This window comes from Geotrypetes seraphini, chromosome 5 (assembly GCF_902459505.1).
Source record: "Geotrypetes seraphini chromosome 5, aGeoSer1.1, whole genome shotgun sequence".
In the NCBI taxonomy this organism is placed as follows: Eukaryota; Metazoa; Chordata; class Amphibia; order Gymnophiona; family Dermophiidae; genus Geotrypetes; species Geotrypetes seraphini.
This window is the reverse complement of record NC_047088.1, coordinates 102,881,671-103,161,247: the sequence shown is the minus strand read 5'-3', so window position 1 is coordinate 103,161,247 and position 279,577 is coordinate 102,881,671. Positions and strand designations below refer to the sequence as shown.

At 47.2% G+C, this 279,577-nt stretch overlaps 1 protein-coding gene and 1 pseudogene across 1 annotated transcript; both read right to left on the bottom strand.

The window, feature by feature from the left end:
* Window positions 1–36,523: 36,523 nt before the first annotated feature.
* FUS (FUS RNA binding protein) lies at window positions 36,524–262,181 on the bottom strand. Its single transcript, XM_033944416.1, has 15 exons — window positions 262,049–262,181; window positions 241,630–241,654; window positions 230,448–230,599; window positions 215,427–215,565; window positions 158,704–158,867; window positions 158,239–158,497; window positions 156,450–156,484; window positions 154,861–154,899; window positions 124,860–124,969; window positions 105,611–105,740; window positions 97,322–97,423; window positions 70,836–71,010; window positions 70,370–70,458; window positions 36,916–37,066; window positions 36,524–36,802 (listed from the first exon to the last, which is right to left on the bottom strand). The coding sequence occupies exons 1-15, from the start codon at window positions 262,155–262,157 to the stop codon at window positions 36,763–36,765; spliced, it is 1,719 nt and encodes a 572-aa protein (XP_033800307.1). The 5' UTR covers window positions 262,158–262,181; the 3' UTR covers window positions 36,524–36,762.
* On the bottom strand, window positions 101,600–101,718 carry LOC117361673 (annotated as a pseudogene).
* Window positions 262,182–279,577: the final 17,396 nt, after the last annotated feature.

Genomic DNA, 279,577 nt, shown 5'->3' with positions numbered 1-279,577 from the left:
TGGTGTGGAGTGGGAAAGGAGAAGAGAGAGATGCCAAAGCATAGGGGAGGGGGTGGAGACAGAAAAATGGAGAGGGGTGAAGCTGAAATGAATCATGTGCAAAGGAGAGAAGGGACCCCGGATATAGTTTATTGAAGGGACATAGAAAAAGGGAAGATGCCATATGGAAGAGAGAGAGGGTAGACAGTAGATGGAAGGGACAAAGAGAGGGCAGATGTTGCATGGAAGGGAGAGAGGACAAATGCTGTATAGAAAGAAGAGAGCAAAGAGAAGATGATTAAAGCAGAAATGACAAAAGGTAGAATCAAGTAGTATTGTAACTGTATTGATAAAAGTTTATAAATAGGAAATGGAAGTAAGGCAATTTTTTGGACTAAACCCCTTTCCTCAGGACAGGATACCATAACAGCAATATACTGTACTGTTCTGAAGAAAGATTTGGCCTCTGAAAGCTAATTGAATAATGGATTAGACTAATAAAATGGTATTTTCTTATTTCTCATTATTTGTTAATTTGTAAAGTGGTGATTGTTATGTATCAGTTTTTTCAAATTTACATCTACTGTCTTATTTTGCTTAGTACTAGGGGACACGTGTCACTGTTTTTGTGGTGTTACATTGTATGCAGAGTCTGGTTTCTTGGCGGTTCAGTTTAACTTTTGTCTACATATTCTATTTTTAGTTTGTGATTATTCCATATCGGGCGAGGGTGTATCTCTGTTCTGTGTGTATGAAAAGGACATAGTTTTCAGTTGGCATTGACTACAGGATCAATTGACTGTGCGAGATCTGGCTTGTTTAGTTTTACAATGTATGTGTTAGTGTTCTAGTGCTCACTGCAGTGTTTAAGAGCTGCCTTTTTCTAGGTACACTCTTGTGCGATATGTGGATTGTTACTAAAAATCATATTTTTGATATAGATGGGTGGGTGTGTATGTGTAAAAAAATGATGGGCCCTGGGCGTCACATATGCTAGGTACGCCACTGAGCAGACCATAGAACTTCAGATCAACACAGATTTTGCCAAGCTTCTGCATTTAGCTTTGGGAAGGACCACACTGTTATAAATTTGGATCTCTGAATTACTCATACCAGTTTGTAAAGAGGGGCATTGAACAACCGTGAGAACGGGCTACTGGACTTGATGGACCATTTGTCTGACCCAGTAAGGCTATTCTTATGTTCTTATGAGAACCTCCACCCCAGATCCACCCAAGTTCTGCCCCTGATCCCACCGCATAATAATAGTACTAATTGAAATGCAATTTCTTCCAATATAATCTTATTAATATATGATAGCTTCAAAATTAAAAAAATAGAAAGCACACTGTACGCAGAGAAAATGTTAATCATTTATATTCTTTTTCCCCCCCAAGAAGTCTAGGCAGATGACTTTTAAATATGCAATGTCACCTCAGGAACAGCTGCAAAAAATAAACAATATTGTGCAAAATATAGACAGCAGATATAAATTCTCAAACTGACACATTTTGATTACTAAATTCAAAATAAAATCATTTTCCTTACCTTTGTTGTCTGGTGATTTTATTAGTCTGTGGTTGCACTTCCTTCTAACTGAATCCAATATTTTTCTTTCTGCCTCCTGCACGCTTCTTCTCCTCTGGACCTCATTTCCTTCCCCAACCAACATCTCTGTGTCCCTCGAGTCCAACTTTTTTCCTCCCTCCTCCACCCCCATTGGCAACATGTCCCACTGTCCATCTTTCTCTCATTCCCTCCCTTGCTGCAAAGGGAGTGGGGAGAGAGATCGATCGAGGGTGCATCTCTCCCAACCCATCCAACATTTCTCCCTCATTCCCTCAATCATGTGCATCTTTCATCACTGCCCACCATTCCCATTTCTTATGTCATTCCTCTCCAGCAACATGAAACATCTCTCCCTCCACCAGTATGTCCAACATTCCTCCTCCTTGCATCCCTTTGAATCTGCCCCACTGTTCCCTCTCCACGAACATATCCAAAATTTTTCCCTCATACTTCTCTGCCCCATGCATCTCTACCTCAGTCCTCTATGCCTAACAATTTTCCTTTCATTTTCCCATGTGCATCTCTTTCCCTCACTCATGCTTAATAATTCTCCCTATTCCCTCTCCTGTGTCCCAAGTTCATGCCCCTCCCTTCCTCCATCCACATGCATCTTTTCCCCTCTTCCTTTTCTCCTCCAGCCATGTGCATCTCCTCTATTTCCTTCTATTCCACTTTATGCATGTGTACCTCCTACCTCTTTTTCTCATCCATGTGCATATCTTCCCTTTCTCTTCTGTTCCCCTCCATCCATGTGCATTTCCTCCTTTCTTCCCTTCCTCTCCATCCCATAAGCATATCCCTCTCCCCCTTCTCCATCACATCCAGCATTTCTCCAAACCCATTCAGTCAAGCCTTAGGGTCATTCCACACCAACTATACAAATTTTCAAAATGATCCCCACCTTACCATCTCCAATTTAATGAAACTTGGCACATAGATGCTCTGGCTTAAAAAATCTAAGCCCTGCAAAGTTTCAACCTCAAAAACATGAAATTCATGTAGTAAGAGGTGCCTAAGTAGAGGCCTTAAAATTTTTGTGCATGTCGTACGAAACAAATGGGAAACTTCAATGACCTCCTGTACACAGAGTATTGGTAACTAGTGCTGCCCAATTTCCGATTGGTTAAAAAAAAATTGGCTTGGCCGATTCAGTGACCAACCCTCCTAAAGCAAGAGGGTTCAGCAAATCCTTAAATAATTCAGCACATCCGCACTTGCTCTCTGCCCAGACTGATGCAAGCTCATATTGACACCTGCATGAAGTAGGTAGGTTGTCACAGAGAGGCTCGTACCCTCCCACGGGAATGACGTAAGAGCTACTTGTCTTTGGATCACCTGCAGTAGGACTCGCAGCTTTCCTTTTTCCAAACCCCTGCCCTTCTCTGATGCAATTTCCTGTTTCCGGCAAGGTGGGTTGAATCAGAGGAAGACAAGTTGTGTCAGAGGGGACAGGGCATGGGCACCAGAGGAAAGCTGCGGGGCTGGTGATGGTAGATCTCGGATATGAATTTGACGGTAGGATTGGGTTGCGGTTTGAAAGAGATGCTGTATTGCAAACAGGGAGGAGAGGGGGAGACATGCTAAGAGCGGAAGAGAAATTGGTCTCTGAATATATGGGAAAAGGAATGCTTGGCATGTGAGAGTGAGGGCAGCTGAATGTGACTTGGTATCTCTCTGTCATTCTCTTGCTTTCCAGTATGTTTGATAGATCTTTAGCAGGATACCAGAGGGTAATTGCGAAGGGCAAAAAATTCCTAAAACCCCAGCCCCCATTTCTCAAGGTACAGCAAACGTTTTTATTATTGTTCAGTGTATCAGCTTTAATAGCATCTATTTATAGGGCTATATTTCAAAGCTGATCTTGTAGCAGCAGCAGTAGCCACGAGATTCTAGTTTTTGTTTCACTACAAAGAGGGTGATTTGTTTATGCACTGTTCAATTTGAGATGATGTACAAGACTAGATGTAATAACTTCCTGACCTTTGCCTCACTCTGAATTTTCCAAAAGTATCATGTTATGTTTAGCTTAGCTAATAGGAGTGTTGGGACACAGCACTAGTAACAAGTTATTACAACATATTTGTCCAGACATCTGACAAATGCCATGTCTACAGCATATTAAAGAAACCTGAGCTATTTCCTTCAGTCCATGCCACCTATTGCTACTGTTTTACCCCTCTTTGCCACTCGCGCTGCTCCGCTTCCTTACTGTGTTCCCAACATCCAATGAGTCCATGAGACAAGCCGAACTGGAGGAGTGTACGCGCTACCCTAAAGCTTTCCCAGCCAAGGCGTAAAACCCTGCAGGAGCCCAAATGGGTGGAGTCATGGAGTGCGCAGAGAAATTTAAAACCGCGGTTGAAGAGACATCGCTACTTTCCCATTTTTAGTGAGAGCCTTCCAGAAGCAGTGTATCTGCTTCTTTTTTTGTTTTTCTGTCTCTGAAAATTATTAAGTGAACTGTCTTATCTGGTTTGCGTCCTGTGATTGGAAATTGATGATTTAGGTTAGTAGATTTTTGTCCTATTCGGTTTATGATGTAGGGATAGTCAGTGCTGGATTGTAATTAAAATGTGAGAATGTGTTAAATATTTTTAATTGTAATTTGCATTGAGCTTAGTTGATGAGTCATGTCATCAAATAATGTCAAGTGTGTGTCTGGGCCAGAGGATAAAGTAGGGTAGTTGTATAAATCCAATTTAAAGGTAAGAAATAAAACAAAACAGAGAAAGAAAAATAAGGTGATTCTTGTTTTCAGGACTAGCCTTAGTATATTTTTTAACAAGCTTTTGAAGGCAGAGCCCTCTTCAGACCTCTTTGAGAGTGCTTTTGACTCCTAATTCCTCTCATCTTATGTTCTGCATCCCCAACCCTATGTCATGTCTGTCTGTCCAGGTTAGATTGTAAGCTTTTCCTTTAAGCGCTATATGTGATTAAATAGTAATCTTGTTCTTTTGCCTGTCTTCATCTAAATATCTGAGCTACAGTTGATTGAGTTAAAGGCAGCTCCTTTAAGAGTGTATTTTTTTTTTCTTCAGGTAAAGGCTGAAACCACAGGCATGTAATGTCATCAAGAAGCACTGGTGCTAGAGCAAAGCTCCCTTCACGTGTTCAAGTGGTGCGTTCTCATGAATTGTTGGTAGACTGGGTTGTGGTTATGTACTGAGGTGTAGTGATTGCCGAAGCTTTTTTTTCCTCTCGTCCTTGAAAGTTGCTATGCAGCGGAGGCGTTCCACTGAAAAGCTTCTGCTTGCTGTTGGTAAAACATCTAGGAATTGGAACTTTCCCTCCTAGTCCTGTATCTTTCATGGATGTTGATACTAAGAACTGACAGCACACGAAATTTAGTTTAACTATAGTTAATGACTGTGTTTTTGTGCGTACCTGATAAAGAGTGAAAGGATGTTGGAACCAACATGATTTGAATAATGACCAGACAACAAAAGGTAGAAAAAATAATTTTATTTTCTGTTTTGTGATTACAATATCAGATTTGAAATGTGTATCCTACCAGAGCTGGTGTTAGACCACGAACGTGAGCTAGGACTTAATAGAGAAGTCCAGTGTGGATAGGAGAGGGCAAAGAGGCTATAAAATAAACCCACCAGGATGTTTGAAAAAAACAAAACACCCAATTGGGCAGGAAAATCAAATCTAATTTTTCCTGAAACGGGCAGCACTATTGGTAACATCAGCCTGAAATTTAATCTACATCTACAACTTTTTGTACTTAATAAGTTTTTAGAGGTTCAAAAGTCTAGGCCAGGGGTGTCCAATAGTGTTGCCCGATTCACGATTTGAATCGGTTCACCGATTCACTTCGGGTGAATCGATTCGATTTAAAACAAAAAATTGGCTTCCTGATTCGGCTTCCCCTCCCCCCCCCTCGCTTCCTAAAGCAGGAGCAGCAGCGCTGCTCTTGCTGGCTGGCCGCTGCCGCACCTGCTTTAGAGGGCGAGGGGGGAGGGTCAGTCGGGAAGTGCTGCTATGCAGCTTCCCCCCTGGCCTCCTCGCACCATTTACCTTATAGGATCAGCCTGCAGACAAGATCGCGGTGCTAGCGATCTTTGCAAACTGCTTCAGAGCTGTTTCCTCCACCGCGATTCTGCCTGACGTCAAAGGAGGGGCGGGACCATGGCAGAGGAAACAGCTCCGAAGTAGTTTGCAAAGATCGCTAGAACCGCGATCTTGTCTACAGGCTGCTCCTATAAAGTAAATGGTGTGGGGAGGCCAGGGGGAAGCCGGAGACCGGGGGAACACGCAGACCTTCAGGGGTGGGATGAAGGACTTTAAGGGGGGACAAGCCTTCAAGGGGGGGAGCAGCCTTCAAGGATGGTGGCACAGGCCTTCAGGGGAGGGAGGGCCCTGGTGTAGAAGTACACGGAGAGAGGGAAGGGAGGTTCAAAGAGACATGCATATGCCGGACTTTGGGGGGGGGGAAGAAATAATGGGTCTAAAAATAGAGGCGAGGGAGAGAGATGATGGACAAAGCAATGTTACTTACCGTAACAGTTGTTATCCAGGGACAGCAGGCAGCTATTCTCACTAGTGGGTGATGTCATCAGACAGAGCCCCGGTACGGACGTCTCACAAGCACGTGTTGCTTGTAGAAACTTAAAAGTTTCTAGATGCCCGCACCGCGCATGCGCCGGTGCCTTCCCGCCCGGAGGTCCGGGCGTGTCTCCTCAGTTCAGGTAGCTAGCCTGAGAAGCCAACCCAGGGGAGGTGGGTGGGACGTGAGAATAGCTGCCTGCTGTCCCTGGATAACAACTGTTACGGTAAGTAACATTGCTTTATCCCAGGCCAAGCAGGCAGGTATTCTCACTAGTGGGTGACCTCCAAGCTAACCTCAGTGGGATGGAGGGGGAGTTGGCGACTTAAGAGAATAAATTTTTCAATACTGTTTGGCCAAACTGTCCATCCCGTCTGGAGAGAGTATCCAGGCAATAATGTGAGGTGAATGTGTGAACCGAGGACCAGGTGGCAGCCTTACAAATTTCCTCGATTGGTGTTGATCTGAGGAATGCTACTGAGGCTGCCATTGCTCTGACCTTATGGGCTGTGACCTTACAAGGAAGTGATAATCCAGCCTGGGCATAGCAGAAAGAGATACAAGCCGCCATCCAATTAGAGATGGTGCGCTTTGATACGGGTCTTCCCAACTTATTAGGGTCGAAGGAGACAAAAAGTTGAGGAGTGGTTCTGTGTGGCTTGGTGCGATCCAGGTAGAAAGCCAACGCACGTTTACAGTCTAGAGTGTGAAGGGCCGATTCTCCGTGGTGAGAATGGGGCTTAGGGAAGAATACTGGAAGTACAATGGATTGGTTGAGATGAAATTCTGAGACCACCTTAGGCAGGAATTTCGGGTGAGTGCGGAGGACCACCTTGTCATGATGGAATACTGTGAATGGTGGATCCGCCATCAATGCCTGGAATTCGCTGACTCTGCGAGCGGACGTAAGGGCTACCAGGAAAAGCACTTTCCAGGTGAGATACTTAAGAGGGGCCCTGTTGAGTGGTTCAAACGGGGGCTTCATGAGACGGGAAAGGACTACATTGAGGTCCCAAACTACTGGGGGTGGTTTGAGAGGAGGGTTAACATGGAAGAGTCCTTTCATAAATCTGGCGACCACCGGATGGGCCGAGAGGGGTTTCCCTTGTAGGGGCTGGTGGAACGCCGCAATAGCGCTCAGGTGGACTCGTATGGATGTAGACTTGAGCCCGGATTGAGATAGGTGTAGGAGATAGTCCAGCACGGAGGATAAGGAAGCTCGCTGAGGTTCCTTTGATTTAGAAACACACCATGAGGAGAATCTAGTCCATTTCTGGGAGTAGCATTGTCGAGTGGCGGGCTTCCTGGAAGCTTCCAAGACCTCCCTCACTTCTTGAGAGAATTGGTGAGGGGTTACGTTGAGAGGAACCAAGCTGTCAGGTGGAGAGACTGCAGGTTGGGATGAAGCAGTGATCCTTGATGTTGAGTAAGTAGTGAAGGAAACACTGGAAGTGGTACTGGTTCCCTGCTGCTGAGTTGAAGTAGGAGGGAGAACCAAGGTTGTCTGGGCCACCGAGGAGCTATTAGAATCATGGTGGCCTGTTCGAGTTTCAGCTTGACCAGAGTCTTCTGGATCAGCGGGAATGGTGGGAACGCATATAGAAATCGTTTCCCCCAGTTCAGTAGAAAAGCATCTGCCTCGAGGCGATGAGGGGTGTAGATCCTGGAGCAAAACTGAGGCAGTTTGGAGTTGTGGGGAGCCGCAAAGAGGTCTATCTGAGGCGTCCCCCACTGTGTGAAGATTTGGTGAAGGGGGCTGGAATGGAGAGTCCATTCGTGCGGTTGTAGTAGACGACTCAGTTTGTCTGCTAAGACGTTGTTCTCCCCCTGAATGTAGACTGCTCTGAGGAAGGCGTTGTGGCGCACCGCCCAGTCCCAGACTCGTAGAGCTTCCTGGCAAAGGAGGGCCGAGCCCGTGCCTCCTTGCTTGTTGATATAATACATGGCGGCCTGATTGTCTGTGCGAATGAGGATCACCATGTCGTGAAGTAGGTGTTGGAAAGCTTGGAGCGCATTGAAGATGGCTCTGAGTTCCAGTAGATTGATTTGGTGTAGTCTTTCCGCACTGGTCCAGAATCCTTGGGTGCGGAGACCATCCAGGTGGGCCCCCCATGCATAATTCGACGAATCGGTTGTGAGAACTTTCTGATGGGGGGGAGAGTGCATCAGCAAACCTCTGGATAGATTCGAAGAGGTCATCCACCAAAGTAGAGACTGCCGAAGAGCAGGTGTGACTAAGATGTGTTTGGATAGTGGATCGGACGTCTGATTCCACTGTGATGCCAGGGTCCACTGGGGGATCCTGAGATGGAGTCTGGCAAAGGGTGTCACATGTACTGTGGAGGTCATATGGCCCAGGAGCACCATCAGTTGTCTCGCCGGTAGGGTTTGGCGAGAAGACACCGACTGGCAGAGATGAAGAAGAGACTCCATGCGTTGCAGAGGCAGGAATGCTCGGAGTCGGGTGGTGTCCAGGACCGCTCCGATGAAGGGGAGGGACTGGGTGGGTTGTAGATGAGACTTGGAAAAGTTGATCTCGAACCCCAAATTCTGGAGGAAGTAGGTTGTAGCCAAGGTCGCCGAAGTGACCTCTGGGGCTGACGGGGCCTTGATGAGCCAGTCGTCGAGGTATGGGAACACCTGTAGACCCCTGTCCCGGAGTGCCGCGGCCACTACCACCAGGCACTTTGTGAAGACTCTGGGGGACGAAGATAGGCCGAATGGTAGCACTCGATACTGTAGGTGCAGATTTCCCACCCGAAATCTGAGGAACTTTCGGGAGGCCGGGTGAATGGGGATGTGAGTGTAGGCCTCCTTGAGATCCAGGGAGCATAACCAGTCGTTCTGCTCGAGGAGGGGGTATAGAGAAGCCAAAGTCAACATGCGAAACTTCTCTTTGACCAGAAACTTGTTGAGGGCCCGAAGGTCTAAAATGGGTCGCAGGTCGCCCGTTTTCTTCGGGACGAGGAAGTACCGGGAGTAAAACCCTCGGTTCAATTGGTCTGACGGGACCGGCTCGACAGCCCGAAGCTGAAGTAAGGTTTGGACTTCCTGAAGAAGAAGGGCGGTCTGCGTCGAGCTTGAAGGATACTCTCTTGGAGGATGGTCCGGGGGGACCCGATGGAATTGAAGAGAGTATCCTTCTCTTATGATGGTAAGGACCCATAGGTCCGTGGTTATGGCCTCCCATCGATGGTAAAAAAGATGGAGGCGGCCCCCTATGGGAGAGGCTGAGTGCAGAACGGTGTCGGTTATGCTCCCGGGAGGGGAGTCAAAAGGGCTGGGGAGCCTTAGGTGCAGCCGGTGGCTGAGGTTTTTGCTGAGACTTCTGGGGAGGTTGTCTCTTCGCAGGTTGTCTCGCAGCAGGCGTTTGTCTGGGCATGTAACGCCGCTGGTAAATCAGGGGTGGCCTGGAAGGTCGAGACTGTTGGGGTTTGGGTTTGGGCCGCAGGATGGATTGAAAAGATTTTTCATGATCCGACAGCTTCTTGGTAACAGTTTCGATAGACTCATCGAACAGGTCAGCTCCCGCACATGGTACGTTGGCGAGTCTGTCCTGGAGGTTGGGATCCATATCGATTGTACGGAGCCATGCCAGGCGACGCATGGCTACCGCGCTTGCGGCAGCACGTGCCGAGAGTTCGAATGCATCGAAGGAGGATTGCATCAGCTGGAGGCGTAATTGGGAGAGGGAGGCTACCACTTCCTCGAACTCGAATCGAGCTTGGGTGTCTATGAACGGAGTGAACTTGCGGAGCACCGGCAAGAAGAACTCCAGATAGGAAGAGAAAAAGAAATTGTAGTTCAGCACCCGTGACGCCATCATGGAGTTTTGATAGAATTTTCTACCAAATTTGTCCATCGTTCTCCCCTCTCGGCCCGGCGGTACAGAGGCGTAGACCTGGGAGGGATGAGAGCGTTTAAGAGAGGACTCGACCAGTAGGGATTGGTGGGAGAGTTGAGGGCCCTCAAACCCTTTATGGTGCACGATGCGGTATCGAGCATCGAGTTTGCTGGGAATCGCCGGTATGGAGTACGGTGTTTCGAAACACTGCATGAAGGTCTGATCCAGCAATTTATGCAGGGGGAGCCGAAGCGACTCCGTTGGAGGGTTAGGTAAATGCATGGTGTCCAGATACTCTTTGGAGTATCGGGAGCCCGTGTCAAGGGTCACATCCAGATCATCCGCCATTTGTCGGAGGAATGATGAGAAAGACAATTGATCCGCCAGCGTCGGTCTGTGGGACGGGCTGGAGGAGGAGGAGGCCTCCGGGTCCATGGACATCGGGGAGTGGCAAGGAGAATCGGGTATGGGTGTCTCCTCGTACTCCGGTCCCTCCGGAGGGGACACCTCTGATGAGGAGTATCCCATACGTTGCAGTTTTTTCTGCGGTGACACCTCCGAATGGCGTGAAGAGTGCCAGGATGAGTGTCTTGATCGGTGCCCGTCTCGGTGGCGGGACGGGGATCGGGATCGTCTGTGCATCGCATGGTCTCCCGAGGCCCCCAAGTGGTGGATAGGGCTGGAAGCGGTGGATCGCAACTGGGGTTGCGATGCGGATTCTTGCGATGCTACCCAAGTCTGGTAAGGAGTACGGAAGAACTCTTCCTGACTATGCCCAGGGCTTTGAGTATCGATCGGAGGTCTGGTCCCATGTTGGCGCGGAGGCGTAATGGGCTCTAATGGCGGCATATCGGTAAGCGAGGCTTGCCGCATGGGCATCGCCGCCCTCCCCCGTTCGTCCTCGTCGGTTTTCGAGGTCGAACGGCGTGGAGGAGGGGGAGGGGGCGGACCGCCCCTTTGGACCGGTACCGGGAGGTCACCCTGTATGGCAGCGATGAGCCCGGGTCCGATGGTCTGCATGAGCTCAACGAATTGAGCTTCCAGCATGGACCGTAGCGAAGCCGATAAGGAGGGATCCGCACCGAAAGGGGGTCCTCCTGCACGGTCATCGCGCTCCTTCGAGGTCGAGTGCTTCTGCTTAGTAGCTTTCGGCACTTTGATGACCACTGGTGGCACTGTGGAAGGAAGAGGTACCTGAACCGAGGAGACCGGGGCAGGCACCGACGTCGAGCTCGTGGATGGTGTCGGGATGAACGATGCCGGTTTCACCACACTCGATGCAGGAGGGGTCGATACCGGTTTCGCCCGAACCGGGGAGGTATCAGATGAAGTGGAGGCTGAGGGATCCTTAGCTGCGTCCATCTTGAACATCGATTCCCACAATAGGCAACGCCGCTTGAATGAGCGTGCCGTAAGGGTAGAGCAAGGCCTGCACGATTTTGGAATGTGGTCAGGGCCCAAACACTGCAAACAGCGCCGGTGAGGGTCCGTGAGTGAAATCGCGCGTTGGCACTTGCTGCACTTTTTAAACCCGGTGATTGGCCGGGACATAGGCCGGAAAATCTCCGCCGCGAGGTCGAAGCCAGTGGGCCTGAGCCACGTGGCCGGCCCGTTCGACCCGCCGGAGGAAATAATCTTCTTTTTTTTTTACTGAAAAAGAAAAGTACTGTTAACTGTAATTAAAAGAAAGCGAAAACGCGGACAAGGAAGGGAAATTTAACTGAATTCAGCTAGCGCATGATGAAGTTGAACTTCTCAGCTCCGCGGAAGGAAAAGAACTGAGGAGACACGCCCGGACCTCCGGGCGGGAAGGCACCGGCGCATGCGCGGTGCGGGCATCTAGAAACTTTTAAGTTTCTACAAGCAACACGTGCTTGTGAGACGTCCGTACCGGGGCTCTGTCTGATGACATCACCCACTAGTGAGAATACCTGCCTGCTTGTCCTGGGATAATGGGATTTAGGGAGGAAACAGAAAGGGAGAGAAGTTGGACACAAGGGATGGTGTGGAGAGGGAGATAGAGATACTGGATAGGAGGGTAGTTGGGAAGAGAAAGGGAGAAATGGTGGATCCTGGGGTGGTGGGGAAGGAAGGAGAGATGCTGGATGAAAGGGTAGTTGAGAAAAGGTGAATCTGTGGATGGAGACGAAAAAAAGGAAAGATGCCAGACCTCCGGGAAGGGAAGGGACACGGAAAGGGAGGACAGAGATGGCAGATGGATGGTTAGCACGAAGGAGACCCTGGCAAGCAAGTTATCAGAAGACAACCAGAGCCTGGGACCAACAAGATTTCAATATTGACCAAACAAAAGGTAGAAAAAATAATTTTAGGGGTGATTTTTGATAATAAACTGAATTTTCATGATCATATCAGGGGATTTCAACTACCCTGGAATAGACTGGAGCATTGGACACTCAAATTGCACAAGAGAAACAAAATTCCTGGAGGCGGTGAGGGACTGTTTCATGGAACAGCTGGTCACAGAACCAACATGAGGAGATGCCACTCTTGAACTAATCCTCAACGGGCTAGGGGGACCTGCAAAGGAGGTGGTAGTACTAGCGCCACTAGGAAACAGCGATCACAACATGATCCAGTGCAAGCTAGAAATAGGAACATCAAAGGTGAAAAAACCACAACGACAGCACTCAATTTCAGAAAAGGGAATTATGAGGCCATGAGGAAAAAGGTGGGAAAAAAAGCTCAGCAACAGCTCAGGGAAGATGGAGACCGTTGAGGAAGCCTGGGCCCTACTCAAGGGCACGGTGCACGAAGCACAAAACCTGTACATCAAGTTTCAAGTTTATTATTTTTCTTAATTAATCGCTTAATCAAATTCAAAGCGATGTACATATTAAAAAGATAGTCAATAAAAAAACAAACAGTACAAACTATAAATAATTACGTTGGGAAATATATATTTACATTACATAAGGTAAGAAGGGTATTGAAATACATTTGTTAAGTGAAAGCAAAACAAAGGAAAAACACAATAGGGAAAACATTTAAGTAGTAAGGTGTAAACTATTAAAATTACTGACTTTAAGAAATAATTAAATTAAGTATTAAAAGCATCATTAAAAAGAAATGTTTTTAAATTACTTTTAAATTTTACCAAGTCTTGCTCGTTTCGTAAAAAAATTGGAAGAGCATTCCAGGTCTGTGGTGCTGTTACTGAAAATATAAACTGCCATCTGGTGTTTATAATTTTCAGTGATGGAACAGTCCCCAGGTTTAGGAAAGGGTGCAAAAAGAATCGAACCAAAAACCCGGCGTGGATAACAAATGCAGTGAAAAAGGCGATAAGTGACAAGAAAACATCATTCAGAAAATGGAAAAAGGACCAAAGGACAACCAGAAGGAGCACAAAAGGCACCAAAAAGACTGTCACCGAGTGGTTAGGAAAGCAAAAAGAGAATATGAGGAGAGACTGGCGGGTGAAGCAAGAAACTTCAAACCATTCTTCAGGTATGTGAAGGAGAAACAACCAGCCAGGGAGCAAGTGGGACCATTAGACGATGGAGACAGGAAGGGAGTGATAAAGGAGGAAAAAGAGATAGCTGACAGGTTAAACAAGTTCTTCTCATCAGTCTTCACGAGAGAGGACACATCCAATATCCCAGAACACGAGGAGATCACAAACGAAGACCATGATGAAAAACTGGTCCAACTAGAGGTAATCAAAGAGGATGTCCTCAGACAGATAGACAGACTGAAGAGCGACAAATCACCAGGCCCGGACGGCATCCACCCAAGGGTACTAAAAGAACTGAGAAATGAAATAGCGAAAACACTTTGCCAAATATGTAACCTATCCTTAAAAACTGGGGAGATCCCAGAGGACTGGAAAATAGCAAATGTCACGCCCATCTTTAAGAAGGGATCAAGGGGTGACCCGGGAAACTACAGGCCAGTGAGCTTGACCTCAGTTCCGGGAAAGATGATGGAAGCACTGGTTAAGGACACAATCTGCGAACACATAGAAAACAATGGACAACTGAAGGCGAGCCAGCACGGCTTCTGCAAAGGAAGGTCGTGCCTCACAAATTTGCTGTACTTCTTTGAGGGAATAAACAGCCAGATGGATAAAGGGGAATCCATAGACATCATTTACCTTGACATCCAAAAAGCCTTCGACAAGGTACCTCACGAACGACTGCTTAAGAAGCTGTGGTGCCACGGGGTGCAGGGGGATGTCCACCGATGGATCAAACACTGGCTGGCAGGCAGGAAACAGAGAGTTGAGTAAAGGGCCATTACTCAGACTGGCAATGGGTCACGAGCGGAGTTTCACAGGGGTCGGTGCTGGGACCGCTCCTGTTCAATATATTTATTATAAATATATTGAAAATACGTTTTGTCAAATTCAGTTATGAGCAGGGATTCATCCAGACCAAAAGTACATAAATAAAGCTGACAAACTAAAAATCAAAAAGATGAAAAAGGAGAAAAATAAACCTCAATTGAGGGTCGTTGGGACTACACAAGTACCCAACCATCCACTCATCATCACGGGTTTATAAAAAACTCCAAAACATGTATAAATAATCAATTCTCACATCTTTCATTCACACGAAATCTTCTTTTTGTTATTTTTCAGTCTTTTTTATATATAGTTTCAGTTTAAATGTCAAGCAGTAAAAAAGGCCCGAATCCCAAGCTTAACCACATTAATTGGCGAGGACTACAGCTGAATGTAATCAGTATAAGCAGTTTTTAGAGATATGTAACATGTATCTGAAATCGTGAAAAAATACACTCATCTGAAATCGAGGGTTTTCACCAAGAGGCTTCCAACTCAAGATCCCGACAGAAAAGACTTTCTGTTTCGCCCGACGAGGGCTACTTCAGGGGAAAGATGCCAACTCCTGTACCGTCTTGAGAGGAGTCGGCTCTATTTCCAGCAGATAATTAGAAGCAGAGAGATATTGGAGTTGGCATCTTTCCCCTGAAGTAGCCCTCGTCGGGCGAAACAGAAAGTCTTTTCTGTCGGGATCTTGAGTTGGAAGCCTCTTGGTGAAAACCCTCGATTTCAGATGAGTGTATTTTTTTCACGATTTCAGATACATGCTACATATCTCTAAAAACTGCTTATACTGATTACATTCAGCTGTAGTCCTCGCCAATTAATGTGGTTAAGCTTGGGATTCGGGCCTTTTTTACTGCTTGACATTTAAACTGAAACTATATATAAAAAAGACTGTGAAAAATAACAAAAAGAAGATTTCGTGTGAATGAAAGATGTGAGAATTGATTATTTATACATGTTTTGGAGTTTTTTATAAACCCGTGATGATGAGTGGATGGTTGGGTACTTGTGTAGTCCCAACGACCCTCAATTGAGGTTTATTTTTCTCCTTTTTCATCTTTTTGATTTTTAGTTTGTCAGCTTTATTTATGTACTTTTGGTCTGGATGAATCCCTGCTCATAACTGAATTTGACAAAACGTATTTTCAATATATTTATTATTAGTCTCACGTTTTTGCCTCAAAACAAATTATTAGTGGTATAACAATATATTTATTAACAACCTGGAGACGGGGACGAAATGTGAGATTAAATTTGCGGATGACACCAAACTCTGCAGCAGAGTTAGAACCACGGAAGACTGTGAAGACCTGCAAAGGGACCTAACGAGACTGGAAGAGTGGGCAAAAAAGTGGCAAATGAGTTTTAACATAGAGAAATGTAAGGTCATGCATGTAGGGAAAAAGAACCCGATGTTCAGATACAAAATGGGGGGGATCATTGCTAGGGGTGAGCAACCTTGAAAGAGATCTGGGGGTGATGGTGGACTCAACATTGAAAGCATCGGCACAGTGTGCAACAGCCTCAAAGAAAGCAAACAGAATGCTGGGTATCATTAAAAAGGGTATCACAACCAGGACGAAGGAAGTCATCATTCCGCTGTATTGTGCAATGGTGCGTCCACATCTGGAGTACTGCGTCCAGTACTGGTCGCCGTACCTCAAGAAGGACATGGCAGTACTTGAGGGGGTCCAGGGAAGAGCGACTAAACTGATAAAAGGTATGGAAAACTTTTCATACGCTGACAGGTTAAAAATGCTGGGGCTGTTCTCCCTGGAAAAGCGGAGACTTAGAGGAGACATGATAGAAACCTTCAAAATCCTGGGGGGCATAGAGAAGGTAGACAGGGACAGATTCTTCAGACTGTGGGGAACCACAAGTACAAGGGGTCACTCGGCGAAATTGAGAGGGGACAGGTTTAGAACAAATGCTAGGAAGTTCTTTTTTACCCAGAGGGTGGTTGACACATGGAATGCGCTTCCGGAGGTTGTGATAGGCCAGAGCACATTACAGGGGTTCAAGGAAGGTTTAGATAGGTTCCTAAAGGATAAGGAGATTGAGGGGTACAGACAGAAGTAGAGGTAGGTTAGAGAAATGGTCAGGAACCACTTCACAGGTCATAGACCTGATGGGCTGCCGCAGGAGCGGACCGCTGGGCGCGATGGACCTCTGGTCTGACCCAGTGGAGGCAACTTCTTATGTTCTTACAGATTACGTAAAATTCGATCTATTTCCAAATTTCTATGTTCAAAATCACTTAATATTCTTATTCACTCTTTGGTGATTTCTAAAATCGACTATTGCAACTCTCTTCAAAGGAATTGCGTTGAACGAAATAAAGCGCCTTCAAATCATTCAAAATGCCTCAATTAAGCTTATAACCAAATCCAGAAAGTTTGATCATGTAACACCACTTCTTAAAAATGCACACTGGCTTCCAGTTATTCATCGAATTACGTATAAGCTTTGTATACTGACCTTCAAAACCCTTTGTAATAAGACTCCTGCATTCCTATTTAAATTAATTCCATACTCCTCAAATAGTTTTGAGATCTAATGAACAGAACTTATTGACTATTCCTTCGTTGAAAGTTATTAATACAAGACGGCAATTCATTTTTTCGGTTACTGCACCACAGACTTGGAATGCCCTTCCAATGTTTTTAAGGGAAGAACAGGAACTCGGAAAATTTAAAAGTAATTTAAAAACATTTCTTTTTAAGGATGCCTTTGAAAACTAATTTTAATATTCTATAACCCTAATAAATTTTATCTTATATTTTATTGTCATTTTGTTTACCTTCTGTATTTTTCCCTTAATGTTTCTTCTTTACTTTATAGATTTGTATTTCATTCCCCCTTACCCAATGTTATGAGTATGTTAAAATTTGATTGTAATCCCGTATTGTTTTAAAATATTGTTTATTGTATTGTTACCCATCAAATGTAATTTTAAACTGTACATCGTTTAGAAGTATGATTAAGCGATTAATCAAAAAAATTATTAAACTTGAACTTGATTACAATATGTCAGATTTGAAGTGTATCCTGCCAGAGCTGGTGTTAAGACTGCAAACGTGAGCTAGGATTTAACAGAGAGGAAAAGTCCTTTTTCTTTATTTTGTTTACACCACAGCGCCAGTGTGATTAGGAAAGCCAAAGGGGGTGAAGCTATAAAATAAACCCACCAGGATGTTTGAAAACCCCCCCCAAAACTCCCCCCCCCACCCAATTGGGCAGGAAAATCGAATCGAAAAACCAATTCAATAGGCTGAAATCGAATCAAAATTTTTCCCTGAATTGGGCAGCACTAGTGTCCAACCTGCAGCCCCGTGAAGTATTTTGTGCGTCCCCGGTCGAGGGCGATGCAGTGTTTTCCTCTGCTGCTCCCGGGTGTTTACCGTCTTACCGGCTCCCTCCTTACAGCAGCGTTTGCGCAGCCCCAGAAATTTTTTTGCCAGCCAATGCGGCCCAGGGAAGCCAAAAGGTTGGACATCCCTGGTCTAGGCTAAGTGCTCTTCTAATACCTCAATACCAAAGTTGGCCAAAAACTCAATTCGCTAATTTTTGGCTTCATCTTTGGGGTGCCATAGATTTGTAACAAATTTAAGTGGCAACTTCTTGCTTGGTATAACCTACTCAACTATTGATTGTTACCTATCTGTGAAATTTTCAAGGCCTGCTTTCGTTTATTTGCAAAGATATTGCAAGTCAAACAGAGCAGCAAAAATATTAACAAATTTTACCCATTTTTGAAGTCTTGTATTTCAGTTTTGACACCAGCAATCACTTTGGTTCAAAAAGAATTACATAGAGCAACTTTTTCTCTACCAGATATCAAATTTTCAGGAGAATGTTTTTTTTTTTGTATAGGGAAGAAATTTGCAATTAAATTGATAGTCACAGCAATGTAACTATTTAAAAGTATTAATTGTATTTGTCATGGGAAGGTTCTTCAAATATTCAAGTTGAACTATTAAAAAACTTTACACCACACATAATTTTACTTATTTTAAAACTTAATTGTGGCAGAGAGCTAAAAATCGCACAACAGTGGGAACGGACAATGGACCCGACACAGCACTGTTTCAGCAGGACAAAAAGCCTGCATCTTGAACTGCTTAACAGTTTTTCAGCATTTGACTTTTCTATGCGTGATTTGTTTTCACCTTGTGTTAATAAAGGACTTGTTCATCTGTTTTACAGCCCTACAGTGACCTCTGATGTAGGCATTTTGTCCCGCCGAAACGCAGTGCTGTGTCAGGTCCACAGTATACATTTGTCTTTTTGTTTGGAATAAACAAGTTTCAATAATTTTTATTTTTGTGGAGTGTTCATTGTCCGTTCCCACTGTTTTTTACTGTGATTTTGAACTCGTGGATTCTTGTCCTGTTGGACTTGTTGTTGGTAGAGCTAAAAATTGCATTAAGAATGTTGGTTAGTAGTAAAGGAATTGTGTTAAGCATACTACATATATATTTAATAGTTATTAAAATATTGTCAAAACTTGCATTGGTCCATGGTGATTTAACCACTGCCAGTTTTTTCAAACTGACAACCCCATCGCCAAGAGGTCACATCCAATAGCTGGGCAAGTCCAGTCATGATCAGTGGGTGTCTTAGCCAAAGTTCCCAAGCCTTAAGTGGGTCTCTTTATGGCTCCCACTTTTATTTATTGCATGTTATGAAATTTATCTTCACTCAGTTGAATTATAGATTCTGTAAATGTGTATTGTTGACCAGTTATTGTGCTTGGTGCACTTGCAAAAATGTGGGCTTCAGAAATCCAAGTGTCCCTCCTAGGCCAATGAGTGAATTGGTCCATGAGGATGCAAGAAATTTGAGTGCATTATGCTCTTCAATTGATGTCTCACAAATGTTTCCAACCCATTTGTTATCATAAACACATGCTATATATTGTCCAGGTTGAAGATTTTCTATCTTTAGAGAAGCATTAATTGGAGTCATTCAGCAAATCAATAGTTGCCATGGATAAACAATCCTTTGATACTCAACTCACACATATCTTATGTATCCCATCATGGATGAACTGATGATTTTCACAAGTTCCAGCAATTGTAGAGACAGTCCCAAATCATCTTTTTTTGATTGAGTCTAGCAGACTCAAATTTCTTCTTCCGAAACAAAAACTTTGATTTTTGTAAATTTCTGTCACAAAATTTAAACAGATCTCTTGCTGAAAGTTGTTTTTCTTTTGGCCGTTGTAAGCTTGCACATGCTGCTAATCTTTTAGCAATTCCATCGCAGGATGACTTACCATGGCTTGTGCCAAAGAAATTCCACTCGGCATGAATACCAGTCAGAATAGTGACAGCAGACTTAACAAAGTTTTTTTATTACGCAGCACAGCCATCAATGAACTATCTTATGTATTTAACATTGGCAGAAAGTAAGCTTTTTATGTGAAGAATCAACTTTTCCAAAAAAACATGCACTGCCACTGTATCATGCCTTAAGCTGTCGCTAATGATACAAACACTCATGCATTGACTGTCACTGTTAAGGTGGAAATAGACAACAAAAGGGTGCAAAATGGCTATGTGGAAACAAAAGTTTACATTACGAACATGCCTGGTATTCACAAGCAGATTTACTTGTGAATACCAGACCTTTTTGATTTAGAGGCAGCCAACTAGGAACAGGGAATTACTTTGGTAGGTTTTTTTCTGCCCTTTTTTATCTTCCAGGTGTTAAGTACTTCTGCACTACAGTATGGCTGGGAAACATATCAACAAAGCTGCTGCTCAGGTTACAACTTCTGTCTCTATGCAGACAGAAAATGTTACCCAGGCAGAGGGAGTGTCCATGTACAAGCTATCTTCAGCTTGAATGAAGTAAAAGAACTGAGAGAAACTGGCAAGACTAAGCATCTGTGAGAATGAGAGGTACATCGATGAAATGGTACATGAGGCATCAAAAGATTTCCAGCAGTGAGGAAGATGAGGCTGCACTGAGGGAAGACAGCTGGGCTTAGATTACAGAACACTGCAAGATTGGTAGTGACTTCCCCGCCCATGAACTGAAGAACCGGTATACTGCCCTGGAAGTGGAGATGACAGCATCCCAAGGCAAGGAAGGACCAAAGCTTGAAAGCCCCAAAATTATGGATCTGTGAACACTAGGAGGTGTAAGGTAGTGCTAGTAGGTGATTCCCTTCTGAGGGGTACAGAAGCATTCATCTGCAGACCAGACATGATGTCACAAGAGGTATGCTGTCTACCTGATGCCAAAATCCAAGATGTTGTGAAGAGCTTGCAGAGACTCAAGTCTGATGACTACTATCCAATGCTGGTCATCTACATTGGCACTAACAATACTGGCAGGTACCCCTACAAATGTGTCAAAAGTGACTTTGTGACTCTGGGAGAGGTGAAGCAGGTAAAGGGCAGAGAAGCTTGCATCCTGGAAATGAATGTGTGGCTACGCGGATGATGTCAAGAGCGTTTTGGCTTCCTGAACAATGGCATGATTTTGTAAGGGATGTATCAAAGAAGGGAAAATGTCTTTGCCGGCCGGCTGACTAATCTACTGAAGAGAGCTTTAAAATGGAAGTGATGGGGCAGGGTGATGAATGCTCCCCGGTGAGTATAAGCCCTCAGGTAAGTAAGTCACTGAATACCTCTAGTCTACACGGATGGGAAAAGGAGACAATGTCTGGAAAGCAGAATATACTAAAGCTCGATGTATGGGAAACAAGATTCTGGATCTAGAAGCTGTGATGGTAGAACAGGGGTTGGGATATAGTGGCGTTCACGGAGAACCATGACTGGGATGTAGTTATACCAGGCTATAATCTGTTCAGAAAAGACAGGATAGGAAGAAAAGGAGGGGGAGTAGCATTATATATAAAAGATCATATTAAAGCCACACAATTGCAGGATCTGCAGAGCAAGGAAGAGGCACTGTGCATCAATTTGGAAAGAGAGAATGGTGAACATATTTACATTGGTGTGATATACAAGCCTCCTTCAGACAGTAGAACTAGATTTAATAGTAGACGTTCAGAATATATCTAAAAAGGGGAAGTTTTACTAATAGGTGATTTTAACATGCTGGATGTTGATTGGGATACCCCTTTTGTGAGGTCTTCTATACGTAGGGAGATCCTGCATTCTCTACAAGAACTGTTCCAGCAGTTGGTAATGGAAACCACGTGAGATGGGGGGGTCATACTGGACTTAGTGCTTACAAACAGGGAAAGTGTTGCTGATGTTATAGTGGCTGATCATCTATCATCCCGAGATTACTGCATGGTATGGTTTAATATGAAGATAGGTAGAGAGGGCTCATTCAAAAGCAAAGCTTCTAGATTAAAGGCGTTTGCCTATGAGAAGGGCTTAAAGGGACGAGTCACTGAAGAGCAAGACAGCCACAGCAGACAAGAGTGCAGCCACAGAGAATACTACATAAGAAAACAGGGAGAAGCCATTTCAGACAACAGACTAGCAAGTGGAGCAATAGAAGTAGCAGACATAAGCAGGAAGTTGAGCTACCCAGTTTTCTGCACCGTCTGCCATATGTATGACTACTTCCCCTCTGCGAGGCGATCTTATGTATGCATCTGATGCAAGGAACTGGAGAGCTTGAAGAAACAAGTCAGAATCCTGGAAGGCAGAATACTGGAACTAGAAGTACTTCTAATAGTGGAGGACAGAAAGGCAGAGAATGTCATAACAGAAGAAACCATTGAGGAAAAAGTCTGGGAGTTTGAGAAGTTCGAAAAGGCATACAGGGAGCCCTTGGAAAATCAACAGCGACAGTGGAACTGCCAAGATGCACCTACAAGGAGTGAGGACCATCTGGAGCACAACCACATGGAAGAATGGGTGACACAGCGAGATCTGGAAACAGCAGAGGAAACCCACATGAAGACGAGTCCAGTGCAAGCCAACGTGAGGGAAGATGGACGTGCAGAGGACACAGACCTATGGCTGGAGAGATGGTCATACACCAGGGACACGGACCTGTGGCTAGAGAGGCAAGAGAAGATAGAGAGGACAGCAATCAATGTGGGGGACTCCATCATCAGACAAGTCAACAGTCACATAGCCAGAGGATGACAGGATTGCCTGGTGACCTGCCTACCAGGAGCCAAGGTAGAAGACATAGTGAGCTGCATCGACAGGATCATCAACAGCATGTAAGAGGAAGATACGGCAGTGGTGATCCACATGGGGACAAACAATGTGAGCATCAGGAACTACAGCAGGAAAGGACCAGTTCTAGATGCTAGGAAGGAAGCTGAATACCAGAACACAGAGGGCAGCGTTCTCAGAGATCCTGCCGTTACCCAGGGCCAATGAGAAGAGGCAGACAGAGCTGCAAGCAGTCAACGCATGGATGAGGCACTGGTGTGAAGGATTTCACTTCGTGCGCAACTGGACAATTTTCTGGGGAAGAGCAAGCAATTCAGGAAGGCTAGACTCCACCTCAGCGGAGAAAGAAATAAGGCTAATTGCAAGCAATATCAAGAGAGAAATTGAGAAGTTTTTAAACTAGGAAGAAGGGGAAAGCCAACAGTCGACCAAGAATCGATGGTTCGGGAACCGGTATACCCAGAGGATATCGTGCAGGAAGATAGCGGGGAAGACTCACCGGATCATAGGCAAGATAGAAATCCTGAAGGATTAAAAAGGACACAAGAGGGAAGGAAATGCAAGAAAGTAACAGGCCACAAACTCAAGTGTATGTACACAAATGCAAGAAGCCTAAGAAATAAGATGGGGGAATTGGAAGCTATGGCACAAAAAGATAACCTTGACACCACTGGCTTCAGGAAACATGGTGGAACAAGGAAAACGCCCAGGACACTGTGCTACCGGGATACAAGCTATACCACAGAGATAAGAGTAGATCAAAAAGGTGGGGGTATTGCCCTATACACCAAAGAAGGAATTGAGTCTACTGGAGAGAACATGCCGAAAACGAAAAATAAGGTAGAGTCTCAATGGACCAAAATTCCGGGAACAAAAGGAATGGAAACGAAGATCGGCATCTACTACCGACCCCCAGGGCAGTCTGAAGAAATTGATGGAGATGACAGATGAGATTAAATGCAACTTCAAGGGAGGCAACACAGTTATCATGGGTGACTTCAATTATCCGAGGATAGACTGGAACCTAGGCACCTCCGGCTGTGGTAGGGAGATCAAGTTCCTGGATGCTGTAGGCGATTGCTTCCTGGAACAACTTATCAAGGAAATTACAAGAGGAAATGCAATTCTGGACTTAATTTTAAATGGACTACAAAGACAGGCACAAGGTGTAGAAGGGACGTTGGGAAGCAGTGATTACAATATTATCCGCTTTGACCTGGACACAGGGGCAAAACATCAATCCAGAAAGTCGGCCACGGCACTGAACTTCCGAAAAGGGAATTACGAAGGGATGAGAATCATAGTAGGGAAGATTAAGAAGAGGATAAGCACTGTAAAAATGCTAGAGCAAGTATGGTTCCTTTTTAAGGACACAGTCACTGAGGTGCAAAATCTGTATATACCACATATCACAAGGGATCCAAAAGGAAAAAGAACAAGGAACCAGCGTGGCTCACTATAGCTGTGAAGGAAACGATCAGAGACAAGACGACTTCGTTTAAGGAATGGAAAAGGTCAAAAACGGACGAAAACTGGAAAAAGCACAAACAAAGCAGGTGCCGTAAGGCGGTAAGAAGGGCCAAAAGAGACTGAGGGAAAAAACAGCCAAGGAGGTGAAAAACTTCAAGCCGTTCTTTTGATATATTAAGGAGAAACGACCCGCAAAGGAAGTGGTGGGGCTTTGGATGACCATGGAATAACGGGAGTGCTAAAGGAGGACAAAGCCATTGCCGACAAACTGAACATTTTTTCCGCCTGTATTTACCGAAGAGGATATACACACATACCGGAGGCTGATAGACTATATGCAGGATATGAGGAAGGGAAACTGACAGGGTTGACGGTCAGTCTAGAAGGAGGTATGCAGATTGATAGCTTAAAAATGATAAATCCCCAGGACCAGATGGCATCCATTCATGAGTAATCAAGGAAGTGAAAGGGGCTATAGCTGAACTGCTTCAACTAATAGCCAATCTGTCGATCAAATCAAGAAGGATTCTGGAAGACTGGAAAGTGATGAATGTCACACCGATCTTCAAGAAAGGTTCGCGGGGAGATCCGGGAAACTACAGACCGGTGAGTCTGACCTCGGTACCGGGAAACATGGTAGAGGCACTCATAAATGACCGCAATATTGATCACCTTGACGGACACAATCTGATGAAGACCAGCCAGCACAGCTTCAGTAAGGGAAAATCTTGCTTGACAAACTTGCTGCACTTCGAGGGAGTAAAGAGGCATAGACAAGAGCGAGCCGGTCAACATTGTATATCTGGATTTTCAGAATGCGTTCGACAAGGTCCCACATGAACGACTGCTTCAAAAAATTGTGAGCCATAGAATCGAAAGTGAAATATTCATGTGGATTAAAAACTGGTTGGCGGAGAGGAAAGAGAGTGGGGGTAAATGGACAATACTTGGACTGGAAAAGAGTCACAAGTGGAGTGTCGCAGGGTTCAATGCTTGGACCCGTGCTCTTCAACATATTTATAAACGACCTGGAAATTGGTAAGACGAGCGAAGTGATTAAATTTGTGAACGATACGAAGTTTTTCAGAGTAGTGAAGACGCAGAATTGCGAAGACCTGCAACGTGACAAACACACTCGAGAAATGGGCCACGACATGGCAAATGAGTTTTAATGTGGATAAGTGTAAGGTGATGCATGTCGGTAACAAAAATCTTATACACGAATACAGGATGTCTGGTGCGGTACTCGGAGAGACCCCCCCCCCAGGAAAGAGACTTGGGAGTACTGGTCGACAAGTCAAAGCTGTCCGTGCAATGCACGGTGGCTGCTGCGAAAAGGGCGTACAGAATGCAAGGAATGAATAGGAAGGGGGGGGGGGGATCACAAGCAGATCGGAAAAGGTTATCGCCCCCACCTGGAATACTGCATCCAGCACTGGTCGCCGTACATGAAGGACACAGTACTGCTCAAAAGGTCCAGAGAAGAGCAACTAAAATGGTTAAGGGGCTGGAGGAGTTCCCGTACAGAGATTAGAGAAACTGGGCCTCTTCGCCCTTGAAAAGAGGAGACAGAGGGGACATGATTGAAACATTCAAGATAATGAAGGGAATAGACTTATTAGATAGAGACAGGTTGTTTACCCTCTCCAAGGTAGAGAGAACGAGGGCACTCTAAATTTTAGCTAAAAGGAGATAGATTCTGTAGAAACGCAAGGAAGTTCTTCTTTACCCAGAGTGGTGGAAAACTGGTATAAAACACCCTCCAGGGATTCAAGATAAATTTATACAAGTTACTGCTGGAACCAGAATGTACGCAGGTAAGGCTAGGGCACTGGTCTTTGACCTAAGGGCCGCCACATGAGCGGACTGCTACGCACGATGGACCACTGGTCTGACCCAGCACTGGCAATTCTTACGTTCTTATGTAAAAATCTGGAAAAGTTAAGCTGTTCATGTAGTCAGAAAAGCAAAGATGCAAATGGAAGAAAAAATATTTGACATGGTAAAACGGGAAGACATGACATTTTTTAGATATATTAGTGATAGGAAGAAGTGCAAAAGTGGCATTGCGAGTCTCAAAGGTGAATGGGGGGAATATGTAGAAGCTGATAAAGGCTGAATTGCTTAACAAATATTTCTGTTCGGTGTTCACAGCTGAAGTGCTGGGAGCAGGACCACAAAAGACAAACATGAATAGGGATGGAGTAATAGACCCTGATCAATTTTCAGAGGGTTGTGTTTGTGAAGAAAAGCGATGGGGCTGGATGGTGTATATCTGAGGGGGCTGAAGGAACTTAGGGAAGTTCTGGTAGCTCCGCTGACTGATCTTTTCAATGAGTCTCTAGACTCGGGAGTGGTACCGGAGGACTGGAAAAGCAATGTTAGTTACCGTAACAGTTGTTATCCAGGGACAGCAGGCAGCTATTCTCACTAGTGGGTGACGTCATTCAACGGAGCTCCGATGCGGACATCTCACAAGCATACTTGCTTGTAGAAACTTTAGAAGTTTCGAGTTGCCCACACCTTGCATGCGCGAGTGCCTTCCCGCCCGATGCACCGGGCGTGTCTCCTCAGTTCAGATAGCTAGCAGAGAAGCCAACCCAGGAGAGGTGGGTGGGACGTGAGAATAGCTGCCTGCTGTCCCTGGATAACAACTGTTACGGTAAGTAACATTGCTTTATCCCAGGACAAGCAGGCAGGTATTCTCACTAGTGGATGACCTCCAAGCTATCCCCAAAGGGATGGTGGGAGAGTTGGCAACTTAGAACAAATTTTGTAACACTGTTTGGCCAATGTCCATCCCGTCTGGAGAAGGTATCCAGACAATAGTGTGAGGTGAAGGTATGAACCGAGGACCAAGTGGCAGCTTTACAAATCTGAATCGGTGTCGATCTGAGAAAAGCTACAGAGGCTGCCATTGCTCTGACCTTATGGGCTGTGACTTCACTGTGAAGGGGTAACCCAGCCTGGGCATATCAGAAAGAGATACAAGCCGCCATCCAGTTGGAGATGGTGCGCTTAGAGATAGGGTGTCCCAACTTGTTCGAATCGAAGATGAAAAGTTGAGGAGCAGTTCTGTGAGGCTTGGTGCGTTCCAGGTAGAAAGCCAAAGCATGTTTACAGTCCAGAGTGTGAAGAGCTGATTCTCCAGGATGAGAATGAGGCTTTGGAAAAAACACAGGAAGAACAATGGATTGATTCAGATGAAATTCCGAGACCACCTTGGGGAGGAATTTGGGATGAGTGCGAAGGACCACCTTGTCATGATGAAACACTGTAAAGGGCGGATCCCCAACCAATGCTTGAAGTTCACTCACTCGACGGGCAGAAGTGAGGCCAATGAGAAGCACCACTTTCCAAGTGAGGAATTTCAGAGAAGCTTTGTTAAGAGGTTCAAATGGAGGCTTCATAAGTTGAGAAAGAACATTGAGGTCTCAAACCACTGGAGGCGGTTTGAGGAGGATTGACGTGGAAAAGTCCTTTCATGAATCTGGAAACCACAGGATGTGCAGAAAGAGGTTTCCCTTGAAGAGGCTGATGGAAAGCAGCAATTGCACTAAGATGGACTCTGATCATTGTAGACTTGAGGCCAGATTGAGACAGGTGCAAAAGATAGTCCAAAACAGAGGACAAAGAGGCATGTTGAGGCTCCTTGTGCTGAGAAAAACACCAAGTAGAGAATCTAGTCCATTTCTGGAAATAGCACATTCTAGTAGCAGGTTTCCTTGAAGCTTCCAGAACATCCCGCACAGCTGGTGAAAACTGAAGGGGAGTTACGCCGAGAGGAACCAAGCTGTCAGGTGTAGTGACTGCAGGTTGGGATGAAGCAGAGATCCCTGATGCTGCGTAAGCAGAGATGGAAACACTGGCAGGAGGAAGGGCTCCCTGTTGCTGAGTTGCAGAAGAAGGGAGTACCAAGGTTGCCTGGGCCACCGAGGAGCAATCAGAATCATGGTGGCCCGGTCGGACTTGAGCTTGACCAGAGTCTTCTGAATGAGAGGAAACGGAGGAAACGCATACAGAAAAAGATTCCCCCAGTCCAGAAGAAAAGCACCTGCCTCGAAACGATGAGGAGTGTAGATCCTGGAGCAGAACTGAGGCAGTTTGAAGTTGTGGGGAGCTGCAAAGAGGTCTATCTGAAGCGTTCCACACAGGGAGAAGATTTGATGAAGGGGCGTGGAATGGAGAGTCCATTCGTGAGGCTGGAGGAGACGACTCAAGTTGTCTGCTCCTTGAATGTAGACAGCTTTGAGGAAGGTGTTGTGGTGAATCGCCCAATCCCAAACTTTCAGAGCTTCCTGACAGAGGGAGGCCGATCCCGTGCCTCCCTGCTTGTTGACATAATACATGGCGACCTGATTGTCCGTACGAATGAGGACCACCATGTCACAAAGCAGATGCTGAAAAGCAGTGAGAGCATTGAAAATCGCCCTGAGTTCCAGGAGATTGATATGGCACAGACGATCCGCACTCATCCAATAGCCCTGGGTGCGGAGACCGTCCAGATGAGCCCAAGCATAGGTCGAGGAGTTGATCGTGAGGACCTTCTGATGGGTAGGCATGTGAAACAGCAAACCTCTGGAAAGATTGGAAGAGAGCATCCACCAGCAAAACGACTGCAGCAGAGCAGGAGTGACCCGAATGTGACGAGTCAGAGGGTCGGAGATCTGCGACCATTGAGACGCCAGGGTCCACTGAGGAATCTGCAGGTGAAGTCTGGCAAAAGGAGTCATGTGAACTGTAGAGGCCATGTGGCCCAGGAGCACCATCATGTGTCTCGCCGAGATGGACAGACGAGAAGAGGCCGAGTGACAAAGATGAAGAGCTGCCAGGCGCTGAGGAGGAAGGAACGCTCTGAGTTGAATAGTATCCAGAACAGCTCCGATGAAGGGGAGAGTCTGTGAAGGTTGAAGATGGGATTTGGGAAAGTTGATCTCGAATCCCAGACTCTGCAGAAACCAGATTGTCCTCTGAATGGCCCGGACGGCCCCCTGAGACGTGGAATCCTTGATGAGCCAGTCATCGAGGTAGGGAAACACCTGCAGACCATGCTTCCTGAGTGCTGCGGCCACCTCAACCAGGCACTTGGTGAAGACTCTGGGAGACAAAGCTAGGCCGAAAGGAAGCACTCTGTACTGAAGATGAAGGTGTCCCACCCGAAATCTGAGGTATTGACGGGAGGCCGGATGGATGGGAATGAGTGTAGGTCTCCTTGAGATCCAGGGAGCATAACCAGTCGTTCTGCTCGAGGAGGGGATAGAGAGAAGCCAGTGTCAACATGCGAAACTTCTCCCTGACCAGGAACTTGTTGAGCATCCTGAGGTCCAAAATAGGACGCAGGTCGCCAGTCTTCTTCGGAACAAGGAAGTACCGGGAGTAAAAACCCCTGTTCTGTTGGTCCACAGGGACCGGCTCAACAGCGCGAAGCCGGAGCAAAGCCTGAGCTTCCTGAAGAAGAAGGGCGGTCTGGGTTAATTTGGAAGGATACTCTCTTGGAGGATATTCCGGAGGAACATGATGGAACTGAAGAGAGTATCCCTCTCTTACGATGGAAAGGACCCAGAGGTCGGTGGTAATAGTCGTCCATCGATGATAAAAATGATGGAGACGATCTCCGATGGGAAAAAGCAGGGAGGGCAGAACGATGGAAGTTATGCTCCCTACGACAGTCAAAAAGGTTGGGGAGCCTTGGGGACAGAAGGTTGAGGCTTTTGTTGGGGCTTCTGCTGATGCTGCCTCTTCACTGGCGGCCGAATGGCGGGGGCCTGCTTCGGCGGGTAGCGCCGTTGATAAATCATAGGAGGACGAGACGGATGACAGATGGCAGGCTTGGGCTTCTGGCGGAGGATAGACTGAAAAGATTTTTCATGTTTGGATAGCTTCTCCGTAGCTGCCTCGATGGACTCGTCGAAAAGGTCCGCTCCCGCACAGGGAACGTTCGCCAGCCTGTCCTGGAGATTCGGGTCCATATCGATGGTGCGAAGCCACGCCAAGCGTCTCATGGCCACCAAACAGGCTGCAGCTCTGGCCGAGAGCTCAAAAGCGTCGTAAGACGATTGCATCATCTGCAGGCGGAGCTGGGACAATGATGCCATGCCAGTACCTCTGAGTACTCAAAGCGAACCTGAGAGTCCAGATAGGGTAAAAACTTTTGAAGGATGGAGAGAAAAAACTCAAAGTAGATCGCAAAATGAAAGCTGTAATTGAGGACGCGAGAAGCCATCATCGAGTTCTGGTAGATGCGCCTACCAAATCTGTCCATGGTTTTGCCCTCCCGGCCAGGAGTGGAAGCATAGACCTGGGAGGGATGAGACCGCTTCAGAGAGGATTCAACCAAGAGAGACTGGTGCGAGAGCTGTGCCCCGTCGAAGCCCTTATGGTGCACCGTGCGGTATCGAGCATCCAACTTCCCTGGGACCGCTGGGATGGAGTACGGGGTCTCGAAGCATCTCATGAGTCTGGTCCAGAAGCTTGTGTAGAGGCAGGCGTAGAGACTCGGCCGGAGGTTGAGAAAGATGCATCGTCTCCAGATACTCCTTCAAGAACTTGGAACCCGAATCCAGGGTGATATCCAGATCCACCGCCATCTGCCTCAGGAAGGATGAGAATGACAACTGGTCCGCCAGAGCCGGCCCTCGAGGCGGGCTCGAAGACGATGAGGCGGCCTGGTCCACCGATGCCGAGGACCGGCACGGAGAGAACGAACCCCCGCAGTCTTCAAGTTCCGGCATGGGAGGAGGGGGGCGAGTATTCCGGAGAAAACTCCCAGAAAGGTTGCTTCCGACGAGGCGAGGTGTGTCTCGATGAATGCCTCGATTGACGACTGGAGCTGTGTCGAGAAGGCCTCGAGCGACGAGGCGAGCGACGCTCAGACGAGGCAGCCACCGAGTAGATGGGACTGGAGGCCATGGATCGAAGCATCAGAGGCTGAGACGAGGCCCCCCTAGGCGCTCCCCAAGGTTCGAGGCCCGGCATCACAGAGGAAGGGTCCGGACCAGGCAAGCCATGGATCGAGGGTATCAGCTTCAAAGGTGTCATGGACAAAGACTCTGCTCCTTGCGACATGTCCCGGAGCCAGACTAGACACTCGCCGAGACTCTGCTCCCAGCAGCAAGAGTGTGTGCTGAGGAGGCACCGGAGGCGGCTCGACCTCGCGGGAGGCTTCCGCGTGCCCAGGCTGGATCTGGGAGAGAAGCGTCGGCTCAATTTTGGTAAAGAGCTCAACAAATCACTTCTCCATCAGGGCATGAAACGACGCCGGCAAAGAGGGATCCACATCAGCAATGGGACTTCCTGCACGGACATCGGTCACTCGGCCGCCAGGGGGCTTGGATTTAGAGGCCTTGGGCACCTTAAGCACCACTGGAGGGATAGGAGGCTGCGTTACCTGACCTGAAGAGACATCGGAAGGCACCGCAGCCTGCGTCGAGGTCGAAGCCAGCACAAACGAGGCAGGCTTGAGCAGACTCGAGGCCGAAAAAGTAGAATTGGAAGTCGAAGGCGTGGCGCTCTGTGAAAAGGGCAGCACCGGGTACGCCTCCATGCCAAACAGCGACTCCCACAAAATACAGCGATGCTTAAACGCACGTGCTGTGAGTGTGGAGCAAGGCCGGCACGATTTCGGAAGGTGTTGAGGCCCGAGACACTGAAGACAGCATCGATGCGGGACCGTCAACGAAATTGCGCGCTGGCACTTGAAACAATTTTTAAAACCGGTAACAGGCCGGGACATAGGCCGAAAAAGCTCTGCCGCAAGGTCGAAGCCGCGGGGCTGCGGCCACGCGACCTGCCCGGTCGATCGAACAAATTTTTTTTTTTTTTAAACAACAAAACGTAACGTGAGCCAACAGGAATGAGCACAAAAAAAAACCAAACCCGCGGGCACAGAAGGCACAAAAAGGAACTTCGCGCAGATTTTCAAAGGCAAACTTCTCAGCTCCGCGGAAGAGAAAGAACTAAGGAGACATGCCCGGTGCATCAGGCTGGAAGGCACTCGCGCATGCGCAACTCAAAACTTCTAAAGTTTCTACAAGCAAGTATGCTTGTGAGATGTCCACATTGGGGCTCCGTTGGATGATGTCACCCACTAGTGAGAATACCTGCCTGCTTGTCCTGGGATAAAGGGTGGATGTGGTCCCTTTCAACAAAAGTGGAAGGAAAAAGTAGGAAATTATAGGCCGGTAAGTCAGACTTCTGTGGTAAGCAAATTAATGGAACCAGTTTTAAAAGAGAGAATGGTCAAGTTTCTGGAATCCTGTGGATTACAGGACTGGAGGCAACATGGATTCACTAGAGGTAGGTTTTGTCAGACAAATCTGATCAATTTCTTTGACTGGGTGACCAGAGAATTGGATAGAGGATGTGCGTTAGATATGGTGTATTGGAGAATAAGATGTACAATGTCAGCATCTATGAGGCAAACTTGGTTTTTTCTTTTACATAGAGCTTTTTGGACCCCAGTTAGATTACAAAAATTAAATAGTTCCTTGTCTAATAGATGCTGGCACTGTAATCTTGATGTAGGGACTTTGGATCATCTTTTGTATTACTGATCCCATATCTTAGCCTTTTGGAATTCAATCTGGGATCAAATAAATTATTTATTGGAAAATCATGCAGCGTTATCTTATGATACTGTGATATTTGGAATGTCTATGAGAAAAAAAGTCAGATATCGTCTAACAATAAACTTTTATTGATCATGACAGGAGTTGCCATCCAACATATTACTAATAACTGGGAAGACCACAGTAGACTTAATTTTAATTTCTGGTGGAATTCGTTGTGTCACCTATATAGAATGGAAAGATCACTGACGGTACAGAATGGAAATTATAAAAATTTTATAAAAATATGGGAGCCATTAACATCTTTTGTCATGCCATTTTTCTATTAATTATACACCACTTAGTGTTGGGAGGGGGGAGGGTTTCTATTGGAGGGTTTATGATCTTACAATTAATGGGCTTAGAGGGAGGGTGGGGGGAGGTTTGCTTTTATGTTTATAAAGTATACTGATAAGATGTTCAAGTGGTCTATTTAATATTGTTAATATGAATTTTGTACACTTGATGAAAGCTTAAAAATGAAAAAAAAAAGATGTGGTGTATTTAGATTTTAGCAAAGCCTTTGACAGTGTTCCACACTGATGTCTGATAAATAAACTGAATGCTCTTTGGATGGGTCCTAAAGTGAAGGGCTGAGTCAGGAACTGGTTGAGTGGAAGGCGACAGAGGGATCGCTCTGAGAAAAGGGATGTTACCAGTGGTGTGCCTTAAGGTTCTGTTCTTGGGCCTGTTCTGTTTAACATTTTTATTAATGGTATTGCGAAGGGTTGTCAGGTAAGATTTGCCTCTTTGCGGAGGATACCAAAATCTGCAAGAGTAGACATGGCAGATGGTGTGAATAACATGAAGACTTGAAGAATGGTGTGAAATTTGGCAGCTAAAATTTAATGTTAAAGAAATGCAAGGTCATGCATTTGGGCTGCAAAAAACAGAGGAAATGGTACAGTTTAGGGGGTGAAGAACTTATGTGTACGACAGAAAAGCGGGACTTCGGTGTGATTGTACGTTATGATCTTAAGGTAGCCAAACAGGTTGAAAAGGTGACGGCGAAAGCTAGAAGGATGCTAGGTTGCATAGAGAGAGGTATGGGCCCAGTAGGAAAAAGGAGGTAATGCCTTTGTATAAGACTCTGGTGAGACCTCATTTAGAATAGTGTGTACAATTTTGGAGGCCGCACCTTCAAAAAGATATAAAAAGGATGGAGTCGGTCCAAAGGAAGGCTACTAAAATGGTGCGTGGTCTTCGTGATAAGGTGTATGGAGACAGACTTAAAGATCTCAATCTGTATACTTTGGAGGCAAGGCGGGAGGGGAGATATGATAGTCATTTAAATACCTACATAATATAAATGTGCATGAGTCGAATCTCTCTTTCATTTGAAAGGAAACTGCAATGAAGTTAAGAGATGATAGGCTCCGGAGTAATTTAAGGAAATACTTTTTTACGGAAAGGGTGGTAGATGCCTGGAATAGTTTTCTGGAAGAGGTGGTGGAATCAGACTGTCTGAATTCAAGATGGCTTGGGATCTTCTGAGAGAGATAATGGTTACTGTGGATGGGCAGAATAGATGGCCCATTTGACCTTTATCTACCATCATGTTTCTATGTTCCTCATATCAATAACAATAGTGTAATACGAAACACATAACAACAAACAAAATCAACTGCTTTTATTCATAAATTATTCTAGATTTGATTCAGCAATGTAATAATTATGCAATGTCATCACAATTAAGCTTTAAAACAAACAATAAACTGTAAATTATGTGTAGTGTAAAGTTTTCACAGTTCAACTTGTATTTGAAGAACCCAATGAGAAATACAATTAATACTTTTAAATAGTTAGTTACGCTGCTGCCTATCAGAATTCAATTGCAAATTTCCCTATACAAAAAAACAAAACACACCCTCCTGAAATTGCAGATTTTCCTATACAAAAAAAAAAACACCCTCCTGAAAATTTGAAATCTGGTAGAGAAAAAGTTGCTCTATCCAATGCTTTTTGAACCAAAGTGATTGCTGGTGTCAAAACTGAAATACAAGGCTTCAAAAAAATATGTAAAATTTGTTATTTTTGCTGCTCTGTTTGACTTGCAAATAAATGAAAGCAGGCCTTGAAATTTTCTTAGATGAATAGTAATCAAAAGTTGAGATACAAATCTATGGCACCCCAAAGATGAAGCTAAAAATTAGCAAATTGAGTTTTTGATTGAGGTATTAGAAGAGCACTTAGCCTAGACTTTTGAAACTCTAAAAGCTTATTAAGTACAAAATGTTGTACCAGTAGACTAAATTGCAGGCTGATGCTAGCAATACTCTGTGTACAGGCCCTTGAAGTTTACCATTTGTTTCGTATGACACATATAAAAATTTTAAGGCCTCTACTTAGACACTTCTTACTACATGAATTTCAGGTTTTAGGGGGTTAAAACTTTCCATGGCTTAGTGAAATACCTATAGCCAACTACATGCCCCTTACCAACTCTCTCCATTTCCCCACATCCCTCAGTCCAACATCACTCCCTCTCTCCTCCCCCCCCCCCCCCCCCAAAGTCCAGCATTTTTCCTCCAAACTTTCTCCTGCTGTCCTACCAATGCCTGACCTGGAATCTGGAGTCCACACAGGGCTCAGCACTAGTGCTAACTTCAATGAAGAGCCTTCACGACCATGCACTCGGGAAGGTCCTGTTGGCTCCACCCACTTTGGCATGTTTGCATCAGATAACTGACGCAATCTTCGAGTCTAAGCTAGCGCCAGTGCCAGGCCGTGCAGACTCCCTGACAGGCAGGAGGGTGGCAGAAGACGCTGGAGTTAGCTTGGTGTTGCCCAGACTGTGTCGCTACCCCAGCTGACCCAGAAGGCAGAGGGAAACACCAGGCTATCTCCAGCAATGAAGAGCCCTCTGTCTTCTGCCACCTTCCCTCTGCCAGTTAGGGAGTCTGGAATTTATACAAGCCCGGCACTGGCTTAACTGAAGCAGAGCTTTCGAGCTTATTGCTCGTGAGGCCCTGTTGGTACAGCCCAAGATCTTCCCGAGCGCATGGACTTATAGACTTCAGTGGAGGGGAGCATACTGCTGGAAGAAGGGGGGCAGGAGACCCATGCTGCGTACATACCGCATGTTGAGAAACACTGTTTTAGATTGTGAGCCCATCGGGACAGACAAGGATAATGCTTGAGTATCTAATTGTAAAACGCTTAGATAATTTTGATAGGCAGTATATAAATACCTAAAATAAATAAAAATGAAAGGAAGCTGCTCAAATCAAAAGCTTATTTATGCCCAGTAAACCAAAAGGCCAACTCAGCTAGAGGACAGCACAGGCACGCAGGTGAAGTCTCCGATCGATCCTGTGTGACCATCATTCCTGCTTGTCTCTGGAAAAATGTCAATACCTAGATTTACAATCTGTTTCAAAGCCAGAAAAGACCATTCATCTCTCCTATACAGCTTCGGAAAAGACAAGGGGGGAATATAATGCATTTTGACCCCCCATATAAGAAACCCCTTATATTGAAAAAAGTTTCATAATCCAGTTGGCAGAGGTGATCAAGCAGGGTGTTTCAGCTGCAATATGCTCTTGACAGTCAAGGCTATCTCTATCTTGCATCAAAGCTTTGATCAATACAGAATGCCCTAGAAAAAGGAGGTATTTCCTTGGTAATTTACAGGGTTTCAAAACAATACAGATATCTCATTGGGAATAACCTGATTCAGAAATTAGCCCTAGAGTGGAATAGTTCCCATGTAAAAATTTAAGTTCAATGCAATCCCCTTTTCTTTTTCACCAAAGAAAACAAAACCCCTGAAGTGAACCATAAAGCCAGCTCTAACTTCTTTATCAAAGTTTAGCACACAAATCTGTAAGAATATTTTTTTCCAGTTGATCAGTATTGCTGTTTAGAAAGCTACCTAATCTTTGGTATGAGCAAATATTAACTAATGGGGAAGTAAGTCCTGTAAAAAAAAGTGTACTTTAGTACAACATATGCAGAACCCAATTCAGCTCATTTAGTTGGAAAACAGTCATCCTGGCTGAAAAAACTTACATTTCTGGAAAAATACGACACACATGATTACAGGACAGAGAAAAGAAGTGAGCCAGCAGAAGTACACCACCTTTCCTCCAGTTCATTTATTGTTCCTTGGGTAAAAACAGCAAGAACTTCAAGTCTAATTTCCTGTTTTTAATGTGTACACTTCATACAGGCAAAAAAGGGTTAAAATTCAAGAAGGTACAAAGTTTTACACAGATGGAATAAGTTTACACAACAACTGACACCACATCTTGACACTATACAATATAAAAAAATACTAATGACATTAGAAATAGCATTGTGGCCTTGGCTGATGTTTAATAGGGTCGCTCTCTTCGGTCCTGTCTGTGATCACCCCTGCAGAAAGGAAAAACAAAAACCGAAACACAGTTTGTAGGATTATGTTTCAATAAAAAGAAAAGGAACAGAAGCAATACAAAACAGATCAAGGCAGGGAGAGAGGTTCATACCTGGAGTCCATTTTGCCTGCACCAAATCCACCACGGTCTCCACCTCTGCCTCCTCTGAAGCCCCCCCTGTCGCCACCCCGGCCTCTAAAACCTCCACGATCAAACCCACCTCGGCTTCCTCCTCTGCGCTCCTCCCCAAAGCCGCCACCTCCTGAGATAAGGGAAGAACAGGACAGCAACACAGCTCATTAAGTCTAGGAATTTACTAGAACCAAATTCAATATTCTTTCTAGTACAGTTTTTCATAAGCTCTGTAAGTTGCTATGTTAATCTATCCCAGTGGTCTCAAACTCAAACCCTTTGTTGGGCCACATTTTGGATTTGTAGGTACTTGGAGGGCCTCAGAAAAAATAGCTAATGTCTTATTAAAGTAATGATAATTTTGCATGAGGTAAAACTCTTTAGTTTATAAATCTTTCCTTTTGGCTAAGTCTTAATAATATTGTAATTTATAGCTAAAGAGACATATGATCAAGAAAGCACAGTTAATTACCGTAACAGTTGTTATCCAGGGACAGCAGTGGGTGATGTCACCGACGGAGCCCCGTAGCAGACAGCTTCGAAAGCAGAAGATCTTTGTAAGAGCTTCCGAGTGCTGCACTGCGCATGCGCAAGTGCCTTCCCACCCGAGTTAGGGCGCACGTCTCCTGTGAGGAACCTCAGTTCAGATACCTAGCTAAGAAGCCAACAAGGGGAGGAGGGTGGGTTGTGAGAATATGTGCCTGCTGTCCCTGGATAACAACTGTTACGGTAAGTAACTGTGCTTTATCCCAGGACAAGCAAGCAGCATATTCTCAACCTCCAAGCTACGCATAATGGGATGGAGGGAGAGTTGGCAAGTTAAGAAAAAAAATTTTGCAAAACAGATTGGCCAAAAAGGCCATCCCTTCTGGAGAAAGTATCCAGACAGTAATGAGAGGTGAATGTATGAACCGAGGACCAAGTGGCAGCCTTGCAGATTTCCTCAATAGGTGTTTATCTGAGGAAAGCTACAGACGCCACCATAGCTCTAACTCTGTGGCCCTTGACTCGACCCTACAGGGGGAGATCAGCCTGAGCAAAGCAGAAACAGATGCAAGCAGCCATCCAGTTGGAAATGGTTCGCTTCGAGACAGTATGCCCCAACTTATTTGCATCGAAGGAGATGAAAAGTTGTGAGGCTGTTCTGTGAGGTTGAGTGCGTTGTAAGGCACGCTTGCAGTCCAAAGTATGGAGCGCCATTTCTCCAGGGTGAGAATGAGGCTTTGGAAAAAATACTGGAAGAACAATAGATTGATTGATGTGAAATTCTGAAACAACTTTAGGTAAGAATTTTGGATGAGTACGGAGGACCACCTTGTCATGGTGGAAAACTGTGAAAGATGGGTCCGCAAACAAAGCTTGTAACTCATTGACTCTTCGAGCAGACGTGAGGGCAATCAGGAAAACTACTTTCCAAGTAAGGTACTTGAGATGAGCCTTATCAATTGGAGGTTTCATCAATTGAGCCAAGACAACATTGAGATCCCAGACCACTGGGGGTGGTTTAAGTGGTGAATGAACATTAAAAAGTCCTTTCATAAAGCGGGAAACCACAGGATGTGCAGACAGAGGTTTACCATCAAGAGGCTGATGAAAAGCAACAATCGCACTGAGATGGACTCGGATAGATGTAGACTGTAGTCCAGATTGTGATAAGTGAAGTAAATAATCCAAAACAGAAGCCAAGGAGGTAGACATTGGCTCCATATGGCGAGTGGAACACCAAGCAGAAAATCTAGTCCATTTCTGGCCGTAATACTGCCGAGTGGACGGCTTTCTGAAAGCGACCAAAATATCTTGTACAGACTAAGAGAACTGTAGAGAGTCTGTTAGGTTGAAAGGTACCAAGCTGTTAAGTGTAGAGACTGTAGGTTGGGATGTAGCAAGGATCCTTGACTCTGAGTAAGCAGAGAGGGAAAAACTGGTAGAAGCAGAGGCTCCCTGGTGCTGAGTTGAAGTAGAAGGGAGTACCACGGTTGTCTGGGCCACCGAGGAGCTATCAGAATCAGGTGGCATGTTCTGTCTTGAGTTTGACAAGAGTCTTGAGAATCAGAGGGAATGGAGGGAAGGCATAGAGAAAATGACCCGTCCAATCCAGGAGAAAAGCATCTGCCTCGAGACGCTGGGGGAGAGTATATTCGAGAGCAGAATTGAGGCTGCTTGTTGGTGAGGGGAGATGCAAATAGGTCTATCTGAGGGGTCCCCCACTGAGCAAACACCTGATGTAAAGGCGAGGAATTGAGTGAGGTTGCCGAAGACGACTCAATTTGTCCGCCAGACAGTTGGCTGACCTTGAATGTATGCAGATAAGAAAGATGTTCTGATGGAATGCCCAATCCCACAGCTTCTGAGCTTCTTGACAAAGGGAATGAGATCCCGTACCTCCCTGTTTGTTGACATAATACATGGCGACTTGGTTGTCTGTCCGGACAAGGACTACATTGTTGTGAAAAAGGTGTTGAAAAGCTTTGAGAGCATTGAAAATCGCTCTGAGTTCCAACAGATTGATATGACAAAGACGGTCCCGCAGGAGTCCAATGTCCTTTGGTACGGAGTCCGTCGTAGGTTGATGAGTCTGTTGTGAGAACCTTCTGATGAGGGAGACTGTGGAACAGCAAACCTCTGGAAAGATTGGAAGAGAGCATCCACCAGTGGAGAGACTGCTTCAACAAAGGAGTTACTGTAATTTGTTGAGAAAGCGGGTCGGTAGCTTGTTGCCACTGAGATGCCAGGGTCCACTGAGGTATGCAAAGGTGAAGTCTGGCAAAAGGAGTCACGTGAACTGTAGAAGCCATGTGACTGAGCAGAACCATCATTTGTCTTGCTGAAATTGATGAAACACTTAATGGCAAAGGCGGTATCCTGATGTGGTGGAGGTAGAAACGCTCTGAGCTGGACAGTGTCTAGAGTGGCCCCAATTAATTGGAGAGACTGAGATGGGGTCAGCTGGGATTTTGGAAAGTTGACTTCAAACCCCAGACTTTGGAGGAACATAATAGTCTGTTGGGTCGCTGCAATAACCCCTTGTTGAGAGGGGGCCTTGATAAGCCAGTCGTCCAGGTATGGAAAAACTTGGGGAGACCCTGGGCACAGAGGGCTGCAGCCACCACCACCAGACATTTCGTGAAGACTCTGGGGGATGAGGCGAGTCCGAAAGGAAGAACTCTGTATTGTAGATGAAAATTCCCCACCCTGAATCGAAGATATTTGCGAGGCTAGATGAATTGGGATACGAGTGTAAGCCTCTTTGAGATCCAGAGAGTATAGCCAATCTCCCTGATCCATCAGGTAATATAAGGTTGGTAAAGAAAGCATCCAAAACTTCTCTTTGACTAGAAATTTGTTGAGGGCTCTGAGGTCCAGAATGGGTCGCAAATTCCCCATCTTCTTTGGGACTAGAAAATAACGGGAATAAAAGCCCATGTCCCGTTGGTTCAGAGGAACCTCCTCGACAGCTCAAAGGCGAAGAAGAGCCTGAGCTTTCTGAAGAAGGGGAAATTGCGACGAATTGGAAGGACACTCTCTTGGAGGGCGATCTGCAGGCACCTGAAGAAAGTGAATTGAGTATCCCTCCCGAAGGATGGTGAGAACCCAGAGATCTGAGGTGATTTATCTCCCACTGGTGACAAAATTGGTGAAGACGACCTCCTATGGGCAAAAGAGAATTTTGATGCAGGGAGGTTGGCATACTCAGATTGGGAATGTCACAAAGACTGAGCTGGTTTAGTCACAGCAGGAGTCTGAGCCTTCTGCTGTTGCTGTTGTAGAGGCCTTCTAGGCGGAGGCCTAGAGAAAGCTGGTGTCATTTTTTGGGGATAACGACACGGTGGTTGCTTGTATGGCCGAGCAGGAGTCTTAGGCTTCGGCCGAATCAAGGAAGCAAAAGAGCGCTCTAGTTCAGAGAGGCGCTTTGTAGCAGCTTCAATAGAATCATCAAAGAGTTCATTACCCTGGCAAGGCAAGTTCGCTAGACGGTTCTGCAGATTGGTATCCATATCAAGAATGAGGAGCCAGGTGAGACAGCGCATGGCTACTGCAAAGGCAGAAACTCTTTATGGCTTGCAGCATAAAGAGTCGAAGTTGAGACAGAGTTCTGATGATCTGTTTAAATTCAGAAAGACTTTGTTCCTCCAGAGCCGGATAGAACTTAGGCATCAATTTGAGGAAATGGTTAAAATAAGCAGTGAAAATGTAGTTTTAATTGAGAAGTCTGTTAGCCATCATAGAATTCTGGTATAACCTACGGCCAAAGGACCGCAGCGTAAAGCTTAGATAGATAAGCTTTCTTTAAAGAAGATTCCACGATCAAAGACTGGTGAGACAATTGAGATTTCTCGAAGCCTTTGCAAGGTACTGTGCGATACCTAGATTCCAGCTTGGATGGAATGGCTGTAATAGAATAAGGAGTTTCCATATTCCTTAAAAAAGTTTGCTTCAATATTGGAGTCATAGGAAGCCTCAAGGTCTCCTTGGGTGGATGAGGCAGCTCCATGTCGGCCAAGTATTCAGTGAAGATCCAGTTGAAGAGCTTGTCCCATGTCGAAGACGAACCTGGCAAAAGAGGCAGACTTCGAGGTTGAGGCACCTTCCAGAGAAGGAGTGCGAGACCGAGGAACTACTGAGTAGGACGGAGAAGCCTCTCTGGAATACTGAGACAAAGGTTCAGAGTCCAGGCGTACAGTGATTGAGGAAGCTGCACTACCTGCGTGAGGCGGAGTTAGTGAGTGTTTGCGCTTCAAAATCCTCGAGGGTGAGGTCCCAGGGGTTCGAGGAACAGAGTGGGTCGAGGCAGGAGGGGAAGACTCCCTCGGAGGCGGTCTCGATGGAGGAGTCCTCGACCTCGATGGACTTCGAGGAGAAGCAGCCAGTGTAATAGCTTTGCGAGACTTGTTTAGATTTGGAAGAAGTCCCAGTAGCCTTGGATAAAGGTGGCATAGAAGTCTCAGTATGCAGAGAAAGCGAATGTTTCTGTGGCAGAGATGTCTCCTGAGGAAGCTTGGAAGCGAGATGCCTCGAATGATGCTTCGGTCGAGGTGGAAGAGAGAGTGTCCGAGGAGTAGGTGAAGAGGCACTGGATGAGAACCAGCAAGGCTTCCCTCGAGGTGCTTCGACAGGAGTCCCAGACTGCTGCTCAGGCTGGCTCGAAGGAAGCAGAGTCGAGGATGGAAGGAGTTGAGCCATGACCGAGGAAATCTGAGTGGTCAGAATGGCTTTTTAACATGTCCTCGAACATAGGCACCGTGACAAAGGGATCATTCTTTAAGGAGAGAGGGAAGAATCAGAGTATGAATGGCCACAACTACTGACCCTCAAGCTTTGCTTTGAAGAACGCTGGTGTAGAAGGACTGAGGCTGAAATAGACACTAAAAAAATGACATGGAATTATTTCCCGAGGTTATCCGCGGGGACGGGAACGGTGATGAATTTTGTCACCGTGTCATTCTCTAGTTGAGACCTTCTCAGGCGGTTAGTCCATAGTACCAAAATGTTGGAGAAACTTAGCACAGCATCGACGAAACGCCCAAGGTTGAAGGGTAGCACAGCGCAAGCAAGCGTCGGGGCAATGTTCAGGACCCAAACAAACAATACACCGACTATGGGGATCAGTGATTGAAATGGTCTTGTTGCACTGGCTACACTTTTTGAATCTGGTAAGAGGCCGGGACATATAAAACGTACCGAACGAGGTGAGCTGCCAGGCCTAGGCCAAAAGACTGCTGACTGGAAAGAAAAAACAAAAAAATGAATAAATTTTTTTTTTTTTGAAGAACGAATGGAAACGTGAGCACAGCGACTTAATAAAATAATAAAAAGCCGCGGTGAGAGAGGACTACTAGGCTCCGTGGAAAACGTTGAACTGAGGTTTCTCAGGAGATGCGTGCCCTAACTCAGGCGGGAAGGCACTCGCGCATGCACAGCGCTGCACTCAGAAGCTCTCACAAAGGTCTTCAAGCAAGTCTGCTATGGGGCTCCATCGGTGATGTCACCCACTGTTGAGAATATGCTGCCTGCTTGTCCTGAGATAAACTGCTTTATTTTACTTTTGTGATTATGATAAACATACCAAGGGCCTTAAAAAACATCCGGTGGGCTGCGACTTTGAAACCACTGGTCTATCCCTTTCCATTGTACAGTATCTTCCATACTGATGGAAGGAAAGCATGAAAGGAAAACTCACTAAAAGTCTTTTTTTTTTTAAATTCTTTAACAGCTCAGTGTAAAATCACTAATATAGTAAGAGCAGTTTTATCAGAAGGTATCAAGCTGCTTGCAAATTCTCTATCATGAGAATTTTCTACAATTTAGTCTTTTAAAGCATAAATGCTTTTCTGCAGCATTCTTACCATTGGAAAATAAAACACAATATCAAACAGAAAACTGCAGAACACCGGATCCCAAGCAAAGCTAGGGTGCATAGAAACTAGTGCAAACAAAAAGTTGACCCTTGATTCTTCACAGACCTGGGAGTTTGACAAGAACAAAAACACAGTGGAGATGATGCAGGCATGATATTTAAGATGCAGGCTTTATTAAAAGTACAGTCCAATAATCCACATGAAGAAATACCTAGGACACAAATCACTAGGGACTATGGACCCAACACTGTCCGTGTTTCGACAAAACTGTCTTCCTCAGAGGTCCATGAAGGTCCTGATATGAAAACTCGTGGGTCAAAGGCTAAAAACGATCCTGGGTGAACCTCTGCGCAGTTTTTAGCCTTTGATCCACGAGTTTTTGTATCAGGACCTTCATGGACCCCTGAAGAAGACAATTTTGTCGAAACACGGACCGTGTTGGGTCCATAGTCCCTAATGATTTGGGTCCTAGGTATTTCTTCATGTGGATTATTGGACTGCACTTTTAATAAAGCCTGCATCTTGAATATCATCTCCTCCACAGTGTTTTTGTTCTTACATAGAAACTAGTTTTCAGTAGATAAAAGGTGAAGTCTAATAGTGATTTCTAGAAAGGGATTATCTGTAGACCATACATGTAATACAAATACCCTGTCATATAATACAGTGTGTCCAATGAAAGATTAGGTTCTTACCTTTGGTAATCTTCTTTCTGGAAGTCCGTGGAAGATTCTATATTCGGTGTTCAATCTATAGCTGCAATCCACAGTTTGCAGAAATCTAACACTTTTCTCACCATGTGTTCCTCCTACTACTGAGAGAGAGAGAGATAAAGCCACCTACAATTATCTCAAAAAGCCAAGCAACCACAGTGGAACAAGGCAGCAACAAAAGGAGGCGGCACGGGGACATCTCTCCAGAAACATAAGTAAAGTCTGGTCTATTTAATTAATAAACAGCCAACAGGCAACACAGAGAACATTCATGAACATTATAGAACCTGCCATGTGCAACGAGCACCCACAGGAAACCTGCCAATTGGCAACAAATCCTCACATAAGAGTGACATCCCCCATAGGGCCTGTTTGCTGACCAGAAGATACTTCGGCCTGTAAGAAGAACAGAGACAGAAAAAAGGCAGGCCTATCATCAAAACTGAGTCTATATTAAGGGTGGGTCATCTAGAATCCACCAGGGACTACCAGAAAGAATATTACTGAAGGTAAGAACCTAATCGTTCTTTCTGGTACTTCCCTTCTGGATTCTATACCCGAGATAATGTACCAAAGCAATGGCATCATCTAGGGAGGGACAGAAGAGCTTGCCCTTAACACAGAGGTACTAAAAGTGGCATCAGAATGTGCCACCACATCCACATGGTAAAAGTTCATAAAGATATGAAGAGAAGAGCAAGTAATCGCCCTGCTAATTTCATCTGGCAAAAGCTCGAGTTTCTGCCCTTGATGCTGCAACACTCCTGGTCGAGTGGGCCTTGAGGGAATCCAGCAGCTGCTCGCCACGAGCTATGTAAGTTGACAAAATGGCCATATGGATCCAACAGGTGATAGAAGCCTTAGATGCTGGCCTACCTTGACGAGGCTGAGCCGTCAGGACAAAAAGATGATCTGAAAGGTGAAAATCATTAGTTTTCTTCAAAAAGACGGATCCTTGGTTGACATGAAAATCAGAAACCACTTTTGGCAAAGAAAGGGACAAGGAACCCCCCTCCCCCTTGGTCTGTTATGCTTAGAAAAGGCTACCTATACAAGAGCCTGAAGCTCCAAAATTCGCCATGCGGAGAGCATAGCCAGCAGAAAGACAGTTTTGATCATCAGATCCAAAAGCATAACATCCTTCAGTGGCTCGAACAAGGCTTCCATAAGACCCTGCAGAATATTAAGATTCCACATAGGGAAAAGCTGATGCAAAGGACGACACAAATGAAGTGCCTTTTCAGAAATCTGGTCACATCTGGATGGGCTTTCAGCAAACTGGAACCACTGGATGTTTGAAAACCCAAAAGACCAGCCACTTGAACTTTAAGGGAGGCCACCACCAAACCTTTATCCAAACCCACCTAAAGAATGGACAGAAATACCGGAATAGGCGTCCTCACTGGCTCCACCTGGTCTCTGGCACACCACTGATGAAAAGCTTTCCAGGCAGCATAAGAAGCCATAGTAGAGGGTTTCTTGGACTTCAAGTGTCGAGATGACCACATCAAAATATCCCCGCTCAAGAGCCATGCTGAAAGACCAAAGTGCTATGGGATCTCCATGGGAACAAGACCCTGACTGAGTAGGTAGAAATGAAGGGGGAGCTTGAGTTTCCTGTCTCGTTGAAGACAGAACCAGATCCGCATTCTACAAATAGTGTGGTCAGTCTAAAGCTACTAGGATCACCAATCCGTGATGCAATGCTATCCTGCAGATGACTCGACCAACCAGAGGTCATAGAGGTAACACAAAGGAGCGTGTGAACTGGCCAGGGCTGAACTAATGCATCTAGGCCCAAGCTTCCTGGTTCTGTCCTTTGACTGAAAAAGCACCTGGTTTTTGAGCTCTTGGCTGAAGCCATCAAGTCCATCTGTGGCTTGCCTAGTGCTGCACTACAAGATGGAACGCTCTTTGGGATAGAAACCATTCCCTGGCTGCAGGATCTGAGATAGTCCGCTTGCATGTTTATGACCCTGGCCACCATGCGTTACGTAGAGGGCCAGAAGATGAACCTCTGCCCAGCGGAACAGCCTTCAAGCCTCCTGGCTCAAGGGAATGCTTCTTGTGCCCCCCCCCCCCCAAGCAATTCACATACACCACCACCATGGTGTTGTCTGAAAACACTTATACTGCTTTCCTTCGAGCACTCTTGTCGAGTCTTTAATGCCAGACATATGGCTTGAAGTTCCAGACAATTGATTGACCAACGCTTCTGAGACGGAGTTCACTGTCCCTGAATGGAATAATCCCCACAGGGAGCTCCACAGCCCGCTAGGTCCATTCCTCAATCCGAAGAGGTTTGCCCTGCCAGAGAGTCTCCCCCTGGATCCACCAGCACAGAATGCTGCGAACTGGCTCCGTCTAGGGCAGTGTTTCTCAACCAACTGAGTACCCCTGCACAAACTCCACCCCTGATTCCACCCCCATAGTAATACTAATTGTAATGCAATTTCTTCCACCACAAAGCACACTGTATGCAGAGAAAATGCTAATTATAATTTATATTTGTGTTTTTTTCAAAGATGTCAAGGAAGATGACTTTGAAATATGCAAAGTCACCTCAGTAACAACTATAGAATAATAGACAAATAGCAGATATAAATTCTCAAAATCGACACATTTTGATCACTAAATTGAAAATAAAATTATTTTTTTCTACCTTTGTTGTCTGGTGATTTCATGAGTCTCTGGTTGAACTTCCTTCTAATTGTGAATCCAATATCTCTTTCTGCCTCCTGAACACTTCCTCCACTTCCTCTCCTCCAGACCTCATTCCATTCCCCAACCAACATCTCTCTCTGTCCCTCCAGGAGTCCAACTTTTCTTCCTCTCTCATCCCCCAGCATATGCATTTTTCACCACTGCCCACCAGCCTCATGACCATTTCTCCTTCTAATCACCAACACCATGCCACATCTCGCCTCCATCACTATGCCCAACATTCCTCCCCCTTGCATCCCCTTCAATTTATCCCTATCCACCATTTCTCCCACTCATCCTACTATTCCCCATGCATCTCTACCTCAATCCTCTCTTTGTCCAAATTTCCTCTTCCTTTCCCCATTTGCACCATCTTTCTCTCTCACTCAGTCCCAACAATTGTCCCTTTCTATTACCTTCCTCCCTCCAGTGTCCCGAGTTAGTGCCCCCTTCCTCCCTCCCTATGTCTCAAGTTGGTGCCCCTTCCGCATTTACTGTTTTTCCTATCAGTGCCCCCTCCCTGCCTTCTGTGTCCCGAGTTTGTGCCCGCTCCCCCTCACTGCCTTCCAGCCTTTGTTTCACCCCCTTCCTCCCTCTCTTGAAGCCGGCACGTGCCAAAGCCTGCCTGCTCCCAAGCCGACCCATCACCGATTCATCCTCCCCCCGGTCCGCCACCACCTCCGATTAATTATCCCTTGCAACTCCGGGAAGGGCCAGGCGTGTGCAATTCTGATGTCAGAGAGAAGGTCTGGGCCAACCAAGCAACGATTGGTAGGCCTGGAACTTCTCTCCGTCAGAATTGACGTCGGGCCTGTGGTGTGCAATCGCTGCATGCTGGCCCTGCCCAGAGTTGCGGCAGCAGTTAATTAAATGGAGCTGGCATGTGGCAGCAGGAGGAATCGGCGTTCAGCCCGCATACCCCCAACAGGCGGTCCACATAACTCCTAAGGTACACGTACCGCAGACTGAGAAACACTGGTCTAGGGCACAGTTCTTCAACCGCCGGTCTGCAAAAAAATGTTGCCGGTCCGTGAAGGATTCGGGTCCCCAGCCACAGCAAAAAGTGCCGGCGTCAGCTGATGTGCAACTTCCTGTTGCCGTCGCTATGCCGACACTCCTGCCTTCCACCTCCTACTCCTGCCGCGGTATGTCTCTGCACCCCCAGACAAGCAGGGGCAGCTTTGTGTGCTTTTAACTTCGGCACACAGCTGCCCCTAAGCAGTATTTTAGCTGCGGTTTCATGAGGCAGCCTCGGGGCCTTTGATAGGTCGGCCCATATCGCATCATCAAAGCGGGCCGGCCTACCAAAGGCCCCAAGGCTGCCTCATGAAACCGCGGCTAAAATACTGCTTAGGGGCAGCTGTGTGCCGAAGTTAAAAGCACACAGAGCTGCTGCTAGCCTACATAGAGGAAACATTTGCTGGAGAGGAAGGAGGGAAGAGAGTAGGGGTGCTCCTGGACAAGGGAGGGGAAAGGGCTACTGCTGACAGGGGAGAAGGGAAAGGGAAGGGACGAGAGTTACTGTTGGATAAGAGGAGGAGGAAAGGGAGAAGGGGTACTCCTGGACAAGGGAGGGGAAGGGGCTACTGCTGACAGGGGAGAAGGGGAAGGGATGAGAATTACTGTTGGATAAGGGGAGGAAGAAAGGGAGAAGGTACTGCTGGACAGGGGAGGAGGAACATTGGAAGGAAACAGCTGGCAGGGAGATTAGAGGAGGGGAAGGAGTCAGGATGGAATGGAGAGATCAGATGAGGGAAAGGGGAGAGACAGAGGAATGACAAAGTAGAAAGAGATTGATGCTGGGAAGGGGGATCAGATGAAAAATAGGAAAGAGGGACAAAGATGCTAGATCTGGTGTAGGAGAGAGGGGCATAGAAAGAACGCACATACCATATGGAAGGGGGAGGGGTAGAGGGCAGACAGAGACAGAGGACAGACGCTGGATGGAAGAGAGTGAAAAGAAGATGAAAGCAGAAACCAGAGACGACAAAAGGTAGAAAAAAATAATTTTATTTCTATCTTGTGATTAGAATATTTTAGATTTGACAACAAAACTATGAGCTTTGATGAACCTGTGAAGTTGGAAATGTTTTTAAATCAAAGGGAGCAGCCGATGTCAATTTAATTTGACTTATTTACTTCCTGGAGTTGGAGTTGATTCTTCTTGGTTTTTATTTGATTTTATTTGTTATTCATCTTTAATATATTTGAGAATCTGCTAACTGACAGTTTGGCTCTGTTTATTTTGAATGGAAACTGTGAAATGGAATGCTGATGAAAAAGGCAGTTTGTTTCTCTGTGAGCCTTTAATATCTCTTTCTCAAAGGATGACTTTTAAAGTTGAAATGATTTGTTCCTTTGCTGTTACATATCTTAATAAGATATTAGAATATCTGATATATGTTATTACAATATATTCATGAAGATAAGATATTAATATACAGAGCTTATAGTGGCAGATTTAGATCATAGGTTATGATGAGTTAATGGAGGTTTTGATAAAAATTCAGTACAAAAGATTTCAGTTAGCAAAGATTTTCAAGGGACTCTAGTTTAAGGTTTAGTAGGCTTCTTTGAGAATATTTAAGGGGAATATATGTATTTAAAAATAAATAATAACAATAATTAAAAAAAGGAAAATATATTATTAATGCTTAATTTTCATTTATAGGTTTCTTACAAGTCTGATACTTTTAGCAGACATATAGAGTTTTACATTCTTTTTTATCATTTATAATGTGAGTGGAAGATCTTTATTTAGTTTCTTATTTTGATTTTTTAATATTTTGAGAATATTACATAAATTATTTATAAAAATACATATGATTATTACATACAATATTGTTTTATAATTGAAGTCTGTATAGAGCTTTTAGTTTAGCTTTACTTGGTCTTGTATGTGCAGTTCCAGGTTTTATCAGCCAATATTAAGGGTGGGAGAGGGAGGGATGGGAGGGGGGTTAAAGGGATTTGATAATTGGGGTAGGGATGTTGGATTGGGAGATATAAATGAAGGTGGTGTTTATTCATTTCAAATGATTTCAGTTTTTTGTTCAGATATAATAATTGGAAGAACTTTTGTAAAAATTATTTGGATTGATGGAGATTAAAATTTTTTCACTCAATGTTAATGGCCTTAATCACCCAGTAAAGAGAAAAAAAATGTTAGCATTTTTAAAAAGGCAACAGGCTGATGTGTATTATATTCAAGAGACACATTTATCAGTGGTTGAATCCAAAAAGCTAGAAGATAATTGGGTGAAACACTGTTTTTTCGCTCCCGCAATAGGGAAAAAGGCAGGAGTGGCTATATTAGTGAACACAAAATGTTTAGCTTCATTTAAAATGATAGATTTTGATCCTTTAGGGAGATGGATACGAGCGGAAATGAGAATGGGAAATAATACTTTGACTTTATTAAATATCTATGCCCCGAACTCGAATCAAAATGATTTTTTTTATTAATATACAAAAATTAATACTCCCACTGGCTGCTTCTAATTTAATAGTAGCTGGAGATTTTAATGCTGTTATGGATCCTTTTTTGGATAAAAAACCAAGCAAAAATATAAATTCATTAGGGTTAGATAATTTGGTAAATACTTGTAATTTGAAAGATATATGGTGTATTCTTCATTTTAATGATCAGGAGTTCTCTTTTTGCTCACCAGTTCATAAATCTTTTTCAAGAATTGATTACATATTGGTATCAAATTCCATAGTGCAACAAGTGACACAAGCTTTCATTGATCCAATTATTTTGTCTGATCATGGAGGAGTGTGGATTACACTTACACTAGATAATAATGAATACAATAGATCATTATGGAGGTTTGATAATACATTGGTTTCAGATTCAACTTTTCTTGAAGAAATTAAGTTAAAAATTTTGGAATTTTTCCAAATAAATACCTCAGCAGATATTAATGCGGAAATCTTATGGGATGCATTTAAAGCTACTATAAGAGGTAATATTATTTCTTATTCTGCGTATATTAAAAAACAACTTATTAAACAATTTTCAGATTTGGAAAAAGAAATTAAATTGCTGGAATCCAAATTAATAGATGATTGGAATCACGAAAATTTGCAAACTTTATTAAAGGCTAAAGGCAAATATAATGAAATTTCTTCAAAAATGGCAAGGAAAGATTTGTTTTCTCTGCAAACCTTGTATTATGGAAAATCTAATAAGGCAGGAAGTTTACTTGCAAATTATCTTAAAGCAAAAAAGAGAAGAATAAGTGCAATAAAAGATGAGAGAGGAAATATGCATAATCAAACTAATAACATTTTAAATCAATTTTTGGCTTTTTACAAAGAGTTGTATTCTTCCGAGTCTTCTATTGATAAAGTTCAAAAAGGTATGGAATTTTTAAATCTTCTTGAGGGTCCAAAGCTTCCTGATCATATAAAAAGAAGTTTAGAAGAACCTATATCATTAAAAGAATTAGAAACAGCATTGAAGTCTCTTAGAGTTGGATCCGCTCCAGGTGGGGATGGTTTTACTGTGGAATTCTATAAAACATTTCAAAATTCTTTATTACCCTATTTACTAAATTTAAATCAGTTTCAACTTAATAAAGGTTGTATTAAAAGTACTATGGCAGAATCTATGGTGATTGTTTTGCCAAAGCCAAATAAAGATCCCACTATGGTTTCAAATTACAGGCCAATATCATTAATTAATGTTGATGGAAAATTAATGGCTAAAACACTGGCATTAAGATTGGCAAAGGCTCTTCCTTACATAATTGATGTACATCAAACAGGTTTCATTGCTAACAAACATTCTTCTAACAATACAAGATTGACATTTCATACATTAAATTTAACTAAAATGATGAATGAACCAGCTTTTGCTCTTTCATTAGATGCAGAAAAAGCTTTTGATAGGGTAGAATGGTCATTCATGTATCAGACTTTGGATTGGTTTGGTGTGGGTCCTGGTTTTGTTCAAATGATTAAAACTTTGTATAGCTCCCCTATGGCAAGATTATACATTAATAATAATTTATCTGAGAGTTTTAAATTACATAGAGGAGTTAGACAAGGATGTCCATTATCTCCTTTGCTGTTTGATATTGTTTTAGAACCCTTATTGATAGCTATTAATCAGACAAAGGGGATACAGGGTATTCCCTTGAAAGAATGGGAATACAAATTATCTGCTTATGCGGATGATATTTTATTATATTTGTGCAATCCAGGTTCAACTATACCATGTTTGTTAGAATTGATTGAAAGATTTGGAATGTTTTCAGGATATAAAATCAATTGGAATAAATCTGAAATTCTTTCGCTTAATGTGCATTGCATAAAATCTATGTTTGATTCATTTCCTTTTGTATGGAAAGAGGATGGATTAAAATATTTAGGAATTTGGATTAAAAATTCAATAGAAGATACAGTAAAAGAAAATGAAAAACTTTTATTAAAAAAGGTTTCGGAATTATGTGAACATTACATATATCTTGGTGGGGAAGAGTTCAAACCATAAAAATGATGATATTGCCTGTGGTTTGCTATCAAATGTGTATGATTCCGGTATTTTTTCAGAACTCTTTTTATAAAAAATTGAATGCAATAATTATTAAGTTTGTTTGGCTTGGCAAAACACCTAGAATTGCTTTGGTATCTTTACAGAAATCAATTAAGGAGGGTGGGGTAAATTTCCCAAATTTCTATAGGTATCATCAGGCCTATATTTTACGTCAAGGTATGTATTGGGTCCTCCCAGATCTCATTGAGTACACTCCAGATTGGTTATACTTGGAATGGCGACTCCTGTTTCCTTTACATCTTTGTCACATTCTCAGTATCAAGATGCCCAGATTGTATAAAGAAAATAAACTTTTATTAGATACATGGAAAACTCTAAGATATGTAAGTAATTTAACTGAAATTCCTATTAGTAAATCGACAAATCAATCTATATGGCTAAACTCCAAGATTCAGATTGGCGGAACTAAGATTGTCTGGAGGCATTGGTTAAATGCAGGAATACGAACTTTAAATGATGTTATTTCAAATGGAAAAATGCTTGAGTTTACACAATTGCAAAATAAATTTGGACTGAATAAATCACAATTTTATAAATGGTTGCAATTGAAGCAGGCCATTCAGGCAGGAAAACTTTAAATTTTCAATACAGCATGGAATTTTTATGCTTCCAGGCAGATTTTCTGGGTCACCAGGCCGCACAGTGGTATAAAGTTATTAGTGAATTGGTTAATAAAAAACCTAAAAATGGTCTTAGGGATATTTTGAGCATTGAGATTAATCATCAAATTTTGGCATCTCAATGGCCACAAATTTGGTCTTGGAGAATAAGATGTACACTGTCAGCATCTATGAGACAAACTTGGTTTTTTCTTTTGCATAGAGCATTTTGGACCCCTGTTAGATTACAAAAATTAAATAGTTCAATGTCTAATAGATGCTGGCATTGTAAGCTTGAAGTAGGGACTTTGGATCATCTTTTATTTTTCTGTCCCTATATATTAGCCTTTTGGAATTCGATCTGGGATCAAATAAATTCCTTATTAGATAATCCTGTAGCATTAACTTATGATACTGTGATATTTGGCATATCTATGAGGAAAAAGAGTCAGATATCGGCAAGTAATAACAAACTTTTATTGATTATGACAGGAGTTGCCATGCAACATATTACTACAAATTGGAAAGATCACACAAGACTTAATTTTAATTTCTGGTGGAATTCACTATGTCACATATATAGAATGGAACGTTCAATAGCAATACAAAATGGAAATTATAAAAGGTTTAATGAAATATGGGGGCCATTGACATTGTTTTGTAATGAATAAACACCATTTTCTTAACATTATTTATGATTGGAAGGGAAAGGGGAGGGTTTATATAAATGAAAAAAAAAAATAAAAATGTAAAAAAAGAAATATGACAAAGATTGATTCAATTAAATAATTGTATGGAAAGGGAGGGGGGAAGAAGGGTTTAGATATATATACCTTTGTTATGATCTTGATAGATTTATCAAGTGATGTTAGTAAATCTATGTATTACTTATATTGTGCACTTGTTGAAAGTTTAAAAATGAATAAAGAATTATAAAAAAAAAAAAAAGAATATTTTAGATTTTAAATATGTATCCTACTAGAGCTGATGTTAGACATAACTGGGGAGTGCAAAGCCCAGGCAGTGCTGGCTTAGGGCTCTCTCTTACCAGGAGGCAGTTGCCCTAGTTCAACTCCCCTAACACCATTCCTGCCATGTGTGACTGTGGTATTCTGTTAGCATGATATTTGTGTATCATTCTGTAATAATTTGGCTTATTCAGTTTTCTTGATAGTAGAGGGGATATATGTGAAGGGGAGGGGAGACGGGGGTTTTGTTGATCCTTGCCCTGTATTATTTATATTTATAAAATGACAATTGTACAGAATATTGTTTCTTTTTATACTTTAATAAAATATGTTCAATATAAAATCATAACTATTTAAGGCTTGTGCGGATGGGATCAGATGGTTAATGGGACCGAGCTCGCGGAGATGGGGCGGCAATGGGGTTTTTAAAAATTTCAGTCTTATTAGTTTGCCGGTCCACAAAATAATTATTTTATTTCCGCCGGTCCATAGGTGTAAAAAGGTTGAAGAACACTGATCTAGGGGACCGGCATCTGAAGGAGGATGACATTGCAGGGACCACCGAGAGAGAAGCGACTCCTGTAGAGGATGCGCTCTGGCCCAGGGCACTGTCAGTGAGGCTGCCATGGACCCCAACACCTGCAGATGCCAAGTCATGGAAACTGGGATCGTCAGGAAATCCAAGATGTTTCTGAACTTCTGTCTGCATGGCTTGGAAGAAAACACATCCCTGTAAGGTGTTGAATTGAACTCCCAAATATTCCAAAAGACTGTGACGGCATCAGCTGACAATCCAGCCTAAGTGCTGCAGCAGAGACACTACCATCTCCACCACTCGCTCGTACTCCAGGCAAAACAGGGCCTGATTCAGCCAGTTGTCCAGCTAAGATTGGATTTGCACACCCATCCTGCGAAGGAAGACCACCACCACTACCATAACTTTTGTGAAGGTGTGTGGAGTACTCACCAGCCCAAAAGGCAGAGCTGCGACCTAGAAATGTTGCTGAAGAACAGGAAAATGCAGAAACCTGTGATGATCTGAGTAGATCGGAATATAAAGTAAGCATCTGTAAGATCCAAGGATGCTGGGAACAATCTTGGAGCAACAGCAGCTATGACCATATGTACCAATTCCATCCAAATGTGCGGAATGCATAAGTAGTGGCTGACCAACTTGAGATTCAGAAATGGTCTCCATTCCTCTGATCCTTTCTTTGGCACAATGAAGTATAAGGAGTATCTGCCTAAGCCCGATTCCTCTGATGTCCAAGAGAAGCTGCAGGATAGCACTAACCTTTCACTCCTCTGGTCGACCTGCCAGGGAATCCAGAAACAAATCTGGAGGCAAAAGTAGTCCATCTTGTGCCCTTCTTGAATGATGTCCAGCACCCACTAATCCAAGGACATTCAAGCCAACTCTTAGTAAAACTGAGAGCTGACCCCGGACTTTTGGCATCATTGTAACTTTTTAGATGCCACTCCGAGATGAGATCCTGATGCTTGTGGTTGTCTGGAACTGGAAGTATAATGTGGTAGGTATCCCTGGGAATATTCTTTGGGACGAAGAACCTGAGGGACCCTGATGAAAGCTGCAGGAGAGAAAAGGAATTGCAATCCCCCACCTCCACCCATGCAAGCTCTCTGAGACTTGTTCGCAGGATGTGACTTAGGGCGGCGATCCGCTATGCTGGTCATAAGGTCATCCAGACCTTTACAAAAAAGTAGCTGACCCTTGAAGGGAAGTCTGCTCAGAATCACCTTAAAAGCAGAATCATCTGCCCAAAGACAGATCCAAAGAGTCTAGCATGCTGACATTGCATAAGCTGAGACCTGAGAACGAGCATAAGATCATAGAGGGCATCCACCACATAATCCACACCTTCCATCACCATCATCCTCATCCTTGAGGGCACCCGACAATCTCATGTGACAAGCACACACCACAAAGGAGGCAGCTGCAGTAGCTTTGATGCCTGAATAAGTCACATCAAAAAGCTTTTTCAAAATAAGGTCCACTCTGCTATCCTTGGAGTCTGAGCATCATATCTCCACCACTAGGAAGGGCTGTGAACTTTGTAACTTGTGCTACTGTGGAATCCACCTTTTGCTGCTCAAAAAGTTGCTGAAATTCAGGAGCTACAGGATAAAGCCTAGACATAGCTTTAGCCAGCTGGAAAGAAGGAGAAATTAGGTTCTTACCTGTTAATTTACTTTCTTTTAGCTTCTCCAGACCAGTAGAGGTTAATCTTTACGAATGGGTATATATCCAATCATGACCAGCAGGTGGAGACTGCCGAATAGCCAAGAAGAACTAAGAACTGGAAACAGAAATAAACAATACTCCGAAGAGGAGTAATAACTAACATACCCAAATGCTGTTGGAAAATGCAGAGAGATACCAGAAGGAAAATGTCCCCACAGCTCGCCAGCTAAGCCAGTCGAGCCACAGCCGCTGTTCATTAATTCTCCCCGGTGTCAAGTCAAAAGCGCGCCGGGACAAAAGCGCGCCCAGACAATTGAGCGCAGCGCGGAGGCGCGCGCCGCTCTAAATTACTGTTTTTAGGGCTCCGACGGGGGGCGTAGGGGGGGACCCCCCCACTTTACTTAATAGACATCGCGCCGCATTGTGGGGGGTGTGGGGGGTTGTAACCCCCCATATTTTACTGAAAACTTCACTTTCCGTTTTTAGGGAAAAAGTTAAGTTTACAGTAAAATGTGGAGGGTTACAACCCCCCAAACCCCTCATAACGCCAGCGCGATGTCTATTAAGTAAAGTGGCGGGGTTCCCCCCCCCCCACGTCCCCCCCCCCCGTCGGCGCCCTAAAAAAAGTAATTTAGAGCGGTGCGCACCTCCACGCTGCGCTCAATTGTCCGGGCGCGCCTTTGTCTTTCGCGCCGTTGTCTATGAACCATTCTCCCCGGCCCTAGAAAAATACTAGAACCCGCAGCAAAAAACAAAACTGCCCGCGCAACAGCCCCAACAACAGACAGGGGACCTCTACTGGTCTGGAGAAGCTAAAAGAAATTAAATTAGCAGGTAAGAACTTAATTTCTCCTTCTTTAACACTCTCCAGCCTAGTAGAGGTTAATCTTTACGAATGGAATGTACCAAAACAGTCCCCGAAGGGCTGACATCAGAACACGCTCACCGAACACCATGTCCCGACGTGCCTGAACACCTACCTAGTAGAGTCTGACAAAAGAATGCAAGGAAGACCAAACTACAGCCTTACAAATGTCCTCTGGAGACACGAGTGAAGACTCAGCCCAAGAAACCGCCCGACCCCGAATGGAATGAGCCTTGAGAAATTCCAGAACAGGCTTCTGCCTCAGAAGATAAGTGGAAGCAACAGTCTCCGTGATCCAGCACGCAATAGTAGCCTTAGAGTCGTCAGCCCCCCTACGAGGACAAAGAGACGATCTGATTTCCTGATCCGCTGCACATAAGAGCGAAGGACCCGACCAACATCCAACGTGTGCAGCTGTCTTTGCTCAGAAGAGCCCTCCCGATTACCCAACACTGGGAGGACTACAGATTGATTGACATGAAAAGGAGAAACTACTTTTGGCAGAAAGGAAGGAACAGGCCTCAAGACAACCCGCTCCCTAGAAAACTCCAAGAAGGAAGCCCTACAAGAGAAAGCCTGCAGCTCAGAAACACGCCTAGCTGAAGTAATGGCCACCAAAAACACCGCCTTCAGAGTAAGGTCCTTCAAAGAGTAGCTGTCCAAAGGTTCAAAAGGCAGGCACACTAGAACAGACAGAACCAGATTGAGATCCCAAGATGGAACAGAGGGCCGGGCATGCGAGGCCTGATCAACTTGGCCGCCCGCAAAAAGCGAATCACATCAGGAATGGCTGTCAAACGCTGACCATTCACTAACCCACAAAAGGCTGACAAGGTCGCAAGCCGAACCTGGAGAGAAGACAAAGCCATCTTGCAAGAACTCTAGGATGGTGGGCAGGGAAGCGCCTGACACCACCCCTCAAAGAGGCTCCAAACCCGCACATAAGCCCGAGAGGTAGAAAGTAGAGAATGACACTGTGACAAAATTCATCACCGTTCCCGCGGATAACCGCGGGAAATAATCCCATGTCATTTTCTAGTGTCTAGTTCACCCTCAGTCCTTCTACACCAGCATTCTTCAAAGTAAAGCTTGTGGGTCAGTGGTTGTGGCCATTCATACTCTGATTCTTCCCTCTCTCTTTAAAGAATGACATGAAGATGGTTTCCCGCAGTTATCCACAGGGACGGGAACGGTGATGAATTTTGTCACCGTGTCATTCTCTAGTAGAAAGCCTCCGGGACCCCAACAGAGTAGAAATCACTTTATCTAATACCCCTTCTTACCTAGGCGACCCCTTTCAAGAGCCAAGTCGTAAGCCAGAAGGGAGATGGGTCAAACATGGGAATGGGACCCTGTGTCAGAAGGTCGTCCAAGAGAGGCAGACGAAGAGGATCCGCCACCAGATGCCTCACCAAATCCGCGAACTATGGACGTCGAGGCCAACCTTGAGCCACCAGACCCAGATGGCAAACAATGCGGCGAACTCTGCCCACTAATGGCCACGGAGGGAACACGTACAACAGCCCCTCCGTTGGCCATGGTTGAACCAGAACATCCAGACCCTTGGCCAGACCGTCCCTCCGCCAACTGAAGCGGGGCACTTTGGCATTGCCACTCATGGCCATCAGGCCCATCAGGAGCTGAGCCCAAGCCTGCACTATCAACTGAAGACTGAGACACCACTCTCCGGGATCTAAGATGTGACGAAGTCCGCGTGAACATTCTCCACCCCGGCTATGTGAGAGGCCGAGAGGTCCAGAAGGTGAGACTCCGCCCAAAGCCTGAGCGCTCTTGGTGCCTCCCTGATGATTGAAATAAGCCACCGCTGTTGCAATGTCCGACAGAACTCTGACCGACTTGCCCATTAAAAGGAAGCGGAAGGCTAATAGCGCCAGACGGACGACTGGTCACAAACACACGGATCAACCAGGACACCTCCTCCGTGGACCAGGTGCCCTGAGCTGAGTGACCTAGACAATAAGCCCCCCAACCGAGGAGACTAGCATCTGTGAGAAGTACCATCCACTGCGGTAGATCCAGACTCACCCCCGAACCCGATGAAAGATCTGGAGCCACCAACGAAGACTGCAGCATGCCAAGCCTCACAGAGGGACAGGAACATCCAAACTGTGCCTCTGGGGCGACCACCTCCGGAGCAGAGCATACTGAAGACGACGCATGTCAGCCCATGCCTACCTCACCACGGGGGTCGCCATCGACCCCAAGACTTGGAGGAAATCCAGCGCTTGAGGACACCGGGACGCCATAAGCAAGAGAATCCGAGATTGCAATTTGCTTACCCGTGCCTCTGGAAGAAGACCTTCCTCAAGGAGGTATTGAACAGAACCCCAAGGTACTCCAGACACTGAGCTTGGACCAACCGACTCTTGGAAAGGTTGACCACCCAGCCCAGCGACTGGAGAAACTCCACCACCAGAGCCATAAACCTGGTGCTCTCCTGCAACAACTTCATCCGAATCAACTAGTCGTCTAGGTAGGGGTTCACCAGAATGCCCTCCGACTGCAATGCCGCCGTGACGACCACCATCGCCTTGGTGAACATCTGGGGAGTCGTGGCCAGGCCAAAGGGAAGCACACAGAACTGATAGTGCTGACACAAGATCACAAAGCGAAGGAAGCGCTGAGAGGCCCGAATGGAAACATGCAAGTAGGCCTCCGTCAGAGCAAGAGAAGTCAGGAACTCCCCCGGCTGAACCACCAGAAGGACAGACTGCAGTGTGCTCCTGTGAAAAAAGGGAATTCTGAAAGCCCTTTTGACCCCTGTTTAAAAATCGAGGATGGGCTGAAAGGTCCCCTCCTTCTTGGGCCCCACAAATATGGCGTACCAGCTGGTGCCGCACTCCTGAGGGGACACTGGACAACCGCTTTGAGCTCTAGCAAGCACTGAAGGGTCTGGCAAAAGGCTAGCGTCTCCCATGCCGCCTGACACGGAGAGGCTAGAAATGATCTGGCAGAGAGCGGGCAAACTCCAGAGCATAACCGTCCTGTACCACCTCCAAGACCCACTGATCAGAAGTGATCTTGGCCCACTTGGGAAACAAGTTGCGCAGCCGGGGACCCACTGGAACCAAAGGGGGCGCCGGTGAGCCATTGTGCAGGACGGGGAGTGGGGGGACTCCCAGTCCCCCGACGGGTCCCCCGAAAGGACAGCATGCGCTGAGCCAACCGACTCCAGGGAAAAACCGGAAGCCTGGAAAGAAGCAGCTCCACGCTCAAGGCAAAACTTGTGAAATTCCCGCAGACACCGGGCGGGCACGGTCCTCATGCAGACGGGGCACGTTAGAGTCCGTCAGAGTCTGAACCAACTTATCTAAGTCCTCTCCAAACAAAAACGACCCCCGAAAAGGAAATTTGGAAATTCAGTTTTGGATGCGGCAACAGCCGACCAAGCGCGAAGCCACAAGGTACGGCGCGCAGCCACCAAAAGCCCCAGACTTAGCCGCAGGCCGCACCAAGTCATAAAGAGCATCTGAGAGGAACAAAGTAGCCATCTCAATCTTCGCCACCTCCTAATCTACTAAGGATCAGTCATCAGACTCATGATCCAGGACACGCTCAGACTACCGAAACACGGTGTGAGCCACCAGCCCCACACAAATAGCTGCCTGGATCCCCAAGGCAGAGACATCAAAATTCTGCTTAAAAAATGTCTCTAACGTACCTTCCTCAGAGACCCTAAGGGCAAAACCGCCTGCAACAGGCACGGCATGCCGTTTAGCAATCACCAAGACCACCGCGTCCACCACTGGCAAAATTAAGGTAGCCCTATCCTTCTCCGGGATGGGATACCAATGAGCCAAGGCGCATGCCAACCGAAACAGTGCCCCCGGCGTATTCCACTGCGCCAGCACGATATCCTGAAAAAACTGACGCACAGGAAAAGCGGGAAACAGGACAGACCCCTGGAAGCAGAGGGGCCCTCATACGCGGAGTCTCCAGTGGCGCATCTTCAAAAATGCAGCACCAAGGAGACCTGCTAAATCAGGTCTAAAAGCACATCCTTCTGAATAAAAGGCGCACCACGGAAGACGGGAAATCCAACACCCCGCTGCCAGCGGCTGGTCCCCTCTAGAGGATCCTGGAAGCCCGCCAAAGCGGTCAGGTCCTCATCCACACCAACACGCTCCTCCGACCACCAATCCGCAATCCAAGCCCCCGCTGGCGCTTGGATGAGGGAAGAGGGGACGCCAAATGAAAAGAGGGAGGCAAAACCACAGGGGGTGCGGAGGGAAAACACCCCCGATACTCCCAGGCGCACGTGGGTCCCCCAACTGTCTGCACAAAGAAATTAAATCAGGGGAAAAACCCCCCGGGGGTCCCTGCTGAAACCTGCCCTTGTGTTTGCAAGACAGGGGGGAAGGTCACCTGAGGTTGCAGACAAAATGGAGGGAACTGTCTGTCAAAATGGCAAAGATCCCGCCAAAAAATAACCCGTCCAGGGCCTGTAGTGGCTGGGAAACCTAAACTGTCCCAGATGCTAAAGCAGGCAAGCCGGCATCAGCTGTTGAAAAATCAGCTGAGAGGGAATCCTTTTTCCTCTACCATCGGCAGTTCGGGGAATCCCTCCGGAGGCAGTAAGAGAAGACTGGACTGCCTCACTGCCTTCAGCCGTCTCGCAAGGCACTAAGGCCGGGGAGCTCTGGACGCCTGCAGCTGCTTCCAACGGAGCTCCACCACCTCACCGGCCCAAACCGCCGAGTTCAGGCCGGCCACAAGTGCCTCGCGGATGGACCAAATTGTGTCCCACTCCCCCGGAGAAGGGCACAATTGCTCCATATGTGACCTAGCTAGAAGAAAAAGTGCCGGTTAGTGCAAAAATACAGTAAATTGACAGGGAAGCAACCCTGCAGACCGGCACTACCTCAGGATTTTTTCTTTTTTTTACAGAACAGACTCCACAGGCTCTCGAAGCAATATGCCTTGCTCGATTAAGGGGGCAAGGCTTACTGCTGAGGCTCCTCTAAAAGAAATGTGGAGAGGTGGAGGAAATGGGGGGAGGGGCCCCGCTCGAGACCCGCCGGGTTTGACACCCCCGAGGTCGGACAGACCCCCTAAACAAATTCCAACAGCCCTACCAAGGGAGATGGGTACAGCTCACTCAACACCTGCTGGAGACTAAAGTAGACTGATAAGAATAGAGAAGGGGATATCTTATGTACTATTCCACAGTTTTGTTTTCAGTCTCCACCTGGTCATGATTGGATATATACCCATTCATAAAGATTAACCTCTACTGATATGGAGAGTGCTAAAGAACTCTCCGGGGTATCCCACTGCTCCGTAATAAGGCCCATGAACTCCAGATGCGCCGGACAAAATGAAGTCAGAGCATTAGAGCAGCTCATGACCGAACACCGTGATGTAAAGAGCTGAAAATCCAAGTTGAGTTCTTTCAGGGCATCAGTGATGAGATGGTGGACAGAAACAGATTTGAAGAACCTGCAGATGGAAAGATCCTCACCCTGATCTGAACTCTGAGATATCATAGTGTCATGAGATAGGAGAGGCACAGTATCTGTGCACAAAACTAAGACGATCTGAATCTGTGGCAGCCAGCATAGAAGAACCCTGTAGACGGATATCCAGCAATGGAGCTGCCTGTTTTTCAGCCAGGAGACATGTTCACCTGCCATATCAAAAGAGCTGGGACCGTGGAATATGCTCTCCACAAGAGCTTAACAAATTCCAGAAAAAAAGGCACACCATGGGGCAGCCGTATCTTGCTGAGCCATTGGCGCCACTCAGAAGGAATCCCCCAACTTGGAACGCTGGTGCTTGCTGCCCTCATTGATAATGGCCATTTTTTACCCAGATCTAGGGCCCATGCCAGCTCCCCAGCCCTCAAGGACCCAGAGGAAGCGAGGCCAGAAGCTCTCACCCCCCCTCCCCCAGAGTGCTGCTGCAAGCGGTACAAGGATGGTTCTGCGTCAGCAAACCGGTGCAATCCAAGCATGTATTCAGCAGATAGGACCTACCGATTTTAAACAAAACCAAGGGGTGTCAAGCCAGAATTTAAGCTTTGAAAAAAAGATCAATAACAATCCCAAGATGGCCGCTGCCACCAAAAAACCCTGAAAATCCTAAAATAAAAAATAGCGATTTGGGGTCCGGAGATATGGGAGACCTTAACCCTACCCTCAGAAACCCTAAAAATTCATTTTTACAGACCACCCCCAATTCTCCCATAGGAAATAATGGAGGTGTACTCACAGTCACTGAAGTGCCTTGCCTGCCAGCTCTTTTCACTGCAGCTGGAGAACAAGGATTTTCTGCCTCAGAAAAGTTCCAAAAGATACCTAACTTCAAGATCTTTGGACTGCCAGTCAGATGGACCCCAAATAAGACCTCCACCCCCAAGGGAACCTCTCCATGTGACTGGGGGTGGGAAAAAACAGCCTGCACCCCAATACCCCAAGGGCTGTTATTCAGGATGCACCCAGCCTGCACTTGAACCTCTGACAGTCAGTAGGCAAGCTAGCTCCCAGGGGTGCGGATCCCGAGCCCGAAAGGGCAACACACAGCAGGCTGGCTCCACAGGTTCCTCAAAGGTTCTCTGTGAAGTAATAGTCCAGCTCCATGGAACTGCTTCTTTTCCTCCGGCAGAAGACCACTACAAGAGGTTACATCTAATCTAATCTTTGTGCACTGCACAAAACTAAAGAGGCTCTAGGCGACTTAAGAATGAAAAGGGTAGCTAGGGAAGAGGGGAGGCACATAAGCCATCAAAAACAGACTTGAAATGGCAAAAAATAAGAAAAAAGCAGAAACTGAAACTGTAGGTGGCGCTTTCTCTCAGTAGTAGGAACACATGGTGAGAAAAGAGTTGGATTTCTACAAACACTGGATTGCAGCTATAGTTTGAACACCTTGAGTATAGAATCTGGAAGGTATGTACCAGAAAGCCCCATGTTTAATAAATATGTATGGCAAACAGAAAGACACCTCGCCTTGGTATACTGTCAAACAAAGAGGCAAGGGAGGAGTCTTTTCAACCAATGATCAATCTTTATTACAAACAATGGTCCCAACAAGAATCCCAGTTCACTCATGAGTTAAACGCGCCAAAGAGTCGCATGACAATGCCGATGCTTTAGCGTGTTTAATTGGGATCACTGTTTGTAATAAAGCTTGATCATTGGTTGAAAAAACACCTCCCTTACCTTTTCTTTGATTAATAAATATGTATACCCTAAAAAGAAATGAGGCTCGAAAACATTCAAAATACACTAACGTAAATTAACTTTTCTAGTGGAAAGATAAGAAATAATTTATGAACTAAAATTAAACAGGGTAGGTAGGATTCAAGAGTAACCTCAGGCGATATTCCTTTGCAAGCAAGTTAATGAAATAAGGACATCAGCTCAGAAATTTTGCAGCAAAATAGCAATGCAATTCAAAATGGCATAGGAGATAAAGCAATGTTACTTACCGTAACAGTTGTTATCCAGGGACAGCAGGCAGCTATTCTCACTAGTGGGTGATGTCATCAGACAGAGCCCCGGTACGGACGTCTCACAAGCACGTGTTGCTTGTAGAAACTTAAAGTTTCTAGATGCCCGCACCGCGCATGCGCCGGTGCCTTCCTACCCGGAGATCCGGGCGTGTCTCCTCAGTTCAGGTAGCTAGCCTGAGAAGCCAACCCAGGGGAGGTGGGTGGGACGTGAGAATAGCTGCCTGCTGTCCCTGGATAACAACTGTTACGGTAAGTAACATTGCTTTATCCCAGGACAAGCAGGCAGGTATTCTCACTAGTGGGTGACCTCCAAGCTAACCTCAGTGGGATGGAGGGGGAGTTGGCGACTTAAGAGAATAAATTTTTCAATACTGTTTGGCCAAACTGTCCATCCCGTCTGGAGAGGGTATCCAGACAATAATGTGAGGTGAATGTGTGAACCGAGGACCAGGTGGCAGCCTTGCAAATTTCCTCGATTGGTGTTGATCTGAGGAATGCTACTGAGGCTGCCATTGCTCTGACCTTATGGGCTGTGACCTTACAAGGAAGTGATAATCCAGCCTGGGCATAGCAGGAAGAGATACAAGCCGCCATCCAATTGGAGATGGTGCGCTTTGATACGGGTCTTCCCAACTTGTTAGGGTCGAAGGAGACAAAAAGTTGAGGAGTGGTTCTGTGTGGCTTGGTGCGATCCAGGTAGAAAGCCAAGGCACGTTTGCAGTCTAGAGTGTGAAGGGCCGATTCTCCGTGGTGAAAATGAGGCTTAGGGAAGAATACTGGAAGTACAATGGATTGGTTGAGATGAAATTCGGAGACCACCTTAGGCAGGAATTTCGGGTGAGTGCGGAGGACCACCTTGTCATGGTGGAATACTGTGAATGGTGGGTCCGCCATCAATGCCTGGAGTTCGCTGACTCTGCGAGCGGACGTAAGGGCTACAAGGAAAAGCACTTTCCAGGTGAGATACTTCAGAGGGGCCCTGTTGAGTGGTTCAAACGGGGGCTTCATGAGGTGGGAAAGGACTACATTGAGGTCCCAAACTACTGGGGGTGGTTTGAGAGGAGGGTTAACATGGAAGAGTCCTTTCATAAATCTGGCGACCACCGGATGGGCCGAGAGGGGTTTCCCTTGTAGGGGCTGGTGGAACGCCGCAATAGCGCTCAGGTGGACTCGTATGGATGTGGACTTGAGCCCAGATTGAGATAGGTGTAGGAGATAGTCCAGCACGGAGGATAAGGAAGCTCGCTGAGGTTCCGTTGACTTAGAAACACACCATGAGGAGAATCTGGTCCATTTTTGGGAGTAGCATTGTCGAGTGGCGGGCTTCCTGGAAGCTTCCAAGACCTCCCTCACTTCTTGTGAGAATTTGTGAGGGGTTACGTTGAGAGGAACCAAGCTGTCAGGTGGAGAGCCTGCAGGTTGGGATGAAGTAGTGATCCTTGATGTTGAGTAAGCAGTGAAGGAAACACTGGAAGTGGTACTGGTTCCCTGCTGCTGAGTTGAAGTAGGAGGGAGAACCAAGGTTGTCTGGGCCACCGAGGAGCTATTAGAATCATGGTGGCCCGTTCGAGTTTCAGCTTGACCAGAGTCTTCTGGATCAGCGGGAATGGTGGGAACGCATATAGGAATAGTTTCCCCCAGTTCAGTAGAAAAGCATCTGCCTCGAGGCGATGAGGAGTGTAGATCCTGGAGCAAAACTGAGGCAGTTTGGCGTTGTGGGGAGCCGCAAAGAGGTCTATCTGGGGCGTCCCCCATTGCGTGAAAATTTGGTGAAGGGGGCTGGAATGGAGAGTCCATTCGTGCGGTTGTAGCAGACGGCTTAGTTTGTCTGCTAAGACGTTGTTCTCCCCCTGGATGTATACTGCTCTGAGTAGGGTGTTGTGGCACACCGCCCAGTCCCAGACTCGTAGAGCTTCCTGGCAAAGGAGGGCCGAGCCCGTGCCTCCTTGCTTGTTGATATAATACATGGCGGCCTGATTGTCTGTGCGAATGAGGATTACCATGTCGTGGAGTAGGTGTTGGAAAGCTTGGAGCGCATTGAAGATGGCTCTGAGTTCCAGTAGATTGATTTGGTGTAGTCTTTCCGCACTGGTCCAGAATCCTTGGGTGCGGAGACCCTCCAGGTGGGCCCCCCATGCGTAGTTCGACGAATCGGTTGTGAGAACTTTCTGATGGGGGGGAGAGTGCATCAGCAAACCTCTGGATAGATTCGAAGAGGTCATCCACCAAAGTAGAGACTGCCGAAGAGCAGGTGTGACTAAGATGCGTTTGGATAGTGGATCGGACGATTGATTCCACTGTGATGCCAGGGTCCACTGGGGGATCCTGAGGTGGAGTCTGGCAAAGGGTGTCACATGTACTGTGGAGGCCATATGGCCCAGGAGCACCATCAGTTGTCTCGCCGGTAGGGTTTGGCGAGTAGACACCGATTGGCTGAGATGAAGAAGAGACTCCATGCGTTGCCGAGGCAGGAATGCTCGGAGTCGGGTGGTGTCCAGGACCGCTCCGATGAAGGGGAGGGACTGGGTGGGTTGTAGATGAGACTTGGAGAAGTTGATCTCGAAGCCCAAATTCTGGAGGAAGTAGGTTGTAGCCAAGGCCGCCGAAGTGACCTCTGGGGCTGACGGGGCCTTGATGAGCCAGTCGTCGAGGTATGGGAATACCTGTAGACCCCTGTCCCAGAGTGCCGCGGCCACTACCACCAGGCACTTTGTGAAGATTCTGGGGGACGAAGATAGGCCGAATGGTAGCACTCGATACTGTAGGTGCAGATTTCCCACCCGAAATCTGAGGAACTTTCGGGAGGCCGGGTGAATGGGGATGTGAGTGTAGGCCTCCTTGAGATCCAGGGAGCATAACCAGTCGTTCTGCTCGAGGAGGGGGTATAGAGAAGCCAAAGTCAACATGCGAAACTTCTCTTTGACCAGGGACTTGTTGAGGGCTCGAAGGTCTAAAATGGGTCGCAGGTCGCCCGTTTTCTTCGGGACGAGGAAGTACCGGGAGTAAAACCCTCGGTTCAATTGGTCTGACGGGACCGGCTCGACAGCCCGAAGCTGAAGTAAGGTTTGGACTTCCTGAAGAAACAGGGCGGTCTGCGTCGAGCTTGAAGGATACTCTCTTGGAGGATGGTCCGGGGGGACCCGGTGGAATTGAAGAGAGTATCCTTCTCTTATGATGGTGAGGACCCATAGGTCCGTGGTTATGGCCTCCCATCGATGGTAAAAAAGATGGAGGCGGCCCCCTATGGGAGAGGCCGAGGTTATGCTCCCGGGGGGGGGCGTCAAAAGGGCTGGGGAGCCTTAGGTACCGCCGGTGGCTGAGGTTTTTGCTGAGACTTCTGGGGAGGTTGTCTCTTCGCAGGCTGTCTCGCAGCAGGCGTTTGTCTGGGCATGTAACGCCGCTGGTAAATCAGGGGTGGCCTGGAAGGTCGAGACTGTTGAGGTTTGGGTTTGGGCCGCAGGATGGATTGAAAGGATTTTTCATGATCCGACAGCTTCTTGGTAACAGTTTCGATAGACTCATCGAACAGGTCAGCTCCAGCACACGGTACGTTGGCGAGTCTGTCCTGTAGGTTGGGATCCATATCGATAGTACGGAGCCATGCCAGGCGACGCATAGCTACCGCGCTTGCGGCGGCGCGTGCCGAGAGTTCGAATGCATCGAAGGAGGATTGCATCAGCTGGAGGCGTAATTGGGAGAGGGAGGCTACCACTTCCTCGAACTCGAATCGAGCTTGGTTGTCTATGAACGGAGTGAACTTGCGGAGCACCGGCAAGAAGAACTCCAGATAGGAAGAGAAAAAGAAGTTGTAGTTTAGCACCCGTGACGCCATCATGGAGTTTTGGTAGAATTTTCTACCAAATTTGTCCATCGTTCTCCCCTCTCGGCCCGGCGGTACAGAGGCGTAGACCTGGGAGGGATGAGAGCGTTTAAGGGAGGACTCGACCAGTAGGGATTGGTGGGAGAGTTGAGGGCCCTCGAACCCTTTATGGTGCACGATGCGGTATCGAGCATCGAGTTTGCTGGGGATCGCCGGTATGGAATACGGCGTTTCGAAGCACTGCATGAAGGTCTGGTCCAGTAATTTATGCAAGGGGAGCCGAAGCGACTCCGTTGGAGGGTTAGGTAAATGCATGGTGTCCAGATACTCTTTGGAGTATCGGGAGCCCGTGTCAAGGGTCACATCCAGGTCCTCCGCCATTTGTCGGAGGAATGATGAGAAGGACAATTGTTCCGCCAGCGTCGGTCTGTGGGACGGGCTGGAGGAGGAGGAGGCCTCCAGGTCCGTGGACCTCGGGGAGTGACAAGGAGAATCGGGCACCAGTGTCTCCTCGTACTCCGGGCCCCTCGGGGGGGACACCTCTGATGAGGAGTATCCCCTACGTTGCAGTTTTTTCTGCGGTGACACCTCCGAATGGCGTGAGGAGTGCCAGGATGAGTGTCTCGATCGGTGCCCGTCTCGGTGGCGGGACGGGGATCGGGATCGTCTGTGCATCGCATGGTCTCCCGAGGCCCCCAAGTGGATAGGGCTGGAAGCGGTGGATCGCAACTGGGTTTGCGATGCGGGTTCTTGCGATGCTACCCAAGTCTGGTAAAGAGTACGGAAGAACTCTTCCTGACTATGCCCAGGGCTTCGAGTATCGATCGGAGGTCTGGTCCCATGTTGGCGCGGAGGCGTAATGGGTTCTAATGGCGGCATATCGGTAATCGAGGTTTGCCGCGTGGGCATCGCCGCCCTCCCCCGTTCGTCCTCGTCGGTTGTCGAGGTCGAACGGTGTGGGGGAGGGGGAGGGGGCGGACCGCCCCTTTGGACCGGTACCGGGAGGTCACCCTGTATGGCAGCGATGAGCCTGGGTCCGATGGTCTGCATGAGCTCAACGAATTGAGCTTCCAGCGCGGACCGTAGCGAAGCCGATAAGGAGGGATCCGCACCGAAAGGGGGTCCTCCTGCACGGACATCGCGCTCCTTCGAGGCCGAGTGCTTCTGCTTAGTAGCTTTCGGCACTTTGATGACCATTGGTGGCACTGTGGAAGGAAGAGGTACCTGAACAGAGGAGACCGGGGCAGGCACCGACGTCGAGCTCGTGGATGGTGTCGGGGTGAGCGATGCCGGTTTCACCACACTCGATGCAGGAGTGGTCGATGCCGGTTTCGCCCGAACCGGGGAGGTATCAGATGAAGTGGAGGCTGAGGGATCCTTAGCTGCGTCCATCTTGAACATCGATTCCCACAATAGGCAACGCCGCTTGAAAGAGCGTGCCGTAAGGGTAGAGCAAGGCCCGCACGATTTCGGGATGTGGTCGGGGCCCAAACACTGCAAACAGCGCCGGTGAGGGTCCGTGAGTGAAATCGCGCGTTGGCACTTGCTGCACTTTTTAAACCCGGTGATTGGCCGGGACATAGGCCGGAAAATCTCCGCCGCTAGGTCGAAGCCAGTGGGCCTGAGCCACGTGGCCGGCCCGTTCGACCTGCCGGAGGAAATAATCTTCTTTTTTTTTTTTTTTTTTACTGAAAAAGAAAAGTACTGTTAACTGTAATTAAAAGAAAACGAAAACGCGGACAAGGAAGGCAAATTTAACTGAATTCAGCTAGCGCATGAAGAAGTTGAACTTCTCAGCTCCGCGGAAAAGAAAGAACTGAGGAGACACGCCCGGATCTCCGGGTAGGAAGGCACCGGCGCATGCGCGGTGCGGGCATCTAGAAACTTTAAGTTTCTACAAGCAACACGTGCTTGTGAGACGTCCGTACCGGGGCTCTGTCTGATGACATCACCCACTAGTGAGAATACCTGCCTGCTTGTCCTGGGATAAAAGACAGATAATATGCTATAAAGAACTGAAGGTTAAAACAGAGATAGGTAGGTACATTGTGAAATGGGTAGACTAGTTAGACTGCCATCGTAATTAAAGTTGCAAGTTGGCAACTTCTTGATCCAAGACAAGACACTTTCTTTCCCTCCAGAAAACTGGCAGAAAGGAGTCCAACTCACCCATTTGTGGTCCTCCAGGCCCTTCTGGTTTGGGTGCTTTGCACTGATTACATTCATTTCTCCAAGAGAAGTTCATGTTTTCACAAGTCCTGTATAGACAGAAAAGAATATGGCACCAAAATTTAACAGCTCTTACTTCCACAAATGTATGAATCTGAGGTCTGCCTCTGTGCTAATAAAACTCCATGTAGGCATTAAACCAGCATGGAATTCAAGAGACTACAATATTTTTAATAAAATGGGATTTATAAATTAATGATATATTAATGATAGATACAATGATATATAATAATTAATTATATTATTTGAAACTCTTTATTGTAAAAATTTAAAAAAAAAAAAAGTGAGTTTTAGATACAGCTATTAAATTGCTTGAAACATTTTATAAAATACAAAGAAAAATTCAGTATCCAAAAACAGGTTAAGTGGTATCTAGGAGTTACTACTAGTGTGAAGCATTACTCACGGGTTAGGACATTTCCAATCGCCAGCTCGTTGCTGCCCTCCACCACTGCTGGGGAAGCCACCACTATTACCACCACTTCCTCGATTACTATTACCTCCTGGTCCACCACCACCACCACCACCACCAGCACCAGCACCAGCACCACCACCACCAAATCCACCACGTCCCATGGGACCTGGGGAAAAAAAAGGAATACCATAATTATTAGTATACAGCTCAAATTTGCACAGAATTCTACAATTATTCTTGCCAGATTAATTGGGGAATGCACCAAGGCCAGCGATCATCACTAAATTTGTTTTCACAGCTTTAGTGACAATCATTGTACCAACCTGATGCACAAAATGACCCACCATGTGTTTTTCCCCTCAATCACCCATTTTCTGATCTGGCCATGCAAATTAGCTAAAACTCCACGCAAAATAGCCAAGCGATTGATGCACTAACATCACCAGACTATTCCAAATGAGGTTTTAGCAATTGTAAAAACAGATTGCCATCGGACACTGAGGGAGGAGCCTAAAGTCCTGACCAATCAGGGCCTTAGACTCGTCCCTCAGTATCTTGGATACAGAGGGAGATGCTTATGCCTGATAGGCGGGTTGCCTAAAGCCATGGCCCTGGGCCCTTAGGCGTCTGGGTCAATCAGGACCTTTGGCCCCTCCCCGTGCATCACATGATGCACCAGGGAGGGGAAGATGCATCATTTGGGACTAGTGGCCGAAACAGGAGCCCCTGTGCAGGCTTCCTGCTTCCAACTTTTTTAAACAGTATGGAGGTTCAGGGCATCTGATGGCAGTAGAGAGTGGGCATCCCTCCTGCCATTTTTTGGGGTGTGACCTCTGGTGGCAGAGAGTGGGCATCCTTAATGCCACATCAATGCCATGGAGAAGTAGTGGATAGCCCTAAGTATTTATCCTGTTTAAGATAGGGGGTTGGTGGGTATCCCTTTTTTCTTACTCTCTTCAGTCAGAGACTTAGAACAGCCGGGGTGGTGTTTGAATCAATTTCATATTAAACGCTTAAATCATTACATTTGAAGCGTTGTACAATAAAATACTATACATATAGATGGGGGAACAGACAATAGATAATAGACAAAATATTTATACAACAGACAAACTTGATTGGGAATGGGCATTATAAACAAGAGGAAAAGAGGGAGAACTACAATTTATAAGTAACGAAAACGCAAAAGGATAAAACCAATGTGATATGAAAAGGTAGGGATTGGTTTCAGGAATAAAACAAAGGATAACTCAATGACTTTGACTGAAGAGAGTTAGGAAGAAGGGCTACCCACCTCCCCTTCTCTTAAACAGGATAAATACTTAGGGCTAGATACACTAAAGAAAGCGACTATCACTGCAGCGATCGATACGCTAACAAGTTTGCATTCAAATCCTTGCAATCTGAATTGTCCCCCACAAAGGAAAATTATTTCCCTTAATTCCTCCAGACCAGTCCAGACACAATGGGGTTTGCCTTCTCTTGCCAGAAGTTTGAGAACCATTAACTAGTGGCATTACTGAAGTAGCCAGTGCAATCACCTCACTAATCAGTATTTTGTTAAAGCAGGAATGGACAAAGTATCCTCTAAAACCCAAGAATAAAAAATCAAAAGAAGAAGTAGTTTAAACTGCACCAGGGCAACACCAGAAACTGCAAAAGACACAGGTATTCTCTGTAGACAGCAAGAGAATGCAGCCTGACAGAAGTCTTCTGACTGAGACTGAGTTGACTGAGACTGAGTGCCAGTGCTCTCCCCTAGCTAATGTTAAGCTTTGAGCTTACTGGGAATGTGCAAGGGGACCCTACTCTTAGAGCCCTTCCTCTGCCCTGTCAGTTTTGTCCCTAGCAATCAAGAAAACAAGCAGTTGAAGGGATGGTGTGCGGGCAAGTGTGGCTCCATTCCCCTGTTGTCTACGGAGAAAACAGTTACTTACTGTAACAGGTGTTATCCAGGGACAGCAGGCAGATATTCTCACATGTGGGTGACGCCATTCATGGAGCCACGGTACGGACAGCTGCTAAAACGCTCTTGCACTTAAGAACTTTAGAAAGTTTGTGACTGACTGCACTGCACATGGTCTTCCTGCCCGACACAGGCGCACGGCTCCTCATGGGTGGGTTGTGAGAATATCTGCCTGCTGCCCTGGATAACACCTTTTACAGTAAGAAACTGTGCTTTATCCCAGGACAAGCAGGCAGCATATTCTCACATGTGGGTGACCTCCAAGATAACCAGAATTTGGATGGTGGGAGAGGTGGCCTTTAAGAAAATAAATTTTGTAGCATTGCTTGGCTGGAATGACTATTTTGTCTGGAATAAGATTTCAGACAGTAATAAGAGGTGAAAGTGTGAACCGAGGACCAAGTAGCAGCTTTGCATATTTCATCCATAGGAGTAGAACATAGGAAAGCTACCGAAGCTGCCATGGATCAAACTTTGTGGGCTGTGACACAACCCTCCAGTTGTAGCCCAGCCTGAGCATAACGAGATGCAAGCTGCCAACCAGTTGGAAGTTGTCCTCTTGGAAACAGGATGCCCCACTTGTTTGGATCAAAGGAGACAAAAAGTTGTGGAGAAGATCTATGGGATTTAGTCCTTTGCAAATAGTAGGCCAATGCTCATTTGCAGTAGAGAGTTGCACAGAGACAGAAATCCCACCCGTCCTCGCCAAAATCCCCTCCATCCCCAAGAGGAATCCCCTCCGTCCCCACCCCCCATAAAAGAAACACATTATATAGTATGGACATATGGAAATCCAACTGCATGAAATGTCCGAGAATCTCGGCGAGAGGGAGAATTAGAAGGCCTTGAGCATGCGCAGATGCATGCTCAAGGCCCGGCAGAGGCAGGAAGTTCTTCAAGTGGTATCGGCACGTCCTGTGGGCTGCGTGCCGGTGCCAGACGGGGGGTAAGTTTCAAGTTGTTTGGGCGGGAGGTGCCGGTTCGAGCGGGGGGTCTTTGCGAGCGGGGGGAGCGATGCTGGTTCTCGTGGGTGGGGGGGCGCACATCGAGTCAACACTCGGTTTGTGAGACAAGTTTTGTGAGAATGTTTTGCTCGTCTTGCAAAACACTCGCAAACCGGGTTACTCGCAAACCGAGGTTTGACTGTATATAGTATAAATAAGCAGAAAATAACAATGAATAAAATACCAAATATATGCATAAATAGTGTAACAAAACCAAAATGAAGACCAAACTCAATTAAACATAGAAAAGCCAAAAGCATTTCTAAAATCTGGCCACATGATAAATGAGAGAATCTAGCAATGATAGAAAGCATAGACAAAAAGGCATAATATATGGATCAAGGGGAACAAGTCAAGCAAAAACCTAGAACACAACTTAAACAATAAAACAAGTAATGTAAAAGTAAAAAAAAAAAAAAAAAAAAAAAGATTCTATAGTTTTAAAAAACAAAGCAAAATCCCATATAAAAGCCATCATCAGGTGTAAAACCAATCAATGTATGTTTTTAGCTAAAGAACAGATAAAATCATGTATATAAAATTGTTCTAAAATAATGTAAAATTAAATAAGCCATACAAAATAATGAGGAAGCACAGAAAAGCCAACTGAGACAAAAACGTGAAATTGTATATAAACCAGACTAAAATGTAATGAGAAACCAAGGTAAAGCCACAGGGTAACATAATCAAAATGAAAGTTTGAAATATGCGCTAAACAGAAGGAAAGGCAATGAAACCAGATACAGCAGTGAGTAAGACAAATAGACGATGATGCCAGAACAAAAAAAAACACAAAAAACCCAAACTAGACACTGGGACAAACCAAAACAACTAAAGCAATGAATATGACCAGTAGAGAAATGCCATTAGCAAACGGAAAGATAAGCGTGAACCAGAGCAGAGAGTAAAACAAGACATCAGGGCAAAATAAAAGGGATTTACCTGATTAAATAACACTCCATTCAACGTGAAGCATATTTCTTTGTCACGCTGCCACTTCTGAATCAGATCTTCTCCTCCTCCTCTCAGTCGCTGGTATCGGGGCTTTGGGGGACTTAGGCAGCTCACCAAATACAGGCTGACTTCCTGCTCTAGCCTTGCATGTGATACCGCCCGACCAATCAGCTGCAACGCAATGAGCTCAACACGTAGACACACTGAGGGGCTAAGTGCTGAGCTCACTGCTCAATATGGCTGTTCCTGCTGCGGCGCTGGACCCGGACCAGTCTCAACTTAAAGATTTCAATGATCTACATTAGGCTGGCCTCGGAATGGGAACTCTGGATCCATCCCCATGAAAGTCCCATCGGCCTGGGAGGGGTCCCTGTGGGAGTCCTGTTGCCTTTGGGGTATCCCTTCGAGACCCGTGATCCCCGTTCCCGTGCAGACCTCTTGTTTGCAGTTCAGAGTATTAAGAGATGTTTCTCCAGGATGAGAATGAGGCTTGGGAAAAAATACTGGAAGAACAATCGATTGATTGAGATAAAACTCAGTAATAACTTTGGGTAAGAACTTTGGATGGGTGCAGAGTACAACTTTATCATGATGGAATACTGTAAATGGTGGATCCGCTACCAAGGTTTGTAGTTCACTAACTGCGAGCAGACGTTAGAGAAATGAGGAAAACTACTTTCCAAGTGAGGTATTTAAGATGAGCCGTAGATATTGGTTCAAATGGAGGCTTCATTAGTTTAGCAAGTACAACATTAAAGTCATAAATTTGGAAACCACAAGATGAGCAGAGAGGTTTTCCATCTAAAGGTTGATGAAAAGCAGCAACTGCACTGAAATGGACTCTAATAGAGGTGGATTTGAGGCCAGACTGGGATAAATGGAAAAGATAATCCAGAATCGAAGACAAGGAGGTGGATTGTGGCTCCTGATGGTGAAAACTGCACCAAGCAGAAAACCGAGTCCATTTATGAGTATAACATTGTCTTGTGGCTGGTTTTCTGGAAGTTTTCTGGAAGCATTCAAGATGTCCCTGACAGGTTGAGAAAACTGAAGGTCAGGTGAAGTCAGCCCGAGAGATATCAAGCTATCAGGTGTAAAGACTGCAGGTTGGGATCAAGGGAACCTTGACTTTGTGTAAGAAGAGAAGGAAAAATTGGCAGAAGCAGCTGCTCCCTAATGCTGAGTTGAAGTAAAAGGGAGAACCATGGTTGTCTGGGCCACCAAGGAGCTATCAGAATCATGGTGGCAGATTTGTGTTTGACAAGCGTCCTGAGAATAAGTGGAAATGGAGGGAACACACAGAAGAACTTGTTTGTCCCGTTCAGGAGAAAAGCATCTGCTTCCAGATGATGATGAGAGTAGTCTGGAACAGAACTGGGGAAGCTTGTTGAGGGGTTCCCTCATTGATTAAAAAATTTGATGTAGAGCTGCTGAGTTCAGCGGAGGTTGCAGGATGTGGCTTAATTTGTCCGCCAATGAATTTTTCTCTCCTTGAATGTAAACAGCTTTCAGAAAAATGTTGTGAAGAATTGCCCACTTCCAAATCTTCTGAGCTTCCTGGCAAAATAGAAGAGACCCTGTTCCTCCTTGCTTATTTACTTAGTACATCGCTACATGATTTGTCTGTACGAATGAGAATGACTTGATCATGAAGATGTTGAAAAGCCTTGTGAGCATTGAAAATTGCTCTGAGTTCCAACAGATTTATGTGATGGCAACGATCTGTGGCGGACCAATAACCTTGAGTACGGAGAGCATCCAGGTGAGCTCTTCCCAAGCATAGGTTGACAAATATGTCGCAAGAACCTTCTGGTGAGGGGATGTTTGAAACAGCAAACCTCTGGAACGATTGGAAGAGAGCATCCACCACTGAAGAGATTGCCAGAGATGTTACTGTGCTGGAAAAGCGGATCAAGAGCCTGCGACCACTGAGAAGCCAGCAACCACGGAGGGTTCTGTAGGTGAAGTCTGGCAAAAGGAGTCACATGAACTGTAGAGGCCATGTGACCTAGGAGAACTATCATGTGCCTTGCTGAGAGTGAAGGAAGGAGGGTCACTTGACGGCAAAGCTGTATCAAAGCATCTTGACGTTGTTGAGGAAGAAATGCCCTGAGTTGAACAGTATCTAGGAGGGCTCTGATGAATTGAAGAGTCTGAGAAGGCTGCAACTGAGATTTGGGGAAGTTTGATTTCGAATCCCAAATTTTGCATGAACAATATAGCCTGTTGTGTCGCTACAGTAACACCTTGATATGAAGGATCTTTGATGAGCCAATCATCTAGATAGGGAAAGACTTGCAAACCGTGAGTTCTCAAGGCTGCTGCCGCCACCACCACCACCAGGCACTTGGTGAAAATTCTGGGAGATGATGCGAGACTGAAGGGCAGAACCTTGTATTGGTAATGATTTCCCACCCAATATCTGAAAAACTTGCGAGAGACTGGGTGAATGGGAATGTGAGTGTAAGTCTCCTTGAGATCCAGAGAGCATAACCAATCGTTTTGATCCAGTAGGGAAGGGCTGACCCATTCCGGTCCTCGAGATCTACTGGCAGGCCAGGTTTTCAGGATATCCACATGAGAGAGATTTGCATACCAAGAAGGCAGGGCAGGAAAATGCATATTTATTGTGGATATCCTGAAAACCTGGCCTGCCAGTAGATCTCGAGGACCGGAATTGGGCAGTCCTGCATTAGGAGGTACAGGGATGCCAGAGACCCAAAATTTTTCTGACAAGAAATTTGTTGAGAGCTCTGAGGTCCAATATCGGGCAAAGACCTCCCATCTTCTTCAGGACGAGAAAATACTGGAAATAAAACCCCGTGTTCTGCTGGTCCAAAGGAACCTTCTCGATGGTATTGAGAATGACTAGAGCAGGGGTCTCCAAAGTCCCTCCTCAAGAGCCGAATCCAGTCAGGTTTTCAGGATTTCCCCAATGAATATGCATTGAAAGCAATACATGCACATAGATCTCATGCATATTCATTGGGGAAATCCCGAAAACCTGACTGGATTCGGCCCTCGAGGAGGGACTTTGGAGACCCCTGGACTAGAGATTCAACTTCCTGGAAAAGAAGAGAGGACTGCAGAGGGTTGGAAGGAAACTCTCTTGGAGGATGATCTGGAGAAATGTTGAGGAAATGAAGAGAATAACCTTCTTATATGATATTGAAAACCCAGAGATAGGAGGTGATTAGCTGCCAACAATGATGATAATGTGTTAGATGACCTCCAATGGGGAGAGGCAGAGTTATTGTGATTGAAATTATGCCCTTGAGTAGACGGTTAAAAAGGCTGATTTGACTTTGGAGTAGCAGAGTTCTGGGGCTTTTGAGGATGCTGTTTTTTTATGCTGGGGCCTGGAAAAAGGAGTAGACTTTGGTGTTTAATGCCCCTGATATGAAGCAAATGGTTTGAAAAATTTGGAGGCAGAGGATTTAGATTTTGGCCTGAATAGTGAATTAAAAGACTTTTCATGCTCCAAAAGTTTTTTTTAGTTGCATTTTTAACAATGTCCCCAAACAAGCTCATCTCCGAGGCAGGGAATATTAGCTAAGCGATCCTGGAGGTTAGCGAACATATCCGCCATCTTGAGCCATGCAAGCTTCCTCATGGCCACAGACATTGCAGAAACTCAAGAAGACAACTCAAAGGCATCGTATGCAGATTGTACCATAGGCTGCCTGAGTTGAGTGAGAATATTAAACATGTGCTGGAATTATGACCTCCCGTGAGATGGAAGATACTTGTAATAATTTGGCATTTGTTTACCAAATATTTAAGATAACAGGTAAAATAAAAATTGTAATTGATGACTATTAGCCAGCATGGAATTCTGGTAAAAACGCCTCCAAAATCTGTCAATCATTTGACCTTCTCGGCTTGGAGGAACTGTGACGTAGACTTCAGGAGCAGATTTCTTGAGAGTGGATTCAACCACGAGAGATTGATGTGAAAGTTCAGGCTTATCAAAACCAGGAATGGGAATGATTTTGTCTAGCTTCCCGGGAACAGCTGGAACGGAATAAGGGGACTCCCTATTCTTATGAAGAGTTTCTTTCAGGATACCATGTAAAGGAAGTTTGAGAAGCTCCTTAGGAGGATGTTTGTAGTCCACAGTTTCAAGAAACTCCACTGAATACTTGGGAGTCTACTTCCAATTTAATCGCCATGTCTACTCATCTGCCTGATAAATCGAGTAAATGAGACCGGCTCATAAGGAGAAGGTTTTCTATAGCCTGTGACACTGAGATGAAGTCTTTGCTATAAAAGGCAGCTTTTTATGGAACGCTTCTGAAGCGTCTAACAGCGTGCGTACAAGACTCCATGCGATGGTCCGGGCCAAGGCATTGGCTACACCACTTATGTGGGTCAGTTAGGGAAATAGTGCACTGGCACCTGCCGCACTTTTTAAAGCCAGTTAATGGGCGGGACATGGGAGGAAAAATTGCCTCAGCCAAATCAAAACCCGAAGGCTGAGGCAAGGCCCCGCCGTCAAAAACGGTTACAGCAAGAAATAAAGAAAAAAGTAAATTCTTTATAAAATTGATTTTATACAAAAAGAAAACAAAATTAAAAAATCAATAAATCAGTATACACGTGAGCGGGAAGGCAAAATAAAACGGAGACCATTTCACACACGACTTTGTTGCTCTGCGAAAAACTGAAGAGCCGTGCACCTATGTCGGGTGGGAAGGCACTCGCGCATGCACAGTGCGGTCAGTCGCAAACTTTCTAAAGTTCTTAAAGTGCAAGAGCGGTTTAGCAGCTGTCCGTACTGGGGATCTGTGGATGATGTCACCCACATGTGAGAATATGTTGCCTGCTTGTCCTGGGATAACACTTGTTACAGGTAAGCAACTTTGCTTTCTCCAGAGACAAGCAGGGGATATGCAGGCACACTTGAAGGTGAGTCCCAAGCTGAAAAAATTGCATGGGTGGAGGAGAGTCCTAACAGTACAGTCCTAACAGTACAAATAAATTGCATAGAACTGATTGTCCAAAACGAACATCTTATGATAAATCTTGGTCCAAACAATAATGCTTTGCAAAGGTATGTATGGAAGACCAAGTTGCAGCTTTGCATATATCCTGAAGAGGGATTGATTTTAAATTCGCTATGGAGAAAGCCTTAGCTCTGAGCTTATGTGCTCCAATAGAACCAGGAGACTGGGTGTAAGCTTCTGCATAACAAAAACTGATGCAGTGAGCAATCCAGAAGGATATAGTCCTTTTGGTCGCTGGTTGTCCCTGGGTATCTGAATTGAAAGAAATGAAAAGTTGATTGGATTTACAAAACTGAGAAGTTGCATTAAGGTTAAAAAAAAAAAAAAAAAAAAAGTAATGCCCTTCTGCAGTCTAATGCATGTAGGAGTTCTACTGCTGGAGAGGAGTATGAAGGTGGAAAGAATTATGGTAAACTTATCGTTTGATTTAACTAAAGTCCGTAACCACTTTGGGAATAAATTTTGGATGAGTTCTTAATTGCACTCGGTTAGGAAAGAACTGGAGATAAGGATAATATATTACGAGAGCTTGGAGTTCACCAACTCTTCTAACTAATATTAGAGCTGTAAGAAAAACTGTTTTCCATGTAAGAGAAACATATCCCAAAGGTTCAAATGGAGTCTTCATCAATTGATCTAAAACTAGACTGAGATGGTGGAGGTTTCCGCATTGGAGGTCTGAGGTTAGCGAGGCCTCTCACGAAACGAGAAACTAAAGGATGTTGAGAAATTGGTTTATTGTCTAGAAGAGTATGATAAGCTGAAATTGCTGATGTCTGAGGATTTTCTGAAGTACTCTAGAAATGAGGAAACGGGGGAAAGCATACAGCAGATTGTTCCTCCAGTGAATGGAGAAAGCATCTCTTGCCAGGGCTTGAGCTGGGCGAAAAACAAAACTGACTGCATTGGCACTGTCTTGAGAAGCAAAAAGGTCCATCTGAGGGGTTCCCCATTGCTGGAAGATTTGTTGAATGATGGCAGGATCGAGAGTCCACTCGTGAGGATCGAGTTTCCTGCTGAGGGAATATGCTAGGATATTGTGTTCTCCTGGAATGTGTATCACTTGAAGAGATAAACTGTAGTTCCAGACAGTAAGCCTCTCTGCAAAGAGGGAGGGAACCTGGGCCTCCTTGCTTGTTTATAAAGAACGTTGTTACTAAACTGTCTGTCTGTATTAATACTCGCTTGTTGTGAAGTTTAAGTTTGGAAAGCTTGAAGAGCATAGTAGACTGCTCGTAGTTCCAGGGATTTATATGAAGGGTTTTCTCTTGTGGTGACCACTGACCTTGAGTCTGTAGATGGTCTAGGTATGCTCCCCAGCCTTGCTTGGAAGCATCGGTTGTTATGGTAAATGGAGAAGGTGGAATGGACTTGTAGAGTCTTGGAGTGAATCCACCAAAGGAGAGAAGCACGAATGTTTTGAAGTAGAGGCACCCTCCTTGCGAGGGAATGACATTGTTGATTTCAGTTTAGCTGGCGATGCCACTGTAGGGGTCTCATATGTAGTCTTTCATTGGGAATGAAAGAAATTGAGCCTGCCATGTGACTCAATGTCATATAGTAGTGTGAGCTGGCAGAGCAGAAGATTAGCTACTTGATCTGCTAGACTGCGAAGCATCTGATGTTTGTCCAAACGTGCCCCCAATGAATGTAAGGGAGTACAGTGGGGTCAGAGTGGACTTTTGGAAGTTGATGAATCCTAGGATTTGTAATGTTTGAACAGTGACCTAAATGGTTAACATTAATCGGTCCCTGGAATGTGCTACGAAAAGCCAGTCGTCCAGGTAGGGGAACATCATATGACGTTTGCACAGGTGTGCCGCTACTACCACTAAGCACTTTGTGAAAACTCATGGGGCTGACGAAAGGCCAAAGGGAGCACCTTGTATTGGAAGTGCTTGTTGAGAAATTTGAAGCGAAGGAAATGCCAGTGGGAGGGATGGATTGGAATATGCATCTTTGCGGTCTAAGGCGGCTAACCAATCGCTGTAATGGGATAATTGCTTGGAGAGAAATCATTCGGGGCTTTGTTTTTTGAGGCAGGCGTTGAGTAGTCCGAGGTCGAGAACTGGGTGAAGACCTTGAATATTTTGGAATTAGGAAGAAGTTGGGAATAAATCCCTCATTTACTTGGGGGGGAAGGGACTTCTTTGATGCCATTGTTTTGTAGAAGAATGGATAGCTCCATCACAAGCTGCGGAATATGCTGCTGAGGTACTTTCGAAGGCAGGGGAGGTTGGGATGGAAGGGCATGGACACCAGGAAAATTGCTTTGAAAATAAGGTCCTTCAATGAACAGGAACCTAGGGGCTCAAAGGGAGGGGACACTAGCACGGACAGGATAAAGATTGGGATCCCAGGCCGGCAACCGAAGGCCGCACTGGAGGCCGAAGCAATTTAACTGCCCTCAAAGTGAACCATGTCCAGAAAAGAAGTTAAAACGCTTACCCTGCAGCAAACCACGAAATGCAAAGCTGCAAACTGAACCCAGAGAGACCAGGCCAGGCCCCTATCCAGGTCATCCTGCAAGAACTCCAGGATGCAAAGCAAAGAGGCGCGAAAGGAAACTACTCCACACACAGCACACCACTCTACAGAATACACCAAACCCGCACATAAGCTGAGAAGTGGAAAGCCTCCAGGACCCCAAGAGAATGGAGATCACTTTATCTGAATAATCTTTCTTACCCTCTCAAGAGCCAAGTCATAAGACAAAAGGATCGAACATTGGAATGGAGCCCTGAGTCAGAAGGTCAGGCGAGAGGGGCAGCGGAAGAGGGTCTGCAACGAGAAGATGAACCAGATCCGCTACCATGGGCGCCTGGGCCAGTTCGGAGCCACTAGGATTACGTGGCCAGGGTGCCGAGCAAGGCGTAGGAGGACTCTGCCCTCCACTGGCCATGAAGGAAACACGAACAGGAAGGTTGCCGTCGGCCATGGCTGTACCAGAGCAACCAGCCCCTTGGCCTGAACATCCCTGCGCCAACTGAAGAACCGTGGTGCTTTGGCATTGGTATTCATGGCTATCAGGTCCATGACCGGCGGCCCCCAGGACTGCACAATCAACTCAAAGGCTGCAGGACCAAGACACCACTCTCCGGTATCTAGCATGTGATGACTGAGGAAGTCTGCCTGGACATTCTCCACTCCTGCTATGTGGGAAGCCAAGATTTACAAAGATGAGTGTCTCCCCACACCATGATCAGAGCAGCCTCTTGTGCCATCAGACGCCCATAGAGCTGTGCCACCAGACGCCCATAGAGCTGAGCGACCAAGACACTGAGCTCCCCAACCGAGGAGACTGGCATCCATGAGATGCACTGTCCACTGGGGTTAATCCAGACTCACTCCCTGAACTAGATTGGAAACTGTAGCCACCAACTGAGACTGCAATGAACTAACCCCCAAAGAGAAATGGGGGAGTCCAAATCGTGCACCTGGGGCGACCACAACTGAAGCAGAGCATGCTTAAGTGGGCGCATGTGAGCCCGGGCCCACTGAGCCATGTCCAGGGAAACTGCTATCGACCAAGACCTGGGGAAAAACCTGCACCTGAGGACACCGGGAAGCCATCAGATTAATCTGTGACTGCAACTTGATCACTCGGGCCTCCAGAAGGAAGACCTTCCCCAAACTGGTGTTGAAAAATACACTAAGTTACTCCAGCTGCTGAGACAGAGCCAACCAGCTCTTGGACAGGTTGACTATCCATCCCAACGATTGCAGGAACTCCACAACCCAAGCCGTACCTCGGGAACTATCCTGAAAAAACACTGCTTGGATCAACCAGTCGTCCCAGATAGGGGTGAACCAGAAAGCCCTCCCTGTGCAAGGCCACCACCATGACCACCATAATCTTGGTGAACATCTGTGGAACCGTGCCCAAACCAAAAGGAAGTGAAACATGCAAGTAGGTCTCTGTCAGATCGAGACAGAAATTCCCCCGGCTGAAACGCCAGAATGGCAGATCTCAGGTTCTCCATGTGAAAAGACAGAACTCGCAGAGCTCTGACGACCCTCTTCAGATCTAAGATGGGCTGAAAAGTCCCCTCTTTCTTGGGCACCACGAAGTAAATTGAATAATAGCCGATGCAACACGAGAACTACCACTTTGAGATCTAGCAATCACTGAAGCATCTGGTAAAAAGCCTGCTTCTTCCATGCTGACTGACAAGGAGAGGTGAGAAAGTGATCTGGCAAAGAGCAGGAAAACTCCAGAGCATAACCATCCCAAATCACTTCTAGGACCCACTCAAACATTGTGATCTTAGCCCACCCCTGGTAAAAGTCTTGCAACCGAGTGCCCACCGGAACAAAGAGAGGTGCCTTCAAGGAGTTATTAGGCGGGACGGGTGGAGAGGGAACCGGCGGAGGAATCATGTCCCCACTGACAGGCCCCAAGAAAGGACTGCATGTGCTGAAAGAAATGGTCCTGGGGAGACCAGGCAGCAGGAAAAAGAAGCTGCCCCTCGACCAGGGTAGTATCTGTGGAAATCACACAAATGTCCCCGAGCAACACTACCACAAGTAGGCGGGCATGATCTCCAGGAAGATGGGGCACCGTAAGAATCCGTTAAAGTCTGAACCAACTTGTCCAAATACTTGCCAAAAGGGAAATTTAGTCAGCTTAGCCTTAGATACCACATCTGCTGACCAAGCCTGGAGCCACAAGGTATGACGAGCGGCCACCCTGAGAGCCATGGACTTGGCAGACGCTCACAACAGGTCATACCTGGCATCAGAGAGGTAAGAAGCACCCATCTCAATTTTGGCTACTTCCTGTTCCACCAAGGACCAATCAGACTCACGGTCAAGGAATGCTCGGCCCACCAAAAACTAATCTGAGCTACCAGACCACCACACATCGCTGCCTGTACCACAAGGCAGTGACATCAAAATTCTGCTTAAGGAGGGACTCCAACTTACGCTCCTCTGTCCCTCAAAGCTGAGCTGCCCTCAACCAGCACCGTATGCCGTTTCGCGATGGCTGAAACCACCACTTCCACCACCAGCGACTTCAAGGTATCACTTATCCTCCTCCAGGATGGGTTACAGACGAGTCATAGAGAGCAAAATGAAAGGGTGACTCCAGCGCCTTCCACTGCGCAAACACAATTTCCCGAACATCCTGAAGTTATGGAAAAGAGCGGGAAGCTGAATAGATCCCCCGAAGGAGGGGGGTCCACCACACACAAGGGCTCCTTCACATCTTCCTCGCAGCGCAACACTGAGGAAACCTGAAGAATAAGCTCCTGGAGCTGTTCCCATTGAAAGATGCGCACCACTGACCCATCCTCGGCAGCTGGCGGAACCTAAAAACCTCCGCCAGCGGCATTTATTCCATTGAGAGGATCCTGGAGGTCCACTAAAGGGTCCAGGTCCTCATCAAGCAAAAACTGCTCCCAATACAAAAAATCATTGTCCCAAGAGACCTGCAGCCACTCGGACGAAAGAGGAGATAGGAATGAAACTGGCGCTGAGGGGGGTGGGGGGGGGGAGAACCGGATATGTTGCAAAGGAAACCCCCCCAGACCACTGGGGTGGAAGAAGGATCCCCAGCCACCTGAAGCCTTGATAGAAGAAGATCTGCTGCACATGTGAACAGCATATCCCTCTCTCACCATACATAGAACCCAACTGTCTGATATGATGAGAGACCAGCATTGAAGAAAGTGGATGAGACGACCTTCACTAGGAACAGTTTGGGGCCGAGATGGAAGAACATCAGCTAGGCTCTCTATGAGTAAGTAAAAAGATTGTTGTGACTTCTGCTGGGTCTGAGGTTGAATTTTCTGGGACCTTTGTTATCTGAGGCATTTCTGTGTTGGCGCCCTAGAAGATGTGGGTGGTTGGGTATACCATCTCTTGTAATAAGCAGATGAGTGTTGAGGATTAAAGAAATGCTTAGTGGGTTGAGGTTTTGCTGTTTTGGAGGCAGAGTGGACTTTTTCAGAGCAGACTCCACCAGGAGAGACTGAGCCTGGGGCTTGTCGAAACCTAGACATGACTGGACCCTATATAAAGTGAATCCAGCTTCCTTGGAGCCACAATTAGTAAGGGTGTCTCCCTAAACTAAACTGTAGGCTTATATACCGCATCTTCTCTACAACAGTAGAGCTCGGCACAGTTTACAAGAAATTAGAAAGGAGAACAGATACAATATGGATTTGGAAAAGGATGGAGAGAAATTTACAACTTTGAAATAGCCAAGTTTTCAGATGTTTTCAAAATGGTTGGAAAGAGGCCAGATCGCGCAGTTGAATAGGAAAATCATTCCACAGCTCAGCAATTTTTAAAAGTAGAGACTTCCCTAATTTGCCAATGTAGGTAACGCCTTTCAGCATAGGAAAGGACAATTTAAATTATTGAGTAGAACTGGTAATGTCAGATCTTACAGAATTCTAAGACACAGGAATTTTAAAGGAGGAAGGATGCCATGCAAGATCTTAAATGTTTAGCAAGCACATTTAAAATAAACCCTGGAAATTATTGGAAGCCAATGAAATTTTTGCAGGAGCAGAGACACATGATCAAATTTACTTTTTGCAAAGATCAGCCTAGCAGCAGTATTCTGGATCAGTTGAAGTCTTTGAAGCTTTTCTTGGTCAAGCTTAAATAGACTAAATTAAAATAATCCAGCCTCAAAAGTATGATTGATTGATCAAGGACAGCATCTTTCATTAGATTATGAAATAGTAGCTTCAGACAGTCCTTGGGAATACGTTTGTAGTCCAGTGCATTGAAGAGCTCTGCTCTTTGTTCTGACTCGAATCCATCTTAAAACACAGTTACTTACCATAACAATTGTTATCCAGAGACAGCAGGCAGATATTCTTAACAGTGGGTGACGTCACCGACGGAGCCCCGCAGCAGACAGCCTCGAAAGCAGACTTGCTTGAAGATCTTTGTAACAGCTTCCGAGAGCTGCACTGCGCATGCGCAAGTGCCTTCCCGCCCCAGTCAGGGCGCATGTCTCCTGTGAGGTACCTCAGTTCAGATACCTAGCTAAGAAGCAAACCAGGGGAGGAAGGTGGGTTGTGAGATACCTGCCTGCTGTCCCTGGATAATAACTGTTAAGGTAAATAACTGTGCTTTATCCCAGGACAAGCAGGCAGCATATTCTCAAAACAGTGGGTGACTTTCAAGCTAAGCATAATGGGATGGAGGGAGAGTTGGCAAGTTAAGAAAAAAGATTTTGCAAAACAGATTGGCCAAAATGGCCATCCCTTCTGGAGAAATGAGGTGAATGTATGAACCGAGGACCAAGTGGCAGCCTTGCAGATTTCCTCAATAGGAGTTGATCTGAGGAAAACTACAGACACCGCCATTGCTCTAACTCTGTGGCCCGTGACTCAACCCTGCAGAGGGAGACCAGCCTGAGCATAGCAGAAACAGATGCAAGCAGCCATCTAGTTGGAGATGGTGCGTTTTGAAACAGGATGCCCTAACTTATTTGGATCGAAGGAGATGAAAAGTTGTGGGGCTGTTCTGTGAGGTTGAGTGCGTTGCAAGTAGAAAGCCAAGGTACGCTTGCAGTCCAAAGTATGGAGAGCCACTTCTCCAGGGTGAGAATGAGGTTTTGGAAAAAATACTGGCAATTGATTGATGTGAAATTCTGAAACAACTTTAGGTAAGAATTTTGGATGAGTACGGAGGACCACTTTGTCATGGTGGAAAACTGTGAAAGGTGGATCTGCAAACAAAGCTTGTAACTCACTGATCCTTCGAGCAGACGTGAGGGCAATCAGGAAAACAACTTTCCAAGTAAGGTACTTGAGATGAGCCTTATCAATTGGTTCAAATGGAGGCTTCATCAATTGAGCCAAGACAACATTGAGAACCCAGACCACTGGGGGTGGTTTGAGTGGTGGATGAACATTAAAAAGTCCTTTCATAAAGCGGGAAACCAGAGGATGTGCAGACAGAGGATTCCCATCAAGAGGCTGATGAAAAGCAGGAATCACACTGAGATGGACTCGGATAGATGTAGACTGTAGTCCAGATCATGATAAGTGAAGTAAATAATCCAAAACAGAAGCCAAGGAGGTAGACATTGGCTCCATATGGCGAGTGGAACACCAAGCAGAAAATCTAGTCCATTTCTGGCCGTAACAATGCCTAGTGGAAGGCTCTCTGGAAGCGACCAAATTATCTTGTACAGACTGAGAGAACTGTAGAGAGTCTGTTAGGTTGAAAGGTACCAAGATGTTAAGTGTAGAGACTGGAGGTTGGGATTTGGCCACATCGCTGGACCCAGGAGCAGGCAGGGAGGCTTGCCGGCGTGGGAGCGCACTTCGCCCCTCCCCCCTCCCAAAGGGACTGCGCAGGGCCGACATCGCTGGACCCAGGAGCAGGCAGGGAGGCTTGCCGGCATGGGAGCCACTCCGCCCCTCCCCCCACCCGACGAGACTACACTGAGCCAGTTGGAAGGCTCAGAAAGTCTCTCAGCACCCGTGTTTCTGTTAGTTTCTGTTTACTTGTTTCTCGTTTGAAACTCACTTTGGCCACATCGCTGGACCCAGGAGCAGGCAGGGAGGCTTGCCGGCATGGAAGCGTACTCCGCCCCACCTCCTCCCGACAGGACTGCACAGGGCCGACATCGCTGGACTCAGGAGCAGGCAGGGAGGCTTGCCGGCATGGGAGCGCACTCCGCCCCTCCCCCCACCCGACAAGACTACATTGAGCCAGTTGGAAGGCTCAGGAAGTCTCTCAGCACCCGTGTTTCTGTTAGTTTCTGTTTACTTCTTGTTTCTCATTTGAAACTCACTGTGGCCACATCGCTGGACCCAGGAGCAGGCAGGGTGGCTTGCCGGCGTGGGAGCGCACTCCGCCCCTCCCCCCACCTGACAGGACTACACTGAGCCAGTTGGAAGGCTTAGGGAGTCTCCCAGCATTCGTTTTTAGTTTGTCTCTTTTTCTTTTTGCTTTATTTGAATCTCACTTTGGCTGACATCGCTGGACTCAAAAGCAGGCAGGGAGGCTTGACGGCGTGGGAGCGCACTTCGCCCCTCCTCCCCACCTGACGGGACTATGCTGAACCAATAAAAGATTCAGCGCCTAACAGCATGCTGTCTAAGACGCTCATAGCACCTTTGTGAAGCGACCAAGAAGCGATCCACCCCCACAACACTACCAAACGTAAAACCAACCAAAAAACAGCAGCCAAACCACCAAAGACCCTTCTACCACCTTTCACCACCCACCAAACAAAAAAAAACCCAAACAAACCCAAAATGAAGCTAACCTCACGAGCCCAGCACTTCATACTGTTAATCCTTCTTTTAACCAGCGGGAAGACAGCAGCAAATAACCTCCTCCCTACACCCGCTACAGATATAAATAAATCTCTCTTCCAAAATAGGAGAACATCAAGTGACAGAAATTCAAACCTACAATCTAACACTCTACACTCCATTACCACAGCATGGGGAAGAAGACCAACACACACTAAGACTAAACCACACCGGCACACCAAATCACTTATATATCCAAACACAACCCACAACTATCACACAGAGATATCCACACTCAAATGCGCCTACTTAAATATCAGAGCGCTAGGTCCAAAAACAGAGATTATAAAAACCTGGATAACACAAGAAAACCTGGACTGTCTTTTCCTCACAGAAACCTGGCTAACCTCCGACTCAGACCCCAGAATAACTGAAGTCTATTAAAGTGGTCTGCAGAGAAAAAAAAAAGAGGCGGAGGCCTAGCAATCTTAATCACACAAGATCTAACCCTTAATATAATTGAGAAAGCATCTAACCCGTACATGGACCTTTTAGCTTGCCAACTCTCAAGCACCACACTAAAAGACACACTAAACTGCATGCTCTGCTACACAGCGCCGGGAAACTGGTCTTTAGCAAGAACCAAAGTGGAAGACTTCATATACCAAAACTCACTAATAGCAACCTATAACCTACTCCTAGGAGACCTAAATCTACACCTAGATGATCAATCATCCAAACAAGTAGACAACTTTCTCTCATTTCTCAAAGCCTTATCCTTCCAAATGCTAAATCCACAAACAACTCATGAAAAAGGCCACCAACTTGATATTGCAGCCTTCATGACCCACCAACCATCCTTAACAGAAATTCATACATCTAACGCAGTGGTCTCAAACTCAAACCCTTTGCGGGGCCACATTTTGGATTTGTAGGTACTTGGAGGGCCGCAGAAAAAATAGTTAATGTCTTTATTAAAGAAATGACAATTTTGCATGAGGTTAAACTCTTTATAGTTTATAAAACTTTCCTTTAACAGTTTTACCTTATGCAAAATTGTCATTTCTTTAATAAGACATTAACTATTTTTTTTCTGCGGCCCTCCAAGTACTCTATTTTTTCTGCAGCACTCACATTTAAAGTTTAATATCTTTTCTTTCTCAAAACTGGCACATTTTTATTACTAAATTGAAAATAAAATCATTTTCCTACCTTTGTTTGGTAATTTCATCAGTCTCTGGTTGCACTTTATTCTTCTGACTGTGCATCCAATATTTCTTCTCTTCTTTCAGCCTCCTGTATGCTTCCTCTCCTCCAGACCTCATTCCCTCCCCCAACTTTTTATTTCTTTTTCTATGTCTGTCTTTCTCTGATTCCTTGTCCCAGTTTTTGCTTTGTTTCTGGCTCCTTGTCCCCCCCCTTCTTTCTTTTTTCCTTCTGGCTCCCTGTCCCCCCTTCTTTCTTTTTTCCTTCTGGCTCCCTGCCCCCCCCTTCTTTCTTTCTTCCTTCCTGCCCTCCCCCATGCCACCGCCGCCGGGGAATAGGCTGCTGCTGCTACCGCCATCGGGAACAGGCCGAGATCTCCACGGGGCCGACCAACTCTCGCTGCCCGACGTCAATTCTAACATGGGAAAGGACGTTCCGGGCAGCCAGGCAGCGATTGGCTAGCCAGAACGTCCTCTCGACGTCAGAATTGAGGTCGTGCGGCGAGAGAGCAGGGAGATCAAAGAGAATGGTGCTGGCGGTGAGAAGGGAAGGGAAGCAGTTGGGCACCCCTGCTCTAGACGAGCCGCGAGCCGCACTCTATGAAGAATAGTGGAGGGTGACCAGTTGTGCGGACCCCCCCCCCCCCCCTTGGTACGCCACTGGAGCAGCAGCGTGTCTGGCCGGCTCATTCCATTCAAAGCCGCGGGTGGCGGCTCCTTGCGAGATCCGCGCCTGCGTCTGAAGCCTCTCTGATGTTGTGATGTCAGAGAGGCTTCCGATGCAGGAGCGAATAGCGCAAGGAGCCGCCAACCCGCGGCTTTGAACGGAACGAACCGGAGTGTGGTTCTTTGCATCAACGTTTAGCATGCATCGATGGAGTCAATGCTTGGACGATGCAGAAGTACATCAGGACGGTAAAGTATAGCTATGCTTCTTAGCCTGTTTAGTAGTTGATCCCGATAGTAGTACCAAAAAAGCAGACAGATGCTGACTGGTGCATTTTAGTGTATGACATAGTAGACATTATCAATGTTCCCAATGTCCTGAACAGCTTTTCTTGCTGAAGCAGTTAAGACTTCAAAGATATCTTTTGAAGTTTTGAACAGCGAGATCAAGAGTCTACTCGGTGTTCAGGACCAAGGCACTGAAGACAGCAATTTTGTGGATCAGTGACTGAGATGGTCTTGATACAGAATACACCTCTTGAAACCTTGAAGCCTTGGCATTGAGGGGAAAACTGCTGATGAGAGGTCAAAGGACTCAATTGTCCTGGATGTCAAGTTAGGCTGTTTCCAAAAAAGGCTCAACTCACATGGCCTGAAACCAGAGGTTTGAAGGCCTACATGAAATAATTATAAAATAAAATAAGTTGAAAACTGAAGTGAGAATAAAAACTGGGGAAGGCACAAAAATGAAGTTTAAGTGCTTCTGGAATGACTCCAAACCCCCCACACCCCTCCAAATAAACAACGACTTTTTAGCTCCATTGAAAACTAAGAACTGATGGTCCTGCGAACAGACATCTAGTGCAGTGGTTCTCAACCCTGTCCTGGGGACACCCCAGCCAGTCGGGTTTTCAAGTGACAGGTATGCAAATCTCTCTCATGCATATTCATTAGGGCTATCTTGAAAATCTGACTGTCTGGGGGGTCCCCAGGACAGGGTTGAGAACCACTGGTCTAGTGGGAAGGCACTGGTGCATGCACAATACAGGGTATCTTGAGACTTCCAAGAAATTTAAAGTGACAATACTATATACTTTTGCACTATCCATACTGAGGCTCCGTGGATGCCGCCACCCATCTGAGAATATACCACCTGCTTGTCCTGGGATAACACTAGCTACACTGATGGAGGCATGAAAGACCACTCCCAGTTGTAGGATTAAAGAGTAGAACTTCCTATAGCTGAAGTCTACACATTTAAGTATCAATTATAGCTGAACTCTTAAGGCTATAGGTGATCTAAAGCACTGTTCTTCAACTGCTGGTCTGCAGGAAATTTCTGCCAGTCTGCGGAGGGCCGGCAAGCTTGCTGCTGCTGCTGCTAAACCTGACAGGAATTTTTAAATCTACTTGTTGGACCGAAGGTTCCTGATCATATAAAAAGGAGTTTAGAAGATCCTATATCTTTAAAAGAATTAGAAATAGCATTGAAATCTCTTAGAGTTGGATCTGCTCCAGGTGGTGATGGTTATACTGTTGAATTTTATAAATCATTTCAAAGTACTCTTTTGCCATATCCGTTAAATTTATATCAATATCAGCTGAATAAAGGTTGTATTAAAGGTACTATGGCTGATTCTTTAATTATTGTTTTGCCAAAACCAAACAGAGATTCAATTTTGGTCTCAAACTACAGGCCTATCTCGTTAATAAATGTAGATGGAAAACTTATTGCTAAAATATTGGCTTTGTGTTTGGCTAAAGCTCTTCCTTTTATTATTGATACTCACCAAACAGGATTTGTTGCTAAAAGACATTCTTCAAATAATACCAGATTAGCTTTTCACTCTCTAAATTTAACAAAAAGTATGAAGGATCCGGCTTTTCTGATATCTTTGGATGCAGAAAAAGCCTTTGATAGAGTTGAGTGGACTTTTATGTACCAGGCTTTAGAATGGTTTGGTATAGGTTCTGGTTTTATTCAAATGATTCAGACATTGTATAGCTCTCCTGGTGCAAGATTATATATTAATAATAGTATGTCAGATAGATTTAACTTGCTAAGGGGGGTTAGACAAGGTTGTCCTTTATCTCCTTTGCTCTTTGATGTAGTTCTTGAACCCTTGTTAATAGCCATCAATCAGGCAAAGGGGATACGAGGAATTCCTTATTCGAATTGGGAATTTAAACTCTCTGCTTATGCGGATGATATTCTGCTTTATTTGAGGGAACCAGAAATTACCATCCCATGTTTACTTGAATTAATAGAGAAGTTTGGAAAATTTTCTGGATATAAGATCAATTGGGGTAAGTCTGAAGTTCTCCCGCTTAATGTTCACTGTACCAAAGGATTATTCGACTCATTCTCATTTATTTTGAAAGAAGATGGATTAAAATACTTAGGTATTACTATTAAAAACACAATAGAATACATGGCGACCTGATTGTCTGTGCGAATAAGGACCACCATGTCGTGAAGCAAATGTTGAAAAGCTTGAAGAGCATTGAAGATGGCTCTGAGCTCCAAAAGATTGATTTGATGGAGTCGATCCGCACTGGTCCAGAATCCCTGAGTGCGAAGACCATCCAGATGAGCTCCCCAGGCATAAGTCGATGAATCAGTTGTGAGAACCTTCTGGTGGGGAGGAGTGTGAAACAGTAAACCTCTGGATAGATTCGAAGAGGTCATCCACCAAAGTAGAGACTGCCGAAGAGCAGGAGTGACAATGATGTGTCGAGTCAACGGGTCTGACACCCGAGTCCATTGAGAAGCCAGGGTCCACTGAGGAATTCTGAGATGGAGTCTGGCAAAAGGCGTCACATGAACTGTAGAGGCCATGTGGCCCAGGAGGACCATCATGTGTCTCGCTGAGATGGACTGGCGAGAAGACACAGACTGGCAGAGATGAAGAAGAGCATCCATGCGCTGAGGAGGAAGGAATGCTCTGAGTCGAATGGTATCCAGGACCGCCCCGATGAAGGGGAGAGACTGGGTAGGCTGTAGATGAGATTTGGGGAAGTTGATCTCGAAGCCCAAACTCTGCAGGAAGCAAATTGTAGCCAGGGTCGCCGAAATGACCTCCGAAGCTGAGGGGGGGCCTTGATGAGCCAGTCGTCGAGGTAGGGAAAAACCTGAAGACCCCGGTTCCGTAGTGCAGCGGCCACCACTACCAGACACTTCGTGAAGACTCTGGGAGACGAGGACAGGCCGAATGGAAGCACTCGATACTGCAGATATAGATGTCCCACCCGAAATCTGAGGAACTTGCGAGAGGCCGGATGAATGGGAATGTGAGTGTAGGCCTCCTTGAGATCCAGAGAGCATAACCAGTCGTTCTGCTCGAGGAGGGGGTAGAGGGAAGCAAGGTTCAGCATGCGAAACCTCTCCTTGACCAAGAACTTGTTGAGGACCCGAAGATCCAGTATGGGTCGCCCGTCTTCTTCGGGACGAGGAAGTACCGGGAGTAGAAACCCCGGTTGTGTTGGTCCACAGGGACCGGCTCGACAGCCAGAAGCCGGAGCAAAGCTTGAGCTTCCTGATGAAGAAGGGCGGTCTGTGTCAAGTTGGAAGGATACTCTCTTGGAGGGTGGTCCGGAGGGACCCGATGGAATTGAAGAGAGTATCCTTCCTTTACGATGGAAAGGACCCAGAGGTCGGTGGTAATAGCCTCCCAGCGATGAAAGAAATGATGGAGGCGACCTCCGATGGGAAAAACAGGAGGATGTAGAACGAGGTCGGTTATGCTCCCTGGGAGAGAGTCAAAAAGGCTGAGGAGCCTTGGGGACAGTAGAAGGCTGAGGTTTCTGCTGAGCCTTCTGAGGAGGCTGCCTCTTCGCTGGTTGCCTTGGAGTGTAACGCCGCTGATAGATCAAGGGTGGTCTAGCAGGTCGAGACTGTTGAGGCTTAGGCTTGGGCCGAAGGATGGACTGAAAAGACTTTTCATGGTCAGATAACTTCTTCGTCACAGTCTCAATGGACTCGTCAAATAAATCCGCTCCCGCACAAGGAACCTGGAGGTTCGGGTCCATGTCAATAGTCCGAAGCCATGCCAAACGACGCATAGCCACGGAACAGGCGGCCGCTCGTGCCGAAAGCTCAAAGGCATCGTAAGAGGATTGCATCAACTGGAGACGTAGCTGGGACAGCGAGGCCACCACCTCTTTGAATTCGAAGCGAGTCTGGGACTCAATGTACGGGGTGAACTTCCAAAGCACAGGCAGGAAGAACTCCAAATAAGATACAAAATGAAAAGTATAATTCAGAACTCGGGAAGCCATCATCGAGTTCTGGTATATCCTCCTCCCAAACTTATCCATTGTCCTGCCCTCACGACCCGGAGGCACCGAGGCATATACCTGGGACGGATGAGACCGCTTGAGGGAGGATTCGACCAGCAGGGATTGGTGAGAGAGTTGAGAGCCCTCGAACCCCTTGTGATGAACTGTGCGGTATCGTGCATCCAACTTGCCCGGGACCGCAGGAATGGAATATGGCGTTTCAAAACATCTCATAAACGTTTGATCGAGTAGTTTATGCAGAGGCAGGCGAAGAGACTCCGCAGGAGGATTAGGCAATTGCATGGTGTCGAGGTATTCCTTGGAGTACCGAGAACCGGTGTCCAAGGTAATGTCCAGGTCATCCGCCATCTGCCGGAGGAAAGAAGAAAAAGACAATTGATCCGCCAGCACAGGCCTCCGAGAAGGACTGGACGAAGTCGAGGCCTTGGGATCCAGAGAGACCTGGGATCGACAGGGAGAATAAGAGGTAGACGGTTCCTCGTACTCCGGCCCCTGCGGAGGGGACATGTCTGACGAAGAGTACACCAGTCGTGGCAGCTTCTTCTGCGGCGAAACTTCAGAGTGCCACGAGGAATGCCTGGACCAATGCCCCTCCCGGTGTCTGGAGGGGGATCTAGAATGACGATGCTTAGCATGGTCCCCCGATGCCTCTAGCGAGTAGATGGGACTCGAGGCCGTGGAGCGAAGAGGTGGGAGATTCGACGCCTCTCGAGATGCAGTCCAGGCCTGGTAAGGAGTGCGGAAGAACTCTTCCTGAGACTTGCGATGCCCAGGGCTTCGATTACCCGAAGAGGTATGCCAGACTTCTTCGTCTGGTGGCGTGATGGGCTCTAAAGGGGGCAAGTCACTAAAGGAGGCCCGCCTCGAGGGACCGGCTGCCATTCGCCGCTCCTCCTCGCCAAGCAGCGAGACCGACCGGCGAGGAGGAGGAGGAGGGGGCGGTCCGCCCCCCGGAATCGGAACCGGGAAGTCACCCTGGATGGTGGCAATTAACTTGGGTCCCATGGTTTGCATGAGCTCGACAAACTGAGCTTCCAAAAGGGACCGCAACGAAACCGATATGGAGGGATCCGCACCGAAAGGGGGTCCTCCAGCACGGTCTTCGCGCTCCTTTGTGGTCGAGTGCTTTTGCTTGGAAGCTTTCGGCTCTTTGATAACCACGGGTGGAATGGTAGAAGGCGGTACCTGATCCAAGGAGACGGAGGGAGGCACCGGCACCGAAGTCGGGGTCGAAACCGGGACAAACGAAGGCGGCTTCAGGAGACCCGGAGCAGTAGGAGTGGTGACGGGCTTCGCATGGGCAGGCGAAGCGGCAGCCAAAGTCGAAGCTGAAGGTTCCTTCGCAGCTTCCATTTTGAACATCGACTCTTACAAAAAACAGCGACGCTTAAACGCCCGTGCTGTAGGAGTGGAACAAGGCCGGCACGATTTCGGGAAATGTTCTGGACCAAGACACTGCAGGCAGCGTCGATGCGGGTCCGTCAGCGAAATCGCGCGCTGGCACTTGCTACACTTTTTAAAACCGGTAATTGGCCGGGACATAGGCCGAAAAAGCTCCGCTGCGAGATCGAAGGAGCGGGGCCTGAGCCACGCGGCCGACCCAGTCAAATCGCCGTAAGAAATTTTTTTTTTTTTTTTAAAAAGAAATAAAACTCACGATGAGAGTAAAAAGAACTCAAACCGCGGCTAGTTAGAAGGCAAAAAACGGGAATTCAGTCAGCGCAGAATTGAAGTAAAACTTCTCAGCTCCGCGGAAAGAAAAGAACTGAGGAGACACGCCCAGACCGTCGGGCGGGAAGGCACTGGCGCATGCGCGGTGCGGGAATCTCGAAACTTCTGAGTTTCTTCAAGCAAAATATGCTTGTGAGACATCCGTATCAGGGCTCTGTCAGATGACATCACCCACTAGTGAGAATACCTGCCTGCTTGTCCTGGGATAACAGGGTTTTTAAATTTTAGTCCTAGTAGTGTGCCGGTCCACAAAATAATTCTTTTATTTCTGCCGGTCCACGGGTGTAAAAAGGTTGAAAAACACTGATCTAAAGAGTAAAGAATTAATTTTTTTTGTATCTTCAGCCACAAGTAAATTAATGTAAACTTTTTTGATATAGCAAAATACAATGAGAATTTCGTACTCTACATACCTCCCCGCCCCCTGCCTCCTCTTCCATTTCCACCACCTCGAGTAAAGTCTGCTCTCCGGGTGGCAAAGGAAACTTTGATCTGGTTACCAGAAAACTCTTTGCCTAATATAAGAACACAAGAGAGTAAAAAAGCCATGTGGTTAATCCTAATAATAATAACTATTTTTTTATACCGCCATAACCAAAAGTTCCAGGCAGTTTACACTTAAGAGCTGGACAATCAGCGAAATACAGTGATACAGTAAAATAAACATTCCATAAAAAATACAATTTCAAATAATAAAACTCTGTTAGGTAATGAATTTATCGAACAAAGTGGTCTTAAGTAATTTCTGAAAAGAGCAGTAAGACATAGCATGGTGAATACATTTACATAATACTCTTGCCTCCAACAGCAGCCAATGCAGTAAACGATAGTATGGACTGATGTGGTCATTATTTTTTTAAACCAAAAATCAATCAGACAGCCGTATTCTGAATTATCCTCAGTTTCCTTAGAATTTTCTTGGAAGCTCCCAAGTAAATGATGTTACAGTAATCCAAAATGGATAGAATTAATGCCTGCACCAGTAGTCTGAACAATAAAGGGTCAAAATATTTTTTATGGTCCTTAATTTTTTTACCACAAGGTTAGTATGTTCCGTCAATGTTAAATTGTGGTCTAGTGTGACTCCCAAGATTTTGATAGTTTTATTAATTGGGTAGTCATGACCATTAAGATGAAGCAGTGTATTTGTTATTTTATCGTTGGGACTAGCCAAAAGAGTTTAGTCTTTTCAGTATTAAGTTTCAATTTGAAATTAATAATCCAATCATAATAAACAATATCTGATTTAAAATTTCATTAGTTTGGGTTTTTTTTTTTCAAATTCTTTATTCATTTTTTCATCTTACAACAAGTAAACAGTAATACATCATCTGAACTTGTACACAACACTTGAATTTCTTACTATTATCATCTTAAACACATAAATTAATTCCCTCCATCTCCCACCCTTCCCAAGACTTAATTACACCTTCTGGTGGAATTTGTTGTCATATATACAAAATGGAAAGAACAATTGCCATACAAAAAGGGAATTATAATAATTTTAAAAAGATTAGACGTCATTTTACACTGAAAGTACATTTATATTTATAGGGTGGGGGTGGTATAGTATATTAAGGTTTAATCAATAAATATGAAGCTAATGTTTATATATTTTTGACTAAAATTTCATTAGTAAAATTTTTAGAGGAATTAAAATAGAGATGTCATCAGCGTAAATATAGAATTTCAAGTTTAAACTCTGCAATAAATGTCCTAGAAGAGGAAATGGAGGTATTAAATAAAGTGGGTGATAGCGGTGAGCCTTGGGGGATACCTGATGGATTGCTCCATGATTGAGAATAATTGCAGTCACAAACCACTCGATGGTTTCAAGGCTTTTTGAAAAAGAGATCCTAACTCCAAACCCTTCTTGAGAGCCCTATTGTGTCTAAACAACCCAACAGGATCTCATGATCTACAAGATCAAAAGCGCTACTAAAGTCTAATTGGAGAATTAAGGCACTAGTGCAGGGGTGTCCAATGTCGGTCCTCGAGGGCCGCAGCCAGTCGGATTTTCAGGATTTCCCCAATGAATATACATGAGGTCTATTTGCATGTACTGCTTTCATTGTATGCTAATAGATCTCATGCATATTCATTGGGGAAATCCTGAAAACCCGACTGGATTGCGGCCCTCGAGGACCGACATTGGACACCCCTGCACTAGTGCTTTTCCTAAATAAACAATGAAGGTAATCAAACATTGAAGTTAGGATGGTCTCAGCACTGTATCCTCTTCTAAATCCCGACTAATATTCGTTAAGGATGTTAAATTTATCCAAATAACTTACTAGTTCTAAGTTAACCAGTCCTTCCAGTAATTTGGTAAACAAGGGAATACTCGCAATGGGTCTATAATTGGATTTCGTAGCGATTGATACCTTCTGGTCCTTACTGCAGGTGAAGGATTTTTTTACTGCCCTGTGTAAGAGGTAAAATCCTTGTTCCTTAGGTTAAAATAAATGACTATCATGCTCAAGTTGGCATCTCTATGCCTTTTCCATCCCATGCCTAATTCTGATCCATTAAGGAGCTTCAGCCTGCTCTGGGGCTTTCATTCCACCGGATCTCCTCTTGTGATACAACTTTCTGTTTTATGAAACAGGAAATTGCATCACAAAGAGGAGATCTGTAGAAGGCAGGCCCCAAATCCATGCTCTGTATTATTTGTGATTTATAAAATGACAGTTGTACAGAATATTGTTTATTTTTATACTTAAAGAATTTAAATATAAAATCATAACTATTCAAGGTTTGTGCAGATGGGATCAGACCGAGCTGGCGGGGACAGATTGAAGGGACAAATTTTGTCAAAGTGTTATTCTCTACTAGATAATCCTAAATCAGGCCTTAATTTGAAAACCAAAGAGGCATCCTAGGCTCAAAGATGTTTTTTATATTGCTGAAACTACATATAGGTCTATAGATTATAACGAAGGTAAAATTATGTTCTTACCTGTTAATTTTCTTTCCTTTAGAAGCAGCAGATGAATCCAGAGACCAATGGGATAGCTCACTTCTACCAGCAGGTGGAGATAGAGAAACTGATTAACAGGTGTACTTATTTGCTGGCACTCCTCCAGTCTCATCAGTATAGCTCTTTGCCCAAGCACATTTAACCATCAGTAGGTATAGCATGTAAAAAACTTCTTTCCCAGAACACCTCGCGAACAGCAACGATACAGAATACAATCATGAACAACACCCAATCACTAAAAGCCGTACACTAAAAACTGACAACCAGATATCAGAAAGGGTGGGGCTCTGGATTCATCTGCTGCTTCTAAAGGAAAGAAAATTAACAGGTAAGAACATAATTTTACCTTCCTTAGCAAAGCAGCAGATGAATCCAGAGACCAATGGGATGTAGCAAAGCAATCCTTAGTTTGGGTGGGAAGCAAACGCCGCCTTCGCAACGACCGAAGCATCAAAAAACCCCTATCGCATGTGCCCGCACATCCATGCAGAGACGCGGAGAGAAGGTACTCTCGGAAGACCAGTTAGCCGTGAGACAAATCTCCTCCAAGGCAAAAAACCCTCTGGGCCGAGCCCAAGAAGCAGCCATCGCTCCAGCGGAATGGTCATGAAGTTCAATCGCCACCCGCTCCCCTGCCAGCAGGCAAGTATAAAGAATGTCCTCCTGGACCATTGAGCGAGGTAGGCATCGGACTCCTGCCATACGCCTGAGGCGTCCCTTGAAGAATCCCAAAAAGGAGATATAAACCACTAACAGTTGTTAGAAACCAATCTCGCGGAGAACGCTTCATACGTTTCAAAAAATGCAGTGAATAAAAGTACTGCTTCCACGATCTCCTTCCAGGAAGAAGGAAGGAAAAGCGAGCATGATGTAAAAGAAAGGATGACCCCCCCTAGAAAGAAATAGTGGTACCATCCGAACTGACACCCCATATGACAGAAATAAGGAATAGGAATCCCCGTTGAACAAGGCCTGCAACATCGCCACTGCAAAGCTGAAGCCATGACCACAAGGAATCCCATGGTCAACCGCACAGCTCTTTAGAGCCCCAAAGGACAAGGCTAAAATGAAGCCATCGGAAACTTAGAAGAAGTACGTGAATGAATTACACCAAACCAGGCTTTCTAAGAGGCGCATGAATATACCGCCTTCTGTTTAGGAACTGAACTACAGGAAGCTGAGAAGTCAGCGAAGGGCCATATACCTAGTTCCTGTAACAAGCCAAGAATGATAATTGAAGCTGAAGGGAATTGAACGCTATGCCATCGGCAATATACCTGTGCTAAAAAGGAACTCAGGAAGGGTGCAACTGTTGAGAAGTATTCAAGAAAGGAAACACCTCCAAAAGGAAGCAGAAGCCACAGGAGAAGACGCCTGTAGCGCCTGGATAAGAGAAGAAATAACCTGCTTCGCATTACCGTCACACGCCAGTCAAGACTGCTCAAAAGCTGGGTCGTAATACCAAAGTAGTATGAATATCCATGTTGATCTCAATCAAGGAGAGCAAAGTCGGAGATCAAAGGAAACTTCTCAGTCCGGCTGTCGAAAGGCTCAACAGATCCACATACCAAGGATGGCGCAGCCAAGCCAGAGATTGTACCAATACTGTGCCCCTAAAGCGAGCTTGAGATGGCAAATCCAAGCTATCATCAGCCAGGGGAAAACAGTGAAAAAGAGAAACCAGAGGAGTTTTTTTTTTGTTTTTTTTTAAAGCCTACAGCACCTGGTATTCCCAGGTGGTCACCCATCCAGGTACTAAACAGGCCCTATCCTGGTTGGCTTCTGAGACCAGACGGGATCGGGCACATTCAGGGTGGTATGGCTGTAAGAAAGAAGCCACACTGTTACCCCCTTTAACTCCCACTTCCTGTGCCCGCCTAAGAAGCTAGGAAGCATGGAATTGTGAGACGAGGTCATGAGGTCAAGTTCCAGGAAATCTTATTTCCACCACAAAAAAAGTGGAACACCTGAGCCAAAATTCCCAATAACCAGGATGTAGAAGATATCACTATAACTAACGTCTACACTTCCAGAGCGTACGCAGTGCTGCACACAGTAACATCCAATAAATGGGTTATGTTCAGATTTCACAGAGAGAAAGACTAACCAAACTCTTTTCCTGTCTTGAAAAATGATCGGTCAACCGAATAGAAAGATGAGGGTCCACCCATCGAAGTAGAACAACCACTGTACCTGGCAACTGAGTACATCACCTACTGCCTAAGCTGCAGAGAAACACCCCCATCATAATACTAACTGAGAGGGCCCTCAGCGGCATTCCGGAAGAATGGTCTGAAGCTCCAGAAAGGAAGCCTGACCATGTTCAAGAGTAGAAGAAGGAACCAGAACTTATTCGCCTCTGAAGACCAGACTCCTGAAGCTGAGGATGGAAGCCACCGAGCCCCCCAACCCGACAGTCCGGAATAGTCGGTGGTCATAAGCTAGTCCAGGAAAGACCGAGGCATGCCCTGGAAGACAATCTTTCTGAGCCCCCAAATCATACAAAGCTATGCAGGAGAAGCCTAGCAACTAATAGGAGCCCAGAGATACCGAGAACCACTGGAATAAAAGCGGCTGCTGAGCGTTAGAAGGGAAAGCAAGCCGAGGTTCCCAGAGGGGTCAGCAATATGGATGCTAAAACCTGAACAGAATCCCATACTCTTAGCCATGGTAAGCGAAGAACGCCAATCTGAGATCGAGACTCCACACTCAAGGCTCTGGAAAGAAATACAAGTCTCCCCTATAAGAATAACAGCATCAACCCGATATACCTATAACTAGTATAGGAAAAAAGAGCACTGCAAATATGAAGATGCGCATGTAAAGAATTGAGGAAAAGACACCACCCGCTTCGTGTCAGTCAAAAGACCCGACTGTAAGTCGTCCGAATCAAGCAGGCAGTCATGCATAAATCAGACAAAACACCTGGCAGTGCCAACGACCCCTTGGGTAGGTGAAATGGAATGTGCCCAAACCGAAAGCACTGCTCCAAGAGAGGCAGGCCAACCTAGTGCTGACTCAGAGTCCATAGAGAAAATGTAAATATCTTCCCCGTTTGACTGCAGAAATGGGTAACCCTGAGAAACTAATGCAGCCGAATGGAATCCAGCCTGCCTAAAGCCCCCATCTTGGCCACCCACTAATAAGTGGTACCCTAAGAACTACAAGAACTGTCCCGAGGACCAGCCACACTTCAAAGAGAAACGCAAAACAGAGAGACTCTGGAAACGTGAGGAGGATGCAAAGGTACAAGCATCCTGAAAAAAGTTCACAGCTCCCTGACCTGACAGTAAGGCGACTACTCCTTCATGAGAAAACTGTCAACCTGGAAAAAGAACACCGTCTTGCGATGTGAAAGGGAGCATGAGGACATTCAGCAACCTGCCTGAGCTGTACGCAAGCAAAGGAAAGACAAGGCGCACCAGGCGTAATCCAGAAGCAGCATACGCCTCTCCAGAGAAACGAGCTGTACCTGGCCGAAAATAGACCAGGTTTCCACTCCAAAAGAGAGCATAAGGGGAGAATTCATTGGGCATACAGTACCAGCTACCCTACGACCTCGCAAGCAAAGGATCTTGCCCTTAGGGATCAGCCGCCACTAGACCATGCTGCTAGAGCGGAAGGCCGTCTAGCTTTTTTTTTTTTTTTTTTTTAAGTAGACTTGAACCTTCGCCTTTTCTTTTGGAGCCATATCAGCTCTACTCCTTAGCTGGGGCTTGAACCTCAGCTCCTTGTTACTAACCCAGCACACAACCCTTGCGCCCCCAGGTTTTCACAGACAAGCTGGCCCACAGCAAGAAAAAAAAAGAATCATCAGGCCTCAAGAGAGACCCTCAACTCGGAATTCCTGCAACAACCCCGCAGAAACCAATCTAGAGCCCAAGCCGGCGGACTCAGCACCCAGGCAGAAGGCCTAAGGAAACCTCCAACATCGCCGCACGTTATCGGAACCCCGAGTGAAGAAATGAACCACACGAATGATACACTGGCCCGCCCTTGACACCTATTCCACCTTGCTGTTCGCTAACCCCTAAGGCAGCAAAACCAAGCGTAGGCAGCCAAACTCAGGGCAGAAACTTAATGTGGACGTGCCTAGGGATATAAATGGACAGCCCCCAATAACAACCAGTTGCCTATTCTTTTTTTTTTTTGTTAAGAGAAGCATGTGGACAAAGCACCACAGCAAATGGAGCACTGCAATACGGGGCACAGCTGATTTCAAACAAAACTAAGCCGCGGTACACGCTTAAGTTAGCTGTAGGACATGAGTCAATGAACCCCGCGGCGCTGGGGGCCCAAGCGCGGGCACTTTCCTGCCAGAATCAAAATCGGCTGGCTCCCCCAATAGCGCTGTACAAAACAGACCGGGAGCTCATAGCAAAAACCGCAGCACATCGCTCCGCAAAGCAGACGGCGAGGCCCGCGCTGAGAACGGCAGCCGCCCAGAATCACTCCCCGAGTATTGCAGTGCTGGCGACCCAAACTCGGACTGTTTCGCGCCAAAGTAGGCCGGCTCCTATAACATTGCCGCTCACACCGGACTCGGAGCCCATAGCCGAAGCGTATAAAAAATGCAAAACACACCTCGGGGAGGAAAGGGGAAAAGGCGCATGGCTCCCAACAGAAGGGGAGCACAAGCTCGCACCACCTGCGCTATAGAACGCTACGGCTCCATTACAGATACACACCCGGAGCCGTCCTCACAAATTGCGGCCATATCGAAAGCCACACAGTTACATTTACCCACGGGTCGTGGCAGTATCAAGAAACAATGTCCCAGAAACTACCAACCCCACAGCACAAGCGCTAGGGTAAGAAAAAGAAGCGCTCCTTAGTTATGCGCAGGAATACAGAGGCCACCTACCTCAATGAATCAAGCTGATACCATAACATATTCCACCACAAAACAAAACTGCCATAGTCAAAAATCCACAGCTCTCACACAACCACAAAGTTCAGAGACCAGTAGAATAAAACACATACTCACAATCTACTGGATAGTGCCGGTAGACGCCGGCAACACCTGCAGCCTAGCACGAGCAGGGCAAAAAGATAGCTGTGTAGGCCCCCCTTTTTTTTTTTTTTTTTTTTAAATGGGAAAGAAGAAAAAATAGGGACCAGGGCAGACCCTCTATCATTGGAGGGAGGGTGAGGCAGGGACAAGGGGGGGCCCAAGTGTAACCTCTAAAGCCGGCACCGATTAGCCGGACACCCCTGTCTCACTGAAGAGAAAAAATCTCAACAGGAGAAACAGAATGGCAGTCTCACTGAAGAGAAAATCTCAACAGGAGGTAATAAAGTTCCAGCCACAGCCAGAATCCAGGAGCTAGTTGAATAGCAACTTCCACCTGCTTGGAGATAGAGAATACTGATGAGACTGGAGGAGTGCCAGCAAATAAGTACACCTGTTAATCAGTTTCTCTATTTCCACCTGCTGGTAGAAGTGAGCTATCCCATTGGTCTCTGGATTCATCTGCTGCTTTGCTAAGGAATGCATGCTAAGAATTGTTTGTTTGTGACTACGCCTGAATTTAGGAAGTACATTTTCAACAATTCATGAGAAATTAGATTAGATGTGTGGCCTTTTCCCAGGAGTGGCTGCCCAGCTGCTTAGAATCTTGAAATTTTTGAACTGCCTGTGAATAAAAGGTGCTACAGAAAGCAGCTTCTCATAAATCACATAACCTATTTGTGAAATTCTGATCATGACCTGTTTGCTTACCATCAAACCAATCAATAGCCGCTTTAGCAGATGGGGGGTCATCAAAAGATACTGTAGCCTCTCCCTTCAATTTGCCTGTCTCCCGATCAGTGTACAGATTAATCATGGGCTGTCCTGTTTTCTTGTTGGTCTGAAAAGAAAACACAACCAGGACTAGAAAGGCTAGATTACAGAAAAACAGCTGAATACACACATCCAAAGTATCTTGACCCACAATCAGTGAGGTATTTGACTAAACAGATAAACAGGAGTTGGTACAGACAAGAAGCACTAGAGAAATTTAGTAGGCCATGTTATCAGAATGAATGGTTTAATGATTTTCCCCACGTGCTTCTGCCATTGAAAAAAACCCTCCAAAAGATCTAAGAAAAAAAAAAGTAGTAAGATAGATTAGGTTCTTTCTTCTAGATGTGTCTAGTGGTCCTGAACCCGCAAATTGCTTGCAGAAAACTGTCAATCATCTTTTCAACTCCATCTCCTTCCCAGGGAGCAGCTCCTGCCCCTTCAGTTCGTACCAAAGCAATCAAGCAGCACTATAATAAAAGATCATAATCAGAAGGAGGGAAACAGGGAAGAATCTCCTACAGTACAATTCTGTTCTGCTCTGTAACAAACATTACCAATAAACATTACAACATTCAAGCAGCTATTATAAAACCAGATACAAAAATATGTGTAACCAGCACTAATCTTGTATAGAGCTCACAGCCACTCGCATGTCTCACTATCCAGCAGAGACTTAAAAAGCAGACTATACACACTCGAGTCTGGAAGACAGATTTCTCCAGCTCCAGACTGATTACAAGGCAGAAAGTAGGCAAAGCCCACTTACAGGGCAGGGCTTCAGGATGATTAGACACATCTACAAAAAAGATTGAGGTAAGAACCTAATCTTTCTTTCTAGTGCAATGTATGTCTAGTGGTCCTGAACCATAGGGATGTACTAAAGTAGTCCCCAAAGTCTAGGGAGGGCCCACTAAGATTTCCTTCAGAACAGAGGATCTAAAGCGGCTTGTTTCCTGCCTGCTTTGTCCACCCTAAAGAATCTGGTAAAGATATAGAGGGTAGACCAAGCAGCCACTCTACAGAACTTCTTGGGCGAGACAGCCCTAGTCTCCCATGAGGTAGCAACTCCTCTGGTACAGTGAACTTTCAATGCAATTGGTGGCTATTTACTGTAGCCCACATACGCAGAGGAAATGGCTATCTTAATCCATCTGGAAAATTCGAGACTTTAGACACTGGCCTCCCTTTCTTGGCATGACTTAGTCAGAACCAAAAGGTTATCAGATACATGAAACTCACTGGTAACTTTGAGGTACTGGAGAAACACTCGCTTGACATCCAACAAATGTAATGTTTCATCCTTTTTCTTAGACCTCATAGGGTGAAAGTAGGCAAATGGACTTCCTGATTTAACACTTAAAGTCAAGACAACTTTTGGTAAGGATGGAATCAGGTGTAAGCCCTGCTTCCGTAATTTTGAGGAATGACTCCCTGCAGGAAAGAGCTTGCAACTCGAAGACTCATCTGGCAGACAAAATTACCACCAAGAACACCTTCTTGACTCAAGATCCAGAAGGGAAGCCTCCCACGAGGACTCATACGGAGGTCCACCAAGACCCTGCAATACAGTGTTAAGGTTCCAGGAAGGGAAAGGGGGATGCACCAGAAGGCACAACTAAAGACCAGGCGACATCTGAGCAACAGGACAGGAAGTGTCTGATCTCCCCCGCCTTGGAAACAGGAAAGGCCTGCTATCTGCAGTTTCAATGATTTAAATGACAGACCCTTCTGAAGTCCCTCCTGTAAAAAGTCAAAGCCTATAGAAATTAGAGATCGGAAGGGCTCTACATCCTTCACAGTGCACCAGTGCTGGATGGACTTCCAGGCCTTAGAATAGGCTGCCACTGTCGATGGTTTCCTAGCTCTAAGCAAAGTAATGACGAACACATCCAAATAACCCTTGCTTGTCAGGGCCACCCACTCAAAAGCCATGTCATAAGCCCAACTGTTTCCTATTCTTGATAAGGACCTGTCCCCGAGTGAGAAGGACCCCTTGCACTAGCAGTCTGAGGCCAATTGGGCGTCACTAAGACTATAACCGTCAGAAAAATCGCAATCCTGCAAAAAAAAAAATAAATAAATAAAATAACAAAAAAAAAAAAAAAAAAAAAAACTCAACTAAGCATGGACCAAGGAAGAAACATGTATAAGATTAAGAGCTTTTTCTCCGGCCATAGTTGAAATAATGCAACCAACCCTTTTGCTTTTGGGCTCATATCTTTTGCTGTAAAAGCAAGTCGTTTTGGTATTCACTGCTAAGGCCATCGGATCCATCTGTTGATGCCCCCACCACTGAACTACAGCATTGAATGCCCAGGGGGACAGAGACCATTCCACCAGATCAACCGTTTGCTGACTGAGAAAGCCAACCTGCACATTTTCTATTCCACTATATGCGTGGCCAAGAGAGCCTGCAGATGAGCTACTGTCATAGAAACATAGAACATAGAAACATGACGGCAGAAAAGGGCTATAGCCCATCAAGTCTGCCCACTCTACTGACCCACCCCATCAAGTCTGAGTACTAATGACCTAGTTCCTCAACTCGATCCTCGCAAGGATCCTACTAGGGCATCCCATTTATTCTTAAAGTCAATAACGCTGGTGGCCTTGATCACCTGCTCTGGAAGCTTGTTCCAGTGATCTACAACCCTTTCTGTGAAGAAATACTTCCTTATGTCACTATCGAATTTCCCTCCTCTGAGTTTGAACGGATGCCCCCTTGTGACCGAGGGTCCCATGAGAAAGAAGATGTCTTCTTCCACCTCAACACGTCCTGTGATGTATTTAAATGTCTCAATCATGTCCCCCCTCTCCCTGCGCTCCTCTAGAGTGTAGAGCTGCAATTTGTTTAGTCTTTCTTCGTACGAGAGACCCTTGAGCCCCGAGATCATCCTAGTGGCCGTCCGCTGAACCGACTCAACTCTAAGCACGTCTTTACGGTAATGTGGCCTCCAGAATTGTACACAGTACTCCAGATGAGGTCTCACCATGGTTCTGTACAGTGGCATTATGACTTCAGATTTGCGGCTAACGAAGCTTCTGTTGATACATCCCATAAGTTGCCTTGCTTTGGATGAGGCCTTCTCTACTTGTTTGGCGGCTTTCATGTCTGCACTGATGATTACTCCCAAGTCTCTTTCTTCTGAAGTCCTGGCTAGTGTTTCTCCATTTAAGGTGTAAGATTTGCATGGATTTCTGCTACCAAGATGCATAACCTTACATTTCTTAGCGTTGAAGCCCAGCTGCCATGTCGAGGACCAGTTTTCCAACGTAAGCAGATCCTGCATCATACTATCCTGCAGATTGCTTTCACTTACTATATTACATAGTTTGGCGTCATCAGCGAATAGAGTTACTTTACCCTGAAGCCCTTGGGTCAAGTCCCTTATGAATATGTTAAAAAGGAGTGGACCCAGGACCGAGCCCTGTGGCACTCCGCTGGTCACCTCCGATGTCTCAGAGAGGGTGCCGTTGACCACCACCCTCTGACGTCTTCCACTCAGCCAATCATTGACCCATGCAATTAGTGTCTCACCTAACCCCATCGATTTCATCTTGTTTAATAGTCTTCGGTGTGGGACGCTGTCGAAAGCCTTACTGAAATCCAAGTACACTATGTCTAGAGACTCTCCCGAGTCTAGCTTTCCTGTTACCCAATCAAAGAAGCTGATAAGATTGGATTGGCATGACCTACCTTTAGTGAATCCATGTTGACTAGGATCCCTTAGATTCCCCTCATCCAAAATCGTATCTAATTTGCATTTAAGTAATGTCTCCATGAGTTTACACACTATTGATGTGAGACTCACTGGTCTGTAATTCGCAGCCTCCGCTCTGCAACCCTTTTTGTGCAGAGGAACGACGTTAGCTGTCTTCCAGTCCAGGGGAACTCTCCCCATACTTAGGGAGAGATTGAAGAGCATGGTTAACGGTTCCGCCAGGACATCGCACAGCTCCCTGAGCACTCGTGGGTGCAATTTGTCTGGTCCCATGGCTTTGCTCACCTTGAGTCTTGACAGTTCGCTGTAAACATCAGCTGGTGAGAACCCAAAATTCTGAAATGGGTCTTCTTTGCTTGGCTTTGCTTCCAGCTGTGGCCCGTGTCCAGGTGCCTCGCAGGTAAAGACTGAGCAGAAGTAATCGTTCAGTAGTTTGGCTTTTTCGGAATCTGTTTCCACATAATTCCCGTCTGCTGTTCTAAGGCGTACTATTCCATTTGTGTTCTTCTGCCTGTCACTAATATACCTGAAGAACGATTTGTCCCCTTTCTTAATGTTCTTTGCTAGAGTTTCTTCCACTCGAAGTTTGGCCTCCCTGACTGCTGTTTTGACCGCTGCAGACCTTGCCTTGTATTCAATGTTAGCTTCTTTCTCCCCGGTGCGTTTGTATGAAAGAAATGCTCTTTTCTTGTCCTTGACTAGGTGTGAGACCTCATCAGTAAACCAACGGGGTTTCCTCTTTCTTTGTTGTTTGTTTACCGATTTTATGTAGCGGATAGTTGCTTCGTGTAGTGTCCTTTTCAGTGTTGACCACATAGCTTCCACATCATCCGTTATTTCTTGAGCCTGTAGCGTCTGATGGACAAAATCACCCATGCTTGCAAAGTCAGTGCCCCGGAAATTGAGTACCTTCGTTTTTGTTTGTGATCTAGGGAAGCCCTTTCTAAGGTTGAACCATACCATGTTATGGTCACTGGTTGCCAGCGTTTCTCCCACCGAGACTTCCGTGACGCTTTCCCCGTTCGTAAGTACCAGGTCCAGGATGGCCTGGGCCCTAGTGGGCTCTAGCACCATTTGTTTGAGCTGTACTCCCTTCATGGATGTTAATATCCTCCTGCTACTACAAGTTGTTGCTGAGAATGTGTTCCAGTCTACATCGGGCATGTTGAAGTCCCCTAGCAGGACAACGTCCCCCCGTAAGGTGATGTTCTCAATGTCTTCAATTAATTCTGTGTCCTTGTCCTCCGATTGTCTTGGAGGTCTGTATACCACACCAAGGTACAGGCATTTCTCTCCGCCTCTGGCCAGGTTTACCCAGATGGATTCCCCAGTGTACTTGACATCTGTGATCCTAGTTGTCTTGATGTTCTCTTTGATGTAAAGTGCTACCCCACCTCCCAACTTACCCTCTCTATCTTGGCGAAGCAGGTTGTATCCTGGTATAGTTATATCCCACCCATGAGAGTCTGTGAGCCATGTTTCGGATATTGCTACCACGTCTAGGTCTGCATTTACTATTTCTGTTTCTAGTTCTAGAATTTTATTCCCTAGGCTGTGTGCATTTACATACATAGCTCTCCACTCTTTGTGTCTATTAAACTCCTTTAGAGAGTTACCCATCTGAGTTAGAGTTTCTCCTAGCGAATCTTTTTCAGCAAGGGTGCTTACCTCTGACTTAGAAGTGGAGTTTTGGTTCACCTCATCAGGATTGTTACTTACTGCTCCGGTATATAAATGGGTACCCTCCCCCAACTTACCTAGTTTAAAGCCCTTCGAAGCAGGCGGGCTACTCGGTGTCCGAAGACGTTCTTACCTCTGTTTGTCAGGTGGAGTCCGTCCGATCCCTGTAGTGCCTCCCCGTGATTCAGGAATCCAAAGTTCATTTCCCAGCACCATCGTTGTAGCCACTCATTTGTCTTCAGAATACGTTCGTCCCTGTCTCTTCCCTTGCCCCTAACAGGAAGAATTGAAGAGAATACTACCTGTGCTCCTGTCTGCTTCAGCCTCTCCCCCAGAGCTCCGAAGTCTCTAGCTATGTCCTCTAGAGTGTTGGGGCTCTTCTGGTGACTACTTGCCTGTTGACAGGCTACCGCTGTCACATTGTCAGAGACGACTGACTGCCTTCCGGAGATTTCTCCAGTGCCTGAAGCACTAGTCGAATGGCTCTGAGTTCTAGTCAATTTATGGACCACTTTTGCTGAGCCAATATCCAATGACTCAAAAGGACATCTCTGTGCGGCGCTCAGCGAGAACATAAAGCATGCTGAAGAGGACACATGTGTGCCCTTTCCCACGGAACCACATCCAGTATGGCAACCATGGATCCTAGAATCTGAAGATTATCTCATGCCGAAGGAGCCAACCACTCCAGAATGAAAGAAATCTGGGCACACAGCTTCTGCCTGTGGGCTTCTGGTAGATAGATGTGGCCTGACGTCATGTCTAAGAGGACTCCCAGGTATTCCAGCGACTGAGAGGGCATCAGATGGCTCCTCCTGAAGTTGACAATCCAGTCCAGGTCCTCCAGCACCTGGGAGAACCCAGTCCATCCTGTGCCACCCTCAGACAAAGGAGATATGATCAGCCAGTCATCCAACTAAGAGTGAACCTGGAGACCCATCTTTCACAGGTAAGTCACCACTTCCACCATCAGCTTGGTGACGGTCCAGGGCGCTGTAGCAGCCCAAAAGGTAGTATCGAGAACAGGTAATGCTGTTCCAGAACAGGAAACCACAAAAATTTGCAGGGGGACAGAAAAATAGAAATGTGGAAGTATGCCTCTGTGAGATCCAGACCAATCAAATCCAACTGTCCAGTAACTGAGAGGACCCAGGGGGCGACCACGGTATGCATGCAGGAGGAGGAGGACCCAGGACGGTGGACAGAGGTCTCTGTGCAGACCGAGATCATCCCCCTCCCCCACCCCCCCAGTTCTCCACACAGACAAAGGAGGTCGACCAGCCTAACGGAGACATCATGCAGGAACTTAGGAGTCTCAGGGAGGAGGTGAGACGCCTGAGAAGCATCCGAGAGGATGAGGCCTACATTGACGGAGTCGCCCAGGAGCTGTCCCAAATCACCCAGCTGGCCCAAGACATGTCCTCCCTCGAGTCACCCAAATCACCAGCTTTGAAACAACAATTGGGGTACAGGAGATGGCTGAAGACGCTGACTCCTGGCAGCTGGTGACCTCCTCCATGGGCAAACACCGGAGATCTCAACCCCCTCTTTCAATCTCTTCACCCTCCTCTTTTTTTTCTCACCAACAGGGCAGCTTTACATCCACCCCACAACTCACCCTGAGGAACAGATTCCAGATCCTACAGGAAGAGGATGTCTAAAAGGAGCAGGTGGATGCTGACAAGGAGCAGGAGGTAGTCCAGCGCACGGCTCCAACTCCGGGGACAACTGATAGGCTCCCCCCAAAGCAGCGCAGAGTAATAATAGTCATTGTGGACTCCATGCTGAGGGGCACTGAAGGACCAATCTGCAGACAGGATATACAGTCAACGGAGGTTTGCTGTCTGCCTGGAGCCAGGGTCCGAGATGTCACCGCCTGTCTTGATAGGCTTCTCAAGCCCCAAGATCACTTCCCCATGGTCCTCATCCACATCGGCACAAACGACACTGCTAAGAACTCCCCGGAGAACATAACTAGAGACTTTGGAGCCTTGGGTGAGAGGCTGAAGCAGACAGGAGCGCAGGTGGTCTTCTCCTCGATCCTCCCAGTTAGAGGCAAAGGAAGAGCCAGGGATGAGCGTATACTGTGGACTAACGAGTGGCTTCAAGGATGGTGCCGGAAATGAACTTCGGATTCCTGAACCATGGAGAGGCGTTGCAAGGACTTCAGGGACCAGACGGACTCCATCTGACCAGTAGGGGTAAGCACGTCTTTGGACACCGACTAGCCCGCCTGCTTCGTAGGGCTTTAAACTAGGTAAGTCGGGGGAGGGTACCCACTCAGATACAAGTGCAGTAAGGAACGATCCTGACGAGGTGAGTCGACACTCCGATTCTAAGTCCAAGGTAAGTGACCCCATTGCAAACAATTCTCTAGGAGTCACACTACCCCAGGTGAGAAACTCCCCACAGGGACTTACCAATCACAGGGTATGGAGGGCTATGTATGTTAATGCACACAGTTTAGGCAATAAGATTCTAGAATTAAAGACCGAAATAATGAATGCCGACCTAGACGTGGTGGTAATACCCGAAACTTGGTTCACGGATTCTCATGGGTGGGATATGGCTATACCGGGATACAACTTATTTCGCCAGGACAGAGAGGGGAAGTCAGGGGGAGGGGTGGCACTATACATTAAAGAAGACATCAAAACTACCAGAATCACAGATGTCAAGTACACCGGGGAATCCCTCTGGGTGAACCTGGCCAGAAGCAGGGAAAAATGCCTGTATCTTGGTGTAGTATACAGACCTCCAAGACAACTGGAAGACAAAGACTCCAAATTAATTGAAGACATAGAGAATATCACTCTACGAGGAGACGCTGTTCTGCTAGGGGACTTCAACATGCCTGACGCAGATTGGAACTCATACTCAGCAACAACCAGCGGCAGCAGGAGGCTGTTAAAATCCATAAAGGGAGCACGACTCAAACAAATGGTATTGGAGCCCACTAGGGCCCAGGCGATCCTGGACCTGGTACTCATCAACGGGGATAGCGTCTCGGAGGTCTCGGTAGGAGATTCGCTAGCCTCCAGCGACCACAACATGGTATGGTTCTACCTCAGGAAAGGTTTCCCTAGATCAAACACGAAAACAAAAGTACTCAACTTCCGAGGCACTGACTTCAAACGCATGGGAGATTTCGTCCACCGGACACTGCAGAACCAAGCTACGACCAATGATGTGGAAGCTATGTGGTCATCCCTGAAATCTACCACACATGAAGCGACAAGCCTCTACATTAAATCAGTACACAAACGGCGGAGAAACAACAAACCCCAATGGTACTCCGCAGAAATCTCGCACCTCGTCAAGAAGAAAAAAGCATTTATTTCCTACAAACAAACGGAGAATAGGGAAGCTAAACTAGAACATAGGGCGAGGTCTGCAGCGGTCAAAACGGCAGTCAGGGAGGCCAAACTTCGAGTGGAAGAGACTCTGGCAAAGAACATGAAGAAGGGGGACAAATCCTTCTTCAGGTATATTAGTGATAGGAAAAAGAACACAGATGGGATAGTACGCCTTAAAAAACCAGATGGAAACTACGCAGAATCAGACCCCGATAAAGCAGAACTACTGAATGAATACTTCTGCTCGGTCTTCACCTGCAAGGCACCAGGGCACGGTCCGCAGTTTCAGGCAAGGGCCAGCGTGGAAGACCCGTTTCAGAATTTCAAGTTCACACCTGGCGACGTCTACCACGAACTGGCAAGACTCAAGGTGAACAAAGCCATGGGACTGGACAATCTACATCCCAGGGTGCTCAGTGAGCTGCATGATGTCCTGGCAGAACCGCTATCAGGACTCTTCAATCTCTCCCTAAGTTCGGGGAGAGTCCCCATAGACTGGAAAACAGCTAACGTCGTTCCATTGCACAAAAAGGGTTGCAGGGCAGAGGCTGCAAACTACAGACCGGTGAGTCTCACATCAATAGTATGCAAACTCATGGAAACACTAATCAAACGTAAAATAGATACAATCTTGGATGAAGAGAATCTACGGGATCCCAGTCAACACGGCTTCACCAAGGGTAGGTCCTGCCAATCCAATCTCATCAGCTTCTTTGACTGGGTAACAAAACAGCTGGACTTGGGAGAATCCCTGGACGTCGTATACCTGGACTTCAGCAAAGCTTTCGATAGTGTCCCACATCGCAGGCTGTTGAGCAAGATGAAATCAAATGGGGCTGGGAGACACACTAACTACATGGGTCAATGACTGGCTGAGTGGCAGACTTCAGAGGGTGGTGGTTAACGGTACCCTTTCTAAAACATCGGAGGTGACCAGTGGAGAACCGCATGGCTCAGTCTTGGGCCCGCTCCTTTTCAACATATTCATAGGGGACCTAACTCAGGGACTTCAAGGTAAGATAATGTTATTCGCAGACGACGCCAAACTATGCAATATAGTGAGCGACGGCTATTCACCCGATAGTATGACGCAGGACCTACATTTGTTGGAGCTTTGGTCCTCGACCTGGCAGCTGGGCTTCAACGCTAAGAAATGCAAGATCATGCACCTCAGCAGCAGATATCCGTGCAGAACTTACACTTTAAATGGTGAGACCTTAGCTAGAACTTCAACAGAACGAGACTCAGGAGTGATCATCAGCGCAGACATGAAAACTGCTGATCATGTGGAGAAGGCTTCATCTAAGGCAAGACAGTTGTTAGGCTGCATCTGCAGGAGTTTCGTCAGCAGAAAGCCTGAAGTCATAATGCCACTGTACAGAACCATGGTGAGACCTCATTTGGAATACTGTGTGCAATTCTGGAGGCCACACTACCGAAAAGATGTGCTGAGAATAGAGTCGGTGCAACGGATGGCCACCAGGATGGTCTCGGGGCTCAAGGATCTCACGTACGAAGAAAGGCTGAAAAATTTGCGGCTCTACTCACTCGAAGAACGTAGGGAGAGAGGAAACATGATCAAGACGTTTAAGTATATCACCGGCCGTATCGAGATAGAAGAAGAGATTCTCTTTCTCAGGGGACCCTCGGCCACAAGAGGGCATCCGCTCAAACTCAGGGGCAGGAGATTTCATGGTGACACCAGGAAATATTTCTTCACCAAGAGAGTGGTTGATCCTTGGAACGAGCTCCCGGTGCAGGTGGTCGAGGCAAACAGCGTGCAAGAATTTAAGAGCAAATGGGATGCCCATGTGGGATCCCTTAGAGGGTTAAGCTAAGGAAATCTGTGATCAGTGTGGGATCGCTAGGATAGTAGACTTGGGGGTGGGTCAGTAGAGTGGGCAGACCTGATGGGCTATGGCCCTTATCTGCCGTCATCTTCTATGTTTCTATCCAGAGAGGCAAGAAACCCTCCTGGGGCCACTGCTGCAATGACCAAACGCATGGTCTCCATTCGGAAGTTGGGAATCTTGAGAGTCGCATGCAAGTGCTTAAGATCCAGGATAGGCTGCCAATCTTCTGAGCCTTTCTTCGGCACAATAAAGTATATACAGTATCTGCCCGAACCTGAGAGGTCAGGCAATACCGGCTCTATCACTTGAATATCCAGTAAGTGCTGAACGGTGGCCTGAACCCTGAGCACTTTGTCTGGTTTACCTGAAGGAGAGTCCACAAACCAATCTGTCAGAGGACAAGCAAATTCCAGCTGGTAGCTCAACCAAATAATGTCCAAGACCCACTGGTCAAACATAATGCGCATCCATGCAGGAAGAAACACAGAGCCAGTTCCCTATCCACAGAAGGGCATCCCTCGTCCTGGTGTCATTGAGCCTTTCTGGCAGAGGGTGCTGAACTGGAGGTGGAAGGTTGGGAACGACTGTACTCAGCATACCGTCATTGAGAGTCCTGTGGAAATCCTCTGATGTGGCATTTGCATAGTCTGGAATGCTATGAGCCACGAAAATTAGAACAACCAGAACCCCTAGAGGGTCTGGGTCTACTATCAGGCAGTGTCTTAGGGCGATGGTCCATCACAGAATCCATGAGGTCGTCTAGACCAGTGGTTCCCAACCCTGTCCTGGAGGACCACCAGCCAGTCAGGTTTTTGATATAGCCCTAATAATAACATAAGAGTTGCCTCCGCTGGATCAGACCAGAGGTCCATCGCGCCCAGCAGCCCGCAACGGCCCATCAGGTCCATGACCTGTTAAGTGTCCCTGTCTTTCCTGTACCTATTTCTATGTCTATCTGTCCCTACCTTTCCTATACCTATCTCTATGTCTATCTGTACCCCTCAATCCCCTTATCCTGTAGGTATTTATCCAAACCTTCTTTGAACCCCTGTAGCGTGCCCTGCCCTACCACAGCCTCTGGGAGCGCGTTCCATGTGTCCACCACCCTCTGAGTAAAGAAGAACTTCTTAGCATTTGTCCTAAACCTGTCCCCTTTCAATTTCTCCGAGTGCCCCCTTGTATTTGTGGCTCCCCTCAGTCTGAAGAATCTGTCCCTGTCTACCTTCTCTATGCCTTTCAAGATTTTTAAGGTTTCTATCATGTCTCCTGTAAGTCTCCGCTTTTCCAGGGAGAAAAGCCCCAACTTATCTAACCTATCAGTGTATGAAAGGTTTTCCATACCTCTTACTAACTTAGTTGCTCTTCTCTGGACTCCCTCCAGTATTGCCATGTCTTTCTTGAGGTACGGTGACCAGTACTGGACACAGTACTCCAGATGGGGGCACACTATTGCACGATACAGTGGCATGATGACTTCCTTCGTCCTGGTCATGATACCCTTTTTGATGGTACCCAACATTCTGTTTGCTTTCTTTGAGGCTGCCGCACATTGTGCTGATGCCTTCAGTGTTGTATCCACCAACACACCCAGGTCTCTTTCAAGGTTACTTACCCCTAGTAATGATCCCCCCATTTTGTAGCTGAACATCGGGTTCTTTTTCCCTACATGCATGACCTTGCATTTCTCTACGTTAAAGCTCATTTGCCACTTTTTGTCCATTTTTCCAGTTTCGTTAGGTCCCTTTGGAGGTCCTCACAGTCTTCCATGGTTCTAACCCTGCTGCAGAGTTTGGTGTCATCTGCAAATTTTATAACCTCACAATTTGTCCCCGTCTCTGGTCGTTTATAAATATATTGAACAGGAGCGGTCCCAGTACCGACCTCTGCGGAACTCCGCTCGTGACCCTTTGCCAGTCGGAGTATTGGCCCTTTACTCCAACCCTCTGTTTCCTGCCCTCCAACCAGTGTTTAATCCATCGGTAGACATCCCCTTCCATCCCATGGTTCCACAACTTTTTAAGCAGCCGTTCATGGGGTACCTTGTCGAAGGCTTTTTGGAAGTCAAGGTAAATGATGTCAATGGATTCCCCTTTGTCCATCTGGCTGTTTATCCATTCGAAGAAGTGCAGTAAGTTTGTAAGGCACGACCTTCCTTTGCTGAAGCCGTGCTGGCTCGCCCTCAGATGTCCATTGCTTTCCATGTGCTCACAGATGCTGTCCTTGACCAGTGATTCCATCATCTTTCCCGGAACCAAGGTCAAGCTCACTGGCCTGTAGTTTCCCGGGTCTCCCCTTGATCCCTTCTTGAAGATAGGTGTGACATTCGCTATTTTCCAGTCCTCCGGGATCTCCCCAGTTTTTAAGGATAGGTTATAGATTTGCTAGAGTGTAACCGCTATTTCATTTCTCATTTCTTTTAGTACCCTTGGGTGGATTCCGTCTGGGCCTGGTGATTTGTCACTCTTTAATCTTTAATCGGAGAATATCCTCTTGGCTTACCTCTATTTGCTGGCTCGCCCTCAGATGTCCATTGCTTTCCATGTGCTCACAGATGCTGTCCTTGACCAGTGATTCCATCATCTTTCCCGGAACCAAGGTCAAGCTCACTGGCCTGTAGTTTCCCGGGTCTCCCCTCGATCCCTTCTTGAAGATAGGTGTGACATTCGCTATTTTCCAGTCCTCCGGGATCTCCCCAGTTTTTAAGGATAGGTTATAGATTTGCTAGAGTGTAACCGCTATTTCATTTCTCATTTCTTTTAGTACCCTTGGGTGGATTCCGTCTGGGCCTGGTAATTTGTCACTCTTTAATTGGAGAATATCCTCTTGGCTTACCTCTATTTGCTCTAGCTTTTCTTCCTGATCCCCACTTATGATTTCCTCGGGTTCTGGAACATTGGTTGTATCCTCGCTTGTGAAGACCGACGAGAAGAACTTGTTTAACCTGTCGGCTACCTCTTTTCCCTCTCTCACCATTCCCTTCATATTTCCATCATCCAAAGGTCCCACTTCCTCCCTTGCCGGTTGCTTCCCCTTCACGTACTTGAAGAATGGTTTGAAGTTTCCCGCTTCCCTCGCCAGTCTCTCCTCATATTCTCTTTTTGCTTCCCTAACCACCCGGTGACATTCCTTTTGTTGTTTTTTGTGTTCCTTCTGGTTTTTCTCAGTTTGGTCCTTTTTCCAATTTTTGAACGATATTTTCTTGTCCCTTATCACCTTTTTCACTGCGTTTGTTATCCACACCGGGTTTTTTGTTCGGTTCTTTTTGCACCCTTTCCTAAACCTGGGGACATACAGGTTTTGTGCTTTATGCACCGTGTCCTTGAGTAGGGACCTGGCTTTCTCTATGGTCTCCATCTTCCCTGAGCTGCTTCTGAGTTTCTTTCCAACCATCTTTCTCATAGCGTCGTAGTTCCCTTTTCTGAAATTTAGCACTGTCTTTGTGGTTCTCTTCACCTTTGATGTTCCTGCTTCTAGTTTGTACTGGATCATATTGTGAGTAATGGAGATGATAGGCATGCAAATCTTCCCCATGCATATTCATTAGGGTTATCCTGAAAACCTGACTGGCTAGTGGTCCTCCAGGAAAGGGTTGGGAACCACTGGTCTAGACCTTTGTCAAACAATAACTGCCCCTTAAAAGACAACCTAGCCAACGTAACCTTGGAAGTGGAATCACTAGCCCGCTGTCTGATCCAAAGCATTCGGTGGGTGGAGATGGAGTATGCCAACACCTTTGCCAACACTCTCATGAGATCATAAAATGCATCAGTCATATAATCTGTCCCAGCCATCAGAAGTTGAGGAAGGGGGATCTAGTGTTAAGAGTCGAGAAAAGCAGGCGTGTGCCACAAAATATTTTGCCAAAGCAGCCTTGGTACCTAAAGTAGCTGTGTCAAAAGGTTTCCTGAGGGCCACATTCACACAGCGTCCTGCATATTCTTTAACACAACACCACTCACTGGGGAGAGAGGGCCACCCTGGGCGGACCCAGAAGCTGATGACATTCCTGTACCAGAGGATACAAGCAGGATATAGCTCTAGCAATTTTCAGAGTTCACTCGAGAGTCAAATTGCTCTGAGATCAGAACACTCATATCAGGATGCCAGGGAACAGTAGCTGACTGCGAGTGCAAACCACAAAGCCAGGAGGAAGAAGTGGATGGAGCCTGCTGAGTGACTAAGTTCAATTCCTGCATAGACTCAGCAATGGGGTCCGGCAGAGAAGAAAACTTAAATGAGCACAGAACCATAGGCTAATCCCAAGGATCTAAGACCCCTGAGGCATCTGCAGATCCAGCAGTCACTGATCTCCCGCTCTGGGCAGCGAAGTACCTTCAAACAAGGGATAAGGGAAACATCAGCATCCGGGTCCTCCAGATCAGGTAGCGGGAAAGCCGCAGCAGGCTGAAGCTAGGACGTGCTCAATGGAAAGCCATTAAGAGACGCCACGGAGGCGGATTCAGACTGCTCAAGGGGAGAACATTTGTTCTGAAACTCAGACCATAAAAATTTAATATATTTGGTAAAAATGTTTGGCTCCTGAGACGTAGAGTCACCCTTAGATGACTTGCATTTCTTAGGCTGCAGAGAGTCCACAGCCTGACTAACTGAAGTACCAGATATGCCCACTTCCAAAAGCAACAACGGCAGCCCTGCCGGGCTGAGCATTTGGTCACCGGTTTCAGAAAAGGAGAAGCTAAGCAGGATGCTGCAGCCCAGCTCCCCCCCAGCTGCACCACGCAGCACAAGGATGCTCTAAAAGCACTAAATTTGCGCAATCCTGGTACAAATCCATATGAGGAGAGCCAGGACTCCATCCCAGCAGGTTTCCAGTCAAAATTTAGTTTGGAAGCCTATCAGCTACAGATCGAAGTCTGTGAATTTTCAAGCAGGCAGAGCTTCAAAATCACTTTAAGCACAAAATTACCCAAATCCCAAAAGGGATGAAATTACATTGAATAAAAAAAATAATAAAATTTGGAGAGCAGAATACTCCTGCAGACACATATGCAGAAGAACTGTAGGTGGAGCTAGAGAGCCCAGTGAAGTACCACAGAGGCAGAGTGAAAAATCCAGAGTGGATTCCTTCTGCAGCAGCACGTGGCTTAACCCATCTGTCTAGAATGTCTCACCTATTGTACTAGAAAGGAGCATTTGGGGATCCTCATCGGCATGCGGGTCTGTGGCTCGAGACAGATGAGTGTGCAAGCACATGCCACAAAAGAAGTCATGGCTGCCACCTTAATCCCTAGGGCCAAAGCTTCAAATTGCCTCCTGAGGAACAAGTTCACTTTACAGTTCTGAAAATCTTTTAATATTGTACTTCTTTCACTAGACAGGGATGTGTGTTTGGTGACCTGCGTCGCCTGTGAATCCACTTTCAGCTGAACAAATAGCTGAGGGAAATCCAGAGTGATCAGGTAAAGCTTTACCATAGCCTTAGGAACCCTCTGGAGACTCCCAGTGGTCCATGACCAACTTTGTGATGTCCGCATTAGTGCTGCCCGGACTCACCGATTCAGCCCCGAGACAAGTTCAGGCTTTTTCTCACCGCCAGCTTCCAGACTTGTTCCCATCTAATGTAACTTCAGGTTTTGCGAAACCGGAATTTACATCAGAAGAAACGTGGGAGCGTCAAGCGAGCAGATCTCGTGCAGCAGACCTCAGCAGCAGCAAAGGGTAATTTTGGCTGGCTCTCTCCCCACATTTCTCCTCTCTTCCCCGCGATTCCACATCCAGTCCAGTAAGTAAATGAATTGGCAGGGGGGCTGGTGAGTCTTGGGGGCTGGGGATGGAAGCTGAGGATCGGCAGTGGGGCTGGTGAGTCTTGAGGGCTGGGGATGAAGCTGAGAATCAGCAGAGGGCTGGTGAGTCTTGGGGTTGGGGATTGAAGCTGAGAATCGGCAGGGGGGCTGGTGAGTCTTGGCGGTTGGGGATGGAAGCAGCAGGTCAAATAATTACTGCTCGGCGAAGTTGTGTGAAGCCATCCAAAGCTGACAAACTGATATTTCTAAATAAAAACTGGCAAATGTAATTTATTTAATCCATGTTTCTAACTAATTTTAAAGCTGTTATAGTTTGAATGTTCCTATTTTTGACATTATATTGCCTTGGTTAAATAAAATGTTTAAACGTAAAAAACTGTCTTAACAGTAAATCGAATCAAAAAATTGATTCAACAGGGTGAATCGAATCAAAATATTTCTCTCTGAATCGGGCAGCACTAATCCGGATGCAAAGGAAAGCATGCAGTTGGAGCAACAGAGCTGCTCATAACTGAGCCCTGAGATGAGGGAGCTGGAGGGACTTCCAGTTTCAAATTTCTCAGCAAGGTGGAAATACTGCCCATGTGCACAGAGACTTTGAAAAGTTGGCGCACCCAGGGGTCTTCCTCTGGTCTAGGGCCACCACCACTCTCATGCAAAGAACCAAACTCTGCCAGCAAAACTTCATCCTGGGACAACAGTGGCATAGAATAAAAAAATGCAGGGAAAGGGGTTTTAGCGGAGGGAGACCTAGGTTCTGGGTACAGAAATCTTCAAATTCAACTTTTGAAGACAGCTCCAATTTTCTCCATAGGCTATTACAGCCTACTCACTGTGCCACATGAAGCCTGCCTGGTTCAGCAAATGAATTCAGCTGCAACAATAAAGAAGAAATCTGCCCTACAGATTTGGACAAACCTGGTCTTTGGACTGCCAGTCTGACCAAGGTCGGACTGAGCCTCAACCCCCAGAAAACCTCATCGCAACATAACCGGCCAATTATTAATCCTGGCTGAACCGAGGAGTCGAACAGCCTGTGCTCAATCTCCTGAATAATCAGGGATGCATGCAGCTATGCAGTGAATGGCCCCCAAGCTTCAAAAATACAACAGCAGGCTGACTAGCTAGGTGTCTCCAAAGGGATGATCCTGCTAGCAGCAGACTTCTGAAATACGAGTCTGCATCTTCTCCCAGGCAGAGGTCCCAACAAGTGTGAACCTCTGGGAACCAAGCCTCCAACTGAACTCTTAGGAAAAAAGTGCCCAAAAATAAGAAAACCACAGGGCAGAAACACTTCCGAGTACCTTGCTTGCAAAAAATAAACTGACGGGGAAGGAGCAGCTCCCTGGGAAGGAGGTGGAATTGAAAAGACGACCAACAGTTTTCTGCAAGTAATTTGCAGATTCAGATGCAATATCCTATGGTTCAGGACCCCTAGACATTGCACTAGGTGTCAAAGTATACTTCTATTCCTGTTTGCATATGGCATAGCACTGTATGCTCTTGTTCATAAAGACAACTTCTTAAGGTAAACCTTTAAATTATTATTTTTTTTAATTTCTTTATTCTTTTTCAAACTTACATCAAGTGCACAAAAAGAACAACGTGAAATACTATCATATAACACTTGATCATACATTAAATTCTTAATATGTAAATTAATTAAAAACCCTTCCCCCTCCCATCTTTCTATACAATCATTAAAACTATCATATTCCTTCAAAATTTCAATTTCACTACATCTTATCTTCCAATCCCCACCCCCCTATGTATATTATCAAAGAAAACTAATGCCTATTCACTACAAAAATCAACCTTTTTAGAATATCAAAATAGAAAACGCTATGTACTTCTAGCATCTCTATAATCTGATCGTCTCAACAGTAGGGATGCCATATGTCTCCAGAAAAAGGAGACATCTGGATTTTACTTCTATTAATTTCAATGGAAGTAAAACCCCAGATGTCTCAATCTGTCTTTTTTTCTGGAGCCATACGGTAACTCTATCTAATAATATTTTTTTAACCCATTTTGGTTACATTTTTACTGTATTTTTCACTCCATAAGATGCACTTTTTCCACCCCCAAAAAGGGGATGGAAAATGGGTGCGTCTTATGGAGCAAATATACCTTCCCCCTCCCTCCCTGTACCTTTCTAAAGTCGTGGCGGTCCAGCACACTCCTGCTGGATGGCTGGCTTTGGTAGCAGAAGGGAGCGATGCAGGAGCACACCACTCAGTGATTGGAAGGCAGGCATTCTGACACAGCTAATCACTGAGCGGTGCAGGACCAGGCAGGAAGCACAACCGTCGCGCTCCTGCGTTGCACCGCTCTGCTACCAAAGCCAGCCGTTCAGCAGGAGAGTGCGCTGAACTACCACAACTTTAAAAAGGTACTGGGGGACAGTGGGTAAGCTGCTTCGGCTGCTGGCGGCTTCAGACAGGCTGCTTCAGCTGCAGGCAGCTTCAGGCCATGGGCGGACTGCTTCAGGCTGCTTAGCACCAGGCACACTCCCCTATAGAGGAGGAAATTTTTTTTCCTTGGTTTTTCCTCCTCTACAGGGGGGTGCGTCTTATACAATGAAAAATATGGTACTTCAAAAAATGTCTGTATATCATACCAGTTAAGATTGCATTCAAGTAGCTCTACTGGCCCTAAAGAAAGCAATTTTTATGTTGTAATCTTTTAGAAATTTTAGGGATCTATGACTTTCAAACCTTAAGCACTACAGTATTTGTTGGTCTAAGACAACAGAAACTATGAAAATATCAAGTGTGCAGAATAAAAGCATAAAAAGAGGACAATACCTTAATTATGCCTATTTGCTTGAAGTAGTCAGCCACTGCCTCAATGGTAACATTCTCCCCAAGGCCTTGCACAAATATGGTATTATTGTCAGAGTTGTCCTGTTCTGCAACTGCAAGGGAATTAGTTTTTGGAAATCAGATTTCTATTTGTATCAGCTGCTCTTCTGTAAACATGGTGATATTTAATACACAGGCTGGCCTCTAAGTTTTTCCAAGGAATATGCCTACATTTTTCTGTCACAGAGAAGAAAACTGGTATGCACACAGGCAAGCTAACTAAGCTAATTGGAAAGTATAAATGTAAAGATATACTATACTCTGAAATGGAACAAGGTTAGCAAGATTAGCCTATACTAGAAAATCCTATATAATAAAAGCCTAAGCGTGCATGGGGTTTCGTGGTCCCTGTGGCCATTTTCTGATCCGTGGCCGGATTCTATTTTAGAACACGACGACAGGGATCACTCTGGCCACTCCCCTCCTCCCGCCCTCACTCACCAACTGCTGGAGGAAGCGCAGGCAAGCTCGCTCTCTCCCTGCCTGCGTCCTCGGCAGTGAACACACTGGAGCTTCCCCCCTCCCCCCCCCCCCCGCCCTCACTCACCAACAGCCACTGATCCTCCTCTTCAAAGCAGCCTGCAATCTAGGCCGGCTTTAGTGAACCGCGTAGGCCACTCTACAACTTCAGTAGCACGTTCCCTCTGACGCACGGGATCGCATCAGAGGGAACGTGCTACCGAGTTGGAGAGCGGCCTGCGAGGTTTGCTAAAGCCAGCCACGATCGCAGGCTGCTTTGAAGAGCAGCAGGCCAGAAGATGCCGAGATGGAAGGAGGGTAAGAACGGGAACAATACAGGGGGAGAGGGGAAAGGGGCTGCTTTGGGGGAGGAGTGTGTGCTGGGGACAGACAGCTTTGCTCTGGGGGGGAAGACAGAAGGGGCCATGGACAGACAGGAAGAGGGAAAGGGGGCTGCTTTGGGGGAGGTGTGTGCTGGGGACAAACAGCTTTGTTCTGGGGGAAGATAGAAGGGGCCGTGGAGAGGGAAATGGGGCTGCTTTGTGGGTAGAGGTGTGCTGGTGACAGACAGCTTTGCTCTGGGGGGAATCCAGAAGGGGGGCCATGGAGACACAGTTAGGGAGAGGGAAAGGGGGCTGCTTTGGAGGGGGAGGTGTGCTGGGGATAGACTACTTTGCTCTGGGGGGAATACAGAAGGGGGGGCCATGGAGAGACAGTCAGGGAGAGGGAAAGGGGGCTGCTTTGGGGGGAGGGGTGTGCTGGGGGCAGACAGCTTTGCTCGGGGGGGGGGGGGGGGGAACGGAAGACAGAGGACACAGACAGCGGCCAAGGAGAGAGAGAGAGAAAGAAACACACACAAACACATCTATTCTAGCACCTGTTAATGTAACGGGCTTAAAGACTAGTGCTATAACAAACACATAAGTACCTGTCTTTGCTGTCCTTTTGAAGTAAAAACTTTTTCCTTCAAGAATCTTTCCTATCCAACAATCCTATACTTCTACAATTCCCACACATAAGGAGAAATTCAGTTCTTACCTGCTAATTTTCTCTCTTTTAGTCTCTCTAGACTGGTACAGTTCTTTACTAATGGGTACTATCTCACTGTGACCAGAGGGTGGAGACTGAGACCAAACTTTTTGGTTGTAAAATATTAGCTGAGGCTCTCCCTCCTAACTCAGTCTGGCAAATAGCCAAGCAGAACTAAGAAAAAACTAACATGTAACAGGAATAATACTCCTAACAGGAGCATAAAACAAAAACCATATAATAACGCTGTTGGAAAATACAAAGAACTTACAAACCTTGCGTTGAACATGTCTCCACAGCTCACCAGCTATACCAGTTGAGCCATAGCCGCTTTTCTTGTATCTCCCTGGCCCTCCAAAAAAGCACAGTTACTTACCGTAACAGGTGTTATCCAGGGACAGCAGGCAGATATTCTCTACATGTGGATGACGTCACCAACAGAGCCCCCTAGCGGACGTTTTTGCAAGCAGACTTGCTTGAAGACCTTCAGGCTTGCGATTGGCCCGCGCATGCGCGCATGCCCCTCTCACCCTGCCTAGGGCATGCATCTCCTCAGCGTGTCCTCAGTTCAGATAGCAAGCAAAGAAGCCAACCACGGGGAGGTGGGTGGGTTGCAAGAATCTCTGCTTGCTGTCCCTAGATAACACCTGTTACGGTAAGTAACTGTGCTTTATCCCAGGACAAGCAGGCAGCATATTCTCTACATGTGGGTGACCTCCAAGATAACCAAAATGGGATGGAGGGAAAGTTGGCATTTTAGGAGAACAGATGCTGCAAAACAGACTGGCCGAAACGGCCGTTACGCCTGGAGAAAGTATCCAGACAGTAGTGCGAGGTGAACGTATGAACCGAGGACCAAGTGGCAGCTTTACAGATTTCCTTGATGGGAGTCAAGCGGAGGAAAGCAACAGACGCCGCCATTGCTCTGACCTCGTGGCCCGTGACTCGACCCGGCAGGGAGAGACCAGCCTGAGCATAACAGAAAGAGATACAAGTGGCCAACCAGTTAGAGATGGTCCGCTTAGAAACAGAGCGACCCAAGCGATTGGGATTGAAAGAGATGAACAGCTGGGGAGCAGAACGGTGAGGAGCGGTGCGCCTCAAGTAGAAGGCCAGTGCACGCTTACAATCAAGAGAATGCAGAGCCGCTTCTCCAGGGTGAGAATGAGGCTTCGGAAAAAACACAGGAAGAGCAATGGATTGGTTGATGTGAAAATCAGAAACAATCTTGGGCAACAACTTAGGATGGGTGCAGAGGACCACCTTATCATGATGGAAGACAGTGAAAGGGGGGTCCGCAACCAAGGCTTGAAGCTCACTGACCCGACGGGCAGAAGTGAGAGCAATAAGGAACACAACCTTCCAAGTAAGATAATTCAACAAGTGAGCCCGCACCAGCGGCCCGAACGGGGGTTTCATCAAATGTGTAAGGACCACATTTAGATCCCAAACCACCGGAGGTGGTTTAAGGGGCAGTTGAACGTGAAAAGTACTTTCATGAAGCGGGAAACCACACGATGAACAGAGATAGGCTTCCCGTCAATCGGCTGATGAAAAGCAGCAATGGCACTAAGGTGGACTCGAACCGAAGAGGACTGAGTCCAGCGCCAGATAAGTGTAACAGATAATCCAGGACAGCAGACAAGGAGGCAGACAGAGGTTTCCAGCTGTCGAGTAGCACACCAGGAAGAAAAGCGGGTCCACTTCTGATGGTAACATTGGCGAGTGGACTCCTTCCGAGACGCTTCCAGGACAGGCTGGGAGAGCTGGAACGAGGGAATTAAGTCTCGAGGAACCAAGCCGTTAAGTGCAGAGAATGGAGGTTGGGATAAAGTAGAGAAAAACTCTGCGTAAGCAGAGAAGGAAAAACAGGCAGAGGAAGAGGCTCCCTGGAACTGAATTGAAGCAGAAGGGAGAACCAAGGTTGTCGGGGCCACCAAGGAGCTATCAGAATCATGGTGGCACATGAAGATTTGAGGTGGGCAAGAGTCTTCAGAATCAGAGGGAATGGAGGGAACTTATACAGGAACGCGGTCGTCCAATCCAGAAGGAAAGCTTCTGCCTTGATCCTGAGAGGGGGTGTAAACCCTGGAGCAGAAGCGGGGCAGCTTGTGATTTAGGGGGGACGCGAACAGATCAATGTCCGAAGTCCCCCAATCAGCAAACACCTGACGCAGGATCGCAGATTGGAGACCACTCGTGAGGCTGCAGAAGACTACTCAACCTGTCCCCCAAACAGTTCCATTGGTCCTGAATGTAGCCAGCACGAATGAATATGTTGCAGCAGACAGCCCGATCCCAGGGAAGGTGGAAGGCTTCATGAGGAAGGGAGCCCGAAGGCTCGGACTGGAATTGTAAAAAAGATGGCCTGGTCTTTCCCGGGGCCGACGGCTGAGTCTTAGGTTGACGTCGTTGCTGCTGTGGAGGCCGTTTCGAAGGAGGCCTAGAGAAAGCAAGAGTGGATTTCTGCGGATACCTCCGGAGAGGAATTTTATATTGGTGAGCCGGAGGGGCCTTAGGTTTCAGTTTCACCAGAGACGCAAAGGACCACTCGTGGTCCGAGAGGCGCTTTGTGGCTGCCTCGATGGACTCAAAGAGCTCATGACCAACACACGGGAGATTGGTAAGATGATCCTGTAGATTCGGATTCATATCCACAAGCCGGAGCCAAGGGACCATAGCGATCGCAAAGGCTGTGACTCTCGAGGACAATTCAAAGGCATCGTAAGAGGCCTGAAGTATATATAGGCGGAGCTGGGAGAGTCTCCACAAGGAGACAAAACTCCTGACGCTGAGGCTCTGGCATGACCTCCCGAAACAAGCGGAGGACATCAATACAGAACCGAAGGTAGGACGTGAAGAAGAAACTTTAGTTAAGGACATGGTTTGCCATCATCGAGTTTTGATAAAGACGGCGACCAAATTTCTCCATCGTACGGCCCTCCCTGCCAGGGGTGACGGCAGCATAGACCTTCGAGGGATTAGATTTCTTCAAGGAAGACTCAACCACCAAGGATTGGTGGGAAAGCTGAGCACCCTCAAACCTTTTAAATGGGGTAGTCTGGTAATGGGACTCCAACTTGGACAGCATACGGTGTCTCCAGGTTAGGGAGAAACATCTGCCGAAAAACCTGATGCAATGGGAGGCGAAGAGCCTCACGAGGCATATTGTCAATGCCAAGTTACGCAAGGTATTCCTGGGTAAAGCGGGAGTCGGACTGAAGATCCAAGTTCAGAGCTCTGCCCATGTCAGAGATGAAACGAGAAAAGAAGAGGTTCGAGAAGACTATTCATCCTCCGGAGGGGACTCCGACCGAGATCGGGAGAAACCTCCCTGGAATAGTAAGCCGGAGCCTCAGAGTCCGTGAACATGAGACTGAAGAGGTTCGACTAAGGCATGTAGGGGGCGTCGAAGAATGGCCCGATGCCAAAAGGACCAGGGAAGACCCAGGAGTCTGAGGAAATCACCAAGAAAGCTTCAGAGAAGACGGGGTATAGGAAAAATCCCCCACAGGTTTCGAAGCAGGCCCCTTAGAAGCCGGCAAGCTTCTTGATGGGGAACAAACACTAGAGTCCAATTCGAGGACAAGTGTGGGTGTAGACGGTCTCGAGGTCGGAGACCTGCCCCGAGAGGGCGGGCAAGACCGAGGCTTTTTAGAAGACACAAGCCTCGCCCCAGTAGCGGAGGAAACACGGGCCCCCGGCCGGGACCCCCGAAAAGTCCTTGGCGCCTCAGGAGAGGAAGAATCGCTCGAGGGAACCAGATGACCCTTGCGGGTGACGCCTCGAAAAACAAGGGGACGCTCAGACTGGGCAGACCGCGACTGGGTCGAGACCAGGGCCACAGGCATCGAGGTCGGGACTAATTGGCTCAACACCGAGGAAAGCTGTGTGGTAATGATAGCCTTAAGCATGTCCTCTAACATAGGCACCAAAACCAAAGGAAGGTGGGTCGGAGGTGCAGCAGTGCGCTTCTTTGGGGGCGACCTCGAGGAAGAGTATTCCCTACGTGAGGAGGCACGCTTAGAGTGATGTCTCGAAAACGCTGATGAGGCAGCGTTGACTTGAGACTCAGAAGAAGGCTTCTTTGCTGGCACACCTGAGGAGGAAAGAGGAGACTTACCCAAGGCTGGAGTGGCAGAAGAGGCCGAGGACGAGCTATCAAGGCCGACGGAGACTTCGAGGCCAAGGCACCCAACGAGGGAGCTGAGGTTGAGGACTTCGAGGGCGCCGAGGCCGAGCTCGAGGTCTGCCCCGCAGGATCAATGGGGCCAAAGACTTGGAGAATCTTGGCCACCCTTCAACGAAGAGCCCAGGGTTGTAGAGTCGTACAACGGGGACACGACTCAGCGCGGTGCCCTGCACCCAGGCACTCAACACACCAACGATGGGGGTCGGTAATGGAGATAGCAATGTTACTTACCGTAACAGTTGTTATCCAGGGACAGCAGGCAGCTATTCTCACTAATGGGTGACTTGTTCCAACGGAGCTCCGACGCGGACGCCTCACAAGCATTTTTGCTTAAAGAAACTCGAAGTTTCGGGTCGCTCGCACCGCGCATGCGCGAGTGCCTTCCCGCCCAGACCAGGGCGCGTGTCCTAAGTTCAGATAGCTAGCAGAGAAGCCAACCAAGGGGAGGCGGGTGGGACATGAGAATAGCTGCCTGCTGTCCTTGGATAACAACTGTTACGGTAAGTAACATTGCTTTATCCCAGGACAAGCAGGCAGGTATTCTCACTAATGGGTGACCTCCAAGCTAGCCACAATGGGATGGTGGGAGAGTTGACAACTTAGGAGAATAAATTTTGTTATACTGTTCGGCCAAACTGTCCATCCCGTCTGGAGAAAGTATCCAGACAATAATGAGAAGTGAAGGTGTGAACCGAGGACCAAGTGGCAGCCTTACAAATCTCCTCAATTGGTGTTGATCTGAGGAAGGCTACAGAAGCTGCCATTGCTCTGACTTTATGGGCTGTGACTTTACTGTGAAGGGGTAATCCAGCCTGGGCATAACAGAAGGAGATACAAGCCGCCATCCAGTTGGAGATGGTACGCTTAGAGATGGGACGTCCCAACTTGTTCGGAACAAAGGAGATGAAAAATTGAGGAGCAATTCTGTGTGGCTTGGTGCGTTCCAGGTAAAAAGCCAAAGCACGTTTACAGTCCAGAGTGTGAAGAGCTGATTCTCCAGGATGAGAGTGAGGCTTTGGAAAAAAACACAGGAAGAACAATGGATTGATTCAGATGAAATCCCGAGACCACTTTGGGGAAGAATATTGGATGTGCGAAGGACCACTTTCTCATGGTGGAACACTGTGAAAGGTGGATCCGCAACCAATGCTTGAAGCTCACCAACTCGACAAGCGGAAGTAAGCCCAATGATAAACACCTCTTTCCAAGTGAGATACTTCAGATGAGCCTTGTTAAGAGGTTCAAATGGAGGTTTCAAAAGCTGAGAAAGAACAACATTGAGATCCCAAACCATTGGAGGCGGTTTGAGGGGAGGATTGACATGGAAAAGTCTTTTCATGAATCTGGAAACCACCGGATGAGCAGAGAGAGGTTTCCCTTGAAGAGGCTGATGGAAAGCAGCAATTGCACTAAGATAGACTCGTATCGATGTAAACTTGAGGCCAGAATGAGAAAGGTGGAAAAGATAATCCAAAATTGAAGACAAGGAGTGTTGTGGCTCATGGTGATGAGAAAAACATCAAGCAGAAAATCTAGTCCACTTTTGGTGGTAGCATTGTCTAGTAGCTGGCTTCCTTGAAGCTTCCAGGACATCTCTCACAGGTTGAGAAAAATGGAGAGGGGTTATGTTGAGAGGAACCAAGCTGTCAGGTGTAGAGACTGCAGGTTGGGATGAAGTAGAGATCCCTGATGCTGTGTAAGCAGCGATGGAAACACTGGTAGAAGGAAGGGGTCCCTGCTGCTGAATTGCAGTAGAAGGGAGTACCAAGGTTGTCTGGGCCATCGTGGAGCAATCAGAATCATGGCAGCATGGTCTGACTTGAGTTTGACTAGAGTCTTCTGAATGAGAGGAAATGAAAGAAACACATATAGAAAGATTCATCCAGTCCAGAAGAAAAGCATCTGCCTAGAGGCGATGAGGAGTGTAGATCCTGGAGCAGAACTGGGGCAGTTTGAAGTTGTGGGGGGCTGCAAAAAGGTCATTCTGAGGTGTTCCCCACTGAGAGAAGATGTGATGGAGGGGCGTTGAGTGGAGGGTCCACTCGTGAATTTGCAGCAGACGACTCAAATTGTCTGCAAAGGCATTGTCCACCCCCTGAATGTAGACAGCTTTGAGGAAGGTGTTGTCGCAAATCGCCCAATTCCAAACTTTCAGAGCTTCCTGACAGTGGGAGACCTATCCCGTAACCCCCTGCTTGTTGACATAATACATGGCGACTTGGTTGTCCGTGCGAATGAGGACCACCTTGTCTTGAAGCAGGTGCTGGAAAGCGTTGAGAGCACTGAAAATCGCCCTGAGTTCCAGGAGATTGATGTGGCACTGGCGGTCCGTGCTTGGTCAAATAACCTTGAGTGCAGAGGCTGTCCAGATGAGCCCCCCAAGCATAAGTGGACAAGTTGGTCGTGAGGACTTTCTGATGGGGAGGCGTTTGAAACAGCAAACCTCTGGATAGATTGGAGGATAGCATCCACCAGCAAAGAGACTGTTGTAGAGCAGGAGTGACCTGGATGTGTCGGGACAGAGTGTCGGATATCTGCATCCACTGAGATGCCAGGGTCCACTGTGGAATTCTGAAGTGAAGTCTAGCAAAAAGAGCCATGTGAACTGTAGAGGCCATATGGCCCAGGAGAACCATCATGTGTCTCGCCGAGATGGACGGGCGAAAGGCAAAGATGGAGGAGAGCTTCCAGACGTTGGGGAGGGAGGGAGGAACGCTCTGAGTTGGGTAGTATCCAGAACAGCTCCGATGAAGGGAAGAGTCTGGGAAGGTTGAAGATAGGATTTCGGGAAGTTTATCTCGGACCCCAGATGTTGCAGTAACCAAATCGTCTTCTGGGTCGCGAGGACGACTCCCTGAGACGTAGGATCCTTGATGAGCCAGTCGTCCAGTTAGGGGAACACATGGAAGCCATGGTTCCTGAGCACTGGGGCCACCACTACCACTACTACTCGTCTGGGTGACGAGGCCAGGCCGAAGGGAAGCACTCGGTATTGAAGATGAAGATTTCCCACCCTGAATCTGAGGTATTGACGCAAGGCCGGATGAATGGGAATGTGAGTGTAGGCCTCCTTGAGATCCAGAGAGCATAACCAGTCGTTCTGCTCGAAGAGGGGATACAGGGATGCCAGGGTCAATATGCGAAACTTTTCTTTGACCAGAAACTTGTTGAGGGCCCTGAGATCCAAAATGGGGCGCAGGTCGCCCGTTTTCTTCGGAACAAGGAAGCACCAGGAGTAAAAACCCTTGTTCTCTTGGGCCAAAGGAACTGGCTCGACTGCCCCCAGCTGTAATAGGGCCTGAGCTTCCTGAAGAAGGGTGGTCAGGGACAAGTTGGAAGGATACTATCTTGGAGGATGTTCTGGAGGAACTTGATGGAATTGAAGAGAGTATTCTTCCTTGACGATGGAGAGGACCCAGAGGTTGGAGGTAATCGTCGTCCATCGATGGTAAAAGTGATGGAGACAACCTCCAATCGATGGTAAACTTGAAAACGGCAGAACGACAGAAGTAATGCCCTCTTTGAGACAGTCAAAAGGGCTGAAGAGCCTTAGGGACAGCAGACGGTTGTGGCTTCTGTTGTTGCTTTTGCGGGTGCTGCCTCTTAACAGGCTGACGGATGGGCGGAGCCTGTTTAGGTGGGTAACGCCGCTGGTAGATCAACGGTGGGCGTGATGGACGAAGAGGAGCAGGCTTGGGCTTCGGATGGACTGGAAAGAATTCTCGTGGTCCGAGAGCTTCTTGGTCGCCGCCTCAATGGACTCATTGAAGAGGTCGGTGCCAGTGCATGGGACATTGGCAAGCCTGTCCTGAAGATTGGGGTCCATGTCGATGGTTCTGGCCACGCCAGTCCTCCTACGTAGCCTGAGCCGAGAGCTCAAAGGCATCGTAGGAGGACTGCATCATCTGCAAGCGGAGCTGGGATAGTGAAGCCATAACCTCCTGATACTCAAACTGTGCTCCAGGGTCCAGATAGGGCATGAACATCTGGAGGACAGACAGGAAAAATTCGAAATATGTGATGAAGTGGAAGTTGTAATTCAGAACTCTGGAGGCCATCATGGAGTTCTGGTAAATTCTCCTGCCGAACCGGTCCATAGTCTTGCCCTCTCTGCCAGGGATTGGTGGGAGAGTTGGGAGCAGTCGAACCCTTTGTGGTGTACTGTGCGGTACCTGGCATCCAATTTGCCCAGCACAGCGGGGATGGAATAAGGTGTTTCGAGGCACTGCACAAAGGTCTGATCCAGTAGCTTATGTAGAGGAAGCTTGAGGGATTCAGCAGGTGATTGAGGGAGATGCATCGTCTCCAGATACTCTTTTGAAAATTTGGAACCCATGTCCAGTTGGATGTCCATATCAGCAGCCATCTGCCGAAGGAACGAGGAAAACGATAGCTGGTCAGCCAAAGCAGGGCCTCGAGAAGGGCTCGAGGACGTCGAGGCCTCCGGATCCAATGAGGACGGGGATTGTGATGGTGAGATGGATCCCAGTGAGTCTTGAGCTCCGGTAATGGGGGCGGAGAAGTAGCCGGTGTGGAATACTGCAGAAACGGCTGTTTTTGATGAGGCGAGGCATGTCTGGACGAGTGCTTATGAATGCCTCGATCGATGATGCGAGTCATGTCTGGACGTCGGCCTCGAAGGACGAGGCGAGTGTGTCTTCGCTGAGGCCCCCAGATAGTGGATGGGCTGGAGGCCATTGATCGAAGCAGGGGTGGATGGCTGGAATCGCCCCAAGGCAACCGCAGAGGCTCGAGCCCCTGCATCGGGTGGATTGGCTCCAACGGAGGCACTCGCAAAGACTCTACTCCTTGCATCGAGTGAATTGGTTTCAATGGAGGCATGGGCAAAGACTCTGCTCCATGCGATGCATGCACCGATGCCAGACCAGACACTCGCAGAGACTCTGCTCCCTGTAGAGAGTGTGTGTATCGCTGAGGCACTGGAGGCGGCTTGACCTCGCGGGAGGCCTCCGTGTGCCCAGGCTGGATTTGGGAGAAAAGCTTAGGCCCTATTGTGGTGAAGAGCTCAATGAATTGCTTCTCTAGCAAGGTCTGGAACGAAGCCGGCAAGGATGGATCCGCATCAGCAATGGGACCACCTGCTTGGGCCTCGCGTTCTTTGGGAGTAGTGTGTGAGTGCTTGGGCTTAGAAGCCTAGGCACTTTTAGCACTACTGGTGGGATGGGCTGCTGTGCTACCTGACCTGAAGATACCGGGGAAAGCATCGCAGCTGGCGCTGGTGTCTGAGCTGGCACGAACGATGCAGGCTTGATGAGACTCGGCGCCGCAGAGGTGGAAGGCTGGGGAGCAGCGGAAGAAGTCGAAGGTGAGGGGCCCTTCGATGAAGGCTGCTCCGTCAAGGACTCCATGAACAGCGATTCCCACAAAACACAACGGCGCTTGAAAGCACGTACGGTGAGTGTGGAGCAAGGCCGGCACGATTTCGAAAGATGTTCAGGCCCGAGACACCGAATACAGCGTCGATGAGGGTCAGTTAGCGAAATTGCACGCTGGCACTTGGCACACTTTTTTAAACCGGTGATAGGCCGGGACATAGGCCGGAAAAGCTCTGTCGCAAGATCGAAGCCACGTGGCTACGGCCACGTGGCCTGCCCGGTCAGATGGAAGAAATTTTCTTTTTTTGAAAACAAGAAAGAACGACGAAAATCAGCGATTAAGAGAAAAATAACCCAAAACCGCGGACTTTAGAAGGCACAAGTGAAAAATCTTCAAGCAGGGAGTCGAAGACGGACTTCTCGGCTCCGCGGAAAAGTAAGAACTGAGGAGACGCGCCCTGGTCTGGGCGGGAAGGCACTCGCACATGTGTGGTGTGGGCGACTCGAAACTTCGAGTTTCTTCAAGCAAAAATGCTTGTGAGGCGTCCGCATCGGGGCTCCGTTGGATCACGTCACCCATTAGTGAGAATACCTGCCTGCTTGTCCTGGGATATAACCCAGTTACACTGAGTACAGTTTTTAAATCCGGAACGAGGCCGGCGAGCACAGCAACTGAAACAAAAATAATAAAGAAAGCCGCGGAGCAAGAGGGACAACGAAATTGCACGCAAGGGAGCCGTGCTTCTGGCTCTGCGGAAAACATTGAACTGAGGACACGCTGAGGAGACGCATGCCCTAGGCAGTGCAGGAGGGGCACGCGTGGGCCAATCACAAGCCTGAAGTTCTTCGAGCAAGTCTGCTTGCGAATACATCTGCTAGGGGGCTCCGTTGATGACGTCACCCACATGTAGAGAATATGCTGCCTGCTTGTTCTGGGATAATACTAGAACCCACAGAAAAGCAAAAATCTGCATGCGAACAAAACAACAATAACTGCAGAAAGACAGGGTAGAGAACTGTACTGGTCTAAAGATTCTAAAAGAAAGAAAAAACTGTAGCCTTATAAATATCCACTAAAGGCACAAGAGAAGACTCAAGCCAAGAAGCTGCCTGGATAGAACCTTGAGAGATTCCGGAACAGGCTATTTCTGAAGAAGATATGTGGAAGCAATAGTCTCCATAAAACACCGTTCAATGGCCTTGGAAGCGCCATCCCCTCTACGAGAACCCACTAAGAGGACAAAGAGATGATCTGAATTCTGGAACTTCTGGATCCGCTAAACATAAGAGCGAAGGACCCGGCAGACATCCAGCTTGCATAACTGCTTCTGCTCCAAACAGCCCTCCCGACTTCCAAACACCGGGAGGACTACGAACTGATGGACATGAAAAGGCAAACACCACCTTTGGCAGAAAAGGAAGGAACAGGCCGCAACACAACCTGCTCCCTAGAGAACTCCAGGAAGGGAGATCTAGAAGAGAAAACCTGCAAGTCAGAAACGTCTCTCTCAGAAATAATAGCCACCAAAGAGACCGCTTTAAGCATAAGGTCCTTCAACGAGCAGGCACCCAAAGGCTCAGAAGGTGGGCACCCCAGCACAGACAACACCAAAATAAGATCCTAAGACAGCAAAGACGGCTGAATAGGAGGCTTAAGCAATGTGGCTGCCCGCAAAAAAAAAAAAAAAAACGCACCTCGGGAATGGCAGTCAAACGATAACCCCGTAACAACTCACGAAAGACAGACAAGGCCGCAAGCTGAACCTGGAGAGAAGACCAAGCCAAGCCCCTGTCTAGGCCATCCTGCAAGAACTCCAAGATGTTAGGCAAAGAAGCGCGAAGAGAGACCACTCCACGCGCAGCACACCACTCCTCAAAAAGAAGCCAAACTCACACATAAGCCCGAGAAAAGTCTCCAGGACCCCAAAAGAGTTGAGAACTTTATCTGAGTAACCTTTCTTACCTAGGCATGCCCTTTCAAGAACCAAGCCGTAAGACAAAAGGGACCCTGAGACAGAAAGTCGGTCGAAAGGCAATGGGAGAGGATCCACCACAAGACTTCAAACCAGATCCACGTACCATGGACGCCTGGGCCAGTCCTGGGCCACCAGGATCATGAGAGCGGGATGCCGAACAAAGCGAAGAAGCAGGGTGGTTTGGCGTTGACTCTCGTCGCCATCAGGTCCATGAGGGGCTGACCCCAAGGCTGCACTGTAAACTGGAAGGCCGCAGAACTCAGACATTATTCTCCGGGATCGAGCACATGACGGCTGAGAAAATCCGCCTGAACATACTCCACTCCTGCTTTTTGTGAAGCCGAGACGTCCAGAAGATGAGACTCTGCCCAGACTATGAGCAGAGCCACCTCCAGAGCAACCAGACAACTCAGAATGCCCCCCTGATGACTGACATTGACCACCGCCATGGCAATGTTCGAAAGAATCCAGACCGACTTGCCTGACAAGAAGGATCAGAAAGCTAATAATGCCAGACGGAAGGCTCTGGTCTCCAGAATATTAAACGACCAAGACGCCTCCTCTGGGGACCAAATGCCCTGAGTTAAGCGTCTGAGACACTGAGCTCCCCAACCGAGGAGACTGGTGTCCGTGAGACGCACCATCCACTAGGGCTGAGCCAGATTCACCCCTTGCATGAGATGGAAAGACTGAAGCCACCAACTAAGACTGCAGCGAGCCAAGCCCCGAAGAGAAACCATAAAATCCAGACTGTGCCTCTGGGGTGATGACCTCCAAAGCAGAGCATACTGAAGCATACGCAAGAGTGCCCGAGCCCATCTCCCCATGACTATGGAAGTGGCCAATGACCCTAAGACCTGGTGAAAATCCAGTGCCCGAGAACACCGGGACACCATGAGGAGGCAAAACTATGCCTGAAACTTGCTTATCCGGGCCTCTGGGAGGAAGACCTTCCCAAAGGAGGTGTCGAACAGAACCCCAAGATACTCCAGGCTAACCGGTTCTCAGACTGCTTGACAACCCATCCCAGAGACTGCAGGAACTCCACCACCCGAGCCCTGACCCGGGTGCTCTCCTGGAATGACACTGCTCGAATCACCCACATCCAGGCACGGAAGAACCAGAATGCCCTCCTTGCACAAAGCTGCCACCATGACCACCATAACCTTAGTGAACGTCCTTGGAGCCGTGGCCAGACCCAACAGGAAGAGCGCATAACTGATTGCCATCCCAAAAACGCAAAGCAAGGAACCACTGATGGGAGACCCGGATCAGAACATGCCAGTAGGCCTCCGTCAGATCGAAAGAAGTCAGATACTCCCCCAGCAAAACTGCCAGAATGACAGACCGTAGGATCTCCTTGCGAAAAAATGGAACTCAAGAGAGCCCAGAGAACCCCTTATGGACCGATAAGGATCCTCTTCCTTGGGCATCACAAAGTAAACTGAATATCAGCCGGTGCCTCACTCCTGAGGGGGTACTGGAACAAATGCAGAGGAAATGGAAGAAACGCGTACAGGAATTTGTTCGTCCATTCCAGGAGAAAAGCATCTGCCTGGATTAAAACTGGATCCTGGATTAAAACTGAGGCAGCTTGTTGTTGTGGGGAGACGCAGAGATCTATGAGAGGTTCCCCACTGAGAAAACACTTGGAGAGGTGATGAATTGAGTGTCCATTCGTGAGGTTGTAGACGGTGACTCAATCTGTACGCCAAAAAGTTTCTCTCTCCTTGAATGTAGACCGCTTTCAGAAAGATGTTGTGAAGAATTGCCCAATTCAAAACCTTCTGAGCTTCCCTGAAAAGGGGGAGGGATCCTGTGCCTCCCTGCTTGTTGACATAGTACATGGCTACTTGATTGTCTGTACAAATGAGGACTACTTGATCGTGAAGATGTTGAAAAGCTTTGAGAGCATTGAAAATCGCTCCGAGTTCCAACAGATTTATGTGACTCCGACGATCTGTGATAGACCAATGTCCTTGAGTGCGGAGACCATCGAGGTGAGCCCCCCAATCATAGGTCGAGGAATCTGTCATGAGGACCTTCTGATGAGGGGGTGTTTGAGAACAATAAACCTCTGGAGAGATTGGAAGAGAGCATCCACCAGTGGAGAGACTGCATGAACAAAGGAGTTACTGTAATGTGTTGAGAATGAATCGGACGCCTGCACCCACTGAGATGCCAGGGTCCACTGAGGAATTCTGAGGTGAAGTCTAGCAAAAGGAGTCATTTGAACTGTAGAGGCCATATGACCTAGGAGAACCATCATGTGTCTCGTTGAAAGTGAAGTGAGAGGCAACACTTTGTGACAAAGTTGTATGAGCGTATCCTGACGTTGTTGAGGAAGGAATGCTGAGTTGCATAGTGTCCAGTAGAGCTCCAATGAACTGTAAAATCTGAGGGCTGCAGCTGGGATTTTGAAAATTTGATTTCAAACCCCAAACTTTGGAGGAACCAAATAGTCCGTTGGGTCGTTACAATAACCCCCCTAGATGTTGACTCTTTGATGAGCTAGTCGTCCAGGTACAGGAAAACCTGAAAACCATGGCTGTGCAGAGCTGCTGCTGCTGCTAGGCACTTGGTGAAAACTCTGGGAGATGACACCAGGCTGAAAGGTAGGACTCTATTGAAAATGATGATTTCCCACCTGAAATCTGAGAAACTTACAGAAGGCTGGATGAATGGAAATGTGAGTGTAAGCCTCTCTGAGATCCAGAAAGCATAACCAATCGTTGTGATCCAGAAGGGGATACAAGGATGCTAGATACAGCATCTAAAATTTTTCTTTGACTAGAATTTGTTGAGAGCTCTGAGGTTCAATATAGGTTGGAGATCTCCCGTCTTCTTCGGGATAAGGAAGTAACGGGAGTAAAACCCCATGCTCTGCTGTTCCTCGATGGAACGGAGACAAAGCAGAGCTTGAGCTTCCTGAAGAAGGGTGAGCTGCAACAAATTGAAAGGACACTATTGGAGGGAGATCTGGTGGAACCTGAAGAAAGTGAAGAGAGTAACCCTCCCTGATTATTGTGAGGTTTGCCAAAGAATGCCATTCATGGGTAGCCACAAAGAGTCTTTGGGAGGATGTGGCATCTCCTACTCCGCTAAATATTCAGGTATAAATTTAGAATCAGATTGCAAATCAATCTGAAGATCTTTACTCATCTGATAGATAAATTTAGAAAAAAAGACACTGGCCCCGAAGATGTGTATTCTTCTTGAGGGGAAGAAAAGCGAGAGCAAGGTGCTACAGAAAAAGAAGGTGAAGCTTCCCTGGAGTACTGGTATTGAAGATCAGGATTCAAAGTTAAAGACACAGAAGAGCCGCCACTATGTGACGGAGGTGGGATAATGGAGTGCTTGCACTTGGCAGAGGGTGCTGGAGATCCAAGAGGAGCATGAGAGACTGAATGTTCCGGCTCATGTCTCACAGAAATAGGTTGGGAACTAGACTTTTGAAGTTGATAAGGGTCCCCCGAATAATGCTTCGAGAGAGGCATATGGAGCCTCGAGTTGTTGGGCAGTGAGATGTGCGAGCTCGCCAGTCTCAAGACAAAGATCTGCGTTGAGTAGAATGCCTGGACAGGCTATGCTGTCTGAAAGAAGCAGTGTGAGACTCCCTGACTGGTCTCAAAGAACGAGGTAAAGAGGGATCCGTGGCTTGCCTCGAATGGGAGAGGCATTTCGATGGTGAACGATGCCTCGATGAGGAACGAGAAAGAGACCTCATGACTGCAGTGGTAGCAGGGGACCGAGACCTGCGAAGCTTGGATGAAGTTGAAGGTCGAGACTTTTGAGCTGGAGTCTTAGACCTAGAATGTCGAGGTGAGGACTGATTGGAGGACGAAGATCGAGGTCTTCCAGAAGCAGCTGCTTGCACCTCAAGGTTATGCACAGGCCGGACTGCAGGGAGCAGAGTTGAGGCTGAAGTGAATTTGGCAAGCATAGCAGAATAGCTTCCAGCATATCCTGAAAAGCAGGCACAGATACCAATGAGGCTGGCAATGTGGGTACAGCAGTGCGCTCCAGAGAGGATGAGTATTCCCTAATTTTGGAGGCACACTTCATTGGAAGTCTCAAAGAGGCTGGCACGACTACACTCGTTGCTTGGATTGCCCGAGACTCCGCCTGAAGGACTGGGGGCTTCTTAGCCAGCATACCTGAAGAGACCAGGGTAGACTTGCCTGAAGATGAGGCTTTAGGTGTAGTCAAGGTTGAGGCTTTCATTAGCGAGGGTGGTTTACTCGAGGCCAAGGACGAAAGAGGAGATGGGGATGAAACTGGCTGAATTGTTGGGAGTTTTGCCGCACGAAAGGAACTCTTTTGTGGAAATCTAGGTCTCGAATTAGCGAAGGAACCGTAAGAGGGCTGAAAGGACGGCTTACCCAGCCTATATCTCTTAACGTCCCTGAAGCGAGGTCTGGCAGACGAGGTTTTCAAAGGCGGTCTAGGCTTGATCTCTGGCAACCGCTGTGTTTTGGTATCACCAAAATCCTTTACCAACCTATCCAAATCCTCCCCAAATAACAGACGACCTTTAAAAGGGAGTTTCACGAGCCGAAGCTTGGACGCCGCATCCGCAGTCCAATTACGGAGCCACAAAGATCTGCGAGAAACTACGGAAAGAGACATTTGTTTGGCAGAAGCACGAATAATATCATACAAGGCATCCGCTAAATACGCCAGACCAGACTACAGATCTGCCAATTCTGAGGGAACAGAACTCCCGGACTCCATCATGTTATCCGCCATCAGTTGAGGCCATTGCAGACATGCATGCACAGCATATGAACTGCAAACCGCGGCTTGCAAGGTGACCGCTGCCACTTCAAAGGACATTTTAAGCGAAGATTCAATCTTCCTATCCTGGACATCCTTCAGCATAACACCCCCCTCAACTGGCAAGGTAGTCTTCTTGGTGACTGCGGTCACTAATGCGTCAACCCTAGGCAGCTTAAATTTCTCCAGTTCATTCGGAGCAATAGGGTACAACTGCCGCATGGCTTTCGACACCCGCAGACTGGCCTCAGGCGTGTCACATTGCGTTGCAATAAGCTCCTGCATGGCTTCATGAACCGGAAAGGATCTAGGCGGCTTTCGTGTCCCTGCCATAAGGGGATTCGTGGACCCAGAAACCTGCGGATCCTCCTGCGAGATGTTCAATCCTTGCAAAGCCTTAGAAATTAAAGAAGAAAGTTCTTCCCTGTGAAAAAGACGGAGCGCGGAAGGATCATCCACATCCCTACCCATCGGCTCCTCCGCATCCAATTCCATCACCTCACCTTCCTACAATGACTCTGAAAGAGTCAGAGACAAGGGGGGAGACTGAGGCAGGGTCCCCCTCATCCGCAAGTCTGTGTCGCTTCGCCGCCTGAGACTGCACTGGAGGAAACATTAGTAATAGTAGTAGTAGTAGTAGCAGCAGGAGAAGGCAGCAAAGGAACATTCAAATGCGCTGCTTGAGCAGGCTGAGAGCTCTGCAAGACAAAGGCACGGTGCATTATAAACTCTGGCGAAAATGAGCCCTGCACAAATCCTGCTGGCCCGGCCTGCACCGCGCAGTGGAGCGAAACCACGGCTTCTTCCAGTGCTCCCGACGCTCCAACAGCCACCGAACTCCCTTCAGACGCAGATGCGCCCTGAAACTTGGCTGACTCAACCGCGAGGGAAGAGGAGCTTGACCGTGCCTCCCCAGCGCGGGAAAACTCAAATTCACTGGCCGGCAGTAACGAATCTTCGGCCATCGCGTCTACACAGCCGGCGGAGCACAGCCCCGATGGTGCTCTGCGCTTCCCACAGCGCGAACACCGTTTAACAGACTCTGCCACCATTTTGTTTTGAACCGGAGAAAGCCCACCAAACAACCGACACTGTACCCAAAAAACCACCAGGGATTTTCCAAACCGCACCAGACACACGAAAACAAGAAACTTCTACTCACCCAAACATTTCCACCTAGCACAACAGCAGATAAGTTATGGATGGCAGTTGCAAGCTGTAAGCTGACCAGAAGGCACAGCACAGGGAGGCTCTGTTTAATTTTTTTTTTTTTTTAACTCGAAAGAAGAAAATGCAGAGTCCAAGAAAACCCCTCAATCAACTGGAAGGGAGGGTGGAGAAGGGACCTGGGGGGGCCCAGGTGTAGCTTCCAAAGCTGGCACCGCTCAGCCAGACACCCCTTTCTCTCTGAAGAAAACTAGTCTCAACAGAAGAAATGAAAATCCACAGAAATTCACCCGGCACAGCCAGAATCCAGGAGCTAGATGGATAGCGACGAACCCCTGCTGGGAGATAGAGCATACTGGATGTACAGGAGCAATGCCAGTCTATAAGACCACCTGTTAATCAGTTTCTCTATCTCCACCTGCTGGTTGATGTGAGCTATCCCACTAGTCTCTGGATTCATCTGCTGCTGTGCTAAGAAGAGGAGATGGGGATGAAACTGGCACTGGGGGGGGGGGGGGGGAGGGCTGAACCGGAGTGGATACAGAGGGAAACCTGCTCCCCAAGATAGAAGCAGGACCCCCAGCCGCCTGTAGATAAGCCTTGCACAAGGCTAAAACCAAATCAGGGTAAAAAAAAAACAAAACCCTGACAGCCCAATGTTTGTTTGTTTTATTTATTTATCCCCGCCCTTATCCAGGGCAAGTTATACAACTACATACAAAATATAAAATTACATACAAACAAGTCGCATCAACGACAGACATCTCTACAAACAATAAAACAGTCCAGACCAGCACCCTGCAATCAACAGTCTCCACTCTTCCTCATTTAAATAATCTCATACCCTGTATTTTATCTGACAAAACAAGTGTGCCAAAGCTGTGGACCCAGCAGAAACCTGCCAGTCTCCAATACAGGGGGGAAAGTCACTTGAGGCTGCAGACAAAATGGAGGCGTTTTCCACCAAAATCGTAGCAAAGCCCACCGAGAAAAACACCCACCGAGGCCTGTAGTGGCTGAGAAGCCTGAACCGCCTCAGCTGCTAAAGCAGGCAAGCCAGCAGCAGCTGTAAGGAGTCCCCAGCAGCAGCGGCTGAAAGGGAAACACTCTTTCCCTGACCGTCGGTGGCTGAGGGAATCCCTGTGTGGGCGGTGAGTGAAGCCCGGGCTTCCCCGCTGCTGGCACGCAAGGCACTCAAAGGGGATACCTAGATGTCAGAACCCAACACCAACGAGGATTCCCCTTCGCAGTGGCCAGCACCTCACATCTGGAGCACAGTGAGCACTTTTTCCCTTTAAAAGTTCTTATTCTGTAATACACAATCTAACTGAAAGAAAAGTGCCAGTTAACAACAAAAAAATCAAATTACAGTCAATTGAAGCCTCCCTTCAGACCGGCTCTGCCTCAGGTGTTTGGTTTTTTTTCTGTCAGAACAGACTCCACTGGTTGTCTAAGCCATATGTCTTGCCGGTATCTGTGACAAGGCTTACAGCTGTGGCACCTCTAGAAAAAGTTTGGGGAGGTAGAGGAAATGGGAGGATGGACTCAACTCGTGATCCATCAAGTGTGACCCGACCCCCCCAGGACCCCCGAAAGGGTCCCCCTCAAGCTCAGTCCAGCACCAGACGGGGACATGAAGGCCACTAAACAAATTCCGACAGCCCTACACTAACCAAGGGAAGACTGCAACAGCTTACCATACATGCTGGGAGACTGAAAACAGACTGGTTATATTAGGGGGAAACACAGCTACTTGTATTGTAGCCAAAAAGTTTTGTCTCATTCTCCACCTGCTGGTCATGGTGCGCTATTAAAGAAAATATGTTTTTTCCTTGAACTTATCAACGGAAGTTATTGATTTAAGTGCTAATGGTATCGAATTCCAATACTTTTTAGCGTTAACAGAGAAAATTGTGTGTCTTACATGTTTATGTACAATTTCTTTGTACGATGGAATTATAAGCAATTGCTTATTTATAGATCTTTTCTTCCTGCTGGATTCAATTCTGCTCAACTCTATAATTTGCTAACATCTATAGTTAAGTGATTGTATACAAGCTTCAAAACATTAAGTTCCTTATTCCAGACTTTTGCATGCCATCATACCTTTGTGGACTGGTGAGTCCATTACACACTCTGCTTGATTCTAAGCAACCTCATAGGAAGATTTTTCTTGATCTTTGTTTTGTTAAGAGCCTATTTGCACACTAATGCTGATTTGATAGCTTCAGAGCTTGATATATATTTTTTTTTAATAACCCCATAGCTACAGTCTGCTGGCATTTGTCAGCAGCAAGTGAAATCAGAGTAGAGCTACAATCTTGAGGGTGAGAAATTGAGCTCTATTAACAATGACTGCTAACTGGGAAAGCAATGTTACTTACCGTAACAGTTGTTATCCAGAGACAGCAGGCAGCTATTCTCACTAATGGGTGACGTGATCCAACAGAGCCCCGATGCGGACGCCTCACAAGCATTTTTACTTGAAGAAACTCGAAGTTTCGGGTCGCCCGCACCGCGCATGCGCGAGTGCCTTCCCGCTCAGACCAGGGCGCGTCTCCTCAGTTCAGATAGCTAGCAGAGAAGCCAACCAAGGGGAGGTGGGTGGGATGTGAGAATAGCTGCCTGCTGTCCCTGGATAACAACTGTTACGGTAAGTAACATTGCTTTATCCCAGGACAAGCAAGCAGGTATTCTCACTAATGGGGACCTCCAAGCTAACCACAATGAGATGGTGGGAGAGTTGGCAACTTAGGAGAATAAATTTTGTAATACTGTTTGGCCAAACTGTCCATCCCGTCTGGAGAAAGTATCCAGACAATAATGAGAAGTGAAGGTGTGAACCGAGGACCAAGTGGCAGCCTTACAAATCTCCTCAATCGATGTCGATTAGAGAATAACACGGGGAAAAAATCTGTCCCCGTCACTGCACCGTCCCCGGCCCACCATCCTCTGCACCGCCGTTCCCTTCACCGCCATCGCTTTCACCGCCCCGTCACCGCCACTGCCATCCCATTCACCGCCCCATCACCGTCCCCGCAATATCCATATAAGCCTCAGTACTGCGAAACACCATGAAGACAGAAGAGAGTCCTGCCACTACTACTACTGCACTGAGAATCTGTTTCAGTGCCTCTGCCCTGTAGTAAACACAGAACATAAAATAAATCAATTGACTTGTCCTCCCTTGCAATGATGTGTCCCCCATGTTCATCTATAGCTCAAATCAGGTCAATTGTGCACACTAAAAATGCAGGAGGATCTGGAACGTGAGCACAGGCAGGCAGTGATACAAAAATAGCAGACACCCGACCGATTGCAGTGTTCTGCCATCTCTCTCCCTCCATCTCACCTTAGATGTAGAGTATGCCGGCTTTCTTTTTCGCCCAGCTGCACGTGCGGGTGCTCATTTGTTCAATATTCTCCTCTGATGCAACCAGAAACAGGAAGTTGTAAGAGAGAAGATTTATCAACTCGAGCAGCCGCGCAAGCGCGGCTTTTTGAACGCATGCGGCTGGGCGAAAAAGAAAGCCGGCATACTCTACTTCATTGTTTTTCAACCTTTTTACACCCGTGAACCGGCAGAAATAAAAGAATTATTTTGTGGACCGGCAAACTACTAGGACTAAAATTTTAAAACCCTGTTTCTGCCCCATATCCGCAAGCTCGGTCACCTCAGTAACTATAGAAAAATAGACAAATATAGTGCAAAATATAGACAGCAGACATAAATTCTCAAAACTGACACATTTTGATCACTAAATTGAAAATAAAATCATTTTTCCTATCTTTGCTGTCTGGTGATTGATTTCATGAGTCTCTGGTTGCATTTCCTTCTGTCTGTGTATCCTTTCTTTCATTTCTTTCTTTCTGCACTCAGACCCAAGAATTGTCCCTTTCTATTCCCTCCCTCTTTCCTTAGTGCCCCCGGTGCCTCCTTCCCATATCTTTAGTGCCCCAGTGCCTCCTTCCCATGTCCTTAGTGCCCCTTTCTGTCTTTAGTGCCCCCAGTGCCTCCTTCCCTTGTCCCTTTCACTGCCTTCCACACTTTGTCCCACCCCCACCCCCGAATCCTGCCTGCCTACCTTTCTACCTAGCCAAAGCCAGCCTTCTGCCTCCCTGCCGCTCCCAAAAAAAAAAAAAAAAGCCTCCTTCCTTTTCCCCTGCTCTTACCGCCATGCTCATGCTGCAGATACTAAAGCCGACAGGAAGTCTTTCCGACTCAATTCTGAAGTCTCAGAGGACATTCTGGGCCAGCCAGGCAGCGATTGGCTGGCCAAGAATGTCCTCCCCGACGTCAGAATTAAGAGCAGGGGAAAAGGAAGGAGGCTTTTTTTTTTTTTTCGTGCGGACCAGCAGAAATTCAACCGGCGGTAAGGAGGAGGGAGGGAGATGGCGGGGACCGCGCGATCCTTGATTGCCTCACTGCGGGGACAAGCCCATTCACCGCTCAACGGTGCGGTGAACGGCCTTGTCCCCGTCCCGCAGAGGTCACTATTTTTTCTTCCCCGTTTTGGCGGGTTACCCGCAGCTAAACTCGGCTAGCCACGGGTAACCCGCCACCGTGTCATTCTCTAGTGTCGATCTGAGGAAGGCTACAGAGGCTGCCATTGCTCTGACCTTGTGGGCTATGACTTTACTGTGGAGGGGTAATCCAGCATGGGCATAGCAGAAGGAGATACAAGCCGCCATCCAGTTGGAGATGGTGCGCTTAAAGATGGGACGTCCCAACTTGTTCGGATCAAAGGAGATGAAAAGTTGAGGAGCAGTTCTGTGTGGCTTGGTGCATTCCAGGTAGAAAGCCAAAGCACATTTACAGTCCAGAGTATGAAGAGCTGATTCTCCAGGATGAGAATGAGGCTTTGGAAAAAGCACAGGGAGAACAATGGGTTAATTCAGATGAAATTCTGAGACCACTTTGGGGAGGAATTTTGGATGAGTGCGGAGGGCCACCTTGTCATGGTGGAATTCTGTGAAAGGTGGATCCTGCACCAATGCTTGAAGCTCACTAACTCGCCGAGCAGAGTTGAGGCCAATAAGGAACACCACTTTCTAAGTGAGATACTTTAGATGAGCCTTGTGGAGAGGTTCAAATGGAGGTTTCATAAGCTGAGAAAGAACAACATTGAGGTCCCAAACCACTGGAGGCGGTTTGAGGGGAGGATTGACATGGAAAAGTCCTTTCATGAATCTGGAAACCACCGGATGAGCAGAGAGGGGTTTCCCTTGAAGAGGCTGATGGAAAGCAACAATTGCACTAAGATGGACTCTTATCGATGTAGACTTGAGGCCAGAAAGAGAGATGTGCAAGAGATAATCCAAAACTGAAGACAAGGAGGAGTGTTGTGGCTAATGATGATGAGAAAAACACCAAGCCGAGAATCTAGTCCACTTCTGGTGGTAGCATTGTCTAGTAGCAGGCATCCTTGAAGCTTCCAGGACCTCTATCACAGGTTGAGAAAACTGGAGAGGGGTTATGTTGAGAGGAACCAAGCTGTCAGGTGTAGAGACTGCAGGTTGAGATGAAGTAGAGATCCCTGCTGCTGCGTAAGTAGTGATGGAAACACTGGTAGAGGGAAGGGCTCCCTACTGCTGAGTTGAAGTAGAAGGGATTACCAAGGTTGTCTGGGCCTCCGTGGAGCGATCAGGATCATGGTGGCATGGTCTGACTTGAGTTTGACTAGAGTCTTCTGGATGAGAGGAAATGGAGGAAACGCATATAGGAAGAGATTCATCCAATCCAGAAGAAAAGCATCTGCCTCGAGGCGGTGAGGAGTGTAGATCCTGGAGCAGAACTGAGGCAGTTTGAAGTTGTGGGGGTCTACAAAGAGGTCGATCTGAGGAGTTCCCCACTGAGAGAAGATGTGATGGAGGGGCGTTGAGTGGAGGGTCCACTCGTGAGGTTGCAGCAGACGACTCAAGTTGTCCGCCAAGGCATTGTCCGCCCCCTGAATGTAGACGGCTTTGAGGAAGGTGTTGTGGCGAATCACCCAATCCCAAACTTTCAGAGCTTCCTGACAGAGGGAGGCCGGTCCCGTGCCCCCTGCTTGTTGATATAATACATGGCGACTTGGTTGTCCGTGCGGATGAGGACCACCTCATCTTGAAGCAGGTGCTGGAAGGTATTGAGAGTTCCAGGAGATTTGATGTGGCACTGGCAGTTTGTGCTGGTCCAATGACCCCGAGTTCGTAGGCCGTCCAGATGAGCTCCCCAAGCATAAGTGGACGAGTCGGTCGTGAGGACTTTCTGATGGGAGGGTGAGTTTGGAACAGCAAACCTCTGGATAGATTGGAGGATAGCATCCACCAGCAAAGAGACTGTTGCAGAGCAGGAGTGAACCGGATGTGTTGGGACAGAGGGTCGGATATCTGCGTCCACTGAGATGCCAGGGTCCACTGGGGAATTCAGAGGTGAAGTCTGGCAAAAGGAGTCACGTGAACTGAAGAGGCCATGTGGCCCAGGAGAACCATCATGTGTCTCGCCGAGATGGACGGGCAAGAGGATACCAAGTGGCAAAGATGGAGGAGAGCTTCCAGACATTGGGGAGGGAGGAACGCTCTGAGTTGGGTAGTATCCAGAACAGCTCCGATGAAGGGAAGAGTCTGGGAAGGTTGTAGATGGGATTTAGGAAAGTTTTTCTCGAATCACAGATGTTGTAGCAACCAAATCGTCTTCTGGGTCAAAAGGACGACTCCCTGACACGTAGAATCCTTGATGAGCCAGTCGTCCAGGTAGGGGAATATCTGGAGGCTGTAGTTCCTGAGTTTAGCGGCCACCACTACCAGGCACTTGGTGAAGACTCGGGGTGACATGGTCATGCTGAAGGGAAGCACTCATTATTGGAGATGAAGATGTCCCACCCTGAATCTGAGGTATTGGCGGGAGGCCGGATGAATGGGAATGTGGGTGTAGGCCTCATTGAGATCCAGAGAGCATAACCAGTCGTTCTGCTTGAGGAGGGGGTACAGGGATGCCAGGGTCAACATGCGAAACTTCTTTTTGACCAGAAACTTGTTGAGCACCCTGAGGTTCAAAATGGGTCGCAGATCGCCCGTTTTCTTCGGAACAAGGAAGTACCGGGAGTAAAATGCCTTGTTCTGTTGAGACACAGGAATCGGCTTGACGGCTCTGAGCTGTAAAAGAGCCTGAGCTTCCTGAAGAAGATGGGCGGTCTGGGTCAAGTTGGAAGGATACTCTCTTGGAGGATGTTCCAGGGGTACTAGATCGAACTGGAGAGAGTATCCTTCTCTGATGATAGAAAGGACCCAGAGGTCGGTGGTAATAGTCGTTCATCGGTGGTAAAAGTGATGGAGACGACCTCCAATTGGTAGAGCAGCTGAGAATGGCAGGACGACTGAAGTTACGTTCTCTATGAGACAGTCAGAAGGGCTGAGGAGCCTTAGGGACAGAGGATGGCTGAGGCTTCTGCTGCTGTTTTTGGGAATGCTGCCGCTTCACAGGCTGTCGGATGGGGGGAGCCTGTTTAGGTGGGTAACGCCGCTGGTATATTAACGGTGGGCGTGCAGCACGAGGAGGAGCAGGCTTAGGCTTCGGACGCAGGATGGATTGGAAGGATTTCTCGTGATCCGAGAGCTTCTTGTTCACCGCCTCGATGGATTCATCAAAGAGGTCGGTACCAGCGCATGGAACATTGGCGAGCCTCTCCTGGAGATTAGGGTCCATATCGATGGTCCTGAGCCATGCCAGCCAGTACATAGCCACTGCACACGCTGTAGCCCGAGCCGAGAGCTCAAAGGCATCGTAGGATGACTGCATCAGGTGTAACCGGAGCTGGGACAGCGAGGCCAGAACCTCCTGGTACTCGGATTGTGCCCTAGGGTCCACATAGGGCGAGAACTTCTGGAGTACCGACAGGAAGAACTCAAAATATGTGACAAAATGGAAGTTGTAGTTCAGAACCCTGGATGTCATCATGGAGTTCTGATAAATCCTCCTGCCAAATCGGTCCATGGTCTTGCCCTCTCTACCAGGTGGGATGGCAGCGTAGACCTGGGAGGGGTGAGACCGCTTCAGTGAGGACTCCACCAAGAGGGATTGATGGGAGAGTTGGGAACCATCGAATCTCTTAAGGTGCACCGTGCGGTACCTGGTATCCAGTTTGCCCGGTACAGCGGGGATGGAATAAGATGTTTTGAGGCATCGCATAAAGGTCTGATCCAGCAACTTAAGAAGAGGAAGTTTGAGGGATTCTGCAGGTGGTTGAGGGAGGTGCATAGTCTCCAGGTATTCCTTGGAGAATTTGGAACCTGTGTCCAGGTGGATGTCCAGGTCGTCTGCCATTTGTTGAAGGAACGAGGAGAATGACAGCAGATCAGCCGAAGCCGGGCCTTGAGATGGGCTCGAGGACGTCGAGGCCTCGGGATCCAATGAGGACGGGGATCGTGGTGGTGATAAAGACCCCATCATGACCTCGAGCTCCGGCATCGGAGGAGGTGAAGTAGCCGGTGGAAAATACTCGAGGAAAGGCTGCTTCCGATGAGGCGAGGCATGCCTGGACGAGTGCCTCGATCAATGTGAACCGTGTTTGGATATCGGTCTCGATGAATGAGGTGATTGGATCTTCGCTGAGGCCCCTAGGTAGTGGATGGGGCTGGAAGCGGTTGATCGAAGCACAGGTGGATGGCTAGAATCACCCCGGGGTACTCGTAGGGACTCGAGCCCCTGCATCGGGTGGATCGGCTCCAATGGTGGCACTCGCAACGACTCTGCTCCTTGCATTGAGTGGATGGGTTCCAATGGAGGCACTCGCAAAGACTCTGCTCCTTCCATCAAGTGAATCGGTTCCAATGGAGGCATGGGCAAAGACTCTGCTCCTTGCGATGTATGCACCAAAGCCAGACCAGACACTCACAGAGACTCTGCTCCCTGTATTGAGTGTGTGTATCGCTGAGGCACTGGAGGTGGCTCGACCTCGCGGGAGGCCTCCCCGTGCCCAGGCTGGATTTGAGAGAGAAGCTTAGGCCCAATGGTAGTGAAGAGCTCAATGAATTGCTTTTCTAACAAGGTCTGGAACGAGGCCGGCAAGGATGGATCCGCATCTGCAATGGGACCGCTTGCACAGGCCTCACGTTCTTTGGGGGTAGTGCGAGTGCTTGGGCCTAGAAGCCTTGGGCACTTTTAGCACTACCGGTGGAATAGGCTGCTGTGCTACCTGATCTGAAGAGACTGAGGAAGGCATCGCAGCAGGCGCTGGAGTCAGGGCCGGCACGAACGATGCAGGCTTGATGAGACTTGGCGCCGCAGAGGTGGAAGGCTGAGGAGCATCAGATGAAGTCGAAGGTGAGGGGCCTTTCGATAACGATTGCTCCATCGAGGACTCCATGCTGAACAGCGACTCCCACAAGACACAATGGCGCTTGAAAGCACATGCGGTGAGTATGGAGCAAGGCCAGCATGATTTCAGAAGGTGTTCAAGCCCGAGACACCGAGCGCAGCGTCGATGAGGGTCCGTGAGCGAAATCGCGCGCTGACACTTGGCACACTTTTTAAAACCGGTGATAGGCCGGGACATAGGCCGGAAAAGCTCCGCCGCAAGATCAAAGCAGCGGGGCTGTGGCCACATGGCCTGCCCGGTCGGACGGATGGAATTTTTTTTTTTTTTTAAAACAATAAAAGAATGACGAAAATCAGCAATTGAGAGAAAAAGAACCCAAAACCACGGACTTTAGAAGGCACAAGTGAAAAATCTTCACGCAGAGAGTCGAAGACGGACTTCTCGGCTCCGCGGAAAAGTAAGAACTGAGGAGACACGCCCTGGTCTGGGCGGGAAGGCACTCACGCATGCGCGGTGCGGGGATTCGAAACTTCGAATTTCATCAAGCAAAAATGCTTGCGAGGCGTCCGCATCGGGGCTCCGTTGGATCACGTCACCCATTAGTGAGAATACCTGCCTGCTTGTACTGGGATAAGAATGTTTACAGCTCTGCAGCCAATGGAGTTACAGATAGTGCTATCTTTCCTATTTCCTGGTCTTGATATAACAACTAGGCCTGGAGTTTGAGCAAGAGGGAGTGCATACATGGGCTCATGACGAAGTCGTCAGTTGCAGGAATCTATATTTGGCACTTTCCTCTTAAATCTGTTTCACTCTGGAGGTTTGTGAGAAGAGTGTGTCCAGACTCAGCAGTAGATTGGAGAGGGTGTAGGGCTGCAATTTAGAAATTCCTGTGTAGGCACTGGAAAGATTTCTCTGGGCTAAGGGAACGCTCTAGTACATAGGCAATGTTAGTGTGACATCACTACTGGGGAATGTACCTGCATTCCCTCTGCTCATCTGTAGAGAATGGAACAAAAACCCCAAGGGTGGTAGAATTTTATAGTCTATTTTATAGAAACTAATTCCCTTACCAAAGTGAACAAAGCAAGATACAGTACCTTGGTACCTTGGATTACGAGCATAATCCGTTCCAGGAGCATGCTTGTAATCCAAAATGCTCGTTTATCAAAGCGAGTTTCCCCATAGGAAATAATGGAAACTCGCTTTGATAGGTTCCCCTCATCCCTCCCCCCGAGAACTGGCATTGCTCCCCCCGAAGGCCCCCCCCCTTACCGTCACCTGGGCACAGTCACCAGCATGTCCTGTTCTTGGTGCTTGTGCCCGAAGATCGGCCTTCTCTTCTGCTGGGCCTTGAGCATGCGCAGATGCTCAAAGCCCAGCAGAAGAGGAGGCCGATCTTCGGGCACTGGCACCAAGCACAGGACATGCCGGTGCCCAGGGAAGAAGCGGCGGGGGGAGGGGGGATTGCCCAATCGCGTCGGGTGGAGGTGCTGGATCGCGTAGGGTGGGGGTGCCAGATCGCGTTGGGGGGGGCCCTCGTAAATCGAGCCTCGCTCGGTTTCCGAGGCGCCGATTTTGCAAATGTTTTGCTTATCTTGCAAAACACTCACAAACCGGTGCACTCGTAAACCGAGGTACCACTGTAGTTAATATTAAGTACAACTTTTTTTCTTTTTAACTCTAATGCGCCATTTTTCCAGTATAGCTTACCAATATCATGCCTAGGAGCACCTTGTTCCCGGGATCCTCCTTTAGTACACATAGAAAAAAAATAAAAAACAAAAAAGTCAGCAGGTGTACACAAATCTATTTGATCCACACTGTCCCAAACTATCCCCCCAAATCAGCATTTAAATAAGCATAGGCCAGTGTTGGTACATGTGCTCAGAAGGCATATTACTTTCCTTTCAGTATCAGGAGGAACCTAACCACCAAACTTTGCTACTACAGCTTTAGTAGTTTGAGTCTCCATCTGCTGTCAGGTGGGCACGACCCACTTGTCTGGACTGGTTTGGAAGCTGATGAGGAATCCGCATTTAAATAAGCATAGGCCAGTGTTGGTGCATGTGCTCAGAAGGCATATTACTTTCCTTCCAGTTATCAGGAGGAACCAAACCACCACACTTTACTACTAAAAACACTTTCAGAACACTGTATTCCACATCTTTTTCCAGTGGCATATGCATTTTATCTAGCAACTTTTGAGTGGTAACAAACCACCCTACCATATATACAAATATTTACTAGCTAGGAAATGCCATTGCAAAATAGTTGATTTTGTAAGTCATGCTGACACTAACCATATAGATGGTATATTCATGATTTCCCCACTTTGACAAGATATCGAAAGATACATCTCACAGATTATCACAAATGCCATATTTATACCTTGTAAGACCATGTCAAAAGGCCCCAGTTTCTATAAATCTTGGCTTAAATTCTCTTAAATTTAGCATATTGTTTGAACTTCTTAAATCCACTGTGTTTTTGTGAACTATTTTTGTTTTAAACACATCAGATAACATTCACCCATCTGTATATGCAGGGCTGGTTTTAAATATCTGTACATCCCTGTCCACACCAGTAATCATTGTTATCTTTCATTTAAATGAGTACTTACACACTCAATAAACATCTGGTTCAGATCCATGCATTTGTCACAAAAATGTCAATATTTTAAAATAAAAGCCTGCATATGTCCAACACTGGTCTTAACCAAACCATTTTTAATCATGTGTACACATGCCAAACCCTTTCCAATAATTCATGAGAAGAATTTAACTCTTAAAACATGATGTGCTCATGTAGCTTTAAATATATGTAAAAAATAAAAATCAACCTTTTGTAAGTTCAACCATGATATACCAAATAACTAGATGTTCTGAGACTCTCAAAACTTTGTTTATTTTCCATCCTGGCTGATGCCAGCAACATACTAGTGTCTGACCCTTTGTTCTGTAACAGCATGCAACTCATCAACTTCCCACCCAAGGAGCAAATATATTTTTATTTAATTGCAAAATGGCAACCCAAAACACTCTTTGGAAATATTGCAACACAGCTCTGTTGGGTTTGCTAACAAAATTAGAGGCCAAAGATTTCTCCATAGCATCAACTCAGAAATAAACTTCCCCTTTATGCAGGCTAGAGCATGAGCTCCTTTTGTTTACATTACCATTTTATCATTGATCATTTAGTTTTCTTTCCCCTAATTCCATAAGAATACATGAAACATGGGTTTGACAAAAATAAAAAGCTTGTTTTTTTTTTTTTTGAGTTTTTAAAACTCTTGCACTTACCACCGAATTTACTGAAGCCAACACGGTCACCACCACTGAGGAGATAAGTTAGAAGACATTGAAGCTGCTTTCCACTTCCAAGTGACACCTATTGTTTATATTAATTTCTCTTTAAACATGTCACACCAAACACTCTTAGATACTGAAGAACTTGCCTTCCCGCAGAGCTACACTTCTTCACCTCTCCCCTTGTATACATCCTTAAATACATAGCAACTTTAATGTACGCGACACAAAGTATAGCCAAGTCTTGTGCTAGAAACGAGGTAATTTTCTTCACCACATTACAGGGATACATCTCTTGAGGAGTCTGTTCTTTCATCTTGCCCTTTACTGATTTCTTTCACTGGTTTTGGTTTCCAAGAGCTGTACTTGCAGTTTGAAAAACCCTGTTTAAATTATGAGCACCACCTCTGCATGCTCTGCAGTTTCAGCTTCTGAGGTATACATATGAAAGCAGACACAGAACTTGCTTTGAAAGCATAAGGAAACATCAAAGCATTAATATGTTTCAGCACTTTGTTTTGTTTACCCCACTCCTATAGCTAGGCTTGGAGCTGGCTAACACTGTAATGCACTGTTGTCTTTAACTAAGACCGAAGGTGGAGTATTGATACAAGTTCATTCACTTTCAAACCTGAAGCACATAAAATGCAGAATTTGTTAACACATTAGCAGCAATAACAGATAAAAAAAATTGCATTAAGTTTTTTAATCATATCCCTCCCCAAAAACTATTACTTACCTGTCCCTGTAGAACACCCTCACCTTTAGCCCATGCCTATTACTACACCCAAGAGACTTCCAACACTACTTCTGGATACTTCTGAATATTCAGCAGAACAGAGATGAACCCAGTGCTCCTCCAGCAAGCAGTCCCCAATCTGGTGTCAAATTAGTTTCCATGGCAATAAATCAACCAGTGTCAGAATAAGGTACCAACCTACAAGCAGAGATAGCTCTGTGTATAAAGCATTCTCCGAGAACAGTGAGCCCAGTATGAAAACCCCTCTGTTACTGTCTTTTCACCCATCCCAAATCCAACATTTGTCTTCATCTACTGGAAAAACAGCATTGAATGTGAACTAGACCAGTCAAAGCAACTTTCATCTGTACAGTTCAGTGATAATTACTGGAACAAAAGTGATATACCAAATACCCCCATAACAGCACAGACTCCAGACCATTTGGATAAGAGTCCACTGTTTTTAAAGTTCACTTGCTAGCCCCAGTACAAGTTCATTATCTTAAAAGATCTGGCATTTTCACTGACAGAATAGTAAAAGGAGACACAAAGTTACACGTACCATGCCTATTGGTTAGTCTCTGAACAGTAAGTTCAAACATGTTTCCCCCCCCCATTCATAATGAGTAACAGTTGCACAGCTGACGGTGCCATTATACTTTATGATATACCAGTGCTCATTTTGCATCAATTCCACCATGGGGGTTTTAATTCTTGAAAGCTAATTACATACCTTTAATTAATATGGGATCAACCACACTTCTTTGTTGATCCTATTTCTGTGTGATATAGACATTCCAAACTCAAAATTCACATCTGACCATACTAACCCTGCTCATAATACCATTTCAGTATTACCAGTTATATTTGTTCAATAAGATGAGAACCAACCAGCCTTCCCTTTCATATATTATTCCTTTTGTATGTTTCATGTTGTTTCAGAAGTCAAAAATGTCCCTGTCCACTAAGAAATCTCTATGCAGAATCATAATATAAACTTGAAACAAATTTGCTTCCATCTGCAGAAAGAGTCCAGACACCTACCCCATGCTGCCGCCGCCGCCGCTGCTGCTGCTGCTGCTGCCGCCTCTCCCGCCACGGCCCCCACCACTGCCTCTCCCGCCACGATCAAAGCCACTGCCACCACGGCCCCCAAAGCTGCCTCGGCCCCGGCTTCTGTTGTCTTGCTGCCCTCCATAACCACCCTGGTCCTGGCCACCATATCCTCCAGAGCCTCCGCTATTACTGCCACCACCACCACTGCTGCTGCTCATAGAAGACTGGTCCTGACCGTATCCTCCAGCTGTATACGTATTACATGTAACAGAGAAAAGAAAAACAATTTACTGAGAACAAACCTTGTCATATAATATCCACGTCTTTTCTACATTCAGTTTAATGACCAACCACCACTAAACATACTATGAATATGAAAAAAGTTTCAAATGTACAGCAAACATGTACTCTCCCAACTCATCACCACTTTTTCAAGAAGCACAGAAACCTTACCTCCTCCATAGTTAGACTGTTGTCCATAGGACTGTTGCTGATTACCATAGCTAGGTTGCTGCCCATAAGACTGCTGCTGTTGGCTGCTGTAGCTGGACTGCTGGCTATAGCCCCCACTCTGAGGCTGTCCATAGCTAGAAGACTGGGAGCTGCTTCCGTAATTGCTGACAGAAAAAGTAATACACCATAAAAATCCCTTGGAAGAATAGTAGCAGGTTACAACAGACTATTTATTATGTCATGGGGATTCTACACATTAGGAATTTATCAGATATACCATTTTATTGAAACTGTCATTCAAAATGGTTTGCAAAGGGCAAAAAGAGTAGGAAGGAAGTAGGTCTATTTCAAACAGTTAAAGAAAGAGAGACGGTAAATTAGTTGGAATCTGCTGATTCTCTTTCCTTCAATCCATTCAGTCAGTCCATTCAGACCAGTCTAGATGTGTGGGTATGCTTGCAGGTGGAGACTTAAAATGACAATTTGTGACATATACAGTACATATCTTGTGTAGCCTTAGCCAGCCAGTGACAAAGTTCAAAAATGCATGGGACAAAGGGTCCCTAAAAAGAAAAAGGATAGTATTGAAACAAAAATTTGAGAGATTAATAGCACAGGGGTGGTGCTTAAATGGCAATTCCAGCAGTGGGACAGTGTAGCCCAGAGGTGTCAAACTCAATCACATAAGGGACTGAAATCTAAAACTTAGGCTAAGTCGTGGGCCAAATTTTTTATTAAGATATATTTGCCGGCGTATAGGACGACTGGGCGTATAAGACGACCCCCCAACTTTTAGTTAAAAAATAGAGTTTTGTGTTATACTCGCCGTATAAGACTACCCCTTCTTCCGCACACCTTCTCTACCGCCCCGGGTGCAGCACAGCCGGCCAGGTTCCCTTACTTTTGTGGCACTTCCCCGACCAACCGACAACAGCCCCGGTCCGACAAACCTCCCTGCCCTTAACCGCGAATCTAAATTACCTTCTTACAGCTGCTGTAAGAAGGTATTTAGATTCGCGGCTACAGGGCAGGGAGGATTGTCGGACCCGGGCTGTTATCGGTCGGTCGGGGAAGTGCCACAAAAGTAAGGGAACCTGGCCGGCTGTGCTGCAACCGGGGCGGGGCGGCCGCCCCTCTCTCTTGGTAGCCACTCGAACCGCGAGGCTACTCTCCTTCTCCTTACCTGCCATGCCTGCAGCACAGAGCCGAACGGAAGTCTTCCCGACGTCAGCGCTGACGTCGGAGGGAGGGAGGGCTTTGTTTAAGCTTTGTTTAAGCCCTCCCTCCCCTCCGACGTCAGCGCTGACGTCGGGAAGACTTCCGTTCGGCTCTGTGCTGCAAGCAGAGAAGGTAGGGAGAAGAAGAGCCGCGCGACTGAGTACATCCAGCCCCGCAAGTAAGGGCATGTAAACTGTACCCGGCGTATAAGACGACCCCCGACTTTGGGGAGGATTTTAAGGTACTGAAAAGTCGTCTTATACGCCGGCAAATACGGTACTTATGGGTCCTTTTATTAAGGTACGCTAACCAATTTAGTGCGCGTTAAATGCACATCTTAATACAAGTACCCCTTAGTCTTAGTAGAAGTATAAGGTTACAACACCGGTCTGGCAGGATACATATTTCAAATCTCAAAACAGAAAATAAAATTATTTTTTCTACTGTTTGTTGTCTGGTCATTATTCAAATCATGTTATTGGGCAGATCAATTTTGCTGCTGTATTTTGTAAAAGCTGTATATCAAATTACAATAATCCAAGTGTGTTAATATCAAGGATTGTACTATTAGTTGAAGACAGCAGTCAGTCAAAATATGATTTAATTCTTCTCAATTTCCAGAGAACTTTGAACACCTTATTTGACACTCGTTTCACTTGATGTTCAAAAGATAGTATATTGTCAATTTTGACTCCTAGGATTTTTAATTAATTTTCTGATTTGTAGGGAATACCTAACAAGTTCCTTACTAGTTAATTGACTAAAATTACTATCAGCATAACTTTGTTTATTTCCTTATTAAATTTTAATTTAATTTGACATGCCCAGTTCTCCATTATTGTTAATCCTTTGCAAGTTCTATTGGTTACTTGGGCAATATCACCTTTAAAAGGTTTATAAAACACTAGTCTTATAGCCCGTTACATTAACGGGTGCTAGAATATATGCGTGTGTGTGTCTCTCTATTTCTTTCTCTCTCTCTCTCCTTAGCCGTTTTCTTTCTTTCTGTCTTTCTTTTTCCTTGGCTGTCCATCACCACCCTTTGCCTGCTCCCCCTGTCCATTCTCCCTTCCTTTTACCGCCCCTGTGTCCACCACCACCCCTTCACAGGTCTCCTTATGCAGCAGCAGCCCTTATCCCTTTGTTTTACCTCCCCCCTGTCCAGCAGCACCTTCCTTCTCTCCCTGTCCAACATTAGGCCTCCGTTCATTTTTCTTCACCCCCCCCCCCTGTCCATCAGCACCTCTTTCCTTCTCCCCCTGTCCAGCAGTAGACGTCCCTTCCTTTTTCTCCCCCTCTCCTCCTTCTTATCCCTATGATACACTTACCTTGCTCTGCCCGTGATCAGAGGCTCCCGACAGCTGCCCAGTTGCACCTATTGGAAAAGTTCCCTCTGCGGCATCCCGCAGTCCCGCACCTGCCCCTGTGTCTTTCTTCTTGTCTTTCTGTGTCCCTTCCTCCGTCTGTCTGTCCAAAGCAGCATTTCCTCCCCCCACACCAGTTCCCTGTGCACCTGCCCCTGTGTCTTTCTTCTTGTCTTTCTGTGTCCCTTCCTCCCTCTGTCTGTCTGCCAAAGCAGCATTCACTCCCCCCACACCAGTTCCCTGTGCACCTGCCCCTGTGTCTTTCTTCCTCCCTCTGTTTGTCTGTGCAAAGCTGCATTCCCTCCCCCTTCCATTTCCCTCCCCCCACACCAGTTCCCTGTGCCTGCATTAGCGTTTCATCTACCCTCTTTCCCTTCCCACAGTCGCGACTACAAACGCGGGCCCGAGTCCTTTGCCGCCCCCCCCCCCCTTCCCTTCCCGTGGGCCCGACTACACATGGCGATTCAAGCAGCGTGTGCAGCACTCTTCACACGCTGCTTTGGGTCCTTCTACTGCCCTGATTTGCTCCGGACGTGCCAGAGTAAATCAGGGCAGTAGAAGGGCCCAAAGCAGCGTGTGAAGAGTGCTGCACACGCTGCTTGAATCGCCAGTCGGGCCCGCGGTAAGGGAAGGGGGGGGGGGGGCGGCGACAAATGAGTCGGGTCCCGGACAGCGGAAAGTTGCTGGGCTCCTCGGTGGGGGCGCTGAGTGGCCACGATCCCTCTCCTCCCAGACACCCCCTCCCCCCCGGAGGAACGGAGATCGATTTGCCGCCATTTTGAAGATCGTTCTGCCCTGCTCCTTGCCCTAGTATATTTTTAAGTTGAAAGACATGGCGGCGGCGGCTCCTCTCAAGATCCCCGACTGCATTGGACTTCCGACGCAGGTGGGGATCCTGAGAGGAGCCACTGCCTAGTCTTTCAACTTAAAAATATAGTAAGGCAAGGAGCAGGGCAGAGCGAAGAACATTGATTCCCATAAGATCATCCGCTTCGGGGGAGACAGCTGCCGCGTCCGACATTAGCCTCGGGGGAGGAGAGAGGACTTCAGGCAAGGAGCAGGGCAGATCAAAAAACAGCACGGGCCGACAGCCGCCGTGTCCGACATCCATCTCGGGGGAGGAGAGAGAGTGTTTCGGGCGCATGCGCACTCCTATCTGAGATGCTGTACATCTCACGGAAAATGGACGCACACGATGGAACTGCGCATGCGCGGCCTAGCGTTTTATTATATTAGATAATATCATCTGCAAATATAAATGGGTTGAAGCCAAAAGAATTCAGTTTAAAGCCCAGTGTTCCTCCAGTTTGTCCGCCAGCTTCCGGGACGTTTTCTGAAGCTCCACCACCTACTAGGCCTGTGCATGTGTCCTCCTGATCGGACACCCGCTGTTCAACCTCCGTCAGATGCCAGCTGTGGGAATCAAACTTTTCGTGCATCTCATCCACAGCCGATTGTATTTTATTGAATCTATCAGCCAGCGCCGCCGACACGGACCGCGTGATGTCAGTAACCCAGTCCCCAGCTAGGATCGTCAAAGTGGCCGGTTCCGCTGCCATCTTAAGAGGGGTTAGTAGGAGGTTTATCCCGGGCGCTGCGGGAAGTTTTTATGGGCATACCCAACTCCGAAGCCGATCTGTAAAGGCGCTGCTAGGAAGCAGAGGGTCCACCCCGGCAAAAAAGCTGTGCAATACTCCGTAGGATGCAGAAGAGGCAGGTAAAATCGCTGATTTTCTTTTCATGGGGCAGGAGCTCTTCTCACACACGTCTAGCTAGGCAGGCTGCATCACGTGACCCCCCCCAAAGCCCAGTGTTAAGATAGGCGATAATGGTGAGCCTTGACGAACTCCAGATGGAATTCAAGCCAATGAAATAATTTGATTTGTCTTTACCTATGAACAGTTTTTAAGAAAACCTTGTAGCTTAGGCCAGACACTTCAACAAGGATCGAAAGCGGCCATTCAGCAAGGATCGAAAGCTGGCCAACAATCTACCCAGCGCTCACCGCAGGGTACAGGCCCGTACTCACTCCAGCGTTGACTCACTCCTGGTAGCGTGCGACCACAACTCCCAGCAGTGGCTCCAGCCCCATTGTCGTCTCACTCCTCCCTTTTCCGGCTGATGCGACGCTGATGGGTAATAAAAATGTCTGCTGCTCACTGCAGGATCGAAAGCTGGCCGCCAATCTGTCGGTAACTCCAGTGTCAATTCACTCACGATAGCATGCAACCGCAACTCCCAGCAGTGGTTCCAGCAGGCCAGCTTCAGTGCAAATCGCTAATTGTAAGGCGGGCCAAATTTTATGACACCGTGAGCCAGATTTTGACATGTGTGGTGTAGCCAATGTGGGACAGACTTTTATGATCTGCGTCCTGTATGTGGTAAGACAAATTAGGATGGGCTGAACTAGGTTTTGACGGCACCTCGGTAGCTGAAGTAGAGCCAGTGCAGGGCAAACTTTTTACAGTCTGAGCCCTGAAAATGACATGGATGGATTAGGAGCAAGTAAGTGTATTTTATACCACATTCATTGTCTCAAGTACAGGTCTTGCACATCTCGGGAAAGGGGGTGGGGGACATCTTATAGGAAACTTAGCAAGTAAAATGCAATATACTGGATTGTTGGTTCAGCATTGCCTTGATAAACAATGTCCCTGTGATTGTTAGGCAGATTGGATGGATCACACAAGTCTTATCTGCTGTTATTTACTGTATATACGCGAATACACTCCTCCCTCCGTATTCACAGGAGTTAGGGGCAGAGCCGGCCCGCGAATATGGAAAATTCACGAATAACTTTTGGGCCAACTCTGACCCAACCACACCTCCCTCCCGGACCTTATGGTGAAGGAGAGCCTGCGGACTGGCAGACACAGCTCCAGTTGCCCCTGCACCTCTGCACTACAACCTGCTGGTCATCCTCTTCCTGGGAATTTCAGCTTTTGCGGTGAACTGAACGTGCAGTTGGAGATCTGCAACACCATTCGCCACATCATGCTGCATGCTGACCTCCTGGCCATGCACAGACCTTACCTGGTGGTCTAGCGGGAACGCGGAACAGGAGCGATCTTTCTACAACTCCTGCCCCCTGCAGAGCCGTCATAAAAATAGCTGCTATGAGTTCACGTTGTAGTGCAGCAGCCGTTTTGATGACGGCTTTGAACGGGGCATAGGAAGATCGCTCCTGCCCCGCGTCACTAGACCACCAGGTAAGGTCCGTGCACGGCCAGGCAGTCAAGCATGCAGCATGATGTGACGAATGGCGGTGCAGACCTCCACCTGCACGTTCAGCTCACCTCAGAAGCTGAAATTGCCCAGGAAGAGGATGACCAACAGGTTGTAGTGCAGGGGCAACTGGAGCTGCGTCTGCCGGTCCGCAAGCTCTCCTTCACCATCACGGGCTAGCTCGCTTTGGGCTTAAGGTTCAGAGCTATGGCAGATGGGTACAGTGCTGGGGTGAGGATCAAGGCACCATCTCCTACGGATCCTCCTGTAACTCTGATCGCTGCCCGAGCTCTCTGGCTACTTGTCCGTGTAGGAAGATTGCTCCCTGTAAGGTCTGGAGAGGTCGGGGACAGAGCAATTCACTAGGGGGAGTCCCGAACCAAAAAACCACAAATAACCAAATCAGCAGATACTGAAACCGCGAATAAGGTGGGAGGTGTGTATAAATAAATTTTAGGGCCCATCTCAGTTTATATTCAGGTCAGCGCCCACACACCCTCCCCCCAGACTTGTTGCAGGCTTCCCCTGGGCCTGCCGCAAGCCATGGTGGTCTACTGGTGGGCTAAGACAGGAAGGATCCCTCCCACCTCTGGTCTCAATTGTCTCACACATCACACCTCCCTCCTGCCTCCCAGACTTTAAAAATAAAAAAAAACCTACCTTTAAAGCCCTGGTGGGTTCAGCGGTGAACCAGGGCAGGAGCGATCTTCCTACTCTCCTGCCCTATGCACAGCCACTATCTGAATGGCTGCCGCGAGTTCTCTGGACCACCAGGGCTTTAAAGGTAGTTCTGCTAGTGGGGCCTCAAAAACTTCACAGGTCAGAAACTGCAGCACTTCCAGATGTATTCCCAAAGCTCTATCTTGTTATCAATCATCTGAAGCATACCAGAACTGCTACCCTGTACTTTCAAGGAAGTCGATCCCTTGTTCAAACCATCTTGCAAAAATTCCAAAGTCTTCATATTCTTGTGATCTATCATCCTGACCTGCCATCTCACGACACCACACTTCAAAAATCTGCTACTCTTAACGTATGCTAAGGAGAAATTAGGTTCTTACCTGCTAATTTACTTTCTTTTAGCCTCTCCAGACCAGCATAAGGTTAATCTTACAAGTGGGTATATATCTCATCATGACCAGAAGGTGGAGACTGAGACAAAACTTTGGAACTGTACATATCACGTGACCCCTCCCTAATTCCGGAACTTGAGAGGCGAGGAGGATGGCAGTTTGAGTGCAGAGCTCCTCTCCCTGGACATTCTCACTAAAGATTTTATAACTATTTAATCCCTTCAGTTTAACTAAAGTGATTTCAGATGGCTTCAAGAAAACAACTTACATTGGACACTGTATTTGCTACAGATGGGAAAAGTAAAAGACCAAAACCAAACCCTGTAACACCATCTAACACCATTCCAGCAGGGGAGAGCCGACGGAGGAGGGCTGCAGTCCGGCCATCGGACCAATGGTCGGCTCGGGGGCCCGTTCCAGCGGGGCACCCGATACTGTCTTCGCTCCTCCCCCATTCCAGCAGGGGAGAGCCGACGGAGGAGGGCTGCAGTTCGGCCATCGGACCAACGGTCGGCTTGGGGACCCGTTCCAGCGGGGCACCCGACACTGTCTTCGCTCCTCCCCCATTCCAGCAGGGGAGAGCCGACGGAGGAGGGCTGCAGTCCGGCCATCGGACCAACGGTCGGCTCGGGGGCCCGTTCAAGCTGGACTTCAGTTTTGACTGTTTTGATTTTATTTTCAATTCTTTTTAGTTTATGATATATTTTTTAATCTCACTTATTGTTTTACCACTTATTTTGTTTTATTTTATCATTCAAATTTCATTTAAATTTCCCCAGAATTCTATTGCTTCAACGGTTTTCCCTCTGCATCAATTCTTATCTCCCCTCTTTTTAACCTTTCAAATTCCTTTAGATCATTGTAATCTTATTAGTATGTTTATTTTCTTATTTTTCTCCTCTATCTCTATTTTCTTTCTTTATTACTCTTCTAATTGTCATTTTTCCTGGTACTTTAGTTAGATTGTGAGCCTTCGGGACAGTAAGGGAATTTCTAAGTACCTATCTTACTTATAATTTTAATGCACCAACATATTCATTGTAACCCGTTCTGGGCTCTTTTGGGAGGACGGGCTAAAAAATCGAATAAATAAATAAATAAATTACCTCAGTCTGCCGAATAGCCAAACAGAAAAAAAAACAAGACTCCGAACAGGAGTATCCACAAATAAAAACAGAAATGCTGTTGGAAAATGCAAAGGAACAAATGCAAATAGCCAAGGTCCCCACAGCTCGCCAGCTACGCCATCCAAGCCATAGCCGCTTTTCATAATCTCCTCAGCCCTAGAAAAATACTAGAAACCGATCAAAAAATGAAAATCTGCATGCAAGAACATGACAATAGAAAGGGTGGGGTCCTATGCTGGTCTGGAGAGGCTAAAAAAGTAAATTAGCAGGTAAGAACCTAATTTCTCCTTCTTTAGCAACTTTCCAGACCAGAATAGGGTTAATCTTACAAGCGGGACGTATCAAAGCAGTCCCCATCATGGGTGGGACCTCCGAAGGGCTGACACCAGAACATATGCACCGAACACCGTGTCCCGACGCGCCTGAACATCCACACAGTAATGTCTGATATAAGAATGTAGAGAAGACCAAACCGCCGTCTTACAAATATCCAGGAGGCACCAGCGCAGACTCAGCCCAAGAAGCTGCCTGTCCGTGAGTAGAATGAGCCTTGAGAAATTCCAGAACAGTCTTTTTCTGAAGAAGATAAGTGGAAGCAATAGTCTCCTTGATCCAGCATGCAATGAGAAAAAGATGATCTGATTTCCTGATCTCCTGGGTCCTCCGCAAGTAGGCGCGAAGATCTCGACCAACATCCAATTTGCGCTATTGTTTCTGCTCAGAAGAACCTGCCCGACAACCCAGGACTGGGAGGACCACAGACTGATCGACATGAAAAGGAGAAACTACCCTTGGCAGAAAGGACGGAACGGGCCTCAACACTACCCGCTCCCTAGAAAAACTCCAGGAAGGGAGCCCTACAAGAGAGAGCCTGCAGCTCCGAAATACATCTAGCAGAAATAATAGCCACCAAGAAGACTGCCTTAAGATTAAGATCCTTCAATGTGCAGGCACCCAAAAGCTCAAATGGGGGGGCGCAGAAGCCCAGACAGGACCAGATTCAAAAACCCAAGAGGGAACAGACGGTCGAACGGGAGGATTGAGCAACTTGGCTGCCCACAATAAGCGAACGACATCAGGAATAGCAGTCAGACACTGACCCCATAATAATCCAAGAAAGGCTGAAAGGGTCGCAAGCTCAACCTGGAGAGAAGATCAAGTTAGGCCCCTGTCCAGGCCATCCTGCAAGAACTCTAAGATGTTAGGCAGGGAAGAGCGAAAAGTAACCACTCCCCACGCCATACACCACTCTTCAAATATACACAAAACTCTCAAATAAGGCCGAGAAGTGGAAAGTCTACAGGACCCCAAGAGAGAGAAGATCACTTTATCTGCATACCCCTTTCTACCTAGGTGTTCCCTTTCAAGAGCCAAGCCGCAAGACAAAAAAGGGGGCCGGATCGAACAGGGGAATGGGGCCCCGAGTCAAAAGATCAGGCAAAAGCAGAGGAAAAGAATCCAACACCAGAAGCCGCACCAGATCCGCAAACCACTGATGTCAGGGCCAATCCGGAACCACCAAAACCACCAGGCCCAGGTGACGAACAATGCGGAGAACAACTCTACCCACTAATGGCCATGGCAGGAACAAATACAACAGCCCCTCCGTTGGCCAAGGTTGAACCAGAGCATCCAGACTTTCGGCCTGACCGTCTCTGCGACGACTGAAGAAGCGGAGAGTTTTGGCGTTGACTCCTGTGGCCATCAGGTCCATTAGGGGCTGACTCCAAGACTGCACTATCAAGTGAAAGGCCACATGGCTTAGACACCATTCTCCGGGATCTAATATGTGACTGAGGAATTTCGTTTGAACATTCTCCACTCCGGCTATGTGGGAGGCCGAGATGTCCTGAAGTGTGTGGCATTGTGGTTGCCAACCCTTAGGTTGTGGGTTCAAATACCATGCTGCTCCTTGTGACCCTGGGCAAGTCACCAAATCCCCCATTGCCCCAGGTACATTAGATAGAATGTGAGCCTGCCAGGACAGAGAGGGAAAATGCTTGAGTACCTGAATGTAAACCACTTATTAAGTGGCATATAAATGCTACAAATAAAGATGCGACTCTGCCCAGAGCATGAGCAGAGCCACCTCCTGTGCGCTCTTGGTGCCCCCCTGACAAGTGACATAGGCAACCGCAATGCCAATGTCTGACAGAACCCAGACTGATTTGCATGACAAGAAGGAGTGGAAGGCTAACAGTGACAGAAGGATGGCTCTGGTTTCCAGAACATTGATTGAACAGGCAAAAAATGGATCTGGCAAAAAACCTGCTTCTTCCATGGTGCATGACAAGGAGAAGCTAGAAAATGACCTGGCAGGGAATGGGCAAACTGCAGAGCACCCACCGGAACCAGAGAGGGCGTGGGCACAATCATTGGGCAGGACGGACAGCAGGGGAACCGACAGAGGGATTTTCAGCCTCCCTACAGGCCCAACAGGACTGCATTTGCTGAAAGAAACAACCCCTGGCAAAATCAGAGGTCGGGTAGGGAGCAATCCCAAAGGGGCGGTACCTGCAGAAATTTTGCAGACTCCCCTAAGGAGTGCCACCTTGAAGAGCCTGGCAAGCACTGTCTTCAGGCAGGCAGGGTACTTTTAGAGTCCATCAGAGGTTGAACTAACTAGTCCAAAACCTCTGGCAAACAACCAGGACCCCCAAAAAAGAAAATTTAGAGTTTAGTGATGGACACTGTGTCCGTCGACCAAGCCCGAAGCCAGAATGTCCAACGCGCAACTATGGATTTGACAGATGACCGCAAGAAGTCAGAGGGCGTCTGAGAAGAAAGAGGCAGCCATCTGAATCTTCGCCATCTCCTGAACATCAGACTCACTGTCAAGGACCCGCTCAGCCCACCGAAACACGACCTGAGCCACCAGTACCTCACAAACAGCTGCCTGGACCCCCAAGGCAGACACATCAAAATTCTGTTTAAGAATGGTCTCCAACTTACACTCCTCAGAGTCTGTTAAGACAGAACTACCCTCGACAGGCACAGTATGCCATGTAGCAATAGCTGAGACCATCGCGTCCACCACTGGTGACTTTAAGTTAGTCCTATCCCCCACCGGAGCGCGCAAACTGAAAAGTCCACTGTGCCAGGATAAAATCCAGGGGAAAAAAACCCTGATGTACTGGACAAGAGAGGGAATCAGAGGAAATCCCCCAAAGAACTGGGTCCTCCACACTCGGGGTTGCAGGCGGCTCCTCCTCAAAGTACAACACTAAGGAGATCTGCTGAAAAAGGCGCACCTCAAATGCCTCCTCACTGGTAGATGGGAAAAAACAAGTCCCTGGAACCAGCGGACGTTCCCTCGAGAGGATCTTGGAGGTATACCCAAGGGTCCAGGTCCTCAAGCATTAGTTAAAACTCTCCTTAGACAACAAGTTCTCGTCTGAAGTGGTACGCAGGCGCCTGGACGAGGAAGGACGCAAAAAGAATTAAGGGGTCAAAACATCAGGAAGCGCGGAGAGAACCCCCCCTACCCCAAGACCCCCTGGACCCGGCCGTCTATCTGCTTTACACAAAGCAAAAATAAAATGAAGGGGGAAGAAACCCCGGCGGCCCCATGGGACTCCCTGCCCCAGCAGGTGACCCTGCTGTAACTTGTCCCTGTTATGTCAAAACAGGGAGAAGGCACCTGAGGCTAAATACAAGATGGAGGGGCTATCTGAGGAAAAACGGCAAAAAATACACCAAAAATAGCCCCTCCAGGGCCTGTAGCGGCCACTAAAGCAGGCAAAAGCTGGCATCAGCTGAGCGAAAAAACAGCTGACAGGAAATCCCTCCGTGGTCGGCAGGAAAAGACAGGGCTTCCCTGCAAAGCTGTGCCGGCTTGCGAGGCACTAGCAGCAGGGAGCCTTGGACCCAAGCAACCGATGCTGATGAGACTTCCACAACTGCACCGGCCCGAACAGCTGTTTTCAGGCCGGCTGCAAGTGCTTCACGTCTGGACCAAATTGTGCAGCTCTCTCCCTGAGAAGGGCTCAATTGCTCCATACACAACCTAACTAAAAGAAAAGTGCCGGTTAGTTGAAAAATACAGTAATTTACAGCATATTTAAAGGGAAACCAACCCTTCAAACCGGCACTGCCTCAGAATTTTTTTTTCCCCCCACACAGAACAGACTCCACTGGCTCTCTAAACAATATGCCTTCCCACCAGGGGGTAAGGCTTACTGTTGAGGCACCTCTAGAAAAATGTAGGGGAGGTGAAGGAAAGGGGGGGGAGGGACCCCTCTCGAGACCCGCCGGGTTTGACACCCCCGAGATCGGACAGATCCCCAAACAGGGTCCACCCAAGCTTAATCCTGCAACAAAAAGGGACAAAAATTCCTAACAAATTCCAAAAGCCCTACCAAGGGAGATGGATAAATTATGTTCTTACCTGTTAATTTTCTTTCCTTTAGGAGCAGCAGATGAATCCAGAGACTAGTGGGATAGCTCACATCGACCAGCAGGTGGAGATAGAGAAACTGATTAACAGGTGGTCTTATAGACTGGCATTCCTCCTGTCCATTCAGTTATGCTCCTTGCCCAAGCATCCAAAGATAGGAGAATGAGCATCCAAAAAAATTCTTTCCAGTAGCTAATCAAATAGTAAACTACAGAACACAACTACCAACAATAACCCAACTGAAACACAGCACACAGAATACCGACAGATCGGCCACAGAAAGGGTGGGGCTCTGGATTCATCTGCTGCTCCTAAAGGAAAGAAAATTAACAGGTAAGAACATAATTTATCCTTCCTTAGCACAGCAGCAGATGAATCCAGAGACTAGTGGGATATAGCAAAGCAAATTCAAACCGGGTGGGAAGCTAACGCCGCCTCTGCAATAACCGAAGCGCCAAAACCAGCCTCCGCACAGGCCGCCACATCCAACCGATAATGCTTCGAAAAGGTATTCCCAGAAGACCAAGTAGCCGCGCGGCAAATCTCCTCTAAGGAAAGCCCTCTGGACTCCGCCCAAGACGTAGCCAGCGCTCGAGTCGAATGAGCATGAAGTTGCTCCGGCAACCGCTTCCCCGCTATCAAATAAGCCAAAGCTATCGTTTCTTTGACCCAACGAGCAATGGAAGCCTTAGATGCCGCCATACCTTTGTTCTTGCCCGCAAATAACACGAACAAGTGGTCCGACCGACGAAAGTCATTAGTCACCCCCAAATAATGCAGAACAGCCCTGCGCACATCCAGGAAACGCAACAAAGAGAAGCGCTCCCCCCAATCCTCCCGCCGAAAAGCCGGGAGGAATAAACACTGGTTCACATGAAAGGACGAAACCACCTTAGGCAGAAAGGACGGCACCGTCCGAACAGACACCCCAGCGTCCGAAATGCGCAAAAAAGGCTCCCTGCAAGACAGCGCCTGCAACTCCGACACCCGTCTGGCTGAAGCCATAGCCACCAAAAACACCGTTTTCAATGTGACATCTTTCAAAGTAGCAGTAGACAAAGGCTCAAAAGGTGCCGCCCGCAATCCCCCAAAGACAAGTTTAAGACTCCACGCGGGACAGGTCCGCTTTACAGGAGGCCGAATATGGTGAACCCCCTTGAGGAATCGAACCACGTCAGGTTGCAATGCGAGCGCCGAACGAGAGACCCGGCCTCTGTAACAAGCAATGGCCGCCACCTGAACCTTCAGGGAATTATAGGCCAACCCTTTAGCTACGCCTTCCTGCAGAAAGGAAAGAATAGCCGACAGACGCCTGGAAGGGCGAAACCCCCTGCCCCCTACACCAAGACTCAAAAACTCTCCATACTCTAGCATAGGAGGCAGATGTAGAAATCTTTTTGGCTTGAAGAAGAGTGGAAATAACCTGTTCCGAATAGCCCCGGCGCCTCAGCCGCGACTGTTCAAGAGCCAGGCCGTAAGACCAAAGTGGGACGGATCTTCCATGGAGATTGGACCCTGAGTCAGTAAGTCCGGAGTCACCGGGAACGTCAGCCGATCGCCCGCCGACAGCTGAATCAGGTCCGCATACCACGGCCGATGCGGCCAATCCGGAGCCACGAGGATCACCCTGCTCTGAAAGAGAGAGATGCGGTGCAACACCCGACCTATCATCGGCCAAGGAGGAAATACGTAAAGAAGGCAACCCGGAGGCCACGGAAGGGCTAACGCGTCCATCCCCTCCGACTCCTGTTCCTTGCGTCTGCTGAAGAATCGAGGAAGCTTCGCATTGCGGTACGAGGCCATGAGATCCATCTCTGGAAGACCCCACCGCCGGACCAGCAGATCGAATGCCCGAGCGGACAGCTCCCATTCACCTGGATCGAGAAGATTTCTGCTGAGAAAGTCCGCCTGAACGTTTTCGTGACCCGCAATGTGCGCCGCCGAGAGAAGAGGAACATGAACCTCCGCCCATCGAAACAGAACCATCGCCTTGTCGGCCAACTGAGGACTCCGGGTGCCCCCCTGGCGATTGATATACGTCACCGCCGTGACACTGTCCGAGAAGACCCTGGTCGGACGGTCCTGAATCATGGACTGAAACGCCAGAAGCGCAAGCCTGATTGCCCTCAACTCCAGCATATTGATCGACCACTGGGCCTCCTCCTGGGACCAAATACCCTGCGCCGAGGCCTGCAGACACTGGGCTCCCCAGCCCAGAAGACTGGCATTCGTCGTAATCACAACCCAATCCGGCGTCGCAAGAGGCATGCCCCGGAACAAATGGACCTCGCTGAGCCACCACCGCATGCTACGGGACGCCTGAGGACACCACTGTAGACGGCGATTGTAGCCCTGAAACACTGGGGACCACCGGGAAAAAGAAACTTCTGCAACGGCTTCATGTGGAACCGAGCCCAAGGCACCACCTCCAGAGCCGCCACCATCGAGCCCAGAACCTGCACATAATCCCAAACGCGAGGCCTGGGCGACCGGAGAAGCAGACGAACCTGAGACTGCAACTTCTCTTCCCGGTCCCGGGGCAGAAAAATCTTCCCCAGACCAGTGTCGAACCTCACTCCCAGATGTTCCAATGACTGGGACGGGGACAGAGAGCTCTTGGGAAAGTTGATGATCCACTCCAAGGACTGAAGGAGAGAGATCACTCTCTGAGTAACCGACCGACTCTCCTGTCTGGAAGAGGCGCGGGTCAGCCAGTCGTCCAAGTAAGGGTGTACTCGAATCCCCTCTCTTCGCAGAAACGCGGCCACCACCACCATCACCTTCGAAAAGGTGCGTGGAGCCGTGGCGAGACCAAAGGGCATCGCCCCCAGCGCGTCACCGCCAGCGTCACCAGCAGAGCGCCGGACTCCCCCTTAACAGGAGGGGAGCCAACGGCGCACAGCCGTTCGGCGCGCGGCGAAGGCGAGCGGTAAAGGCGCTCGCCTTAGCAAGAGCGCCTTTGCAAAGGAGCCTGCAGAAGGAGCCAGGAAGCTGGGCCGACTAACAGGGAGCCCAAATACATAAGTTACATTCCAGTTATTGTTCCTTTGTTTACTATTACCTAGCCACACAGCACACACCGAGACAAGCACTCTCAAACAGCTCAACAGCACCAACACAACCAAGACCAACGATCAACAGGAGGAGGACTGCTATCAGGAGGGCAGGACACACACAATTGAGAAGGAGAACAAGACATGAGCGCCCACGGAAGCCAGAAGATGAGCTTTCCAGTCTTCTGCACCGGCTGCAGTATGTATGACTACCTCCCCTCGGGGACTAGGGCATACATTTGCAGCCGATGCGAGGAGCTGGACAGCCTGAAACTGCAAGTTCGGCTGCTGGAGGGAACTGTGATGGAACTCGAAGAACTCCTTGCCAGGAAGGAGGAAAACTGCATGCAGGAGAAGTTGCTAGGGGAGTCCGATACCAGCGAAGGGATCATGGAACTAGAAAGATTCATCGAGGAAGCCCACCAGCAACATGTAGAGATCCCAGGGCTGGAAAACTGTACCCAGGATACCCAGAAAGAAGGCCTGGAAGAGAGGAGAGAAGACACCCATGCAAACACAGAAAAAACCGAAAATGAGGTAGGAGACATCCGCACACCAGGAGGAAGAGAGAGAACGCAGGAAGACGTCCCCCCATCTGAAGAGCCGAAAACAATTTCAAGAGTAGCACTGGAGGAAGAGGACTGGCCCTATACCATAGACGTGGACTTACGACCCCCAAGAAACCCCCGAATAAAGAAGATGGGGATCATCGTAGGGGACTCCATTATACGTCACGTGGACAGCCACACCGCAGGAGGAAGAGAGGACAGAGTCGTCACCTGTCTGCCTGGAGCAAGAGTGAAGGACGTGGCCAACAGGATCTCCAGGATCATAGACAGCACAGGGGGAGAGGATACTGCTGTGCTCATCCACGTGGGAACAAATGATGTGAGCGGACGGAAGTATGACAGGGAAAAGATGAAGGGCCAGCTCCGCTCACTTGGAAGACAGCTGAAGATCAGGGAGGTGAAGGTGGCCTTCTCCGAGATCCTCCCAGTACCAAGAGCGGATGGAAAGAGACAAGGGGAATTGCAAGCTATTAACGCCTGGATGAGACGATGGTGCGAAGAAGAAGGCTTTGACTTCATGCGCAACTGGACGGCGTTCTGGGGAAAAAGCAAGTACTACAGAAATGATGGACTACACCTCAACAAGGAAGGAGCAAGAGTTTTGGCAGGCAACATGAAGAAGGCCATCGAGAAGGCTTTAAACTAACAAATAGGGGAAAGCCGACAGTCGACCACCAGTCGATGGCACGGACGACAGGATGCCCCGATGAAGGAGCCATGGGCTACTACTCATACACAGGAGGGGACGACCTGACAGCAAATAAGGAAGACAAGGCAGGAAGGGACAACTCAGACACAGGAGGGGATGACCGCACAGCAAACAAGGGAGACAACACTGGAGCAGTTAGGGATAACGTGAAAGAAACAGTAGGGACAGCAAAGAGTAGAAAGTCCAAAAAGGTAACACGAAGAGAACTCAAATGTATGTATACGAATGCTAGAAGTCTAGGAAACAAAATGGGGGAACTAGAGACAACAGCAAGACATGATAAGTTGGAAATCATTGGCATAACAGAAACATGGTGGAATGAAGAAAACAAATGGGACACCGTACTACAGGGATACAAACTATATAGAAGAGATCGAGTAGGGCAGAAAGGTGGAGGTATTGCCCTATATGTTCAGGAAGGAATAGAATCTGTTGAAGTGGCTACGACGGAAACGAAAGAGAAGCTAGAGTCCCTCTGGGTCAAGATTCCTGGCCAAAACAGCGCAGACACGAAAATTGGCCTTTACTATCGTCCCCCAGGACAGGCAGAGGAAACTGACTCAGAAATGATAGAGGAAATCAAACAAGAATGCAAGACGGGCAATGTAATAATATTGGGAGACTTCAATTTCCCGAGGATAGACTGGAAACTAGGAACCTCCAACTGCGGCAAGGAGGCCAAGTTCCTGGAGGTGCTAGGGGATTGCTTCCTGGAACAAATGGTAAAAGAGCCGACAAGAGGCAACGCCACCCTGGACTTGGTACTAAATGGCCTCATGGGACCGACAAAAGAAGTAGAAGTTACGGTACCGCTGGGGACGAGCGATCACAATGTGATAAACTTTAAGCTTGACATCGGGAATAGAAAACGTGCCAAAACCTTAACCAAAACCTTTAACTTTAAAAAGGGCAAATACGATCGCATGAGAGCCATGGTGAAACAACGACTCAAGAAAAAGGTGGACAAACTTGAAACGGTAGACCAGGCATGGTCCCTACTGAAAAATACTATCACAGAAGCACAAAATCTCCACATTCCGAGGATCTCCAAAGAGGGGAGAACAAAAGGTAAGGGAGAACCGGCATGGCTTACCAGACAGGTGAGGGAAGCCATAAAAGAAAAGAAGGACTCTTTCAAAAAATGGAAACACATGAAAACAACCGAAGCATGGAAAATACATAAAGATGATCAAAAGAAATGTCACAAGGCGGTGAGGGATGCCAAAAAGGACTATGAGGAAAAAATAGCGCAAGAAGCCAAAAACTTCAAACCCTTCTTTAGATACGTGAAAGGGAAAAAACCCGCAAAAGAGGCGGTGGGACCCCTGGACGACCAGGGAAGAAAAGGGTACATCAAGGAAGATAAACAAATTGCAGACAAACTAAATTCCTTCTTTGCGTCCATCTTTACGGAGGAGGATACCGCTAAAATACCAGAAGCAGTGAAAGTGTTTAGTGGAATAATAGAAGACAGCCTCACCACAGTTGAAGTGGAGTTGGACCAGATATACTATCAGATCGACAAACTTAAAAATGACAAATCCCCTGGACCGAATGGAATTCACCCGAGAGTTTTAAAGGAATTGAAGATTGAAATCAGAGAGCTATTGCAAAAACTTGCCAATCTGACAATCAGAACTGGACAGATACCAGAGGACTGGAAGATAGCTTATGTCACGCCAATTTTCAAAAAAGGATCGAGAGGGGAACCAGGCAACTACAGACCTGTGAGTCTTACGTCTATCCCTGGAAAGATGGTTGAAGCACTGATCAAGGATAGCATAGTCCGGCACCTAGATACACACGACTTGATGAAACCCAGTCAACATGGGTTCAGGAAAGGGAAATCATGTTTAACGAATTTACTTCAATTTTTCGAGACCGTGAACAAGCAAACTGATAGTGGAATGCCGGTGGACATAATATATTTGGACTTCCAGAAAGCATTCGACAAAGTTCCGCATGAAAGGCTTCTCAGGAAACTACAAAGCCATGGAACAGAGGGAGATATACAAAGGTGAATAGGCAAATGGTTGGAAAACAGAAAGCAGAGAGTGGGCATAAATGGGAGGTTCTCAGACTGGGAAAAAGTGACTAGTGGTGTGCCCCAGGGCTCAGTGCTTGGGCCGATCCTATTTAATATTTATATCAATGACCTGGAAGACGGAATATCCAGTGAGATCATTAAGTTTGCAGACGACACAAAGCTATGCCGGGCAATCAGATCGCAGGAGGATAGCGAGGAACTCCAGAGCGACTTGTATCAGTTAGAGAAATGGGCAGAGCAATGGCAGATGAAGTTCAACGTGGAGAAATGCAAAGTAATGCATTTAGGTAGTAAGAATAAGGAACACGAGTATAGAATGTCAGGCGCAACTCTGGGTAAGAGCGAACAAGAAAAGGACCTGGGTGTACTGATAGATAGGACCCTGAAGCTGTCGGCACAATGCGCGGCAGCGGCAAAGAAAGCAAACAGAATGTTAGGCATGATAAAGAAAGGAATCACGAGTAGATCGGAGAAAGTCATAATGCCGCTTTATAGAGCAATGGTCAGACCACACTTGGAATACTGTGTCCAACATTGGTCTCCCAACCTAAAGAAGGATATAAAACTGTTGGAGAGGGTGCAGAGACGAGCAACGAAGTTAATAAGAGGTATGGAGAACTTGGAATATGAGGAACGACTCAAGAAACTGGGACTGTTCTCCCTTGAGAAGAGGAGGCTGCGAGGGGACATGATCGAGACGTTCAAAATGCTGAAAGGCATTGATAAAATAGAGCAGGAAAATAAATTATTTACATTGTCCAACGCGACACGGACAAGAGGACATGGTTTGAAGCTAAGGGGGGACAAGTCCAGGACAAATGTCAGGAAGTTCTGTTTTACGCAGCGAGTGGTAGACGCCTGGAATGCTCTCCCAAAGGAGGTTATTAAGGAATCCACTGTGCTGGGATTCAAAGGCAAATTAGATGCACATCTCCTTACGAGAGGCATAGAGGGATATGGGTGACTAAAACTACATCAGGTGTATACCTGACTGGGCCTCCGCGGATCGCCGGACTCGATGGACCATGGGTCTGATCCGGAGATGGCAGTTCTTATGTTCTTATGCCCGAAACGGATAATGTTGGCCTAGGATCGCAAACCGAAGAAATCTCTGATGCGGAGGCCATATGGGTATATGGAGGTAAGCCTCTTTGAGATCTAGGGACGTGAGAAACTCCCCTGGCTGAACCGCCGCAATCACTGAACGAACCGTCTCCATACGGAAATGTCGAACCCTGAGAAATCGGTTGACCCGCTTGAGATCCAGCACTGGACTTACTGACCCCCCCTTCTTGGGCACAATGAAGTAAATGGAATACCTGCCGAGCCCCATCTCCTCCGGGGGAAACGGCACCACAGCCCCCAGCTCTAGAAGCCCCTGAAGAGTGAGGCGCACCGAGTCTCTTTTGGCCCCTCCATTGCACGGGGAGACCAAGAAAGAATCTGCGACGGGAGAGGAAAACTCTAACTTGTAACCGTCTCGAATAATGTCCAAAACCCACTGATCTGACGTTATCTTGGCCCACTCCGCCAGAAAGGCAGACAGCCGCCCCCCCCCCCAAGGGAATGGCGGAGGGAGCCGAGACCCCGTCATTGTGGATTGCGATTTGCTGGAGCACGGGCCGGTTGAACTGGCTGGGGTTTTGCTGCACGAAAGGAACTCCGTTGTGGAAATCTAGGTCTCGAATTCGCGAAGGACCCGGAAGAGGGTTGAAAGGACGGCTTACCCGGCCTATATCTCTTAACATCCCGGAAGCGAGGTCTTGCAACCGAAGATTTCAAAGGCGGCCTAGGTCTGTCCTCCGGCAATCGCTGTGTTTTGGTATCACCAAAATCCTTCACCAACTTATCCAAATCCTCCCCGAATAACAGCCGACCTTTAAAAGGGAGTTTCACGAGCCGAAGCTTGGACGCCGCATCCACCGCCCAATGACGGAGCCACAAAGATCTGCGAGAAACCACAGACAGAGACATCTGTTTAGCAGAAGCGCAAATAATATCATACAAGGCATCCGCCAAATACGCCAGACCAGACTCCAGATCTGCCACTTCTGATGGAAAAGAACTCCCGGACTCCATCATATTATCCGCTAACACCTGAGACCACTGTAGACAAGCCCGCGCAGCATAAGAACTGCAAACCGCAGCTTGTAAGGTGACCGCCGCCACCTCAAAGGACATTTTAAGCAAAGATTCAATTTTTCTATCCTGGACATCCTTCAGCACAACACCCCCTTCCACAGGCAAGGTAGTCTTTTTGGTGACAGCGGCCACCAACGCGTCAACCCTAGGTATCTGAAATTTCTCCAGTTCCTTCGGAGCAATAGGGTACAACTGTCGCATGGCCTTCGACACCCGCAGACTGGCCTCAGGGGTGTCCCATTGCGTCGCAATGAGCTCCTGCATGGCTTCATGAACCGGAAAGGATCTAGGCGGCTTCCGCATCCCTGCCATCAGGGGGTTCGCGGACCCAGAAAAGCACAGTTACTTACCGTAACAGGTGTTATCCAGGGACAGCAGGCAGATATTCTTAACGTATGGGTGACGTCACCGACGGAGACCCGGTACGGACCTTTTTAACTAGAAAGTTCTAGTTGGCCGCACCGCGCATGCGCGGGTGCCTTCTCGCCCGACGGAGGAGTGCGTGGTCTCCAGTTAAGATAAGCCAGCTAAGAAGCCAACCCGGGGAGGTGGGTGGGTCGTAAGAATATCTGCCTGCTGTCCCTGGATAACACCTGTTACGGTAAGTAACTGTGCTTTATCCCAGGACAAGCAGGCAGCATATTCTTAACGTATGGGTGACCTCCAAGCTAACAGAGAGGGAGGGGGGATGGTTGGCCATTAGGAAAATAAATTTTGTAACACAGATTGGCCGAAGTGTCCATCCCGTCTGGAGAAGGTATCCAGACAGTAGTGAGTAGTGAACGTGTGAACTGAAGACCAAGTGGCCGCCTTGCAGATTTCCTCAATAGGCGTGGAACGGAGGAAAGCCACAGAAGCAGCCATAGCTCTGACCCTGTGGGCCGTGACAGCTCCTTCCAGCGACAGGCCGGCCCGAGCATAACAGAACGCAATACAGGCAGCAAGCCAATTGGACAGCGTTCGTTTAGAGACAGGACGACCCAGACGGTTGGGATCGAAGGTCAGAAAAAGTTGAGGAGAGGAACGGTGAGCCCTGGTACGGTCAAGGTAGTAAGCAAGGGCACGTTTACAATCCAGTGTGTGTAACACCTGTTCTCCAGGATGAGAATGGGGTTTCGGGAAGAAGACAGGCAAGACAATCGATTGGTTGAGGTGAAAAGCTGAAACCACCTTGGGAAGGAATTTAGGATGGGTACGCAGAACCACCTTGTCATGGTGAAAAACTGTGAATGGTGGATCGGCGACCAGTGCATGCAGTTCACTGACCCTCCTGGCAGAGGTGATGGCAATGAGGAAAAGCACCTTCCATGTGAGAAGTTTGAGCGAAGTAGTAGCAAGAGGCTCAAAGGGAGGCTTCATGAGGGCTGACAAAACCACATTTAGGTCCCAGACGACAGGAGGAGGCTGTAGAGGTGGTTTGATGTTGAAGAGGCCTCTCATGAACCGGGAAACCAGAGGGTGAGCCGTGAGAGGTTTTCCGAGGATAGGCTCATGGAAAGCAGTGATGGCACTGAGGTGGACTCTGATTGAGGTAGACTTGAGTCCAGCATCGGACAAAGAGAGCAGATAGTCCAGAATGGTCTCTACCGCCAATGAGGTGGGATTGTGATGATGCAGGAGGCACCAAGAGGAAAACCGGGTCCACTTCTGATGGTAACATTGGAGCGTGGAGGGTTTCCTGGAGGCATCCAAAATGCGACGGACAGGCTGAGACAGGGTAACTGGAGAGGTCAGCCCGAGAGAAACCAAGCAGTCAGGTGGAGGGAAGACAGATTGGGGTGCAGTAGAGACTGATGCTGCTGTGTAAGCAGAGTAGGAAACACAGGAAGAGGAATGGGCTCCCTGGAGCTGAGCTGGAGCAGGAGGGAGAACCAGTGCTGTCGGGGCCACCGGGGGGCGATGAGAATCATGGTGGCCCTGTCCTTGCGGAGCTTGAACAAGGTCCGCAACATCAGAGGGAGTGGAGGAAAGGCATAGAGGAACCGATCCGTCCAGTCGAGTAGGAATGCATCTGGGGTCAGACGATGCGGAGAGAAGAGTCTGGAACAGAACTGGGGCAGCTGATGGTTGTGAGGAGCTGCAAATAGGTCCACTTGAGGGGTGCCCCAGCGAGCAAAGATGGAGTGGAGAGTAGGAGGGTCCAGGGTCCACTCGTGAGGTTGCAGGATGCGGCTGAGGTGGTCGGCCAGGGAGTTCTGTTCGCCCTGGATATAGACAGCCTTGAGGGAAAGATTGTGGGCTGTGGCCCAGGTCCAGATTCGGAGGGCCTCCTGACAAAGGGGACGAGATCCGGTGCCGCCTTGCTTGTTGATGTAGTACATGGCGACTTGGTTGTCCGTGCACAGGAGAAGAACCTGAGGGTAGAGGAGATGCTGGAAAGCCTTGAGAGCATAAAACATGGCTCTGAGTTCCAGGAAGTTGATGTGATGTTGACGCTCCTGAGGGGGTCCAAAGTCCCTGGGTGCGGAGATCGCCCAAGTGGGCCCCCCATGCATAGGGGGAAGCATCCGTGGTTATGACCATGGAATGAGGGGGCGGATGGAAGAGGAGTCCCCTGGAGAGATTTGAGGAGTTCAACCACCATTGAAGAGATTGCTGAAGAGACGATGTCACAGAGATGGGATGAGAAAGAAGATTCGTGGTCTGTGACCATTGGTTGGCAAGGGTCCATTGAGGTATCCTGAGGTGGAGTCGTGCCAGAGGAGTCACATGGACTGTTGAGGCCATGTGGCCTAGAAGGACCATCATCTGGCGAGCAGGGATGGATGGATGAAGGAGCACCTGCCGACAAAGGTGAAGTAGAGTCCGGTGCCGGTCGGCAGGAAGGAACGCCCTCATCTGATTGGTATTGAGAACTGCTCCGATGAACTGCAGGCGCTGTGTAGGAAGCAGATGCGACTTGGGATAATTGATCTCGAACCCCAAGAGATGGAGGAAAGAGATGGTGTGACGAGTGGCTTGTAGCACAAGCGGAGATGTAGTCGCCTTCACCAACCAATCGTCCAAGTATGGGAACACTTGTAGGTTGTGGGACCTGAGAAAAGCCGCTACCACAATCAGGCACTTGGTGAACACCCTGGGTGATGATGCGAGACCAAAGGGCAGCACCTTGTACTGATAGTGGTGATTTTGTATCTGGAATCGGAGGTAGCGACGCGAAGCCTGATGGATTGGAATGTGAGTGTAGGCCTCCTTGAGGTCCAGGGAACATAGCCAGTCGTGTTGAGATAGAAGAGGATAAAGCGTGGCCAGGGAGAGCATTCTGAACCTTTCTTTGACCAAACACTTGTTGAGGTTCCTGAGGTCTAAGATGGGACGAAGATCTCCCGTTTTCTTGGGTACCAGGAAGTAGCGGGAGTAAAATCCCTGACCCCTTTGGTCTGGAGGAACTTCTTCGATGGCATTGAGGAGGAGGAGGGATTGGACCTCCCTGAGGAGGAGTGGAGTTTGGGAGGAGTGAGAAGCAGACTCTACGGGAGGATGGTCTAGAGGGAGAGTCTGGAACCTTAGTGAGTATCCGTGACGGATGATGTTGAGAACCCACAGGTCTGATGTGATGGCCTCCCAGCGTTGGAGAAAAATGGTGAGGCGGCCTCCGATCGGTTGAGGAAGAGGCAACGATGGTTGGAGACTGGCTATGCCCTGGAGAAAGGAGTCAAAAGGGCTGGGAAGGTTTTGTCTGAGGCGGAGGCTTGGTCGCCTGATGAGACTGAGAACGAGCCTGAGTGTGTTGTTGTTGTTGACGAGGCCGGCGGGATTGCTGGTGAGGAGGATTCAGCGGCCTGGCAGAGAATCGACGTTGATAAGAGGACTGAGGCCTGTATGGTCGTGCAGGTGGAGTTTTCTTTTTGGGCTTAATGAGGGTGTCCCATCTGGTCTCATGAGCGGAAAGTTTTTGTGTTGTGGTATCAAGAGACTCCCCAAAAAGTTCGTCACCAAGACAGGGCGCGTTGGCGAGACGGTCCTGGTGGTTCACATCAAGGTCAGACACCCTCAGCCAGGCTAGGCGTCGCATGGCCACAGCCAGTGCGGAGGCTCGTGAAGTAAGCTCGAAGGAATCGTAAATCGAGCGCACCATAAATTTTCTGAGCTGAAGGAGGTTGGAAATCTGCTGTTGGAAGAGCGGGACCTTACGCTCAGGTACATATTTTTCTAGAGCGGAAAGTTGTTGGACCAGGTGTTTCATATAAAATGAAAAATGAAAGGTGTAATTGTTGGCTCTGTTAGCCAGCATGGCATTCTGGTACAGGCGCTTTCCAAATTTGTCCATTGTCTTTCCCTCTCTGCCAGGAGGGGTGGAGGCATAAACGCTGGAGCCCTGAGATTTTTTGAGAGTGGACTCTACAAGGAGGCTCTCATGGGGCAATTGGGGTTTGTCAAAACCCGGAATAGGGATGACCCGGTACAAACTGTCCAGTTTTTTAGGGGCACCTGGAACAGTAAGTGGAGTCTCCAAATTTTTATAAAATGTTTCCCGTAGGATGTCATGTACAGGAAGTTTAAGAAACTCCTTGGGAGGTTGGTCGAAGTCCAAAGCTTCTAAAAAGGCCTGGGACTTCTTAGAGTCGGACTCAAGGGGGATGGAGAGAGCCGCGGACATCTCCCGAAGGAATTTCGTAAAGGAGGATTGCTCAGGCTTAGAAGTGGTTTCAGCCATGGAGGGTTCCTCATCTGTGGAAGAGGCATCCTCCTCGGTACCGAGTGGGGATTGCTCCCATAGGTCTGGGTCCCTGATAGCCGGCTCAGTATGGCGGGTTTTAGAAAGGGACTTGCCAGATCGCATGGATACGGTGCCGGGGGATGAAGACCGGCGTCGATCCCTGTCCCTGGAGGAATGGTGCCGATCCCGATCCCGAGACGACCGGCGTCGATCTGGGGCCTGGGAAGGGTCCTCTGCCGAGCAAGTCTGAAGTGCAGGCTGAGCAGATAAGACCGGCATGGATGTGTTCAACGGTACCGAGGGGGTGGATACCGGTGGAGCGGTGCGAGGCTCGGGCTGGACCGGTACCGGAAGAAGCGGTGCCAGTAAGGTTGGAAGGAGCTGTTGGAGTTGCTTCTGTAGCTGCTCCTGAAGCTTGTCCTGGAGGATGGCCGAGATTCGGTCCTCCAATGGGGGCACCGGTACCGCTTTAGATTTCTTCGGTACCATAGGTGCTGCTCGACGCTCCGGCGATGAGGAGGCCGATGACAAGGCACTCACCGTAATCGGAGCGGAGCGTTTACGGGATCGGCGGGACGTCGGAAGGACCGGGGTCACCGCTGTAACTGGAGGTCGCTCAAGGGAAGTGGAAGGCTTCTTAGCCGGCTTACCTGGCGCTATCGACCCCGAAGGAGGATCAGGCGGTGTCGATGTGGTCGGTGCCGATTTAGGCGGTGCCGTCGACGTCGGGGCCTGATCCATGGTAGAACCGGTACCGAAAAGAATATTTTGCTGTATTTGCCGGTTCTTAAGAGTGCGTTTCTTGAGAGTAGCACAGCGGGTGCAGGTGTCAGCCCGATGCTCTGGACCCAAACACTGAAGGCACCAGTTGTGTGGGTCAGTTAGAGAGATCGGGCGTGCACACCGCTGGCACTTCTTGAAGCCCGGTTGAGGGGGCATGAAGGGAAACACGACCTCCGCGAAATCAAACCCGGAGGCTTGGATGATTACAACAGGCCCCGCCGGGGCCGGCTGCAAAAATAAAGAATAAAGACACGAAAAGGATTTTTTTTTTTTTTTTTTGAAGAATGAAGTCGAAAGACAAAAATAGAACCAAAAGTGGATCAAAAATCGCGAGCGGGAAGGCAAAATGAGAGTTTTCAACGGCCGTTGAAAAGCACATGCGTCTTCTTCGCTCCGCGGAAACGAAGAAACTGGAGACCACACACTCCTCCGTCGGGCGGGAAGGCACCCGCGCATGCGCAGTGCGGCCAACTAGAACTTTCTAGTTAAAAAGGTCCGTACCGGGGCTCCGTCGGTGACGTCACCCATACGTTAAGAATATGCTGCCTGCTTGTCCTGGGATAACCTGCGGATCCTCCTGCGAAATGTGCAAGCCCTGCAAAGCCTTACAAATTAAGGAGGAAAGTTCTTCCTTGTGAAAAAGACGGAGCGCCGAAGGATCATCCACGTCCCTACCAATCGGCTCCTCCGCGTCCCATTCCGTCACCTCCCCGTCCTCCAACGACTCCGGAAGAGACAGAGACAAGGGGGAAACTGAGGCAGGGTCCCCCTCATCCGCGGGCGCAAGTCTGCGATGCTACGCCGCCTGAGCCTGCACCGTCTGGGAAACATTGGCAGGAGGAGCAGGAGAAGAAGATGTAGGCTGAGCAGCCAGAGTAGGCAGCAAATGAATATTCTGAGCCGGCTGAGCGCTCTGCAAGAGGAAGGCATGGTGCATTAACATAACAAATGCGGGCGAAAATGAGTCCTGCCCAAATTCCGCTGGCCCGGCCTGTACCGCACAGAGGAGCGAAACCGCGCCTTCCCCCATCACACCCAACGCTCCAACCGCCGCCAAACTCCCTTCAGACGCAGCCGCGCTCTGAAGTGTGTCCGACTCGACCGCGAGGGGAGAGGAGCTGGAGCGCGCCTCCCCAGCGCAGGAAATCTCAAAAGCGCTGACCGGTAGTAGCGCGTCTTCAGCTGGCGAACCCGCACAGCCGGCGGAACACAAACCCGATGGTGTTCTGCGCTTCCCACAGCGCGAACACCGTTTAACGGATTCAGCCGCAATTTTTTTTTTTTTTTCACAGAGAAAGCCCGCGAAAACAAACGAAGCTGCCCCCAAACAAAAAAAACAACGGGAATCCGGCCACCGCACTACACACACACAAACCAGGAACTTCAACTTACCCAAACTTTCCACCTATCATAACCTGAACAAATTAAGGCTGGCAGTTGTAAACTGTAAGCTGACCAAAGGCACAGCACAGCACAGTGAGACTGATGAAATTTATTTTTTTTTTTTTGTCAAACTGGAAAGAAGAAAAACAGAGCCCAAAGGAAACCCCTCAATCCACTGGAGGGGAGGGTGGAGAAGGGACCTGGGTGGGCCCAGGTGTAGCTCCCAAAGCTGGCACCACACAGCCAGACACCCCTTGCTCTCTGAAGAGAAAAATTCTCAACAGAAGAAATTAAACTTCTATGAAGTCACCGGCACAGCCAGAATCCAGGAGCTAGATGAATAGCGACTACCCCTGCTGGGAGATAGAGCAAACTGAATGGACAGGAGGAATGCCAGTCTATAAGATCACCTGTTAATCAGTTTCTCTATCTCCAACTGCTGGTCGATGTGAGCTATCCCACTAGTCTCTGGATTCATCTGCTGCTGTGCTAAGGAAAGGTACAGTTCACCACATCTGCTGGAGACAGAGAAGACTGAGATAATTAGGGAGGTCACATGGTATGTACAGTAGAGACTGACACGGGGAAAAAATCTGTTCCCATCACTACCCCTTCACTGGACCACCGTCCCCTTCACCTCCCCGTCCCCGCAGCATCTACCCTTCCCTCTCACCACCTCACTGCTCTTCAGCCCTCGCGCGGTCTGTGCATCTCCCTCCCCCTTACCTTCTTGGCGCGTTTTAATGTTTCAAACTTGTTAAAAGCCGCCAGAGTGTTTGTGCAGTCGCGTGCTTGTGTGAGTGGAAGCTTCTCCTCTGACGCAACCAGAAGTTGCATCAGAGGAGAAGCTTCTATGCACGCGACTGCTCCGGCGGCTTTCAACAAGTCTGAAATCTTAAAACACGCCACGAAGGTGAGGGAGGGAGATAGATAGATTCGGGTGGGTAGATAGGAAGGAGGGAGGGGGCCGCGCGCATTCCCTCCCTTAACTGCAGGAACAAGGCCATTCACCACTCCATGGGGCAGTGGATAGTCTTGTCCCCGTACCTGCGGTGAGCACCTTCCCCTCTCCACCTCCACCGTTTTGACAGGTTACCAGCAGATAGCCGCGGGTAACATCCACCGTGTCATTCTCTAAGGTACAGTTCCAAAGTTCTGTCTCAGTCTCCACCTGCTGGTCATGATGAGATATATACCTGCTTGTAAGATTAAACCTATGCTGGTCTGGAGAGTTGCTAAAGAATGGAAGTTATCACCTTAAGAATGCAAAAAAGTGGCCATGACCCTCTTGACAGCCTGCATTCAAAGGGGTTTAGAAGGCTTCCCTGCTAATCACTGAAGGATCTCAATCACAACACTTATAAACCTTGCCTAATCCCAAAAACCTGGTTCAATGTGGCTTACAAGAGCAAGGGATCATAGGATCCAATATACTGTATGTAACAAAATAGAAAATTTGAAGTGCATATTACCAACAGTAAAGTTTCCCTAATACCTAGCGTGATATAAAATTTATGCTGTTTACCAGCAACCAGTGTACATTCTTAAATACTGAAAAATCTGATAGAGTTTCTCCAATTCAAAAATTAATCTGGTAGCTATGTTGAAAATTAAAATTTTTGTTAGCATAAGAACATAAATTGCCATACTGGACAGATCGAAGGTTCATCAAGCCCAGTATCCTGTTTGCTATAGTGGCCAACCCAGGTCCCAAGTACCTAGCTAGATCCCAAGTAGTAAAACAGATTTTGTGTTTATGCTTCTCCTAGGAATAATCAGTGGATTTCCCCAAGCCATCTCAATAATGGCCTATGGACTTCTCTTTTAGGAAATCGTCCAAACCTTTTTTACACTCTGCTAAGCTAACTGATTTTACCACATTCTCAGGCAACAAATTCCGGAGTTTAATGTAGTAAGCAGGAGCACGCTACATGGCTTCAAAGAATCTTTGGGTAGGTACTTGGAGGACAAAGGGATAGAAGGGTACAGATAAGAATGGAGGTAGAGGTTAGTTATAAAATTAGTCAGGGACCACTGTTTCAGGCAATAGGCCTGATGGGCCGCCGCGGGTGCGGACCACTGGGCAAGATGGACCTATGGTCTGTCTCAGCGGAGGCAACTCTTATGTTCTTATGTTCTTAATTACATATTGTGTGAAGAAATACTTTCTCCAGTCTGTTTTTAAATCTACTACTTAGTAGCTTCATCACATGCTCCCTAGTCCTAGTATTTTTGGAAAGAGTGAACAAGCGATTCACATCTACCCTTTCCACTCCATTTTATAGACCTATCATATCGTCTCTTCTTTAAGCTGAAGAGCCCTAGCCGCTTTAGCCTTTCCTCATAGAGAAGTTATCTCATTCCTTTTATCATGTTCATCGATTTCTGTCCCTTTTCTAATTCCGCTATCTCTTTTTTGAGATACGGTGACCAGAACTGCACACAGTATTCAAGGTGTGGCTACACCATAGAGCGATACAGGGGCATTATAACATTTTCATCTTTGTTTTTCATTCTTTTCCTGATAATTCCTAGCATTCTATTTGCTTTCTTAGCCGCCTCCATACATTGAGCTGAGGGTTTCAAAGTACCCTCAACAATGACATCTAGATCCTTTTCCTGGACAGTGACTCCTAACATAGAACCCAGCATCGCATAGCTGTAAAGTTGGGTTCCTCTTTCCCACATGCATCACTTTATACTTGCTCACATTAAACAACATTTGCCATTTTGATGCTGTTTTCCAGTCTCACAAGGTCCTCTTGCAATTTTACACAAACCTCTTGCGATTTAACAACTGAACAACTTACTGATTTAAAATATTTATTATATGCCTAAAATCTAGGTGGCTTACAATGAAACATCCACAGTCGCCAACTGACATAAAATTTTAAAAACTAATCAATTATTTAACAGATCATCTTAATGACCGATTTAATAAACAAATCTTCCACAATACAATCAACCCTCACTTCAATGAAATGCCTGGAAAAAAAGATGTCTTTAATAGGTTCTTAAAACCAAGCACATTCTCACAGAAGCACAAATTTCCAGGAATGCCATTCCACAAAGCCGGACCAGCAATAGAAAAGGAAGATTTTACTGTATAGACAACGAAAATTAGGTTCTTACCTTTGCTAATCTTTTTTGTTGTAAATACATGCTCTATTCCTGGACAAGTGGGTTATGCATCTATAGTCGGCTAGACAGCTTGTAGGTAACATCACTTACATAACATTTTCAGTCCCTCCTCCCTACTTCAGGACTTCCCCCAGGACTCCAGTGCATAGAAAAACAGACAGACGCCTGTACAGGACATAGATCTATCTGGAAATGGTGGCTTTCAAAGCCAGCCTTGTCCTTAAGGGCAGGATCCACCAGTACAAACAGATGGTCAGATCTGTAACTCGTTCGTGACCTCCAGGTACCGCAACAAGATCCTATACACATCCAGTGATTGCAATACTCTGTCCTGCTCCCTTGAACCAGAAGGAGTAAAGGGCAGGGAGTTGAACCTCTTGGTTAATGTGGACGGTCGAGATCACCTTCGGAAGGAAGGAGGGAACAATGTACAGAGATATACTGGAATCTATGATTCTAAGAAAAGGATCCCAGCAGCATAGATTTAGCCTGAAGCTCAGAGATGATGTAAAGGCCACCAGGAAGACAGTCTTGACTGAGATCCATTAAAGAAACCTGCTCCCGAGCTTCATAAGACAGACAAGCCAGTGACCAGAGAACCAGGTTGAGATTCCAAGTCGGACATGGTAGCTATACTGGAGGCCGAAGCCTCAGCACGATTCTCAGAAACTGGACAATGTCCAGATGAGTGGCCAAGGAGCCTCTCAGAGGCTTAGGACCCAGACAGGAGAGACCAGCAATCTGGACCCTAAGAAAAGCGACATACAGTCCCTTTACCAGCCCAACCTAAAGGAACTTCAGCATTTGAGACATCAACAATACAGATGGATCCTAATTTTTCTGGATGCCTGATAACATCTCTAAGTTTTTGCATAGGCTGCAAAAGTTGACTTCTTCTTGCTGCGGAGAAGAGTAGCAATCAAAGCCAAAGAATAGCCCCATTGGAATAAGGTCATGCTCAATAGCCAGGTCGCAGGACCAAAAAGTTTCAGATCCTGAAGCGCAATTGGGCCCTGTGTGAGCAGACGAGAATGACAAAGAAGTCCGAGGCCCTAATCCAGCTGCAAATGAACCAGGCCGGCATACCAAGCTCTCTTCAGCTGCCGGGTGCTTCAAGAACTACTTTACCCCTGTTAGCCGCAATCTCTCTCAGCAGATGGCTGATCATGGGCCACAGAGGAAAAACAAAGACGACCCTCCAGCGGCCAAGGCTGTATCTATGCATTCTAGCCCTTGCTGCTGATTTTGCGACGGTGGCTGAAGAACCAATTTACTTTCTTGTTGGCCGCTGACGCCATGAGGTTGCACATAGGAAAACCCCAGTGCTCCATTATGCAGTCGAATGCTTTCTAGGACAGGGACCACTCCCTGAGGTCCAGCGTATGGCGACTGAGATAATCTGCATGGATGTTGTCCATCCCAATCAACGTGCGCAGCTGAAAGCACCAGGTGGTGGTGGTGGTGCTCTCCCCCTCCCCCCCAACACACCAAAAGAAAAACTGGATCTCTGCACTCAGAAAGACATTCCTGGTGCCCCCTTGGCGATTGACGTAAGTCACTGCAGTGGCATTGTCCAAAAAGATATGCACAGCCCACTTCCGGTGAAGACGCCCAAAGTGGAGGAGGCCAAAGCGCCTGAAGCTCCAGGTGATTGATCACCTTCTTCTCAGAGGGGAACCACCGGGCTGAACTGGACTGTCTAAACAAACAGCACCCCTGCCGAAGAAACTGGCATCAGTTGTCAGAATCACCCACTCGGATATCCGGAAGAAGTCCTCTGGACAAGAAAAGGCTAGACTGCACCGAGCCTTTGCCGTCCAAGGGAGTTGGGCATGTACCGGGTCCCATTGCAGACTCTAGCGAGAAAGAAGTGTATCCTACAATGGGTGCAGGTAGGCTCTGGCCCAAGGAACCACAATGAACATTGCTACCCCAGACTCCAGGACCTGCAAATACTACCAGGCAGTTGGGAACCGAGTGGCCAGAAAGTCCCTGATTAACCGGTAGAGCTTCTCCTGGTGCAATGCGGCAGGAATACCTTTGTTTAGACCTGTATGGAAGCAAACTCCCAAGTATTCCAAATCCTGCATCGGCTCAAGGTGACCGTTGAAAGTTGAACACCCAGCCCAGGCACTTGGTGAATTGCGAAATGCCCCTCGGATTCTCGATGGGGCCCTGATAAACCAATCATCTAGATATGGGTGGACCAGGACACCTCGTGTTCGCAGATGAGATCCCATGGCAAAGGTCCTGGGTGCCATTGCCAGCCTGAAGGGAAGTGCCGCAAACTGGTAATGCTGTTGTAGAATGTGGAACCTCAAGTACCTCTGTGGAGACAGGCCTCCGTCAGGTACAGAGAAGCTAAGAATTCTCCCGGGGACACAAAGGCGGTCACCGAGCGTACCATTTCCATCAGAAACAAGGAATCTTGAGGGCCACATTAATCGCTTTGAGGACCAGGATCGGCCTTCAGAGCCTTTCTGGCCTGATGAAGTATATCAAGTATCTACTGGAGCCCGAGTTGTGCTCTGGGATGGGCTAGGCTCTATGGCCGCAATGCTCAGCAATCTCTGAATGGTGGCTTCCACCCAAGCCACCTTTTCCAGCCTTCCCATCGGGGAGCTCTGCCAGGGGTACAGAAACTCGAGCTGGTGGCCAACCTGAAGAACCTCCAAGATCCAATAGTTCAAGGTAATAGCCCTCCATTTGGCCAGAAAAAAACGAGAGCCGTGCCCCCAATCTGTGGAAGAGCAGCCAGTGGCCTGGTGTCAGAACTGTTTCTTCGATGTTGCAGCCAGACAGCTCCCTGTGGACAGCTGGCACCAGAAACCTCCAAACCTGTTTGACTGATTGAGAAGAATGCTGCCATGAGGAGTCCCCATAGGGCTGACGGGAATGACCGAAGGGACAAAAGCTGTGACACTCCGATCCCCTGGGGGGCAAGGCCTATTATCTGGCAAGGACTTGGGTTTATGGTCCTTGCCCTCTGAAGGGCAACCTGCTCAGGGTCACCTTAAAAGGATGAAGCACTGGACCCCTCACGGATCCACAACATCCTACACGCTGAGATGGAGTACACAGACAGTTTGCTAAACACTCTGACTATGTTGTGCAAGGCATTCGCTATATAATCCACCTCAGAGATCAGAAAGGTGAGATCCTGGATCACAATAGTCTCAGGATCATGGCGGAGCTTCGAATAACAAGCTTTGGCCACAAAAGAAGAGGCCACTGCTGCCTTCAGCCCAGCAGCCGCTGTCGTAAAGAGGCACTTGAAGACCAAGTCCACTCTGTGTTCTTGAGCGCCCTCCAGCACTACTCCACCATCACTGCCCAAAAACTACTTTTAAATACCCCCCCAAAAAAAATCTCTGTGACAGCCCTGTACTCAATGTGCCATGCTATGCTGAGAGCTGTAGTAAAGGAAGCGGAAACAGCTTATAGGGAGGTCTTCTGCCTCAACAAGCCTTGCAAACTGGACTGGTGGTCTTCTGACTGCCCCTCTGGCCAGACACCAACGGCCAGGGACCTCTGCCACCCACAGAACACACTGTGCATGTGACCTGGTGGAAAAATGCAGTCAGCTCCGATCCAGAGCCATGCAGCCTGCACAAAAACCCACCAGCTGGGGTGAGCCAGCTCCCAAGGGAACGGTCCCTGAGCCCCGATCTGAAGGTGTAGGCTGACTAAGAGGTGCACTGCAATGCAGCCAACCTCCTGGAAGGAAAAATTATGTTTTTACCTGTTAATTTTCTTTCCTTTAGACGCAGCAGATGAATCCAGAGACCAATGGGATAGCACACATCTACCAGCAGGCGGAGATAGAGAAACTGATTAACAGGTGGTCCTATTGGCTAGCACTCCTTCTGTATCTCCAGTATAGCTCCTTGCCCAAGCATCCGTAACCGTCAATAGGCATAGCATGTAAAAAACTTCTTTCCCATAACAAATCTCAAAAGGCAATAATACAGAATACAACCATCCATAATAACAAATTTCGAAAGTTGGAAAAGAAAAAACCGACAGACGATATCCAGAAAGGGTGGGGCTCTGGATTCTTCTGCTGCGTCTAAAGGAAAGAAAAGTAACAGGTAAGAACATAATTTTTACTTCCTTAGCAACAGCAGCAGATGAATCCAGAGACCAATGGGATGTAGCAAAGCAATCCTCAATCTGGGTGGGAAGCAAACGCCGCCTCCGCAACAACCAAAGCACTAAACGCATCTACCGCATGCGCCCCCACATCCAACCAGTAATGCTGAGAGAAAGCACTCTTGGAAGACCAAGTAACCACAAGACAAAACTCCTCCAAAGAAAAAACCTCTGGACTGAGTCCAAGAAGTAGCCATCGTTCTGGCGGAATGGTCATGATGTTCTTTCGCCAACCGCTTCCCTGCCATCAAGCAAGCGTAAAGAATGTCCTCCTGGACCCATCGAGCGTTGGAGGCTTTGGACGCCACCATATGTTTGAGGTGTCCCGTGAAGAATACAAAAAGGTGATCTAAACAACTAAAAGTCGTTAGAAACCTAGCTCGCGGGGAACGTTACGCACTTTAAAAAAATGCAGTGAATAAAAGCACGTCTCCCCATTTCTCCTCCCATGAAGAAGGAAGGAAAAGTGAGAGTGTCATAAAAGAAAGGATGACACCTCCTTAGAACAAAATTGTGGTACCAGCCGAACTGACACCCCAGATTTTGTAAATCAGAAATAGGAATCCCCGCCAAACAAGGCCTGCAACTCAGAAAACCGCTGAGCTGAAGCCATGGCCACAAGAAACCCCGTATTTAACAGCACAGCCCTTTAGAGTCTCAAAAGACGAGGATGAAATGAAGCCTTCAGTAAACTGCGAAGAAGTACCTTAAGACTGTACTCCGGACAGGACTTTCTAAAAGGTGTATGAATATACCGTACTCCGTTTAGGAACTGAACTACATGAAGCTGAGAAGTAATTGAAGAGCAATATACCTAGCCCTTGTAACAAGCTAAGAATTACATTACATTATATTAGGGATTTCTATTCCGCCATTACCTTGCAGTTCAAGGTGGATTACAAAAGAATTATCCAAGATGTATTTACAACAAGAACGTACAAAAAAATAAATAAATAAATAAATAAAAATTGGTCATTTTCAAAGAGAGTAAGAAATGGGTAAGGTTATTTGTTTGGGGTAGTTGGCTTTAGTGAGAGGTGGAGTTTGAGACTTGCGGTATTATTTCTTTTTCAGAGTTTTCTTGAAGAGTATGGTCTATTTCTTTTCTAAAAGTCTTGTAGTCGAGGGATGCCGTCAGTAGATTGGCGATTTGGTTGTCTAGTTTGGCTGCTTGAGTGGCCAGGAGGCCAATACAGTGGTGCCTCACACAACGAACTTAATTCGTTCCAGGAGCAAGTTTGTTATGCGAAAAGTTCGTTATGTGAAACGCGTTTTCCCATAACAATACATGTAAAAAAAAATAATTCGTTCTGTAGCATAAAATATGCTAAGATGACATAAAAAAAGATAAATTTTTGGTTATTATTTTTATTTAGATACATCTAAAAACATAATTGTTTTTTAAAACAACACACATTTTTTAAATTTAAAGACAGACTAAGTAGAGTCTAATTTTACAGTGAGAGAGGGCAGAGTCTCAGCGGCAAAAACTGGGACTTAACTGTTCATTTTTTTTTTTTTCTACCGTGTTTCCCCGATGATAAGGCAGGGCCATCAAATAAGACAGCCCCCCCTTTTTAGAAAAAAATGTAAAATAAGGCACCCCCCCCCCGCAAATAAGCCACCCACCGATACCTGCGCTTACCCGAATCGGGTGGTACGGTGGGTGACTCCGTGTGGTCCCTGGCACCCCCGACACGATCGGGGCAAGAGGGAGCTCAAGCCCTCTTGCCCCCCCGACTCCCCGACACGATCGGGGCAAAAGGGAGCTCAAGCCCTCTTGCCCCCCCCCCCGACTCCCCGACACGATCGGGGCAAGAGGGAGCTCAAGCCCTCTTGCCCCCCCCGACTCCCCGACACGATCGGGGCAAGAGGGAGCTCAAGCCCTCCTGCCCCCCCGACTCCCCGACACGATCGGGGCAAGAGGGAGCTCAAGCCCTCTTGCCCCCCCCGACTCCCCGACACGATCGGGGCAAGAGGGAGCTCAAGCCCTCTTGCCCCCCCCGACTCCCCGACACGATCGGGGCAAAAGGGAGCCCAAGCCCTCTTGCCCCGCCGATTCCCCACCTCCCCGACAATATCGGGCCAGGAGGGAGCCCAAGTCCTCCTGGCCACGGCGACCCCCTAACCCCACCCTGCACTACATTACGGGCAGGAGGGATCCCAGGCCCTCCTGCCCTCGACGCAAACCCCCCCTCCCCCCAACGACCGCCCCCCCCAAGAACCTCCGACCGCCCCCCCAGCCGACCCGCGACCCCCCTGGCCGACCCCCACGACACCCCCAACCCCCTTCCCCGTACCTTTCTGTAGTTGGCCGGACAGACGGGAGCCAAACCCGCCTGTCCGGCAGGCAGCCATCGACGGAATGAGGCCGGATTGGCCCATCCGTCCCAAAGCTCCGCCTACTGGTGGGGCCTAAGGCGCCTGGGCCAATCAGAATAGGCCCGGGAGCCTTAGGTCCCTCCTGGGGGCAGGGCCTGAGGCACATGGTCGGGTTGGGCCCATGTGCCTCAGGCCCCGCCCCCAGGAGGGACCTAAGGCTCCCGGGCCTATTCTGATTGGCCCAGGCGCCTTTGGCCCCACCAGTAGGCAGAGCTTTGGGACGGATGGGCCAATCCGGCCTCATTCCGTCGTTGGCTGCCTGCCGGACAGGCGGGTTTGGCTCCCGTCTGTCCGGCCAACTACAGAAAGGTACGGGGAAGGGGGTTGGGGGTGTCGTGGGGGTCGGCCAGGGGGGTCGCGGGTCGGCTGGGGGGGCGGTCGGAGGTTCTTGGGGGGGGGCGGTCGTTGGGGGGAGGGGGGGTTTGCGTCGCGGGCAGGAGGGCCTGGGATCCCTCCTGCCTGTAATGTAGTGCAGGGTGGGGTTAGGGGGTCGCCGTGGCCAGGAGGACTTGGGCTCCCTCCTGGCCCGATATTGTCGGGGAGTTGGGGAATCGGCGGGGCAAGAGGGCTTGGGCTCCCTTTTGCCCCGATCGTGTCGGGGAGTCGGGGGGGCAAGAGGGAGCCAGGCGGAGAGAGGGCAGTTAAGCACAGTGCCTGCGCGGAAGGATGCAGCTTGGGCGACTTCGTTGTACGAATCAAGACATAAAGTTCGTTGTGCGCAGCGTGCGCTGTGCGAGGCGTCCGTTGTGTGAGGCACCACTGTATAATTTTTTCCGTTTGACCTCCTTAATTGGGGGGTATGAGAATGGGGTGTGAGTTTTCCTAAGTCTGGTTGCGGTGTTGTGGATGAGGCGGTTATTCAGGTAGTTTGGACTGTCTCCGTATAAAGTCTTAAATAGTAGGCAGTAGAATTTAAATTGTATTCTTGCTGAGATTGGAAGCCAGTGCGATTGGAGATATGCTTCTGTAATGTGATCATGTTTCTTTAATGAGTAGATGAGTCTTAGTGCTGTGTTTTGGATAGTTTGTAGTTGTTTTGTTATGGTTGTAGGGCATGGGAGATAGAGGATATTACAGTAGTCAAGTAGGCCTAGTATTAAGGACTGAACTATGAGCTGGAATTGAGTTTTCTCGAAGAATTTCCAAACTTGTCTTAAGTTTCTCATGACTAAGAATGGCACTTGAAGCTGAAGGGAATTGAACGCTAAGCCCTTGGCAATACACTTGTGCCAAAAAAGAACTCTGGAAGGGTGCAAATGTTGAGAAGTACCCAAGAAAGGAAAAACCTCCAAAAAGAAGTAGAAGCCACAGGTGAAGACGTCTGTATCACCTGGATAAGAGAAGAAACAATCTGCTTCGCATAACCCTTACACGTCAGCCATGACTTTTCAAAAGCTAGGTCACAATACCAAAGTAGTACGAATATCCATGTTGATCGGACCCTAGGTGAGCAAATCCAGAGATACCAGGAAACTCAACATTCCGACTGTCAAAAGACTCATCAGATCCACATAGCAATGATGGCGCAGCCAATCCAGAGATTCTACTAATACTGTGCCCTGAAAGCGAGCTTGAGATGGCAAATCCAAGCCATCATCAGGCAGGGGAAAACACTGAAAAAAGAAAAACCAGAGGCGAGAAAGAAGCCACGCTACTACCCCCTCTGACTCCCACTCCCTGTGCCCGCTGAAGAAGCTAGAAGCTTAGAATTTTGAGACGAGACCATGAGGTCTAGTTCCAGAAGATCTCACTTCCATAAAAAGAGCTGGAACGTCTGAGCCAAAATTTTCAATATCCAGGATGTAGAAGATTTCACTAGTACTAACATTTACACTTTCTAGAGTGTACACAGCGCTGTACAACATTCAATAAATGGGCCATGCACAGATTTCGGGGAGAAAAAGTCTATCCAAACTCTTCCTGACCCATAAAATGATCTGCCAACAGAAGAGAAGATGAGGGTCCATCCATTGGAGCAGAACCACAACTTTACCTGCCAACTGAGTACATCACCTACTGCCCAGGTTGTAGAGAAATACCCCCATCATAATACTGACTGAAAAGACCTTCAGCGTCATTCCGGAAGAATGGTCTGAAGCTCCAGAAATGGTAGCCTGACCATTCTCCAGAGTAAAAGAATGAACAAGTACTGAGTCGCCTCTTAAGACCAGATTCCTGGAGTTGAGGATGGAAGGCACCGAGCCCCCCCAACCCGACAGCCCGGGATTATTGGTGGCCATGAGCTAGTCCAGCAAAGACCGAGGCATGCCTTTGAAAAGAAAAATCTCGCTGAGCCACCAAATCATACTGAGCGATGCTTGAGGAGCCTACCAAATAATTGGAGCCCTGAGATACCGGGAACCACTGGAACAAAAGCGACTGCTGTAGCATTATAAAGGGAAAGCAAGCCAAAGTTCCCAGTGGAGTCAGCAACATGGATCCTAGAACCTGTACAGAATCCCATACTCTTGGTCATGGTGACCAAAGAAGAATGCAAACCTGAGACTGTGACTCATCGCCCTAGTCTCTGGGAAGAAACACATTTCTCTCCTATATGAATAAAAACATCTCCCCGATATATCTATAAATAGTACAGGAGAAAAGAGCGCTGTGCAAATTCGAAGATTCACGTCCAAAGAACTGAGGAAAAGAAACCACCCTTTTCGTGTCAGTCAAATGGCCCGACTGGAAGACGTCCGAATCAAGCAGTCAGTCAAGAAGAAATTAGGTGAATCGCCTGGTAGCGCCAAAACGGTACCACTGCCCTCATTTTCTAAAATGTTCATGAAGCCTTGGGTAGGCGAAATGGCATGTGCCAAAACCGAAAGCGCTACTCCAAGAGAGGCAAGCAAACCTAGTGCAGATTCGGAGTCCATAGTGAAAATGTAAATATTCTCCCAGTTTTTCTGCAGAAATGTGTAACCCTGAGAAACTAATTCAGCAGAATGGGATCCAGCCTGCCCAATGCCCCCATCTTGGGTGCCATGTAGTAAGTGGAACAACCTCCCTTAGTTCCTGAAGCACAAGAACTACCCTGAGGACCAGTAACACTTAAAAGGGAAACACAAAACATAGAGACTCCAAGAACAAACCGGAAACCCAAGGAGGATGCAAAGTTGCAAGCATCCTGAAAAATGTTCACAGCCCCCTGACCTGACATTATAGTGTCTTCTCCCTCATGAGAAAGCCTGAAGAGTCATTGGAAGAAGTCAAAATCCCCTCAGAATGAAGTGCAGAAGGTCAGGGAACAGCAGGATGAGAACTGTAGGATCTGTAAGAAGAAAAAAATTCTCCTAGGAAAAATCAAGTTTCGCAATGTAAAGAGGAGTATACTGGAACCATGAAAACAGTACTAACTCCATGCAACGTGAGCAAAATACGTACGTCCTTTAAAGTGAATACGTACTAGACGCAATCAAGATGCTGCATCTACCGCCCCATGGAAAACAACAGCATCCTAACAGGTATCAGACAAAGCTCACATCGCTGAGAGCTTCAGAGATGAGGCTAACCGCCACATAGCGCGCGCTCCTCCGCGGGTTTGATAGAATAGGCAACTGGCTCCAGGTTAGAAGAAGCTGCACAGCCCTTCCTGTCTGGTCGGGGGGGTCCATCTAGCATGTGCCATGAGAAGATGGCGACAGGAGAAACCAGCGTGATAAGCATGTAAATGTGAAGTCCAGGCCCTCTCAGAAATAGAGTCCTGGCCGCAGGAAGATGCGAAGTGTCATTATGCCCATAGAGACAGCCCGAACTTGGAAACTGTTACTACTACCTTTAGGCATATATATTTCCTATGCCACTACTAGACACATGCAGCGCAGCACAGAGGCCCAAATAAGAAGGATAGTTACCAACAGACAAAGGCTCAATCTGCAGGGACCCCAAGAGAGACAATGAGATACCCGTGTGAAATGCTGATCTCACTGTGCCTTGAGTTGCCATATGTCAACCCAGTCCGGAGACAAACCGAGACTGGGTGACCTAGCACAGGTCAGAGTCTGTCTGGTAATCCCATTGAGTGCTAACCCCAGAGTCCGATTAAACTAGCAGCTTCCTTCAAGGGAATACAGCAGGAACATAGACATAGACATATAAATCTGCTCAAGCTTGTCCCAAAGCTGGTGAAACACATACAACTTGTCTGAACTGAAAAGGAGAGAAGCCGCGGCATACCCTGATCAAAGTCAGCTGTAAATAAGCTACCAGAACGCTGCATCTCTCCCGCCATCGCCGGAGACCCTAAGCGCACGCCTGATTCTCGCCGATGCGTGGCCGCTGCATCAACGCTCCTAGATACATAGTCGGATTCAAGCCCCGCAAAATTTATCGTGCCGCAGCCTGCACCGGAATAAACATGTCCCATCTCATGCGCGCTGCTATAAACCAGCACCTGCACAATCAGCTGCACATGGCCGTGACAAACACAGATGAAAGAGCCTCAGAATAAATAGTACTACTACTGCTGCACTGAAACCCAACAAGCAGAACAAGTGCGAGCATGAAATCGCACCGCTACTGCCGCGCTGTAACCAACAAGGAAACCAAGCGCGTGCATGCAAAGGGCAGGAAAGTCCTGGCTCCCTCAACGGATTTCTAGTCATAAAACTTGTATAAAATGGAAAGAGTGTTAGCTGTTCAAAAAGGTATTTTAATAAATTTAAAGATGTGTGGGGGCCATTAATAAATTATTGTAATGAATAGATATCATTTTTCCCTGTTTAACATAAATGAATGTATGTGGTGGGGGGTGGGTTTTTGATTTTCATTATTTGATATGAAGGGAAGGACAGAATTTATTATGTTATACTATACATATTATTTGATATTAGTATGGTGGGAGGGTTGGGGATAAATCTTATTTAAAGAGAAAATTTGTGGAATTTCAAGTAATGTATTAACTTAATTGTTGATATTTTCTGTGCACTTGATGTAAAATATAAAATGAATAAAGATTTAAAAAATACAAATAAAATAAAACTTAGCCTCAATAAAATATCCATTCCTTAAACATACGTTGACCGAACCCACAGTACTAAGACTCCCAAACAGAACCTGAAGTTCAAACAACAGTAAAAAACATATACATACTCATAAGCTTGTTAGGGCCGGTTGAAGCAAGTAAGAGCTGGTTGTGCAGCAATAACAGAACACAATGTAGCAACTGTGGTCTCTTTTTTTTTTTTTAAACAGAGAAGGGAAAGAAGAAAAAAATAGAGACCCAATCAGACCCTCTAGCAATGGAGGGAGGGTGAGGCAGGGACCTGGGGGGGCCAGGTGTAACCCCTAAAGCCGGCACCGTTCAGCCGGACACCCCTGTCTCACTGAAGAGAAAATCTCAACAGGAGAAATAGCATTGCCAGCTCACTGAAGAGAAACCTCAACAGGAGAAATAGAATGGCAGTCTCATCTTTAAAAAGGGATCAAGAGGTGACCTGGGAAACTACAAACCGGTGAGTCTGACCTCGGTTCCGGGGAAAATGGCAGAAGCACTGATAAAGGAAAACATTGATGAACATTTTGAAAAAAACAAACTTCTGATAACCAGCCAACATGGTTTCTGTAGGGGGAGATCGTGCCTGACTAACTTATTGCACTTCTTCGAGGGAATTAACAGACAGAGGAGACCCCATAGACATTATATACCTAGATTTCCAGAAAGCCTTTGACAAGGTGCCTCATGAACATCTACTCCGGAAACTAAAGAACCATGGGGTGGAGAGAGACGTGCATAGATGGATCAGAAACTGGTTAGAGGGTAGGAAACAGAGGGTAGGGGTGAAGGGCCACTACTCAGACTGGAGGAAGGTCACAAGTGGTGTTCCACAGGGCTCAGTGCTCGGGCCGCTGCTTTTTAATATATTCATAAATGATCTAGAAACAGGAACGAAGTGTGAGATAATAAAATTTACGGACGACACCAAACTATTTAGTGGAGCTCGGACAAAGGAGGACTGCGAAGAATTGCAAAGGGACTTGGACAAACTAGGGGAATGGGCAGAGAGATGGCAGATGAAGTTCAATGTTGAGAAGTGTAAAATATTGCATGTGGGAAGCAGAAACCTGAGGTACAATTATACGATGGGAGGGATGTTATTGAATGAGATTACCCAAGAAAGGGACTTTGGGGTAATAGTGGACATGACAATAAAGCAGACGGCACAGTGCGCAGCGGCCGCTAAGAGAGCGAATAGAATGCTAGGTATAATCAAGAAGGGTATTACAACCAGAACGAAAGAAGTTATACTGCCACTGTACCGGGCAATGGTGCGTCCGCATCTAGAGTACTGCGTCCAATATTGGTCACCGTACCTTAAAAAGGATATGGCGTTACTCGAGAGAGTTCAGAGGAGAGCGACACGTCTGATTAAGGGGATGGAAAACCTTTCATACGCTGAGAGATTGGAGAAACTGGGTTTCTTTTCCCTGGAGAAGAGGGGATATGATAGAGACTTACAAGATCATGAAGGGCATAGAGAAAGTAGAGAAAGCAATGTTACTTACCGTAACAGTTGTTATCCAGGGACAGCAGGCAGCTATTCTCACTAGTGGGTGACCTCCAAGCTAACCTCAATGGGATGGAGGGAGAGTTGGCAACTTAGGAGAACAAATTTTGTAACACAGTTTGGCCAAACTGCCCATCCCGTCTGGAGAAAGTATCCAGACAATAATGAGAGGTGAACGTATGAACCGAGGACCACGTGGCAGCCCTACAAATCTCCTCAATCGGTGTCGATCTGAGGAAGGCTACAGAGGCTGCCATCGCTCTGACCCTATGTGCTGTGACCTTACAGGGAAGGGGTAATCCAGCCTGGGCATAGCAGAAAGAGATACAAGCCGCCATCCAGTTGGAGATGGAGCGCTTCGATACAGGTCGTCCCAACTTGTTGGGATCAAAGGAGACGAAAAGTTGAGGAGCAGTTCTGTGTGGTTTGGTGCGATCCAAGTAGAAAGCCAAAGCACGTTTACAGTCCAGAGTGTGAAGAGCTGATTCTCCAGGATGAGAATGAGGCTTTGGAAAGAACACTGGAAGCACAATGGATTGGTTGAGGTGAAATTCAGAGACCACTTTAGGCAGGAATTTCGGGTGAGTGCAGAGGACCACCTTGTCATGATGGAATACTGTGAAAGGTGGGTCCGCCACCAAGGCCTGAAGCTCACTGACCCTGCGAGCAGATGTGAGGACCACCAGAAAAACCACTTTCCAAGTGAGAAACTTTAGTGGAGCCTTGCTCAGAGGCTCAAAAGGAGGTTTCATAAGCTGAGAAAGGACAACATTTAGATCCCAAACCACTGGAGGCGGTTTGAGAGGAGGATTGACATGAAAAAGTCCTTTCATAAATCTGGAAACCACAGGATGAGAAGAGAGAGGTTTCCCTTGTAGAGGCTGATGGAAAGCCGCAATAGCACTCAGGTGGACTCGTATAGATGTCGTCTTGAGACCAGACTGAGACAGATGTAAAAGATAGTCCAAAACAGAGGATAGGGAGGCTCGCTGAGGCTCCTTAGAATTGGAAATACACCATGAAGAAAATCTAGTCCATTTTTGGGAGTAGCATTGACGAGTAGCAGGCTTCCTGGAAGCCTCCAAGACATCCCTCACCGCCTGGGAAAACTGGTGCGGAGTTACGTTGAGAGGAACCAAGCTGTCAGGTGGAGAGACTGCAGGTTGGGATGAAGCAGAGACCCCTGATGCTGAGTAAGCAGTGAAGGAAACACTGGAAGTAGCTACGGTTCCCTGCTGCTGAGTTGAAGTAGAAGGGAGAACCAAGGTTGCCTGGGCCACCGAGGAGCTATCAGAATCATGGTGGCATGGTCGGACTTCAGCTTGACCAGAGTCTATAGAATGAGAGGGAATGGCGGAAACGCATACAGAAAGCGATTCCCCCAATCCAGCAGAAAAGCATCTGCCTCGAGGCGAAGAGGAGCGTAGATCCTGGAGCAAAACTGAGGCAGCTTGAAATTGTGGGGAGCCGCAAAGAGGTCTATCTGAGGCGTTCCCCACTGAGCAAAGATCTGATGAAGGGGCTTGGAGTGGAGTGTCCATTCGTGAGGCTGGAGAAGACGACTCAGTTTGTCCGCCAAGACATTGTCCTTCCCCTGAATGTAGACAGCTTTGAGGAAGGTGTTGTGGCGAACCGCCCAATCCCAGACTCTGAGAGCTTCCTGGCAGAGGGAGGCCGAGCCCGTGCCCCCTTGCTTGTTGACATAATACATGGCGACCTGATTGTAGGTGCGAATGAGGACCACCATGTCGTGAAGCAGATGTTGAAAAGCTTGAAGAGCATTGAAGATGGCTCTGAGCTCCAGAAGATTGATTTGATGGAGTCGGTCCGCACAGGTCCAGAATCCCTGAGTGCGAAGCCCATCCAGATGAGCCCCCCAGGCATAGGTCGAGGAATCGGTAGTGAGAACCTTCTGATGAGGAGGAGTGTGAAACAGCAAACCTCTGGATAGATTCGAAGAGGTCATCCACCAAAGTAGAGACTGCCGAAGAGCAGGAGTGACTATGACGTGTCGAGTCAACAGGTCTGACACTTGAGTCCATTGAGAAGCTAGGGTCCACTGAGGAATTCTGAGATGGAGCCTGGCAAAGGGCGTCACATGAACTGTAGAGGCCATGTGGCCCAGGAGGACCATCATGTGTCTCGCTGAGATGGACTGGCGAGAAGATACAGACTGGCAGAGACGAAGAAGAGCATCCATGCGCTGAGGAGGAAGGAATGCTCGAAGCTGGATGGTGTCCAGTACCGCCCCGATGAAGGGAAGGGACTGGGTAGGCTGCAGATGAGATTTGGGAAAATTGATCTCGAAGCCTAGGCTCTGCAGGAAGCAGATCGTGGTCAAGGTCGCCGAAATGACCTTTGGAGCTGACGGGGCCTTGATGAGCCAGTCGTCGAGGTATGGAAATACCTGAAGACCCCTGTTCCGGAGTGCAGCGGCCACCACCACCAGACACTTCGTGAAGACTCTGGGAGACGAGGACAGGCCGAATGGAAGCACTCGATACTGCAGATGTAGATGTCCCATCCGAAATCTGAGGAACTTGCGGGAGGCCGGATGAATGGGAATGTGAGTGTAGGCCTCCTTGAGATCCAGAGAGCATAACCAGTCGTTCTGCTCGAGGAGAGGGTAGAGAGAAGCAAGTGTCAGCATGCGAAACCTCTCCTTGACTAGGAATTTGTTGAGGGCCCTGAGGTCCAAAATGGGTCGCAGGTCGCCCGTCTTCTTCGGAACAAAGAAGTACCGGGAGTAAAACCCCTGGTTCAGTTGGTCCGTCGGGACCGGCTCCACGGCACGAAGCCGGAGCAAAGCCTGAGCTTCCTGGAGAAGAAGGGCGGTCTGAGTCAAGTTGGAAGGATACTCTCTTGGAGGGCGGTCCGGAGGGACCCGATGGAAATGAAGAGTATCCTTCCTTGATGATAGTAAGGACCCAGAGGTCGGATGTTATGGCCTCCCAGCGATGATAAAAATGATGGAGGCGCCCTCCGATGGGAAAAACAGGGGGAGGCAGAACGAGGTTGGTTATGCCCTCGACGAGACAGTCAAAAAGGCTGAGAGGTCTTAGGGACAGCAGGCGATTGAGACTTAGGCTGACCCTTTTGGGTAGGCTGACGCTTCGCCGGTTGCCTCGCAGGAGGAGTTTGCCTCGGCTGATAACGCCTCTGATAAATCAACGGCGGACGAGAAGGTCGAGACTGCTGAGGCTTAGGCTTCGGCCGAAGGATAGATTGGAAGGACTTTTCGTGGTCAGACAACTTCTTCGTGACAGTCTCGATGGATTCGTCAAAAAGATCCGCCCCAGCACACGGGACGTTTGCCAGGCGGTCCTGAAGATTCGGGTCCAAATCAATGGTCCGCAACCAGGCCAACCGGCGCATCGCCACCGAGCAGGCCGCCGCACGGGCGGAGAGCTCGAACGCAGATTGCATTAACTGAAGCCGAAGTTGGGACAGCGAAGCAACCACTTCCTCAAACTCAAACCTAGCCTGGGATTCGATGTATGGTGTGAACTTCTGAAGCACAGGTAGAAAAAAATTCCAAGTAGGCTGCAAAGTGGAAATTGTAATTCAGGACTCGAGACGCCATCATCGAATTCTGATAGATGCGTCGACCAAACTTATCCATGGTTCTGCCCTCGCGGCCAGGAGGCACTGAAGCATAGACCTGGCCAGGATGAGACCGCTTGAGCGAGGATTCGACCAGGAGGGACTGGTGAGAAAGCTGAGGACCCTCGAAGCCTTTATGATGCACCATGCGGTACCGCGCATCCAATTTGCCAGGGACCACAGGGATAGAGTAAGGAGACTCGAAGCATCGCATGAAGGTCTGGTCGAGGAGCTTGTGCAGGGGACGAGGCAAGTGCATGGTATCGAGGTACTCTTTGGAATATCGAGACCCAGCATCGAGAGTAATGTCCATGTCATCCGCCATCTGCCTGAGGAACGATGAAAAGGACAGTTGGTCTGCCGTCGCCGGTCTGCGAGACGGACTAGAAGAAGAGGCTTCAGGCTCCAGAGAGGCCTGCGAGCAACAGGACGAGTTGAAAACCTCGGGGTCCTCGAACTCCGGGCCCGGAGGAGGAGACCCAGTCGAAGCAGCATACCCCAACCGAGGCAATTTCTTCTGAGGCGAGAAGGTCGAGTGTCGAGAGGAATGCTTCGAAGAATGTCTGGATCGATGCCCCTCCCGATGCCTGGAAGGGGATCGAGCCCGTCTGTGAGAAACTGGCTCAGACGCTTCCAAGGAGCAGATTGGACTCGATGCCGTCGATCGCAGAGGCGGCAGAGTCGGAGGCTTCCCCGACGCCGCCCAGGTTTGATAGGGGGTTTGGAAGAACTCGTCCTGCTATGCCCAGGACTGGGTGGCCCCGAAGGTGGACGCCACACTGAGTCATGGGGCGGAGTAATCGGTTCCAAGGGAGGCAGGTAAATAAATGAGGCTTTCCTCGAGGGGATGGGCTCCAAGGGAGGCATATCACTAAGGGAGGCCCTCCTCAAGGAAATCGGTTCCAAAGGAGGTACAGCGCTAACGGAGGACCTCCTCGAGGACCTGGACACCGCTCGCCACTCCTCCTCGCCGAGTAACGAGGTAGTGCGGCGAGGAGGAGGAGGAGGGGGCGGTCCGCCCCTCAAAGCCGAAGCTGGAAGGTCACCCTGGATCAGCCGAGGCCCCAGCAATCAGCCCCAGCAATCAGCAGAGGCCCCATGGTCTTCATGAGCTCCACGAACTGAGCCTCCAGGATGGACCGCAACGAAGCCGATATGGAGGGATCCGCACCAAAAGGGGGCCCTTCCGCACAGTCTCCGCGCTCCTTGGGTGCTACGTGCTTCTGCTTGCCAGTCTTCGGCACCTTGAGCACCACCGGAGGAACTGTCGGGGTCGATACCTGCTCCGAGGAGACGGATGAAGGCTCCGGCGCCGAAGCCGGGGCCGAAACCGGTGTGAACGATGCCGGTTTCAGGAGGCCCGAAGCAGCCGGGGAGGCAGAGGGCTTCGCAGAAGGAGTCGAAGCACCTGTCGATGTCGAAGCTGCAGGATCCTATGAAGCTTCCATCTTGAACATGGACTCCCACAGCAGACAGCGACGCTTAAACGCTCTCGCCGTCAGAGTGGAGCAAGGCCGGCACGATTTCGGGAAGTGATCCGGTCCCAGACACTGTAAGCAGCGTCGATGAGGATCCGTGAGCGAAATCGCGCGCTGGCACTTGCTACACTTTTTAAAACCGGTGATCGGCCGGGACATAGGCCGGAAAAGCTCCGCCACAAGGTCGAAGGCGCGGGGCCCCAGCCACGCGGCCGACCCGGTATCGGAAGGAAAAATATTTTTTTTTTTTTTGGAAAAAGAAATCAAAGAAAGAAATAAATGCACAGGAGAGCCAAAAGAACTCAACCCGCGGCAAATAGAAGGCAAAAAAAGAGATTCAATGGGCGCAAATTGAAGATAGACTTCTCAGCTCCGCGGAAGAAAAAGAACTGAGGAGACACGCCCGGAGCATCGGGCGGGAAGGCACTGGCACATGCGCGGTGCGGGCATCTCGAAACTTCTGAGTTTCTTCAAGCAAGACATGCTTGCAAGATGTCCGTATCGGGGTTCTGTCGGATGACATCACCCACTAGTGAGAATACCTGCCTGCTTGTCCTGGGATAAGGATAGATTCTTCAAACTTTCAGAAAATAAAAAAACAAGAGGGCATTCGGAAAAGTTAAAAGGGGACAGATTCAAAACGAATGCTAGGAAGTTCTTCTTTACCCAACGTGTGGTGGACACCTGGAATGCGCTTCTAGAGGATGTTATAGGGCAGAGTACGGTACTGGGGTTTAAGAAAGGATTGGACAATTTCCTGCTGGAAAAGGGGATAGAGGGGTATAGATATGAGGATTACTGTACAGGTCCTGGACCTGTTGGGCTGCCGCGTGAGCGGACTGCTGGGCGTGATGGACCTCAGGTCTGACCCAGCGGAGGCATTTCTTATGTTCTTATGATCTTAAGGGAAACCTCAACAGGAGAAAATAAAGTTCCAGTCACAGCCAGAATCCAGGAGCTATTCAAATAGCGACAATCACCTGCTGGGAGATAGAGCATACTGGAGATACAGGAGGAGTGCCAGCCAATAGGACCACCTGTTAATCAGTTTCTCTATCTCCGCCTGCTGGTGGATGTGTGTTATCCCATTGGTCTCTGGATTCATCTGCTGCTGTTGCTAAGTAAACAGACTTTATCCACAGTGATCTCCCACAGCCAGAGCTGTCCCCTGAAGAATAAAGACACAAAACTGAGAAGAAAAATTAAACACGAGCAGAAAAAGACTAGCTCCTATTGTCTCGCTTGTAGGAAAGCAACTAGAGTCCTGAAGCAAGAGGGAAGAATTTGAAAAAATTATGTAAATGAGGCTTCCTATAAGCAGTCTCGTGACATGGGATACGTAACCCACTTGTCCAGAAATAGAATGGGATTATAAAATAAGATTACATTATGAGAATCTCTAGATTACATCTCAAGTATGCAGGTGTCTAGTTATTTTAACACTTTATAAAGAGAACCACTAATCTATAAACATTCCTCTTACATTAACAGGAAGCCAATTCAATCAGTGGATGAACAACCCCCCTTCCCCCCATTTTCCTCCCAATATCAGCCTAAGCATTCTGAATAATCCGAATTTGTTTTATTTTTAGCCAATAAACCTACAAAGAAAACACTGCAATAACCTAACTAGCTCAATAGCAAGTTTCAAACTATAGTCAACAATGCTTTACTGTAGCTTTGCTTTGAAAAATGCACTCTTTTTGACCTCAATCGGAAATACAGCCAACAAAAGCATTGCATGAGAAGAGAGACCTATATAAAGGACATGAGTACTAATCACACTTCAGATAAAACAACTAGAAAGCAATGTTACTTACCGTAACAGTTGTTATCCAGGAACAGCAGGCAGCTAGTCTCACTAGTGGGTGATGTCATCCGACAGAGCCCCGATGCGGACGTCTCACAAGCATACTTGCTTGAAGAAACTTCAGAAGTTTCGAGATGCCCGCACCGCGCATGCGCGAGTGCCTTCCCGCCTGATGCACCGGGCGTGTCTCCTCAGTTCAGATAGCTAGCAGAGAAGCCAACCCAGGGGAGGTGGGTGGGACGTGAGAATAGCTGCCTGCTGTCCCTGGATAACAACTGTTACGGTAAGTAACATTGCTTTATCCCAGGACAAGCAGGCAGGTATTCTCACTAGTGGGTGACCTCCAAGCTAACCCCAATGGGATGGTGGGAGAGTTGGCAACTTAGGAGAATAAATTTTGCAATACTGTTTGGCCAAACTGTCCATCCCGTCTGGAGAAAGTATCCAGACAATAATGAGAAGTGAAGGTATGAACCGAGGACCAAGTGGCAGCCTTACAAATCTCCTCAATCAGTGTCGATCTGAGGAAGGCTACAGAGGCCGCCATTGCTCTGACCTTATGGGCTGTGACTTTACAGGGAAGGGGTAATCCAGCCTAGGCATAGCAGAAAGAGATGCAAGCCGCCATCCAGTTGGAAATGGTACTCTTCGAGACAGGGCGTCCCAACTTGTTCGGATCAAAGGAGACGAAAAGTTGAGGAGCAGTTCTGTGTGGTTTGGTGCGATCCAGGTAGAAAGCCAAAGCACGTTTACAGTCCAGAGTGTGAAGAGCTGATTCTCCAGGATGAGAATGAGGCTTTGGAAAAAAACACAGGAAGAACAATGGATTGGTTGAGATGAAATTCAGAGACCACTTTAGGCAGGAATTTCGGATGAGTGCGGAGGACCACCTTGTCATGATGGAATACTGTGAAAGGCGGATCCGCCACTAAGGCCTGAAGCTCACTGACTCGGCGAGCAGAAGTGAGGGCAATAAGAAAAACCACTTTCCAAGTGAGAAACTTCAGCGGAGCCTTGTGGAGAGGCTCAAAAGGAGGCTTCATAAGGTGAGAAAGGACAACATTGAGGTCCCAAACCACTGGAGGAGGTTTGAGAGGAGGATTGACATGGAAAAGTCCTTTCATAAATCTGGAAACCACAGGATAAGCAGAGAGAGGTTTCCCTTGCAGAGGCTGATGGAAAGCTGCAATTGCACTCAGATGGACTCGTATCGATGTAGACTTGAGGCCAGAATGAGATAGGTGCAGAAGATAGTCCAACACAGAAGATAGGGAGGCTCGTTGAGGCTCCTTACGATGAGAAATACACCAGGTAGAAAATCTAGTCCATTTTTGGGAGTAGCATTGTCTAGTAGCAGGCTTCCGGGAAGCCTCTAACACATCCCTCACCGCTCTGGAAAACTGGAGAGGAGTTACGTTGAGAGGAACCAAGCTGTCAGGTGGAGAGACTGCAGGTTGGGATGGAGCAGAGATCCTTGATGCTGAGTAAGCAGTGAAGGAAACACTGGAAGAAAGAATGGCTCCCTGCTGCTGAGTTGAAGTAGAAAGGAGTACCAAGGCTGTCTGGGCCACCGAGGAGCTATCAGAATCATGGTGGCATGGTCGGACTTCAGCTTGACCAGAGTCTTTTGAATGAGAGGAAACGGAGGAAACGCATATAGAAAGAGATTCCTCCAGTCCAGAAGAAAGGCATCTGCCTCGAAGCAATGAGGAGTGTAGATCCTGGAGAAGAATTGAGGCAGTTTGAAGTTGTGGGGAGCCGCAAAGAGGTCTATCTGAGGCGTCCCCCACTGAGAGAAGATCTGATGAAGGGGCTTGGAATTGAGGGTCCATTCGTGAGGCTGGAGACAACTTAAGTTGTCCGCCAAGGCATTGTCCGCCCCCTGAATGTAGACAGCTTTGAAGAAGGTGTTGTGGCGAATCGCCCAATCCCAGACTCTGAGAGCTTCCTGGCAGAGGGAGGCCGATCCCGTGCCCCCCTGCTTGTTGACATAATACATGGCGACCTGATTGTCCGTGCGAATGAGGACCACCAGGTCGTGAAGCAGATGTTGAAAAGCTTGAAGAACATTGAAAATCGCCCTGAGTTCCAGAAGATTGATATGGCACAGCCGGTCCGCACTGGTCCAGAAGCCCTGAGTGCGAAGACCATCCAGATGAGCCCCCTATGCATAGGTCGAGGAATCGGTCGTGAGAACCTTCTGGTGGGGAGGAGTGTGAAACAGCAAACCTCTGGATAGAATGGAAGAGATCATCCACCAACGTAGAGACTGCTGAAGAGCAGGAGTGACCAGGATGTGACGAGTCAAAGGATCTGACACCTGTGTCCATTGAGAAGCCAGGGTCCACTGAGGAATTCTGAGGTGAAGTCTGGCAAAAGGGGTCACATGAACTGCAGAGGCCATGTGGCCCAGGAGAACCATCATTTGTCTCGCTGAGATGGACTGGCGAGAAGACACTGACTGACAGAGATGAAGAAGAGCTTCCAGGCGCTGTGGAGGAAGGAATGCTCTGAGTTGGATAGTATCCAGAACCGCCCTGATGAAGGTGAGAGACTGGGTAGGTTGCAGATGAGATTTTGGGAAGTTGATCTCAAACCCCAGACTCTGCAGGAACCAAATAGTCCTTTGGGTCGCCGAGATGACCCCTGGAGCCGAGGCAGCTTTGTTGAGCCAGTCGTCAAGGTAGGGAAACACCTGAAGACCATGGTTCCGGAGTGCAGCGACCACCACCGTCAGACACTTGGTGAAAACTCTGGGAGACGAGGACAGGCCGAAAGAGAGCACTCGATATTGCAGATGAAGATGTCCCACCCGAAATTTGAGGAATTTGCGAGAAGCCGGATGAATGGGAATGTGAGTGTAGGCCTCTTTTAGATCCAGAGGGCATAACCAGTCGTTCTGCTCGAGGAAGGGGTAGAGAGAAGCTAGGGTCAGCATGCGAAATCTCTCCTTGACCAGGAACTTGTTGAGTACCCTGAGGTCCAGAATGGGACGCAGGTCGCCCGTCTTCTTCGGAACAAGGAAGTACCGGGAGTAGAACCCCCGGTTGTGTTGGTCCACAGGGACCGGCTCAACAGCCCGAAGCCGGAGCAAAGCCTGAGCTTCCTGAAGAAGAAGGGCGGTCTGGGTCAAGTTGGAAGGATAGTCTCTTGGAGGATGGTCCGGGGGGACCCGATGGAACTGAAGAGAATATCCTTCCCTGATGATGGTAAGGATCCAAAGGTCGGTGGTTATAGCCATCCATCGATGGTAAAAGTGATGGAGGCGATCCCCAATTGGAAAGACAGGGGATAGCAGAACGGTGTTGGTTATGCTCCCGACAAGAGAGTCAAAAAGGCTGAGGAGCCTTGGGAACAGCAGAAGGCTGAGGTTTTTGTTGAGACTTCTGTGGAGGCTGTCTCTTCGTCGGTTGCCTCGCAGCAGGAGCCTGCCTGGGAGTGTAACGCCGTTGGTATATCAAGGGTGGTCGAGAAGGTCGAGACTGAGTCGGTTTAGGCTTCGGACGAAGGATGGACTGGAATGACTTCTCATGATCCGACAGCTTCTTTGTCACCGTCTCGATGGACTCATCAAACAAATCCGCACCTGCACACGGGACGTTGGCAAGCCTGTCCTGGAGGTTCGGGTCCATATCAATGGTCCGAAGCCATGCCAAGCGACGCATTGCCACGGAACAGGCGGCAGCCCGTGCCGAGAGCTCAAACGCATCATATGAGGATTGCATCAATTGAAGACACAGCTGGGACAGCGAGGCGATGACCTCCTCGTATTCAAAATGAGCTTGAGAGTTGATGTAAGGCATAAACTTCCGAAGCACTGGAAGGAAGAACTCCAAATAGGTGGCAAAATGGAAGGTGTAATTGAGAACTCGGGAAGCCATCATCGAGTTCTGGTAGATGCGCCTCCCGAACTTATCCATGGTCCTCCCCTCTCGGCCCGGGGGCACCGAGGCATACACCTGGGACGGATGAGATCGCTTGAGGGAGGACTCGACCAACAGTGACTGATGGGAGAGCTGGGAGCCCTCAAACCCCTTATGGTGCACTGTGCGATAACCTGGTATCGTTTGCCAGGAATGGCAGGAATGGAGTACGGTGTTTCAAAACAGCGCATGAACGTCTGGTCGAGGAGCTTGTGTAGAGGCAGGCGAAGAGACTCAGCAGGAGGATGAGGCAGATGCATGGTATCAAGGTACTCCTTAGAGTAGCGGGAACCCGAGTCCAAGGTGATGTTGAGATCATCTGCCATCTGCCGCAGAAAAGATGAAAAAGACAGCTGGTCCGCAAACACAGGACGTCGAGACGGACTCGATGAAGTCGAGGCCTCCTGATCCAAGGAGACATGGGATCTACAAGGAGGGAACGACCTGATGGTATCCTCGAACTCCGGGCCCGGAGGAGGCAAGATATCTGAAAATGAATACACCATACGAGGAAGCCTCTTCTGAGGCGAGACGGTAGAATGTCTGGACGAATGCCTTGAAGAATGCTTGGAGCGGCGCCCCTCACTCCGTCTCGAAGATCTGGAACGACGATGCAAAGATGGCTCCGCAGAGGCCTCCAACGAGTAGATGGGGCTGGAGGCTGTAGAGCGAAGAGGAGGATGGGTCGATGCCTCTCGAGCAGCATTCCACGGGTCGAGAGACGGCTTGGCCGGCAAGGGGCTCCGGAAGAAATCCTCCTGATGACGCACAGGGCTTCGGCTACTCGGAGGCAAATCCCAATTGTCTCCGTCCGAGGCGGGGGTGGGTTCCATAGGCGGCATCACACCAAGCGAAGCGCGCCTCAATGAACTTGCAGCCAAACGCCGAGCCTCCGAGCCTAGCAGTGAGAGCGAGCGGCGAGGCGGAGGAGGCGGCTCGACCCTACGATGGGGTTCCGCATGCCCATGCTGGATTGTGGCAAGCCACTTGGGGCCCATGGTAGTCATGAGCTTGAGGAAGTAGGCTTCCATGAGCGACCGCATCGAAGCCGACAAGGGGGGAGCCGCATCTGAAGTGGGACCCCCTGCACGGTCTTCGCGGTCCCGTGTGGTCGAGTGCTTGGCCTTAGAAGCCTTAGGCACTTTAAGAACCACCGGGGTAACGGTCTGCTGAGTTATCCGACCTGAGGAGACCGAAGAAGGCAGGAGCAAGAGGCAGGAGCAGGAGGCGGGGTCGAAACCGGAACGAAGGAAGCCGGTTTCAAAAGACCCAATGCAGCAGGAGCAGATGCCAACGGCGAAGCACTGGTCGAAGCTGAAGGTTCCTTGGAAGCCTCCATAGCGAACATCAACTCCCACAGGAAACAGCGACGCTTGAAAGCACGTGCTGTTAGAATGGAACAAGGCCGTCATGATTTCGGAAGATGTTGAGGCCCGAGACACTGTAAACAGCGTCGATGCGGGTCCGTCAATGAAATTGCGCGCTGGCACTTGATACACTTTTTTAAACCGGTAATAGGTCGGGACATAGGCCGAAAAAGCTCCGCCGCTATATCGAAGCTGCAGGGCCCCAGCCACGCGGCCGATCCGTTTGAATCTATGGAAAAAATTTATTTAATTTTTTTTTTTTTTTAAAAACAAGAAAACGACAGATTAGAACACACGATAAGAGAAATAAACTCAAAACCGCGAGCACTAGAAGGCAAAAACAAGGGTTCACTCAGCGCAGAGAGTTGAAGCAAAACTCAGCTCCGCGGAAAGAAAAGAACTGAGGAGACACGCCCAGTGCATTGGGCGGGAAGGCACTCGCGCATGCTCGGTGCGGGCATCTCGAAACTTCTGAAGTTTCTTCAAGCAAGTATGCTTGTGAGATGTCCGCATTGGGGCTCTGTCGGATGACATCACTCACTAGTGAGAATACCTGCCTGTTTGTCCTGGGATAAAGCTTACCTTACAACTATAAACAACTAGAAAGCTTACCTTCCTGTGGTGGTGCTACCTGTTGGCTGCTGACTGTAGCTGGAATAAGATGACTGCTGTCCATAGGAGGCCGGAGATGTCTGGGTATTTCCATAACTGGAAGTTCCATACCCTTGTGTGGATGGAGTGTTGTATCCACCTATGCAAATTAAGAACATAAGAACATAAGAAGGTGCCTCCGCTGGGACAGACCAGAGGTCCATCCTGCCCAGCGGTCCGCTCACGCGGCGGCCCATCAGGCCTATCGCCTGAACAGTGGTCCCAGACTAATTTTGTAACTTTCCTCTAATCCTATCCTTATAACCTACCTCTACTCCTATCTATATCCCTCAATCCCTCTTAATAACTGCTTTATTCTGAATAAAACCCGATACAGCTATGTATTTCAAATGAATGTTTGTATCAAGGAAATTGTTAGAAAGAAATAAGCAGGAATGACTCACTGTTCAAGCCCTTCCCCCCCCCTCCCCGTTTCATTTTTACAGAAGAAGCATATGGTAGCAGAATGTGCAGGTGACTAGTAGCAGGCTTTTAATGGCATGGTCTAATGGTTAAAGCAGTGGGCAAGTCATTATCATATGCCACGGCTTTTTGATACAAACCAGAGGTGCACAGTCCCAAGGAGTAAGATTTTACAGATGATGTGCAAGGTGTGATGTGTTTCGAGAAAAAAAGCTTCAAAGCTTTTTTGTTCTATTTCCTTTCAATGGCATCAAAGCACTAGGGTAGAAGTTTCAAGTTTAATAAGGATTTGATTGATCGCTTAATCAGAATTCCAAGCGATGTACATATCAATAAAGTTACAAAATTTAGGGAACAATACAACAAATGACAAAAACTAAGTCTTGTAAGACTAATTATAACTAACATTACAAACCCATTAAAACACAAGGAGAGGTGGGGAAAGGAAATACAAGTTGATTGATAGTAAGTAAGACATTCAAGGGAAAAACAAAAGGAAAGGAAAGATTAATATTCTTCGGAGAAGCTATAAAGTGAAGTTAAAACAAGGCCACTAGACTGGCTTATAATTATCGAATGAACCCTTAAAAAAAAGCTTTTTAATTTGCTCTTCAATTTATCCAAGTTGCGTTCTTCCCTTAAATAAATAGGGAGTGAGTTCCATGTTTGAGGAGCTGTGACAGAAAAAAATGAATTGCCGCCTTGTATTAATAATTTCAAGTGAAGGAATCATCAGTAAATGTTGTTCATTCGATCTCAATAATCTATTTGAGGTGTAGGGAATCAGTAGTTTATAAATAATCAGTAGGGAATCAGTAGTTTATAAATAAAGGCAGAAGTTTTATAAAGCAATGTTACTTACCGTAACAGTTGTTATCCAGGGACAGCAGGCAGCTATTCTCACTAATGGGTGACGTGATCCAACGGAGCCCCCATGCGGACGCCTCACAAGCATTTTTGCTTGAAGAAACTCGAAGTTTCGAATCGCCCACACCGCGCATGCGCGAGTGCCTTCCCGCCCAGACCAGGGCGCGTCTCCTCAGTTCAGATAGCTAGCAGAGAAGCCAACTAAGGGGAGGTGGGTGGGACGAGAGAATAGCTGCCTGCTGTCCCTGGATAACAACAGTTACGGTAAGTAACATTGCTAACATTGGAGGTCACTAATGGGTGACCTCCAAGTTAACCACAATGGGATGGTGGGAGAGTTGGCAACTTAGGAGAATAAATTTTGCAATACTGTTTGGCCAAACTGTCTATCCCTTCTGGAGAAAGTATCCAGACAATAATGAGAAGTGAAGGTGTGAACCGAGGACCAAGTGTCAGCCTTACAAATCTCCTCAATCGGTGTCGATCTGAGGAAGGCTACAGAAGCTGCCATTGCTCTGACCTTATGGACTGTGACTTTACTGTGACGGGGTAATCCAGCCTGGGCATAGCAGGAGATACAAGCCGCCATCCAGTTGCAGATGGTACGCTTAAGAGATGGGACGTCCCAACTTGTTCGGATCAAAGATGAAAAGCTGAGGAGCAGTTCTGTGTGGCTAGGTAGAAAGCCAAAGCACGTTTACAGTCCAGAGTATGAAGAGCTGATTCTCCAGGATGAGAGTGAGGCTTTGGAAAAAACACAGGAAGAACAATGGATTGATTCAGATGAAAATCCGAGAGCACTTTGGGGAGGAATTTTGGATGAGTGCGAAGAACCACCTTGTCATGGTGGAACACTGTGAAAGGTGGATCCGCAACCAATGCTTGGAGCTGACTAACTCGACGAGCAGAAGTGAGGCCAATGAGAAACACCACTTTCCAAGTGAGATACTTCAGATGAGCCTTGTTAAGAGGTTCAAATGGAGGTTTCATAAGCTGAGAAAGAACAACATTGATGTCCCAAACCACTGGAGGCGGTTTAGGGGAGGGTTGACATGGAAAAGTCCTTTCATGAATCTGGAAACCACCGGATGAGCAGAGAGAGGTTTCCCTTGAAGAGGCTGATGGAAAGCAGCAATTGCTCTAAGATGGACTCGTATCGATGTAGACTTGAGGCCAGAATGAGAAAGGTGCAAAAGATAATCCAAAACTGAAGACAAGGAGGAGTGTTGTGGCTCATGATGATGAGAAAAACACCAAGCACAAAATCTAGTCCACTTTTGCTGGTAGCATTGTCTAGTAGCAGGCTTCCTTGAAGCTTCCAGGACATCTCTCAAAGGCTGATAAAACTGGAGAAGAGGAACCAAGCTATCAAGTGTAGAGACTGCAGGTTGGGATGAAGTAGAGTTCTCTGATGCTGTGTAAGCAGCGATGGAAACACTAGTAGAAGGAAGGGATCCCTGCTGCTGAGTTGAAGTAGAAGGGAGTACCAAGGTTGTCTGGGCCTCCGTGGAGCAATCAGAATCATGGTGGAATGCTCTGACTTGAGTTTGACTAGAGTCTTCTGAATGAGAGGAAATGGAGGAAACGCATATAGAAAGAGATTCGTCCAGTCCAGAAGAAAAGCATCTGCCTCGAGGCGGTGAGGAGTGTAGATCCTGGAGCAGAACTGAGGCAGTTTGAAGTTGTGGGGGGCTGCAAAGAGGTCGATCTGAGGTGTTCCCCTATGAGAGAAGATATGATGGAGGGGTGTTGAGTGGAGGGTCCACTCATGAGGTAGCAGCAGACGACTCAAGTTGTCTGCCAAGGCATTGTCCGCCCCCTGAATGTAGACAGCTTTGAGGAAGGTGTTGTGGCAAATCGCCCAATCCCAAACTTTCAGAGCTTCCTGACAGTGGGAGGCCGATCCCGTAACCCCCTGCTTGTTGACATAATACATGGCGACTTGGTTGTCCGTGCGAATGAGGACCACCTTGTCTTGAAGCAGGTGCTGGAAAGCGTTGAGAGCATTGAAAACCGCCCTGAGTTCCAGGAGATTGATGTGGCACTGGTGGTCCGTGCTGGTCCAATAACCCCGAGTGCGGAGGCCGTCCAGATGAGCCCCCCAAGCATAAATGGACGAATCAGTCGTGAGGACTTTCTGATGGGGGGGGCGTTTGAAACAGCAAACCTCTGGATAGATTGGAGGATAGCATCCACCAGCGAATAGACTGTTGCAGAGCAGGAGTGACCAGGATGTGTCAGGACAGAGGGTCGGATATCTGCGTCCACTGAGATGCCAGGGTCCACTGGGGAATCCTGAGGTGAAGTCTGGCAAAAGGAGTCACATGAACTGTAGAGGCCATGTGGCCCAGAACCATCATGTGTCTCGCCGAGATGGACGGGCAAGAGGACACCAAGTGGCAAAGATGGAGGAGAGCTTCCAGACATTGGGGAGGGAGGAACGCTCTGAGTTGGGTAGTATCCAGAACAGCTCCGATGAAGGGAAGAGTCTGGGAAGGTTGTAGATGGGATTTCGGGAAGTTTATCTCGAACCTCAGATGTTGCAGTAACCAAATCGTCTTCTGGGTCAAAAGGACGACTCCCTGAGACGTGGAATCCTTGATGAGCCAGTCGTCCAGGTAGGGGAACACCTGGAAGCCGTGGTTCCTGAGCGCTGCGGCCACCACTACCAGGCACTTGTTGAAGACTCTGGATGACGAGGCCAGGCCGAAGGGAAGCACTCGGTATTGAAGATGAAGATGTTCCACCCTGAATCTGAGGTATTGACACGAGGCCAGATGAATGGGAATGTGAGTTTAGGCCTCCTTGAGATCCAGAGAGCATAACCACTCGTTCTGCTCGAGGAGGGGATACAGGGATGCCAGGGTCAACATGCGAAACTTTTTTTTGACCAGAAACTTGTTGAGGGCCCTGAGAACCAAACTGGGGCGCAGGTCGTCCATCTTCTTCGGAACAAGGAAGTATCGGGAGTAAAAACCCTTTTTCTGTTGGGCCAAAGGAACTGGCTCGACTGCCCCCAGCTGTAATAGGGCCTGAGCTTCCTGAAGAAGAAGGGTGGTCTGGGTCAAGTTGGAAGGATACTCTCTTGCAGGATGTTCCGGAGGAACTTGATGGAATTGAAGAGAGTATCCCTCCTTGACGATGGAGAGGACCCAGAGGTCAGAGGTAATCGTCGTCCATCGATGGTAAAAGTGATGGAGACGACCTCCAATCGGTGGTAAACTTGAAAACGGCAGAACGACAGAAGTTATGCCCTCTTTGAGACAGTCAAAAGGGCTGAGGAGCCTTAGGGACAACAGACGATTGTGGCTTCTGTTGTTGCTTTTGCGGGTGCTGCCTCTTAACAGGCTGACAGATGGGCGGAGCCTGTTTAGGTGGGTAACGCCGCTGGTAGGTCAACGGTGGGCTTGATGAATGAGGAGGAACAGGCTTGGGCTTCGGACGGAGGATGGATTGGAAAGACTTCTCGTGGTCCGAGAGCTTCTTGGTCGCCGCCTCAATAGACTCATCGAAGAGGTCGGTACCAGCGCATGGGACATTGGCAAGCCTTTGAAGATTGGGGTCCATGTCGATGGTTCTGAGCCACGCCAGTTGGCGCATGGCCACCGAACATGCCGTAGTCTGAGCCGAGAGCTCAAAGGCATTGTAGGAGGACTGCATCATCTGCAAGCGGAGCTGGGATAGTGAAGCCAGAACCTCCTGGTACTCAAACTGTACTCCAGGGTTCAGATAGGGCATGAACTTCTGGAGGACAGACAGGAAAAATTTGAAATATGTGATGAAGTGGAAGTTGTAATTCAGAACTCTGGAGGCCATCATGGAGTTCTGCTAATTTCTCCTGCCTAACCGGTCCATAGTCTTGCCCTCCCTGCTAGGTGGAACGGTGGCGTAGACCTGGGATGGGCGAGACCGCTTCAGAGAGGACTCCACCAAGAGGGATTGGTGGGAGAGTTGGGAACCGTCAAACCCTTTGTGGTGTACTGTGCGGTACCTGGCATCCAATTTGCCCAGCACAGCGGGGATGGAATAAGGTGTTTCAAGGCACCGCACAAAGGTCTGATCCTGTAGCTTGTGTAGAGGAAGCTTGAGGGATTCAGCAGGTGGTTGAGGGAGATGCATCGTCTCCAGATACTCTTTTCAAAATCTGGAACCTGTGTCCAGTTGGATGTCCATATCAGCAGCCATCTGCCAAAGGAACGAGGAAAACGATAGCTGGTCAGCCAAAGAAGGGCCTAGAGAAGGGCTCGAGGACGTCGAGGCCTCAGAATCCAATGAGGACGGAGATCGTGATGGTGAGATAGATCTCAATGAGTCCTCGAGCTCCGGTAACGGGGGCGGAGAAGTAGCCGGTGTAGAATACTGCAGAAACAGCTGTTTTCGATGAGGCGAGGCAAGTCTGGACGAGTGCCTCGATGAATGCCTCGATAGATGATGCGAGTCGTGTCTGGACGTCCGCCTCGAAGGATGAGGCGAGTGTGTCTTCGCTGAGGCCCCCAGATAGTGGATGGGGCTGGAGGCCGTTGATCAAAGCAGGGGTGGATGGCTGGAATCACCCCGAGGCACCCGCAGAGGCTCGAGCCCCTGCATCTGGTGGATCGGCTCCAACGGAGGCACTCGCAAAGATCTACTCCTTGTATCGAGTGGATAGGTTCCAACGGAGGCATGGGCAAAGACTCTGCTCCTTGCGATGCATGCACACCTGCCAGACCAGACACTCGCAGAGACTCTGCTCCCTGTAGAGAGTGTGTGTATCGCTGAGGCACTGGAGGCGGCTCGACCTCGCGGGAGGCCTCCGCATGCCCAGGCTGGATTTGGGAGAGAAGCTTAGGCCCTATTGTGGTGAAGAGCTCAATGAATTGCTTCTCTAACAAGGTCTGGAATGAAGCCGGCAAGGATGGATTTGCATCAGCAATGGGACCACCTGCTCGGGCCTCGCGTTCTTTAGGGGTAGTGTGTGAGTGCTTCGGCTTAGAAGCCTTGGACACTTTTAGCACTACCGGTGGGATAGGCTGCTGTGCTACCTGACCTGAAGAGACCGAGGAAGGCATCGCAGCGGGCGCTGGAGTCGGAGCCGGCACGAACAATGCAGGCTTGATGAGACTCGGCGCCGCAGAGGTGGAAGGCTGGGGAGCAGCGGAAGAAGTCGAAGGTGAGGGGCCCTTCGATGAAGGCTACTCCGTCGAGGACTCCATGAACAGCGATTCCCACAAAACGCAACGGCGCTTGAAAGCACGTGCGGTGAGTGTGGAGCAAGGCCGGCATGATTTCGGAAGGTGCTGAGATCCGAGACACCGAATACAGCGTCAATGAGGGTCCGTTAGCAAAATCGCACGCTGGCACTTGGCACACTTTTTAAAACCGGTGATAGGCTGGGACATAGGCCGGAAAAGCTCCGCCTCAAGATCAAAGCTGCAGGGCTGCGGCCACGTGGCTTGCCCGGTCGGACGGATGGAAGAAAATTTTTTTTTTTTTTTTTTTTTTGAAAACAAGAAAGAACAATGAAAATCAGCGATTAAGAGAAAAATAACCCAAAACCGTGGACTTTAGAAGGCACAAGTGAAAAGTCTTCACGCAGAGAGTCGAAGACGGACTTCTCGGCTCCGCGGAAAAGTAAGAACTGAGAAGACACGCCCTGGTCTGGGCAGGAAGGCACTCGCGCATGCGCGGTGCGGGTGACTTGAAACTTCGAGTTTCTTCAAGCAAAAATGCTTGTGAGGCGTCCACATCGGGGCTCCGTTGGATCACGTCACCTATTAGTGAGAATACCTGCCTGCTTGTCCTGGGATAAAGTTGTGATTTGAGTGTAAGCAAACTTAATTTATGTTATCCGGTGAGCTACCTGAAGCCAATGCGCTTTCTTAAGGAGAGGTGTCACGTGATCAAACTTCCTGGCTTTCGACATAAGTTTAATAGAAGCATTTTGAATAATCTGTAAACGTTTGATTTCATTTTGAGCTATTGCCTTAAATAGGGCATTGCAATAATCAATTTTAGAAATCGCCAAGGAATGAATTAGAATGTTAAGTTACTTTAGACACAGAAATTGTTAAACTGAACAAATTTGACGAAGTCTGAAAAAGGTTGATTTAAGAATGCTACTGATGTGGTCGTGGTAGGTTAATTTATAATCAAAAATAACCCCTAGAATCTTAATGCTGCTTATTGACTGTAAGGTGTTACCCATGGATTTTGATGGGAAAAGTGAGTTTAGAACTGTCTTTCCAAGGAAATAGCATCACATTTGATTTGTTAACATTAAGCGCTAATCTATTAGTGTCAAGCCATTCGTGTATCTGTTCAAGTTTCTTATTGATTGCTATTGTTTCAAGGGGCTTTTTGGTACCTAGTGGATGTAAAAGCTGAATGTCATCTGCGTAAGCAAATACATTAAAATCAATGGATTGGCAGAGAATCATAAATGGTGCAAGAAAAATATTAAACAAAAGTGGTAAAAGAATGGACCCTTGGGGAATACCATTTGTTGTTGAAAAACTTTTGGAAATTGAGTTGTTAAAAGACACAATAAAAGAGCGGTCTGCAAAGTATGATATAAACCAAGAAAGAACCTGATCTGTGATGCCAATGGATTGAAGTCTGTCTATCAAAAGATTGTAATCAATCGTATCAAAAGCAGATGAAAGATCAATAGAAATCAGAAGAATAGATTGATGGTGATCCAAAAAGTAATGTATGGAGTTAGACATGCCAATCAGCGAGTGTTCTGTAGAGTAATGCTGTCTAAAATCTGTTCGATTCGGATGTAAAATATTGGTTTTTTCTATGAATTCCGATATTTGATTGAATACCACCTTCTCGGTCAGTTTTGCTAGGAAGGGAATATTTGCGATTGGTCTGTAGTTCGATTTATCCTCAGGACTAATTTTTTGATCTTTGATAATAGGGCGGATAATTTGGCATGATGCTAAATATACATTCTCATACATTTGATCAGTTAGTTCTCTTTTCTTTGGAAAAAGGAGGGTATGAAATATTTAGGAAAAAACAATGAAAATAAACAAAAAATCTTTATTGTTAAAGGTTACAGAAATGTGTGAGCAATGGAATCCATTAAATTTATCTTGGTGGGGGAGTTCAAACAGTGAAAATGATGATTTTGTCTGTGGTATGTTACCAAATGGGAATGTTATCAATTTATTTTCAAGGTTCTTTTTACAAAAAACTGAATAGTAGTCTTATCAAATTTATTTGGATGGGCAAAACTGCTAGAATAGCTTTAATATCTCTACAAAAAACAATTGTGGAGGGAGGGGTAAATTTTCCAAATTTCTATAGGTATCATCAGGCTTATATTCTATGTACTGGATCCTGCCTGACCTCAAGGAACATTATCCAGAGTGGCTAATTTTGGAATGGAAAATTATGTCCCCAATGCATCTTGTCTCATGTATTAGACATTAAATTCCTAGTTATGCTAAGGATAATATCGTTTTGGATACTTGGAAGACCCTGAGATGTATAAATAAATTAACTGAAATTCCTATAGAACAGTCTTTATGTCAATCCCTATGGCTGAACTCCAAGATGCAAATAGGCGGATCTAAAATTTCCTGGAAGGATTGGATACAAGGAGGCATAAGAACATTAGAGGATGTTGCTTGATTTTGCACGGTTGCAACCATCTTTTTGGTATTTAAAAATTTCAATTTTATAAATGGTTGCAACTGAAGCAGGCTATTCAGAAAGGGTTCCCCGAGTGGCGTAATTTAAAAAACTTTTATAGCCTGCAATTCCTTTGCTTTCAGACAGACATGCTAGGACATCAAACCGCTAAGTGGTATAAATTAGTATCTGAACTTATGAATTTAAAAAACACAAAAATGCTCTTAGAGATATTTGGAGCATCAAGATTAAGCAGTAAGCAGAGAGGGAAAAACTGGTAGAAGCAGAGGCTCCCTGGTGCTGAGATGAAGTAGAAGGGAATACCACGGTTGTCTGGGCCACTGAGTATCTATCAGAATCATGGTGGCATGTTCTGTGTTGAGTTTGACAAGAGTCTTGAGAATCAGAGTGAATAGAGGGAAGGCATAGAGAAACTGACCCGTCCAGTCCAGGAGGAAAGCATCTGCCTCGAGATGCTGGGGAGAGTAAATCCAGGAGCAAAACTGAGGCAGCTTGTTGTTGAGGGGAGACGCAAAGAGGTCTATCTGACGGGTCCCCCATTGAGCAAACACCTGACGTAGAGGCGAGGAATTGAGTGTCCATTCATGAGGTTGCAGAAGAATACTCAATTTGTCCGCCAGACAGCTGTGCTGACATTGAATGTAGACAGCTCTGAGAAAGATGTTTTGATGGATTGCTCAATCCTACAGCTTCAGAGCTTCTTGACAAAGGGAGTGAGATCCCGTACCTCCCTGTTTGTTGACATAGTACATGGCGACTTGGTTGTCCGTCCGGACAAGGACTACGTTGTCGTGAAGAAGGTGTTGAAAAGCTTTGAGAGCTTTGAAAATCACTCTGAGTTCCAACAGATTCATTGACAAAGACTGTCTGCGGGAGACCAATGGCCTTGGGTACGGATACCGTCTAGATGGGCTCCCCATGCGTAGGTTGATGAGTCTGTTGTGAGAACCTTCTGATGAGGGAGATTGTGGAACAGCAAACCTCTGGAAAATTGGAAGAGAACCAGTGGAAAGACTGCTTCAACAAAGGAGTTACTGTAATTTGTTGAGAAAGCGGGTCGGTAACTTGTTACCACTGAGATGCCAGGGTCCACTGAGGTATGCGAAGGTGAAGTCTGGCAAAATGAGTCACATGAACTGTAGAAGCCACGTAACCGAGCAGAACCATCATTTGTCTTGCTATAACTTGATGAGACACTCGATGGCAAAGGCGAATGAGGGTATCCCGACGTGTTGGAGGTAGAAACGCTCTGAGCTGGACAGTGTCTAGAGTGACCCCAATGAATTGGAGAGACTGAGATGGGGTCAGTTGGATTTTGGAAAGTTGACTTTGAACCCCAATCTTTGGAGGAACATAATAGTCTGTTGGGTCACTGCAATAACCCCTTGTTGAGAGGGGACCTTGATAAGCCAGTCATCCAGGTATGGAAAAACTTGAAGACCCTGGGCACAGAGGGCTACAGCCACCACCACCAGACATTTAAGACTCTGGGGGATGAGGCGAGTCTGAAAGGAAGAACTCTGTATTGTAGATGAAGATTACCAATCCTGAATCGAAGATATTTGCGAGAGGCTGGATGTATCGGGATACGAGTGTAAGCCTCTTTGAGATCCAGAGAACATAGCCAATCTCCCTGATCCATCAGTGAATATAAGGTTGGTAAAGATAGCATCCGAAACTTCTCTGACTAGAAATTTGTTAAGAGCTCTGAGGTCCAGAATGGGTCGCAAATCCCCCGTCTTCTTTGGGACTAGAAAATAACAAGAATAAAAGCCCATGTCTCGTTGGTTTAGAGCAGGGGTGTCCAACCTATGGCCCCGTAAAGTATTTTGTGCGGCCCCTGTCAAGGGCGATGCAGTGTTTTCCTCTGCTGCTCCCGGGTGTTTATCATCTTGCCGGCTCTCTTCTCTGTCTTGCTGCAGCATTTGAACGTTTGTGCGGCCCCAGAAACATTTTTTTCAGCCAGTGCGACCCAGGGAAGCCAAAAAGTTGGACACCCCTGATTTAGAGGAACCTCCTCGACACTCGAAAGCGAAGAAGAGCCTGAGCTTCCTGAAGAAGAAGAGGAAGTTGCGACGAATTAGAAGGGCACTCTCTTGGGAGGGCGATCTGGAGGCCCCTGAAGAAACTGAAGTGAGTATCCCTCCCAAAGGATGGTGAGAACCCAGAGATCTGAGGTGATCATCTCCCACTGGTGATAAAAGTGGTGAAGATGACCTCCTATGGGCAGAAGAGAATTTTGGTGCAGGGAGGTTGGCATGCTCAGACTGGGAATGTCAAAAAGTCTGAGCTGGTTTAGTCGCAGCAGGAGTCTGGGACTTCTGTTGTCATTGTTGTTGTGGAGGCCTTCTAGGCGGAGGCCTGGAGAAAGCTGGCTTCGTTTCTTGAGGATAACGACGTGGTGATTGCTTGTATGGCCGAGCAGGAGGAGTCTTAGGCTTCGGACGAATCAAGGAAGCAAAAGAGCGCTCATGTTCAGAGATGCCCTTTGTACCAGCTTCAATAGAATCATCAAAGAGTTCACTTCCCTGGCAAGGCAAGTTCGCTTGACGGTCCTGTAGATTGGGATCCATATCAACAATGCGGAGCCAAGTGAGACGGCGCATGGTTACTGCAAAGGCCGAAACTCTAGAAGAGAGTTCAACAATATCGTATGTGGCTTGCAGCATGAAGAGGCAAAGTTGAGACAGAGTTCTGATGATCTGTTTGAATTTTGGAAGACTTTGTTCCTCAAGAGCCAGGTAGAATTTAGGCAGTAATTTGAGGTTATGGTTAAAATAAGCCGTGAAAATGTAGTTATAATTGAGAATTCTGTTAGCCATAATAGAATTCTGGTATAATCTGCGGCCAAACTTGTCCATGGTACGGCCCTCCCTGCCTGGAGGGACCGCAGAGTATAGCTTAGATGGATGAGCTTTCTTTAAAGACGATTCCACCACCAAAGACTGCTGGGATAATTGAGATTTCTCGAAGCCTTTGCAAGGTACTGTACGATACTGGGATTCCAGCTTAGATGGAATAGCTGTGATGGAATAAGGAGTTTCCATATTCCTTAAGAAAGTTTGCTTCAATACTGGAGTCATAGGAAGCCTCAAGGTCTCTTTGGGTGGATGAGGCAACTCCATGTCTGCCAAATATTCAGGTGTATACTTGGAATCAGAATGGAGATCCAGTTGAAGAGCTTTTCCCATGTCAAAGACGAACCTGGCAAAAGAGGCAGACTTTGAGGTCGAGGCATCTTCAGGAGGAGTGCAAGACCAAGGAACTACTGAGTAGGAGGGAGAAGCCTCTCTGGAATACTGAGACAGAGGCTCAGAGTCCAGGCGCATAGTGATTGAGGAAGCTGTACTACCTGCGTGAGGAGTCGGTAAATGTTTGCCCTTCAAAACCCTCGATGGTGAAGTTCTCGGGGTTCGAGGAACAAATTGGGTCGAGGCAGGAGAAGGTTCCCTCAGTGGCGGTCTCGATGGAGGAGTCCTCGACCTCGATGGACTTAGAGGAGACGCAGCCGGTGTAATAGCTTTACGAGACTTATGTTTAGATTTGGAAGAAGTCTCTAGTAGCCTTGGATAAACGAGGCATAGAAGTCTCTGTATCCAGAGAAGACGAAGGTTTCTGTTGTAGAGATGTCTCCTGAGGAAGCTTGGAAGCGAGATGCCTCGAGCGATGCTTCGGTTGAGGTGGAGGAGACTGTGTCCGAGGAGTAGGTAAAGAATCTCTGGATGAGAACCGGCAAGACTTCCGAGGCTTGCCTCTAGGTGCTTCCACCGGGGTCTCAGACTGCCACTCAGGCTGGCTCACAGGAAGCAGGGTCGAGGACGGGAGGAGTTGAGCCATGACCGAGGAAATCTGCGTGGTCAGAATAGCTTTTAACATGTCCTCGAACATGGGCACCGAGACAAAAGGATCAGGTCTCGAAGGTGCAACAGTGAGCTCCAAGGAGGGCGACCTCGAGGTTGAGTATTCTCGATGCTTGGAGGCACGCTTAGCTGGAGGTCTAGTCGAGGCAGGTAGGCCGGTAGATATGGCCTGGGATACCTGTGACTGGAGGCTTCTTAGGAGTAGTACCTGAAAGACAGGAGACTTACCCGTCGAGGTTTTCAGAGGAGCTGCCGACAAGGCCTTCAAGGCCTAAGGAGTCGAAGTCGAGGCCTTGGTGGAGGCAGAAGCTGGAGTCGAGGTCAAGGAAGAGATCGAGGCTGTCCCCAAAGCCAAGGTCGAGACCTTGTCAGTCGGCTGGTCCATCGTGCCAAAAAGTTGAAGGAGCTTGGCACAGCGCCGACAAAGGGCCCGAGGTTGGAGTGTAGCACAGCGCGAACAAGCATCGGGACAATGTTCGGGACCTAGACAAACAATACACCGACTATGAGGATCGGTGATTGAAAGGGTCTTGTTGCACTGGCTACACTTTTTGAACCCGGTTAGAGGCCGGGACATAGAAAAAACGAAGCCCGACGTACCGAACAAGGTAAGGGGCCAGGCCTAGGCCATAAAGCCGCTGCCGGAAGAAAAAGAAAAAATAAGTTTTGATTTTTTTTTTTGTAAATATTGGATAAGAAAGAAAATAACAATAAAACACGAGCACAGCAACTAATAAAATAATAAAAGCCATGGTGAGAGGAGGCAACGAAGGCTGCAGAGCTGAAAGAAGAGGACTTCTCGGCTCCGTGGAAAATGTTGAACTGAGGTGCCTCACAGGAGACGCGAGCCTTAACTCGGGCGGGAAGGCACTCGCGCATGCGCAGTGCAGCACTCGGAAGCTCTTACAAAGATCTTCAAGCAAGTCTGCTTTCGAGGCTGTCCGCTGCGGGGCTCTGTCGATGACGTCACCCTCTGTTGAGAATATGCTGCCTGCTTGTCCTGGGATAATACAAGCCCCTTTAGTCACTCACTGTCTGGAGTACAATCGCATTCACAGATCTACGCTGCTGTGTGATCGATCACATTAGAGAAGGCTGCCCGAACAGATCTCAACGCCTCTTGCAGGCTGAACAGTTTTGGATTCACATTCTGGAGTGAAGAACCAGAGGGGTTGAATCAAAAATTAGAATGGAATCTTTTTGTCCGAGTGTCTGTATTTTTCCCTTTTCTTGTGTGTACACAAGGAGCACTTTACTCATCTATTTTTGTAGAAACGTATGTTTCACACATATTTGAGATAATTTTGGAAAGCTTTTTAGCGTTTTGCCCTCTGTTTTTGAAGCGAAGTTTGCTTGTCTGTGGTCCGGATTTGAAGCTACAGCGTCTTAACAATGACATGTTGCCGCTTCCCGGTACGACATACCTGTACCGGGAGCAATCAAATTCAGGGCTAGTCTGTGAGGAGCCATCCTGAGATGCAGGAGGCGCATTTTGTGTCCCACTTTAAAGGTATGTCTGAGCTTTATTTTAGCTTGAGAACAGTGACTGGAGTATAAGAAGTTTTCTCACACTATTTTACATTTGTTTATATTCCAGTCTGATCAGTTGTGTTACACCCTGAGGCAGCAGATTTGTGAAACGCTGGCCATCGTCAGTGTATCCATCAGCTGAAGATAAGTTGATTTATTTTATCTATCTTTTCAAGTTTTCACTTACAGCACAGAACTTTTTCAACTGATAGGAAAGTTTTTATGCCGAGGAGGTAACCGCTCAACCACCTTAAATAGCCACCATTGTGGAGGTGGGATGGCCCTGTTCCGAGGCTTTTCCTTCTGTGCAATCTGTTGCAGAGTCTGTGTTGTTCAGCACTTTTTACACTTGACACCCAGCATCACTTATGTAAAAAGAGAGTTACAGTATATTATTGATTGTTCACTATATCTGTGTCACTTGAACAGATACAAATGGTATATACATCTTACAAAGTCTGCCAGCAGTATGTAAAACTTATGAACATAACTGTGTATCTCTTTCTTATAGGAAAGCTAAAAATATCCTGTAAGGAATTTACAGGGATCAGTACAACTACTACTAAGTAATCAGAATAATTGAAATCCAGGTAATAGTGGCATTTTATTTAATCTCATTGTTTCATTATTTCTCTTTTCTCAACCACACTAATGTACTTACTATTTTGTGACTGTCCATAGGAAGAATTGTAACTGCTCTGCCCATATGATGTATCTGCTGACTGTCCGTAACTGCTGTAGCTCTGCTGCCCATAGGGCTGATTGGCTTGCTGGGAGTAACCTTGCCCAGACTGAGCAGAATAGGCCCCGTAACTAAAAAAAAAAAAAAAAAAAAAGAAAGAAAACGTGAAGCAAGATCAGAAAGAGCTAGTAGACAGGTAATATCCCAGTGCTCACAAGCTGTTAAGGAATCCACTCCAGCTTTTGCCTCCTTCACTTGAGGGCTCTGCTGCCCCCTTCAATTTGTACCAAAGCAGGGGACAGCCCCATAACAAATCACATGTGAAGAAGGGGTACGGGGAAACTTCCCAAAGTACAACTGTTTTGCTCTGAAATCATAAACATGTTAAACATTGCCATGGAACAATCAAAACAGCGAAACAAAATATGCCAAACACAAAACAGAAGAACATAAGAATTGCCGCTGTTGGGTCAGACCAGTGGTCCATTGTGCCCACGCTCACGCGGCGGCCCTTGGTCAAAGACCAGTGCACTAACTGAGACTAGCCCTACCTGCGTACGTTCTGGTTCAGCGGGAACTTGTCTAACTGTCTTGAATCCCTGGAGAGTGTTTTCTGCTACAACAGACTCCGGAAGAGCGTTCCAGTTTTCTACCACTCTCCGAGTGAACAAGAACTTCCTTACATTCGGACGGAATCTATCCCCTTTCAATGTTAGAGTGCCCTCTCGCTCTCCCTACCTTGGAGAGGGTGAACAACCTGTCCTTATCTACTAAGTCTATTCCCTTCAGTACCTTGAATGTTTCAATCATGTCCCCTCTCAATCTCCTGTTTGAGGGAGAAAAAGCACAGTTACTTACTGTAACAGGTGTTATCCAGGAATAGCAGGTAGCTATTCTCACGTATGGCTGACGTCATCGACGGAGCCCCTATGCAGACGCCTCACAAGCAGACTTGCTAGAAGAAACTCGAAGTTTCGAGTCGCCCACACCGCACAAGCTCTAGTGCCTTCCCGCCCAGCGCAGGGCGCTTCTCCTCAGTTCAGATAGCTAGCAGAGAAGCCAACCAGGGGAGGTGGGTGGGTTGTGAGAATAGCTGCCTGCTGTCCCTGGATAATACCTGTTATGGTAAGTAACTGTGCTTTATCCCAGGGTAAGCAGGCAGGTATTCTCACATATGGGTGACCTCCAAACTAACTAGAATGGGATGGTGGGAGTGTTGGCAATTTAGGAGAATAAATTTTGTAATACTATTTGGCCAAACTGTCCATCCCATCTGGAGAAAGTATCCAGACAATAGTGAGAAGTGAAGGTATGAACCGAGGACCAAGTAGCAGCTCTACAAATTTCCTCAATAGGTGTAGATCTGAGGAAAGCTACCGAAGCTGCCATAGCTCTGACTTTATGGGCTGTGACTTTATCGTGAAGGGGTAATCCAACCTGGGCATAGCAGAATGAGATACAAGCCGCCATCCAGTTGGAGATGGTACGCTTAGAAATAGGATGGCCCAATTTATTGGGATCGAAGGAGAGAAAAAGTTGAGGAGCAGTTCTGTGTGGTTTGGTGCGTTCCAAACAGAAGGCCAAAGCACGTTTACAGTCCAGAGTATGAAGAGCAACTTCTCCAGGATGAGAATGAGGCTTTGGAAAAAAACACTGGAAGAACAATGGATTAGTTGAGATGAAATTCCGAGACCACTTTAGGAAGGAATTTAGGATGAGTACGGAGAACCACCTTGTCATGATGGAATACTGTGAATGGTGGGTCAGCAACTAAAGCTTGCATCTCACTGACTCATCGAGCAGATGTGAGGGCTATGAGAAACACCACTTTCCAAGTGAGATACTTCAGATAAGCCTTATCAATTGGTTCAAATAGAGGCTGCATCAATTGAGCAAGGACAACATTGAGGTCCCAAACCACAGGAGGTGGTTTGAGAGGAGGTTTGACATTGAAAAGTCCTTTCATGAATCTGGAAACCACCGGGTGAGCAGAGAGGGGTTTTCCATCAATAGGCTGATGGAAAGCTGCAAATGCACCGAGATGGACTCATATAGATGTAGACTTGAGGCCAGAATTCGGTAAGTGCAAAGGGTAGTTCAAAACGGAAGATAAGGAGGAATGTTGAGGCTCCTTATGATGAGAAAAACACCACATAGAAAATCTAGTCCATTTTTGGTGATAGCATTGTCTAGTGGTAGGCTTCCTAGAAGCTTCTAAAAAGCAGTTACTTACCGTAACAGTTGTTATCCAGAGACAGCAGGCAGATATTTTCACACATGGGTGACATCACCGACGGAGTCCCGCAGCGGACGGCCTCGAAAGCAAACTTGCTTGAAGATCTCGAGCTTTCGAGTGCTGCACCGCACATGCGCGCGTGCCTTCCTGCCCGAACTAGGGGGCACGTCTCCTGTGAGGAACCTCAGTTCAGATACCAAGCCAAGAAGCCAACCAGGGGAGGTGGGAGGGTTGTGAGAATATCTGCCTGCTGTCCCTTGATAACAACTGTTACGGTAAGTAACTGTGCTTTATCCCAGGACAAGCAGGCAGCATATTCTCACACATGGGTGACCTCCAAGCTAATAAACAGGGATGGAGGGAAAGTTGGCAATTTAAGAAAAAAGATTTTACAAAACAGATTGGCCAAAAAGGCCATCCCTCCTGGATAAAGCATCCAGACAGTAATGAGAGGTGAAAGTATGAACCGAGGACCAAGTGGCAGCCTTGCAGATTTCCTCAATAGGAGTTGATCTGAGGAAAGCTACAGACGCCGCCATAGCTCGAACTTTGTGGCCCGTTACTCAACCCTGCAATGGAAGACCAGCCTGAGCATAGCAAAAAGAGATGCAAGCAGCCATCCAGTTGGAGATGATACGCTTTGAGATAGAACATCCCAACCTATTCGGATCAAAAGAGATGAAGAGTTGAGGAGAAGTTCTGTGCGCTTGAATGCATTGGAGGTAAAAAGCCAAGGCACGTTTGCAATCCAAAGTATGAAGTGCCACTTCTCCCTGATGAGAATGCGGCTTTGGAAAAATACTGGCAGAATAATAGATTGGTTGATATGAAATTCTGAAACCACCTTAGGCAAGAATTTAGGATGTGTACGAAGGACCACCTTATCATGGTGAAAAACTGTGAAAGGGGGACCCGCAACCAATGCTTGTAACTCACTGACTCGTCAAGCCGAAGTGAGGGCAATCAAAAATACAGCTTTACAAGTGAGGTACTTGAGATGAGCTGTGTCAATAGGTTCAAATGGAGGTTTCATCAGTTGAGCTAGAACCAAATTAAGATCCCAAACCACAGGAGGCGGTTTAAGAGGTGGATGAAGATTAAAAAGCCCTTTCATAAAGCGAGAAACCATGGGATGCACCAAGAGCAGTTTCCCATCCAGAGGCTGATGAAAAGCAGCAATAGCACTAAGATGGACTCGAATAGAAGTAGATTGGAGGCCCGATTGGGACAAGTGAAGTAAATAGTCCAGAACTGAAGCTAAGGAGGAAGACATCGGATGAAGCTGACGACTGGAACACCAAGCAGAAAATCTAGTCCATTTATGGCCGTAACATTGACGAGTTGATGGCTTTCTGGACGCTAGGAAATCATCTTGAACAGACTGGGAAAATTAAGAAGAGTCTGTTATGTAGAAAGGTACCAAGCTGTCAAGTGGAGAGACTGCAGATTGGGATGAAGTAAAGACCCCTGACTCTGCGTGAGTAGTGAAGGAAAAGCTGGTAGAAGTAGAGGCTCCTTGATGCTGAGTTGCAGAAGAAGGGAGTACCAGGGTTGTCTGGGCCACCAAGGAGCTATCAGGTGGCATGTTCCGATTTCAGCTTGACAAGAGTCTTGAGAATCAGAGGAAATAGAGGGAAGGCATAAAGAAACTGATTCCTCCAGTCCAGAAGAAAAGCATCCGCCTCAAGACGGTGAGGCAAGAAGATTCGGGAACAGAACAGAGGGAGTTTGAAGTTGCTGGGTGACGCAAATAGGTCTATCTGAGGGGTCCCCCATTGAAGAAACACTTGACGAAGTGTGGGGGAATTGAGTGTCCATTCGTGAGGTTGCAACAGACATAGTAACATGTTTCTTCAATGGGGGACCCCTCAGATAGACCTATTTGCATCGCCCAGCAACGACTCAATTTGTCTGCCAGACAGTTCTGTTGACCTTGAATGTAGACAGCTCTGAGAAAGATGTTGTAAGAAATCGCCCATTGCCACAACCTGAGAGCTTCCTGACACAAGGGAATGAGATCCCGTTCCCCCCTGTTTGTTGACATAATACATGGCTACTTGATTGTCTGTCCGAACCAGAACCACCTGGTCGTGAAGAAGATGAAGAAAAGCTTTGAGAGCAAGGAAAATCACTCCGAGTTCCAACAGATTGATATGACACTGACAATCTGTGGACGCCCACAACCCTTGCGTATGGAGACCATCTACGTGGGCTCCCCAAGCATAGGTGGACGAGTCGGTTGTGAGCACTTTCCGATGAGGAAGATCATGAAACCGCAAACCTCTGGAAAGATTGGAAGAGAACATCCACCAGCGGAGAGAACTCTTCAACAAAGGAGTCACCGCTATTCGACGAGAAGGTGAGTCCAGAGCTTGTTGCCACTGAGACGCCAGGGTCCACTGAGGAATGCGAAGGTGAAGTCTGGCAAGAGGGGTCACATGAACCGTAGAGGCCATGTGGCCGAGCAGAACCATCATTTGACGGGCAGAGATGGTCTGAAGACAAGACACCTGCTGGCAAAGGCGAAAGAGGGTCTCCTGACGGTTGAGTGGAAGGAACGCTCTCATGCTGACAGAATCCAGAGTCGCGCCAATAAATTGAAGAGACTGGGCCGGAACCAACTGAGATTTGGGAAAATTGACATGGAACCCCAGACTTTGAAGAAATGTAATAGTCTGATGGGTCGCTGCAATAACCTCTGGAAGAGAAGGGGCTTTGATAAGCCAATCGTCGAGGTAAGGAAAAACCTGAAGACCTCGAGAGCACAGAGCCACAGCCACGACTACCAAACGCTTGGTGAACACTCTTGGGGAGGCTGCCAGGCCGAAGGGAAGAACCCTGTATTGAAGATGGAGATTCCCCACCTTGAATCTGAGATATTTGCAAAAGTTTGGATGAACAGGGATGAGTATAAGCCTCTTTGAGATCCAGTGAGCACATCCAATCTCCCCGATCCATGAGGGAGTACAAGGTCGGTAACGAGAGCATGTGAAACTTCTCTTTGACCAGAAATTTGTTGAGGGCTCGAAGATCCAGAATGGGTCGCAAATCCCCCGTCTTCTTGGGCACCAGGAAGTATCTGGAGCAGAACCCCCGATTGTGCTGGGGAGGAGGGATCTCCTCCACCGCTCGAAGGCGAAGCAGTACCTGAGCCTCCTGAAGAAGAAGGGGGAGTTGCGAGGAACTGGAAAGACACTCTCTTGGAGGGTGATCTGGGGGCACTTGAATCAGGCGCAGAGAGTATCCCTCGCAGATGATGGTCAGAACCCATAGGTCTGATGTAATGTTTTCCCAACTGGAATAAAAAAAGGGAAAGATGACCTCCAATGGGCAGGGAAGAATTTGGATGCAAAGAAGTTGGAATGCTCAAGGCTGGACCGTCAAAAAGACGGAGCCGGTTTCGCAGGAGTAGGCGTCTGAGATTTCTGAGGACGTTGTTGTTGAGGCCGCCGAGGAGGAGGAAGAGAAAAAGCTGGAGTGGTTTTCATAGGATATCGGCGAGCAGGAGGTTTGTAAGCTCGAGTTGTAGAAGGTTTGGGCTTCGGCCGAAATAGGGAGGCAAAAGAGCGCTCATGTTCAGAAAGCCGTTTCGTGGCCGCCTCAATGGAATTGTCAAAAAGTTCATTGCCTTGACACAGTAAGTTGGCCAGACGATCCTGCAAGTTAGGGTCCATATCGACTATCCTAAGCCAGGCTAGACGACGCATGGCCACTGCAAAAGCCGAGACCCTAGAAGAAAGCTCAAACGCATCATAAGATGCCTGCAACATAAAAAGCCTCAACTGGGAAAGAGTTTGAAGGATCTGTTTAAATTCAGACAGACGGTGCTTGGACAAGTCTAGATAAAAGGATGGCAACAACTTCAAAAAATGGTTAAAGTAGGATGTAAAGACATAATTGTAATTTAATATCCTGTTCGCCATCATAGAATTTTGATACAGTCTACGACCAAATTTGTCCATAGTACGTCCTTCACGACCAGGAGGGACAGTTGCAGACACCTTAGATGGATGAGCTTTCTTAAGGGAGGATTCCACCACCAAAGATTGATGGGAAAGTTGCGACTTTTCAAAACCCTTACAGGGGACAGTACGATAACGTGACTCCAGTTTTGATGGAATAGCCGTGACCGAGTATGGTGTTTCCATATTACGGATGAAAGTCTACTTAAGCACCGGTGTCATGGGGAGCCGCAAAGTCTCCTTAGGAGGATGTGGAAGCTCCATGTCTGCCAAGTATTCTGGGGTATATTTTGAATCTGAGTGTAAATCTAAATGAAGAGCTTGACCCATATCATAGACAAATTTGGCAAAGGAAAACGATTTTGATGAAGAAGCTTCCTCAGGGGAGGCAGACCTGGAACTAGGGGCTACAGAATAAGAGGGCAAAGCCTCACGTGAATATTGTGACACCAGCTCCGACTCTACCCGCACTGTCACTGAAGAAGCCCCACTACCAGTTTGTGGTGGAGTAAAGGAATGTTTCCTTTTCAGACTCCTCGATGGAGATGTTCTCGGAGTCCGAGGGATAGAATACCTCGAAGCTGGAGGAGAAACATCCCGAAGTAAAGACCTTGAGGGAGGGGTCCTCGACCTCGAATGCCTCGAAGACACAGAAGAGGTAAGCTTCGTCTCAGAACGAGGAAGTTGCCTCGAAGAAACCTCTGAAGGCCTCGAGCTCTTTGAAGTAAGATGTCTCAACGGCTTCGCTCGATGCTTCGGACGAGGCAAAGAGGATCTCGAGGTAAGATCCGGCGAGGAATCAGAGGAAGAAACTCTTTTACGAGACCTGCCCCATGGATGGTGTATCAGGGTCTCAGGTTGCTGCTCAGGCTGGTCTACCCAAGGCAAGGTCGAAGAGGGGACCAACTGAGCCACAATGGAAGAAATTTGCGTAGTCAAGATGGACTTGAGCATATCCTCAAACATCGGCACCAAGACCAAAGGATTCTGTGGCACAGGTGCTCCCGTGCACTCCAAGGAGGGCGACCTCGGTTTAGAGTATTCCCGAGACTTGGAGGCACGTTTAGCAGAAGGTCTCGAGGATAGAGTGGCACCTGGAGCCCCGGGGAGCATGGAGAGAGACTCTGGTGGCTTCTTGGACATGATACCTGGAAAGGAAGCAGGAGATTTACCCCCAGACGCAGGCTTCGAGGACAAAATCAAAGAGGCCTTCAAGGCCGAGGACCCCGAGGTCTTCAAGGCCGAGGCCGAAGTAGGTGGCGTGAGCTTCGCACCCGAGGTTGTCCCCGATGACAAGGCCTTTGGTCCCGAAGGCGTCGAGACAGTCGGGTCCGAGGCTTTTTCAGGATCCATGTGAAACAGTTGAAGAAGCCTGTCACAGCGGCGGCGAAAAGCACGAGGCTGACGGGTTAGACAGCGATCACAATCCTCTGGACGATGACTGCCACCCAAACAAACCATACACCGACTATGAGGGTCAGTGATAGAAATCGTCCTGCCGCACTGGTAGCAACGTTTAAACCCGGTTACAGGCTGGGACATAGAAAAAAATAAAGTCCGTACCGGAAAAGTAGAGGGCCTAGGCCTAAGCCCTCAAAACCGGACGAAACAAAAATAAAGAAAAAGTATTTTTTTTTTTTTTTGGTAAACGAAAAAGAAAAAGGAATGAATCCGGAGCACAGCGACCAAAGAAAAAACTGTAGCCACGGTGAAGAGAAGGCAAATGCTGCAGAGCCAGAAGAACAAGTCTTCTCAGCTCCGCGGAAAACGAATAACTGAGGATCCTCACGGAGACGCACCCCCTAGTTCGGGTGGGAAGGCACGCGCACATGCGCGGTGCAGCACTCGAAAGCTCGAGATCTTCAAGCAAGTTTGCTTTCGAGGCTGTCCACTGCGGGGCTCCGTCGGTGACTCACCCATGTGTGAGAATATGCTGCCTGCTTTTCCTGGGATAACATCTCTTACAGATGGAGAAAACTGAAGAGGGGTTATGTTGAGAGGTACCAAGCTGTTGGGTGTAGAGACTGCAGGTTCAGATGAAGCAGAGATCCTTGACTCTGTGTAAGCAGAGAAGGAAAAAACAGGTAGAAGGTATGGCTCCCTGCTGCCGAGTTGAAGTAGAAGGGAGTACCAAGGTTGTCTTGGCCACAGAGGAGCAATTAGAATCATGGTGGCATGATCATTCTTCAACTTGACCAGAGTCTTGAGAATAAGAGGGAATGGATAGAGGAAGAGATTCGTCCATTCTAGAAGAAAAGCATCTGCCTCGAGGCGATGAGGAGCGTATATCCTAGAGCAGTTAGCAGTTGTGGGGAGCTGCAAAGAGGTCTATCTGAGGCATTCCCCACTGTGAAAAAATGTGATGAAGAGGGAATGAATGAAGTGTCCATTTGTGAGGTTGCAGTAGATGACTCAAGTTGTCCGCCAAGCAATTCTTCGCCCCTTGAATGTAGACAGCTTTGAGGAAGGTGTTGTGGCAGATTGCCCAGTCCCAAACCTTCAGAGCTTCTTGACAAAGGAAGGCAGACCCTGTCCCTCCCTGTCTGTTGACATAATACAATGCGACTTGGTTGTCCATCCGAATGAGGACTACTTGGTCGCGAAGCAGATGTTGAAAAGCATTGAGAGCTTTGAGGATCGCTCTGAGTTCCAACAGATTGATATGACACTGACAATCCGTACTGGTCCAGATGCCTTGAGTACAGAGACAATCGAAATGAGCGCCCCAAGCATAGGTCGAAGAGTCTGTCGTGAGGACCTTCTGATTGTGGGGCGTTTGAAAAAGCAAGCCTCTGGAAAGATTGGAAAAGAGCATCCACCAACGGAGAGACTGCTTCAATGAAGGAGTGACTGATAATGTGTTGAGAAAGAGGGTCACAAACTTGCGTCCATTGAGATGCCAGGGTCCACTGAGGAATTCTGAGGTGAAGTCTGGCAAAAGGAGTCACGTGTACTGTGGAGGCCATGTGTCCCAGAAGTACCATCATGTGTCTCGCCGAGATTGAAGAGCAGGAAGATACTGTATGACAGAGTTGAAGAAGAGCTTCCATTCGTTGTTGTGGAAGGAATGCTCCGAGTTGGACAGTGTCTAGAACAGTTCCAATGAATTGTAGATTCTGTGAGGGCTGAAGTTGAGATTTGGGAAAGTTGATTTCGAATCCCAAACTTTGTAGTCCGTTGGGTCGCTACAATAACCTCTTGAGATGTGGAATCTTTGATGAGCCAGTCATCGAGGTAGGGAAATACCTGAAGACCATGATTCCTTGGAGCTACTTCTACCACTACCAGGCACTTGGTGAACACTCTGGGAGACGAGGCCAGGCCGAAGGGTAGTACTCTGTATTGATAATGCAGATTCCCCACCTGAAATCTGAGGTATTGACAGGAGGCCGGATGAATGGGGATATGAGTGTAGGCCTCCTTGAGATTCAGAGAGCATAACCAGTCATTCTGCTCGAGAAGGGGATAAAGGGATGCCAGGGACAACATTCGAAACTTTTCTTTGACTAGAAATTTTTTGAGAGCCCCGAGATCCAGAATTGGCTGCAGATCGCCCATCTTCTTCAGAACAAGAAAGTTAACGGGAGTAAAACCCCCTGTTCTGCTGTTCCAAGGGAACTGGTTCAATGGCATGGAGACGAAGCAGAGCTTGAGCTTCCTGAAGAAGAAGGGCAGTCTGGGATGGATTGGAAGGATACTCTCTTGGAAGAAGCTCTGGTGGAATCTGAGATAAATGAAGAGAGTATCCTTCCCTGATGATGGAAAGTACCCAGAGTTTGGATGTAATTGTCGTCCATCGATGGTAAAAAAGATGGAGACGACCTCCTATAGGGGGAAAAGAAGACAGTCAGAATGGTGGAGGTTATGCTCTGTTTTTAAACATTCAAAAAGGCTGAGTAGCCTTAGGTGCAGCAGAAGGTTGAGGTTTTTGTTGATGCTGAGGCTGCTGTTTCTTTAGAGGAGGGCGATTATAAGGAACCATCCTCGGAGCAAATCGCCACTGATAGATAGGAGCAGGGCATGCAGGTTTGGCAGGAGCTAGCTTTTGCTTGGGTCTGACAACAGAAGCAAAGGATTTTTCACAGTCAGACAAGTTCTTGGTGGCTGCCTCGATGGATTCATCGAAGAGGTCATTGCCTTCACAAGGGATATTAGCCAAGCAGTCTTGAAGATTAGGGTCCATGTCAATGGTACCAAGCCAGGCAAGACGACGCATAGCTACAGAGCAAGCAGCTGCTCGGGCAAGGAAAAAACTTCTTCAAAACCCTTTAACAACCCCCCCTCCAAAAAAAAAAACATGTAGCACCGGCATGTCAGCCTCCTCTTCTGTGCTGGCCTTGAGCATGCGCACATTAAAGTAAGAAGAGGGCTCTGGGGAACTTCAGGTTGCGGCGGGGGGGGGGTGCCCAATGGTAGCGGGGGGTGCTCGCAAATCGAGGCGCGCTCAGTTTCCGAGGCGCCGATTTTGCGAATGTTTTGCTCGTCTTGCAAAACACTCACAAACCGGTGCACTCATAAACCGAGGTACCACTGTACAGCGAAAGACAAGACAATTAAAAAAAAAAAAAAGATCAGAGCAGATCAGAAAGACTCCTTCCAGTTTCAGGTTTATTTAAAAATTTGATATACCGCCTTATCAAAATTCAAAGCGGTTTTATATAATCTAAGAACAAAGTATAAAAAGAGCGTACATTAAAAAAAAAAATTACAGATAATGCTACAAACAATCAAATGCACTGACAAACATTAACTTACCGATACAGGATGGAAAAGGGCAGAAAAGAAAAACTGAAGTGGGCATCAGAGTGAAGGAAGAGGGATTCAAAAGCTGAAATGGATTCCTTCTGTACAGCTCATGATAACTGGGATATTATCTGTCTGTCCAGAATGGCACACCTATTGCATTAGAAAAGTGTATTTTGGACTTGAAAGATGTCAATAGTTGATATGCACAAAAGCTTACCTCTGAGAAGACTGTTGAGAATAATCTGGAAAAATGAGAAAAAACATTATTAATAACCAAATCTTAGAATTTATGTACAGCAGAATCTCAGCTAACTGGCAATCAATTAACCGGCACTCTCAACCAACCAGCAAAAAAAATTGCCGGGAGATGGTCAAAAATATATCTCCCGCACTCAAGACAACCTCCAAACCACCCCCCTCCAGTCTCCAAAGCAGCAGGAAGCCGCAAATCTCCCTCCCTCCAGCTCCAGAAGCAGCAGCCAATCCCAACAACCCTTCCCTCCCTTATCGAGGCAGTAGCTGGTGAACAAAGGAAGTGCCGTAAATAGGCTACTTCAAACCAGCCCTGGCAGGACCTGTCATCTGCAACATCACTTCCAACATAGCAGAAGAAAGGCCCCGACAGAGCTGGCCGGAAGCAGCCCGTTTACGGCACTTCTTCTGTTCACCGGCTGCCTACTGCTTAGGGGGTTGGAGTGGTGTTATCAAGAACGGTACCTGCTGTTTAGAGGGCCATAGGGAGGGAGGCGTGTTAGAAACAGTTGCTTGCTGCTACAGTATTTATTTTTTTACAGTAACTCTCAAGCAACCATTTTTCTGGCATCCACCAATCCCCATGGGTGCTGGATAGATGAAAGTCTACTGCAGGGGTGCCCAACGCGTCGATCGCGATCGACCGGTAGCTCAGGAAGGCAACATGAGTCGATCGCAGAGCCCATCCCGGGCTCTGTGATAGACTCGTGTTGCCGTCCCGATCTACCGGGCCTATCAGCCTTCCTCTCCCCGACGTCAAAGACACCGACGCCGGGCATTAGGCTGTTTTTGTCATTTCAGGGGGGGGGGGGGGGGTCGTGGTGGCGTGGCGGCGGCAGCAGCAACAGCCTGAAAAATAAATCATCCTGGCCCGGGTCGGTGTCATACTCCGGAACTTCTACCTCTTCCAGCAGCCCTCTCCCTTCTACCTGCTTCCGGCCACACCCCCTGCTCCGCGGCTCTCTCGGCAACTCAGAAGCAGCGATCGACACAAGCTTCTGACTTCGGGGCCTACCTTCTGCGAGTCCCACTTGTTTCAACTTCCTTTTACCACAAAGGTGGGACTCGTAGAGAAGACCTCGATGTCGGCAGCTTGTCTTGATCACCGCTGCTGACAAGTTGCTTAAGAGAGCCGCGGAGCAGGAGGGTTTTGCCAGGTGCAGGTAGAAGGGAGAGGGGCCAGATGCAGGACTCGTGGGTGAGGGAGCAGAAGAGAGAGAGAGAAAGAGAGAGGGGAGGGAAACAAAAGGAAATATTTCATACTGGGCTGGGCCGGAGTGGAGGGAGGGTGGAAAAATTCTGGCTACAGGATGCATTAACAAAGGAAAAGGGGGGAAAGCTGAAAATGGAGATAGTGACACAAAGAAGAGAAAGAGTAAGCAGGACCTACTGAATAAGGATAGAGATACAGAGGGGACATGAAGAAGAGGTGAAACAGAGACATAGAAATAATGCTGAAAAAGTGTGTGGGGGGAGATAAAGACATTGAAAGGGTAAATGGTGAACATGGGGTAAAGACAAGGACAGAGACAAATGAAGATTCTGAAAAAGTGGTGAGATAGGGATATAGATGAGATGGACACAAAGAAGGGTGATGCTGGAAAATAGGTGGAATGGTAATTCTGACAGACACAGAAGGGAAATGCTGAATCAAGGAGAGATGGGGCTCAGGCTGGATGGAATGAGGAGAAATGCCTTGTTGGCCTGGAACTTCCTCTCCTACGTCAGAATTGACATCAGGGAGCAGAATGCTGGTCAGCGCGACGCTTCTGAAGGGAAAGCTTGGGACGGCGGTGGCTTGGGGGCTGTTCCCCGATGGCGGTGGCAGCAAACCGAGTGGCTTGGGGGAGGGCACGGAAAAGAAAGAAAGGGGGCAGACAGGGAGACAGAAAGAAAAAGTTGGGAGAGAGAATGAGGTCTGGAGGAGAGGAAACATATAGGAGGCTGAAAGAAAGGAAGAAAGATTGGATGCATAGGCAGAAGAAGAAAGTGCAACCAGAGACTCATGAAATCACCAAACAGCAAAGGTAGGAAAAATGATTTTATTTTCAATTTAGTGATCAAAATGTGTCTGTTTTGAGAATTTATATCTGCTGTCTATATTTTGCACTATGGCTCCCTTTTACTAAACCGCATAGCGTTTTTAAGCGCAGGGAGCCTATGAGCATTGAGAGCAGCGCGAGGCATTCAGCGTAACTCCCTGTGCTAAAACCTACTATTGTGGTTTAGTAAAAAGGGAGGGGGTGTATTTGTCTATTTTTGTATTTTGTTACTGAGGTGACATTGCCTAGAGTCATCTGCCGTGACCTCTTTGAAAAAACCCGGAATATGAATAATTAACATTTTCTCTGCCTTTCAGTGTGCTTTGTGGTTTTTTTTTTTAATTTTATTGTTGGTAGATCATTTTGACTTAGTCATTATAAAAGTAGCTCACAAGCCCATAAAGTGTGGGCACCCCTGGTCTATTGCATTTAAGATTTTTTCCCCTTATAAGAAAAAAATACTTAGTACATAATACCATTATATGAAAAAAAATTTAAGCAATTTAGAAGGTATCTTAAATATGAAGAATAATCTGGCAGCTAACATTGGAAGCAGAATTTTACAAATGCTTGAAATATAGGAAGTAGCATAGCAGGCATCGGAAGCCGAGTAAAACATCAAATGGGAAAGCTCAAGTGTAACGCACTAAAATCATCTACTGAAAATTATAGAAAGCCTAAGAGGAAAAAAAGACCTGGAAAAAGCCAACATTCTGGAAGCAGTCAAGCTTGAATGGCTCATATTAGACCGGGATTTTATCTAGAACAGTGGTCTCAAACTCAAACGCTTTGCAGGGCCACATTTTGGATTTGTAGGTACTTGGAGGGCCTCAGAAAAATAGTTAAATGTCTTATTAAAGAAATGACAATTTTGCATGAGGTAAAACTCTTTATAGTTTATAAATCTTTCCTTTTGGCTAAGTCTTAATAATAATATTGTAATTTATAGCTAAAGAGACATATGACCAAGAAACTGTTTTATTTTACTTTTGTGATTATGATACACACACCGAGGGCCTCAAAATAGTACCTGGTGGGCCGCATGTGGCCCCCGGGCAGCGAGTTTGAGACCACTGATCTAGAACAAGCTGACATTTTACAAACTAGAGACTAACAATTTACTGTGGCATAAAGATTTCACAAGGTGAGTTCTTGTCCTTCAAAATTTATACATCATTAAATTGATTAGTCTGTACAAAATGCCATAAAGCTACATCAGTTTTGCCCTGCATATTAATTTAACTGATCCTTTAGAACAGGGCTGCCCAAGTCCGATCCTCGAGATCTACTGGCAGGCCAGGTTTTCAGGATATCTACAATGAATATAAGAGAGATTTGCCTGCACTGCCTTCTTGGGATGCAAATCTCTCTCATGCATGTTCATTGCGGATTTCCTGAAAACTTGGTCTGCCAGTAGATCTCGAGGATCGGACTTGGGCAGCCCTGTTCTAAAGGATCAGTTAAATTAATATGCAGGGCAAAATTGATGTAGCTTTATGGCATTTTGTACAGACTAATCAATTTAATGATTTTGAAGGACAAGAACTCACCTTGTGAAAGCTTTATGCCACAGTAAATTGTTAGTCTCTAGTTTGTAAAATGTCAGCTTGTTCTAGATCAGTGGTCTCAAACTCACGGCCCCGCCAGGTACTATTTTAAGGCCAAGTTTTCAGGAAATCTGCAATGAACATGCATGAGAGAAATTTGCATCCCAAGAAGGCAGTGCAGGCAAATCTCTCTTATATTCATTGTAGATATCCTGAAAACATGGCCTGCCAGTAGATCTTGAGGACCGGACTTAGGCAGTCCTGCTTTAGAAGCTTTAATCTTTAGCTAAAATGCTTAAGCAAGAACCACCAGACTGAGGGCTAGATGCACAAAACATGGTCATTAACACAGTGTGAGTCGCTGTTGGCCAGTTTTTTGGGCCAACTCTGGAACAGCAATCGATGTTCCAAAGAGTTTTCATGCAAATGGTTTGCACAGAAGTTCACCATAATCCCGTCAGCAAATGAAACATCTGCATCCAGATCCCTCAGATCAGGGAGCTAGAGTAGTGTTCAACCTTTTTACACCTATGGACCGGCAGAAATAAAATAATTATTTTGTGGACTGCCACACTACCAAGACTGAAATTTAAAAACCTCTTTCCACTCCATCCCCGTGAGCTCGGTCCCCACAAACCATCTGATCCCATCCATAGTTATGATTTTATATAAAAAGAAACAATATTCTGTATAACTGTTATTTTATAAATACAAAAAATACAGAGCAAGGATCAACAAAACCCATCTCCCCTTCCCTTCACATATATCCCCTCTACTATCAAGAAAACTGAATAAGCCAAATTATTACAGAATGCTACACAGAAATATCATGCTAACAGAATCAGGGCTGTGGAGTCTGAGTCGAGGAGTCAGAGGAAATTTCGGGTCCCTGGAGTTGGAGTCGGAGTCAGAAATACAAAAAACTGAGGAGTCTTGAGTCGGAACATTTATCTACCGACTCCATTTTTGAACTTGGCATACCAATCACGAGCGATTCTTTCAGCTATAGCACCCACTATATACACAGCACAAATGTTGCGAGTAACTTCTGCGGCCTTAGAACCTCGATTAAAAGCAAAAAGAAGGTGGTGTCGAAAATGCTCATTTCTCTCAACTTGACATTCCATTTTAACGATCTGAAAATTAACCAGTGCTGTGGAGTCGGAGGAAATTGAATGTAGCGTTGATGCGGTATACAAACCTAAAGTTTAGTTTAGTTTAGTACCTGGAGTCGAGTCAGAGTCTGAAGTACAAAAAACTGAAGAGTCGGAACATTTATCTACCGACTCCACAGCCCTGAACAGAATACAACAGTCACACATGACAGAAATAGTGTTAGGGGAATGCAACTAGGGCAACTGTCCCCTGGTCAGAGAGAGCCTTAAGCCAGCTGAAGCTAAAGCAGCACTGCCTGGCCTTTGCAGTCCCCAGTTATGTCTAACACCAGCTCTAGAGATAAAATTGTTTTTTTCTACCTTTTGTAGTCTCTGGTTCTGCTTTCATCTTCTTTTCACTCTCTTCATTCCAGCGTCTACCCTCTCTGTCTCTTCATTCCAGCATCTGCCCCTTCCATCCACTGTCTTCCCTTTCCCCCTTCCATATGGCATCTGCCTTCTTTCTATGCCCTTCTCCCCTTTCCATCCAGCCTGCGCCCCCTTCTCTCATTTTTATATGATTCATTCCAGCTTCACTGCTCTCTTCATTTTTATCTCTCCTACACCAGATCTAGTATCTTTGTCCCTCTCTCCTTATTTTTCTGCTGACCCCCTTCCCAGCATCAATTTCTCTTTCACATTCCCGTCTCTCCTCTTTCCCTCATCTGATCTCGATTCCGTCCTGACCCCTTCCCCTCCTCTAATCTCCCTGCCAGCTGTTTCCTTCCTTTTTTTCCTCCTCCCCTGTCCAGCAGTACTCCTTCTCCCTTCCCTCCTCCCCAACAGTAATTCTCTTCCCTTCCCTCCTCCCCTCCCAGCAGCATCTCTCCTTCTCCCTCCAGGTCTAGCGAAAGAGGCCAAATACCGACCATGCAACAAACCACAAGCCAGAGACTCAGAGCCATCCCTATACCGAGATGGGTGCAGGTATGTTCTCTATGGAGGGGAGTCAGGCGGAAAAAGACCCCACAGTGAACGTGAAGCCATCTGGAGTTGAGGGGTTTCCGTCAACTCCTTCGGAGGTTACTCTGCTGGACATTTGGGGAATTCTCCAAAGAATGGATGGAACAGTACAGAAGTCGGCCCAAGAAATGACAGAATTAGTAAGGAAGATGGACTCTATCCAAGACTGTTGAAAACTTGAAAACTGATAATGAAGGAAAATTTAAAGTGGTAAATGAAGATATAACATTAAAATCAGCAGTTGATAGTTTGATTAAAGATAAACTGGTGGTTCACAGAGAAATTGAACATGTAGAAAATTTTAAAAGGAGGCTTAACTTGCGCCTGTTAAATTTCCCAAAGACATCGGCAATATCAGCAGTTGAAATATTTATAAAGTAGTTAGTTCAAAATTTAAACTTCATTCCCAAAGCTATTCCTCCATTGAATAAGATTTACTATCCGCCTTTGTCTAAGAAGAAAAAGCATGGGAACAAAGTTGAAACACAGAATCAGATTCAGCAAGCTCAAGTTACTATGGATTTGGATAATTTATCAGCGATATTGAAGACAACTACCTCAATAATTGGAGAGCGACATTGCTTGTCTTTCACACTTCCTTGAGTTTCTTTATTTACATCAGGGAAAGCCATATACGTTGTCCCAAGAAAGGAATTTGTGTTTTCCAAAAATAAGATCATAAGAATTTGCCGCTGCTAGGTCAGACCAGTGGTCCATCGCGCCCAGCAGTCCGCTCACGCGGTGGCTCACGGGTCAAAGACCAGTGCCCTAAACGAGACCAGTCCTACTTGCATTGTTCTGGTTCAGCAGGAACATGTCCAACCTTGTCGAATCCCTGGAGGGTATTTTCCCCTATAACAGATTCCGGAACAGCATTCCAGTTCTCTACCACCGAATTTAAGTCTTTTACAAAAAAAAAACAAAAACCAAGCTATATTGAAAGACTGGCAAATCAGCAGCAATCCTATCAGAAAATGGAAAAGAATTGGGAAGGCTGGAGACGTTGAACAGGCTTTGCTGCTATGGTTTGCTGAAGCTAGAAGTCGACAACTGCCAATCAGTAAACCTCTGCTGATGGAGAAAGCAGCATAGTTATCTGAAGAACTGGGCGTAGATGACTTCAAAGCTACAAACGGATGGTTAGAGAGGTGGAAAGTTTGTAACGGCATAAAATTTAAGAAGCAGCATGGTAAAAAACAGGACGCGGATGAGTCTGGTGCAGAAAGATGGGTCATGGAAGTGTTGCCATCAGTCATTGGTGGATATGAACCATGTGACATTTTCAATTCCAATGAGACGGACCTATACTGGCGTGCCATCCCTGACTGAACACTGGCTTTCAAATGCAGGGAAACTGTTGGCTTCAAGGTGCCAAAAGAATGACAGTGCTTCAAAAACATTAAACGCCTGCTTGTTGAATAGGAAAGCAACAAAAAAGCATGGATGATGGCAACACTGTGGATTGGTTGCAGAAGCTTGACAATCTGATGAGAAGGCATAGAAGGCACATTGTAATAATAACAGTTTATATACCGCAGGACAAGATTAAAAGAAGGTACAAATTGATTGAACTTAAGAGGTGAAAGAAAGTGGTTAATAGGTCAAGAGAACCATTATTGAGAAGAGATGTACGGGTCAACTGTCTAGATATTTCAGGAACAGATATGTTTTTAGGCGCTTCCTGAATTCCTCATAAGTAGTGGGCGAGAGCAATTGTTCTAGATCTTTACCCCATAATGCTGCCTGATGTGAGAGAAGGTGTTGATTGTGTTTTTTCAGTTTACATCCTCTAACTGGGGGGGAAACGAAGGTCGAATGTGAGCTTCTCTTGTGTCTGTTGGCTGAGAAGGAGAAAAGGTCAGTTATGTATTTAGGGGCTAGTCCGTATAATACTTTGAAGCAGAGGCAGGCGAACTTCTTTATGTGTATTGATTCTTTGTGAACCATTGCAAGATAAGTTGATTTTAGTAGAGTAGAATGCTTTATGTTTGTCTTTTATCAGTTGCTTGCAGATTTTTATGTTAGCTCTCCATTTGTTACGGTCTGCCAATTCTCCTGTTTTTTTCCCAAATTCTTTCCAGTCGTCTAGCTAGTTGTTTCATTTTTAGAAGTTCGGTGTCAAACCATTTGTTATATTTATTTGCGCTGCTTTTGCTATTACGTTTAGGGGCAATTTTATCTAAAATGGATGTGCTGGTTGTCATCCAGTGATCTCAGAAATCGACTCCTTCATCTATCTCCACTTGCAGTTCATATTGTGACCAGTATTCTTCTGGATTAATATAACCTCTTGTGTGATCTCTTTTTATCATTTTAGATTTTCAATGTGACCAGATTAACTTGAAATAATAAGTGTTATCCCAGGACAAGCAGGCATGATATTCTCACATGTGGGTGACGTCATCTACGGAGCCCCGATGCGGAAGCATTTTCAAGCAAACTTGATTGAAGATTTAAGTTTGCTCTGCTGCTCCACGCATGCGTGCCTTCCTGCTCCACTAGGGGGTGCATCCCCTTGTGGTCTCCAGTTCAAAATTTTCCGCGAGCCTAGAAGCCGTGTTTTTTAGGCTCTGCCCCAACTGCCTTCTAGCACCGCGATTTTTTCTTGTTTTTTCACGATTAAGTCACTGTGCGCGAATTCTTTACCTTTTTATTTGATTCCTGCTTCGTTTTCGACGACCCGGAGGCTTCCGGGTCCCCGTAGCCGCGTGGCTAATCGAGCCGCGGCTACTTTCGATTTAATGTCCCGGCCTTTGACCGGCTTTAAAAAGTGCACCCGGTGCGAACGGCTTCTTTCTCTCACAGATCCGCATCGCCGGTGCATCCTCTGTCTGGGGGCGGCTCATCCAACCGACTCCTGCCCCCAGTGCGCTAATTTCCAAAACCGGGCCCTCCGCCAAAGAAAAGCCCGCATGGCGGACCTCTTCACCCCGGACCAACCCTCCACCTCGGCCTCGAGGTCGGCCCCGGCCTTGACCTCGGCCCCGGATACCTCGGCATCGCCTCGAGACTCGACCCCGAAGTCCTCGGGACAACAGAAAGCCTCGGCCCCGGGTAAGTCCCCTCTTCCCTCTTCAGGTTCTGTAACAGCGAAGAAGCCAGCCTCGGGGACAACGTCAACGCATGGCGGAAGCCCCATGCTTACAGCCCCGACTAAGCCCTCCAAGCCTTCGGGCCGTGCCTCCACCACACGGGAATACTCTGATACGAGGTTGCCCCCGGTGGAGCGCACCGAGGCAGTGGACATGCCTTCGATGCTGTCCGTGCCCGTCTTCCAGGACCTACTCCGAGCGATGATCACGTCGGAGCTGTCCGCTGCAATGACCCAGTTTCAATCGGCCTCGACCTCGAATATGCCAGACCAGCCTGAGCCTCGCACCGAACAACCTCGAGGAAAGGTGCGCAATCCTCGCCGCATCCCATCCTCCTCGGACTCCTCGCCGAGGCGCCCGAGACGTTCCCCCTCCGCAGACCGCCAAGGGGCAAAACGTCGGGCTCTAAAACGACAGAAACCTCGAACCGCCGTGCCTCCAAGAAGGCCCGAGGTTCACCAACTCTACGAGGCCGTTCTCCCACACCTCGTACGGGACCACTAAGGGTGGCTGAGTTATCACTCTCCAACCCGCGCATCCTCCGAACTCCCCCTCGGACGTATTCTCCGAGGGAGTCCGGATCGAGGTCACCAATCCGACATCGATCGGTACCCCTAACCCCAGCATCGTCTCCGAGGGGCTCCTCGAGACGCCGAAGATCGACAACCCCGGAACACTCTCACAGTGCTTCCCCAGCCTCGGAGCATGGATCAGAGCATGAACCTCGATACTCGAGGGAAGCCTCCCCATCCTTCTCCACCCAACGAAGGTCTCGTTCCCCGACCCCACACGGGGCCCCGGGGACATCTCGCCCATCCTTCACTCGCTTTGTCCAAGACATGGGCCACGCATTGGACTTAGACCTCCAGTCCGACTCCAGATACTCTAAGGAGTACCTGGCGGAGCTGGATATGCCATCACTGCCCAGAGAGTCCCTTCGCTTACCACCTAACCCGGTACTCCAACAGGCCTTCTTCAGGAACCTGGAGACCCCCTACATGGTCATGGCCGTACCCTCCAAAATGGAGGCCAAGTACCGCACAGTACCTTACCCGGGATTCGAGCAACCACAGCTCTCCCACCAATCGCTGCTAGTAGAATCCTCCTTGAAAAAGGCTCACCCGTCCCGGGTCTCAGCAGCGGTCCCCCCAGGCCGAGAAGGCTGAACCCTGGACAAGTTTGGCAGGAGACTATACCAAAACGCAATGATGGCCTCTAGGGTGCAAAGCTACACTTTCACCTTCACATCCTACCTCAAACACCTCATTGGACTATTGAGAGCCTTTGAGACTGACCTACCGACCTCCCGGCAAGGAACGTTCGGCTTGCTTTTAGAGTCCCTCTCCAACCTGCGCCTTCATCTATTCCACGCGGCCTACGATGGCTTCGAACTCTCCTCCAGAGAAGCAGCCTTCGCTATCGCCATGCGCCGACTAGCTTGGCTGCGCCTGGTCGACATGGACCCCAACTTACAGGACCGTTTGGCTAACCTCCCCTGCGTGGGAAAGGAATTGTTCGATGACACTATCGAGGCGGCCACAAAGCGCCTCTCCGAACATGAACGCTCGTTTGCCTCCCTTGTCCGGCAAAAGCCCAAATCGCCAGCGTCCAGGCCGTATAGGGCCCCTCCGCGCCGCTACCCACAAAAGTCCACCCCTGTCTTCTCGCGGCCCCCACCCAGGCGGCCGCAAGCCCACCACAGGGCCATGCCCAAGTCCCAACCGCCTGCGACCACCAAACCATCCCCGTCCTTTTGACGGGACACGCGGAAGGGGGCGGGCCTGGAAGGGAAAGCCCTCTCGCTCCATCCCTTAGTCACTCGCTTCATGAAGGGTCTGCTGAACGTCCACCCCCCTCTCAAACCCCCCCCCGGTGGTTTGGGACCTTAACGTGGTTCTGGCTCAACTAATGAAACCTCCATTTGAACCCCTAGACAAATGCCATCCAAAATTCCTCACTTGGAAGATAATTTCCCTACTCGCGCTCACGTCCGCACGGCGGGTTAGTGAGCTACAAGCTCTGGTAGCGGACCCACCCTTCACGGTATTCCATCACGACAAGGTGGTACTCCGCACCCATCCAAAGTTCCTACCTAAAGTAGTGTCTGATTTCCATCTCAATCAGTCCATTGTCTTACCTGTGTTTTTTCCCAAGCCCCACTCTCACCCTGGAGAAGTGGCGCTCCACACTCTTGACTGCAAAAGAGCGTTGGCCTTTTACCTCCAACGCACTCAGCCACACCGGAAAGTCCCACAACTGTTTCTGTCCTTCGACCCAAACCGGTTAGGCCACCCAGTTTCCAAACGCACCTTGTCCAACTGGTTGGCCGATTGCATCTCCTTTTGCTACGCTCAGGCTGGTCTCGCGCTGCATGGTCGAGTAACGGGACACAAAGTCCGAGCGATGGCAGCCTCCGTAGCGTTCCTCAGGTCCACACCTATTGAGGAAATCTGCAAGGCTGCCACGTGGTCTTCGGTTCATACCTTCACCTCCCACTACTGTCTGGACTCACTGTCCAAAAGCGATGGCCGGTTCGGCCAATCGGTACTGCGAAATCTATTTGCTTAAATTGCCAACTTCCCTCCATCCCTCTTCAGTAAGCTTGGAGGTCACCCACATGTGAGAATATCATGCCTGCTTGTCCTGGGATAAAGCACAGTTACTTACCGTAACAGGTGTTATCCAGGGACAGCAGGCATATATTCTCACAACCCACCCACCTCCCCGAGGTTGGCTTCTTTGCTAGTTAAGTGAACTGGAGACCACGAGGGGATGCACCCCCTAGTGGAGCAGGAAGGCATGCATGCGTGGAGCAGCAGAGCAAACTTAAATCTTCAATCAAGTTTGCTTGAAAATGCTTCCGCATCGGGGCTCCGTAGATGACGTCACCCACATGTGAGAATATATGCCTGCTGTCCCTGGATAACACCTGTTACGGTAAGTAACTGTGCTAAATGGTCAGACCAAATATCGTGACACCAGGTGCCTTTAGGTAGAGAGATGACGGGGTCTAGGATATCCTTTGTGGACATGGCTACCACATCTAAATGATGGCCTTTTTCATGTGTTTGTGTGGGCACAGGAAGGTTGTAGTTAAGTAGGGATAGAAAGTTTTTAAATTATTTCGCGTCTGTATTTTCCTCTTCATCTAGGTGTATGTTTATGTCACCTGCGATGATATTGTAGGAAGGATCAATTGAGTTATGTAGGACAAATTCGCAGAAGTCCTCTTTGGCGGGACATAGAATAATCTGCAAGATAAGGATTCTTCTAGTTGATTGTTACTGATTTTACAGGCTAAAATTTCTAGTTGATTGGTCACTTTGGAATCCAATAGTTCGAACTCAAATCCTTCTTTAAGAATAATTGCTAATCCTCCTCCTTTTTTTCCCTCACGGTTTAACGTAAGGATTTTAAAATTATCTGGTAGGAGATCAATTATTATTGGATCATCTTCAGACAATAGCCATGTTTCGGTTAGAAAAAGGCAGGCTATTTGCTTGCTGATGATCCAAACTTTAATTAGGAAAGCCTTATTCCTGACAGATCTAGTGTTGATATGCGCAGGGAATAGGTGTGGATGAGATAGGTTTGATAGAAGTAGTGGTTCTGATAGGTTTTACTTCCCTTATTCTTTTTTTAAGGGTTCGTTGATGTCTTCTTTTATTTGAGATAACATTAATGCGATTTATTATGTCTTCTTGTGGGTTGATGATGTGCATGATTGATAGATCAGGGTAGTGGATTGATTGTAATTGTGGGTAGAGTGAGTTAACATCTTTGATGCTACCGCTTATCAGATACATCAATAAGATCAGTAGGAGATTCATGTTTGCAGTGTAGTGTGCTTCTTCCTGTCGCAAAACCTGTGTAAGTTTCCCTAAAATTCTCAATTTATAGTTTGTATGGTTGTTAGGCAGATTGATATAGTTCTTAAGATGACTCAAGTGGATATAGTTCTTAAGATATAGTTAGAAGTTGGTAGTGGTGGTTCAGTTGGGGGAGTTCACTATCGCAACTTGCAATTCAACTTGAGACATACATATGTCTAAGACATGTGTTAAAGTCATTCCTGCGTCTAATATGTGGTCTAATGTATGTGTCTAGAGCAGTGATGGCTAACCTTTTTGAGCCCGAGTGCCCAAACTGCCGCACAAAACCAAAGAATTTCCTCAAAGTGCCAGCACGTCAATTAAACCTTAATAACAAGATTTTAGTATCTAAAAACTCTTTATAAAGTTGCCTGAACTATGTAACATCATTTTTAAAGGTTGGAATCTTTGTATTGTCAGAGAATCAATTTGATTCACAATCCTTTGGTTTTCATTTCAATTTATTGGCAATTTATAATGTTTTAATGATTTCATTCAATTTAATGAATTTAGGAAGAATTTGATTCAGTTACACAATATATTTTAAATGTATTATTCACATAACATGTCAAATGTATCCTGAGTAAAAAAAAAAGACAAACTTCTTAAAACTGTTAACTGTGTCAAGACTCGGTGTGTATTCCCAAAGAGTCTATACATGTTTTTTTGTAAAATTTACAATCAAATTTGAAAATAGTTAAATCATTACATTTCTAATAATATGATGTAAAGAAAACAAAAGAGCTTTTAATTAAACCAACAGTTTGTATTTGAAATTCCAGATTGGAATACAACAGGGCCATGTAAAGTCCCTTTTTTAAATAACATCTTTAAATAATATTTAAATAACTTAGAAAGTGTCTTAACTGCAAACTGAAAACACTGCTTCATGTAAACATATGCATTGGGCATGCTCTGAAAAAAATTAATGTGATTTTTGTTGTTGTATGCATGCTGATAACTTGTCAATCCTTGGCTCATAGTGCGTTAATTTCAGAGCAACACATGCAGCACTCATGTCATCCGTTAATCTGTTTCTAGCATCAGATTTTATATGATTCAAAGCCGAAAACAGCTGCTCACAAGCATAGGATGACCCAAACAAAGTAAGAAGAGCAATCCCAAGTGCTTTCATGGACTTAAAATTGTCTGGCAGAGAATTCCACGCTTTTAGGATTTCATTTTCAGAACTGCTAGCAGTGATTTCATTTGTCACCCTTTCACACTCAATACGTTCAAGAGCCGCACGCAGGTCATTGAATTTACTTTTCCAGATAGAGCTTTCTTGAAATTCCAGTAGCTCCATTTCCAAATTTTGAATATCCAACCACTGTAAGCAGGAAAGATCAAGATCTTCAAAAGTGGACTTTTCTGGGGAAGTTATAAATGAAAGGGTTGTCTCCATCTTACGGAACTGAGAAAATCTTTTACTAAAATTCTCCTTTGCTTCGGCTACAATGGTGGAATATGCTTTGTGGATTTCCTGGTGTTTTTTTATGACTGTCCACAAATGTTGTAGAATTATCCAAATGTATTTTTAGGTTGGGAAAATATTTTAGCTGTCCACTCTCAAGGTCTTTTTCAAAAACATGCAATTTTCTCTCAAAAGCTTTGATGTCACTAAACATGCTTTCTGCTGTTTTTCCCATGCCTTGTAATTTTTTGTTTAGTACATTAAAGTGGTTAGTAAAATCTGTAAAGAACATGAGGTTGGTAAGCCAGGCCATGTTGGTGAGTTGAGGATAGTCTTCCCCCTTTTTGTTCATAAATAGCCTAACTTCTTCCAAGCAGGCCACAAATCTCTCTAACGCTCGTCCTCTGCTCAGCCACCGGACATTATTGTACATCAGTAAAGTGTTATATTGTGCCTGAACCTCATCAAGAAGGGCTTGAAATTGTCGAAAATTAAGAGCACGCGCCATGATGAAGTTCACCATTTTTGTTACATCTTTGAGGACATCGTCAAGTTTTTTGCTGCTTTCTTTGGCGCAGAGAGCCTCTTGATGTATTATGCAGTGAAATTGAATCAGTGGATGTTTTGCTTCCTTAGCAAAGAAATGAATGAATCCTGATGTTGTCCCCACCATGCTAGGTGCTCCATCGCTAGTAACTGAAACCACTTTTTCTGGACTTATGTCTAGTGATGAAAAAGCCTCCATCACAGCATTGTGGATATCTATCCCTTGTGTTCTTCCAGGCAAAGACAGCAGTTTTACCAGCTCTTCTCTCATGATGTCACCAGTAGCATAACGCAAAATGAGTGCTAGTCTTGCATGGTTAGTAATATCTGTACTTTCATCCAAGCACATGGAATAGAAGGGTGCTTTTTGTAAGTCGCAAGTAAGCTGTTGACTAACATCAGCAGCCATTCGCAGAACCCTATCTTTTGCAGTATTTCTGCTTAGCGGCATCTCAGAGATGCGCTGCACAATTTTATCCTTGTTTTGGAAATCATGGAAGAGTGAATTACTCCCAGCCAAAATTGCCTTTTTGATAAAATCTCCATCAGAGAGGGGCTAACCATGTTTTGCCATGCACAGTGAAATTTGAAAGCTGGCAACTGTAAGATGATTAGTTTTTGAAAGATAGTTGCTAAAACTAAGAGACTGGGAGTGATATTTCTTTAATTTTCCTACATATGTCTCTGTCCAGGCCTCTTGGAATGGTCTTCCACTATCTGTTTTTGCTTTTTTTGCTGTACTCATTTTCTTTATTCAAGACTTCAAGTCTACAAAAAGATAAAATTTGTATAATAAAAAAATCTAATGAAGTGCTGTATACAAATCCGTCCCCATAAAAAAATATGTGATTGGGGAATTTTACTAATTGTAGACATCCGTTTTGGAGTCACACTACAGCCTCACTGAGTTCCTGTGACAGACTCAGTGTGAAGCTTCTCTTCCTCCCCCCACTTCCCCCTCACACACTGCCTGGCTCATAGGATACTAAGGGGAAGACAGGCAGGCTAAACATCCACTCACAGGATTGCAGCCAGCACAGGAGCATGGACCGCGGCCCACCGGGACAATGCCCGGTCCTCCCAATGGCCAGTCCGGCCCTGTTGCCAGGTGAGCTGCAAAGCAGACACCGGCACACTCGCCTCCCGCCGCACATCTTAATTGCGGACCTTCCCACGTGCCAGCTGCAAGGCCTTCGCGTGCCACAGCTGGCACGCATGCCATAGGTTCGCCATCGCTGGTCTAGAGTATGCATCTAATGCATGTGTCTAATACATGCATCTGAAGATTGTGTTTTACGTAACAAACACGCGTGTCCTATGTATCTGGAACATGCGTTTAGCAATCACATAGGTATCTAATACAAGCATCTAATAATTACACATGCATCTAACAATTACACATGCATCTAACGGTTACGCATGCATCTAACGGTTACGCATGCCTAACTACACATGCCACTAGCAACTACGCAACCCTCTAACAGTTATACATGCCTCTAATAGTTACACATGCCTTTAACATGCCTCTAATAGTTACACATGTCTCAACAGTCACACATGCCTCTAAGAATCTGGCAATTACAGCGTGGACAACAGAGTTTGGCAGAAATCTTAATGGATAAACCTTAGTAAAACCTTAGCTGGCTGTCGGTATTGGTGGTAGTAGGCAGGAGGGCGGTAGCAGGTAGTCACCTCTAGCTGTCATGGGACTAGGGTTCCCGGGTCGCTTCTGGGGGGGGCAGAGCGTGCTCACATGCCCGGCCTAGTAAGGAGGGAGGCGGCTTGGGAGCCCTTAAGTCGTTGGACTCGACGTGGGACGCTGGAAACAGTGGGGGGCAGGTGGGAGTGCCAATTACCCTGCAGAGGATCTGGAGAAAAATGTGAAATCCATGCGGCACTACGTTCACATCGTCTTGTTTTTCATCGGGTCCGATCTGTGAGGTCGCTTCATAGAGGACGCTTCACAAAGGCGCACACTAAGGCGTGTGCGCCTTAGCCGCGCACCGAACGGCTGTGCGCCGTTGGCGCTGTTGTTTTAATCTTTATCCCCGCTGGCTCAGGGGAGGGGCAGAGCAGTGCTTGCAAACCTTGTTGGAGCAGGCTCCCGATTAAGTTGTTCAGCCCGCTGGTTTCGATGCGGGACAGAGAATCCAGTTGGCGCTGTTGTTTTAACCTTTATCCCCGCTGGCTTGGGGGAGGGGCGGAGCTCGCACGCCTTGTTGGAGCAGGCTCCCGATTAAGTTGTTCAGCCCGCTGGTTTCGATGCGGGACAGAGAATCCCATTGGCGCTGTTTTAATCTTTATCCCTGCTGGCTTGGGGGAGGGGCAGAGCGGTGCTCGCACGCCTTGTTAGAGCAGGCTCCCAATTAAGTTGTTCAGCCCGCTGTTTCTGCCGCCAAACCCGACCTCTTTGATACAGCCAATGAATCAAGAGATAATCGCAAACTTCAAACATCATTACAGGTCACTTGTCCTAAGATATGTGATGGCAGTGATTGATGCAAGCACAGCCCGCTAGTTTCGATGCGGGACAGAGAATCCAGTTGGCGCTGTTGTTTTAATCTTTATCCCCGCTGGCTTGGGGAAGGGGCGGAGCGGTGCTCGCACGCCTTGTTGGAGCAGGCTCCCGATTAAGTTGTTCAGCCCGCTGGTTTCGATGCGGGACAGAGAATCCAGTTGGCGCTATTGTTTTAACCTTTATCCCCACTGGCTTGGGGGAGGGGCGGAGCGGTGCTCGCACGCCTTGTTGGAGCAGGCTCCCGATTAAGTTGTTCAGCCCGCTGGTTTCGATGCGGGACAGAGAATCCCACTGGCGCTGTTTTAATTTTATCACCGCTGGCTCGGGGGAGGGGCAGAGCGGTTCTCGCACGCCTTGTTGGAGCAGGCTCCCAATTAAGTTGTTCAGCTCACTGGTTTCGATGCGGAACAGAGAATCCCGTTGGCGCTGTAATGCTGTATGATAACTGTGCAGCAGACAGCAATGACTTAAGACTAACAAACATCAAACTCGTGTTTCTGCCGCCAAACCCGACCTCTTTGATCCAGCCAATGGATCAAGAGATAATCGCAAACTTCAAACATCATTACAGGTCACTCATCCTAAGATATGTGATGGCAGTGATTGATGCAAGCACAGAATCCAGCCCCCGAACTGCTGAGCTCACGAGAAAAATGACAATGCTAGACTCTCTTCATATGGTATGGGAGGCATGAAGTCTAGTCTCATCATCAATTTCAAATTGCTATCGACGGGCAAGCTTCATTCACCCATCTAATGAGACAACTGAAGCTGACACTTCGTCCATTGAACTCCCAGTTGGACTCTTGCCACAAGAGTTTGAGCTGTATGTCACTGTTAACGACGATGTGCCCACATCGTCTGACAGCACTAATTCCATTATCGTACAGTCATAAAAGACACTGCAGACAACCAAGAGTCTGATGAGGACGGAGATACTGCTGCTGTCATCACAACTAATGAAACACTTTCAGAGACTGTTTCCTTCTCGGATGCGCTTAAGTCCCTACACATGCTGCATTGTTATCTGGAGATAAATGGATGTCACGACTATGGACAGTTTTACAGCATCAGTAGTCAGATACACAGCCTGAATCATGCAATCTGCGTGCAGAAAACAATGACTGATTATTTCAGTAGAATGATAGTTTAAAAAAAGGTTTACAGTGTACATATTGCATTAGATGGAACAGTGGTTTCTATAACTGAACCATTTTACATTGTATTTGGTGTGTTTTTTGTTAAATAAAAGTTTTATTGCATCCGACTACAGCGTACTGTGATTTTCCATGACCAAAAAGTGGTACTCCGATTAAGCGCACACTCCATTTAAGCGCATGTGGTGTTTCAGTCCAACTGGTTTGTACTTAAGTGGAGTTGACTGTACCGTTTCCCACCTCTCTTATATTCAACTTAAGTGCTGCTATGCCTATTCAATCCGGTTGCGCCTTTGGATGTTGGTCATCAGTGGCTTACTGGATGCACTGCAGTCCTGCAGGTATCAGCAACGAACTGTAGATGAGCTGACACCGACATGACACTCATCCGATTGTTTATGCAGCAGCTGAAATGAGGTCAACTTGCAATTTATCAATGAAATGCATCAAAGTGCAGTCTTGGCATGATGTTGATGCACATGGATGACAGGACCAAGGCTTGTCTACCACTTAACCCGCTGCTTTCTTCTTTACTATTGCACTGTGACTAAGCTTTGCTGGCAATCTGGTGGCATGAAAATGGTCCCTTGCTCATCACTGGCGCAAACACTCCTAACGTCAGGTTCCGAGTCTTACTCATGGTTGATGCAGAAAGTGTATGAAACCCCAAAAGCCAGCACTTTTTACAGCTGCACTGTTACCTAGACATCTGGAAAGCAGCCTGATTAGTCAGAAATAATGTGTACTAATTAGACAATCAGGATCCAGTTTTGAAGCAAATTTGTAAAATTAGAAAACATGATCTTAAAAAGTTGATTCTAATAGCCAAACATATCCCTTATAATGTGGTACACAGTCAAATCTATTAAATCAAAGAAAGTAAAATAAAACATCAGAAAGTTGAAAATGCAAAATTCTCACCACTGTAGTATGGACTCCAAGGGAGCAGAACTTAGCCTTCACATTATAAACAGGACAGAGGTGCAATCTGCTGCCTTATTGTGCAGGCTGAACAGATCACACAGGTTTTTTTTTTATCAGCCCTCATTTAATATGAAACATAAAATACAAGTAGCTATATTAAATTTAAATTGAGAATATACTTTTTAAAATGTGAGCGTCTAAAGACAGATAAATACTTCAGAGCATTAAATTGTTAAAAAAAAAAAAAAAAGAAAGAAAGAAAAATCATGTTACCCTCTCAATCTTAGGCTCACTATCGTTAAGTGAAAAAACGAACAAGGTACATCACCAATAGGAAGGTTCGCACGCCCAACCCCTTTCTTCAACTACTTAACCGGTTCGTTAGCTTTCTTCTTTTTTTTTCTCTCATATTTCGTCTACTACGAGACAATGGAGATAAAGTCACATTCAAATACAATAGGGCAGAGAAAAAAAGAGGGCGGGAATTACGGTAAGTACAAGAGAACAAAGTCTCTACCCACGCAATCGGCTCTACTCCCGCTGTACCCTTTTCAGCTCCCGACTGAATATATTTTCCAAACACTGCTATCCAGCTTAAGCTTTCTTCACCGCACAATACATTCACATATCGTCTTCCCGTTCGTTTCCCAACCACTCTGCTCTCCATCCTAAGATGGCGACTGGTATGACGCAGTAAACTATTGTCCAAAATACAAAACCGAAAAGAAATACTAAACATACAACGCATCTCGTACTATCTAGAGAAATGACGACTGTCGGGGAAAAATGTTCTAAATTAAAAGATACAAAAAGCAGAAGAAAAGAGTAAGGTGTAAGTTCTTGCCGCCATTTTACATTCTCAGCAGATAAGACAAAAGCCGTAGTCTTTCTCCACCGCAAAGGACCTCTAAATTACAAATTACTTTCCTACACCGACGGAAGTTGAACGAGTGAACCATGCAGTCCTCTCGAACAGAACTAAAGCTCTTCTTTGAAAAACGTCTTTTTTTTTCTAGACAAGAATCGATACAATTAACCGGTCTTTTGTTCCTAATTTTCGATTCACCTCTTATCATAAATCACCTATTTTGCGTGCTCTATTTTCTAACCTCTTTTCTATTAATTGTGACAATTTTAATATTCCCTATAACTCACCGTTAGAAGCCATGATAAAACAGTTTCTCCTTCTCGTCACATACAGAGAAAGAACGCGCAAGGAATTGGAACTACACCCAACCGGAAGAGACCATCTCCACCACAACATCCGGGGGGAGGAGGCAGCACATATTACTGACTTTAGCATGACGAAGAGAAGCAAATATCAATTTATCATTTTCCATATGTAACTTGTCCCAAGAAAGATATTCCTCACATTTAAGGAGGAAGGAGAAGGGATCTATTGACTATAATATTGCTGCCTAATCATAGACTTTATCACCCATAAAGTAACTATAACCTTGAGTGCAAAATGTCTGTTTTGTTTTTCTTTTAAAGTAAGTTTCGCGTTTTCGGGCTTCTCTGGTATTGCCCAATTTTTCTAAATATACTGTTTTCAATGCTCAAAATGGTTTTCTTTTCCTAGTTTTCCAGGCATACCTACTATGATGATTCGTCACGGAATGGGAAAACAACTACTACTACTACTTATCATTTCTATATTGCTGAAAGATGTACACAGTGCTGTACATTTAATATTCAAAATTTGGTCCCTGCTCAGAAGAGCTTACAATCTAATATGAACAGACAGACAGGACATTCCCGGCAGTGGCATGAGTAGCACCAGGAGTGGTAGCTTCGTTCCCTGCTTTTTTCGCCTTTTTAATTTTCCCAGCGTGAGCAACATCATGAGCTTTCTGCCTGTGTCTTGTCAGCTCTCCCTCTGATGTCACTTCCTAGGCACAGGACTCGGAAGTGACAACAGAGAGCCGTCGCGGGCAGCAAGTTTGTGATACTGTTCGCACCAGGAAAGTTAAAGGGGCAAACACGCGTGGCATGGGGGGTTCAGGAAAAAGCAGGGAGCAGAGAAGAGGATGGATGCCAGTGCCCGGGGTGGACCCCGCCCCCCCGCCCCCCCCCCCCCCCTTACTACACTACAGATGTCAGGGTTAGGGAGTTTCTGGCAGAAGATATGGCACAATGAGTATAGTTATCTAACAGTGAGTGGGAGTTAAGAATTGAAAGCAGCTTCAAAGAAGTAGGCTTTTATCTTGGATTTGAATACCACTAAAGACGGAGCATGACATATTGCTGGGAGCCTGTTCCAGGCATACCGCAAAGCAAGAAAGAAGGGACGGAGTCTGGAATTGATGGTGCGGATACAGATAAGAGGGACTTACCCGATAAATAGAGCACTGGCATAGTGAGGGTAAGTGGCACCCCCCCCCCCCCGTTGCCATACAAAACTTCCCTTCCCCTGTACCTCTGTAACGTTCCTGGCACAAGCAGCAACCCCCATCCTGCTGATGCGCTTGCTTGGGCTCTCTCTCTGATGTCACTTCCCTTCCTTTCCCCTCCATTAATAGGCACCATCTCCTTCCTTCTCATTCCCTTCCCTTCCTTTCCATAGGCACCATCTCCTCCTGTCTCTCCTTTTTCTCCTTCCCCTTCTCTCCATGAGCACCATTTCCTCCTCTCTTCTCCAGGGGCACAATCTCCCGTTTACCTCCTCTCCATTGACCCCATCGCCTCACAACTCTCTTCCCTTTCCCTCACCTCCATATGTACCATTTCACTTGCCACACAGAACCCCACTTATATTTTGGTTCAAGTGCCCCCTCCTCCTCGGCATTTCTGCTTTACTTGCTGCGTTCCTTCTGCTGCACTGCTCTAGCAGCCTTTCTCTCCTGCTGCTTGTGTTCTTTGGCATTTCCCATCCCCCTCATGATGCTTGCCAAAACTGCCATACTGCTCAAGCAGCCTTTCTTTCCTGCCACGCATGTCCTTCAGTACTGTAATTTCCTCTCCTTGTTGACCACCAAAAAGTTGCTAATTCAGTTGATAGCACTAAGCACATGCTGTTTGCCTTTCACTGGAGCCCTCCCTTCCTAGCGTCCTCTACCTCTGAAAAAACTTCCTGTTTCTTGTGGGCAAGATGCTAGAGAGTTAGAGCTCCGGCGAAATAGAAACAGCATGTGCTTAGCACTGCCATCTGAACCAACAAGTTCAGGGGCCAAAAGGGGGAGGGGAAAATGCAATTAATGGAAGAAGTCTCTGAGAGTCACTTTAGCCTATACACTTATTTCAGACCACATACAGTACCAAAGAAATCACTCATAACTTATCTGTGCACAGACTCAATTCTCTTTTCTCTTTAATCTGGTTAGCTTATGTCCTCATAAACTCATAGAAAAGAAATGTTATACAAGAAATAAGAGTAAACATTTTACACACAAAGCTGTAAGGATTACTATTACACTATCATATACTTACATACTTCTACATGAAACAAGATGGGACTGACAAAGACACATACAGGGGAAGAAAAGTTAAGAGTTTGTATTCCTGGCCGAGTAACGTAATCCGAGACCAGGTAAGACAAAGTCCACCTGCTGGACTTGGGGGCTCAAATTTTATAGGTTGTTCTTTAAGATGGCCAGAATAGGGAAATGCATATTCATTAGTTTTGATAACCTAGGATCAAGCAATAAACTTTCTTGTGTGTCGTGTCTCTTTTTCCATCTGAATTGTGTCATGTTCCTTGGAAGTAACAAAATGTAAATTAGCTCTTTTAATTGGCAGGTGTTGAATCATAGGCAGTAAGGAAGTTGCTATTTCTGGTGTTGTAAACAAACTTAATTTGGCCCCTTAATTGGAGGAGGTATTGATTGATGAATAGGGAGTATATTGCTTTGCATATCTTCCAAAAACAGATAGCTCTTTTACCCTTCCCATGACCCCTCATATTATGTGGCTTATCAATAGAGAAACAAAGAACATACAGAAGAAAGACTAATATTAACCTTAGAGGAGGCAAGAAGAAAGGGGCCCCTTAGACAGGAATATAGAAACAAAATGCTGGAGAGTTTGGGGAGTTAGACCAGAGAGGCCTATTGCAAGATAGGAGTTATTTATTGTAGCACATAAAATACTACTACTGTAATTATTTCTATAGCGCTACCAGATGCACGCAGCACAGCACAGTCACAAAGAAAAAGAAACAGTCCCTGCTCGAAAGAGCTTACAATCTAAACCAGTGTTTTTCAACCTTTTTATACCTGTGGACCAGCAGAAATAAAATAATTATTTTATGGACAGGCAAACTACTAAGACTGAAATTTAAAAAAACACATTTCTGCCCCGTCTCTGCAAACTTGGTCCCCACAAACCATCTGATCCCATCCGCACAAGCCTCAGTTATGATTTTATATTGAACGTATTCCAGTACCTCCCCTCTTTTCCCCGTCTTAATCCAGCAGATACCTTCCATCACCCTACTCCCTCCATTCCTTATTCAGCATCTACTCCTTGTCTCCCTATTCCCCCTTCATGTCCAGCATATCCACCACTGCTTGTTTAATATTGGTGCGGATAGATCTGATTTCTTCCCGTAAGCTGGCCAACAGTTCAGCAAAGCCGCCCGGTTCATCGGGTCCGCACTCACCAGTCCACGGCCCTGCCTCCAAATGCCACACCTCCATGCAGTGCTCTGCCGCCAGTCCCGGCGCCATTTTGGACACGCTCGGGGATCCCAGCATTTTATCAGCATCAGCTCCCGGTTTGCCACCAGCACACTTAAGCATCTCCAATTTTCGCCGGGTAGATGTGGCCATCGCACACTCCTTCCGGGGCTACATGGGGACGAACAAAAGTAGCTTTATCACTGCCGTATAAGCTAATTCACATCAGCCTCGACAGAGCTTCAGCCCCTAGCGACCTGCCACATCAGTGACGCCACTTCCTCTCTATGTTATACCCTTTAATGTGTTCACTCCCTTTCTGTTATTGTGCAACAATTAACACCATTAGAAAATATTAGTATTTTCATTTCTCACACATCTATAACAGGTCTAACTTCAGGTGTCTTAGTTCCGTCTAGGACATCTTGGGAAAGTTTCAATTATCTCTGGACATTCAGATGCCCACCCATAACATGCCTCCCAACATACTTCTTTGAGCTCTGGACACACAGCGGTTTAGAAGTCCTGCTGGACATCCAGAAAGTTGGTTTTGAAAATCGGCACTTAGATGTCCCATCTATTAGGATGTCCAAGTGCCAACTTAGGCAGGTTTTTGGACATCTGAATGTTTTTGTTATGAGCCCCATAATGTCCATCTTTTGCATCTGTAATTGACCGCTGAGAAAATGAGTGCATGGACCAGTCTGATCTTCATTTTAACTGTTATTTCCTTGCCTTTAAATATCTTATCGAGCCTGCTAGTTGCTTCCTTGTTTACCAAAGAGCCCAAAAGATTTTAAAAAACTCTTTACAACTTCTATTCTATCGTCTTTAAGCTCAAAATCTTAATAATTTTCCATATTCATAATCTTTGTTTTGTTTATATTCAGTTCTAATCCCACAGTATGACTTTTTGCTTTAACTTTTCTCATAAGATACAACATGTCTTCTTTACTACTGGCAATGAACATTGTCTCATCTGCATAATGCAGATGATACAGCTATTCAGTAATGAGAACCCATGTTACAGGTAAATAACTTCATTTTATGTAGATCTGTGAGACTAAGGTGTGAAGTATTTTCCTGGACACTGAATGAACAAGCTTTGTTTCTGTGATCTTGACACTCAGGCAAAGTTTTGTGATGTCATAACATTCTAAATCACTAGCTAGGGATAGCATCCAGTTGCCTGATTGGTGGTTGACTCCCTGCTTTGTTATGTCATAAGAGGTAGTCAAGGTTATAACTTTCAACAGTGAGCCTGGCACCTCATATGAATGCATCTCCCCCTGGCAGCAAACAGTTTTCCCTCTAGAAAGGCTCTAGCCGTCCACATTTTAAGAAGCCTTAGTTATTTATTTTCAGGTGCAACAGGAGAATGTCAGCTTTATCTCACCTTCAATCTGCTGGCTTTGTCATCGAGATCAAACCAATTCTGGTTCCTATAGAGAATGGGTCAGTACTGGGAGTGACTCCAGCACAGGTTACTCAGCAGCACCTCTCTGGTGAGCTACCAAGTGTATTTAGTTTTAGGGTATGATTCACCATGACTTTTTTCCTGTGTTTACAGGGAAATAAGTTGATAAGAACATAAGCAATGCCTCTGCTGGGTCAGACCTGAAGTCCATCGTGCCCAGCAGTCCACTCACGCGGCAGCCCAACAGGTCCAGGACCTGTGCAGTAATCCTCTATCTATACCCCTCTATCCCCTTTTCCAGCAGGAAATTGTCCAATCTTTTCTTGAACCCCAGTACTGTACTCTGCCCTATTACGCCTTCTGGAAGCGCATTCCAGGTGTCACACGTTGGGTAAAAAAGAACTTCCTAGCATTCGTTTTGAATCTGTCCCCTTTCAACTTTTCCGAATGCCCTCTTATTCTTTTATTTTTCGAAAGTTTGAAGAATCTGTCCCTCTCTACTCTCTCTATGCCCTTCATGATCTTGTAAGTCTCTATCATATCCCCTATAAGTCTCCTCTTCTCCAGGGAAAAGAGTCCCAGTTTTCCCAATCTCTCAGCGTATGAAAGGTTTTCCAAACCTTTTATCAGACGTGTCGCTCTCCTCTGAACCCTCTCGAGTATCGCCATATCCTTCTTAAGGTACGGCAACCAATATTGGACACAGTACTCCAGATGCGGACACATCATCGCCCGATACAATGGCAGGATAACTTCTTTCGTTCTGGTTGTAATACCCTTCTTGATTATGCCTAGCATTCTGTTTGTCTTCTTAGCGGCCGCTGCATACTGTGCTGTCAGCTTCATTGTCATGTCCACCATTACCCCTAAGTCCCTTTCTTGGGTACTCTCATTCAATAACATCCCTCCCATCATATAGTTCTACCTCGGGTTTCTGTTTCCCACATGTAATACTTTACATTTCTCAACGTTGAACTTCATCTGCCATCTCATCGCCCATTCCCCTAGTTTGTTCAAGTCCCTTTGCAATTCTTAACGGTCCTCTTTAGTCCAAGCTCCACTAAATAGTTTGGTGTCGTCCGCAAATTTTATTATCTCACACTTCGTCCCTGTTTCTAGATCATTTATGAATATATTAAATAGCAGCGGCCCAAGCCCCGAGCCCTGCGGGACCCCACTCGTGACCCTCCTCCAGTCCGAGTAGTGGCCCTTCACTCCTACACTCTGTTTCCTACCCGCCGATCAGTTTCTGATCCATCTATATACGTCTCCTTCCACTCCATGGTTCTTCAGTTTCCGGAGTAGGCGTTCATGGGGCACCTTGTCAAAGGCTTTTTGGAAATCTAGATATATGATGTCTATGGGGTCTCCTTTGTCCATCCGTTTGTTAATTCCTTTGAAGAAGTGCAATAAGTTCGTTAGGCACCATCTCCCCTTGCAGAAACCATGTTGGCTGGTTATCAGAAGTTCGTTTTTTTCAAAATGTTCATCGATGTTTTCTTTTATTAGTGCTTCCGCCATTTTCCCCGGAACCGAGGCCAGACTCACCGGTCTGTAGTTTCCCGGGTCACCTCTTGATCCCTTTTTAAAGATGGGCGTAACATTGGCTATCTTCCAGTTGAGGAGTAGTGGCTCATGGCCAGTAGGGGGTGATGTTTATGGGATGGTAATGGAATGGACGTCAGGATATGATAGTGCAGTATTAAGTGCTGGTTTTTCGTATGATTCTGGGTTACTCTAGTTAGATACAAGCATATGTGTTAGTTAAGGCTACGCCCAAATAGAAGCGTACGAAAAACGGGTGCTAAAAATCTGAATATAGATGCAGTCAAAGCCAGAAAAACACACTACAGATTAATATAAGGGAAAGTATAATAATATTCTTTTTATGTACTTTGCTATTGGGCTAGATCATAAAGGAAACCAGGATATACAGGGACTCCATTTTGGGTTCTTGTGTCTTTGGAATTTTGTGTTCAGTTTTTTCCAAGTCTTTGTTTAGGCTTCTCAGCATCGTGGTGTTAATTGATACCAGATGTGCCTTGGCTGGGTAGGAAAAGTATATTGGATTATGTATCCTAAACTGAGATATAACATTTATGAAATATGAATGGCCGAGATATGAATGAAAATTATGAATGCTTGGGCCCAAGCAAATGCTGAATGTGTGGTATGAATGGATTTGTAGTACTTAAAATGAAATGGTTAAGTTAGAATCAGAAATCTGATTCTGTAGCAGTCTCTAGCAGGGAAAGGGGGAGACAGCCCCTCCTTTTCCTCCAGGATAAGGCTTCTGTGTGAAACTGTCAGCTCAGAGAGCCCTCTTTTCCTTTAAGAATGACAGGCAAGCTGAGAACATTTCAGCACTTTTGCAGATTTCTCTTAATATACTTTTTTGGAAAGGACAAAAAAGAATATTGATTGGATATGTTATAAAATGTAAATGTATATTCAGAAATGAATGTAAACAAACAAATAGAATTTATGAAACTTTTTTCTTTGTCTAACTTTAAACACCACCTTTGTTGATTTTTATTGGCTGTCAAACTGATGATGTCACACAGAGCCAAAGGTATATAATGGGGGTGTTTCGAGATATTAAACTGATCTCGTTATCAGAAGGCCAGCATTTTGGCAACTATAACGATCTCCCGCTAACGTAACTGCTAATGCAATTATGCTTTATTCTTTTGGTGTCATGATTGGAAAAATTAAAACAATAAAATTATTTTGGTAACTTTACGTGAGCGCCATGTTGCATTTTTTTATTATTTTTCACACCTTGAGTGAAAGCTAGCAGCTTACTTTACAGCTGCAGCTTATGAGTGCGCCAGCGTCCAGTTCCCATGCTCACAGTCCTCCGGGATCATGCCTGTTTTCAGGGATAGATTGCAAATTTGCTGCAGTAGTTTCGTTATCTCCTCCTTTAATTCCTTCAGAACTCTTTGATGGATTCTGTCCAGACCCGGGAATTTGTCAGTTTTTAGTTTTTCTATCTGCCTGCATACATCTTCATGGATGTTAATTTTTCTGCTTGATTTCCATTGAAGAATTGCTCAGGTTCCGGTATGTTGGATGTGTCTTCGTTTGTAAATACAGACGAAAAGAACATGTTAAGTTTTTCTGCCACTTCTTTCTCCTCCTTCACCACTCCCTTCCTGTCTCCATCGTCCAGTGGTCCCACCTCCTCCCTAGCCAGGTCTTTAGTCAAAAACTTACAGTAGAGACTTATTACTAACCCACAGCCATAATAAAGATAAAGTTTAACATGTATTAACTGCAAAACTTCCAGATTAAGATTTGAAAGTAAAAGAGTGTGTTCTTTGCATGTGGGGATAAAAATCAGTGGCAGATAAAGCAGAAGCAGATGACTATATCTTAGAAGTATTGTTTACATTTTCAGTGGTAACTGTCTGCCTTTCCATTATTGTGTGTTGTGGTAATACACAATGTTAGTGCTGCCCTTCTTGCCCCCTTCCCATATTAATATAAAATGCTGCATTGGGTGTTTACTGTGGAATTTACACAACAGCAACTTTTGCTGTGTGTTAAAGATTTTTAAATATACATTCAAGCCCATGTTAAACATCTAATCTAGTTTAGTGAAGAAGGTCTTTTAAAGGTGGAACGGTAGAAATAACATGGGCAACTGCTGGAACATAAAGATTAATCTCAATAGATTTGAAGCTTAGGACAAACGAATAATGAGATCACAAAAATATCATAAAGTCTGCCTCCAATAGGTGTACTTTGAGGAAAAGAGACCTCAAAAATTGCTGGAATTCCAGATTATCTAAAGCAGAGGAGTTTAAATAATTGTGGGTTTCAGATTTAAGAACTGACAATGTTATTTTGAATGCAGAAGATGATTTGATGGTATTACAACAAGGTTCTGTTATATGTTATTGAGGCAGACATATTAAATATTGGAAAAAAGTAAATAAAATTCCATTAGGAGCCCCATACTCAACACACTATAAAACAATAAAGATTAAGGGCTCCTTTTACAAAGGTGCATTAGGGCCTTAACACGTGGAATAGCGCGCGCTAGACCTTAACGCCAGCATTTAGCTGGCGTTAGTTCTACAAGCATAGCGCAGGTTTAGCGAGTGCTAAAATTCTGCATGCGCTAAAAACACTAGCGCACCTTAGTAAAAGGAGCCCTATGAAACTGGAAAGGTGGAACTGAAAATATTTTAAAATTATTTATATTTTTTGCAATTTCTTTCTGCTCTCTTTAGCTTTCAGCTCGGAGCCAGGGCTGGGATCTGACACCATAAGCCTTCATTCACACCACATAGGGGTCAATATTTAAAATTATTTATCCAGGTAGAAGAAAATCCTAGAGAAGATGATAGTCAGTGGCTCTTAACCAGATAACTTTCCAGTTATTCAAGCACTGTAGGTATTCAGTGCTAGTGCCTAGATAGCTAACCAGGCATGTTGGTCCACATGTAATGCTGCCTTAGGTACACCTGGTTATCTTATCTAGCAAAACCTAAACTAAACCTTAAGCTTATATACCGCATCTTCTCTATAAGGATAGAGCTCGGCATAGTTTACAAGAGTTCTGAAGAAAGGAAAATATAATAAGAATTAGTGATTTCCCCGCTACTTTTTCTCCTGGCTATTGAACCTTTGGCGGTTAAGATTCGATCTCACCCTTTCATTCTTGGTATCAAAGTTGGAGCCAAGGAAAGTCGCATTAATCTCTTTGTGGACGATATTCTGTTATATTTGGAAAAAGCGCCTTTACACTTACCAGTGGCTCTTTCTCTTGTTAGAGACTTTGGGACAGTCTCGGGCCTTCGGGTTAATTACGCTAAATCGGAACTCCTGCCCCTGGCTTCTCAAAGACATGAGCTCTGGCATGACGCTCTACCGATTCCCCCGGTTCAGAAACCCATACGCTATCTTGGAGTCTATTTGAGCACCCAATCCCATCTCCTCTATCAGTATAATGTTCTACATCATATTGAGGTTATCCATAAACTTTGCGAGAAGTGGAAGGATTTGCCACTTTCCCTTTGGGGTCGAGCGGCGTTATTCAAAATGGTTCTCCTGCCAAAACTTTTATATCCGCTTCAAACAATTCCGCTCTGGATCCTGAATAGAGATGTCCAAGTCTTTCGGTCTCTTCTCCTTTCTTTTCTGTGGCGTAACAAACAGGGCTCGAATCAGTTTTGATACCTTATCCTTGGACACCAGGCAAGGAGGCCTGAATCTTCCTGATATTCGCATGTACAATGTTGCTTCCCTGATGCGCTTTGTTCATGAGGGCATCTCTGGCCATTATAGGTATTCCCCCTCAGGCTGGATCCATGCATGGTGCGCTCCTCATTCCTTTGTATCTTTGCTGCATTTTCCCCCCAGTCTTCCCCGGGGATAGATTCTTGATTCCTTCTTCTGAAACCGCTACGTCAGGCCTGGTGGTGGTGGCGGAAGGTGCAGCGGCGGGCTCCACAGGCTTCTCCCTTCTTGCCCCTGGTGGGTAATGTTGATTTCCTCCCGAGGATGGGCACATCGGGGTTTCAACTGTGGGAATCCCGGGGCTGTGTCAGCTTGTGACATCTCTCTGACGAGGGCACGGGGACTTTCCCCACTTTTCCACAACTGCAGTCTCATTGGGACCTCCCGGCCACGCACTTTTGGGCCTACTTGCAAGCTAGACACTACTATTTTTCCCTAACTCGACAGTGGGGAGAGCAACGGGCTTTGGGTAAATTGGACTCTTACTTGGCTCTCTTACCTTCTCAGACAAATACCTTGTCCACTTGGTACAGGCTCCTCAAAACTGCTCTCTCCCCCTCTTATCTGCCTAGGATTCTGGCCCAGTGGTCTTGCGATTTAGCTCTTGAATTTACCGAGACCCAATTTTTGGACTTTTTTACTAAACTTATTCAATTCACGGGATCCATGGACCTTCGGGAGATGCAATATAAGATCCTGCATAGGGCTTACATCTCTAGGACTAGAGGACATGCCATGGGATTATGGGAAGATGCTACTTGGCTCTCATTGCCGGAGGGCGACGGGCACACTGATGCATATGTTTTTGGAATGCCCCCATTCGGCTCTGTGGCTCCAGGTTTTCCACTTTCTTGAGGGCCTACTTGGCCGGACCATACCCAGGTCTTATGGTCTCTTGCTGCTGGGGGAGGTGTGCACTGCAGGTTTTGCCCCGCCGTATCAGAAGTTTTTATACACTGCACTCCTAGTGGTGAAGAAGATTTTGCTTTTGCACTGGGTGGGGACCGAGCCCGCCTCCTTCAACCAATGGCTCCATAAAATGCGGGAGCTAGCTACTTTTGAACTCCAGACCCATGCGGCTCCTACTGGTAGAGACAAAGCAATGTATGTTTCCCTGTGGAGAGCATTTCAAGCTGCGGCTGACTCCGCTGCATCCATTACCTTGCCTTAATCTGGTCCATTTTGGATATGGGAGGCCACCTGATAGGGATATCACCACATCGACCTGGCCAGAGGCTGTCGAGCTCGGATGATTGTGGTTTGTGTGCGGTGTACTAGGTGTGTGGATGTTGTGGTTTGCGAGGATTGCTTGTGTTGGATAGTTCTGTATGTTGGATGGGTGGGAGACTGTAGTGTGAGGGGTTTCTACTTTTGAAAAATGTTTTTGCAGTCCTTGTTCTCTTTAGGAGGTTGCTTTCTGGTGCACCTAATGGGACCCGTTTTGGCGGGGTTCTTCTCTTCCATTACTCTGCTTTTGTATTTATCTATGACGGCTGTTCCGATTGCACCTCCTCTGTTATAGGGCATTTGTACCTATCACTGTTTTACTCTTCTATTGTACCAGTTTTGAGGTCCTCTGCCTGGACCCTGTTGTTTGTATTGACTGCTTTCTCAATAAAAATTATTTACAAAAAAAAAAAGAATTAGTGATTATATAGAAAGCAATGGAATTTACATCTTTTAAAATAGCCACATTTTCAGATGTTTTCGAAATACAATGGAACCTTGGTTTACGAGCATAGTTTGTTCCAGAAGCATGCTCGTAAACCAATTTACTCGTATATCAGAGCGAGTTTCCCCATAGGATATAAGGGAAACTCGCTTGATTTGTTCCACCTCCTCCCCCCTTCCCGTGGCCACCGGAGCTGCTGTAGTTTACTCCCCCCACCCAAGGCCACCGGCGTTGCTCCACCTTACACCCCCCCCCCCCCGAGGCCACCAGTGCTGCTCTAGTTCTCGCGCTCTCTGAGATTCTCAGAGAGCTCCGAGAATCTCGGAGAGAGCGAGAACTAGAAGGCCTTGAGCATGTGCAGATGCTCAAGGCCCAGCACAAGGAAGAGAGCAGATCTTCGAGCACCAGCACCGGCATGTCCTGTACGTTGGTGCTGGTGCCAAATGGGGGTAAGACAATGTGTTTGGGTGGGTGGGGGATGCCAGATCGCGGCAGGGGGGGGCGACGCGAGCGTGGGGATGCCGGATCGCCGGGGGGGCGCTTGTAAATCGAGTCAAGTTCGGTTTCTGAGGCGCCAATTTTGCGAATGTTTTGCTTGTCTTGCAAAACACTTGCAAATTGGTGCACTCGTAAACCAAGGTTTGACTGTAATTGGAAAGAGCCCAAATTACGCAGCTGGACAGGAAAGTTATTCCAAAGCTCAGTAATTTTAAAAGAAAGAGATTTCCCTAATTTTTCAATATAGATAATGCTAGGGCAGGTTTAATTTGTCAAGGGCCACTAGGCACACAAGTCCACTTAGCCCCCGTGCCCCACCCCATCATGCCCCACCCCTTCCATAGCCCTGCTCCGCCCCCATTTATTTACCCATTTTCTTATTTACTTCTTTATTGTCACTTTATTTCTTTTATTTTAAAATTCAAAACAAATAACGATTATCATACCAGTGCCAATGCAGTTTTTCTTCTATGCAACTTCCAAACATCTCTGAACAAATCCCCCCTTCCTTCCTAGAGGAAGAGATCTTCAGCTGGCAGGGCTTTGGGAAGCCCACCAATTTATATTTCACATTTGGGTAAGAGGCATGGTGCATGGCGGGAAGAAAATGTAGTGTCCATCATTAAATTGGACTAATACATTTCTCAATTAGCTTTCAGAAATTAAAACCTCTTTCTTCAGGTCAGTAAACTATAGTGCTGTTACAGTACCCCTGTCCTGACCTGAGGAAAGGAGTTATGGTCTCTGAATTAGGTAAAAAAAAAAAAAATATTAAAATTAGTCCAATAAACAGTATTTTACATTAATAAATGATTATCAACACAGCTACAATAATACTTTATCCTAAAGCAAAAATAAATACATAAAACAAATAGAAATTTTTTTCTACCTTTGTTGTCTGGTTTCTGATTTCCTCATCTTCTCATCATTCTCTTACTTCCATCCACTGTCTGCCCTCTCCATCCAGTATCTGTCCTCTCTCTCTCTTCCATATGGCATCTTCCCTCTTTATATTTCTCTTCAATAAACTGTCTTTCCTGTGCTCCATTTGTACATGATTCTTCTCAGCTTCACCGCCCTCTCCATTTTACTGGTCTGGCATCTCTATCTGCTTTCCTTCCCTTCCCCCATGCCCTAGCACAATTCTAGTCCTCGAGAGCCACAGGCAGGTCAAGTTTTCAGGATATCCATCTGCATGCACTGCCTCCTTGAGATGCAAATCTATCTCGTGCATATTTATTGTGGATATCCTGAAATCCTGACCTGCCTGTGGCTCTCGAGGACTGGAATTGCCTACCCCTGGCCTAGCATCTCTCTCCTCTCCTTCTATCTCTCCCTCCCCTTCCATGTTCTGGCATCTGTTCCTTAGTTTCCCTTCCCTCCCACCATGCCCTGGCATCTCTCTGCTCTCCTTCTCTTCCTTCTCTCCCTCCATTATCTGGCTTCTATCCTTCCTTTCTCTCCCTCCCTTCTTCCTTTCCCCTGGTCTGGCATCTCTCCCTCCCACCTCCATGGTCTGGTATTTCCTTTCCTTCCTTCCTTTCCCTCCCTCCCTCCCATGGTCTTGACATCTCTCTTCCCCTCTTCTCCCTTCCCTGGTCTTCCTTCTCCCTCCTTCCTTCTCTCTCCCCAATTGGGTGCAGCAGCATTTCTCTCCCCCTCTTCTTTCCTCTCCATCTCACACACCCATCAGCAGCACACACATTCTTTTCTTCCTCCCGGGCCCCCAACTGCCTGCCCAAAAACATCAGGGAGAAGTTTCATCCTGTCTCACTCATCCCAGGAAGCTTTGCGCAATCTACCATCGGTTTACCTCACCACAATAGCATGTTCTCGATGTGGAGTGCTAAAGGTTATGTCAGTGAACACAATTTTAGCAGTTGCTATCCCATCAAGGATCTTATCATCTGCCAGCAGATCATCAATTGGATCCCGTTCATTTAGTACAGGAGGCATCTTTAAACGCTACTTTGCCACCTCCGAGGCCTTCTCTATTGCCTGCTGAAGCTGCTCATCTGTCATTAACTTGTACGATGGGGGTTTCAACTCCTGTTTGATAGGCTTAAAAACCTTATGCAAATTTAATCCAGTCATTTTAGACAGTAAAGTCTGAACAGTTTCATCTGTGAAACAAGGCTTTTGGGCTTCAGGTTCTGCCCCTACTCCTCGCTCTGCATACAAATTCCGACTTCCACAGTTCGTATACCCTGCCAGGAAACCAAACCCCGCCGGGCGCTACCGCACACACCCTAACACTCAAAATTCAGCAATCTACATGGCCAGACTAATCTTTGAGCCGCACGAGCTTCGACAACTGCTTCTGGGTCACTAATCCCACGTGACTTTTAGGAAAGGCAGTTCTGCGCAGATAATAAAGCTTCATGATCTTACGTCCTATGAGAAGAGATGCCCGGACAGCATGTTTGCCTTCCCCTAACGCTGATGGGCCCCCCTGATGTTTTCTTACTGGGCCTACCGTTTAATCCAGCCCTGGATAATGCCTTTTAATGAGAGAAAAGATAATTTAAGCTTTTGGATAGATCTGATAATATCAGGTCTCACAGAGTTCCAGGATAGAGGAATTAAAGGGGGAAGATTGCCATGCAAGATCTTAAATGTTAGGCAGGCACATTTAAAGTAAATCCTAGAGATTACTGGGAGACAGTGAAATTTTAACAAAAGTGGGGAAACATGATCATATTTGCTTTTTGCAAAGATCAACCTAGCTGCAGTATTCTGGATCTGTTGAAGTTTTTGAAGACTTTTCTTGGTTATACTTAGATAGACCAAATTACAATAATCCAACCTCGAAAGAATGATTGATTGTACAAGGACAGCAAAATGTTATTGATGGAAGCAGAATTTCACTTTCCTCAACATATGGAGACTAAAGAAGCATATGGAGACTAAAGAAGCATTTTTTTTTTTTTTACCAGAGAATTACGATAGTCATTGAATGAAAGTGTTGAGTCTATAATGACACCCAAAACTTTACTTGAGAATTCAATCTGCAGTGAGGATCCAGATGGCAATGAAATGGACAAAAGTATTTGAACTAGTTTTGGGCCAGGCCACAGTAGTTTGGTTTTGGACTCATTCAGCTTGCTATTATATTCTCAGCGAGGTTTGTGAGATTCAAATCTATCTCAAGAAGGACAAAGATGTCATCAGCATATGTATGCAGTATGGTAAATATACTACCTTATTACCAACCAAGGGACGGCACTTGTTCGATTCGTTCATTGCAGTCTGTTATATACCTTATCCACCACGGACCCCTGAGGAAGGTGTTGTCCGAAACACGGACCGTGTTGGATCCCTTGGTTGGTAATTAGGTGGTATATTTACCATACTGCATTAATATTGTAATAAACAGTGCCTGCATCTTGTACATGGTCTGCAGTTTTTGTTTTTGTTTTTGCTTGCTGTTTGTTTACTGCAGATTCTGTTGGATATATATCTTTTGTGCTATCAGCATTTGTATATAATGTTTCAAAGGGAGTTAGATGGAAAAGTTTTAAAGTAGACATATAGATGTTGAAATGAATAGGGGATAGAGGTGATCCTGAATATAGGCTGAAGCCAGATAATTTTTGGACCAGGACTGGCTCAAGGGACTATGGTTCATTGAGCCAAATTTTTCTCACCTTGGCACTTCCCTACATTAGCTCTCTTCTAGCCAGCCAGCTCACCTGCATAACACTGACTCACCACAAGGATCTTAGGGGCAATGATGGCAAGATTCATTCCCATTCATTCTTGCCCTGGTGGCTGCCTTCTTTAAAATGTAACAATTAAGGGGTTCAAGCTGCCAAATAAAATAAAAAATATTTTTATATGGCAGCTTGAAAACCATTGCAAGATTGTGGCTAGGGTTCAGCAGCACCATTTGAAGAAGGCTCTAGAACAGGGGTGGGCAACCATGGTCCTCAAGGGCCACAAACCAGTTGAGTTTTCAAGATTTCCACATATTCACTGTAGAAATCTTGAAAGCCCAACTGGGTTGTGGCCCTTGAGGACTGTGATTGCTCACCCCTGCTCTAGAACATCAATAAAACTACTGAGAACAAGTCAGATTATTTATCCTTTCCTATATAGATTGTAACAATTGTCTGGTACTTGCTCTGTCTGAATAAGTGGAACTGTATGCTATGGCTTTCTTCAATCGCCATCTTTTTTTTACTTGAAGAAAGCTACATCATGATGGCTGAAACATCAGTTCCACTAAGACACGATAAGACTTGGATAACTTCAACAATAATGACTGAAAAATAGGGACTCCTCAAAATGGCCAGGCACTGATCAACTCACTGAGTTAGGTTAGCAATTGTCTGCGGCTCCAATTCAGTTAACCTCCACTTCTGTAACTTAGCTAGATTCTGTAGTTCTTTGAACAGCTTTCTTTAATGAAGTAAAAAATAAACACTCACAGATTTCAAGGTAATTCAACTTTGTTTATAGAATCTTCTCACTCTACCAGCACATCCTATCCAAGGGGAAGCTGGGAGTGTGTCCACACATCTTATGGGGAATAACACTGTGCTCCAGGATTAGATACTGAACCTAAGCTGTTTTAGGTTATCAGAAAAAAAGGGTGAAAAGCTGATATGAGGACAATGTTAGACTCAAATTTTCATGCAGTCATGTGATCTCACAAAATGGATACTGTTCTCTACCAAACTGAAAAAGAAGGTGGGTACCAGTAAGCTACAGTCATACCCCTCTGGGAGTAGCTAAGAACTTTGGGAAATCGAGTCCACAGAACACACTTTGATTACACATCTAAGAACAAACATTCATACATTTGTTTTATACAAGAAACTGCCCACATAAAATGGGGGCAAACACTCCCTGCCTGGTATCTGTAGATATCACTATTACTATTTAAACTTAATAATACCATACAGTCCAGTTAAAATTCATAAGTCACTGAAGCTTGACTTGATGACTTCTGGCTTGTCTTGACATCTCTGATGCATGGATAAACTCTCTCTGGCAGTCTTACAGGAGCTGTAACAAGAGACTAACAACACAGACAAACTAACAACATAAAATTGAGAGAGAGAGAGTGGAATGGACAACAGTCTATAATGTTCTCATCTCAGGTTCCTTGTAGAAATGTAGAAAGATCACTTCCATGACTGGTCGGATGAAGGTCTTCGCTGTTCCTAGGATCACGGGAAATCCTCAATTGCTCTTGGTTAGCTGAAGCTCCATCTTTTTGATGACAC

What these genes read in the sequence shown, in the direction of transcription:
- FUS (XM_033944416.1), bottom strand. Translation starts at nt 262,157, where the DNA reads ATGTTGTGGTGGAGATGGTCTCTTCCGGTTGGGTGTAGTTCCAATTCC. An exon ending in TGCTCCTAGGCATGATATTG is followed by an intron (nt 124,970 to 154,860) that starts GTAAGCTATACT and finishes ATTCCCTTGCAG; the next exon opens with TTGCAGAACAGGACAACTCT. An exon ending in AGCAAATAGGCATAATTAAG is followed by an intron (nt 105,741 to 124,859) that starts GTATTGTCCTCT and finishes TTTTCTTTTCAG; the next exon opens with ACCAACAAGAAAACAGGACA.